The sequence below is a fragment of the Lutra lutra genome, chromosome 15, assembly GCF_902655055.1.
Source record: "Lutra lutra chromosome 15, mLutLut1.2, whole genome shotgun sequence".
NCBI lineage: Eukaryota > Metazoa > Chordata > Mammalia > Carnivora > Mustelidae > Lutra > Lutra lutra.
Window position 1 is genome coordinate 43,507,829 of NC_062292.1, and position 261,883 is coordinate 43,769,711.

Sequence of the window (261,883 nt, forward strand, 5' to 3'; positions counted from 1 at the left end):
ACTCTGAAAACTGACAAATACTACACCAATGTAAGGGCCCGTATTAAAGATTACCTATAAGGTTGCTCCAGGTTTGGGGTCATTCCTATGTTCAAATTCCAGACCCAAGGCTGAATGGTTGTGTTCTAAGGCAAATCCCTGAATCTCTCCGAGCATCTATTTCTTCTTCAGTGAAATGGGGATACCATTCACCTGACTGAGCTGCTTTGAGGGTAGATCTGGCTGATGAATGTGAAATGCCCCATGCAGGGAACCAGTGCATCTGAAAGGCACCATTTATAAGACCACCAACCATTCGTATCTCATCTTGTATACTGGCTGTTTACATCAAAAACATGGACCAATCTCAAAAACGCTAGTTTTGTTTTTCTCAAATTTCATTTATTAGAAAATACAATTCCAGAGAAAGTAGCAGATACAAGGATGTCTGGGAAGTGGGTACAGTACACAGATCTCTGTAAGTCAGGGGCACAGAAGGTCAAAATAAAATGAGCTACGGGCAAAGAGCCAGTAACGCAACTATGGTCCATTCATCTGGAGAAGTTCCACTCCTGTCCCGACTTCCCCCATCCCCTTCCCGACAGTGGCAACCTGATCCTTGACATTTTGAACCTAAAAAGAAAAGTTTAGATTTCCTTGCTACCCACCCCGTGGCTTCTGTGAATGGAGCTTCTTTCTCTACCTATGGAATGAGTCAGCAACGGGGGAATTTCTGATCCTTGGAGCTGACAAGGAAGCTGGGGGAGGATGGTTGAGGGTATGCCAATTACCTCCATGCCCCCATCATGGGGTACATGCAGCCAAGTCTGGTTTAAAGAGTTCCTATCAAATTCGAAGTCTCTCCCTCTTTTTCCAAGGAGTACAATGTCTGCAGTAAAGAGCAGGAGTGACTTGGATCCATCCGGGAGAGGACGAAGAGTCTAACAGCCTTGTCTCTCCCTCCCAGACCAGCTCCAGGGGATCAACCACACCCTCACTCCAGCCTCCTCACAACCAAAGAACATCACTGGAATCCCCCACCCCAGGCTCCTCTCCTCTACTTAGGCATCCCTTGGGCCCCAGACTAAATAGGTTTATGGCCCCACAGAATGAGGGAAATTCTTATTAAAAAAAAATATATATATGACAGAAATGGAGTTTGGGGAAAGCAGCACTCAAAAAACAGAGGTGTGGCAGGTGATGGATTCCGCCCCCCACCGGCTCCGCCCTGGCTCACATCTGCCCCGAGAGACCCCTGCCCAGAGCCAGGACGCCCTTGGGTGGAAGCAAATCTGAGAGCAGAAGCAGCATTTTATCCCACTGGAGAAAAAAGAAGGGAGAGAGGCCTGTGGAAGAGCCCCCCCAACCAGCGTATGCACAGGGACAAGACAGTCCCCCCGGGTTAGGGGGCTGTGAGAATGGAGGAGTAGAAGACAGTATTCAGGGTAGTCCTAGCAAAGTAGGGGAAGATGAGAGGAAAAACTCCCCGAGAGAGCCCACGTCCCTGAATACAGGCCCTCTGCAGAGGCCCATTCGGAAGGCCCTTCCTTACACACATAGGTATCACAGCGCTCTCCTTTGGAGGCAAAATCAGAAAGGCCCCTCGCAGGCCTCAGTCCGGCACACCCGCCCTCCCTGCCCCTCCCTGACCTGCCCTCTGAGAGGGAGGGCTCTAATCGAGGACCCACTGGGCCCCTCCCCAAGTAAGTCCTACAGACAGAAAAACAAAAACGAAGGACAGGCGAACGAAACAGAAACCTAAGAAAAAGTCCAATAAGAACCTTAATCATACAAAAAGTCCAAATAGTCTGCCACTCTTGCCTTCCGAGGCATATGTGAAGTCCCTTCTCACGAGGCTTCCTGTCCAGTCAGGACAACATTACTATTTCATTTTTTAAAAATAAAAATAAAGATAATCCTTCCCCCCTCCCCCCAAATGCTACTTCATACACCACCCGCCCCCCACTCACCCCAAACCAGGCATTGCTCCCTTGACACAAGGTAAACTTAAAACTTTGCTCCACCTCACAGCCTCCATGGGGCTGCTCATCACAACCGACCCAAGTTCATTTGGCGGAGGAGGGGACAGCAGAGAGCATCTTACTCTCCCTCCCTTCTGTCACGGAGGCCCGATCCGCCTGGACAGAGAGGAGGCCCGCCAAGGGCGCTGCCCCTTGGCAAGGAAAGGACACCTGAAGCCGGGGAAGAGTCCTCTCCTTTAGCTCCCCCAGCAGCCTAGGGTCTTGGGAGGGGAAGAGGGAGGGCTCTGCTGGGCTCACAAGGTCTCATGACTTCGAGACCCCAGTGCAAACCAGCCAGTCTTCTCCTGGGCCAGGTCCAGCTCTCGCAGACGGATGTGCACCTCCCCGAGGAGAACGTTCTCCCAGAACCCTTGCTCACTCAGCACACTCAGCTGTAGCTCCCGCTGCTGCAGGTCTCCCTTGGGGATCCCATCGTACACCAGCTGCAAGTGCCCAGATTGGGAAGAGAGGGAACAAAAAAGGGAGACGCTTAGGGCTGTGGGGGTTTGATCCGGCTGAGGCTGAGACCACTGAGCTGTCCAACCACAATCGAAGGGGACAGAGAAGATATTCGGAATCTGAGAAGAGCTTTAAAAAGCTTTGCGGAGGTCAGGTAGGTAAGGGCTTTGAACCGGGGCCACTGCTTATCGGCCAGGGACTCCTCCCCGACTCCCCGAGGGACAGGGCCGAGGCCACGCTCCAGCTGTGGAATCCCGATCCTCAGGGCCAGCAAACTTGTTTACAGAAAGGGCCTGATAGGAAATATTTTAGGCTTTTGAGGCCCTACGATCTGGTCCCTGTCACGAGGATGCAATCATGCGGCTGTAACTGTAACTTCAGCCACAGAGGACACTGAAATGGACGGGTGGGACCACATTCCAGTTGGACTTGATTTCCACAAACAGGTGTAGTCGGCTAAGCCCCGCCCTAGCCCAGCTCGTGCCCCACCCACCATCTCATTGTAGGTGGGGTTACAAGTTTTCCGGGCCACTTTGGTTTTCTTCTTAGTGGTTTTCTGAGGGTCAGGGAGGAGGTAAATCTTCACATAGGGGTCCGGGTCATTCCCGTCCTGCAGCAGTTGCTACAAAGGGAATGAAAAATTTAAAAATTTAAAAAAAAAAAAAAAGGAGAAGATGATTCCTAGGTCTGTGTCTTTATCGTCATTCCTGTGATCACCCCCCGATTCAGACTCTTATCCCCAAAGCCTGGCTTCTTGTGAGGCACAGGAATGGGCTACCCAGCTCATTCCACTCTGAGAGAAATCTCTCCCATGCCAACAGGAGGCGTCCTATCAAAACATCAACCTGATTGCCTGTAATACCCAGTCTATACTTTTCACTCAAATGCTCCGGGCATGCCGTCCCTTGGTCTGTTTTGGCTGAGCCATCACGTCCCTATATATCTTCCTGCCTGGCCCAATGTCTTTGTCTATTTTGTCACTGGATCCAGGTAAACTCCAAGAAGTGGTTGAAGAGCCAGAGATTAAGCTGCTTGCTGAAAGCCAGCCAATTAGGGCTTCAGGCAGCCTGATCCTCTTAAAACTTAAAACTAGATCTTGTCCTGCCTCTGCTCAAAAACCTTCCCATGGTTCCTGTCTCACTCAGGGTAAGAGCCACGGTCCCAACTGTGGGACCCGGGCTCTGGTCCGCAGGGCTCTCTCCAACCCCATCAGCCACTCTTCTCCCCTCTGCTCCACAGTCTCCAGCCACAACAGCCCCGAGCACTTCCAGACACACCCCAGGCAGGCTCCTGACTCAGGGCTTTTGGATTTAACTGCTCCCTCTGCCTGGAACAATCCTCACCTCCTTCCTTCTGTGCTGGAATATATCTCCTCGTCAAGGAGGGCTTCCTTGACCCTTCTTTATAAAAGTGCCACGACTTTGCTCCAGCCCAGTATCTGTCCTCTGTTGCACTGCTTGCCGGAGCATTTACCACAATCTGTATGTACTCTTCCATTTAACCCCCCCCAACTATACCAACATTATCTTCATTTCAGTAAGGCTCCGAGTAAGGGCGCCTGGGTGGCTCTGTCGGTTAAGTGTCTGCCATTGGCTCAGATCATGATCCCAGGGTCCAGGAATCGAGCCCCATGTCGGGCTGCTTCTCCTTTACCCTCTCCCACACCCCCAAATGCTTGTGTTCTCTCTTTCTCAAATAAATAACATTCTTTTTTTTTTTAATATTTTATTTATTTATTCAACAGACAGAGATCACAAGTAGGCAGAGAGGCAGGCAGAGAGAGAGAGAGGGAAGCAGGCTCCCTGCTGTGCAGAGAGCCCAATGCGGGGCTCCATCCCAAGTTCCTGAGATCATGACCTGAGCTGTAGGCAGAGGCTTAACCCACTGAGCCACCCAGGCGCCCCATAAATAAAATTCTTAAAAAAAAGAAAAAAAGAAAAAAAGAAAAGAAAAAAGGCTCAGCGTAATTAGGCTATGTACCAAAGTTGGAAAAGTACCACAAGAAAGATCGAGAACCAAACAAAGACTGTGCATCTACTTACCAAGCCCCGAATATGCATCACCATAATGAAGAGTTTATTGTTTTTGTAGGAGATGGACAGCTTCACCTCCCCGCCCACCTTCCCGACAGGCCGGGCCCATGAGCCATCTATAGGGACAAAGAAATGCAAGAAAGGTCATGAGGCCAGTTTTGTCCCCATCTGGTGCCAGGCAGATGTTTCTGTTTTCTTCTCTCCACCCACCACCCCCATATCTTCATGGTGGGTTCCTGATACCCATGGGGGAACTGCCAAGTGATATCTGTGAACATGACTTAGCACTGGGTTGAGATGGTTTATGCAATGTGTGCGTGTTATCAGCTGAATATCATGACCCCGGGACACCTGTGTGAGGAGCTGTGGGCCCCACAGCCTCAGTGGGAAACCAGATCTTCTAGCCAGTAAGCAAAGAGACAAGTCAAGGGAAGAGAACTGGGAAGGGATGGGGGCAGGAGAAACTACCCCTGGGAATAGCTCAGAGAGGTTGGCAGGAGAAGGCAGCGTACCTGAGGACTTGGGAGCTGGGCTGGTGCCCGCAGCCTTCTCATCTCGGGGTAAGGGGTGAAAGAAGGTGTACACCAAATCACACTGAAATGAAATTGGAGACAGAGTCATTCTTCAATAAGACAATGGCCCCGGGGCGCCTGGGTGGCTCAGTGGGTTAAGCCTCTGCCTTCAGCTCGGGTCATGATCCCAGAGTCCTGGGATGGAGCCCCGCATTGGGCTCTCTGCTCGGCGGGGAGCCTGCTTCCTCCTCTCTATCTGCCTGCCTCTCTGCCTACTTGTGATCTCTGTCTGTCAAATAAATTAATTAATTAAAAAAAAAAAAGACAATAGCCCCATTAAAAAAAGGGGGGGGGACAATTCCAGATTACAAGAGCCCTATGAAATGGAACATACCAAAGATAGTATGCCCTTCTTGTTTGGATCATGGCTCAAACCAACCAACTGTAAAAACAATTTTGGGGATGGCAGGGAAACTTTGAATACGGACTACATACAGGATGATATGCTGTACTACTGTAGTTCTATATGAATACATCTTTATTTTTCAGAGTTGCATAGTGACTACTTAGGGATAGACTGTCATGATGTCTCTGACTGAATTTAAAACACTTCATGAAAAAATAAGCAAATATGGCAAAATGTTAACTGTTTTGGTGATGGCCATTTAGGCATACATTGTACTGTTTCTCTGCTTTTCTGTTTGAAAGCTCTCCTAATAAAAAGTTTTTTAAAAAGGAAAAAAAAAACCAAAAAAACAAAAAACCTAGGTTACATTGGGTGGAAAGCAGTCTGTTCTTCTCTGCTGCACCCTCCCCCATGGACACACATACACCTTTCAAGCAGAGAAATATCTGAGCCAGCCCTGGACAGAAACTATGACCATTCTTGGGACTGTTTCCTAACTGTGTTAGGAAAAACAAAAACTAAATGTGTGAAAATACCTACCTAGCATTAACAGTGGGGGAAAAAATGGACAAACTCTAACTATCTCTCGAGAAGGAAATGGTTGGGGAGCCTGGGTGGCTCAGTGGGTTAAACCTCTGCCTTTGGCTCAGGTCATGATCTCAGGTCCTGGGCTGGAGTCCCGCCTCGGGCTCTCTGCTCAGCAGGGAGCCTGCTTCCCTCTCTCTCTCTGCCTGCCTCTCTGCCTATTTGTGATATCTGTCAAATAAACAAATAAAATCTTAAAAAAAGAAGCAAATGGTTAAGGAGATTTGGATATTGCCAGTCAAAGTATTCATTTGGTACAGGTATTTAAAGTTATGCTTACTATAAATGCTAAGTGGAAACCATTATAGAGTGATCCTGAAGCCATGACCAGTATGAAACATGTGCATACAGACAGACAGGAAGGAAACATGGAAAGAGGATGAGATGGTCTGTCAGGGGTTGGAACTCCTGATGACTTTGTTTTTACGCCCATTATAATAACAAACTGTAATACCATTTGCTTAAAAAAAAATCTGGGCAAATACACACACTCAACGTGCTCAAAAAACTCCTTTTCCTCAAGAAGAGAAAGAAAAAAGAAAAAAAAAAGCCCTTCCTGCCCAAGATTCTGATCACTCCTAGCAGTCTAGGATCGCTTCTGATACCTGTCTGTCTCATAAATGTCTCTCCGTGTGCCCAGCGGCATGCTTTCATTGCATTTAAGGGAACGTCCCAAAAGGCGGGAGCCAAGACCCTCCGTCCCCCCTTCTTTCCTTCCCCCCTCTCTCCTGCCTTTCCTCTCTTACACGCCTTCACCTCTGCAGAGTGAGACACATCCTAAGAGCCAAGTCCCGTCCTTGACCGCCAGGGGGCACCCCATCCCATCCCATCCCACCCCATGCCACGCGGCCCCAGCACCTCCAACAGCCCAGAACAGAGGAGAGCCCACCCACCTCGGCCACCTCGGGGGCTTCACGGGTCAAGTGCTTGATGTAGCGGTTTAACTCCTCCCTCCGCCGCTCGGCCACGGCCTCTCCCCGCGAGCGGCCAATCACGAAGCGACTAGGGAAGCTGGCGAGGCAGGTGGGCCGTGGGAACGCAGGAGAGGCAAGAAAGGAAAAGAAGACGAAGAGGCGGCAGGCTTTTGTCACATTTCATTTGCGTTGTCAGCGAGCTGACCCACATTTCTCAGCAGCCGGCCCTATTCCTCCCACGGCTCCCCGGGGCAGCATCTCAGGCGGCAGTTCCAGGAACCCCATACGAGAAAACCAAGCTGCGGGCCAGAGTCCTAGGGCTCCCGCAGGGGTGCCTTGGGGCTCTGGAGGAGCCTGCAGTTTTCCCCATCAGGGTAAAAAATTCATCTGAAAATTCCTTTTAAAAAATGTGTGTGGGCATACACAGACATAAAATTTACCATTGCAACCCTTACGTTCAGTGGCATTAGAAACACACATGGCTGTGCGACCGTCACCACCATCCATCTCCAGAACTCCTTCAGCTCGTACAACTAAAACTCTGCACCCATTAAACGGCTCCCTAGTCCTCCCTCCCCTGCCTCCCTCCAAGCCATGGTGACCACCATTCTGCTTTTGGTCTCTAGGAATCTGCCTACTCTAGAGACTCATATAAGGGGAATATTGCACGTATTTGTCTCTTTGTAACTGGCTTATTTCACGGAGCATAATGTCCTCAAGGTTCATCCCTGTTGTAGCAGGTGTCAAAAAGTTCCTTCTTTTTAAGACTTAGTAATATTCCGTCACATATATGTGCCAAATTTTATCTATTTATCTTTTACTCTCTAAAAGACAAGAAAGTTTGAAACATCTCGAGATCCATAGTTAGTCCTCTGCCTTTACCCCCTATTTTCTCTCCAGGCAGGTGGACCCAAGCTCATGTTTCAAGGCTGGACTGAGCGTGTCAGGGGACCTCAGCCAGCAGGGGGCGCAGTGTTACCACGCTCATTACCAGGCCAAGAAAACCAAGCCCATCTTGGACCCCACCATCCTGCCACCGCCTATCCCTTCTCGCTCCCTAGGATCCCCCTGTGCTGAGAGGAAAGGGGGCAGCTACCTGGGCAGCTGGGAAGAAGGGAAGAGCAGCCGTAGCTTATTGTGTAATTCCTGGAACTCCTCAAACGTCCGTTGGATGTAAGTGGCCTCGTGGGCGTTCTCTCGCATCACCTTTACCACATAAACCTGCGAAGGTCCAAATCTTAGAGAATATGTGCCAAACCCTGTGCACCCAATGAAGGGAGTGGGTAAGGGAACAGAAGAGGGAACGGGAGTGTGTGCACAGGCGTGTGTGTGTATGTGTTAGGGAAACCCACATTCCTGAAGGAAAAGGGCAAACACGTTTCCAAAGCAGAAGATGACAGACAGTACACTTGGAGGAATCCAAAAGCAAAGATGTCCCGCATAGTTTCGTAGGACCCTTGACCCAGAGGCAACCACCATGCAACTCAGCTCCCTGAGTCTAGCAGTCCACTGGGACAGGGGAGAGGCTCAGTCTGCAACCACTCACAACTCCAGCGGTCACTGCCCAGATGTGAAGAGACAGAACCCCAATATGCTGGAGGAGGTGGGAAGCAGGACAGGGTCAGACTGGAAAAAGCACTTACGTAGCCCTTGTTGGGGTGGAAAATCTTCTCATGGCGGCAGAGAAACACATCACTAATGCGGCCAGAGCTCTTGAGCGTGTGTGTTCGGGGAGCGAAGGAAAGGGTCAGCCGGTCATCTGAGCCTGTGAACTTCATCTGAGCCAGGTTATGGATGAAAAAATTGAGCTTTGTGGCTACACTACCCAGGCTGCATTCAATCAACCTGTTGGCGCAGGAGGATGGGAAGAAAAGGGTGTAACCATGGACCCAGGTCCCCGCTGCCTGGATACGGCGATCTCAGTGAGTACCCACCAACTCCGGAGCCTGACACCCAGCTCAGACAGAATCCTGTTCCTCGCGTGACATCCTTACAGAGCGCATGGCTGGCACGCGATTATGGACATGCACCATTATTCGTGTGAATCCTGGGGTTTTATCTCCCCTCGCTGCTCAACTGAGCCGAAGACAGTTAAACCAACGTAGGAGTTAGGGATTACACCACAGGGTCAACATGAAAATGTCTACGTACAGCAGACCTCCAGCACCGTGGAAAGTTAGCGAGCACCATTTGCTCTAGAGATTTCAGATCAAAGGGAGAGGTTCTACGTGAGACCAACACAGAAAATCTAGTTCACCAAGGGTCAAAAAGAGTGCACGATAAATGGAGGCAACGCCTACACAGACGGAACTGTAGACGAGTATAGAGACACTTCCTTGCTTTCATACCGTGTGTCTAAAAACATTGCCAAGTGTGGGAAAATGGAACCATGGAGTTCCATGTTTGGGTAAGTACAAGGGTTCTGACCCAGAGAGCTGAGGACTAAGAAAAATCCATGTTCGTCCCATAAACAAAGTCTCTGACTGAGACTGGAGAGAATAAGTAAGACTTAACAATAGCTCTGTACACAAAGGTGAGCACCATATGCGGACTGGAAACAGAGTCAGAGAAGTCAAGGGATTTCCCTAGAAAGTCAGAGGCAAAGTTAGGACAACAAACACACGTAGTCAACTCTAGTTGGTGGCCACCTGAGCTACGCCTTTCCCGTTTCCCTAGCCCTACTCCTGCCCAACAGGCAGCCTGGAAATGAGTGAGTCCGGGATGGCAGTGGGGGGAGGGGAGGCCGGCCTGGAGCAGGGGGTGTTACCTGGTGAAGTAGGTGGTAGCGTTGGCTTCTGTGTCCTGAGGTCTCAGAGCATCATACACGTATTTGAGGTCCTCCAGGTCCGAGAGCTCGGGGATCCCACAAGACAACATCTAGAAGGAAAGCAAAGATGGAAAGCGGGCATCTGTAAAACCAGAAATTCTTGCTCCTTCCCCCCATAAGGCAAGATTTTTTGACAACTAGGCTCTCTAACCCTCTAGAGAGTGGCAGAGGGATGCTGTGGGCTGTAGCTGGAAGGCCACAGGAATGGGGGTGCTGGGGCAGGACGTCAGGCACCGCAGACACCACTGTTCCCAGTAGTCTGGGCCCTGCCTTTATCTAGACCTCAGCAAAGTAGATTTCTAGAAATCCTTTGAAGCAAGACAGGGGAGTCTTAAAGGTGGTGCCAGATGATAAGAAGGAGGGGTTCAGAAAGGGACAGAGCTCCTCACCAGGCCCAGAAGGTTGAGGAAGAGGTGGGTGTGCTTGCGAATGAGGTTGTAGGCTTGGCAGCAAAGGTCAACAAAATCATGGAAGCGGCTGGAAGGCTTGTCACCCCCGTTGATGACATACGCCATATCCGAGGTGAAGACAAAGGGGGCACGGTCCCTGGGCCAAGGGGAACATACAGGTAGAAGGTCAGCTTGGAGGAGGAAGCCCCCACCTTGTGGGGTGCATCAGGGAATGGTTCCCCTCGTCACCTGTGGGAACCTGGAGAGATGGTAGTCTCCCCAACTCTTCCCTTTTGCTTTTTCTACCTTTATCTCAAAAGACCCGCAGAGACATCCTTCACGGATTCCTTGTCTGTGCATTATCAGTAATTTCTTTTCTGGAGAGCTAACTGTATTCCCTTTGGCTGTGCTCAGGGCTCGTTCTCCTTTGCTCGGGCCTCAGCGGGGAGGGAAAAGAGCTGGTCCCCACCTTCTTCTGGAAGGCCCTGCAGGGACTTGACCTCTTTCTCAGGCTTCTCTCCTCCGAAGCCGTGCAGCCCAGGGGCTCAAGTGCAGCCCCCTTCTGTGACAGGCCCGTGTTCCTCTCAGAACCACTTCCACGGACCTCCCCGGCCTCCACACGCGGCCTGGCCTGGCTGCCGCAGACCCCTTACCGCTTGATGTTGCCGAACATCTGCGCGTGGCCCAGGAAGCGGCCGAAGTCTATGTGGAACATGTGGCCGGTGGTCTTCAACATGATATTGTCATTGTGCCGGTCGCAGATGCCCAAGACGTACGTGGCCACACAGCAGCCGGCGCACGAGTAGATGAAGTTCTCCACAGCCTGGGGGAGGGGGGGGACGGCAGTCGGATGGGAGGAGAGGACGGAAGGCGGGCTCGGAGGGACTCCAGGGGCCACGAGCCCCAGCAGCATCTCCCACCAGCCAGGTCAGCCTTCATCGGGGATGGGTGTGCACCCCCCCCACACACACAGACACCTCTCTCCTGTCTTATGGGCTGTGAGGAGACAGAAGGCTGGTGTGTCTCTCTCCACCACTCTTTCTGCCATTCTTCCCCTTCTTCTAGGGAAACTGGTTGCAAAGACAGTGAACTCGCCTGGGAGCCCTGACTTGAGCAGCCCCGACTGACAAGACACTAATGGCCAGGAAGACGGATGTTTACTACGTTCCCAAACGCTTGTGACCGTCTCAACTCAAGCACGGCCCTGAGGCAGCCGACTTCTGGGTCCCTTCCTGACCCCGCTCAGAATTCTCCAGGCTTCTCCCCGCCCCGTAGATATCTCCCATCCCCAGGATTCTTGGTAGCGGCTAAGTGCTAATCTAATTAAAGTCACTTCACCCCGAAGAAGAGCTGAGGCAGTTTCACACTCCTGCGGGGTGGGGTGGGGGCGGGTTTACACTTGAGAATCAGACATCTCTAGTTGGTAAACTGTGTAAGGGATATTTTTAAGTACAAAGCAGGAGGTGGGGAGGCGCTAAGGGGTTAGAACCACCTAATTTCATCTGGTCAACATCTGTCCCCTTATCTAAGAAATACATGAAATGCAATCAGCAAATGGCTACCTTTCACCCTCTGAATCCTCTTTGCGAGGTTTATAGAATTTCTAAGAATTCACGACTCCTCAGCAGAGGAGAAAAATGGCATAGCCAACAAGGAATGTACAGACTTGAGAATGAGAGAAAGCTTCCCAGATAGAGAATGCGTGCCCTCCTTGTCTCTCTCTGCAAAATTTCTTCCCATCCTTCAGGGTGGGGATTCCTAGGCCCTCCCAGCTCCCGAAGACTCCTCCCCCTCTGAGCCCCTGACAGCCCTACTTGCCACCCCCATTTAAGCCAGCGCTCACTCTTTTCTCTCCCCAGGGTCCAGGGGTCTTAGCTCCCAGCAGCTTCTTGGGCATCCACAAGGCCTGTGTCAAAACTAGCCGCACGGAATCCCCCACCTAGTCCCTTGTCTAATTAAATCAGCTGGCGAGTCCACAAGACTCTAAGAACAGAAAGTCTGCAAAGAGATCACAGAATGCACCTTCTAGAAGGAAAGGACTATTTCCAGGACAGGGAAATAGATGAATGAAAACAAGCCACTCAGGAGTACAACCTGTCACTTCCTGGTCGTGACCTTCATCTCCACCAACTTATCTTCCTGCCACAGACATCCTTTCCAGCTAGAAGGTAACCTTTTTCTTTTCTTTTTTTCTAAGACTTTATTCTGAAGTAATCTCTACACCCAATGTGGGGCTCGAACCCATAACCCCAAGGATCAAGAGTTGCATGCATGCTCTACGGACTGACCCAGCCAGGTGGCCCTACAGGGAATGCATGCTGTCTTGACTCACAGGAGCTCCGTGACTGTGGGTAAATGACTCCGGTCTCATCACCTAAGTTAGGCGGAGTGTCAGCTGCCGCAAGTCTCGCCAGACCAAGGGAGCTCTCCTGATTTAAGGGGTTCTTACTTGAGGGATGTGGACAACTCTCTTTGCTCAGGAAGTGGCCAGGAGACGGATGGTTCTAGATCTTTCCTACTGGAAGTCAGTGGAAGAAACCACCAGCGCTACTCTAGCAGAAAGCCGAGATGAGCTGACAGGCTGCCTTTGGAAGGCTGACATTAAACACAAAGACACAGACCAATGTCTCTATGCATTCTTGTCATGCATCCTTCTACCATGTTTATTATGACATAAGTCCAGCAGCAAGCATAGTGCCTCTGTGTGGTGGCCATGTCAGACCTAAAGAATACACCGTAGTGGGGTAGAGGGGCGGGAGGAAAGAATCCATAGGACTCCTCTCCAAGGGTAGAGAGTCTCGAGATTGGCAATGTAGAGAGGGTGGGTTTTGAGGGATGGGGAAGGGAACACCTGGCTTTCCAGGCAGAAGGAACACTACCATCTTAAAGGTATCAGGAAAATAGGACTCTCCTAGGCTGGGGAGTAAGTTATCATTAAAAGGGGAGGTGCTGTGGATGGGACTGCAGGGGTGGGCCAGGCTGGATTACAATGCTATGTTGTGCCATGCTATGGACGCTGGACCTATCTTTTAGGACACAGGGAGCCTTTGAAGAACCTAGAGCAAAGGAGTGACAGGAGCGGTTTATACTTTATTGAAAAAGCCACCTCTGACTTCAAGCAGAGGATGGCAACAGAAGAAGAAGCATTCCAGTGGTTCAAGGACAGCAGATAGCTGAAAGGAATGGAAAGAAGAGGACAGATGTGAGAGATGCTGGGAGAGAAGAATCAACAGGGCTTGGTACAGCAGAGGAGAGCCAGAAGGAACTGTCAAGAAGACTCATGGCTCTGTCTTGGGTGACGACACAGAGGCTCACACCATTTACTGGCAGGAAACACACAAAAGGCGGGCTTCAAGAAAAGAGGAGACAGAAAGCTCGGGTTTGTCTCTACTGAGTTTGAGGTATGGGTGAAGTTCGAGGAGGGACCTCCAGCCTGCAGGTGGCTTAGCGCACAGAGCTCGAGGGAGAGAAGAGGAAATGGCTTTGGACAACGTCAGCAAACGGGTGGTACTTAAAGTGTTAAGAGCTGAGGAGCCGCACGAGAATACAAAGAGAGCACAGCAGGCCAGGAATTAAATCCTGGTGATCGCAAATGTTTAAGGCCATCTAGGATCACCTAATTAGATGTTCACTGAACAAACATTCTGATTATGATTCGGCCATCCATATCGGTTTCCCCTCCGGGATAAAATGCACTCATCAATATCTATTAGTGTCGAGGTCCCTTGGAAGTTCGATTATATAAATGGGCATCCTGGCTTACAGTCCGTCTCTTATAAGTTGGGGATTATGACTGGTTCCCTCACCATGAAACTGTGGACCAGCCACGGACCACAGAAGGCCACCAAGGCCCTACCACCTAGGAAGGTTCCACCTAAGGAACAGGCCAGCCTCCCTTTCTACGACCTCTGTCTCCTATCCCGCCTTCATCCTGGCTCCCGCTTACTTATAGCCTTGCCCCAGACCAGCTCCGTACACCCGAGTGAATCTTAATTCACATGGTGAAAAGTGCCACTGAACCCCTCCGAGGGCCCAGGAGGAACTGAACAGAAGCCACGACTGGGAGAGATCCAGGCAGTTTCTCAAATGCTGCCCCCCACATGCTCCCAAAACTCCATCTGCCAGGGGAACCCAACAGAGGTTTCCCAGCTGGACACCAGCAGATTTTCTCAGTACACTTACCATGGTCATTTGACCCAAACCCTAGCTATGCGGAGGCACCTGTCAGCCAAGCAGGTTTCTTTCCCCCCGACACAGCTGAGCTGTCTCCTCTGTGCCCATCCAGCCTTGTGTTCTCACAGCCATGTGCCCGAGTCAGCCGCACCCCGCCCCCAGCTGTGCCCCCCAACCCCCAATCCTACCTTCTCATACTCGTCCTCCCCGGGGTTGTGCTTCTGCAGCCAGTCTGCTAGGGGCCGGTCCTTGAAGGAGCCGGTCACCCCGTGCTCCACCTGGATTTTCCGCAGCGTCTCAGCATTGGGGATCATCTCCACCATCCCTGTGAGAGGGGGCATCGGTGGGGTGCTCCCGAGCAGAGGCAAGGGGACTACGGGGAGGCAACTACGGGAGCCTTGCGGGACGCTTCCCTATAAATGAAGCCCGAGGGTATTCGGACAAAGTCTGATAATCAGGGGAAAAGGACAGCAGGAGGAGGAATACCATTCCCAAGCCTCATATTCCACGCTGGGACACTGCGGGGCCCTTTGGTCTCCCTAGTCATTGCTGCTGTTCCTCTTTTGTTTCTAACTTTTACTGTTGGAATTTTCAGGCACATATATGTGTATGTGTGTGTGTGTGTGTGTATATATGAACAATGTTTATGAATAATTATTCATATATATGTATGAACATTTAAAAAAAGATTTTATTGATTTATTTGACAGAGAGAAATGAGCACAAGCAGCAGGAGAGGCAGGGAGAGGGAGAGGGAGGAGCAGGCTTCCTGCTGAGCAGGGAGCCTGAGTCGGGGCTGGATCCCAGGACCCTGGGATCATGACCGGAGCCAACGGCAGATGCTCAACCGAGCCATCCAGGCAGCCCTGTATAAACATTTTATACGTATGTACACACACACACGCGTATACGAATAAAGAGAATGGGATCATGAATTCACACCTAACCATCACCCCTTTCATTTACTTGTTTTGTTTTTAATCTCTTTTACGACGTCTGTATTGGTCTACTCCAGGCTTCATCTTCTTGTTCCTTTCTCCTGAATTTTCTCATTTACTTGTTTTTGTTTTTAATCTCTTTTACAGCGTCTGTATATCACCCCATTTCAAAAATTGTTTTTACGGATCTTCATTTACCTATTTCACTCAGCCAACCCTGTTTTTTCCCTTCTTACTAGAGTATGTTTTTTCTTTTTTTTTTTTAAAGTAAACTTTGAGCCCAGTGTGGGGCTTGAACTCACAACCCTGAGTCACAAGCTTTACCAACTAAGCCAGCCAGGAGCCCCCTTACAAATCCCAGACACGTCATTTCACTCATAAATATTTCAAGTACAACTAACAAGGACATAACCACCAAGGCCATTAGCACATCCCAAAAATTAACGATCATTCTTTAACCCAGTCTATACTTACATTTCCCCCTATGGTCTCAAAATAATGCCTTTTCACAGCTGGTTGGTTTGAATCAGGACCCGAAGTCTACACGGCACGTGTGGTTACATCACCAAGTCTGTTCTACTTTATTCCAGGTCCCCTCTTTCTGCTCTATCTTCCCTTTTTTTAATGCCCTCCCACAGCTTCTACGGCAACAACCTTGCCAGTTTTGTTTTTCTGGAGAAGCACAGATGGGGAAGGGGAAGAGGGCAATATTAAGGCAAGGGGAGCCCTCCACGCCAGCTGCCCGTGCGCAGCACCCCCACTCCCAGCTGACCTCTGCCCCGGCCCGTGGAGAAGCACCGAAAGATGACCATGCGCATGTCCAGTCCCTCCTGGACCCAGATCTTGCTCATGATGCGAATCATCTGCAGGGTCAGCATGTCCTGGCGAAGGTCGTCCCCGCACTGGATGAAGAAAGTGACCAGAGCTCGAGTTCATCGCCTCGCCTGGCTCCCAGATGCCCCAAAAGAGCCACCCGGGCCCACACGACGACAGGAGACTACTGCCCAGTTTTCCCACCTCTCCTCTCGGCTCACACCGGGTCAAATGACCAGAGGTGGACCAGACATCAAGTCTGCCCCTGCGGCATCCCGGCTCTTTCTTCAACCCCCACATCGCCATCTGAACTGAACTGAGATTCCCGATAGTCAAGATTTTTTCAAACATGAGTGTTTATGCCTTGGATCGGGAACCGACACACAGCCAGTACACACATTACGTGGTGCCATACACGTGCCTCCTGTCCCCTGCTAGATTACATGGTCTCAGACTACGGTTTACTTCTCAGATTCACGACTGTCTGGGTCCAACTGTTAGGACGGACGGACTGCAGGGATCACCTCGTTCAACCTGCACCTGTTCTCTTAATTTGCTCTTCAACATTGTTGCCGGGCAGCCACGAGGCCTCTGCTTGAATACCCTCAGGCACGAGCAGATCGCCACTGTATCCATCCATCATTGAGATAGCCGTGCCTTCTAGAAAGCCCTCTGTATACCCCGCTGCTAGCTGCCTTGCTCTTCCTAGCCCGCTGGGGCCACGCAGAATTAGGCTCTTGTCTTGGCCCCCTGATAATCCTTCACACGTGAAAACGGGAGCAGGGGCTAATAGCAAGAGACCTGCCCTGGGGCTGCTCCTGCCACCCTTTGCCCCCTCCTCCCCTCCCCTCTACCACCTTCATCATCCCACCAGGCTTGCAAAGTGTTCTCACCTTGAAGATGACACGGATGTTCTCACCCAGTGGGTCCACATTTTGGAAGGACAGCTTCAGGGGGACGGCGTTGGAGTTGAAGTAGGAACAGTCCTGCCACAGGAGAGAGGGTAGAGTGGTGATGAGGGTCAGGAAGGAAAAGGGCCTCCGCACCGTGGGTCAAGCTGCTGCTGCGGCTGGTCCTCCTGCTCGCAGTTTCTGCCAGATTCCTCGGGACCCCGCACTCTTCCTTTCCTCACGCCAGTGTGATACAGCCTCGGCCCCAGCAAGCGCTCTCTCGTGCCTTCAGTGCATTTGGCATACAACCTAGTAGGACGTGACTCCCATCTACACCTCAGTCTACTCCTCTGTAAAATGGGGCTCCCAACAGGACCAAGTTTGTAAGAGTTGTGAGCATAAGATGCAATCACTGCCATAAAGCACTCAGAAGACCGCAGCACAGAGGCAGTGCTCGGCAGGGACAGAGGACAGCTGCGGTCCTTATCACCAGCCTGGGTCCTGCCTTATCAGGGACGACACTTACCCAGCCCCCGACCCAATTCCTCTACCTTGTGCCGCTGTCAGGCAAAAGTCAGTACACACTAGGTCTGCAAAGAGACCCCGAATAGGTCTCTCTTCCTCCTCTCAATAATCAGGGTGAGAGGACCTCGCCTCCACTGAGCCCTCCCTGCCCCGAGAACCCCAAACCCATCAATCACTCACCCTGGGCACGATGCCCTTAACCAGCAGACTGGGGCTGAGTGGCAGGCGGCAGGAGCCAATCAGGGCAAAGAACTGCCTCACCTCCTCCAGGCCCGTGCGGAGGATCCCCTGAGAGGGAGGGGTGAGGGAGAGTAGGGGTGAGGAGGGTACCCCTAAGCTTTACTGAGAACCAGGCCTCTCTCCCAGAGCTGGGGGCCCAGGAGTGGCTGGGATGAAAACCACCATCGGAGAAGTGTGGGCAACCCCCAGGAGACCAAGAGGAAGGAAAAGTACCCCGGCCTGGGGTGTCATGCCTGGGACAGTGCATGGGCAGCAAGCCCGGGCAGCTTAGAGAAGTGAGGCAGGGGACACCCCAGTGAACTGGGAGAGCAGGGGCATCTCAGGGGGGCAGTGCTGCTCAGGCCATTGCCAAGAAAAGCCAACAGTCTGGACTTCAAATTCTCCCAATTTTTTTTTTTTTGACAGAATGAGAGTGAGCACAAGCAGGGGCAGGCAGAGGGAGAGGAAGAAGCAGCCTCCTCACTGAGCAGGGAACCCGATGCGGGACTCAATCCCAGGACCCTGGGATCATGACCTGAGCTGAAGGCAGACGCATAAAGGTTTGAGCCACCCAGGTACTCTCTCCCAATTTTTTTTTTTAAGATTTTATTTATTTATTTGAGACACAGGGCATGAGCAGTGGGGGTGTGTGGGAGAGGGGCAGAAGGAGAAGCAGGCTCTCAGAGCAGGGAGCCCAACACGGGACTCGATCCCAGGACCTCGGCACCATAACCTGAGCCGAAGGCAGACACCTCACCGACTGAGGTGCCCTGAAATTCTTGCAATGTTTAAATGTTAGTAACCAGGAACACTGTTGGCCTAATATGGCCTGGTGGCACAAACAGATAAAGGTCCCCGCTCTGGGTAACAGCAGCCCGAGCCACGGCTCCCAGCACAGTGAACAAAGTAGGACTGAAATTCAGCCCACACATGCCCTCTCTGGCTGGCTGTTCTTCTGCAGAGAAACAACTCATACAAATACACTTAACCTTTAAAGGGACCAGTTAAATAAAAACTGTAACACAGTGCAGGCCGACCAAAACACATCCATGGGCTGTATCCAGCTTGCAGACTGTCACTCTGTGGCCTATAGGTTAGAGACAGAGTCCCCTCCTTCCAGTCCTTAAATCAGAGATGGCCAAGTGCCATCCTGCTGGTGAGAACGTGGAAGGTATTAACGGCTGGTTACAAAAGCCCGGGACTGGGCGCCTGGGTGGCTCAGTCATTAAGGCTTCGGCTCTATCCCAGGACCCCTGCCTTCGGCTCGGGTCATGATTCCGGGGTCCTGGGATGGAGGCCCGCATTGGGTTCCCCACTTGGCGGGAGGCGTGCTTCTCCCTCTCCCCCTGCTTGTGTTCCTGCTCTCGCTATGTCTGTCAAAGGAATAAATAAAGTCTTAAAAAAAAAAAAAAAGCCCGGGCCCAAAATGGGTAGAGATGGCCCTGCCCTCCTCACCTGGCGCGCAGAAGGGGCAGCTTCTCGGACCTGCTGGGCCAGCTTGGCCAGGGTACTGACAAGCCAGCACTGGCGGTTAAACTCCTCTCTCAGCCCCTTGCCACAGCAGCACAGCAAGGCTGCCAGCAGGTACTGGTAGCGGATGCTGAACTGAGAATCTTTGAGGCCATCCTTCAGGAGCCTGCAAGGCAAATGGTGGGGGGGTGGGAGGGGGTCTGGACACTTGGGATCACCCGCAAGGATGTGCACAATGGCGGGGAGGGGTCAGACACCACTCCAGCTCCCTGGGAAACCCACCCCGAGCCTGAGAGTAAAACATTCCTGCGCCCAGGACGCATGTCTGTCTCCCGCCTCTCCACACGCAGCTCACCAGAAGAAGTAGTGCGTCACTCTCAAGTCTGAGACGGCTCGTTTCAGGAGGAAGCGCACCAAGGGGCTGTCCAGGTAACACTCATACTTCAGGGCCTGTTTAGGGGAAAGGGATCAGGAGGCTGTATGGCCTGCCCGCCATCTACACCTGCCACTATCCCGCAGGGGCCCCTGGGTTCCCCAAGGAGGACGCACAGGCGCTTGGGGCCAGGGGAGGGGCCATCAGAACCTGAGGGAAGGCCGGTCTGCCCACCTGCACGAGCTGAGGCAAGTAGTCGAGGAGCTCGGCGTCCGACAGTGAGCCGATCCACTGGACGGCCATCCGTCGCACCTCCTGGTCCGGGAAACTGTAAAACAGAGCCCCGCCCCCTGAAGGCCCGGCTGCAGGCTCTGTGGCCCAGGAGCGAGCTGGTACTTGCATGGCTGGGCTTCAGACACATGCATGGAGAAAAGGCAATGTCCCTCAGAATCTGCCGAAGCCACTAGAAGAATCCTGAGCGCCTTGTCTGGATAGCAAGCCTTGAGAATGGCCCTGACCCCTGGTCAGAGCAGGCATGGGGCCACAGAGGAACAGGACGGTGGCCACTTTCATTCCTTGTAGGATTTAAAGGAAACTGGATGGAGTCTTCAACCCCGTTCCTGAAAATCTTTTCCTCAACTCCCACTGTGCTAGAAATTCCTGTCACCGAAGAACCCTTACATAGATTAAAGCACGATGGTACCATCCTTTAGCGCAAAGCCAGCCAGATTAAGAACAGAAAACCACAGAGTTTTACATAAGCCAGTACCCCATGGCAGAGGTTACTGAGCAGAGATGAGCAAAAACATGGTCTCAAAAAGTCCTGAAGGCAAGACACATGGATCAGGTACAGTTTAATAACCAAGAGCAGCAAAAAAGAAGCCAGGAATACTGGGTACCATCTGGAAAAGGCAGCCTGAGGGTCTGAAACCAGGAGGAGCATGTCCCTGGAGAACACTTTTGAGGGAAAGAGGGAAGAGAGGACTGTGAAAGTCGAAAGAAGTGGTAAAGTTTGGGTCACCCAGGGCTGTGCATGTGTCAAGACTCAGCCTACATCCAGGTAAGGCTTAGGCCTTTCTGATTTTGGAAATTTTGCCTCTAAAGAACAAACCAACACGTCAAGTTCTAGTCAATGATATACATACACCGAAGTATTTAGAGGGAGGTGTGATGTCTGCAACTTACACTGAAATGTACTAAAAAAAGTAAGATGGACTGATGGTTGGATGGAGGGATGTACACACAAGAAAGTAAATACAGCAAATAGTGAAAATGGTTAGGATCTAGGTAGTGGGTCCATGGATGCTCCCTGTAAAATTTTTGGCTCTGCAGTACGCTTAGAAAATGTTCCCAGTGTCACACAGCAGGGAAAGGAGACAAAGAAAAAGCAAAAAAGGAGTGAAGACACCCTGAATTTCCTAGCCCACTTTATTACCACTTCCCCAGGACTGGCTCAGGCTAGCGGTGGGCAGTGCCAAGCCCTGGCCCCGGGAAGGACTCGCGGTCAAGGAAAGGCGGGTGTTAACAACTTACGTGGCATGCAGGAGCCCCAGGGCATCCTGGTGGTTCATGTGGGTCCACTGCTTCAGGAGAGCATAGATGTCGGGCAGGCAAGCCCACTCCCAGCTGGGGGCGCTGGCGAGCACCAGGGGCAGGGAGCTCACCTCCAAATGGCAATAGTATCGCTTCTCCCACAGGCGCTTCTTGTCAGCGTCCGTGAGCCTGCGGGTGCGGGGAGCCCAGAGACAGCACGGTCAGCCACGGGGAAGGGTACTGACTCTCCACGAGAATGCCACACATTCTCCAGCTCAGTGGTTCCCAGGCTTTGCTGCACACTGCAATCACCTGGGGAGGTTTACAAAGTCCCCGTGCCTGGGCCACGCCGACACCTGCGGAGTCAGAACGTCTGCGGAAACCAGGCATCGGTATTTTCGAAAGATCCCCAGGTGAAGCGTGTGAAGCGAGGTTTTGGGGGCGCCAGGGCCTAAGTCTCATCTTTGGTCCTGACATCTCAGGGCCTCTCCCGACTGAGGCCGAATGCACAGGTCACCGGCACCCCGCAATCGGCCGCCCCTCCTGCGGATGCCCTTAGAGCTCCACTCCCAAGGGGAGCCACCAGAGGGCAGTGCTCCCCACCATGTACGGGTCTGGAGGGCTGAGAAGCCTCTGGGGCTTCCCGGGGCCAGCTGGAGGGTCTATAGAAGCCACAGCTAATTAAGCCTTGCCTGAGATCAGGTGTCTAATGGGAGAAGGGAGCTGAGGGGCTAATGAAGCAAGGGGTCAGCAGAGGAGTGGGGGCGGGGGGATCTGTCGTCACTCAGCTACTTTGACTCCTTGGGTGGGATATGAGGGAGAGATGAGCCCCATCTCCCCTGCCCCCGGCCCCCATACACACACGCATGCACACGCATGGGCACGCGCTTGCAGCATAGGGCCACACAGTGCAGGAGCCAGACTGGTATACAGGGAGAGCAGGTGGGGCAGGAGCCCCCATCGCCCCCATCCCACCCGCTCCTGGAGCTCCCTGCTTCCCACTCCTCACCCCTCCCCCTCCAATCCTGGTGAGAGAAGCAGCCCCAAGGATGACATCAGCTTGGACTCGCTTCCCCTTGAGAGCTGCCAGCCTGCCCCGACACCTGATCCTTTTTGGAAAGTGATGGGGCCAGAGAAACGCAAGAGGCTGTGGGTATGGAAGGGGCAGGAGGTGGGGGCAGGGTGGTGAGGACAGCAGCCAGCCACCCCCATGGATAGCAAGGAGGAGACAACATATCTTGGGGGACGGAAGGGGCAAAGCTCTGGTCCTCTGGCAAGCTGAATCTGGACCAGGTCCCCATTGTGCGGATGGGCATTCCGAGATCCAGTCTCCTAGACCCGGCCTCTCCACTTTCCTAGCGTTAGGATGCCCGCAGCGGAGCCCTCTCTCCACTGCGTCCTGCTTCAGCGCCAGTGCCCACCCCATCCCACCTCCACTCCCAAAGCAGGCGGGCAGGACCTGGAGCTGGCAGGGGAGAGGTCAGACAGAACGGGGCCAGAGCCACACTCGGGGAAGGCCCCGGGCCTCACCAGTACAAGGACTCCTTCCGCATGATGTTCTTAAGCACACGTTGGTCTTCTTCCCGGAGGCTGCCAAACACATAGCGGGGACTGAACTTGTCTCCAGGGGGGCTGGTGAACTTGATGTCAAAGGCTGAGGTGGGGAAGTCGATCTGGGGGATGGTGTCAGAGAAGAGGGGAGAGAAGACAGACAGGTGAGTGAGAAGGTGAGCCGCCACCTTCCTGGCCCTCCAGGGCCTCTGTGTCAGGTGTTCTCCCTCCTTTCCTTCCTCCCTCCCTCCCCTGCAGGTTGCTTGTAAAATAACCCCGCTGGACTTGGTGCGGACTTGGGACTTTGGGGAAAGCCTCTTCCAGTTGTCACTTCCAGCAAAAAATGAGAAGGAAACAGAGGGAGAGAGGAACAGGGAAGTGAGAAAGAGGCTGGGCAGAGATGTAGCCAGGTGGGGAAGGGGGCGTGGCCCCAGGCCAGAACTTGGAACATAAGTGTCAGCAGGCTGAACCCTTGATAGCCTCCAAGCTGAGGCCAGGGAGCCTTCAGGGCAGCCCTGGAAGGCGTTGCTGCCTGATGGGAAGTGGGACCACATGCCAGGGGAGGGCCCTACTGATTCTCAACCCTGTGCCCCCAGCTCCCCTAGCTCTAGGCCACCCCATGTTCATCCTCCTAAACTGGGTATCAGAGTGGAGTGGGTCCTACATTCCCGGAATTAACAAATGTTTAGTGGAAAGTTGCCAAGCAATGTTCCAGGTCCTGGGCTTTAAGTCTGGTTAATTAAGGGAGACAAAAACGCCTGCCTCTGGAGCCTTTGTTCTGTGTTACTCTATTTCATGCTCTAGCCACTTTCATATTCCAGATTCCATACCAGAGCATGCCATGATCTATACGAAAGGGGAGCCAGAAACCAGTAACTAGACCTTGGGCTTGACCAACTCCTCCTCCTCTCCCCAGGCAGGGAGTCCACTCCGGGAGAGTACTGAGTGGCTGCACGGGGGGTGGGGGGGGCTTCCCCTCAGGCCCCAAAAGGGGACAGCTCAGCCTTTATCCGACTCAGTCACGTGCGGGCTCAATACAAAGGACTCCTAAGTTGCTGGGCCCCCAGAGAGGGGTGCAGGTGCGCCTTCGGCCTCCTTCAGATGGAAAGTAACCTCCAGGAGATGGCACACATTCCACAGACTCACCCTCCCACTCCAGGTCTAACCAAATCACTCTGGTTGCTTCTATCACATCAGTGCACTGTGCCCAACATGCCAGCGCTTTCTCTTACCTCCTAACCCAAACCTCCAGGCGGAAAACTCAGAGCTGCCTCTTGGATAGCCCTGTGCAGTGGGCAGGAGGGACGGTCCTGGGGCCGCTGTCTCACCTGCAGGATGACGCTATCCGGCTGGTGGAAATTAGGTGCACTCCAACGGGCGCTGGGGCTTTCCTGTGTTGCTGGCCATAAACCCAGAAGCTTCCGACCACACGTCAGGACTCTAAGGAGAATGGAGGGGAGAGGAATGAGCCAACAAACACAATGGCTAAGGAGATGGTTTTCCTCCTGCTCCCCCATCCAAAAATTGGCCTTTGAAGCCAGCATCCAACTCTGTCATTCTCTTAGACCACAGGCTCTTCCTTCTTCTAGGTCCTATAAAAGCACACCCCGTCCAGGAAGCTTCTGGATGACCTGGCGGTGGGGATGCCCAACGAGGCAGAGAGGTGGACTAGATGACCTCTAAGGCCCTTCCAATGACAGGGCCAGATGACGCGTTACCCGAGCACTCCGTTTTCACACACCCCGCCCCTCTCCTTGCCCTCCTTCTGCCCAGAAGCTCTTGGTCACATCAGTTGTTCTGATCTCTACTTCTGTGCCTTGGTCCCCCTGCTAGGGCCCTCTGGACTCTGTGGGTGATGAGCCCCACACGGCCAACCCTCCCAAGGGGCACTGGCCAGTGCAGCACCCAGGCCCCTCTTTCTATCCCCCTCCTTCCCTTCTGAGGCCAAGAAGCCGCTGGCGTGGGAGCCACGTACTGCCTGAAGTTGAACAGTGGGGTAGTGACCCAGCCAAGAGCTTCTGGCAAACGCCGCTGCTTATTGGCCTCCGAGGAGCTCCCAGGCAGGGGGATGGGCAGAGCGTAGAGTGTGGCGCACAGCAGGGTCTCCCGAGGCAGCCGGTTCACCTGTATCGGGAAGCAGATCCTGGCGAGGACAGGAAACCAAATCAGGAGGTGCCGCCCTTGTGGAGGCAAGGGACAGGTGGCCCGGGAAGCTGAGCGGAGCCTGAGAACTTGACCTGCCTCTCGGGATATCAGATGTGCTCCCCAGGGAAGCCCGGAACCAGGACAGGTCACAACCTCCGCTGGACACTTCCAGAAGTACACTGTGCTGTTTGTGCAGACTTTCCGTAGAGTGTGCCTAACATCCTGATTTGGAGGCCACCCCATGGTGACCAGACAGAACCTGGGCAGCCAGAGCCATCTCAGAGTTCAGGTGACCTCAGGTCCCATAGTTAAGCCACACACGAGGTTTCAGGATTTCTGCAGAGGGTCCCTAAGAAGCTGCTCCTCTTGACAATCCTTATCCCTTCCCCATCCCCAGGCTAAAAACACGAGGAGGAAGAAGCAGCAGAGGAGGGAGAAACGGCACAGTGTTCCTTGCCCTTGGGCCACCCTCCCCCAATAGTCCTCCCACCTGCCTGTCCTCTCCTGTCCCCTACTTTGCCCAACCCCCCAGGGCACAACACGGTTTGTTCTGGCCCCAAAACATTTTCAAAGCCAAAGGGACAAAGAGAAGGGGCTTCCCAAAGTCCCTGGGGGGAAAGCAAGCAAATTGGCAGAATTGAGACACGTAAGCCTTGCCACTACCCAAGTCCAGATGTGTTCTCCAGGGCCTCCTCTGCCAGAATCACTCCCAGCCACTCCCTCCAAGTTCAGCATCAGGAGCTGGGGTGGAGTGAGGAGGAGAGAGGAGGGGAGCCCTGGAAAGCCTGAGGGAGGACCCACATTACCTGTTGGGGAAGTTGTCCCTGGGCCAAAGTCCACACTGTCACACCCTCCTGGCCAGCCCAGGGCAGTTTCTATGCCAGAGGGCACAGAGGCAGGGAGGCCACCCCCAAGGTTCGCAGGAGTTCTGATCAAGCAGGCTCCCTCCACAGCTGCCCCTCACTCCTGCAGGAACATCTCCACCTAAGTGAGGCACTCCCTCCCACCCGCCAGAGACTGGCAGAGCCCTGCTGTCCCAGCTGCCTGTACCCTGGGGGCCCATGGCTATAATTAGGGCCCCTCCACCAGCCAGCAGACATGCCAGGCCGGGGCTTGGCTAGGGGATGGCAGAGCCTAGCTGCTGGGCCTATTTTGAGAATTAGCTGATCCCGGCACCGTGGCAACAGGACAGTCAGCTGACCCCACAGCAGAGTGGAAAGGGGGCTGGTGCTGACCCCTCTCTGTCAGCCCAGAAGAGGCTTCCTGCTGGGCATCTGGAGGTGAAGAGAATAGGAAGCCACAACCCCTAGAACCAGCCAGAATCCACTTCTCCTCAGTTCTCGAGTCCTTCCAGCATTCCAAAACCTCTGCCACCGACCATCACCCTGGGTCTGTCAGGATAACCAGCACATTGACTACAGACTGAACCTCCTCCTTGCCTGTGAAACTGCTCTCCTTCCCTCTGCAGCCATTCCTCAAGATCACATCACAAGGGTCACCTCCTCCAGGAAGGACTCCTGGGATGTGCCGGTTCCAGTCCTGGTTTTGCTATTCGCAACCTCAGAACTACGCACACCTCTGCACTGGGTTCCTCCTCCATGGAGAGTGGAACACAGCTTCTTCACTTGTGTGATGTGTGTACCCACTGTGTGCTTTTTGCTATGTGACGCTGAGGCTTCTGACCTGGAACTGGGCTACGCAAATAGGATTTGCATGCACAATTATCTCCCTGTACCTGTCACCGCATCAGTCACTTGGAATAGGGAAACCGGAACGGAGAAGGCTGCCCCAACTAAAAAGATGGCAACAAGGATGGAGAAGAAAGCATTTATCACATGCTGGGTACTGAGCCACACACTTCACTTGCAATGTCCCAAAAGTCCTGAAACAGCCCTACATGTCAGGTCCTATTACTCCCCAAGGCTCCACTTACAGTTAGAAACCCCAAGCGTGCCCAAGCCTGTGCTTTGAACCCTACACTGTAGTGTCTTCTCCCAGATGCCTTGATCCTGACCACGAAGGTGCCAAGAGTCTCTGTGGGGCACAGGGATGGGGGACCACGGAGAGGAAATCTCCACGGGGCTCTAGGCAGGGACCAGCCCTTTGAGATTTGGGGCTGCATCTAAGACAGGGAGTGGAAGGAGACCCACAGAGCAGGCAGGCTGAGGAAGGGCAGGCCAGGCTGCCTCAGTGCCATGGACAGTCTATGGGAAGAGGGGCTCAGGGCCAACGTTATAGGGTCTGTCCGGGGCCGGAGCACTGGACAGCATGACCCCCTTGGTAGTGGCAGTTAACAAGGCCACAGGAGCAGAAGGTGAAGGTGAAACTCAGAAAGGTGAGTGGAACTCCAAAGCCATTGGAGGCGGCCATCCCCTGCCTTCAAGGTGTCTCTCCTGCCCCAGCAGTTGTCTGATGAAAGCTATCTGTACAGCTTTATTGCTCTGTAACTTACACAAGTGTAAAGACAGGAGAAAGGGCCTGCCTCCCCAGCTGTCCATCTGTTAAATCCCCACCTCTCCCAGTGTTTGTGCAGACTCTGCCTCGGCCTAGTTTGGCAACCTTGGCCTCCCCGAGGACCCCGCTCGGCCTCTAATCTGCACTCCAAACATTGGAGTTCCAGTTCTGTTCTGCAAATAATGACTCAGACACAGCTGGTCAGGGGCAGTGACGCTGGGGGCAGCAAACAAGGGGCTTTCTGGCAGGTGGCAGGGAGGGCAGGGCCCAGCACAGAGAGGGCACGGGGCGGGCACCCACCTACAGTGCCTCCCCCTCCCCTCTACGTGTGCGTGCCTCCATTTCCCTCCTGCTCTGCCTGGCGGACGCCTATCTTCCCAACAGCAAACACTGGTCGATAAATGCTGATTGATACTTAGTATGTTTCATACTTAGTGTGTTTATAGTCTATCTCACTGCGATGCCACAACGGCCTCTGAATTAAACAAATGGCTCCACTTTACAGTTTGGGGCACAGAGAGGCCAAGGAGAACACAGGACTAAAGATAGAGCTGAAAATAGAGGCTTGTTCCTGTGGCTCCCAGCCCACTTTTCTTTCCTCTAGACAACCTGCCCTTTCCCATCTAGAAGGAAGAAAGTGTAGTCCCCTCTCCTTACTCAATGGATACTTTGGGAAGAAGGGAGAGGATGAGAATCCCCAGACTAGTTAAACCTTTTAAGGGCGATAACATCAAGATGACGAACTATTATGAAAGCTAACCACTAACTTTTATATGATCCTTTACTGTTTACAGACAGAGCCTCTGTGCATTAGAAACAGAACTTGTCCCAATCTAAGGGTTAAGGAAGGGAGACTCAAGAGGCTGAGGGCTTGCATGGGTAGGTTCATGGTGGAGCCTGGTTTATTGCAGGTGTGGGCACCTCTGCGGGGTCTGCAGGGGTAGCACTGGGGCGCGGGGGGAGGGCTTACTGCTGGTCCCAGATGATGAGGTGGAAAAGGTACTTGGAAAAGTGAGCCCTTCGGGTGTACAGGGGGCTGCAGAGTTCCTTCCCGCCATGACTGAGGGAGCAGGAGAGGTAGAAATCTTCATAGCTGCCAACAGAAAGAGGGGAAGGGCGCTCAGCTCCCGAACCCCATCATAGTCACCCAGCCTAGACCCAGCTCCATTTCTCCTGCAAAGACAGACCTCCCTGGTCCCCTGGGGGCTAGAGCACGGGAGCCTAAGGGGATCTGTGAAAGCTTCAGGAAAAGCAGCTGGATCTGGATCCCCCCACCCACTTTCAGGCCCCACACTGGGCCCAGGGTTTTCCTCCCTTCTTTATTGGGGACCAGCCTACAGCCACCTCCTTACAGTAGGTGGGTGTCTGTGTGCGCATGCGCAAGCGACAAGGGGTGGGGGGAGATGAAATCGACATATGCCGATGTGAATGCCAACACATGGGGGTCCCTGCGGTTCGTGACAGGTGCCTGACAGAAGAGGTCAGAGAAGGCCCTGGTTTCCCAGGCTGCCTCCTTTGTTCTCCGCCAATCGCCCAGAGGAATACATTAAGTGAGGAACAAAGAATGAGGGGGTTAGGGCGAAGTGGGGGGGGGGGGGGGGGTCCGGAAAGGAGGGAGGTGGAGCCAAATGCCTTTTTCCCCAGGCCCTGGATGCCAGGGACTAGGCAGAGGAGCCGGGGATTACCGAACGAAGGTCCTCCTCCACCCACCCCTGCAGGCCTAGGGAACTCCCAACAAAGGGTCATCTCCCACCTCCCCGCCCCCTCCCATTGTGCCTCCACCGGGGAGTGCAGTCATTGGCCTTGGGGCGTGCACTGGGTCTGGGAAGCTGCCATCTGTCGCAGTGTCTCCATCAGCTGGCCTGGGATGGGTGGGGGGCAGGGATGCCGATGCAACCAGCACTGAGAAGGCCTGGCAGGATCTGATGCCGGCAGACCTCCTGCCTCTCCTTGGGATGTCCTGGTCCACAATCCCCCTCAGGCACTTGGCTCCTCAGATCAAGGTGCACCACAATGCCACAGACCATCCGCTCTGGACCGTGGGGTTGAGTGCAGACAGGGAGAAGCCATCGGAAAGTCAAACTCCGCTCCCTCTGCCTAGAGGACATTCAGCCCTGGGCTCACCTGGTAGCCCAGGTGATGGGGATGCGGTGGGTGGCATAGACAGTGAAGGCCAGGGGCCCGGTGAAATGGCAGGCCTCCTGGACCAGATCGTGCTTGCGGCTCCCATGCACGGCCGTCTGGAAGTCCGCGTCGAATGTGCTGCAATACAGCTCCACCAGGTCCAAGATGGCGGCCGTCAGAGCTTCCACAACCTTCTCTGTGAAAGGAAGGGGTCAGAAGGAAAGGTCACAAGGCCTCAACAAGCCCTGTCCTGTTGCCATGGCACTGGCGGGGATGGTGTACCCCAGGGCAGGAGTCCCCCAATGCCAGTCGGTTTCCAACAGCCATGACGAGGCTCACCCAGCCATGATGAAATGAGGGAAAAAAAGCAGGATTGCGTCACGAGCTTCTCACAAAGTGATACTCAATTATAAACATTCTCCTTATCTTTACATAGGGCTACTTATTTTGTGTTAAATGTCCTTTCTTTTGGGAAATAGTGGGAACGATTGTTGTCAGTAACTTTAAAAGCCATGCTTGACAAAACAAAAGCACACAATTTCTATGTTGGTCCCTAAAATAATGCTTTGTTCAGGGCGCCTGGGTGGCTCAGTCAGCTAAGCATCTGCCTTCGGCGCAGGTCATGATACCAGGGTCATGGGATCGAGACCCGTGGCAGGCTCCCTACTCAGCCAGGAGTCTGCTTCTCCTTGTCCCTCTGCCAGTTGTTCCCCCTGCTTGTGCTCTCTCTCTTTCAAATAAGTAAATAATCTCTAAAGTAAAATAAAATAAAATCATGTGTTGTGGGGCAGATTATTAATTCATGGAATCCAAAAGATTGGGAATCACTGACCAAGAACCCCAGAAAGCAAAGTTCTGCTTGAAAGATTCACTCCTTATGCAAAATCCTTTATCACCTTCTCCCCAGGCCCATTCTGAGTTGGAAACACAGGCGTCATGAGCCTCCTGGAGAATAATGACACCCCTACCCTAGTAAGTTTTCTCATCTGGAGCCCAGGGCTAATTTTGCCTCACTACCCACAGCCTCCCATGTACACCACCTCATCACCATCTCCCAGGGACACCACAGGAATAACTAGCAAAAATAATGAGAAAACATTTATGGAAAGAAATGTGCTCTCCAGCTGGAAACACACACACACACACACACACACACACAGCAGACCTGGACCCATAAATCAAGGGGCCAGGGAGAAAAACGAATCTGGGCAGAGACCTATTTTCCGTTGCCCCTGCTGAATAAAGACAAGAGAGTCGTTCCCTTACCTCGGTTTTCCCTCACAGCCAAAACAGTGGGATCCTATTGGGGGAAAAAGAGAGGAAGGGGAGCTTCAGGCCGTGGCCATTTCCGATACAGATGGAAAAAGGGCTTTCCGCAGCTGTGCTCATCTGGACCAGACTGGTCTGAAATGTGAGGAGAGACTCCCCAGGGAAGACAGCATCATGGTTTGCACCAGAGCCATATGGGATGATGGACACAGTGAGCTAGACCAAGGTTAAAGTCGTGTCTACCCAAATGAGACCCTCCCACCCTCGGGCCACTCCAGCCCAGGTCATGGTGGCTATCTTGCTGGCCCTGTGTGTGCTGCACATGGCCGCCTCCCCCTCACTGTGGAGTCACAGAGCCCTGGCTCAAGGGAGGGTTTGGTTTTGCACCCTGCTGGGTATGCAAAGCACCGGGCAGTGCCCCGGAGATGATGAATAAAAGCCTTTGCCAGCCCCAGCCAGGGCTCCTGGCAATCAGGCCCAGGGCAGACCCTCGCCTGCCCCCATCCTCAGGAAGAGGGAACATAAGAACTCTCCCAGTTAAACTCCAAACCTGCAAGATTCAGGTGGAGAGAGGACCTTTTGAGGAAATGGACACCTCGTCACCCAGTTACTTGCGACTGCTGTTCTCCTTGTCTCCTACATGAGCGCTCTGAAATCGTTACCTTCTGAATTTTTGGCTGCATGCGGGAGGGGCAGGGAGGCAGCTGGTTGAGGGCGCTGGTGATCTCAGGGGTCTCCACAGCGGCCAAGGCATTGCAGATGGCTTTGACGGACTGGACCACTCTGTCGGCCTTCAGTGGGAAGTCCCCCTGTGGGAGGCGGCACAGCGAGGCTGGCAGGTGAGCCCTCTCAGCCTCCAGCACCCACACTGTTGAGGGAAGGGGTTGGGAGGAGCTGGGGTTCATGACCCTCAGGAGGCAGAGTGGACTCCCGTGCTTGATCTTCAAACATCCGGCGTTAGCGAACCACCGCTCCTCTGGAATTAGGTGAGCCAGGCCCAGGCTCCCAGGTCTTTTCCCTGAACCTCCTCTGATTCCCAGACTCCCTCAGGCAGCTACTGCACAAACACACACATCCCCCAAGACATGCAGTTTTAATAAAACCAATCTGTAGGGAATAGCAAGGAAGCCAGAGACCATATTCAGGTCCGTTACAACTCAGTACTGTCACCCAGACCTTCCAGGAGGATCTCCTCTCAGGACCACAGGCAGGCCACACCCCTACGTTCTCTTCTGTGCTCGGGCTCCTGCAGTTTGCTCCCCTGGAATCACTTCACCTGTCCTGTCCTGATCACTTATGGAAGTTCAAATCACGGACCAGCAAAAATCCAGCCTCCTTCTCAGAACCCCCCACCCCGCCCCGGCTAGTCTTTCTATCACTCTCCGGGAGCCCGTGATGAACTCCTACCCACCCTGTTCTGTCTACTAATAGCCTTGTGTTACTTTCCCATCGTTCTAGCAGGAACCCAGGCTCCCTGAAAGCCAAGACAATCCTTACGCTTCTCTACCCACAGCAGCAACGAACGCAGAGCCAGGCTAGTACCCAAAAGGCGCTTGGACACCTTCCCCCTCATCCCGGTGAATGGGCGTGGAGCAGAGGCTGCTGGACAGGGGGTGTGGGGTACCATTCTGGGGGTGGGTAGAGGACTGAGCGAGACATAATGCTCAGCTCCCCCAAAGGGAAGAATCCATGAGCACGATAAACTAGCTCCGCGATACAGGGATTCATTTTGAAGATCACTGTTCTTTTTTTTTTTTAGCTTCATGACATTTGGGGCAAATGTTTATTCTCATGGTTTTGAGGCTTCAAACTCCATAAGAATCCAAGTGAGGAGAGTCCCAGTGCTTCCCTACCCCTGGGACCTTCCTCCTCCTGACGGTTTCCTACCTGTGACTCCAGGATATCGGGGCATCTCAAACCAGAGCTTCCTGGGAATCGCTCATAGGATGCCCACTCTGGGGCACATGCAAGTACACAAGTGGGGGGGACACCTCTATGTCCCTTAGCTTTGGAGATGTCCTGCTCCAGAGACAGGGATCAGGGCGTGGTTCCTGACCTACTTCCACAGGGGAGCAGAACCCCTTTTGTCAACTGCCCAACAGCCAGTGGTCTTGTTTGCCCAAGGGGTAGCCCGAGGGCTAGGGGAATGGAGAAGTGCTCTGTGGACAGACTGTCAGTGTCTTCTCCAGATCCCTTTAGGGCTGGCTGGTCCAAGAATGACTTTGGGAAACCCGGGGAGGAGCTCCGGGCAGCTGGACCAGCCCCACGATGGATACTCACATCGGCCAGCAGGAAAGCATCCACTTCATTGTGGTATGTGTCGAACAGAAGATCCAGGGCCTGCCTGGGGAGTTGGGGACAGGGAAAAGTCGTAGGAGAGGTCAGGACAGACCCAGGGTACTGGGATACCCATTAGGTCCCTCCTTCCCCACAGCTCAAGATTCAGGCTCTAATTTAAAGGGGCTCCCACTCTTTCTATAGGTTTACCACCCCTCACCTGGAGAATGATGGCAAAGTGCTAGAGGGAAGAGATGTAGCATCCCCTAGAGTGGGGATCTTCTAGAATAATCTTGGGTCTCACCCCAGACACCTTAAGAACCCCTGGCCTGGCAGAAAGGCAAGCAAGGTATCCGCTGGGGTCCCTTCACAGCTCCTGTTTGGCCCACATCCAAGAGAACACGCACACTCACCTGCTGATGGTCTGTTTTACTGGCCTCTCTTGCAGATGGACGAGGTAGTTCAAGGTGGAGGGGCTCTGGTCATCATTCACCTGTGTAAGAATTATCCTACTCAGAGAGGAGTGGTACCTTTATCCCAAACCAGAGCTCCTACCCTACTCCCACAGAGTGTGTTCCATATCACCTTAGACCCATTCCATCTCCCCATTCCCGTGCAGCCATCTGCTACCCACCCCCTCCCCCAACCCCTGCCCGACACAAACCGTCCGGGCCAGGTCACTGCGTACGGCTTTCTGTTCCATCAGCTGTAGCCGAATGTCGATGTCGAACTTGCGGCAATACTGAATGTACTCGTGGCTGCCCAGGGCATGCTTGCTGGTGGAACAGGGGGGCAAGACCATTAGCACCGTGGGAACTCAGTGGGAAGGGAGATGTATACTTTAACCTCGGGGAGAGAGAAATAGGAGGAAGCGGGCAGTGAGGAGGTACTACCTGGGCTCCTGGAAAATGTTATTATAGAGCTCAGGGAAAGAAATGGAGGTCTGTCTAAAGAAAAGCCACCTGAGGGGTGCCTGGGTGGCTCAGTGGGTTAAAGCCTCTGCCTTCGTCTCGGGTCATGATCCCAGGGTCCTGGGATCGAGCCCCACATCGGGCTCCCTGCTCAGCAGGGAGCCTGCTTCCTCCTCTCTCTCTGTCTGCCTCTCTGCCTCCTTGTGATTTCTGTCTGTCAATAAATAAATAAATCTTTAAAAAAAAAAAAGCCACCTGATACACATAACCTTGGTCTGTACTAACTCTGACCTTCCTAGGCATTTATTACCTGTATCATCATCCCCGATCGCTCCAGGGGTAGGCCTTCTGGAATGGGGGTACAGAGACTTCTCGGGGGGGGGGCAGTGATTAAACCCCATTGTCTTGGCTTTGGTAGACAGGACACTTTGGAAGTTACCTATGCTCCGGCTGGGGCACGGAACTCACTGAGCCACACTCTCCCCACCCTGCAGTCCTCAGTCTCCCACCCTCCTACCATCAGCGACTGGGATGCTGAGGCCAACAAAGAAGACCCACCAAGATTCTAGGTGTATTATTCCCAAGCCCAAAGAATTCTGCCTCTCCCCTTCCTCCACGACTGTGAATAATGACCCACATCTCTACAGACTTCCTGACCAACACCCACCTGCAGGCCATTCACTGCTCCAGCGACAACATGTGAGACCATGTCGACCTGAGTCTCAGTGGAGGCCTTGGGGGGGTCCCCCCGTGACCCAGCCTTTTCCTCCCTCCCAAATCACATGCAAGTCAGAAAGGAAACTCAGGAGAAGGGGCAGAGGGAGTCTGTCCTGCAGACCAGCACTGCGGGGGCCGGGTCCCGGCAGCTGGGTAACAGAAGCCGGAAAGGGACTTCCTTCCTCAGCAGAGCTGGGAATCTAGGCCAGAAATGGAGGGGAGGAGAGGAGCAAAGGGGAGGAGTCTGTGCAGAAGCCCAGGAGGTGGTGGCCTCAGACCAGTCTGGATCCAGCTGGGATTCAAGGGTTTCTCCACATCCCGAGGGGCCAAGCCTCAGATCTAGGCCCCAACCTGCCAAGGCTGAGCCAGAGCTAAACCCTGGGGGTGGAGAGGCTGGGCAGGGGGGTCTGGTGGGAGCGCCCCAGGAGGAAGGAAGAGTGTGGTGGGGGTGGGGGAGGCAGCAGGAAACCCAGCCCTCCCCTGGGGCCGTCTTAAGGTTCTTATCTGAGAGCAGCCTGCATCCTGGACCCACCACACCCCCTCAGCCACGGGCCCTCCTGGGCCAGGGTAGAAAACCACAGGGCTTCCTTGGTAGCCAGCAGCTTTCTGGAATCCCCTGAGGGTCTGTCCATGCCCACCCAAGGCAGCTGTCTGGTGCTCAGGGGTCCAGGCTTTCCTGCTGGGTGGGAGGGAAGAAAAGAGCCTCGGAGGAAGAGGGGGGCTTTGGGACCAAGAGTCGTGGACACTGGGGTCCCCTGGGGACTTAACTGACCTTCTCTGTGGAAGGCCTTCGTCTGTGTGCATTCAGCTCAGAGTGGGAGGGGCATGACCCCGGGACCACTGACCGGGTGCACCTGACCATGAGCACTCCAGCTAGGTCTTGGCAGGAAGACAGAACCTGACAGCTTGTCCACCATCGTTGGCCCTGCGGGCTCAAGGACTATGAGAGTATCCAGCTGATGTGGATCCCCATGTTCTCCTCCCTTTGGGCTGGCCCTTCCCTGCTCACTGGGTCATTCTCATGTTCAATCCTAACTCCATCTGAGGGAAGAAACTGAAGACCAGGGTTTTACATCTAGTAGGTGGCAAGCCACCACCCAAACTGGCCATATCAGTGTGACCCATGACGCCCCTCCCAACAGTGCCTGGGGTGCTCTCTCCCAGGTGACCCTGAGTCTAGGACCCCTTCTTATTCTTCTAGGGAAGGTGAATACAGACTGAACATACCTAACAGGGCTCGTGGGGCTGCGCCCTGCAGGGCCCTACCCTTCCTCTCCCCAGGTGGAAGAAACCAGTCAAGAACCAATCAGGCCATTGGCGAAGCACCCTTGAACCGAGATCGAGCCTCCTCTTCTCCCCACCACCAGAGCCTGCTTTCTCTCAGTGGCCAGGGGAAGTGGGCAGTAGGCAAGTCAGAAGCTTGGGGAGGAGAGCACATCTCTTTTTTTCCTTATCTGCTGTCTTCTGGCTGATTCTAGAGCCTGCCCACAGCCCCACCCCCTAAGGGGTATACCCCCTCCTCCTATCGCCCCAGCACCCAGAGCCTCAGGGCAGTGAAAAGGGTATAGCTGAAGCTGGTGCACATCAGACTTTCCAGGAGGCGGTCTTGCTGCCCAGGGCATGGATGGAGAGAAGCCGCAGGCAAGCCTTTGGGAGACAACCAGCTGCACATGCTGCTCTGGGAAAGGCTTAATGGCAGGGAAACAGGGAAGAGGGAGCAATTGTAAGTTCTCCCCTAAGTTCCCCAAGGGCACTTCTGCCCAGTCCTCCATCTGCCCCTGGCTGTAAAGACACAATCTAAGAGAAGCAGAGCTCTGATAGTCCCCTGTCCCCCTCAGCCCCACACCCGCATCTCTCCACACGCAGACGTCTGCAAGCAGATATGACTTAGTCTTTGCCTGGTCCTAGCTCCAAGCTCTTTCCACAGCAGACTTGGCTCAGAAGCCGGCCAGCCCTGCTGGAAGACAGAGTGCCTGGGGAAAGTGCGACGTGGCTGTGCGTGTGCCCAGAAAGCAGCTGTGGGATCAGGGAGGGGCTGCCGGCCCCAGGCTAGGAGCGCAGCACCACCGCAAGGAAGCCCCCTAACAACCCTACCACCCAGTAGGCAGGTGCCACTTCCTACCCGCTCTCCCCACTGTTCACTCACTTCTGCAGGAACTCCTCCAGCCCACAGGGCTTCAGCACAAAGTTCCCCACGTCCACATCCCTCAGTTCATCGTGGGTGTAGCACAGAGTCTGGTGGATGAGCAAGTCTACAGTGGAAGAACCTGCAAGCGGGGTGGGGCAGGGGAGCAGTGATGGGGGTGCTGGGGGAGCCGGGGCAGGTGGGGCTCAGCGTCCCCACGCTGACTGCCCTATTCCTGGCTAAGCATTGTCCAGCGCCACGGCTATCCAGATAAAAGAGGCAGACACACAGTTTCAGCTTGGGGAAAATGACCGTGGGCCCCCAAAGCTGGCCCCAGAGCGAGTCCCCTAGAGGAGAGTCCCCACTGCCCCTCATCGGGGCCACAGGCTGGGTGGGACTGGAGGTCAAAGGATCCTAGAGTCCAGACCACGGGCATCCCTGCCCCGCCTCATGGGATGCTCCTCCACTCTCCCCACTTACAGTTGCAGGTAAAAGTGAGCGGCTCCTGTAGGCTGTCACACAACACGGTCACCTTCAGGTTGACCTCATCCCCGAGGTGCTCTGGGCTCGGGGTGACAGCGCTCCAGACATATCCGGTGAGGGAGTAGTCTTGGATGTCAGAGCCAGAGCGAAGGCTGTGCAGGAAGAGAGGGAGAAGGACCCTCGCTGTGCCTTCGGAAGAGAGCAGTCGAGAAGACGCCTGCTGGGACCCTCCCACCCTAAGGCCAAGGGCCCTTCTCTCCCTGCGCAGCCTGGCCCTCCAGGTCTGCAGTCCAGGATGGGAGCAGTGGGGAAGCTGTTCTGGGAAACCATGTACTTGACACATTTGCTACAGTTACAAAATGGTTCCCAAGCCCCACCGCATGGTAGGGCCAGCTCCACCGGGACAAAGCTTTCTGGGCTAAATCCAATGGGAAACTCTCCCAGCTCCATTTCCTTTCTCTTTTAGCTCCATGTAATATTCGCTTTGCTCCATCCAAGGCGCATTTGCTCCTGGGGGCAACCGAGCCTGAAGCCACTGGGATCATTTGTCTGTTCAATCGAGGGTTCATGAACTTTGCCCAAAATGTGAAACTTCTAAGATTTCAAAAAGCCCACAAACACCTGTTGTGGGAAGCACCCCACAGCCGTGAATGGAGATGGACTCAGTATGGCTCTTCCTCCTTCCTAGAGAAAGTTCTGAGTGGGCTGGCCTCCTCCCTGGCCCCCAGAACCCTCCCCGACACCCCATTCTTTAACTCTTACACATCCAGCATGTGGCAAAATGCAGCAACTTCCTCATCTCTTTCCTCTGAGACCTCGAACAATTCATGGCCATTGGCAACAGCATGGCGCCGTGAGTCCGCCTTTAAGAAAAGAGCCGCTGACTCAGCTCATTTTCCCTCACAGCACCCCGTTCCCACAGGTTGCTCCCAGATCTAAACCCTGAAAGTCTGGATGTAAGGGCTTTTTACGCATTGAATATTCAGGGGTGCAGGAAAAATGTGGGAAATCCAGGAATATCTTGATCTGCGGTCCTAGGAGCCTGGGAGCCAAGTGGAAAGAGAGAACTTGAAGCCTTGGCTGAGGTTCGAAGTCTGGGTGGGATGGATGAGAACGTGGCCAAACCTCATCTTCCAGGATGGGGCGGGGCGGGGGTGTGGGGTGGGCAGCAACTCCTAAGCTCAACCCAGGTTAGGCAGCACATAGCTTTGCTGGTCCCTGGGGCTGGCTCCCTCGGGGTGCTCCCAGGGGCGTGGCGGAGAGCTCTGCAGGCATCCCATCCCAGTGTGGAAGGCCAGGGCCAGTGGGCTACCCAAACAGTGCCCAGGGAGGCTGGCCCCGGGGCGAAGGCCTCAGCATCCACAGCAGGCCCCAGGGACCCAAAGCAGAAAGAGACCGAGAGCCCCAGACAGAGTCAGTGACTCAGACACACGTGCGTGTTCTCGGTCAATGCTATTTGAGGAAGAAAGTATCAGAGCGACTTTCTGGGCAGGAGAGAACCTGGAGAAGGCTTAGCTCCTCCTGGCTCCCAAGAGCCTTTCGGGTCTGATGGGCTGGAATGTCGGGGAGACTGCCTGCGCCCCACTTCCTTGCCGAGAACCTGTGTTGTGGTGGTGCAGATTCTCTCAGATGAGACGGCGACCTGTCTCCCCAAACAGAGCTGCTTACAGTCACCGCGAAGCAGCCCTCCAGGAGGAGGAAGTGGTGGGGGGAGCTGGGGCCTGGCAGGTCTCTGCCCGACAGGCTGCCCCATGGGAATGAAGCCACAGCTCAGAGGAGCCCCAGCCTGCATCCGGGCGAGGCGGTCTCTGCCAGCAGCTGCTTCCGGGGAGCTCAGGCCTGTGCACAGAGCAATGTCTCACCTCTCACCCTCCCTCAGCTCTTCTCGTGTTCTCATGTCCTCCCCGCCCCTAGGGGCAGATGGCAACAACTGAGCTCCTCATTTGAATATCCAAATTGTTTCCTCGGAGTGACCCCTCTCATTAGCCTTGCTCCCAGGGTGAGTGTGGAGGGGCGCAGAGGGGAGGGCGGCAGCGGGGGTGGTTGGCATGTGAGGCCCTTGCTCTGCCAAGTTCCAGCCTGTGTCCCTCTCACAATAGTACCACTGTCAGCAATTAACCCACAGAAGTGAGGGTGAGAGACTGACAGAGACAGAGACAGAGAGACAGAGAGGAGGGAAAGGCGAGGGGGATAGAGAACAGAGTAGCTACTGAAGGCCATTTTCATGCCCTTCAGTACCACTCCCTGGCTCCATAAGAAAACAAAAGCCACTTACGTTTGCCCTGCTGGCAGGCCCTGGTGCCATCGCCCGATGCTGGCTGGGGGCGTCTGCCGGGCGGAGGCTGGCAGCGGGGGTACCAGGCTGGCACTCAGAGCCAACTGTTTCCAGAGCTGGCTCCGAAGGCCTGGGATAAGGAGGGTCCCTCCGGCTGGAAGCCCGGTGGAGGCGGGGTGGCGGGATGGGACGAGGGCTCGAGAGGTCCCCCCGCCTGGTGGGATGAGCCCCTGCCCCGAGCTGAGCGGGGGACGACCAAGGCCGCATTTCCCCCCTAAGAACTGGCAGGAGCTTTTTGCTCTGCCCAGGACACTCTGGACCACGCTCCCTCTCAGAACCCTGGTGACACACAGGGGTTAGGGGGAAGGGTGAGGTGGTGGAAGGAGGCGAGAGAGATAGGGAGCAACAGACGTGACCACCTACCCGGGTGGCCTGACTCCGAGCAGGCCCAGCTCCGGGTGAGGAACTGGGAGCTGGGAACAGGAATCTCCCTGTCCCTATAAATAGCGGGAGCAGCCCCACCTCTCCGAGCAGGGCCTTTTAAAAAGCCCTGAGCTCCAGAGTCGTGACTTCTCCCAGAAGCTGACTCTGCTCTGGGGGAATCTCTTAGCAGAAGCACAGGAAGGAAAGACCACGTGGCCTTCCCAGATTTGTGAAGGGTCCCAATTGCTGGGACACAGGGCGGGAAAGTCCCTGTGTCCCTTAGACAATGGATAAGGAGGAAACAGGGATGGAATGAAGTGGAATGCTGTTCCTACGGAAGGCACCGGCCGTGAGGGTACCTCTTGACTCCCTCTGGGGTCGGGGCTTCCAGACCCAAGGGTGAAACTCCAAGGGGCCTCAGGTCCCCCCACCATGGTGATGCTGCGAACACTCTTTTAAACCAGAAAAAAAAAGATCAAAGCTATCCTGGGACCTCCCCCATCCTTCTGGTGGACACTTTGCTATTTTGTACTGTGTACAAATATGTTTTCTCAATATTTTCACTGTGAAAGCATGTGGCCTGTGGGGACGGCAGCACAACGTGAATGTCGCTAATGTCACCGAACTGTACACGTCAGATTGGCCAAGACGGTAAGTCTTGTTCTGTACAGTTCCCCGCGTAAGAGAGAGGAGAGAGAGACAGGCAGAGACACAGAGGGAGAGACAGAAATAGAAGCAGAAGGACAGAGGGGTGCCTGGGTGGCTTGGTGGGTTGAGCCTCTGCCTTCAGCTCAGGTCATGATCTCAGGGTCCTGGGATCGAGCCCCGAATCGGACTCTCTGCTCAGCAAGGGGCCTGCTTCCCCCTCTCTCTCTGCCTGCCTCTCTGCCTACTTGTGATCTCTGTGTGTCTAATAAATAAATAAAATCTTAAAAAAAGAAGCAGAGGGACAGAGAGCAGAGAGAGAGAGAAAGGCAGAGACAGAGGAGGGGAGAGATGGAGAGACAGAAAGACAGGAAACAGAGGGAAACAGAAAGCAGGAACCAGCAAGCTCCAGAACAAGAAAGACCAGAGCTGTGTGCCCTGGACTGTCAGGAGGGTTGCTGAGGGGTCTGGACCGGGGTCTGGTGACCAGTGAGCACTAAACACCGCGACTAAGCCTCCTCATCACACAGCGCTTTGGGCAAAGCAGGTCAGAAAGCAGCAGAAGCTCCAGTCCACAAGGCCACTCGGCCACGAGCCACCATGAGTCCCCTCAGCCCATCCTCACCTCATGAAGCGAGCACACGCTAAGAACCGAGACACCTGCCCCCCGCAAGGACTGTTTGGGTACAAAACTCAGCCCTGGAAGGAGCCATGTCTCCATTGGTGTCCCTCCTCCTCTCCCCAGCCAGGGCCCAGGGAGCAGAAGACCGGGGCAGAGGGGTGAGTGGGGAGCAGATATGGATTTGGAACCGCAGAGAAGAGAGGACTACCCTTTTGTTTCCGAATGCACTTGGAAAGGCAGAGGGGACGTAAGGAGGTCCTCACCGGAGCAGCGGAGATCCGCCGGTTCTTGCCCGGGGTCGTGTTTTTCCCATTGGCGTAGCGGGAGGCATAGGTGCGCGGCGGCACCTGAGGGGGCATGGTCTTGCTCCGGGCCACCGGCTTCCCAGGAGTGTCCTTGCCACCGAAGTCCAGGGGCCCCCGGCCCTCCTTCCAGCCCCTCGTGGTGTCACGCAACATCTCCGCATCGTAGGTGGATTTTAAGTTGAGCCGTGTGATCGCGTCGTTGATACCGTCATAGTCCACAGGCCCCAGGAGGCGCCCCGGACCCCCACTCCCCAGCCCCTCTTCCTCTAGGATGCGGCGCCCTAGCAGTTTTCCTGCAGGTTGCTCCACCGGAGAGAACGTGTTGACGTCATTGGGCTGGGAGATCTTGGAGGAGGAGGGAGACCCCTTTCTGGGAGGCAGTGGAGGGGTGTCCCAGATAGAGATGCGGGGAGGCAGAGGAGGTGGGGACAGTTTCTTGGAAGAGCCATCTATGTCCCCTGGTCCTAGGTCCCCAGGGGACAAAGAGAGCCCCTCATCTGAACCATCAAAGATGTAGAGATAGTCTCGAGCCAGAGAGCTTTTGGGCCAGGGATCCGGGCCAGGCTGGGAGCCCTGGGAGGTAGAGTGGTTGGATAACCCTTCCTGCGGGGAGAGTGAGTTGTAATTGAGGGTAGGATCGGAGCCAGAAAGACCGCGTAAGAGCCTGAGGTCCTTCTGCCTTCCTGCCGGCTTGCTGTAGAAGTCTAGGACGGGCTCGTCCCAGCTGATGAGCGAGGGGTCCGTGTTCTGCTTGGCTCTGCTCTCCTCCTTGTCATGCCGGAGCCGGGACAGCGCGTCGTACTCCATCTGCAGGGCTTCGGCCATGGCCAGCTCTTTGCGGCTGATGCCCACCGACTCCAAGGACTTCCAGTGCTCCCCATTGCCCTGAGTCGAAGACATGGTGAGGATGGGCGATGGAGGCAACAAGGAAGTCTTCTACTTCCTCCCAGTGTCAGGTGTACAGGATTCTGGCATGGTGTCTGGGCACCTGCAGGCGTGGGGTAAAAAACATCAGTCATTCAACCACGAAAAGATTTGAATGAATGATGTGACTTGGGTGACATAACCCGGAGCCACTGCCTACTTCTTAAGTGCCCATGACAGATGGAAAGAAACAAAAGGATGGAGACAAAGAGAGATACCAAGACAGCTCTATTACCGAATCCATCCACCCACCTTTCCATTCATCGTCTGGTCCCCCGCTCCCATCCTCCTCTCTCCTGTGCACCCCGAGGAAAGAAGGAGGCACCCTGCGTCAACCAAAGGAGACGGCAACAGGGGCTCTTCGATCCATTTAAAGAGGACCATTCACGGGACGCCTGGGTAGCTCAGACGGTTAAGCGTCTGCCTTCCGCTCAGGCCATACCAGGGTCCTGGGATCGAGTCCTGCATCGGGCTCCCTGCTCAGCAGAGAGTCTGATTCTCCCTCTGCTTGTGCTATCTCTCTCCCTCTTTCAAATGAATAAATAAAATATCTAAAAAAGTTAAAAAAAAAAAAAAGAGGACCATTCTCATACTCTGCTGGTGGGCAACGCAAAATAGGACAACCACTTTGGGAAACAGGCAGCCTCTCGAAAAGGCCAACATCTACCTAGCACATGACTCAACTATCCCACTCCCAGTCACTTACCCAAGACAAACAAAAGCACGCATCTGCACAGACTCATATACACATATTCATGCCGCTTTATCTGCCACAGCCCCAAACAAGAAACCCAGGTCTGTCCACCAACAGCGGAATGGATTAAAAAACGCGCTTAGGTCCACAAAATGACACTAACTCAGCCACAAAAAGGAATGAATTATGGACACACGCGCTAAATGGATGCATCTCAAAATAACTATAACTGAGTAAAAGAAGCCAGACAAAAAAGTACCAATACATAGGGTTCCATTTATATAAAATCCTGGGAAAGAAAACCGACAGTGACAGAAGGCAGATCAGTGGTTATCTGGGAAGGGGGAAAAGAGAGATGGAGGACAAGCTTAAAGGAGACTTTTGGGGGTGACAAATATGTTCATTAGATTGTGGCAAGGGTTTCATGGCTATTTATATATGTCACAACTTATGGGATTGTATGCTTTAAATAGGTACAGTTTATATGTCCAATATACCTCAATGAAGATATAAAGTTGGGGCGCCTGGGTGGCTCAGTGGGTTAAGCCTCAGCCTTCGGCTCAGGTCATGATCTCAGGGTCCTGGGATCGAGTCCTGCATTGGGCTCTCTGCTCAGCAGGGAGCCTGCTTCCCCCTCTCTCTCTGCCTGCCTCCCTGCCTACTTGTGATCTCTCTCTCTCTCTGTTAAATAAATAAAATCTTTAAAAATAAAAAAAAGCTATAAAGTGAAATAGTCCAATGAAACAGACCTTGTGACCACTCAGCCTGCACTAAGATCCTCCCCAAACAGACCAACATGAGCCATAAAAAAACAAAGCCTGGCCAAAGGTGAGACCGGGATACCTGAGGAATAACAGGTGTGCCATACGGATTCCCCTCGGGCCTCAGGAAGCCGGGCAGGAAGGCAAGGCTCCCAGGCCAGCTGGTCCTGGCTACAAGCAGCGCCCTTCATGCACTCCAGTGCTGGTATCCTTTCCTTTAGAGCCCATGACAGGAAGACAGGCACTGAACGAATGGCTGTCAGGATAAGGCTCGCCTAGCCCAGTGGTTCTCAACCCTGGTTACCCATCAAAAACACTGGGGGCACTTTTTAAAAAGTACTGATGGCTGGGTGTGCTTACGAGATTCTAATTTCACTGGTCTGCGGTAGAGCAGTGGTATTTTTTAAAACCCCAGGAGATTCTTGTCTATGGCCGAAGCTGAGACCCACAGATTTCTGTGTGTATGTGGTTCAGATTAGGCGAGGAGGGTGTGAAGTAGCCATTTCTGGCTCTTGGCGCCAGCAGCCAAGTTCACGATTTCACACAATTATCACAAATGATTCATTCTGTTGTATGGCTTTACCCAGCAGGTAATCAACACGAAGCATGTTGTTCCTTATGACTCGAAAGTTGAAAACATCAAAAGGAAAAAGGTTCAGGTAGATACTTGGGTGGCAAATTTCATCAGGTCCAGATGAGTTAGGACAAAGGTATCCCTTGACCTGAGGTACCTGCCCAGGACCCTGGTGTCTCCATCAGGCCCAGCCACAGAACCCTGGCCTGGAGGACTGTGGCTGACTTGGGGAATTTCAGTAAGTAGTTCCCTGAAGACTGAGCAGCCCAAGCCCAGCCTGGGGACATACGAAGTGACTCTCTGCCTGCTGAGTCTGCCCACCCTTCAACAACTTCTTATTGATCACTTTTTACCCCCAGAGAGTAAGAGGGAGTCTTACTATTTGAAATCCAAAGGAATTAGATGAGCAGACGGAGATACCCAGAACACAGCTACTGGGAGTTGCGAAACTGGTCCCAGGAAAAGGTCCTGGTATTTAGACAGGAGACACCAGATAAACGCTCCAGGCTGTACCAACACTTTTATTCCAGACAGTGTTAAGACTTAGGGGTGTCTACACTTGACCTCATTTTTGGTGTCATGCATGCGCACCTGAGCGCGCACAAACACACACACACACACACACACCCAGCCATCTCCTCTCTGGTTATACAGTTTCCTGGACTCTCCAACATTTCTGGGCTTCTCTGTCCCTCTGGAAGTCAGGTCAACTTGTGCTCACCCCGCTGTCCTTGGTGTCACAATGTCCAGGAGGCAGAATCCCCATCAGCAGTAAACACCAGGGACATCGAGTGTGACTGGGGTCCTGTCACCAACACAGCTGGGACGTGTCCTGAACACCTGTAGTCCTGGGATGAGGCTAATGCTCAGGAACCCTAGGGGGTGTCTCTGTCCCCATGGGCGGCTCAGCCTGGGACCCTCTCTGGGCTTCAGTTGGTGCCTGAGGCTAATCAGTAGATTGATTCTGGGACCTCAGGCTCAGTGCTGCTGCCCTGGAGCTCAAGGCCCATGGGGACATGACACACACCCTCCCTGTGCTCTCAGGGCTGGGCTGTCACCCACCTCCAAAGAGGCTGGACCTCTGGTGAGTCTTCTGTCCTAACCCAGGGCCACAGGGTCTGTGACCTCAGGGAGAGTCCCTCTTATCTCCACCTCTTCTCCACTCACATGTGGGACCCCTGACAGAAAACTTCTGGGTCTCGGCAGCCTTGGGTAATAGAAATTCCTTCTTCTAGTCATGGGTGCCTGAAGGAACAATCGCTCTGTACCGAACATGCTGAACACAAGGCACAGGAAGCAGAGCTGTGCCCTCCCCTGAGTCCTGTCTGATCCCAAATCTTTCCTTCCTGGAGGCTCTGTCTGGGGTTGGTAACTCCATCCCTGAGATGGCTCTGAAGTTCACAGGAACAGCTTCTTCTTGAGTTTTACTGGGCACCACCTCAGTATTTTTTACCTGCGGGACCAGACCCGTGATACAAAACTCATGACTGTAATAATAATAATAATAATAAATCAAATGATTTTAGAAACAAGATTACAGACTCCCCTCCCTATTCAACTTCAAATAGAAGGCATTTCTCTTCCATTTTTTTTCCCCATCCATGCTTTTAACCCTAAATTCCATCCATTTTCTCTGCAATACACAAAGATCTGACCAAAAAAAAAAGGAAAAAAGACTTCTGGGTGGCTTAGTTAGTTAAGTTGTCAACTCCTGATTTGGGCTCAGATCATGATCTCAGGGTTGTGAGACTGAGTCTCATGGCAGGCTCTGCACTGGGCGTGGAGCCTGCTTGAGATTCTCTCCCTCTGCCCACCACAATCCCTATTCCCATGAGTGCCTCCTTTCTCTCTCTCTCTGTCATTAAAAAAAAAAAAGAAGAAAAATTTGCCTTCACCAGGCACCATTATAATAAAGAGGAAAACTGAAGCCATTGGAAATAATCTAACTTCCTGCCTCTCTCACGCACAAGTTTATCCACACTCGCACACAGTCTCCCTTTCTTCCTTTGGGTCTCAGGGGAAGTGGGTTCCTGCCTCCTGCTGAGGCACAGCCCCCTTGGGCTCTTGCCCCATCCGCTGCCTCCCCTCCAGGAGGAAGCCCCCAGAAGTCCCTCCCCTCTGCTGTACCTTCGCCTCTTCTCCTTACTGGGGTCTCTCTCTTAGCACATAAACGTGTCCAGGCTGTTTCTAGCCTTAAAAAGGAAGAATAAAAAACAAAAACAAAAAACCCTACACCCTAAGCACCTTCTCTTGCCTTTTCGTCCTCTAGCCAATACCTTCTCTGTTCTTCCTTCCCAGCCAAGCTCCTTGAGAGCACAAGACACAGGAACTTTCCCAATTCCCGTTTACCCTTCAGTTCACTGTGATCTGGCTTCTGTCCCCATCCTTCTATAAAAACCACCAGCAGCAATGATGTCCAGGCCGTCCAGTCCCACAGGACTGACTGACTTTCTTTCTTTCTTTTTTTTTTTTTTTTGAAGATTTTGTTTATTTGAGAGAGCGAGCACAAGCAGCGGGGAGAAAGAAGGGAACACAGGGAGAAGCAGACTCCCGGCTAAGCAGGGAGCCCGATGCGGAACTCGATCCCAGCACCCCAGGATCATGACCAGAGCTGAAGGCAGCTGCTTAAAAACCGACTGAGCCACCCAGGTGCCCCTCCACAGGCATTTCTGTGTGTCCGGACATGACTGCTGCATTTCATTCCCCAGACCCTTCCCTTGGCTTCCATGACACTTTTTTCTGGTTCTCCCTGTCCTTCTTGGGCCTGTTCTTCCTTTGGCCACCCCTGAAATGTTGGTGTTGACTCAGGACTCAGCCACTGTTAACACCCTCTGCTCGGGCAACCTTGCCTCTCATCTCCTATTCGTTCCATTCGTGTGTTGGAGCATATCCAAAGGGGCATCTCGCCCTTCAAGTTGATATGCCCACCCATATATCCAAAACTGAACTACCACCTTGTCTTTTCCCTTCCCACAACCTCTCCTCTCTCCTGGTCCCCCACCTTGGCAAAGGGCACCGGACAGCCACCTAAGATTCATCCTTCACCTGGCCCCCCACTGCCAGTCACCAAAGACTCCATCAAGAAGCAACTTTTCCTCATTAGCATTCCTGAAGCTAGTCCCTCCCTCTGTCCCAAGGGCCCTTATCTTCTCCCGTCTGAGCTATTATCATGGGCTCCTAACAGTTCTTCCTCCTAAGCTGCCCCTCCTTAAGGCATTCTCCCCAGAACAGCTAGAGGGCTCTTTCTAAAGGATAAACCTGATCGTCCCATTCTCTGCTTCCACCCCTTCAAAGGCTCTCTATTTGCTTCCTTTACAAATCCTTTATCACCAGCCCCATCTAACTCTCACAGACTGCCATTCATTGGCGAAAACACAATACCTCTCCGATTTTGTTCAACATCTTCCTTCCCATGGGCAAGTCCTTCCCAGCTCCCTCTCGCTTTCTGCCTGTGGGACTCTAACACACCCCTCAAACTCTGCTCAGACATCTCGTTCTCTGAAACCCCGGATTGGACTAAGGGCCACTTTATTTGTTTGTTTATTTATTTATTTATTTGAGAGAGAGAAAGAGAGAGAGAGAGAACATGAGAAGGGAGAGGTCAGAAGGAGAAGCAGACTCCCCGCTGAGCAGAGAGCCCCCAATGTGGACTTGACCCTCGGACTCCATGATCATGACCTGAGCCAAATGCAGTTGCTTAATCAACTGAGCCATCGGGCCACTTCTTTATGATCCCAAGAGCACCATTTACATACCTCAAATATAGTCTTAAAATAGTACATTCAAAATTAAATTGGTATGGAATTGTCGCCCCACCACACCACCATTAAATTCCTTAAGTTCCAAATTCACCTCATTTCCACTGAGAAACATACTTGAACTGGGACGTAAGGTCAGCGCTTTCCAGTGACAAGAGTTTCTAGACAAGGGGAACCTGGGTGGCTCAGTCGGGTAGGCTTCTGCCTTCGGCTCAGGTCATGATCCCAGAGTCCTGGTATCAAGCCCCGCATCAGGATTCCTGCTCGGCAGGAAGCCTGCTTCTCCCTCTCCCACTCTCCCAGCTTGTGTTCCTTCTCTCGCTGTGTCTCTGTCAAATAAATAAAATCTTAAAAAAAAAAAAAAAAGAGTTTCTAGGCAGAAGACCAGTGATCAGGGAGCAGCTGGTATCCTTCCTTGGGGTTCTACAAACACAGGACTGGGTATCACCTCACCGGGCTGGGTTTGGCATCTGTAAAGGCAGGTGGGAGGACAGATAGGACCACCCCACAAAGTGCCTTCACTCTGGGCCTCTGAATGCTAACCCAGTGGTTTCCTTGAGTCAAATTTCTCAGAGGACACCCAAGTCACATCCCGGAGCTAAGGGGCAGCCTCAGCCCTGGGAGGAAAGAGAAGAAAAGGCCCATGGGTGCTCCCCGGGTCTGGCTCCCGAGGTTCTTCCAGAATTGGAATTCAGATGAGGAAAGCCGAGCGGCCCCTAACCACATCCCCTGGTGCCCGGCCAGGACTCCGCCGGACGGTCAGCGTGCGAGGGATCCGAGGTGAGGAGGCGGACAAGCAGCAGCCCCCACCAAGACCAGGAGAGCCACCCCTGAAGGTGGAGGGAAGGTAGAGAGCAGCAGCCAGGTGCAGGGGAAAAGACAGAAGTCAGGAGCAACATGCCCAACGACCTGGAGGTAGAGCGAGCTGGCTTCCTCGAAGAACTCAAGTCCCAAAGTTCAGTTTCTGGGATGGGTGGGAATACACAAAGTATTTTAGGAAAAAGAGTCTCGTGCTTCCAGCCTCCCCCTCCCCTTCCCCAATTCAGCTTCCTCTCTGCCAGCCTTTGCTGGGTTGACACATTAGAAATTGCTCTGTTCCCCTTAGTCCTCAAGGGCTCCCACGGATTCTGGGGGAAAATGCATGTAGGTCCCAGGAAAGAGGTGGGGTGGTAAGGACCGGGCTCTCTGCAGCCCATCCAGGAAGAGAGAGCTGAGTACTACGGTGTCGCACAACTCCAGGGGGAAGCCACACACTGGGGTCTACATGAGTGCCACCCTCTGACCACAACAAAGAGAACCACGAGAATGGCACCCGCTGGGGCTGCATGCCTTGGTGGAGCAGGGTGTGTTGTCTTCTCAGGTCCATCTTTCCAAGAGCAGGTGCAAATTGTCCGGGAGACCAGTTCCAGCCACGTTCCCTTCACCACCCGCAAGCACGCACTGTCTACACCTCCCCACATCGGCACACGCTCTTTCTCTGCTTAACCACTTGCAAGGAAGTTGCAAGCACTTCACCTCTAAATCCTTCAGCCTGAATCTCCAAAGAACTGGGTCATTTTCCTACATAAACACGACGCTATTAGCACACTGTTGACACAATAATAGTATCTAATACAGAGCCCACATCTGAATGCTCGCAGCGATAGTCATCTGGGAAGTTTTTCCAACATACGGATTCTGGGCCCCTCTTCTGGAGGGTCTGACTTAGTAGGGTGAGTCCCTGGACTTTGACCATTGCCAAGCCTCCCCAGGAATTCAGATCCGCCACCAGGTCTCACTCTACAGACCACAGTTTTGGAAGTGCCAGGAAGGCAAGAGGTAAGTGGGGGAAAGGGAGCCCACCCAGCCCTGGGCAGTCAGCTGGTGAAGGAAGAGCGCATGCTTATGGGCAAGCAGCTCGGTGCCAGGGTCTGAACGGCACCAGGCATCAAAGAGTCCACAGGGCTGCCAAAGGATGGCTGGGGGATGGCAGGGGAGGGAATGGGGTCAGGGCAGAGCCACACAATGGTCTGGAGTCAAAGGGTAGAGAGAAAGGAGGGGACACTCCAGCCAGCCAGTGGGCTCTGCTCAGCCCCTGTGCCAGAGATGGTGGGGCCCTAGGGGCCAGCAGTGATCCCAGCGGTAGGCGGAGAGGGCTTCCCGCTACCTGGCAGGAGGGCGCCTTTTGGGAACAACTCTGATCTGCTCAGCCGGATGGGTCTGGGTCATCTCCTCCCACCCAGACCCACAGAATTGAATCCCTATGGCCACCAAGGACCAGCTATGTGGCAGGCGCCATGCTCGTCCTTGAAGCATTCAGTCAGGTGACCGCAGCACAGTTCCAGGGAACTTACCGTCCAGCAAAGGTGACGGGCCTACCTGCAACGAATTCGATCCTCCCACCCCTTTGGGGCACAAGGCAGGGAAGCACCGCATGTCTTGGCCCATCTTCATGGGGCAGGGAGCATGGAGAGCCGTGAATCAAGACGATAAAAAATAATATGAAGGGTCTCAAGTCCCCAGCTTCGGGCATCCCGCCTTTTAATAGTTTTTAGTAAGGGAAGAGGACTCAGTTCTAGGACTAACGAGGAAGGAACTTTCAGCACCGCCTCTCAGAATGAAATAGGTCAAGGAGTAAGAAGCCATTCGGACTTAAACCCTTTGGCTTCCAGAGTTTTGTCTTCAGAGGATCCCTGCCCCTCTCCATCCTCCAACACCCGCACTTACCCATACCCAAAATCCCACTGGCTTTGCAGCCAGGCTCCCATCCCCCACTCTGCTCCATACACCTACTGCCCTACCAACCCACCCCCGCGCCCCCACCGCCAGAGGCTCAGCTGGAGCCGAGAAGGTTAGCATGCCCTGCATCATGAATCCAAGAGGAAGGTGTATCTGAAAGGTCAGCTCCCTGTCTCAATCAGACAACCACCTGATCCTGGCTTCTGCACAGCTCTGGAAGCTTCTCTAATGTCAGGCCCATCATGAATCATGAACCAACACATCTATGTTCCTCCTCTGTGGCTATCGCTTAGTTCTGAGTGTGGGAAAACAGAAAACAACTGTCTGTGCTTTCTTCTCCCTCACCTAGCCCCTCTCTAGCATCCCCTTGGCCAAATTAAAGCAGCCCTACATGGTTCAGTCTTCGCTGTTGGAACTTTACTCTCCATCCCTGGGTTCCCTGGGTCTACTCTGGACATTCCACTCATCTGCAGCCAAAGTTGATACCAGAGTTAGCAGAGGGCTCTCTGGGTTTTAGGAGCACAGAGACAGACGCTAGGAGCCTGTATGACATGGCTAGATACAGCTGTGTTCCCATTCAGAGCCTGAAAGTCCTCAACCCCAGCTCAGAAATCAGGTATGCAATTCGTTCAGTGTACACATACACACACACACACACACACAGGAGCCCTGAAAAATCACAAATCCTACCACAAACCCTGCAGATTCAGGACTCGAGTAAAGAAAGTCAGGGATGAAGAGTTCAGGCGGCTTGTGGCTCCTTTCAAACTTTCCTTCCTAGAGCTGGCGATGGAGATCAGACACGGGAGCTGGCAGTCAGCTGAATGGAACCCCTGGCAAAGAGGGAAGAAAGGTCTTGGCAGTGTGTGGCTCTCTAATCCAGGAACCATCCCGGGAGCCAGAGCAGCCACATCTCCTCTCCATCTGGTCTGCACTTCCTACTCCCCCCTCCCTGCCCCCACCTGCACTGGGCCATCACAGCCCATAGAACCAGCCCTTCTAGTTCTGATCCGCTGGGTGCCCTGCAAGGAGCAGAATGGTTAAGAATTACTCTTCCAGCTTCCTTGGCCCTCGAGAGAAAGGCAGTGGGACAGGATGGGGGTTGGGGGAAGGAGCTCTCTGGCAGGACCTTCCCTGGCCAATCCTGGTGTCCAGCTGAGGCGATGCCTAAGGAAAGCTCTTTAGGGACAAGATTCACACCAGCCCATCCCATGTCAGAAAAACCACCCCAACATTTCCAAAGACCAACATCTAAGAAACCATAACCTCTCCGAGGACAGTGGAGACCCCAGGAAGTATAAAGGAAACCCCTCTGGGAGGAGGGTGTAAGAAAGCAGGTGGCATGGGGGATGGGCACACACTACGCCTCAAGGTCTTTGCCTCCCCTCCTCAGCTCTGCTCCACAGCACCATTTGCTTCTCGAAGACTGAGGCCTCCCGCAAGGCCTGCACTGTCCCCTGTCACCTCCAGCGCAATCTCCAGGCCAACTTCCCCAGCTTGTGTCCTCTGGAATCCAGTTCTCCGGGATTCCTGTGTGGGCTGGGGAAACTCCCTGGAGGCGGCCAGCCCATTAAACAGGTTCTAGAAAGCGGGTCACAGATGTTCCCATGCAGCCACAGCACCAAAGGGAGAACGGAACACACCAAGAAGTTTCTGCTCTGCCTGGAGGGGTCACCAGAGGAAGAGATGAGAGGCAGTGGGGAACCACCTCACTGCTCCCGAGCTCGGGCCCTCAAGTGCCCATGGGCTGGGTGGGCCCAGCCCACCAGCATCTACAAGGACCAAGCAGCGCCTCAAATTATGGCCCGAGCCCGTGGCAAGGAGAGGGGGTGTATCCTGGGGAAATTGCAGGGGCAATGGACTAATGAGAGTGCACTGAATAAGGCCAGTGGGACCTTGTCCTGAAGGACATCTTTGCTGGGGATCAGAGCTTGGATTTTTAAGGGAGCATTTGCAATGAATTCAATGCTAACAATGCTTTGGTTGTTTTCTGGTAGCAACTTCTTAGACACCTGAGAGGCTCTCTCTCTTCTCCACGACCAGGTCCTCCTGTCTACTAGAGATGAGCAGACCAAGGCCCAGTAAGGGTCAGGGACTTTGCCCTGGGCCTCATGCTAGAGCTGCGGCAGAGTGGGGAAGGGTCTACAGCCCCGATGTGGGGAAGCTACGTGGTGCTGGGACTCAGGGACCATCCTGAGCCCAGCCCTGGGCTGTCCCCCAACAAGTACACACTTGGCCCAGACGTGCCAGAGCCCCAGGATCAGGGTGACAAGGACCCAGAACAATCCAACACGCAGGAGTGCAGAAAGTGGGGCCTGCAGCCTCCAGGTGGTGGTGCTGACTGTGGGAAAGCTGGGGCGACTGCCCGCAGGCCTGCATGAGGGCCAGTGGGCAGGGACAGGCTGTGTGGGCGGTGGGCTGCCAGCAGCTGAGAGCCACCTGCTTGGCTGCCCGGAGGGCAGAAGCAAGTCAAGCAGAAAAAGGCTGAGCTAGTCTTCCATGGGAACGTGGGGAGCCGAAGACCAGGCCCCCCCACACCATGTCCAGGACAAGCTCCCTGCCTCCTCCTAGGAGGAGGGCTCTGCCCCCTCCATGAGCCCTGCCCACTGTCCCTCTGCCACCAAAGTCCCTAAACCAGCAACCTAGACTTGTGATCTGATAATAAAGTGTCTTCAGTGAGTGCTAACTCCTCAGATCAAGAATATCTCTGAGAGACAACAGTCATTGTCGGGGACCTAAAGCCTCGGTAATCAAACAAACGGCACATACACCCACACCTTCCCCCACGTACCCCACACCACTCTCTCTCTTCCCTGGGCACCCTCCACATACCCGAGACTACCTCTTCCACCCCCTCCCGGCCGCCCCCCCCACACGCCCATACCTTCCCCCAGACGCCCACATGCATCCCACACTCTCCATGCATACCCCATGCCCCGCACACCTCCCACAACCCCCACATCTACACATTCACAGCTGCCCCCGCGCAGCCCCCATACCTTCCCCCCACCACACGTCCCCCAAACCTTGCTCACTCCCTCATCAGCTCCCTGAGAGGAGAAGGAAGGAGAGGAGAGGAAGCTGGGTTAGACACCATGAAGTCACAATCTTACTGTCACAGGCAAAGAAGTCTGAGAAAAGCAGACAGAAGGTTGAACCCGGAAGAAAAAGAGAAAACAGGACCTTTCAGCTCCAGAGAGCAGCTCTAGGCCTTCCCTGTCCACATTCCAATACACTGGAGGCAGGCCCACAGGGCACCAGGGAGCCAGAATGCCAGGGAAGGGGATGCCAGGCAGATGAACCCAGGAGGGCCTTCGCCCAAAGGCCACCTCACTTCTGGCAGGCCTCAGTGTTGGTGGGTTACTTCCTAAGTCAAGGCACACTGGAGAGGCCCTGAGGTCAGACCAGGGTAGGAAAAGAAAGGGGTGCCCCTCTCAAGCAGCCCCTATATTATAGCCCAGAAAACACACACACACACACACACACAGAAAACACCACCAAACATCTGATACTAATTCACACAGGGGTGTTAGAGGCCAAGGTGTTAGTCCCGACCAGGGACACTAGACATTTGCATTTGAAAAGCAGAGTCTGAGGAGAGGAGTGCCCAACCCAACCCTTTCTGGAAGTGGTAAGGGAAATTTCTAGTGGCTTGGGAGGAATGATCCATTAATTAAAAAGTAGGCAGGGTGGGTCTCTGGTGCTGGCCGTGCCTCTTCAGAGCTTCCCTGGTCTCAGCGCCTGAGGCCTAGGCAGCTCTGAACCCCAGCCCAGAACACCTGTGCCCCTCAGTGAGGCCCAGCAGGCAGCCACCCCCTCCAATCCCGCACCTTGGCTACTGTCAGCCAAGACTGACTGAGGTGGCTACTGGCCTTCCTCGGTAGCTGCGAGGTTCCACTCCACTTTTCCTGGTAACAGGCAGGATATCCTGCTCAGGGTCAGCCAAGGACACCTAGAGAGAGACCAAGGATTCCATTTTAGCCAGGTCAAAGGAAAAACCCCACTCAGAATGCAGGGCCCTAGGAGGGAACTCAGATTGAGACCTTCCCCAAGATGGCCTCTCAGTGTTCGGAATCCCCAGACCACACGGAAAGGGAAGCACAGATGGGGACCTGGGGAGGAGGCAGCAGGCAGTGTCCTATGGTACCAGATCCCAGCCGGGACTCCCCATATCAGTCTGGTCACCCCTGTCCTGATAGTAGGTCCAGTGCCCTCACCCCGGATCCATCTACCCTGAGAACCTAGTAAAGACTCCCCATGTCCTGTTTCCCCGCCCAGCTGTCTCTCAGGGCCTCCAAAGTCCCGGGTGCAGCTGGAGGCTCCCTCTTTCTCCCTGCTTTCTGTCTCTCTTCTCCCCACTCTGACTCAAGAGCCTCAGATGCCTTCCCTGGTCAATTCCTCCAATTTTCCCTTACTTCTGCTCCTCTTTCTCCTTAACACGCTGAGGTGGTATGTGACACAACAGACTGAAACGGTGGCCCTGGTGTCTGGGGCACAAGGACAGCACATTTGCCCTAGATGGCATTAAAAAACTTTCATCTGTGCAGAGGGCTCAAGACAACTTGGTTTTTTTCTAAGCAGGGAGTGACCTAGGGCCTGGGGGAGTAAGGCAAGGACTCATGGCAATTCCTTTTGGTGTCGCTCTGGATATGCTCTGATGCCTTGCTCCTATCTCTTATGCCCCACTCCGCGAAGGAAGGCCCCAAGGGTGACAGAGGTGTCATCTATGAGACAGAGCCCTAGTCTACATGGGCAGAGGGGTAGACCAGCTGCCCCCCCGGCACAGGGTAGCACACCCTCATCCCATCAGTCCCACCTTCAGCCCAGGGAGGCCCCTGGGACCCTCACTTGGGGTCCACCAGGGTAGCAACTGTCAGAGGCCATTCTCAGGAGGGATTAGCTGACATTGCTTGCAGCTGGGTTAGTGTACCAGGGAGTGGCCGTATGTGCCTATGTGTACAGGCCTATCAGGACCGACGTTCCAGAAGCACCTTGCGGAAATACCACTCCAAAGTATGTAAACAGCATTACAGAGTCTGTCAAGTTAGTTCCCCCAGGGACAGGACCGCTGTCAGGACGGGAGTGGAGGTGTCATACTTTGTCTGGGTGAAAGGGAGAGAGGAGAAGGCGGGGCAGGGCTGGGGAGAGGCTAAGCAAATATGAGCAGCATGAAACAGAAGGAAAGAAGGAGACCTGTTTTTCCCCTCCGCAAGTTTGTGCCAGGTATTGTCTTCTCTAATCCTGACAACAATCCTCCCATGTGGATATTAATATCCTTACTTAGCGGATGAGGGAAGTAGAAAACAGGAAGAGGACTGCAAAATTTACCCAAGGTCGTACAACCCGTAGACAGTGGAATCAAGAATTCAGTCGAAACTTGTTTGAGGCCAAAACTCTTCGTGTTTTTCCCATCTCATAGAATGGGCCCCAGGCACATCCCTGTTTACCGAAAGTGCAAGCTGCCCTTAGTGATCATCCCAATATGGCTCTGCAGTACCTCCCAAACCCCAAAACACTTCTTCACCTCCCAAGCCACTCAGGAGCAAGCAAATAATAAACAAGGAAAAACCAAAAGACAACCCACTGTTTTGCAAATAAGGGGACCAATGACCAACTGTGAAAATGGGTGAAGAAGAGAGGAGGATACAGGCTTTCAGCTATGGAATGGTAAGTCATGGGAGTAAAGGGCACAGAGAATCTAGTTAGTGGTACTATAGTAGCGTGGTGGGTGGCAGTTGGCAGCTACCCTTGGGGTGAGCACAGCGTAACACAGAGAAAAACTGAATCCCTATTTTACACAAAGAACCAATGACCAGAGGGGAGAAATGACTTGTCTGAAGTCACATAGATAGTGGCAGAAGTGGGGCTAGAACCCAGAGGTCCCAGATTCCCACTTCAGTGCTCCTTCCAGATTGAGTCACAACCAGTCTACCTCCAGGGAAGGAAATCCTCCAGCCTTCCTGTTCCAATCTCTCTCAAACTGGTCCACACCTTTCCAAGCTTTGGATTACTTTCCTTAACTGAAATTACCTACTGGAAGCACCTATCAGGCACCAAAAATTACTATTCTTTTACCTGAACAAGTGAAACAGCCTTTTAAGGAGGTCTGTCTCCCCACTGAACCCTAAAGCATCTGTGCTCCACTTCCAAGATAACCTTGCCGCAATGGTTCTGTTCCTGTCATCCTTCTGAGGAAAAAGTTTCTGTCTCTCCCCTTCATTATCAGACCTTCAAGAGTCCCCACACTGAGTCCAAGCCCAGGTCCATGCATGGCCCCCAAACGTTGATGGTTATTAACCATTCCCCAGGGCAAGTTTTCCCACAACTCTTCAGTCACGCTCGTGCCTTCTGGAATATTCTCTGCCTTGCTCTCTACAAGGGCTTGCTCTTATATTTGAGCCTGTTCTCATCTCCTAGGCCTGAAAGTGACTTCTATTCTCTTTTGGACAACTCTAAACACAGCATTTATACTGTTTGGCATTATACCTACTAGTGATTAGAATCATCTTTATCCACGTACGTGATTCACAGTTACAAAGCACTTTTGTAACAGAAGCCCATTAATCTAAGAATAAAATTTATCTCTTATTTACCTTTGCCTTCCCCACAATGCTCAGCCCAATGTTTCACACCAGGGACAGAGCTGTTAAATACTGTGTTTGGAGGGTGATCAGACCAACCCAGACGAGAACATTTAACACCTTCCTGCTGTAGGATTAGAGATTCTGAATGAGGAAGGCAAAACTGTAGTTTATTTTTCCAGGTTGATACCCCATAGCATTTATTAGACTCTCAGGGTTTAGAGGCCCCCCAAATATGAAGCACCATGGTCCTAGCTTCTACGCTTCTCTGAAATGCTGCCTCAGATTACACCAGCTCTCGGAGTGGCCGTGTGACAGGTGCCTCGTAGCGAGCTTATAGGAATGACCCCGCCATAAAGCAGTTCATCCATTCACCTGCAGTTTTTGGAGTCCAATGTGGTTACCTCAAGGTCATGGACCATACTGAATTTAAGTTTGTATCCCTAATAACATAATTGTAACCACCACCATTTATTAAGCCCTTCCTAAGTATCGGGCACTGTTCTAGATAGTTCACTAATGAACTCATTTCATTTCTACCACAGCCTTTTTTTCCCCTTGGTACTATTATGTTCCCCATCTTACAATGAGGAAACAGAAGCACAGAGAAATGAAGTAACTTTCCCAAGATCAAACAACTAGTATGTGGGAGGGTCAGGCTTTGAACCCACGGAATTAACTCTAAAGCCATACTCTTACTTATATACTAAATTTATAGTGCCCTTCAGTTGATGAATCAGTGAATATAAGAATGAAGGAACAGAGGCACTGAAGATGTTTTTGTCGGAGAAGAATTAACCAACCATTAATTAACCCACTTTTTGTCTCTACCCTACGTTACCCATAGGACTATCCTGAGTCTTTCTCAAACTTTCCCTAAGTTCAGACAGAGCTTGTCTATGAGGAATTTCCTGATCTACCAGTATAAAATCCCTGTCAGCAAAATAAAGAAGCTTCATGAAATTTATTCTTAGTGAGCTGAGTTCTCCCAGAACACAAAATCCAGAAGGGCAGGGGCTGTCCTCTTCACTCCTGTGCCCTGAGGAGACTGTCAGGTACATCATGAATAAACTGTAAGATACACACTCCTTCAATGGGTTTGGCCAGATTAAAGTACCTTCACCTCACCTGCTTTGCCTTTCACTTTGTCCCCCAGCCCAATTTCTAAACATTGTTCTGATCTTGGCTAACACTGAATTTCTTCCAGGAAGTCTGACTACCCCAAATGCCCCCCTTATGAGTTTCCAAAGCATCCCATTCTCCCCCACCCACCCACTCACCCCACAGCCTATTTACTTGTCTGTATTCCCCACTCAACTGTAAGTTCTGGAAGGCTCTCTGTCCTCACCACTGAAAGCACTGACAGTCATTAGTAAGCCCTCAAAAACATCTGTTGAATGAATGAATGAGTTCTTTCTAACCATTCTCTTCTGAGAGACTTCTCTGCCTTTGAGGCCATAGCTTCTTCCACAAACGACTTTGAGAACAACCCTTTCTGTTGTTAACTGACTCTTGGGGAAACCCCATCTCATTCAGAACTTGGGCCTCATCAACACTTTTCTCTCAGAGGTCCCTTACAGGGGAGTCCCGGAGGAAGAAACACAGGTGCCGGAGGTATCCTGACCTGGATTCAAACTGTGGTTCTTCTCTAATTATCTTTGGCATGTTTCTTAATCTTCTTTTGAAGCAAACCTAATCTGAATTGCAGCTGTCCCATTGCTAAGGTGGGGGGGGGACGACACATTTTCATCATCATGGTTTCCTCCGAAGTTAGGGGATGGGGAAAGTAAAGATAATGTCTGAAAAATTACAAAGTGGGGGCGCCTGGATGGCTCAGTGGGTTAAAGCCTCTGCCTTCAGCTCAGGTCATGATCTCAGGATCCTGGGATCAAGCCCCGCATCAGGCTCCCTGCTCAGCAGAGAGCCTGGTCCCCAACCCCCTGCTTGCCTCTCTGCCTACTTGTGATCTCTGTCTGTCGAATAAATAAATAAAATCTTTAAAAAAGAAAAGAAAAGTTATGAGGGGACAACACTTGAAACTAAATGTTACCTAACTGGAATTAAAATTAAAACTTAGGGAAAAAAAAAAAAAAGCAAAAGCTGGAAGAAGAAGAAGGAGGAGGAGGAGGAGGAGGAGGAGAAAAGAAAGAAAAAAAGCTACCAGAGGACAGACACTCAGTGCTCCTGGCTATTCTTCATCACACACTCTTACCCTTCTTGGTACTTGAACTTTTGCTCTGGTGGCTCCTTCTCCCCTTGTGTTCCAGAACCATCTGCAACAGTGTCATGAAAATTGCACTTGAGAGAATTTGCCAACCCTCTGGAACCACTCTATCTTTCAAAGTCACTTGTCAGGGAATTATATCTATCTTTTCCCTTAATTAAAAACAAAAAAACAAAAAACAACTCTGCCTTCTTGAAGTCTAGAGTGGAAACATGAAATCCTGGCCATTATATTTTGGGAGGAAATAATAGAGACGTTTTCTCCCAGCTTCCCCTAATACCCAATTTGCAAACGATCTCTCCTTTTTGGGTCAGCATTAAACACACTTTAATGGTGCTCCTTATCAGTTTAACTTCCTTTACTTATCCTCAGGAAGACCTAACCACAGGGCGAATCAGGAGGAACACGGCAGACGGTCTGCTTCTGGAAAAGACCGACTCTCAAGAGATGTTTCAGCAGTGGAAAAGTCCCATCAGGACACTCTCCTGTGTTCTGGATTCGTCTAAGACCTAAGACAAGAAAGGCTCGTATCTATTATCTATTTCTTCTCCCTAGCAAGGCACACTGTAGCATTTCCTCAAAATGGAATCTTCTTGGTTCTTTCCTCTTTCCCCCTCACCCTAGTCTCCTGGTTTGCTGCCAAGGGTACCAACTACACAAAGATAGACAGAAGAACTTAGCTAGAGAGGATGCCTCCACGCAAGCTCACTCCTGGTGGGCCTGGGCTTAGCCAGGCATGGACAACAAAGCCATGTTGAGTAGAGCAGGTCTCATTCCTGACACCCACCTCCATTTGTGGAGGATACAGGGAGAGGAGACAAGGTAGAATCGAGTCTCCAGGACAGGAGCCTCAGGAGCAGAGACTTAGGACACACAAAGTGTTGTAGGAAGAACTGCCAAGAAGAAAAGAAAGCATTGCCACCCAGGAGATTAATCTTACCATGACTAGGGTTGGCTGGCAGGAGAGAGAGAAAGCTGCAGGAAGAAGGGAATGGAAGAGAGTTTTCAGGAAGGAATAGAGGCAGGAATGATAAAGCATTGGTGAAAGGAAAACATTTTCTGAGGAGGCAAATGATCTCTGGTTCCTCTTGGATATACTACAGAGCCTCTGCAGGGTGAGATTTCCTATGGGAAGTATTTCAAAAGAGGAAGGAGTGAATGGCTAGATCCTTTGGCCCCAGGTTCTGTGTTCTGCTTCAGGAATACTGAGAACTTCTTTCCCCTTCCTTCTCCTGACCTTGAGGACCTCTGCCCCACAGCACGAACAGTGTCTTCTGTGTCCTTAATGTCTTTAACCAACACAGGAATTTGGGGTGAGTGAATTCCATCATTAGTGCTCTGAGAGAATTCCCCAACAATGAAATCACTGACAAGGTCTGCATACGATTGTGAAGTGCCGAAAGGTAGGTCCTGTTGTCAGTCATATTGTGATCCAGGGGGCAAGGGTAAAGTTCTAACACTGCTAGTAACTGTGTGACCTTGGAAGAGTCACTTCTTCTCAGAGAAATGACCTCCAAAGTCCTTGCCAGTTCTTTTTTTTTTTTTTTTTTTAAGATTTTATTTATTTGACAGAGAGAGAGATCACAAGTAGGCAAATAGGTAGGCAGAGGGGTGGGGGGAAGGAGGCTCCCCGCTGAGCAGAGAGCCCAACGCGGGGCTCAATCCCAGGACCCTGGGATCATGACCTGAGCCGAAGGCAGAGGCTTTAACCCACTGAGCCACCCAGGCGCCCCGTCCTTGCCAGTTCTAAAGCTGTATGCGGTCACAGGATATGCAAAAGTAACAGCCTCCTATGTTTCATTTTGTAAAACAGGAATGAAATAAAGCAGACACAGAAATACTAAAATAAAAGATTTGCCTTGAATTTCCGGAGTACCCCAAGTCCCAAACCTCTTATTAATGTTGCCCAGAAGGTAGCAAAATTACTCAATTTGATTACCCCGTCTTCTCCTTACACTGAGGTAGGGATATGAATGAGAAAGCAGAAAAAGGTAAGGCAGGATCCCAAGGAATTCACATACATATCCCTTGACCCCCAAACACCTGGGAATTAAGGAGGTGCCGTGCTGGGCCCCTGCCCCTGGGAAGTTTATTATCTAAGGTACTGTCCCAGTCTGGTGACATGTCAAGGGCGTTCAAGTCAGGGAATCTGGTCTGAATGAATTTCATTGCCCTTTCTGTCCTCCCGAGACCTGGTATCATCCTCACAGTGGCATCGAGGTTATGAGCACAGGGTCTGGAATGAAACAGCCTGCTTCCAATCCGTCCTCTGTCATTTACCAGCTGACTGACATCAGTAAATGTTAGCTATTATATTATTTGCCAGCTCAGCACTACTCTGTCTATGGACAGTAGCCCACCTTTGGTGGGTCTTTGTTTCCCTACTTCCCTACAGATATTAGTAAGCAGCTTTTCCCTCTCTCCTAGCTCCCATCTTGCCAACACTTTTTAAAGAGAAGTAACCCCCCAAAAAAGAGAAGTAACCCAAGAAATAGCTACCTTGTCATCTGCCCATCACTCTTCCCTCGTCCTAGATTCCAGCACATTCTCTATTCTATCCCTTTTCCCCGCTCCTTTCGCAAAACCCACCAGCTATCCCTCCCTTGTTTTAACCAAGGCTAAACTCAGGGTGTATAACCCACACTGGTCTAGTACTCTGCAGTTTCCGGAGTGCTTTTGCACACTTGATTTTATTCAGTTCGTGGTAAGCAGTGTATTTCATCTTCAAAGCAATCTCGTGAGCCAAGGTTATGTTTCCCCCATTTTACAGATTATACAAACTAAGTCTTGGGTTCATAAGTTGTCCATGCTCATACTCACACAGGGACTCTAACCCAAGCCTCTTGACCCCAATTCCACCCACTATATTATCTACTACTCTGTTTTATCAAGTCTAAGTTCACATCCTAGGAGCACGAGGAGCCTGAAATTTACAGCCAGCCATGAACCCCTCAAAGGGAACACAGTTCTCTCATTTTCCTCAGTGCTGGCTGTGGCAGGGCTGTCCAAGCTGAAGGACCAATCCCATGAGGCACCTGTGAAGCACCTAGGCCAAGTGCGGTGAGGAAACCAGAGAGGGGACCAAAGGCCCACAGGGCTGTGGGGTGTCTGCTAGAGGGCCACTGTATCATGGCAAAGACCAAAAGCATTCCAGGTCACTGGGCAATCCCAAAGGAGCCACTCAGAGAAAATCCTGAGGCCCCAGATCCATGGGGCCTCCCTCCCCGATGCTTCCAGCTAGAGGAAAATGCACCAAGTTCCCTGCCCGGCCAGGGCTGCGAGCTTGATCCAATTCAGAAACACACACACCCATGCACACTCAGCAGTAAACTCAGAGTCATGGAAATCAAACCTTGAGCTCACCCAAAGGCCAAAGGAGAAGCAGCCACAGCTTCAGCCCAGGGCTCCGGCTCACAGCCACCGGTCTCCTCAGGCGCTAGATGACAGGCAGTGCTAGGAAATGGGCCTCTGCTTAATTTTTCCATGGACACAACCCCAGATGGGACTGCCAGGCTCTGGAGGAGATGAAGTCCTGAAGCCCCATGACCTCTCAGCTCTACGATGCACAGCTGGACTTGGGGAAGGAGGAACACTTGGGGATCGGGTTTGCCACCCCCTGGAACGCTTCTTTCCCAATACCTTTCCAAGGCCTAGGGTGGTGGTGGTGTTAAGTTTTCATTCAGCAACTGATACAGGGTTGGAATTCAGTGCAAATTGCTTACATCTGCTTGGCCACATCCCAGACAGCCAGGTAGTTGAGAGAGAGAAGGAGGGGCAGTGTTGGCCCACTTCTGGAAGCCCGGGTAGCTGTGCGCTCAGGAATCTGGTGCCATGCTGGGACCAGTCAACCCAGGGTACAAAATTCCCCAACAGAATTGGAGAGTGGGGGAAGCCATCAGGGCACCAGGAGACAATAGAGATTCCATCCGAGGCGTGGCTGGTGGGACTGGGACAGGGAAGCCACAAAGACCTCGAAAGGGGGTGGGGATGGAGGGGGAGAGAAGGTTGGTCTGAAGGAGCAGGAGCAATGGAAGATTCTTCTCTCTCTCTCTCTCTCTCTCTCTCTCACACACACACACACACACTCACACACATACACACATGCGCGTGCGCCCCTCAGCCAACCAGGGTGTGTACACTAACCTCATACATTTGGTAATCTCTTCTCACAACCCAGGAGCTTGCCAAAGCCCTTGGCTCCCCACCTCACCCCACCCCAGCTTGGCAGCGTCCCCTGGGCTTCCTGCTGCTGCGACTGCTCCCCAACATCAAAGCCGCCACTGTCGGGAGCCGAAAACCGAGACAAGTACCAGCCAGGAGAGCAGCGCCCCCCCGGAGGGCCCGGAAACTCGGGCCTGAGGGTCCCTCTCTTCCCCCTCCAGCTTCTCCCGGTGCTGCAGTACCCTTATAAGGCAGAAGCCAAGTACGCCCTCCGTCTGGCTAAAAAAATGTATATATTCCCCAAGCTAGATGCTGACTTTTCACCCACTGCAAGGGAAAGCGCCACCCCCCGCTACCCCCACTCCCGGGCAGGTCTTGCTTTTTATTTCTTATCTTAAACAAACCAACCCCCCCAACCACTGGCTGGCTCAGATCGCCTTGCAGCTGGGAGCCAGGAAGTGTGCTGAGAGGGAAAGGAGTGGGAAGGCGGTGCCCCGGGGCCCAAGACGCCCCGAAACTGCAGGGACCGGGTGGCGGCGGGGGTCGGCCACCTGCAGGGCGCCGCGGGCCGGAGCTCTCGCGGCCACCGCGTCCGCGGCTCGGCCAGCCCCCGGGAGCCCGGGGCTCCTTCCATTGTTGCCCTTTGGCTGATGCCATGTTGGAGCCAGAGCCCCCTGACCTCCGCTCCCTCCGCTCGGCGGGCCGCCTGCAGAGCCCGGGCCGGCGCTCCCGGCTCGCCGCGCGTCCTACCTGCTCTCGCTGCGGGCTTCCCCGCGAGGACCCGACGTGGCGTGTGCTCGGCGACAAGGGCTGCCGGCTCCGCAGCTTCGGGCGTCCCCAGCACCCGGGCGCGCCGGCCGCGCACCGCCCGCTCCCGGGCCGCTCCCCTCTCCGCGCTGCGCGCCGCGCGCGCCGGCCCTGGGGCCCCCACCCCGGGGCGGCGGGGAAGGCCGGAAAGGGCGCGGGACCGGCTCCGGAGGGGGGGCGCGGGGGAAACCCTCCGGGCCACGAGCGTGCACGAGCCCGCAGAGTCAGGCCACCCCGGGTGAGACAATAGCGGGAGCAGCGGGCGGGAGCGGAGAAGCCATCTCCCGGAGACCCGGCGCACTGCACGGCGACGCGATGCGCGGCCAGCCCCGGCCTGGACAGGCAGCCGCCCGGCCGCCCGCTCCAGCCCGCAGCGCCGAGTCGGCGGCGAGCGCGAGGGCGGGGCGGTCCCCGGAACCCTGACCGCCCTCCACCTCTCCCGCCCGCCTCCCGCCTCCCTCCCTCCGCCGCCGCTCGCTGCCTCCCTCCTTCCCTCCCTCCCCGAGGGGGCGCGGGGGCGCGAGAGCGCGGGGACGAGCGGCGCGCGGGGGCCAGCGGCGCGCGGGCGTCCGATTGTGCTCAGGAGCCCGAAGCCAGCGCTGCCGCGTCCCACTCGGGTGAGGTCTCTGCAGCTGGGTCTTTACTTTTCCCCGCAGGGACCCCTTTGCTCAGGGTCAGATGAATGCCAGCTCGCTCTGCTAAAAAGGAACCGCGGGCAGTTCGAGGACTTTCCCCCCCTGCGTTATTAGGATGGCGACGCCTGCAAAAGCCCCTACCTTGAGGGCGGAGGTGGGGGGTAGGGGGGAAGCTGTCTCCTCGCTGAGCACTCAGCCGTGGTGGTGTTTCTGTCCGCCCGAGTGCCTCGTGCGACCTGAACCCCAGAGGATAGCAGTCCTGAGGGGGAGGGGTGATAGAGGGTCCTCCAGCCCAGCTGTGGTAGTAGGTTATGTTTAAAATGTTGACTCGAAGTGCTTTTTTTGAGCAGTGGTCTCTAGAAGAATTTTCCTAAAGACTCCACCCCCCCCAAAAAAAAAGAACAACCAAAAATTGGCCAGCTCCTCATTTGCATTTACTTTGCATGGTAACTAAGATCTCCGATCTCAAAGTACAATATCCTCAAAACTTGAATTTGTTCTTTCCCGGGGCTCTCCTTCATCTCTGGCCAGTCTGCAAGGATCAACACCTGGTTCCCAGCCTCCCTCCCCGGCCTTCCCCTTTAGATATGGGGTCTCCAGGCTCCCAGCCTCACTCAGAAGCCTGGAACTCCCCAGCCAAGGTTCCCATGGAAACGTCTGCCAACCTACCCCTTTCCTGGTCTCAAGGAAATATTTGTTAAAATGCTACTATTTCAGTCCTGTTTAGGGTTTACTAGAGTTTAAAAAAAAAAGTTGGAAAGGCCTTTTTAATAAGATATGGGACCTCTAAAATTTCCTCATTAATACAAAACTGCAAACAGCCAACACAATTCCTAGATTCGTAAAGTTAGAGAACTTGAAGAGACTCCAAAGCTCCGTAAGAGGATATTTATTAACTAGGGAATTTGACTAATTTGACTAAGAAGTCCTTTGACTAATTTGACTAATTTGACACTTGACTAATTTGACTAAGAAGTCCTACCGGGAGAAAGCAATGTAAAAAGCGAGTTCCCGATGCAGAAGGATTTCTTGGGATTTTGTTTTGTTCTTATAGAAGACGAAACCTGAGTGAATGTGAGGGACCCCTAATTGCAGGCTACGCTGAGTGAGACCATAGGAGGAGAAGCCCATGACGGCGGGGGGGGGGGGGGGGGGCAAGCTTGTGTTTCTTCTCTCTACTCTCTGCCATGTGGCCTTGGGTAGTCGGGCTCCAAGCATCGGTAATAATTATGTTTCACTTACCACTCAGGGCTCTTGTGAAGAGCCAATGAGAGAATGTCCGTGAACCATTCCAATGACTGTAGACAGAATGCTCTGCACACAGATCATAATGGAGATGTTATCCTCAAGAGCCACAGCAGATAAAAACACGCCTTCATTCACTTGTTCACAATACAAATATTTGCGACCCTTACTGTGTGGCCGTCATCAGGCTCAGCTCAGAGGCCCAAGAGAACAGAGTGGCCTAGGGGCCATCAGTATGTCTGTTGCCAGAGTGAACATTTCTCAAGTGGGGAGCTAACAGGAAATAAGCCTGGCTCTCTGGTTGAACATCGTATCAAAGGCTCTATAATGCACTTGGATAGGGAGAAAAAATTTCCTTAGAAACCAGGGCATGCCAAGTTTAGATTTTGTCCTGTGGGTGACAGAGAACCCAGGGTGTAGACAAGTGGAGCTGGGAATGATCAGAAAAACCTTCTGGCATATTACACAGGAGGATTTGGAAGATGTACTCTTTGTCTTCCCTTTGTCTCTGCAGACTCAGTGTTGACCCTGGGCTTCCTAGTAAAGGGTAACCCCTGGGAGCTCTGGCAGAGGATTGGAAGGAAGGAGGTTAAATAGGTCTGGGTATTTGCTTCTCAGGATTTCCCTCTCTTTGGAGTCCCTGTAGGCTGGCCACCACCCTCAACCCAAGTTCACAGCTCCCTCTGGGTGGTTCCCTCTCCTTCCCCGGGCTTTCTCAAGGCAGATTATCTCAATTGGCTTCTCAGACCTGGGAGTGGAAATTCGCTTTCCTGCCGGCCCCAGTGTGCCGCGCACTATTCCTGTGGCTTTCCTTCACCCTGCTGACCCTTTGTAAATTGTCTCTTCAAACTGGAGTGTGCCATTTGTTTCCTGCCACGTTAGGAGTATGGACCAAGAGCTCACAGAGGCCACGACTTCATTCAGAGTGCAAGACCAGAGAATCTCAAGACGGGGCCAGGGCTGTGGCAGTGAGGATAAAAAGGAAAGGACAGATACAAGTAATGATTAGAAAGTCAAATCAAGGGTCACCTGGATGGCTCAGTGCGTTAAGCCTCTGCCTTTAGCTCAGGTCATGATCTCAGGCTCAGGGTCCTTGGATCGAGCCCCGAATCACATCAGACTCTCTGCTCAGCGGGGAGCCTTCTTCTTCCCCTCTCTCTGCCTGCCTCTCTACCTACTTGTGATCTCTGTGTGTGTGTGTGTGTGTGTGTGTGTGTGTGTGTCAAATAAATAAGTAAATCTTAAAAAAAAAGTCAAATCAATAATTGATAATATATTGAGTATAGGGAGTGGGGGGAAGGATCTAGAATCACTGTCCGCTTGATGCCTTAGGAATTAGTGGCAGGTCATGCCATGTACCAGCTGGGGGACTATGGTAAGACAGGGCCCAGGTGTTGGGGGAGCAAACATGAATTTCATTTTGGGCATGTTGGGTTTGGGTTAGGTGTGGAATGTTTGGGTGAGGATGTCTAAAGACTAAAGCCAAAGCAGAGGTGTGGACAAGTGAGGGCCATTTTGGACTCCTGAGATTATGGATAGTCAGTGAAACTGTGGGCATGCATGAGATCTCCCAAGTGGGCGTGCGGAGGAAGAGCCCTGCCAAAGAAGTTGAGAAGAAACAACCAAGTTGGTAGGGAAAAACCGAGACCAAAGAGTATCAGGATGGAGGGTGGGAGGAAGTGTCAGGAAAGTGACCGGAACACGAGTGTGGCAGGGACAACCAGGAGGGCAGGCCTAGGAAGTGCCCTTTGGATTGGCAGGAATCCACTGGAGCTTCTTTCTAGAAGCCTGGCAATTCATGGAAAGAACAATGTCAGTGGATAGGGGTTGAAGAGGGTGAAGGTTTTTGTTATGGCTTTCCTTTTTCAGATGGGAAGGAAGTGCAATGCAATTGTTGAGGGGGAAGACCAAGGAGAGAGAGGCTTAATGAAAACTGTCCCAGAGGAAATGGGATCTGGACACGCCAGAGGGAAGGGGATGGGGTTGCGTGGTACATCATTGAGAAAGGGCAAGGAGCGGAGCAGACACTTGGGTAGACTGGTAAGCCTAGAGGTTAGGAGCTAACGGGTGGCTAGCTGACAGTCTGTAAGCAATCTCCTGAAAGAGAAGAAGTCCAGCTGGGCTTGGGGACTTAAAGTAAGTGGATAAAGTTAAAATAGACACCAAAAGGAACGAGAATGGTAGCTTCTCAGAGAGAGAAATGGAATTGTCAGCAGGGTCAAGGATGTGGCTGGAATCAGATATTCTGATATGGAGTGGAGGGGATATTAACACTTTCCTCATTTTCTTCGGGAGCGCCGGGAAACCCAGGTGTAGGATGTTGAACCAGAGCTGCAGGTGGGGTGTTGCAGAATAGGTACAGTGGGAGGATAAAGGGGAAGACGGTCCCTGATAAAAGAGGATGGGTCCAAGGAGGGACACGAAGCTGTAGAAAGGCTGTGAATCTTGAGGAAGGGGGCCTGGCTACCTCTAGTCTTGCTCTGCTCCAGTCTCTTCCCCAATACCCCAGCCAGAATGATCTTTCTAAAGCAGACATCTGCTTCCCTTGCTTAATTAACATCAGCTAGCATGGAAGATCCACGAGGGCAGGATTCTTTGGGTCTGGTTTTTTTTTTTTTTCCCTTTAGTTTTAGACTTCTGTATTCCCAGAGCCTGGAACATGCCTGGCACATAGCACATGCTCAATAAAATTTGTCCAGTGGATGAATGGGTGACTCCATAGAGCTCTTGGATGAAGCCCAAACTCCTTAAGAAAGTCAACAAGGCTTCTCATAATCTGGCTCTTGCTTTTCAGAGGACAGAGACTTTGTCCTGTTTATCCTTGTATCCTCAAAACAGCACCTACCATGTACGGGGCTTTAAGAAATGTGCGTTGAATGAATAACTCCCTCCCGCATTCCAGTGCAAACTCCGCATTGTTTCTGGAATACATGTGATTCCTGCCTAGGAGTCATTCTACAAGCTCTTCCTACTGGTTGAAAAGGGCCTCCTACCCCCCCCCCCCAACCTTACCTCTGTTGCCCCTCCCTTTATGTGGCTGTCTTTCTACATGGTAGGCAGAATAATGCCCCCACCAAAGGAGGAAATGTCTGCTCCCCAACCCCTGGAAGGTGTAAATATGTTATCTTACATGGCAAAAGGATTGTGCAGATGGGATTTAGTTAAAGACTGTGAGATTGGGAGATTAGCCTGGATTACCCACGTGAGCCCAAGCTAATCACACTGGTCCACAAAAGTGGAGCATGTTCCCCAGTTGAAATCAGAGGGCGCTGTGGTGCTGGAAATGGTAAGATACAACACTACTGGCTCTTAACTCAGAGGGTTGAAGTCTTGAGCCAGGGAACGTGAACAGCTTCTAGAAACTGGAAAAGCAAGGAAACAGATTCTCCCCCAGAGCCTTCAGAAAGGACACCACCACCCTGTTGACACTTTGATTTCAGCTCAGTGGGACCCATGTTAGGCTTCTGATCTACAGAACTGTACGATAATAAACTTTTAATCTACTAAATGTGTGGTTATTTGTTATAGCAGCTATAGCAGACTAATACACCCTACAATTAGCTTTCCAGGAAGCTTCCCTAGAGCACCTGCTGAAAATGTCGAAATACACCTGAGAGATGCCTGGATTGTCACACTAATCCCACGTTGTCGAAATTACTTGTCTGACTTCTTCCTGAATTGGGGAGGGGACGGAAGAATGATTAGACTATAAGCTCCCTTTTTTTTTTTAAAGATTTTATTTATTTATTTGACAGAGATCACAAGTAGGCAGAGAGGCAGGCAGAGAGAGAGGAGGAAACAGGCTCCCCGCTGAGCAGAGATCCCAATATGGGGCTTTATCCCAGGACCCTGGGATCAGGGCCTGAGCTGAAGGCAGAGGCTTTAACCCACTGAGCCATCCAGGTGCCCCTAGACTATAAGCTCCTTAAGGACAAGGCAATCTCTGTTGGGTTTACCCTTGAATTTCTAAAATTAATTCATTGCCTGATCCAAAGTTGGTGTTCAGTAAATATTGGTGATGAGTGAATGAATGGGGACGCGGTTATTAGGGAGCAGGTAGTTGAAATGAATGAGAGGAGAAGGTGAGTAAATCTGTGCTGTGTTCTCTTGGGGCTCTGCTCTGGGTTAGGGTTTTTTGTTTTTGTTAAGATTTTATTTATTTGACAGAGGGAGAACACAAGCAGGGAGAGCAGCAGAGGAGGAGCAGCAGAGGGAGAGCAGCAGACTCCCTACAGGAAACTGACGCGGGGCTTAACCAACTGAGCCACCCAAGTGCCCCTGGGCTAGGTAGGGTTTATCTGCAAAACAACTTTAATTGCAAAAGGCAATTGAAAAAGGAATTTAATTGCAAAAAAGGAAATTGCAAAAGGCAATGTTTGTGCCTTTTTCCTTTAAAAACCGTTCGGTAGACTTTCCACAAAAAGATCCAAATATTTTTTGAAAGGAGAATAGATGTTGGAGATGGGGTAGGTGAGCCCTGGAAATATTTAGTGGTTGACTGACTTCTTCAATCTCACTGAATCCCACTGGCTTTGACAACAGTCCTGCTTCTCTCTTACACCTTTCCAATGACCCAGGACACTTGAGGGCTGCCTGGTTCAGGAAATATTTATCCCAGTGTTTGAGCTCTTGCTGCTGTCCAAGACTGTGGGGCTGCTAGCTTCCCTGTATTCTCAGAGAGGTGAGGGGTGGGAGCACCCACCAGAAACGCAGGTTGCTCTCAGTTTGAAGTTATTGGGCCAAATCACCAGAAGAGATGTCTCCAAACAACTCCTCTGTACCAGGCATCTCCCCAGTGCCTTGTAATGGTCTCAACTCCAAATGATCTTACCTATACAGTGATGATGGAAGACTGGGTCCTCGAGTAGGCCGCTACACTTGGCATTGGTTTGGGAAGCCCCGGAAAAGCCTCCCCAAATTAAACTTTTCCTGCAAGGCCTAAATTGAATTTCACTATTAGAGATGTGCTATCTGGCTCTCAGTACAATTGGATCCAATTCACAGCTACCATGTGCTTTCTCTGCCATGCATGCTGTGGGACCCTCAGGATGAGGAAGACAAGACCTCACCATGCATGTCGGTGCCCTCAAGTCCCTGTGAAAACAGTTTCCACTCCAAGGTGGAGTGCTTAAGCTAACGGTTGCTGACTGTTAAGAAGACTGGGTCCAGGTAACAGATGGAGTCACTGAGAGGGGAAGGAGATGGGAGAAGGGCATTACCTTTCCTGCTCCACAACTTTTCCCAGCTCTGACACAGAGTCAATGGTGATTTTCAAAGACAGAGGAGTTTGGTGATTGGGGGAGCGGGGGGCAGTGGGGTGGGAGAGGGTGGGCAAAAAATATCCCTTTACAAATTAGTGGGGGAACATCGGAGGCTAATATTATACCATATGTTATACTAAATTGAAACAAAAACTTAATTTAAAAGGGATAGATTAGTGGGGGAATGATGCTTAAGAAATGTGGGGCGGGGTTCCCAATATAGAATCTGTGAGTTTAGACTGCCCTCTAGCGGGAGAATTAAGTTAGACAGTCTATGGAAAGAAGCTTGAAGAAACACTCCGGGGTTAGCGCTAAATTAGGTACAAGATTGCACTCCTTCCGGTGTGTGTAATGCAACGTGGGGAAAAGCCGATTTAGCTCCTGCTACCTCGGGTGGGACATTGCAATGTTAGCAAGCCAGACCTTCGATTCAACTTTCAAACTTTGCATTGCCTATATGATAAAATTTTTCCTCCTTGGCCTGAAATAAACCTGTCAGTGTCAGATGTCTCCAATCTGGCACCTCCTCTTTCTACTTCCTTCCGTTCCAGCCCTACGAGCCTGTTCACCATCCTTCAGACCCAATTTACACTCCCCACTTTCCTTCGATTACTGTTTTCCTTCCCACTGTGCCTAGTTTACTGCTGTAGAAATAGTAGGTACCATACATCAATAGATCAATAGACGTCTGTTGAGTTTAATCATTCCTTTGTGTTGCATTTTGAGTCTGTTCCTTCTAATCTTATTCATAGTGGGAAAGGCAATAGCGTGGTAAAACTTCCGATTTAGAAGGTATCTTACAAGTCAACCAATCAATTCCCTCATTTTATAGATGCGGAAACCCAGGCCTGCTCAGGGTCACATAATTTGTTGGTCTTCGTTCTAAAAGAATCAGACAATTGTAGGAAAGAAATCCCTCCAGCTGAGGCTGAGCTGTTTTGTTGTTCATTGTGTTCAGAAATCTCAAATTCCCAGAAATAAAGAATGAATTCCCTTATCGGTTTTCAAAATTTCATAATCTTGTGTTCCACACCCTATGCGTCAGGGTTGATGAAACTGATTTTGGGAAAGACTAGGCTGATCTGGAGATATTTGTTCTTAATACTCCATGTTGCTCCCGCTGGTACACACTAATACTGTTTTAGGAGGGCTCGTCTTGTGAGCCTGACTTGAAAACTGCAACTTGTCAGGAAGGCGAAACTCCGATCAAAACCTAAATGAAGAGTCTGAGCTCTTTTTCTCTCAATCTAAATTTGGACCCCCCTCCCTTCCCACTGTTACTTTTATTTTCTTCTATCAGCTCCTCTATTCATGAATCAAATGCATCTTTCCTTCTTTTGTGCTGAGGAATGCTAATCTAACAGCGACATCCCCTAGTGAATGGAAATGTATTTTTCATTAAGGGGAAAGATACATCATTCTGGTTCTGTAGGGTCACTAAAATTAAGAGGTCCTATCAGCAATGTGATAGATGGAAGACAGAAGAATTGTTATAAAAAGGTTGCAACTCTGTGTCTGAAAATTTAAAGTTGGTTGCCTTGTCTTGTAAGTTACTACTGTTTCCTTTCAGTTTTGTAGATATCGGCAATTGAGCAAACATGAAATATGAGAGAACTCGAAGAACGCATGTCTAATTGAGAAAAAGATAGGAAAGTGAATGTTTTCCCTCACTGTGCTGAAAGAATTATTTTAAAGGTATTTCGCCAGAGAAATAACTTATTAGAATTATATCAAGTAAATAGAAGAACAATCTGTTCTAAGAGCGCCCGGATAGCTCAGTCGGTAGAGCATCAGACTTTTAATCTGAGGGTCCAGGGTTCAAGTCCCTGTTCGGGCGTTTGTGGCTTTTGCCCCTCATTTACATTATCAAATATTACCATACGAAATTCTTGAGGTAAGACGTACTTCTACTTCAAAATGAAATCATTTTATCATTGCTTTTAGAATATGCAAGATAAATGTGTTCTCAGGGAAGAAAAAACTGACTATGCAAAATTACTTAATTTTTTAGCGAATATGGAGGTTTTTGTATAGTGGTTTCTCATTGAGTCGGAGTTTGTGTTTCTCAGCTTGTTAAAAATTGAAGGAAAAAAAATGCAAAAGTTAAAGACAAGCGCCCGAACAGGGACTTGAACCCTGGACCCTCAGATTAAAAGTCTGATGCTCTACCGACTGAGCTATCCGGGCTCTCACAAAGAATTGCTTCAACTACAATGCCTTACATAAGAATAAAGAACCTTGTGTAATTGATTTCTCCACCTGCGTTTTGTGAAACTGTTTGAAACCCAAGAAAGCTCCGGATTCCTACAAGAAAGAGAAACAGAAGACCTCAATCAGGCACTTTTCACCAGCATTAGCAGCTACTTCAGAATTGCGAGGTGTTTCTGCGCTCAATAACCATTATGACGTAGGCTTCTTTGATTTGTAACCTCTCTCCAGGATTAAGAGAACGAGAGGTGTATCACTTTCGAAGGGTTGTAGTGGCATCAGATCTATTTTACTATTGATAATAGGGTGGATATCAGTTCTAAAACCGACCCAAGAGAAACGTAAATAAGAGAGTCTAGGAGAGAATATAAATATACTGCTCAGAAGCTGCTGGGTTGAACTGCGGCGTTTGGAGTGGGAGAAAGGATCCTGCAGAGGGATAGTGTGGTTGTCCTGTAAATCCCTTAAAGGCGTCCAAGTAATTTTTAAGTGACGCAAACCTGAGAGGAAGTCCCCAGCCGAGACCCTGGGGGCCGAAGCCCTGTAAGCCAGAGAGACAGGAAAGCAGAGAGATTTCACGGAGGCTCTCCTCTTCCGCAGCCATCGGCAATCTGAGCGCTGCCTTCTGCTACAGGGCTGGCCTTGAGAGTCACTCGCCATGGGGCTGAGGGTGGGACATAAAAGAATTTCTGTTAGCTGATGTTGCTTTCCGTTCTTTGCATCTGCTTAATTCCAGCGCTTTAGAGGTGATTGTTCTGGCCCAGAAATTTCACTTGTAGGCATCTCTCCTAAAGAAATCATCAGGGTTGTATACAAAGACTTGATTACAGGAAAGATCATCATGGCATATTAATTGGAAAATATTGCAAATGACATAAAGGCTATACAAAGTGTGATACAGCCTTCATGCATGGAATATTATGTAGCTATTAATAATCATGCTATAGGAGAATACAACCTGGGAAAATTGCAAAATATTGTTAAGTTAGGAAGTATTTCAAAGTAATTCATGTATTTCAAAAAATTCATGCATATATGTCCATTCAAAAGCTGAAAGGATCACTATATTTTTACATAAAGCCTGGGTTCTGAATTTAGGTGCCCCTTTCTGAAACCTTACTTCCAAAAAAAAAGAAAAAAACAAAACAACACACACAAAAAAAAACCCCACAAACCAACAAACAAACAAAACTTACACCATGTGTTCTTGAGCAAGCTACTTCTCTGTGTCTCCGGACAATAGAATAACTGTGAGAATTCCTAAGATAGTTTATATAAATTGTTTGGAATGGTGTCTGACAAGAAATGAACAATCATGAAGTCACATAAAGACCGTGGCAAAGATGTAACAAGAACAGACTACAGATTCTGCTCTTTCTAGCATTCTAACACTATCTACACTTCAAACCAACATATTTTTAACAATTATTTTCTTATTGAATTAGTTTCAGGTGCACAACTAACGATTCTGTATTTGTAATCATTGCAAAATGATCACCACAGTAAGTCTAGTGAACGTGTCACCACACACAGTAACGAGTTTTTTTTCTTATGATGAGAACTTTCAAGATCTCCTCTTTTAGCAACTTTCAAATATGCACTACAGCATTATTAACTATAGTGACCCTTTAACATATTTGACTGGATTAGGGGGAGATGTAGAGAATTTTGAAAGCTGACTATATTGAGTTAATTTCAGACAAAAAGAATCACTTTATCCCCTAAGTAAAGGGAAATTATTAAAAGTTTGGCTCATTTACGTTCCAATTTCCCCCTCAAAGGAGCACACATTAGATTTCATTCGTGCTACAATAAAAATGACAAGGACTACCACATCAAATATTCTCTGTAAGAATCACATTGCCACGATTAACCAACTGCCCAGAGCTAATGGTAAAATAGTTTCTAAAATTGGCTGTGTGCAGACAGAATGCTTAGTCATTAAGTTAGGAATATTAGATGGCATTTCCTTGGCTCAAAACTCTTTGATTCTCCCCATTACTTTACTGAGTAAAACATGGAACTTTTTAGAGCAGCATTCAAAATCCTCCACAATCTGGCCCCAGCTTACTTTGCTGGCATTCCACACCAGTCTCAATATAAATATAATGCAAACCACGATTGTTATTTAAAATTTTCTGGTAGCCACATTAAAAAAAGTAAAAAGAAACAGATGAAATTAATTTTAACTATATATTTGATTCAACCCAATATATCCAAAATATCATCATTTTGATATGTAATCAGTATAAAACATTATTTGTTTAAAAAGATTTTACTTATTTGACAGAGAGAGAGGGAACACAAGCAGGGGAAGTGGGAGAGGGAGAAGCCGGCTTCCCACTGAGCAGGGAGCCTGATGCAGGGTTCCATCCCAGCACCCTGGGATCATGACGTGAGCTGAAGGCAGATGCTTAATGCCTGAGCCATCCAGGCACCCTTCAATATAAAGCATTATTAATGGGATAATTTACAGTATTTTTTCCTAAGTCTTTTTTCTTTTTTTTTAATGGTAGCACACTAGGACTTATTAAACTATGCCTAAGTACAGGCACTGGGGTTCGCCCATGGTGCTCTTGATGTATAAAGCCTGGATGTTCTGCTAATTCTTGAGCAATGATGCCAGGAATTGACAGCTAAGTGAATGCTGTACATGAGCTCATCATCTGTCATCTTCCCGTGGCCAACGGTCACTGCTGGACACAGCACATTCTTCATCTGGAATTTGATGATTGATTTCACTTCATCCACTTTGGCCGCCATGTTCTCACTGTTGGTCAGCAAGGAAGGGAACTTGCCAGGCTTCTTCGGGCCCGGGCCCAGGATTCATGGGATCTGCTCAATCAGAGAGTCTGAAGCCAAAAAGGCATCATGCTTCTTGGCCAGCTTCTTGACTAATTTTTTATTCTTTTGAGTTTCTTCAGTGCCTCAGTGTCCATGTGGGGAATATCCACAGCCTTGGACTCATCACAGGGCTACTGGTTCCTCAAAACACATATGGAGAATTTGGGTTGGGGAGTGGACTTAAGCCAGATGGTGCCTGGAAAGCATTTGTCTTTGTAAGGGTCACCGTTCCTCAGGCTGATCTACAGCTCCACCGTCTCCAAAAACTTGGGCACTTGCCCTGGTTCCCATGCAGGACTTCCTGCACTGCCTCGTACAGAGTGTCTCTGGAGACTCTGCTGCTCATGGTTCCTCCAGCTGCAGTAACTGGAAAGAAGTCCTACTAAGTTAGTCTTTGAACTCTGATGAGTATTTTATACTTAGAGCACATTTTAATTTGGACTAGTCACATTTCAAGCCCTGTGTGGCTGGTGGATATTATATTGGACAGTGGGATTCAATCCCGTGGCCAGTCTTTTACTCAGTAACCAACCCTTCGATCAAAGTAGATTCTTTTCAGTTTTGATACTGGCTCTCTTCTAAATTCATCATCCGTTTCCTCTCCTCATTATTTGTGCCATGTTTCTTCAAACGACTTCTCCCGATTCTGCCTCTTGAAATCCTATTCATTTTTTAAGATCCCACTCAAATGATTCCTCTTTTACAAAGCCTTCAATGATTGTGTTAAATAGGAAGGAAAGAGTAATCCAAGAGAGGCTCTTGGATTAGAGATAGGCTCATAATCAGTTTACAGATTCAGTAATAGAGTCACACATTTTATTTTTCAAATTGAAAAAAATAAAATTGGATCTCCACATTATAACATGCACAAAAATCAACTCTGAGTGAGTTTAAGGCCTAAATGTTAAAAGTGAATCTTTAGAACTTTTAGGAGAGAGTATACAATAGTATCTTTATGCCCTCAAAACAGGGAAGAATCTCTTAAATTTAAAAAAAAAGGAAATGAAACATAAAATAATAATAAATCTGACTTCATTTAAAAAACTCCTGTTCAAGGGCGCCTGGGTGGCTCAGTTGATTAAGCGTCTGCCTCTGGCTCAGGTCATGATCCCAGGGTCCTGGGATCAAGCCCCACATTGGGCTCCCCGCTCGGCAGGAGCCTGCTTTTCCCTCTCCCTCTGCTGCTCCCCCTGCTTGTGCTTTCTCTCTCTCTGTCAAATAAATAAATAAAATCTTCAAAAACAAAACAAAACAAAAAACTCCTGTTCATCAAAAGACATTAAAAAAGTTGAAAACATGTTATAGATTTGAAGATTTATTTGTGGTACCTAGAATCAAGAAGGATTACTATCCAGATTGCATAGAGAACTCCTACAAATCAGCAAGGAAAAGACAAACCAATAGAAAAATGGGCAAAAGATATGGACAGGCAATTCATAGGCGAGCAATCATGGTCAATAGATAGGCAAAAATGCATTTTTTTCATATTTTCATATAAATCAAACCACCATGAGAAATTCTCACATCTATCACATTGTTTTTTTTTTTTAAATAATCTGACAATACCAAGGATTGGCAAAGATGTGGATCAACAGAATCCTTTTTTTTTAATTGCTGCACTTCTAGCTTATTTTTTTAATTTAAATTTTGTTAGTTAACATACATTGTAATATTGGTGTCAGGAGTAGAATTTAGTGGTCCATCATTACATACGACACCCAGTACTCATCACAACAAGTGCCCTCTTTAACCCCTCACCATCTAGTCCTCCCCCCACCCACCTCCCTCCAACAACCCTCAGTTGTTCTCTATCGTTAAGAGTCTCTTATGGCTTCTTAGCGAAATAAGTCAATCGGAGAAAGACAACTATCATATGATCTCCCTGATATGAGGAAGTGGAGATGCAACGTTGGGGGTTTGGGGGGTAGGAAAAGAATAAATGAAACAAGATGGGATCGGGAGGAAGACAAACCGTAAAAGACTCTTAATCTCACAAAACAAACTGAGGGTGGCGGGGGTGGGGGTGGTGGGGGGGAGAGGGGTAGGGAGAGGATGGTGGGGTTATGGACATTGGGGAGGGTATGTGCTATGGTGAGTGCTGTGAAGTGTGTAAACCTGGCGATTCACAGACCTGTACCCCTGGGACTAATAATATATTATATGTTTATAAAAAAATAAAAAAAAATAATTTAAAAAGAAGAGTCTCTTATGGCTTGTTTCCCTCTCTCCTTTTTCTCTTTCCCTCCTTCCATATGTTCATCTGTTTTCTTTCTTAAATTCCACATATGAGTGAGATCATATGGTATTTGTCTTTCTCTGACTGATTTCCCTTGGCATAATATACTCTAGCTTCATCAACCTCATTGTAAATGGCAAGATTTCTTTTCTTTTCTTTTCTTTCTTTTTTTTTTTTTTTTTTGGTGGCTGAATAATATTCCGTGTGTGTGTATGTGTGTGTGTGTGTGTGTGTGTATCGCATCTTCTTTATCTGTTCATCAGCCGATTGACACTTGGGCTCTTTCCATAGTCTTGCTATTGTTGATAATGTGAGTAATAAATCTTATACACACCCATCAGGAGCATATACTGCTACAACCACTTTGGAGAGCACTGTTTTATGATCTGATAGCACTGATAATGTTTGTGACCCGAGAGTTCTACTCCCTAGAGTGCACAAGTACAAGAATGTTGATGGAAGCATTGTAACAGCAAACTATTGGAAAAACCCAAGTATCTATTGAAGGAGGAGATGAATAAAAAAATGTGGTGCATTCATTACTGTTATGCGCTGAATTGCATCCCCCCACCTCCAGATTACTATGTTGAAGTCTTAACCCCTGAGCACCTCATAATGTGACCCTATTTGGAGACAGATCTTTTACAGAGGTGATTAAGGTAGAATGAAGTCATACGGTGGGTCCTATTGGCTGGTGTCCTTATAAGAAGACATTAGGATGCAGACAACTTACAGACCAAGGGGGGAGGACAAAACAAGAAGGCAGCTACATGCAAGCCAAGGAGAAGTATCTAAATTAACCAAATTTGCCAATACCTTGATCTTTTACTTCTAGCACCCAGAACTGTGAGAAAACAAATTTCTATTGTTTGAGTCACCCAGTCTGTGGCATTTTGTGATGGCAGCCCTAGAAAAATCACAATTATTATATAACAATGAATTACACAATTCAATATATTACTATACAACATTACTAAACAATATTGAAAATTAACTACGCATGATTTAACATTGTGGAACTTCACAATGATCAGCAAAATGTAAGTTGCTCTAGAATACATACAGTTTGATGCCATTTATAAACATTTTAAAAGCATGAAATATTTTTAAGGAATATATACCTCTAAAGAGGTTGATGGCAGGGGTAAATAGTTCAGAATTCAGAATGTTTCTCAGAATTCAGAATTCAGAATAGAATATTCAAATTCAGAATAGTTCTCTTTGGAGTTGAAGGAGGGAGATGCCATAGGAGAATGGACTATGGGAAACTTTTTTGTAATAGGTAAAATACAAAGGAAATAGGTAAATAGGAAATATTTACCTACAAAGGAAGAGTGGGGGGGGGAAGGAGATTATATTCTTCTTTATACCTTTTTCTATGTGTGAAGTAGTTCACTGTAATTTTTTAGGAAAGGCTATAGATTAATAACATTGACTTCTGGTTCCTTTAGAACTCCTAGGGGCTCTAGAAAAATCACCTGATCTAGCCATTTTATTTACCGACTGGGAACCTGAAGAACTGCGTAACTTTCTGGTTTCTAGAAATAGCTAGACTAAACCCAGATTTCCTGTCTCGTTATTAAATAAACGGTTTTTTGAGTATAGTTCTTAGAGAAGGAAGTGGTGATCACTGCATCAATTATGAGCTTGTTAAGCTAATTTCATTTTCTTTTTTGGTAAGTTCACTTGACAAGAAGAAATGCTCTAGTTACAGTTTATTTTCACTACAGCAATTCATTCGATGAAGTTTTATGAAGTTCTTGGGAAAGGATAGCGAAATATTTCCAGATATTGACAACCATTAGGTAGGATCATTAGTGGTTTAAGAACAACATTTGAAGATGAATGATTAATCATGGATCAACATCAACCATGAGGGGAAAAGCTCTATTCTTAACCATGTCCTATTCAACATATCTATCAAGACTTTCAATAAAGATGAATTAAATATGTTGATCAAAATTTTGCAAAATGCCAAAGTAAAAGAGCTAATCTCTCTTGACCTTCCAGGCAAGGTTAACCGCACTTACCACATTCTCTTTATCTGGACTGTCTGAATCCTCCACTAGACAGATCACAGGAGTTACTTGCTTTGGAATCTTCTAGGTTGGTGCTTGGCACACAGTAGGGGTTCAACAAATGTTTGTTGATCTTAAACAAAATGAGTTGCCAGACAGGATCATAATTCCAAGAGTCCAGGAGACAGAAGGAAGAGACCTAAACTAACCAGATATTATTTAAAAGATACAAAGTACTGCTTGGGAATTCAAAAAAAAAATACTAAAATTAATTGCAGAAAAAAGAAGCAGTTGAGAGTGGTTCATCTAAAAAAGCCCCTCCCCTCTATTTTTTGAGAGGTGGCTGCTAACTTCAAGCTCTTTCAGAGCAACTGTGAAAAAGGAATTAATTCTTCAGCTCATTTACAGAAATCTGGATCTCCCAGCTATACGGAAGTTTATGCCAGAAATAGAGCAAGGTGCAATGTGCCAAATAAGGGAGGTCATTGCCCCATTTTCTCTAACATGGGTCTGTACCCAGTCCGGGGAGCCACATTTTAAACAGTACAAACAGGTACTTGTTCAGAACATGGTGACCAGGGTGGCTTGAAGCCATGTCGAGTAAGAAATAGCTGAAGGCTGTGAGGGGATTTTTAGCTTGCAGAAAAACAAGTGATAGGGTTAGGGATGGAACATGAGAACTGTCTTCAAATGACTGATTAGTAGTCATTTTATGAAGAATGACTCATTATTCTGTTCTCCCAAGTATATAACCGAAACCAAGAGAAATTGCAAAGTAACATACTTCAGCTCAGAAAATCCTCTAACATTTAGAATGATCCCGAAATAAATGAAGTTATTTGAGTGGGATAATACCATTTGGCACCGGCAGAGGTGGAAGTCGGCCAACCTGAGAGGTCATCAGGTTGCATGATCCAAAGAAGCCCCACCTCCCGGTTTTTTGCACTTCTTTCAGCATTTACCACGTGTCTTGAGTTAGTCGTGTATATTCTAGTCCTATCTCCCCCAATTAGCGACAAGGCTAACATGTTCTTTGCCCTCTTCAGCCACCACTCTGGGGAGTTAAGAGTGAATATTCAAGTCAACTGTGAGGAAAATGGTGGTTATTGGAAGAGCAAAAGGCTGTCTCTGACTATGCTATTAGGTTTCTCCCTTCCTTGATTTTTGATTTCCTAGGACACGTCTGTGAATACCGTCACACTCTGCGAGTTCCTGAAACGTTTTCTCACAACTCAGTCTTCCAAGACCTGGACTCTCTCTCTCTGGACTGGGCTCTACTCTATGGCAGGGAGAGCCCAGCCTTTCTACCTTTCTAGCCCTCCAGGGGAACCTCTATGGTTTCCGGAGGCCTCACCGGAAGCCCTTGTACGAGACGGGTTCAGGAGGCCGGAAATTGCGCTCTCTCTACTCGCCGTTTCAAAATGCTGCTGAGGCCTTCGGGCCTGTGACTGACGTCCCCTCCCCCCACCCGGGCTCGGCGGGGGAGCGACTCATGGAGCGGGCTTAAGGTGTGGCTCTTGGGTTTCGGCTGCCGGGTCCCCAGCGGCTGGGGGCCGGAGGTGGAGAGCGGGGAGCGGGCGGTGGCGCGGCCAGTTCGGTGGACCTCGGAGCTGGGGCGGCGGGCGGGTGGAGCTTGAAGCCTGGGTGGCGGCGTTGGGACGGTCGTGCCGGGCGGAAGAAGAGCTGGTGGGGGAAGGGTTCTGCGCTGAGGCCCCGCGGAAGGTAAAAATGGAGGTGCAGTGACGTGCTTGCTACCGTTCGGCCACCAAGTTACAAACCTCGACTCGAAGTGGTCGGTGGACGATGTTTAACTGGACGCAACATTGGAAACCTACTGAGGCCCTTAGGAGGAAATAGTGGCCACAGGGGGCTGGGGGGAAGAGGGACATTGATGTGTCTCAAGATTTGAAGGTAGTCACTTTCAGGGCTGCGCACCATCTGTGTCCGAGGCGCTCGAGTGCCAGTTTGAAGAGGGCTCATTTCGGGACCACACCCAGACCCGCCCAAGCAGAACATCCGGAGTTGGGGCTGGGGAAAATACGTACTTTATAAACGGCCGACCGTCCAGTGGATCCCCCCCCGGATTTCGATAAACCACTCTTAAAGCGACACCTGCAGAACATGCTGTTGCTTTTCCCTGTCATCGGGGAAGCGCTGTGTTGGTTAGGCAGCTCCTCCACCCCGAACAGGTCACCTGTCAAAGGTACTTAGTACCTTGGGTGTTAAGTATTCCTACATCTCAGTTTAGGTTTTGTCTCCTCCCTCCTCATACCTTCCTGACACCCAAAAGATAATTCAGTTTAAAAGTATTTATTTCAGAATATTTTGTTTCACACACTACTGGTCAGGATCACAAATTTTTGTAGTTTATTAAAAAAAAAAAAAAAAGTGTGTCTGAAGTAAAAAAAAAAAAAAAAAAAAAGCACAGAATACAGAAGTGTGTAAAGTTTAACTGTTCATTCACCCTAACCGGTTCTCTCCTCAGGCTAGCTACTGTTAACTGCTTGATGACGTCCTTCCTGACTTTTTGCTACAGTACTCGCATTTTTAAACAACAGTGGGGTCATTTTGTATGCATTGTTATGCACCTTAAGTTTTTAAGATAACACCAGGGACAGCTTTCCATCAAATATAGAGGTCATACTTTTCTTTTAAACACGTGCATAGTGTTGTTTTAGAGGGTTGTGCAACAGTTTCCTTAGCCAGTTCCCCACGGATGGAGTTTTAAGTTGTTCCTGGCACATTGTTTTGCAAACTGTGCTGGAGTATACTCTTGCTACACACTTTACCTGCGTAGGTGTGTCACAGATTTGGTAAGAACTAAACATCTGAATAGTACAGTAGTTTTTTGTTTTGTTTTGTTTTGTTTTTTAAGTTTTTATTACTCTCAAATATGTAGTTGAAAGAAAATCAGACAGTAATGTTTAGTAGAGGTCCTTAGGGCTTTAAAGAGTTACGAATGATTGATTAATCCTGCTAAATTCTGACAAGTTTTTAATTGAATTAGTCTTAAAATCACAGTTGTCTTCAGAGGTAGAGATTTGAAGATGAGGTGGAGTCTCTTGGACTAAGTGTAGGGTAAAAACCACTCTTCCAGCATCACCAAGAGATGAGTGAACTGCTCTCTGATTTCAGCCTAGTAGACGACACAAATAAAAAATGTGGTAAGTGGTAATAGAGGGGCTCTGGTGTCATCAGCTTCCCTTGGAGTGTCAGAAAGCCTCGGCCGAGGAAGTGACTTTTGACCTAGGTAGAAGAATAAGAATTTCAATAGAAAATATATCACAGAAGAGGAAAAAGGACAGGTGCTTGATGATATCTGAAATCCAAAGGCAGTGGATTTCAAACTTTTTTAAACCATGGTTTGGTTTTTTAAGCCAAAACTTAAAAATAAGTTTTATATTGTGACCCGGTACATATAGGAGGGTGAATGGTTAAGAACTCTGGCTCTTCAGCCAGAGTGGTTGGACTCTAAGACCATTTTTGGCAAGTTATCTTCCTCTCTGCCTCAGTTTCTCCTTTGAAAATGAGGACAATAGTATATCTACCTGATAGGATCTCTGTAAGGATTGAATGAGTTGTTGCCAAAATTAAAAAAAAGTTACTGCTTTAAAGAGTGCCTCATACAAAGGTGCTTAACCATTTTGTGTTGGCTGTTTTCAATAACAGAAACAGGCTCCACAAGAACAAAACTTCCTTTGTTATTTACTTTTATTTTCTATTCTCTTCTATTTCATTAATGGAGGGAGCAGTTAAGACTCACTGGGTACAACTTGTAGTTTGAAAAACTCAGTACTAAAAACACCTAAGAGGTAAGTGTTAAAAGGACTTGACCCATTGAAGAAACTGAGTTCATCATTGGTCATGGTGGGGATTGAATGGTGGAAGTGGAAACTTGGAGAAGAGTACCACGCAGGATTGGAGACAGTAAATTGGAGACCAGCTCATGCACACATACCCAGTGAGGGGAGGAGAGTCTGGAAATGGACGTGCATCCTGAGTCAGTTCTACAGGCCCATGTGTCCTAGTCCTTCACTCTTCAAATGCACTGAAAAAGAGGGTAGTTTGGCCTGCCCTGGGATATCCTTACTTCTGCTGTACTGTGGAATGAAGTGGTGGAATTGGCTTCTCTTGCTTTACCTTTTTTTTTTTTTTAAGATTTTATTTATTTGAGAGAGAGTGTGCAAGAGGGAAGGGAAGAGGAAGAGGGAGAAGCAGACTGCACTGAGCAGGGAGCCAGAAGTGGGGCTTGATCCCAGAACCCAGGGATCATGACCTGAGTTGAAGGCAGGTGCTTAACTGACTGAGCCACCCAGGTGCTCCATGGCTTCCCTGTCAATAAACCCATCTCTCTTGAGGAAGAGTCCTTTGGGTTATTTTATTTATTATTTTTTTAAGTTGAATACAGTTAACACATGATGTCACGTTCGTTTTAGGTGTACCTGTAGTGATTTGACAGCTCTATCCATTATGCTGTGCTTAGGCAAGTGCAGCTCCTGTCACCGCCAGCGCTAGTACAATACCACTGACTAGATTTCCTGTATTGTACCTTTTATCTTTGTGACTTAGTCATTCCATAACCTGTATTCCCACTCCCCTTCACCCATTTTTGCCTGTCCCTCCACCACCTCCTCTCTGGCAACCATCAGTTTGTTCCAGGGAGAGGTTTTTTTTTTTTTGAAAGCAAGAAAACTGCACAAAGAACTTTTTTCCCTCATTCATTTAAAAGTAGGCAAATTCTTTTCACCTTTTTTTTTTTTAAAGATTTATTTATTTATTTGACAGACAGAGATCACAAGTAGGCAGAGAGGCAGGCAGAGAGAGAGGAGGAAGCAGGTTCCCCGCTGAGCAGAGAGCCCGATGCGGGGCTCGATCCCAGGACCCTGATATGACCTGAGCCGAAGGCAGAGGCTTAACCCACTGAGCTACCCAGGCACCCCACCTTTTTTTTTTTTTTAAAGAAGATTTTATTTATTTATTTGACAGAGATCACAAGTAGGCAGAGAGGCAGGCAGAGAGAGAGGGGGCAGCAGGCTCCCTGCTGAGCAGAGAGCCCGATCCCAGGACCCTGGGATCATGACCTGAGCTGAAGGCAGAGGCTTTAACCCACTGAGCCACCCAGGTGCCCCTCTTGCCAGCTTTTTAAAGAGATTTTTAAGTTTATTTGAGAGAGAGCAGAGCAAGAGAGAGCACAAGTGGTGGGGAGGAGGGGCCGAGGGAGCAGCAGACTCCAGGGAGCCAGATGGGCTTGATCCCAAGACCCTGCAGATCGTAATCTGAGCCGCAGGCCTACGCTTAACTGACTGAGCCACCCACGTGTTCTTCTTTTCAGCTATTTATTTATCTATCTATCTAGTTATTTATTTATTTGACAGAGACACAGCAAGGGTGGGAACACAAGCAAGGGGAGTGGGAGAGGGAGAAGCAGGCCCCTGCTCTATGTGGGACTTGATTTTAGGACCCTGGGATCATGACCCAAGCCAAAGGCAGACTCTCAAGGACTCCGCCACCCAGGCGCCCCTCTTTTCAGTTTTTTATACTTATTTCTAAGGTTTATTATTAGCTGGAAAGAAACATTTCCAGAGAGCCAAAGCAGCACCAGTTAATAATGTAGATTCTTTTTGGTAACAGTATTTTCTGAGTAATCGTTTTTCAAGATGTAATAGATAATGGAATTTTTGTGATTTTTTTTTTAAGATTTTATTTATTTATTTGGCAGAGAGAGAAATCCCAAGTAGGCAGAGAGGCAGAGGGGGAAACAGGCTCCCTGCTGAGCAGAGAGCCCTGTGCGGGGCTTGATCCCAGTACCCCGAGATCACGACCTGAGCCGAAGGCAGAGGCTTAATCCACTGAGCCACTCAGGCGCCCCCATTTTTCTCAATTTCTTAGTGAAATATTTTAAAGCATATCACACAGTGTCAGTTTACCTTTAAATATGTTAGAATGTATTTCTTATCAGGTCAGGATTTTTAAGAAAATGGCCACAGTGCCTTTTTACTACAATTAACAGTTTCTTAATATCTACTACCTAGTACATAATTCAACATTTTATGATTGTTTAGGGAAAAGTGGCATTTACAGATAGTTTCTTTGAGTTAGGACTTGAATGAACAAGGTCTGCATGCTGTATTAAGTTTATGTTTTTTTAAGCCTAAATAATGGTCTCCCCACTTAACCATATCCCCCCACCCTCCCCGCCCCACCATCTGAGATCTTGTAGCATTTCCTACATTCTGGGTTTGGCTAATTATTTGCTTTTGATATTTATTCCTTTATCCTTGGTTGTTCCTATAAGCAGGTAGTTAACTAGTAGATGTAGAAGCTTGATTAGTTGTTTTTTTTGTCGAGAATACTTCACAGGAGGTAGGTAGGAGGTTCTGGGTGCTTCCTCTTGCCTTCCATCAAGAAGTACAGGATGCAAATGACCGTCTTTTAGAGAGGTTTGTCAGTGGTCGAGTATTCTTGGCCTTCTCCCTGTGTTTTAAAGTTCCCCCTCCCCAAGCTTTTTACTTAAATGGTTTATCAGCTGTTAGTGATTGTTGAGGTAATATTTAACCTGAGACTAGAAGTTCTAGGATGAATCAGTCTTCGTAGAACTCAGCAGTGCTACAAATGAAGGAACAATGTGTGCAAAGGCCCTTGAAGCAGGAAGTAAGTGCTGTGAGAAACTAAAAGATCAGGGTGGGGAGGAGGTGCAGGGAGCGTGGAGAACATGAGGTGCAAGAGGAAAGTTTGGCAAGACTGGGGCTGGATTGTGTGTTTATCTTTAGAGCAGTAGCAAGCTTTCAAGCAGGGCCTGGCACTGTAGCTTTGGGTTTGTTTATTTATTTATTTATTTTTTAATCCTTCTAGCTGTAGTGTGGAATTTGGTTTGGAGGGAGTTAGATCAGTGAAGTGTCTATTTCAGTGATGCACAGAGGGAATAACACTTTTGGTTGGGGGAAACAGTCATGGAGATGAAAAGAAGGGGTGGTTTTGAAAGATTCAGAAGTTAAAATTGAGGGGTGCCTGGGTGGCTCAGTGGGTTAAGCATCTGCCTTTGGCTCGGGTCATGATCTCAGGGTCCTGGGATCGAACCCCGCATTGGACTGTCTGCTCAGCAGGGAGCCTGCCTCTCTGCCTACTTGTGATCTCTGTCAAATAAATAAATAAAATCTTTAAGAAAAAAAAAGTTAAAATTGATCAGGTTCGATGATGTGATAATGGGAAGAGAGAGATAAGAGGACTCCTTCTGGTTTTATTAATTTGTTTGTTTATTTTTGGGACACCTGCATGGCCCAGTTGGTTAAGCGTCTGCCTTTGGCTCGGGTCATGATCCCAGGGTCCCTCGATCAAGTCCCATATTAGGCTCCCTGCTTGGCGGGAAGCCTGCTTCTCCCTCTGCCTGCTGCTTCCCAGGCTTGCATGCGTGCTCTCTCTCTCTCTCTCTGACAAATAAATAAAACCTATTTATCTGTCTAGAGAGAGCACACACATGGCGTTGAGGGGGTGACGTGGAGGTAGAGGGAGAGAGAGTCCCAAGCAGGTTCCCTGCCCAGTGTGGAGCCTGATACGGAGCTCGATCTCCCAACTCTGAGATATGACCTGAGCTGAAATTAAGAGATGTTTAACCGACTGAGCCACCCAGGTGCCCCCTACTTTCTGGTTTGAGCAACTGAATGTAACTGCTCACTGGTAGCATAGTGGGAAAGAATAGCTTTAGACTCAGGCAAGTTATCTGACTTCTTTTAGGCTCCGTTTCCTCTTTTAAGGAGCAAGTAATAATACTTAAACCTGTAATCAAAAGAGACTCCCAAGTGGGAAAGGGACAAGATCTTGCTTTGGATTCAGAGCTTGTCAGCTGACTTCATTTCTCACATACGTCTTGAACAGTGCCTTTGCTCATGTCTTCCCCTCCCATTCTTTCCACGATTCTCTCATTTCAAAATCCTTCCATTTTGTCTCCATTCCCTCTCATTCCTCCTCTGCTTTGCAATCTAATTTGTCCTGCTCTTAACTTCCATTGCTTTTAAAGCAGTGGATTGTTTTGTTTTGTTTTTTAATGGCACAATTTTCTACCAGGTGTTAAAGCAAAGTAGGAAAACCTTGTTGATGTTTAAATTCTTCAGACCTGCCCAGTAGTCAATTTCTGTTCCTACTGAGAGGCTGAATTAGCATGACTGCTGGCTTCCAGAATCATCCCTATAGGAATGGTAATCGGAAAATGCTGTGAGAAACAGACTGGTGATGCGGGCTGTTTTGAACTCTGTGTGTGTGTGTGTGTATGGGGAGGTGGCTTTGGTCTGGGACAGGAGAATAAAACCATGGGGGAGGGACTGTTGGAATACTGCTCTAGTTTCTTCCTTGCCTCAATACTTTGGAATTACATTTTTCTATGCTTGTGACCCAGAGCCCTAGTCCAGCTCTCCTCAATGAATCAGGGCATTACAAAAGCATATACTTGTGAGCAGCTGATGAAAAATAGGTGAAGACTGACCTTAGACAGCACTTCTCTTTTACCTTCTAAGTCCTTAGGTCTCCTCAAATCCTGTCCTAGTGCTGCTTCTCCTTGGGGAACAAAGGATGAGTATTTGATCTGGGTAGTGAGTGAATGGGGTGAAGAGTGAGTATGGTTTTCTGGTGCTTGGGTCTTTCTACTTTTGTACTTCGTATTTCTTTTCTTTTTTTTTTTTCAAACTTTATTTTTTTATTTTTGACTTAATTTCCACACCTCCTATGGGGCCTGAATTTAACCCTGAGGTCAAGAGTCTCACTCTCTTCTGGCTGAGCCCTACTACCCTACTACTTATTTTCTACCTTACTACAGTTTGCTGCAGCTAATAAGGGCTGGAATCTGGTCTTGCCCCATATTCTTTGCCTTTCAGAGTATCTCCTGCCCTCTAGGGAAGAATAACAAAGACGTTTGAAGAGCACAGGTATTTCAGGAGAAGAATAATGTATAAGTTTCATTGGAACAGAAATAATAGAACAGATGGACATAGAGTTTAAAGTTAGAATGGTAATTATCTTTTTTTTTTTTTTTTTTTGAGATTTGTATTTATTTGACAGATCACAAGCAGGCAGAGAGAGAAGGAGGGGAAGCGGGCTCCTTGCTGAGCAGAGAGCCTGATGTGGGACTCAATCCCAGGACCCTGGGATCATGACCTGAGCCGAAGGCAGAGGCTTTAACCCACTGAGTCACCCAGGCACCCCTAGAATGGTAATTATCTTAAAAGGAATGGGGAACATCTTAAGAACTTGAAATAAGAATAAGCAGAGGCTGAGAGAACCAGTCCAAAATACTAGGGTTGAAAAATGCAATGGTTGAAATAACAGAATGGATACAATTGAAGAATGAATTAGAACTCCAGATTGAGGGGCGCCTGGGTGGCTCATTGGGTTAAGCCGCTGCCTTCGGCTCAGGTCATGATCTCGGAGTCCTGGGATCGAGTCCCGCATCGGGCTCTCTGCTCAGCAGGGAGCCTGCTTCCTCCTGTCTCTCTGCCTGCCTCTCTGCCTGCTTGCGATCTCTCTCTGTCAAATAAATAAATAAAATCTTTAAAAAAAAAAAAAAGAGGGGCGCCTGGGTGGCTCAGTGGGTTAAGCCGCTGCCTTCGGCTCAGGTCATGATCCCAGGTCCTGGGTTCGAGCCCCACATCGGGCTTACTGCTCAGCAGGGAGCCTGCTTCCTCCTCTCTCTCTGCCTGCCTCTCTGCTTACTTGTGATTTCTCTCTGTCAAATAAATAAATAAATAAATATATAAATCTTTAAAAAAAAAAAAAAAAAAAAAAAGAACTCCAGATTGAGAAAATCTCCCAGAACTAAAAAAAAAAAAAAAAAAAGGATAAAGAGAAAATCTAAAAGAAAAACTGAAAGGTAAGGATAATAGATGTAGAGGTACTCAAGTCTAAATAATAGGAATCTTTCTGTTAAAATTCATTTTTTAAAGATTTTGTTTTTAAGTAATCTACATTCTATGTGGGGCTTGAACTCACAACCCTGAGATGAGAAATTGCATGCTCTACCAACGAGCCAGCCAGGCACCCATAAATAATATTAATCTTATTTTATTTTTTAAAGATTTTATTTATTGATTTGACAGAGAGGGACACAGCAAGAGGGGGAACACAAGCAGGGGGAGAGGGAGGAGCAGGCCTCCCGCCGAGCAGGGAGCCTGAAGTGGGGCTAGATCCCAGGACCCTTTCAGGGAGGCATCTAAAGACTGAGCCACCCAGGCGCCCCAGGAATCTTAAATAAAAATGAAAAGGTGGGGGTGCCTGACTGGCTCAGTTGGTGGAACATGCGACTCTTCATCTCCTGATCATGAGATCAAGCCCCATTATTGGGCGTGGAGCCCGCATTTAGGGGAAAAAAAAAAAGGATATGCTTGAAATAATGGGAAAAATAGTTCTCTTTTAGAATTAAAAAAAGGGGGGGTGGTGCCTGGGTAGCTCAGTGGGTTAAGCTGCTGCCTTTGGCACAGGTCATGACCTCAGGGTCCTGGGATTTGAGTCCCTCTGCTCAGCAGGGAGCCTGCTTCCCTCTCTCTCTCTGCCTGCCTCTCTGTCTACTTGTGATCTCTGTCTGTCAAATAAATAAATAAAATCTTAAAAAAAGGGGGGGGGGGTGCCTGGGTGGCTTGGTTGGTTAAATATCTGAGTCTTGATTTTGGCTCAGGTCATGATATCAGGCTTGTGAGATTGAGCCCTGTGCTGGATGGGGAGTCTGAGATTTTCTCTCCTTCCCTCTGCCCATCCCCCACCCGCTCTTGTGCTTTCCTTAAAATAAATCTTAAAAAAAAAAAAGAAAGAAAAAGAAAAAAAAAAATGAATGTCCTCAAAGGGAAAGTTTTCTTAGAATGCTGAAGATGAGTGATCAGGAAAAATTTGCTTCCAGGAACATTATAGTGAAATTTAAGAATAACAAAGCAAAAGAAGCCTCAGAGAGAAAGAACAGATTACTACAAGGAACAAAAATTAAACTGACATCAGACTTGAACAGCATCACTAAATGCAGGAAAAGAAGAGTGTTTGCAGAGTTTTGAGGAGAAACTTAGAATTTTATACCCAGCCACATTCATTTAAATAAAAATATTCTCAGGTGTATGAAGTCTTGGAAGCCTTGCCATACAAAGACCCATATTGAGTCCAGTTCTGGATGAAATACTAACTGATTCAAATCCAGGAGGTGTTAGATCGGTGAAGTAAAGGTGATTATTATAATTGATATTAATTGTAAAGGCTATGCCCCCCCTACCCCCCCAAAAAAAGTCTGTCAGAATTTAAAGTCCAGATGATATCATATTAAAGTTCTTATCTTTGGGGAACCTGTGTGGCCCAGTGGATTAAGCTTCTGCCTTCATCTCAGGTCATGATCTCAGGGTCCTGGGATTGGAGCCCCACATCTGGCTATCTGCTCCTTGAGGAGCCTGCTCCCCCCCCCCCCCCCCCCGCCTGCCTGCCTGCCTTCCTGCCTACTTGGGATCTCTCTCTGTCAAATAAATAAATAAAATCTTTAAAAAAAAATAAAGTTCTTATCTTTTTAGCAGGGAGACAGAGATAGAGTTTTTTTAATTTAATTTTTTTTTCAGTGATCCACGATTCATTGTTTATGCACCACACTCAGTGCTCCATGCAATATGTGCCCTCCTTAATACCCAGCACCGGGCTCACTGAACCCCCCCACCCCCCAGAATTATTATTTTTTTTTAAATTTTATTTATTTATTTGACAGACTGTGAGAGAGGGAACACAAGCAGGGGGAGTGGGAGAGGGAGAAGCAGGCTCCCCACTGAGCAGGCAGCCGGCTGCCAAAGCAGGGCTCAATCCCAAGATGCTATGATCATGACCTGAGCCAAAGGCAGTCTCTTAATGACTGAGACACCCAGGCGCTCCGGAGATAGAATTTTTAAGAAAGTAACATTAAGCATAGGAAGAGTAGAACAAACTGGAATGCTGTCAGGATGGTAGAAACATCCATACATACTAATTAAAGTGAATGGACTGAATTTACTAGTTAAAGGTAAAAACTGGCAAACTGGGTTGAAAAATCCAAAGTTCAGATACTTTTTTTTTTTTTTTTTTTTTTACAAGGGACACACCAGAAGCTTAAGGGCATGTAAAAATAGAAAGTAAAAGATGGGGAAAATACATACCTGGAGTTATTAAAGCTGGCATGACCTCACTAATACTAGATAAAATGCGCTTTAGGACAGAATGTCTTAATTGGGATGGAAAGAATCACTATGTAATGACAATCACTATATAATGACCATATAATGATAGTAATATGTCAATTCAGCAAGAAGATACAGCAATTTAAAGCACGTTTGCCTCTGATTAAAAGTCCTTAAAATAGGGACGCCTGGGTGGCTCAGTTGGTTAAACGGTCTGCCTTCAGCTCAGGTCATGATCCCAGGATCCTGGGATCGAGTCCCACATCGGGCTCCTTGCTCGGCAGGGAGCCTGCTTCTCCCTCTGCCTCTGCCTGCCATTCTGTCTGCCTGTGCTCACTCGCTCTCCCTCTCTCTCTCTGACAAATAAAATATTTAAAAAAAAAAGTCCTTAAAATAGATGATATAGAATTGGTGAAACTACGCTGGGATAAATGGACAAGTCCACCTTTGTAGTGGGAGATTTCATTATATCTCTCTTAATTATTTGTAGGTCAGACTAACAAATTAGTAGATATATAAGATTATAAAAAGCTAGCAAGCTTAACGTAACACAGAGTTTTGCAAGCATACATTATAGTATTGATCGCCAACCAGACCAGGTGAAAGCCTTAATTTCAAAGAACGGGTTTTACAGAGAGGATGATATCTCCCCACAGTGCTGTTCAATTAGGAGTTAGTCACAAAAACGTAAATTTAGAAAATATAGTATGCATAGACATAGCTATCAAGCTCAGGGATTTAAAAAATTATGGAAATTGAAAAACAGCTGAATGATAAGGAAAACTTCATATAGCAAAATCTGTGGGCTAACTTAAAGAATATTGCTGGGGTGGGAGGGGGAAGGAATTTGTAGCCTTAAATATTCAAATTATAAGTGAAGGAGTAAGCTAAATGTCCAACTTAAGAAACTGGGAAATGAGCAACAAATTCTTTAAGAGTAGAAGAGGTAATAAGAAAAAATGTAATATCATGAATGGAAAGGAAGATGCATCTGTACACAGATTAAAAGAGAATATATCAACTATATGCCCGTAATTTTGAAAACTTAGACAAATGGAAGAAGAAATAAAAAGCTTGAATAATCTAATATTTATTTAATTAAAATAGCGATTAAAAACCTTCCCAGAAAGAAAACACCGAGTTTTATGTTTCTTTCTTTCTTTTTTTTTTTTTTAAGATTTTTTTTTTTTAGATTTTTTTTTTTTTTTATTTATTTGTCAGAGAGAGAGTGAGAGAGAGCGAGCACAGGCAGACAGAATGGCAGGCAGAGGCAGAGTGAGAAGCAGGCTCCCCGCCGAGCAAGGAGCCCGATGTGGGACTCGATTCCAGGACGCTGGGATCATGACCTGAGCCGAAGGCAGCTGCTTAACCAACTGAGCCACCCAGGCGTCCCTTTTTTTTTTTTTTTTTAAAGGTTTTATTTATTCACTTGACAGAGACACAGTGAGAAAGGGAACACAAGCAGGGGGAGTGGGAGAGGGAGAAGCAGGCCTCCCGCCTGGCAGAGTGCTCCATGCAGGGCTTGATCCTGGGGCCCTGGGATCATGAACTGAGCCAAAGGCAAACACCCAGCAACTGAGCCACCCAGGCACCCCGAGTTTTATGTTTCAAAGGTTAATTCTGTCAATCTTTCAAGGACCGGAACATCTTTATTTTGTAGAATTTTTTTCCTCTGGCAATAGAAAAATAGGCACTATTCAACAATTGAGTCTGTTAAGCCTGCTAGCCCTGACATCCAAACTAGACAAAAACTTAACGGTGGAAAATTGTAGACCCATTTCATTCCCTAATACAGACTTGACAACCTAAACAAAGTAGCGAATCAGAACCAGCAGTGTACAAAAAAGGATAATACTCCCAAACCAAGTTTGGTTTATCTCAGGTGTGTAAGGATTTAATTTTAGAAAATCCAGAAATGAAATTCAGAAACACCACATCAGTAGGTTAATAGAAAAAAAAATCATCATTTCAGTAGATTCAGAAAGAATATTTTATAAAAACCACTTTCCATGATATGTTTTTAGCTAATGAGGATGAAGAGAAACCCTTCTAAACTGATAGAGTAACTGTTAGAGAACAACAAACAGTAAAAAAAAAATGTAGGGATACATTAGAAGCACTTTCTTTAAAGTCAGAAACAAAGATGCCCAGGATCGTGTGTATTTGACATTGTGCTGATAGTCCTAAGCAGTAAAGAAAGAAATCAGGAGCATAAGAATTGGAAAGAAGGTGATAAGATTATCTGCCGGTGGCATAATTATTTGCATAGAAAAAAACATTCACAGACAGATTATTAGAAATAGTTACATACATCTAGGTGACTGGACAGAAGATTATTGAAAGTCATTTGTATTTCTGTATATATGCAAAAGCTAAAAATCATAATGAAAGAGAAGCCATCACAGTAGTATTAGAATATCAACTTTAGAAATTATTTTAACAGACGTGTTAACTCTCCAAAGGGAAAATTTTACTTAAATAAGTCTTTAATAAATAGAGAAATATATGATGTTGATGATGAGAAAACAGTTTGATCTGTATATAAAGTATAATTTCATTCAAAATCCCGACAGGGATTTTTATGGAACTTGGAAAAGATAATGCTAACATTTATGTGGAAGAGATAAGGACCAGGAAGGCAAACTGGTGCAGCCACTGTGGGAGATAGTATGGAGGTTCCTCAAAAAGCATAAATAGAAGTACCCTATGATCCGGTAGTTGCGCTACTGAGTATTTACCCCCAAAATACAAAGCACTAGCTCAAAGGGATACATGCATCCTTATGTTCATTGTGGCATTATGTACAATAGCCAAATTATGGAAGCAGCCAAAGTGTCTATTGACAAATGGGTAAAGAAGGTTGGTGTATATGCTCATTATGTTGGAATATTATCCAGTTCTAAAAGAGAAGAGAAATCTTGTCATATGCAACATGTATGAGCTAGAGAGTGTAATGCAAAGCGAAATAAGAGGAAAACCAAATATGATTTCACTCATGAGGTATTTAAGAAACAATATGAAGAGCAAAGGGAAAAGAAGGAGACAAACTAAGAAAACAAACTCTCACAGAGAACAAACTGATGGTTACCAGAAGAGAGGGAAAGTGGGTGGGGGTTGGGTGAAATAGGTGACGGAGATTAAAAAGTACACTTACAGTGAGCACTGAGAAATGTATGGAATTGTTGAATCAGGGATGCCTGGGTGGCTCGGTTGGGCAGCTGCCTTCAGCTCCGGTCATCATCCCGGCGTCCTGAGATCGAGTCCCGCATTGGGCTCCTTGCTCGGTGGGGAGCCTGCTTCTCCTTCTGCCTCTGCCTGCCACTCTGTCTGCCTGTGCTCACTCACTCTGACAAAAAAAAAGAAAAGAAAAGAAAAGAAAAGAATTGTTGAATCATTACACTGCACACCTGAAACTAATGTTAACTATATTGGAATTAAAATTGAAAACTTAAAAAGTTAAAAATTTTAAGAAGTTGGGGGGCCAAGAATAGCTGGTCACTTCTAAAAAAGAACATGAAGGAAAAGACTTGCTTTACTGGATAGGAATACTTATTATAAGATCGGAATTAAGACAGTGTTAAATTGAGTAAACTTAGAAAGATTGATCAATCCGTGGAACAGAATAGAGAACTCAAACACCCATGTATGTAAGGAAAATTCTGTATACAAAAGAGGTGGCTGGCAGGAAAGAATGCATGTTCAATAAACCGAGCTGGAAAAATGGCTCTCTATAGGGAAGAAGAGTAAAATTGATCTCTAAAAAGAAATCAATTCCAGATTAAGAATTTAAAGGTCATAAAATGTCATCCTTTCACCACACACACTCACAAATGTTTAGTAGAAAGTATAGGTGAATATGAGACCTTGGGGAATAAGAGTGCTTAAATCAGAGGGGCCGTTGACTAAAAAAGAGAAGATTGATAAATATAAATTTGATTTTATTAAAATTAAGTTTTCATATAGGTACCTTCTAGGAAATGGAAAAGACGATATAAGTTATTTGCAGGACACCCACTTGACATAGGGCTAATATTAAAAATTTTTATAAAGAACTATTATAAATTAAGTATAACAAAATCAGGAAAATGTCCAGAAGACATGAGCTGATGTTTCATAGAAGAGGAAACAAAGCTGCTAAGCATATGAAGAGATTTAGTATCATTATCATTAGTGAACAGAGAAAAAGCCCATACCTATTGGCAAAAGTTAAGTTTTATGACATCAAATAATGGAGAGGGGATGGATTCACAGGATATCTTACAGATCCTTGTTGGGATTGTGGATTGGTGCAAACACTTTGAAAACACTTTGGTATCAGTTCCTAAAGTTAAGTATTCATGTATGCTATGAGTGAGCAATTTCTTTTGTAGTATGCCCAAGAGATCCCTTTTTTGCACATCTACATGAATATTACTAGTAGCACTTTTCATAATAGTGAAAACCTAGAAACAACCCAAATTGTCATCAGACAGTGGAATATTATACAGCAGTCAAAATGAATGAAAAATAAGGTATGCTAAGACATGGATGTATCTTGAAAACATTATGCTAAGTGAAATAAGCCAGACACCAAAGGACAAATACTGTGATTTTACTTATATGAGTTATCTAGTATAGGCATATTCATAGAGACAGAAAGTAGGATTGTAATCACAAGGTCCTGGGGGCAGGAGGTCATTGGAGAGTTCATTGTTTAATGGGTGCAGAGTTTCAGTGTGGGTGATTAAAAAGTTCTGGAAATGGATAGTGTTGATGGTGTACAGTATTGTGAACGTACTTAATGTTACTAAATTGTACACTTAAAAATGGTAAATTTTATGTTATATTTAGTTTACAATAAAATTTAAAAAAAAAACTAAGGACTCTTAATTACAGGAAACAAGATTGCTGGAGGGTGGGGTGTGGGGCAGCTAGGTGATGGACATTAGGGAGGGCACATGATGTAATGAACACTAGGTATTATATATTATATATATTTTAAAAGATTTTATTTATTTATTTGACAGAGATCACAAGTAGGTAGAGAGGCAGGCAGAGAGAGGAGGAAGCAGGCTCCCTGCTGAGCAGCGAGCCCAATGCGGGGCTCGATCCCAGGACCCTGGGACCATGACGTGAGCCGAAGGCAGAGGCTTTAACCCACTGAGCCACCCAGGCGCCCCAATAATACATTATATGTTAATTTAAAAAAAAGTAAATAAAGTGACACAACAGTAGGAATCGTTAGTGAAACAAAAATCTCAAAAATTACTATACCTGCTTCTTTTAAGTTAAAAGCAGCTAACCTAAAAATACTTACTTGTAGCATTCCATTTTGATGCACTAAAATGCATAAAAAGGAAGGAAAGAAAATCAAAACAGGATAAGGATGATTGTTGGGGAGAGGCAGGGGAATGGGCTAGGGAAGGATATTATCGTTAAATGTAGGTGGTTGTCAAGAGTACTGCTTTGTGGATGTTTATTGCATCAGGAAGAATCAAGGAAAAGTGGGCCACGTGCTGATAAACAATGAGAGTCTGTTGAAGAAAAAGATTATGATTAATTCTGTATATTGAGGTCTAAGGGGCAAAAATATATTACTAAGTGAGGTCTTTAGAACTCTTGAGTTTGAAATCGACTCCAGCAATTCACTGAATTGTATTATCTTGGGCAAATAACATCTCTATGCTTCTCTTGCCTTAGATGTAAAACAAAGAATAATGTTTGTTATATTCTACTAATAATTATTATACTATAATTATTATACTGTAAATAATAGTAATAATTCTATTATCTACATCATAGGATTATTTAAGTATTAAATGGGTTAGTATGTGTGCCTGGTACTGAGTCTGCACCTTTTGTTTTGATTATCTAGTGCTGTGTCATAAACCACCCAACTCCTTAGTTAAAACAACAGCCATTGGATTTATTCTTATGATTTTGTGGGCTTAGTTGGATGGTTCTTGTCTGTCATGCAGCTCTGGTCAAGCAATAGCTGCTTTTGGAATGTCCTGTTATATGTGGTGCTTTGGAGGGAGTGGCTAGAAGGCTGTGATGAGCTGGACAACTAATCCTCCCCACATGGCCCTTTTATGTGGTCTCTAGTAAAGCAGTCAGAATTTACGGGTCTCCAAGAGCACAAAAAATGAAGCCACCAGGCTTGGAATTGGCACATTACCACTTACGCTGTATTCTGTTGATAAACGTCACAGAGCTACTTGGGAGATGCGTTCATTGAGGACCATTTTTGGAAACTATCCACACTGTTATTTATTTTTAAGATTTTATTTTTGGTTAAGTGCAGACTGAACGTGGGGCTATAGTCCTGAGATCAAAAGTCGCATGCTCCGCCCATTAAGCCAGCCAGGCACCCAGCATCCACACTGTTACTGATACTTGTGTCCATCATGTTACTCTACAGTAACATGTACATAATTGTCAGTTTCGGCACCAGGGACTGATTAATGAATAAATACAGATCTCTGCCCACTTGTTGCTTCTGTTTTACATGATAGGGAATTAGAATGTATAGTATGTTGGTTGGTAATAAGGACGATATAGAAAAATAAGGCAGGGAAGGAGATAGGGAATACTGGGGGTTGGAAGCTGCAGTTTTAAAAATGGGTAGTCACAGAAGGCCTCCTCGGTAAACTGACATTTGAGTAGACAAAAGGAGGAGGTTAGGAGCTCGAGGGGCAAGGGTGGGAGCAAGAAAACCTTAGGAGGGTAGTGTAGTTGAGGGGTAGGTGGTTTGGATTAATGTAGTAATAGTGGAAGTGGTGAGAAATGGCTAGAGTTTGGATATATTTTGAAGATAACAGCTTTCGAGTTTATTCATGAACTGGGTGTGGAATGTGAAAGAAAACGGAATCAGGGATGGCTTCAAGGTCGATGACCTGAGTAGCTGGAAGGATGGAGTTGTTGATTGCTGAGGTGGGGAAGACTTGCAGGACTGGCAGGTTTGGGGAGATCTGGACTGGTGTTTTAGGTATAAGGTTTGAAATGCTAATTAAAAGCTAGCTGCTTTAAAATTGTAAATTATGCTTGTATCCTATTTGACTTCCCATTTTGTAGCAAGGGAAGCCGATGGGGGAGGGAGGAATTTGAATTGTGTTAGAGTCAGTAAGTATTCTCAGAAGATTGAGGAATCTTGTTAGTTTTATCCAGACTGTTTGTCAGTTTTTCCAGGCCCCTTTCACCTTTTCCCTGATGTGGCTTGTTATCATAAATTTCACTGATCACTTACCACCTTTTTACTAGAAAAAGACCTGATGGTAAACTTTAACAAGTTTATTTAAAAATTTATTTTCCTTCTTAAAAAAAATTTTTTTTTAAAGAAGAGACCGTAGAAGCTGAAAAATTTTCACTGAACCTTACTCTATTTCATTTCGTGTTACAGCTTTCCTTGATGATAAATGTCCACTTTGGCTTAACCCATCTTGTAGGTACCGCTATACTCTTTAGGTTTGGCACACGTTATGTGCCCACCTTGGCTTAACCCATCTTATAGGCATTTAGTTGCTATACTCTCTGGGTTTGGCAGGTATTAAAAACTAACTGCCTTAACTGATACTGAGTAATTTGACTCTCACTTTCTTGCCATTGCTTGGCCAAGACATGTTTCAACATGTTGCATGTTTCTTGATGTGCCCTTGGAATCATAAATCTATTACTTAATCTTGGCACGTCCCCCAGCTCTATGATCTGTTGTCTTCCAGGGGGTTGCTCTTGAGCACTGTTAAGAGGGGAGGAGTTACTGAAACCCTGATGCCCATTGGGGAGGTAATGATTGTGAATTTGACTTTGGCTAAAACAGTTTACTCATTATCATCACTGTGGAGGTTGGAGCATGCCTGAACCTGTTTCTGTTTCAGACTTCACCTGAGGGAAGCATGGATGGCTCTGACTCTTAATTAAGCTCTCCAGTTTTTTGGAGGATCTGAACTTAGAAAGGGATCAGAAGAGTATCGAGAACCATTTGTGTAGGGTCCTCTGATACATGTGTCTTTTTTTTTTTTTTAACCTTCTGCTGGCTGCTGTTTTGTAAATCTTAAAGTGAAAATTTTCTGCTTTAGAAGACATTTCATAATGTTTTTTTTTTTCCTTGTAGATTTATCAGCAGACGGCAATTTCTTCACTGCCAAAATGACATCACTTTCCACCTCTGCCCAGTGTTCAACTTCTGACAGTGCTTGCAGGATCTCTCCAGAACAGACCAATCAGGTAAATCATTTTTAGGTATTCCTAGTTTTCTGTAAGCTTTTAAAAAATTGAGTTGGAGCATGTAGGTAACTTTACTGACTAGGATTTTATGTAGAGCAGAAAGGATTATTTTTTAAATGCTGTATTAGGGAAACTAATAAATAGTTTCACTGCTCAAAATTTGAATTGATTATTGGTTAAATAAAGATGTGGAGGTTACACATTGCTTAAAATACAGTACATTTTGAAAATTTATGTTTTAGGGTATGGGTGGCTAGCGGAGAATTTGGGGCCAAGTTACATGTTTGTTTTCCATCTCTCTCGCTTCATTTTAACAAACTTGTTTTCTTTAAAATTAATTTGAAATTGTAAATATAGCAAATGTATTCTTACAAAATTCAATTTTATAATGTGTTTACTTATAAAGTATTTATCTATAGAGACTCCTTGACCGTCTCCTCCCTTCTTTGCCCAAAATCCCCTCCCCCTAAGACAACACTATTATTAATTAGGTGTGTCTTGTTTCAGTTCTTTTCCTCTAACATATAAAAATACATAATTTTGTCACTTGTCTTCATAAACATTGCACAACATATATAGTATTGTGTACCTTAGTGTATGATGAAGGTAGAATTTGGATTTGTTGGGGGAAAATGTGGCTTATATAATAGATAGTTTTGATATAATTGTCCGTCTCTGGAAGAAAACAAATGAAGACCTCAAACTTTGTACAAAAACAAATTCCAGATAGATGAAAATTTAAATCTGAAAAGTGAAATAATGTTAGAGGAAAATTTAGGAAATGGTCGTGCCTTAAATAAGACAAAAACCAAAGAGGCTGTAAGAGGAAGAGAGAGACAAATTTGACCATAAAATTTTTAAAGATAAAACTGTGTGGTTAAAGACAGACTCCACAGTCAGAGTCAAGAGATGTCAAAGTCGCTATCCCTTGTGTGTTTACACCACATCTGGTTTATCTGCCCACCCGTTGGCGCTGTTTGGGTTGTTCCATCTTTTGGCTATTGTGAATCATGTTCCTGGGAACACTGGTGTACAAATATTTGTTTGAGTTCTACTTTCAGTTCTTTGGGGTATATACTACTTAGGAGGGGAACTGCTGGGTCATATGATAATTTTATGTTTAACTTTCTGAGAAACTGCCAAACTATTTTCCACACCAGCTGAACCAATAAAAATCTTACCACCAGCAGTGCACAAGGGTTCCAGTTTCTCCATACCCTTGCCAATGTTTATTTTTGTCTCCTTTTTTCTTTTTATTTTGGCCGTTTAGTAGGTGTGAATGTGTTGTCTTTTGAAAATGTGATTTTTCAGAGAGGTAACAGGTAGTAGTCCAATTATCTGCTATTATTGTAGGTATTGGAAGATTGTATGTTATTAGATGGTAAGTATCTACAGGGTTTGTTAAAAAATATATATATTTAAGGAGCTTTTCTTGTTCCCTAGGATTTGAGAAACCAAGCTAGTTGGAATACAAATAACAGGTTTTTTTTAATGTTTCTATCAGGTACGACCAAAACAGCCACTTTTGAAGATTTTGCAAGCAGCAGGTGCACAAGGAGAAATGTTCACTGTTAAAGAGGTAAGCTGTCAAAGAGAATTCTCAGGTTTTTTTTTTTTAAGATTTTATTTATTTATTTGACAGACAGATCACAAGTAGGCAGAGAGGCAGGCAGAGAGAGAGAGAGAGGAGGAAGCAGGCTCCCCGCTGAGCAGAGAGCCTGATGCAGGGCTTGATCGCAGGACCCTGGGATCATGACCTGAGTTGGAGGCAGAGGCTTTAACCCACTGAGCCACCCAGGTGCCCTGAGAATTCTCAGTTATACGAACAGCTGAGAAGTAAACGCTGATGAAAAGAAAAAAAGTAGTAGCTGATGAATATATAGTTCCGACATCAGGCCCAAGAAAGGAAATTCTCTTCCTGAAGTACTAGAAAGGCAACTTTTGCTTGTTTTAAAGACTACTGAGCTAAACTGAACTTCATATTTCCTTTAAATTTCCTTTTGAAGTATGTTGTCAGCCAAACATAAAATTAACCGTGAATTCATTGATCTCCGAGTTAAAATGCAAAGCGTGTACAAGATTAAAAAATGACACTGTCGATGATTTATAGGATGTACTGCCAGGCAGGAATTAAATGCAGTAGTTTTTCATTATAAATGTGTCAGGTACTCTTCTGAGCACTGTGAGTTATTTTAAACACTTATGCATTTAAATAACTTATTTAGCATCTAAAGGTTTTTTTTGTTTTGTTTTTTAACAAAACCAAATTGAATTCCTTAAGTGGAAAAGCCTCAGTATTAAAATGTTAATCTCTCTGAGCTGGTTGCATTTAGTAGGATAAAAATCTTCTAACCTTTTCTAATGGGAAGAAACAAAATTATCAAGCTTTTTTTTTTTTTTTCTTTTTAACTTTTCTGAAAAACTTAAGGAACACTGCACTTCTGAGCCATTGTATCTCTCAAGGAAACAAATTGGGAGCATTTTAGATTTTCTAGAATATTCATATTTACTTTATCATTTTAAATTAAGTACATCATTTTGGACTGTATCTTTAGAATTCTGAAACTATTATTGAAGTATGGATTTTTATTTTTTATCTTTTTTTTATTAAAGATTTTATTTATTTACTTATTTGTCAGAGAAAGAGAGAGAGCGAGCACAAGCAGGGGAGCAACAGGCAGAGGGGGAAGCAGGCTCCCCGCAGAGCAAGGAGCCCCATGTGGGACTCAAACCCGGAACCCTGGGATCATGACCTCAGCCAAAGGCAGACACCCAACCGACTGAGCCACCCAGGCATCCCAAAGTATGAATTAAAAAAAAAAAAAAAAATTTATTTGAGAGAAAGAGTGCAGGGGCATATGCATTGGGGGAGGGACAGAGAGAGAATTTTCAAGCAGCCTCTGTACTAAGTGTGGGACTTGGTGTGGGGCTCAATGATCTCATGACCCCCATAAGATTGTGACCTGAGCCAAAAACCACAAGTCAGTGCTTAACTGACTTAACTGAGCCACCCAGGTGCCCTGATGTATGGAATTTTATATCAGTAAAGTTGTTAAAATGAATTATGCTATCTCCTTTAGTCATGTGGTAAAGGTTTCCTGGGTTAAGAAGAAATTAAGTACATATTGGTCAGAAAGAATATTTTACTGGGGAAGAAATTACAAAGAGTGAGTTTATATGAAGCTCTCTATTATGAATTTTGACCTTACCTGGTGCATAAAGAAGAATTTCCTAATATTTTATTTTTAATTTTTTTTTAAAGATTTTATTATTATTATTTAAAAAAACATTTTATTTATTCGTCAGAGAGAGAGAGCACAAGCAGGCAGAGTGGCAGGTAGAGGCAGAGAGAAAAGCAGGCTCCCTGCTGGACAAGGAGCCTGATACAGGATTCGATCCCAGGACCCTGGGATCATGACCTGAGCTGAAGGCAGCGACTCAACCGACTGAGCCACCCAGGCGCCCCTAATTTTTTATTTTTATTTTATTTTATTTTATTTTATTTTTATTTTTATTTTTTTTTTAAAGATTTTATTTATTTATTTGTCAGAGAGAGAGAGGGAGAGAGAGCAAGCACAGGCAGACAGAATGGCAGGCAGAGGTAGAGGGAGAAGCAGGCTCCCCGATGAGCAAGGAGCCCGATGCGGGACTCGATCCCAGGACGCCGGGACCATGACCCGAGCCGAAGGCAGCCGCTCAACCAACTGAGCCACCCAGGCGTCCCTAATTTTTTATTTTTAAATATTGGTTCTCAGTATGTGCATTGAGGCAGTATGATATAATGAGACTAGTAATTTTGTATACATTATTAATGTTTTATTTACGTTTTTTAGCTTAATGCATTTATTTTATTTTATTATTTTTTTACGATTTTATTTTTAAGTGATCTCTACACCTAATGTGGGGCTTGAGCCCACAGCCCTGAGATCAGGGGTCGCATGCTTTACTGACTGAGCCCGCCAGGTGCCCCTGAGCACTTTTTCGCACCAGATGCTGGAATGGAAGCTTGCAGATCAGTTCAGTGGACTTGTGATAGTGTCCGATTTCACAGGTGCAGCATTACCAGGACTGTAACGGTGAGGTTTCTTCACCCCTCCAGAAGAGGGCACACGCTTGCAAGTGGCTTTTTGTAGTCAGTCACTTCTTCAGAGCTTTACCACCAGTTGATATTCTTGTGGTCTGCTTTGTGCAAGCCATAGTGTAGAAGTCTTACCTTCTCCCCCTTCTCCTTCAGCTGGAGCTCTGGGAGTTAGAGGTGGTGATGGTGTGGCAGTGGCTGCAGACAATTATGTACACATTTATAGGGTAGATGATCTATATTGTCTTAGAAGAGCTTATTTTGGATTTATTTCTTCCGGAAGTTGGACAGATAAAATATAAAATTTCCTCCTTTTTCTTTCAGTGGTTGTTCTTCCCCATCTTACTTCCTCCTAGGTATTTGATTATCTGGGGCGAAATGTTGCTTGGTATAGAAGGGAGCTTAGGAGCATTATTGTACCAGTATAATGGGGACAGTGTTGGAAACATCTTCTGTGCAGGTATCTAATAATTCCTGAGAAGTTAGGGCCTAAAGATACAGAGAGCCGCTTTGGTTTGCATGTGGTCTCTGACAGCAAAGTTCTTACTGTCATTAACTGAACTTAATTATTAAGTAGTTTTAAAAAATCTGCATGGAGAAAACATTAGGAAAAAATAGATCACTTAAAACTTTTGAATCATGATCTTGTCTGAGTTCCTTCCATTTTTGTGAACTCTGTGAAAAAAGCCAGATAGACTAAATTTTTATTTGATAGACACTAGATTCTGTGTTTTATGCACTTACGGGGCTGATGGCTTATTAACCATTGTACTTTATTTGCCAAAAAAGAATTAAATGAATATGCATCAAAAGCGTCTTATAGTTATGTGTACCTGGACTTGGAATATATTTTTATGGCCCAGGCACATACAAAGTTTATTCTAGTCCTAGAATAGGCCTCTTTATTTGGACTTGTGGGAAAATTTTTACGGGGATACTAGGTAAATTCAACACTCTTTCTCACTGTCAGACTGCTGCGTTTCTATTTTAAAAAATAAGTCTCTTGATATCCAGCATGATAATAAGTGGCTGAACCTAGTAGTTGGGGACAACCGTCTTGTCATAGGACTCCTTACACAAGCACCAACAGTCATGCTCACACATAGTTTCTCTTTTTCTAAGAAACTAACGTACCTTCCCTTCTCATAATTAACTTGTGTTTGGAGCAGCTGGACAGACCTCTTCCTGCGGTTTTATTGCCCTGCAGGTCATGCATTATCTCGGCCAGTACATCATGGTGAAGAAGCTTTATGATCAGCGGGAGCAGCATATGGTGTATTGTGGCGGAGATCTTTTAGGAGAATTGCTAGGACGTCAGAGCTTCTCCGTGAAAGATCCAAGGTAAGAAGATTGAAGATTTGTTTGTCTTTTTGGGTGCTTCTAACAACTCAGTCTCCATAGGATATTAGTGGTTATTTATTCCTTTAGTCAATCAATATTTAAGGGTCTCCTATGAGGCCTTGAGAACGTGTTCATGAACAGCGATCTCAGATTCTATGGAGTTTAAGGAGCGGTGAGACAGTCGATGCTCTTCCCCGTCTTCTATCAGGTTATCACACCGCACGTAGTAAATTACACTGTGAGTGTTAGAGCCAAGAGGTACATGAAGCTGCGTTGGGGTGGGATTTAGGGTTTTATTGGTTGGGGTATGTATGGTTCCTTGAGGAAGTGCTGTTTGAGCAGAGAGCTGCAGGATGAGTGAGAAGTGGGAGTGCTCTGGGAGAGGGTTGGAGAACTGGCAGATTGAGCATTATGTGCAAAGGCCTGGGTAGGAGGAGCTTGGTGTGGCTAGGTTAGAATTTTGTGAAGCAGCTGTTACAGAGAGGAAGACTGAGCTGATGAGCGAAATGTAGCATCGCTGGCCGGTTTGAGGTCGAAGATGGGCTTCATAAGAATCACAGTAGAACTTCTTTGACCTGTTGTGCAACTTTCTCCAGCCACATGGGGGTGTATATGGTTGTTACAGAGTGAAAAGCTGATTAGTAATTAAGAAGCCATTGTTTTCTTTCTATAGCTTTGTGATGACTGTTTCTTCTGCGCTCATTTTGTCTTACTGTGGATAGACTCCCTTCCAACCCTTCCCCAATTAAAATTGTAAAAGTAATTCCTCGTGGGAAGGAATGGTCTCCAAAGGAAATCTTGTGTTACTGTTAGCTAATTAAATAAAATGTAAATTAATTAGTGTCTTAATGGGGGCAAAGTAGCACAAGCACTTGGACATGAGTATCTTGACATTTAAATAATTACAAACAAATCTATTCTGGGGAAAACATTCTGCTTCTCCATGTGTTACAGAGAAAGTTGAAAGATCATGTACCAAATAGAAATGTAACATTTTAATGGAAAACCATGAGGTTATTAAGTTTTTGTTTTTGTGTTTTTTTTTTTTTTTTTTTTTGTCTCTGACAGCCCTCTCTATGATATGCTAAGAAAGAATCTTATCACTTTAGCCTCTGCTACTACAGGTACGTCACATCCTCTTTCTTCAACCTGTGTCACAGCTTTGAGCTCAAGGGGGCAAATGATGGGAAAACAAGGAGGATTAAGATGGAAATGAAATGCTGTGTTGGCATGATTGGGAGGGACACCTGTCATACAGAATGTTATTAGGATGTTAACTTCATTGTGGAAAATTTCAAATATACTAAATAGATTAGTGTAATGCCCATCTCTTAGACTTAGTAATTGTTAACATTTTGCCACATTTGCTTCATATGGACTTTTTTTTTCTTAATTTTATTTATTTTTTCCATCTGGATATACTTTTAAAATCTCGAACAGATAAGGACCATTTTCCTTTAAACAGAACTGCAGTGTCATTCTTACACCCAAGAAAATTATTAATAATATAAATAATAACTCCATAATATTATCCAATAGCCAGTATGTGTATAGTTTACCCCCAGTTATCCCAGAAAGGCCTTTTACATTTGGCTTGTTGAAATCAAGATCCAGACCAAGTCCACACATTGCGTTTGGTTAATATGCCTGTAAGTATCTTTATAAAACAATCCTCCTTTTATTTTTATGTCATTTATTTGTTGAAGAAATGGATCATTTGTCCTATAGAATTTCCCACATTCTAGAGGTTGCAAGATTGTATCCTTGTGATGTTGTTTAGCATTTTTGTCTGTTTCTTTTATTTCCCTTAAACTAGTAAGGCTTGAATAGTTTCAAGTTTAAAATTTTTGCTGAGAATTCATAGGTGGTGCTTTGTACATCTTTTGCATCACTCCTGAGCCTTGAAAAGTTCGACTTGTCCCTCTTTCAGTGATGTTGATTCTGTGGGCACATGTGCTGTTACTCTGACCCATCTGTTAATCAGGGTCCCCCAGGAACCTTTCACCTAATGGTTTTAGCTTTCTGTTATATGAATGCCAGTTTGTCTGACACCCTTTGCTTGATTCCATATCTTTTAAAGATTTTATTTATTTATTTGACAGGGAGATCACAAGTAGGCAAAGAGACAGGCAGAGAGAGAGGAAGGGAAGCAGGCTCCCTGCCTAGCAGAGAGCCTGATATGGGGCTCGATCCCAGGACCCTGGGATCATGACCTGAGCTGAAGGCAGAGGCCCCAACCCACTGAGCCACCCAGGTGCCCCTCAGTATCTTTTAAATACTGTCCTCTGGGTGTAATTTATTCTGTATGTGCAGGAAGCAGACTGCTCTGGGGTCTGAAGTGTAGTGTGTTAGAGATCAGTGAAGACTGGATATAACTGAAATGTAACCCTATCTGTTACTCCTTTCCAAATAATGAAAACCCCCCCCCCCCCCCATTTCTCTGTGAAGCCCTTTTGTTAGTTTCAAATTAGATTTTAGGTAACCTTATCCTTTAAAGAAAGCCAAGTTTGTGATTCTTTTAGATAAGTTATCTTACAGCAGTTTAGTGAAACAAATAATTGAAAAGAATCCATTCCTAATAAAGATTTATGATTTAACGTGAGAGCAGAGAGACTGCTTTCGTAGTGAAATGTGTCTTTGAACTTATATTGAATTTTGGAGCCTCTTGTCTTCATTGAGCCATTTGCCCACTTCACCCAGCTGTAAATTTCTGTTGAGAGGGAAGGCCTTGCAAATAATATAGCGCTTTATTGAAATTCAGTCACTTGTGAAATAGTAGGGCTTTCCTGGGATGTTCACTGCAGGCTTGAACTGCACGGAGGATTTTATATTTGCTGATCTACCCTTTCAGTAGAATTTGTTTTCTGATTGTTCTCTGGATAACTCGAGTGAGTCTAATTCTCACTTTTCCTCTCTCTTTCTCTTGCACTTGCAGCATTTAACATGCCATCTATTAAAATGAACATTTCAATAATATTTCAGTTGATCCTAATAACAACCCTGTGAGGAAGGTCTGGAGATGATCAAACGGAGGGGTTTTTTATTTTGTTTGTGTTTTTGATTTTTGCTTTTTAAAAAAAAATTTTATTTTATTTATTTATTTTTAAAAGATTTTATTTATTTATTTGCCAGAAAGAGGAGACACAGCGAGAGAGAGAACACAAGCAGGGGGAGTGGGAGAGGGAGAAGCAGGCTTCCCGCTGAGCAGGGAGCCCGATGTGGGACTCAATCCCAGGACCCTGGGATCATGAACTGAGCCGAAGGCAGATGCTTAACAACTGAGCCTTCCAGGCGTCCCGATTTTATTTATTTATTTGACAGAGAGAGACACAGCAAGAGAGGACAACATAGGCAGGGGAAGTGGGAGAGGGAGGAGCAGGCTTCCCACCGAGCAGGGAGCCCTATGCAAGGCTTGATTCCAGGACCTTAGAATTATGACCTGAGCTGAAGGCAGACGCTTAACGATTGAGCCACCCAGGCGCCCCTTTGATTTTTGCTCTTAATAGAATAAATGATTTGTCCAAGATTAGGTGCCACTGATAATTGGTAGAACGGATATTTCTGACTGACTGGTTCTTGGGCTTTTCATTGTGCCACACATTGATGTCATAACAGAGTTTGCCCCAATTAATTTTTCTTAACACATTTCTCTCTGAACATGAAATGTTTAAAAGATTTTGTTTGTGCTTGTCACTTTGAAATGATTTTAGTTAGAAAAAAGTAATAAAAGTATAATAAAGGGTTCCAAATATTCTTTACCCAGATTCCCCAAACGATAACTAACATCTTGTATAACCATAGTACGGTGTTCAAAACCAGAATATTGCCCCAAAGTACTTTTGATTGTCTGCTCTTGACTTGCCCTTGCTTTGGTGCTTGTGATTGGTTATCGCTGTTGATCTGACTGAATTGGGTTGCTTGTGTTTTATTTAAAAGGACAAATGAGAAAAATGTTTTTTATATCACCTGTTGTACACCTTTGCAAGTGGGTTAAACCTTTTATTTTGATGGTTGAGAAAATGTCATTGTTTAAAGTAAAGGTGGTTCTTTTATGAGGCATTTGTCCAAATCTCCACATGTATACCAACAAAATGACAAATAAATGACAGGCTTTATTTATTTTAAAATTCCTTTGTACGTTGTAGTTTTCCCAGATAATTTCTTTTTGCTTATAAATTTTCATTTTTTTTTAAAAGATCTTACTTATTTGAAAGAGGGTGTTTGAGAGAGAGCGAGAGCTCACTCACTAGTTGTGGGGAGGGGCAGGAGAAGAGGGAGAAGCAGATTCTCCACTGAGCAGGGAGCCTGACTTAGGGCTCAGTCCCAGGACCTTGTCATCATGACCTTAGTCGAAGGCAGATAGATGCCCAACGGACTGAGCCACGCAGGCGCCCTGCTTCTAAATGTTTTAACCTGAGGAAGATATAGGAAGGTGTTAGAACTATAAATGACAATATCAAGTTGCTTTAGTAAAGAAATGCTTTATCTGCATTGTCTCATGATTTGATCTTTGAAGACCACTGGGGTCAGAAAATGCTGTCTCTTGAACTTCTCAGTATTCTCCGTTGACCTGTAAAAATGCTTGTAGAAATCACGCTCTTTAGGATTACAGTTCTGAAATTATTTGCTTTGTGCAAACTAACTGAATTATCAGACCACTTGGAGCAATCCGTATTCATTCCCTGGAGATGAAGTTCTCCATAAATGTCTTATCTCTGGATCTGATAGTAGCTAATGAACCCAACCCTTGGTAGACTTATTTGGGAACATTCCAGTTACATATAACCTCATATAATGAGCGGTCTAGGTTACTAAATTCTCTGCAGTTTGTCGTTTTCCTGTAGCTGAGTTTTCATCTTCTGTTCTGCTTGAAAAATTTCCAAGTCCTCAAAATACATTTCTCTCAGACTATCTGAGAATTTCTCTCAGGTTATTGTTTTCTTTGCTTTTCACTGGCTTTGAGAAAAACTTTATCTGCTCTCCCTTCTTTCTTAGGAAATGTTTATAGTAACTGGGAAAAATAAAACTTTTTTTTTTTAAGTAAAACATGTTAATTAGAAAAACTACTGCATATTCATGTATTGGGAATTTAAACCAGGAAATCATCACTGATGCTTTAGAATGTAAGTTTGCACGAGGTGCTATTGTGTTATGAAGCAAGTGAGGAAAATTCCAGATTTTCAGATTTCATAACCCTGTATAACTTTAACAGTTGAAAGTAAAAATTAAAGACCGAACTTTTTTGCTGTTGTTTACAAGTTAGGCAGATGTGGGAAGAGATAATAAAAAATACTCTCCATTATTTCTTGGTTGGAATCACTTTCATAGAAAATGTGAAAGTTTGCCATGAACATTTTTTAGTTATTTTTCATTTTCTCCCAGATTACATTTTGGTAATACATTTTGAACAAAGCCTGGCTTGGTCTTTGCCGTTTTTATCAGTTTTGATTTTTCCCTTTTGGATGAGAGCTTTGCCCAGCCAACATGGAGAAGTACATCTTTAGGGAGCAAACCTGGCTCCAGGGTTGTTTGCTGAGGTCCTTTTTATGTGGAAAGAATGGTTATTACCAGGGAAGGTTTTCCTTTTGTTTTACTTGCTATCCAGATGCTGCTCAGACTCTCGCTCTCGCACAGGATCACAGTATGGATATTCCAAGTCAAGACCAACTGAAGGTAAAATCACCACACGGTGACTTCTTTTGTTGTACAGAGTGGCCCCTTCTCTGTACCTATGGATCTTGGACTCCCAAGACCTTTCTCTGAATGTGGTAAGAATTTAATAAGAAAGGTTCTTGGGAGTTCACAGACCAGGGACAGAGTGAAACTTCTCTGTTCTGCCCATAACAGAGTTCCAGTCTCTGAATTTTTCTTTGGGATGTAGCACTTCTGATCTTCAGTTCCTCCAGTTGCATTTTCTTTGGGGTTTGTGTATGCCTGTGTGTGATATGGTGTCCATATATAGGTGTTTGAGAAAACTGCTTTATTAGATTTTAGCAGGCTCTTTGCAGTTAAGTTCATGTCAGGCCATTCTTAAAGCTTCTTCAGACCTGGGAAAACTTTATGATCTTGGTATATGCTGAGGGTTTCCTCATGTTTTCTGAATTATGCCTAATTTTGTAGTCTAGAGGCTTTTCATCGATAGCCTGTTTTTAACAGTAGATTTTGGCCTTTTGTGCAGAGATTTTTTATCCCCCTAGGTTTGAGATTCTCTTAGCGCTGCTCAGTGAGTTAAGGAGAGGTGTTGCCTTTATTTGATGACTATTGCGAACTCCAGAGATCTCTTTCTTGTGCGTAACCCATTGTGCCGCACGCTGACTGGTGAGCCAGGACGGAACTGCTACATCCCTGGGTCTCAGTCATTTTTACGGCACTGACAGACATCTTTCCCTTTTTTTTTTTTTCCAGCAAAGTGCAGAAGAAAGTTCCAGTTCCAGGAAAAGAACGGAAGAAGGCAATATTCCTGCACTGCCTACCTCACATCATAAATGCAGAAGTTCTAGAGAAGGTAAGTTTTGGGTTAAGGCTATACATTTTTACTTTTTCTTTCTTTTTTTTTTTTTTTCCTTTTGTTGATGACTTCTAGAAATGGGATTTATTCAACATTTAGCACTGGTTGTAATTGAGACCATTCTGTAGACAACTCAAAAAATAATAATGCACTTCCTTTGTATATGAAGTAGGAGGGGCATATGTCATCCTTACTTCTCATTCTTTTCCAAAAACTTTTTCTTTACCCTACTGACCGTTGTTAACTTTGAAGATGGTAGTGCTCTTTTAGCAACCTGTGTTTACTGGGGTGGACTGGTGGGGTGAGTCCTGTCCTTTGGCTACATACTAATAGAAGATCACTACAGATAAATCAATTTGCCACCTAGTCAGCTGCCTTGGCCTTTTAAATCTTGACATACTTGTATATATTCAGTCCAGTTAGGCTTCTTATTTTGATTTATCTGCTTCAGGTGAAGGCTAATTTTTGTAGAGTTTTGAAGTTTGCAAAGATGATGTATACGTAGTCTGTCAGAGCCAAGAATGAGCCCTCAGGAGCCTAGTAGGTCCTTCGTTTGCCCTTGGATGATAGTCCTCAGATCTTTGCCATCTGTACTGGATATGCTATGGTCAGGTTAAATGAGTTAATTGATATTTTGAAAGTTTTCCCCAAGCTCTGCTTAATAAAGTATCCCCTAAAATTTTTTCTATACAGGTGTATAAAATCATAAATTATTCAAGCCTTTTATGACATGATAGTTTCTAGTTTAGGTACTGGCTCATACTTGGAGCAATGGCAGGTTAGACCTCTAGCAACGTCCCAGAACGTGATGCTGCTCTAATTGTTTTAAATGTTAAAAATTGAATCCATTTATCATACAACCGAATTTTGAGCTACCCAGTCACCTGGGAGCTTATTCCTGTCTGTATGGTTTTAAGTGTGTAATTTTTTTCTTTAAATGTAGGTCTTTGGTTATTTGCTACTCAAAAGGCTATTTGAAATGTAAGAATAGCCGATTTAGGAGACTGTGTGTAGTTTGTGCTGTAAATTTTGAGAATAACGAGCTTAGTATTTTCAGAAAAGTGTGTAGGTAGAAAGGTCAGACTTTGTGTATATGGAAAGGATATTTCTCTTGCCCTTATGGGATGTTTGAGAGCTTGAAGAGACGAGGATAAATTTAATATGGCATCATCTCAGGAATTTGGGTTTTGATTATCTAGTAATGAGTAAGTAAAAAGCTAAGTTTCTCCCTGAACTTAATGGGCAGGGTTCAACATAATTTGTAAGTAGGTAAGGTAATCCTTTGTTCTGACAGGGACCAATTTATTGCAAGTTTTCAAGCACGGGCACCTCAACACATTTTAACACCCATGGTTGCTATGGAAATGGCTGGTGCACTGGGAAGAGGTAGAGGAGAGTGAGAAAGTAGGAACAGAGGAGAGCACAGCAAATAAAGATTGGATGATGGGATGTTGTGGTAGCAACAAATTTATGTTAGTAACCACCTCGAATGTCACTGGGGTGTACAACACGAGATCTTTTACTTGGAATATGTGGCCCCTTCTTAGGTTTGGGGTTTGCAATATTTCTAGATCTTAGATAACCCCAAAAGAGCCCATTGATCCAGAAAGGACATTAGTGTTTTATAATGGTTGTTAGCCATCTGAACATGAACTCGTGAGAAACATCCCTAAATATGTAGCAGTGAGACGGCCTTGACAACCTTGTGAGTGCCCATTTGGTCTGGACTGCCTTGCTTCTGTCTTCAGGTTCAGCCACTCTGCTACCACTGTTGCAGTCCATGGATCAAGCCACCATCAGGCATCATGTACTAGAGCACATCTCTCTTTGGTCATTGCCGTGCTCTGAATGTTTAACATGGTGCTAAATAACCATTTTGAAATCCTCCTAGAACAGTGTCATTGTTTGGGTGTTTTCAGAGTTAAGATTTCTTTCCTTTTTTTTTAAAGATTTATTTATTTATTTGACAGAGAGAAATCACAGGTAGGCAGAGAGGGAGGCAGAGAGAGAGAGGAGGAAGCAGGCTCCCTGTCAAGCAGAGAGCCCAATGTGGGACTCAGTTCCAGGACCCTGAGATCATGACCTGAGCCGAAGGCAGAGGCTTAACCCACTGAGCCACCCAGGCGCCCCAGAGTTTAGATTTCTTGATAAATGATCATCTGCTAGTGTCATTACTTATTATTGAACGACACCCGAATTTGAGAGAAGGTCCGGGCTCTGTGACTGCAATATTTGATTTCTGTTTCTTTCAATATATTGGCTGTAGAAATTTCTTTTGACCTGTCTTGTAAAGAGATTATAAGTGTTACAAAGCGAGTTTTGATTCTTAGTGTTGTGTACGTAGTTACTCTCCTTTCCGTTTGACCGCTGTAGATGAAGACTTCATAAAAAACTTAACCCAAGATGAGACATCTAAGCTGGACCTTGGGTTTGAGGAGTGGGATGTAGCTGGGCTGCCTTGGTGGTTTTTAGGAAACCTGAGGAGCAACTATACACCTAGAAGTAATGGCTCGACTGATTTACAGACAAATCAGGTAAATGTCACATTGGAAGAGTAACTTTCTGGTTTTTTGTTTTTTTTTTTTTTCTTAAGATTTTATTTATTTATTTATTTGACAGACAGAGAGAGAGGGAACACAACTAGGGGGAGTGGGAGAGGGAGGAGGAAACTTCCTGCTGAGCAGGGAGCCCGATGCTGAATTCCCATCCCACGACCCTGGGATCATGACCCGAGCTGAAGGCAGACGCCCAACGACTGAGGCACCCAGGCGCCCCCGTTTTGTTTTTGAAAGAGTAACATTCTTGGTTACTCTTCACCACACATTGCATTCTATAAGAATTCTCATTCAGTGCCATCTGTGTGGGTCCGCTGCTCAAATCTGTATCCACATCCCTGACCTCTTCCCTAAATGCCCAGCTTCTGTGCTCAGCTGCCTACTCACCACCTCCACTTAGATGATCAGACATTGGACGTATTCAAACCAGAGCTCTGGGTTTTATTTTTAATTTTTTCTAAACATTCCTGTACAGCCTTTCCTTTTCCATGAATCTCCCTTCTATCCAGTCCTTCCAGCCAAATCCAAAGGGATGGTATCAATTTCTTTCTCTGTCATATGTCACATTCGGGTTTTCAGCTCTTTATCCAAAACATATCCAGACTCTTAACGACTTTTATTACTTATAGTGTGGTACCCTAATTCAAACCATAAGTGTTCTGTTCCTTTGTCTTACTTACCGTCTCTTTTTCACTTCTCACTTCGAAAACCTGTTATTCTATTTTGTTTATGTGTCTCTTGCCTTTTTACCCCTACTGAAATGTAAGTCCGGGGCTTTCTCATTATTCATCACTCTGTTACCTAGTACCTAGAACAGTATCTGACACGTAATAGGAGTTCAGGGAGTATTTTACTTAGTAAATGAATGGATATAAAATAGTGGCAAAACAGTAAGTTTTCTCTTAGGAATAGTGTAGAAAAGCAGGTCATAAAATATCCATAGACGAATGTGAAAGAAAGTCATATTTAAAGTCATTTAAGAATTCAGAAAGAGTCAGGACAGGAGATGTTACCATCAGTATTTCTTATATTTCAATAAACATTATTATTTTTAAAGATTTTATTTATTTATTTAGAGAGAGCAAGTGAGCGGAGGGAGAGGGAGAGGGAGAGAGCAATCTCAAGCAGACTCTGTGCTGAGTGCAGAACCAGACGTGGGGCTCAGTCTCATGATCTTGAGATCATGTGCTGAGCCAAAATCCAGAGTTGGATGCTTAACTGACTGAGCCACCCAGACATCCCTCAGTAAATGTTATTTGACCATAAAGGAAGTAATATATTATAGTTAATAGAATTGTTTTCTAGGTTCTCAGAGTGCCACCTTTGGAAAGGAAATATTAGGGAATGGATTCTGTTTAGTTAAGCAACTATGAGTCTTTAGCTTTTAAGCTTTCGGTACTGTTTCTTAGGTGTTCTACCCGATTTACTGTTAAAATAGAAAATTTCTTGCCAGGCTCCCTATATCCACTCATTAGTTCATATGTATTAGGTGCCAAGTAGACATCTGTTGAATGAATAGGTATCCACCAAAGAAAGGCTAGCTGTTCTTTGGAGGTGTGTGAAGATGGAGTTTTGGGTTCATTTCTGTTGGTTCAATGTCACCGATAAGCCTCCGACTACAAAAACTCACATTTTGTTTTTTTCTACCAGGATATAGGTACTGCCATTGTTTCAGACACCACAGATGACTTGTGGTTTTTGAATGAATCTGTATCAGAGCAGTTTGGTGTGGGAATAAAAGTTGAAGCTGCAGACACTGAAGAAACAAGTGAAGAAGTAGGGAAAGTGAGAGACAAAAGGGTATGTTTGGAAAATTTCACGTTGGTTGTATTTATGTGCACATAGTATAATCTGTTCAGATCTGGTGTCCTGTCCCTTGGTACCACAGATGAGTCCCATAATCCCCCCTTTTTATTTTCTAATGTTTTCTTCTATCCGGTTTTCAGGTTCATATTACATTAACCAACACTCTCTTAAAAATAGGATAGGACTGCATGGGTAAAACTCCTTCCTTAGAAGCAAGAAGCTGCCCTTTTCTCCTTGTCTAATCTCTCACTGTGGATTTTTTGCTTTTGGAGACCTTGCTTTGCTAACAAGGCAAAGTTCTAAGTGGCCATGGAAACCTGCAGGGAAAAAATTCTTACTTTTTGGATGTCTCAATGTCTTCCACAGTCATTCATATCTAAATGGAAGTAGGCAGGTGGGCTCTTCTTACATAGTTGGAGTTTAAATAAGAGGGAAGAGAGAGAGTTAGAACTCTGAATACACACAGTGTGAGCACCCCAAGAGTCATAAAAGCAAGTGTTCGAGTCTCAGAGGAGATTGGACTGCAGATCCAATGCCTGACACTGACAAAATTCTCAGTAAACATCTATTGAGTAAATATAACAAAACACAGATCTAAATAAAGTCATCTTTTTAATTTGAGGGACTTTCATAATAATTTGGATTCCTGAAGGATATCCTGGTATGTTATAGGCAGATCGACGCTTGGGTCCTGCTAGACTAATTGTATGCGTAGCATCAGAAGGGACTGTAAGTGGCTGGAATGAAGACAAAGGTGACATTTGGAAACTTCCATTGAGAGACACGGAACTTACAATACTTGAACTTGTGTGAGAAAGTTGCCATAAGGAGGTTCCTAATTATATCATAATTGATTTTATTCCATTTACTAGATCATAAAATAGGGTTTTAATTTTTAAAATTTTATTTCATTTTTTAAAAGATTTTATTTATTTGACAGAGAGACAACAAGAGAAGGGAACACAAGCAGGGGGAGTGGGAGAGGGAGAAGCAGGCTTCCTGTTGAGCAAGGAGCCCGATGTGGAGCTCAAACCCAGGACTCTGGGATCATGACCTGAGCTGAAGGCAGACACTTAATGACTGAGCCACCCAGGTGCCCCAATTTTTAGAATTTTCAGTTCTGAATTTGAAAATTTAGAGGACACTTCGCACATTTCTTGACTTTCTTTTTCCTGGTCCATGGGCATTTTTTTTTTAAGATTTTTTTTTTTTTTTTAAAGATTTTATTTATTTATTTATTTGACAGACAGAGATCATAAGCAGGCAGAGAGGCAGGCAGAGAGAGAGGAGGAAGCAGGCTCCCTGCTGAGCAGAGAGCCCGATGCGGGGCTCGATCCCAGGACCCTGAGATCATGACCTGAGCCGAAGGCAGCGGCTTAACCCACTGAGCCACCCAGGCGCCCCCAAGATTTTTAATTTATTAATTAGAGCAAGAGAGAGCACAGCAGGGTGAGGGGCAGAGGGAGAAGCAGGCTCCCCACGGAGCAGGGAGCCCGATGCAGAGCTCGATCCCAGGACTCTGGGATCATGACCTGAGCCAAAGGCAGACGTTTAACTGACTGAGCCATGCAGCTGCCCCAAAGGGCATGTTTTTATAGGACAATCAGAGTGCACATAACTAGTTTTACTTTTGAATACGAAATTTACTTTTCATAAACTACTTTTTCATTCTTCACATCTCAGTTCCTTATTTTATGTAGTGCTTTTCACTTCATTTTCTCTGCCTAAATTTCCAAGCTTAAAAATTTCCATGTTTAATGATTTGTAGCTTTTCTGCTCTGATCCTATTTATTTTCATTAAGGTCATACATTTGGGTGCCCTCTTGTATTTGGTGGCCCTTCTGGGCACTTTCCAGTAATTTCTTCTACTGAGCTGCCTGCTGGGCATGCACAGAGTCGTAGTAAGCCGTTTTCTTTTCAAGTGGTAGTGATGGAGGCAGAATGTGAGCTTTAAAGCAAAGCTCTTCTGTCTCTCTTGTTTTCAGATTATAACCTCATCTAAACTAGGTAAACCTTACTAATGAGATGTCTTTGCCCTTGCAGGTGATTGAAGCAGGAAAAAATGATGACCTTGAGGACTCTAAGTCCCTAAGTGACGATACTGATGTAGAAGTTACCTCTGAGGTATGAGTAAGCTAGTAAAAAAGCTGTTTCCCGCCACCTGTGGCTTCCAGTGTGAACGTTCAGCAGTGCCCTTGTGTTGAAGAAGGCCATTTCCCCCCTTTCTGTCTTGCCTTCCTTGGTGTTAAGACATGTTGGCTTCTTTATATCTTGTTAGAGGTTTTTATTGCAATTTGGAGAAGAGGAGGATGAGTTGACCTAATCCTCTCCCCACCTTGAAAGGGGTGATTTAAATGCCCGTCTGTGTGCCTTTCTTCCTGCTAATAAAATTCTTTGGATACGATGCAGTGGATACACAGGAGTTATTTAAAATACTCCTACACTACTTTACCCATTAAACAGCCCTCCATAATCCTAAAGCTAGACCTGTAAGCTATCTCAAATTCCTTGTCAAGAATAAAGATCGCATTTTCACTGCTTTCTTAAAAACAAACCAATGGGAAATGGCCCAGTTTCCACCTAGGTTTACATTAACAAGGGCTAGTAAATGCAGATAAGAGTATTAAGCTGTTAGGTATTAGGTGTGGATTTGTCACCAAATGTGACAGCCGAGGTGTAGACTCAGACATAGTTTTGCTTTTCTCTTTTCATGCTAGTTCCCCATTTTTCTTCCAGTGCTACACTCAGCTCACCTGCTTGGAAGAAGGGTGATGGGGGAAGGAGAGGGGAGGGGATTTTATAGTTTGCTGCTTCGGGATAGAATAGTTGGAGGTTGTCTCTGGTCTTGAGGTTCCTGCAACTCCCAGCCTGCCACTGTTGACCATTATGATAATGCATTGCAAATTATCTGTCTGTGCGTAGCTGAGTAATAAAGTGGAATATATTGGTCCATTAAGTGTTCTTGACCATAATACAAATAGCAGAGATAAATGTTCCATCTTAATCAGACTTCTGTGGCTACTTGGGCCCAGAAAACCTATTAAGCAAATAGACTGTATTTCATCAAATCAGAGACACCATTTAATTTAATAAGCCCTATTATTTTATGTACTACTAAAGAAAGAGTGATACCAATTAGATTATGACGCACCATCAGTTATGAATTCTAAGTGTCTGTGAAGTCCCTCTGAGATTCTGTATAGCATTTTAGATGAGATCTGAGGATCTTAAACTGGCAAGAATGTTTTGACGCTCTCTGAAGACCACCCAGTTTAACAAATGGTCATGTCCCTGCCTCTTGGCTTAGGCAGTTGAATTACGCCTTTTAAAAGTGAAGCGTGCGGCCTTCATTCTGAAAGTAATCAAGATTGCCTGTGTCAAATCATTGATCCTGTCAAAGCCAGGCAATTATCCACATTAAATACTCTTGACTTGTTCCAGGTAGCTACCTTTGGATTAAGCAAGGCATTTAAAATGCACTGAACTCTAGTATCTTCTAATTTGAATATGGAGAAGTAGGAAAAAAGTTACCAGCATTCAAGGATGAGAACATTCATTTTTCAGAGGGTAGGGTTTAGGCATACGGTAAACGACCTCTAATCCTGAGACCAGGGAGAGAACATGAGTGATAGAGTAATTTTCAAACCTCATTTTAATTTAAGCTTCCTTTTTGCCAGATTTTAAAACATTTCTTAATTGGTGGGAAGGAATACAAGTGTTATTTCTTCTTCATTCTTAGCCTCTTGCTCAATAAAAGAGTAAGTTGTACAATGAGAAATGAACTTAAAAGAAGGCAGCAGGGAAAACCAAGCAATGTAAATTCCACCCAGACTAGATAGAATGCCAAAATAATGAATTGACTTTCTTAAAGATAGCTATATCAAATTCTGACTTGAAATGCCAATTGCGTCACCATCATTGCAAAACTTCTGTAGACTTTCTTACGTGTGGATGTGGAATGTGTTCAGATGTGAGGCTAGACCGCTCACGTGGAATGTCTCCCTGGCTTGGTGAGATGATGAGATGTGGCCCACTCTCCCTTTCTCTGAGCTGCATGTTCGCTACTGCGTGAGTATTAATTGGCTGTACTTGTTGTTGTAGGATGAGTGGCAATGTACTGAGTGCAAGAAATTTAATTCTCCAAGCAAGAGGTACTGTTTTCGTTGCTGGGCGTTGAGGAAGGATTGGTATTCGGATTGTTCTAAGTTAACCCATTCTCTCTCCACGTCTGATATCACTGCCATACCTGAAAAGAAGGAAAATGAAGGAATTGATGTCCCCGATTGCCGGAGAACCATATCAGCTCCGGTTGTGAGACCTAAAGATGTATGTACAAAGGAAGAAAAAAAACCCAGACTTTTTGATCCTTGCAACTCGGTGGAATTCTTGGATTTGGCCCACAGTTCTGAAAGCCAAGAAACAGTATCAAGCATGGGAGAGCAATCCGATAACCTTTTTGAACAGAGAACAGATACAGAAAACATGGAGGATTGCCGGAATCTCTTGAAGCCATGTAGTCTGTGTGAGAAGAGACCACGAGACGGGAACATTATTCATGGGAGGACAGGGCATCTTGTCACTTGTTTTCACTGTGCTAGAAGATTAAAGAAGGCTGGGGCTTCCTGCCCTATATGCAAGAAAGAGATTCAGTTGGTTATTAAGGTTTTCATAGCGTAGCTGACTTAGTGGATTGGAGAGAAATATTAACAGGGCCAGGTGTGTATCAAAATGCCAGTATTGAGCATCTCTACCTAGCATAGCCCTCTATATCTATTTATTTATGTAAACATCTCTGTGTCACATTTTTGCTTCTACACGTAGAGCGAATTTGACAGTGAGTTCTTTAGAACTAGATTATCAATTTGGGGGACGGACTCCCAATAACATGAAAAGATCCATTAACCACTTCATTCTCTCTCTAAAGATGAAGATCTGGGAGAAGCAACTGCCAGTACAAACAAAAGTACTTTAATTCATTCACTTACCGAGTTACTTGAAGATTTACTCTTCCTTCAGTTAATTTTATTCCCTAGCCTTTTTTTTCTCTTAGGGAATGGTTTTAGGCACCCAGATCCAAGGTGGCTGTTAGAAAAGTATTAGAGATGGGCGCCTGGGTGGCTCAGTGGGTTAAGCTGCTGCCTTCGGCTCAGGTCATGATCTCAGGGTCCTGGGATCGAGTCCCGCATCGGGCTCTCTGCTCAGCGAGAAGCCTGCTTCCCTCTCTCTCTCTGCCTGCCTCTCCATCTACTTGTGATCTCTCTCTGTCAAATAAATAAATAAATCTTAAAAAAAAAGAAAAAAAAAAAAAAAAAGAAAAGTATTAGAGCTAACAGTGAAAAAAAAAAAAAATCCAAACAAGTAATTTGATTAGTCCGGTTGTGAAATGCTATAAATCGCTTTATGGTTGCGATTAGTCCACGCAGTTTGGATAAGTCCAAAGAAAAGTCTTGAAAAACAAGATATTTATCCTATGTGTGCCTAGAACACTGAGCATTTTTGCTAACATATCCCTGAAAGAATTTTAAAAAGCTGTATGTAACCTTTTGCACATTTTACACCTTAGGATATGATTAGCAAACAGAGTGTTCCCTTCTGGTGAGTTGTAGACACCTGAGTACCCAACCTAAAACAAGCTACTCCAAGGGGACGGTTTCTGTCCCTTGTAACCCTTCCCACCCAGTTTCTCCTCCATTTCATGGCTCTCATTCTAGGGTAGTTTTCCTTTTGCACATGTTTAATGTGACATCTAAATTTTAAAAATAAATTTAAGTACTTAACAAAGGATACCCTATCCAGTATATTGTATATGTGCCTTAAAAATATTTTTCTCAAAGTCTTGGAGTTGTAGATTTAGCTGATTGAATTTATAGGAAAAGTCCTGTTATATAAAGTAGCAAAGCCTGCTCTCATTTTAAAACTCACCAGCCAAATCAGATTCCATTTTCAGTCAGAAAATGTTTGACTTTAATTCAGATAAAAGCATTAACACATTTCTGGCATAACCTTCTCAGTTACAGTTCTAAGATAGATGAGGTACAGAGTTTTTAATCTAAGCTCTCTTTGCTTTACTCTATCCTCATTGTCCCTTAAAAATTCTCCGGCTTTTTTTTTTTTTTTTTCTTGTTGTTCTTTTGTTTGATGCCTCTAGGTTTTTTACAGTCTGAGGCAATGCCCAGTAGTAAGATTCTAGGTGGGTGTGAGTCAACCTTTCTTTTGGAAATACAGAGTATGGCAGTTGTGAAAATGAAAATAATTAAAAATGTTAGGTCTGAAGGATCATTATATGAGCCCATAAATCTTGGGGCAATGCATATGGAAATTGAAGATCTTTAAGCTGATGTTCTTATATATATCCCTGTCTGCCTTCCCCATTGGAAAAATCTCGATGTATGCCCAGGGGTTTGCATATGAGATTTTGAAGACCATAGCCTACTGGAATCAGCAAATTTATGGATCATAAAAATCACCTGGGTTGCTTGTTAAGAAAAACCCAAGTCAAAAAAAAAAAAAAGGAAAAAGGAAAAAAAAAACTGAATTCAAACAGTAGCACCGTTTCCCCTCCATGAAGGGGTTTCTTTCCATTAGAGCGTGTGTTCTGGAAGCTGGTTAAGTGGTCCACAGACCACACTTTGGGAAGCCCTGCCCTAGAAAAGGGTTTTCCCAGTTACAAGAAGTACAACAAAGGTCGCTTTTAGCATCTTATTTGATTTCTTGAGGGGGAGTTTTGTTGAAAGTTCTAGAAGTTTAAAACTAGAATGCACTCTTAAACCCAGCCCCTTTTATTTTGCACTTGAGGCTAAAAAGTTAAACGACAGCCGAGAGTCCAAGCTAGTGATGCCTCTGTTACTAGAACCTAAGTCACTTGTAGTTAAGTCCCAAAACCATGCTCACTTTCTTCTCATTATTTGTTAAAATATTTGAAGGGTGATACTTGTGGAATTTGGATTCAGGGTGCTAATCATTGAAATCTTGAAGAATATGAGTTGCAGTCAAAGTAAGACTTCCTTATTAACACTTTCTTCCTAAAGAGAAAAGGCCAATTAAATACCAACCTTTCTTTCTTTCTTTCTTTTTTTAAATTAACATACTGTATTATTTGCCCCAGGAAATGTCAGTCTTTCTTATATATCCAGATAAGTTACTCTTCCCACAGGGAGAGGACAGATGAAGGTGCAGAGGAACCTGAACCCCTTTCTCCAGTATTGTTCCTTTTCAGGGAAGGAAGCCTAGGTCTCTTGCTCTCTCTAAGTATCAGGGACAAGGGTTTTCCCCTGGAAGCAGAATGGGCCCTTGGACTGCATTGTTTTATTAGGCCATAGTGCATAAGCAAGTTAAATGTCTGTCTTCCCTATGTTCTCCCTAGTGCTCCTCTCTTCAGAACAGTGTGATGGCCCTCAATTTCGTCTGGTTTTTGCCAGTTAGGAGCTTTTGCAGGTAATGACCTAAAAGAGGGACGGGGAGAGTAGGGGATGTGCACTTGCGCCCTCTGATTCTTCTTACATAAAGCTGCAGGTTGGTTTTTTTTTTTTTTTTTTTAGAAAACTTAAGAGAAAATTTTAAAAATTTTATTTGCCTCTGTAGATACTTGATGCTCATTTTGGCACATCCTCGCCTGTCACAGGACCCACTTCTGCTACTCAGCTTTCCTTCTTCTCCCCCTTGCTCACCCAAGTTTTTTACTGTTCCTGTTACCACTAAATTCTTAGGAGATCCCAAGCTGCGTGTTTGAGCTGTGCATTTAGAATAAACCAATACTTGGGTTTACTGTCCCTCTAGCAAGAGCCCTGTGACTACAGCTGTTACAGAGAAAGAGCTGATAGTCCTTTGCTTATCTGAGTCCCAGGCCAGGCCAGGCTGCCGCTGCCGGAGCACATTGTTTTCCTTCACCCAGAATCCTTCCTTCGTGTCTCCTGGGAGTGTAGGACAGCAAGGAGGATTCTGCATTTCTTGCTGTAGAATGGGTCGAGGATCCTACAAAGAGCCAAATAGTGCTATCAGAGCAATTCTTAACCCGCAAGAGACTTTACATCATCTTGATTCCTCTTTGATTTTGTTCTTTTTCAAGGCTACTGCGGTACAGATGTATTTTACTCACTGCCATGAAAGTAACCTGTGATTTGTATGAAGTCTTCATGATAAACTCTTGGCTTTCTCCACACTACCGTTACCTTTTAGTCGTAGTCAGAGTGAACCAGGGCTCTGGTTTCTGGAGACAGTGCTAGTTTGCCCCTCTTCTCCAGCGGCCCGTCTGATCGGTCTCCTTTTCTCTTTCATTCTCAGCTGCTTGAGTTGAAATCTTGATTGTGAGGAAAGGCTCCATTCCAATAGGTACCCGAAGAGTTGACTGCTTCTGCTGTATCATGCTGTAGACTTAGGATTAAGGAGATCATCCCACATTAGTGCTAGATTCTTTACTTTCTTTCTTTTTTTTAAAGTAATCTCAATGCTCAACGAGGGGTTTGAGATCAGGAGTCGTACACTCTATACTGACTGAGCCAGCCAGGTGCCCCAGTGCGCAATTTCTTATTTTAATTATCCTTTAATATTTATGATCATGTTATCCTGGACAAAAAGTTCACTGCAAAAACAATGAACATATCCTCAGAAACCTTGAATTTCTAGGTTACAGATCAGAATGTCTCCTGTCTCATTAACTCACTGTTCTTGCACCGTACTTAGTATATTTGCTATGTTTTTGTATCAGATACTTAAATCAGACTTTATAAAAATCTTAAGACCAAGCCTTCAGATGATCTTTCCCCAAAGTCCAATCCAATCCTACGCTTGAACAATGGATCAACGTCCGCTGGGCCAGCCTACAAACTGTCATGAACTTTGCTAATACAAGGTGGGATCACTGCCAAGCACTTGAAATACATGATTGTGTTTTAATAATAATTTATGTATATCTAGGTGTATATAATGCTTTGTGGGTCATTTGTTTGTAAAAATTTTATTTTTAAAGGTCAGGATAATCTGTGGCATTTTTTAAAAAAATGTCAATTCAGTGCGTCGTTGACTCCTTTGAACAGTCTTTGATGAGAAATTGGTTAGAATGTTAGAAATTGGTTAGAATGTTAGAAATCGGTGAATGTTAAATCTTGGGTTCTACAGAGCTATTGGAGTGTTATCTCTTGGTTCTCTTCAGAGAGGAGGACATTTGTTAACCAGATATTTGGGGTTTTTCCCCCCCCACAGAGTCCTATGACCTGAAAGTCTGCCTTTAGATACTGTGAAGCCATTGTTTTCCATTTAGCCAAGTATCTACTTAAATTGTTGATGGATGTCCTCAAGAATTTAGTTTGATGGTTCTCTTCATTCATGGGTATATATGTATTAAGTATTAAGTACTTAATTAAGTATTAAGACTGCCAATGCCTTTGCTGAAAGTGGATACAGGATAGGAACTCGCTGTGTTTCGAATCTTCACTTCAGAGATAAAGAACTTATAAGCTCTCCCCTGTGCCAAAAGTGAAATGTACAATGTTTACAAATGTCTGGAATTTTGCACTGCCGTAGGCTATGCTGAGCGTCTCCCCGAGGGTGATGAGGGGAGTCGTAGGTTAGCATCTGAGGAGAGAGACTGAGGACCTAAAGCTAAACTGGAAGCGAGTGTCTGAGGTAGTGGTTGAGGTGACTCCCTGACCCAGTCTGGGGACAGTTTTTCCAGATTGCTTTGGGACATCCTGTCCGCGGAATGCGCTTTCCTCGGTCGCCATGGCTACATGCTTCCTTTATAGGAGCCACCGATCTCTTCTCTCCCGTGGGAGAGTGTCCCCCAAGCATCCTGAGATCTTTTGGTAGGAGCGTGCAATCCCAAGTAGTGCCCTTATTGGCGGATGTGGCATTGTCAAAGGAAAACTGCTGGGTTTACGGTCCCTCTGTCAGGCTTTCGGATGACTGAAAACGTGGCAGGTTTGTGTATCTGCAGACAGTGGTAGCTGATCCTTGGTTGCTTAGCTGAGGTCCAGGCTGCTGCTGCTGCTGCACGTGGTTTTCCTCTACCCAGGATCCTTTCTCGTGTCTTCTGGGAGCATAGGACAGCGAGCAAGAGTCCTCATTTCTTGGGTGAGCATGGGTCAAGAATTTTATAAAGGGTCAAATAGTACTGTCAGAGCAATTCTTTTCTCAGAGTTCTTGCTGTGATTTGGCACAACCTCTTTTGAAAATAGACATTATCACTACGATTCTGACAATTTATTAGAGCACCTGATATCTTATCTCAAGGCATTTTTTTTTTTTACAGTAACTACTTTGATGTCATACCTTTCTCCTTCCTTCTTCCCTTACTGTTGCTCTTTTTTCCTCAGAGTTCAAAGTGGTCTACTTTGGGATATTGCTTTTATACCAAAGGCTTTCTGTATCACCCCCCAGACGGAACGACTGTATATTTAGATAAGGTTCCTCTTTTCCCGTCAGTTCTGGGGAATATTTCTTCTCCAGGGGTAGGTGGTGGATTCTAGCAGTAAGGAAGGGAAGCTGTGAAATCAGAGCTACTGTCTAATAAAAAACTTGTAGTTGGGGCGCCTGGGTGGCTCAGTGGGTTAAGCTTCTGCCTTCGGCTCAGGTCATGATCCCAGGGACCTGGGATCAAGCCCCTTATCGGGTTCTCTGCTCAACAGGGAGCCTGCTTCCTCCCCCTTCTCTCTCTGCCTGCCTCTCTGCCTATTTGTGATCTCTGTCTGTCAAATAAATAAAAATAAAATCTTAAAAAAAAACCAAACCAAAACAAAACAAAACAAAAAACTTGTCAAAGTCGAGACTTGCAATTGCAACTTCCTTTGTGTCCATGATGGGGCAGCAGAGGAATGAGCTCTCCCCTTGTCTCAGCACTAAGAAACAGAGGCCAGCCTTCCCCCTATGATTTGCCTCGTTTTTTCCCCTTCCTTTCAAAATAATCAAAACGTCTCCTTTGTTTTTTTTTCTTTCCTCCTTTAAGAAATAACAGAAAACGTTTTGAAAGGGGAATGAAATGTTTCTGGCCTCCTCGGTACTTGGCAAGGTAGCAGTTGTGAGCAGCCTCTGGGTAGGGCTCTGTCCTTAGTCTACAGGCAAGCATTGGAAGTGCTTTTGGGATGGAGATAAGGAGTAAGATCCTTCACCAGCTGCAGTCCCAATTGTCCCCTTTTTAAGCCTCATTTTTTTCATCTGTTAACATACATACTACCCTTTCTACCTCATCATTTGTTATGGAGATTAAGGATGCTAGAGCAGCTCAACCTAGATACATTGCCTTGAATGATGTGTTGGAAATGGTTAGATCACTCTCTGGGGTATATATTCAGAATACCTCATGTCCTGGAAGCTGAGCACAAGCTCCCCTTAGTGCCTGCCTAGCAGGGCCTACGTGGCCTCCTCGTACGTACACCTCTGACTCATCCAGCCTTTCCTTGGTCTGAAGCTCCTGACTGGGAAAGAGTTCTGTCTCTAGGTTCTGAGAGAAGTGTGTGTAGGTTTGGAGAGTAGATACAGCTGCTCTGTGGTCTGGATGGACAAAAAGGTTCTACTTGCACTTGAGTAGGTGGCCTAAAATGCGCTGTCAATACACAGAAAACATGCGATTTTCCAAATAACATATCTGGTCAGGTAAGCATAATCAGCATGTAGCACATGTGGTTTCATAAACTTGATAGAAAAAAGCTATATCGGGTAACCTTTTGAATAGTGGCCCAGCTCAATAAAGGAGGAAAGGAGACATTTTCATGTGTTTTTTTGCCTAGTCCTTTTAAGCACCAATAAATTAATGGCTCTGTATCTTTCTGGGTTTTGCACTATGTAATGCTGTTAATACCTTTTGATTCTGTTGTGCTTTCTTGTGTATTAAATAGTTTTCATTTTGCCATCTTGTGTCATGATTGGGGAAGTTTGTATATCGCAAAATCTCACTTTCTGTTTTTATGTATAATCTGTAGTCTGGTTTGGGGACAGAGAATAGATTTTGCAAAAGAAGTTACATACTTAAAATCAGCAGCGACTTTTGATAATTTCCTCCAGTCACCTGTTAGAGTATTGTATTTCATTTCTAGGTTCCCAGTCCTTGAAGGGAACCTCAAGATTTCGCAGCCTGTTTTTTAACCTTGAGCTGGCTAGGTAGGCCAAGTGGAATTTCCCCAACAAGAGCACTTGAGAATTAGAGACTATCGTACGTGCATGTCTAGAGTGATTTAAGGCAAGCCTTCTCTCTAGGCACAAGTCTGTACTGAACTCTTTTGAGCCCATGAGGCTATCATTTTGTTCACCTTTGTTGATGGAGAGACTTCAAAGGGTGAGATGACAGATTGGCCTCTGTTGAGCTGACGCAGAGCTGCTAGGTGCAGGGTTCTAGTTTGTGTTTTAAATTGGGTCTAGTTCACGGGGTACTGAGGGTTTGTCTCAAAGTACACGTTAATCACTTACCTGCCTCGCGTCTGCTGAGGCCTCTAGCAGTGGTTCTTAAATTGGGAGGAGGATGACAGCCCTCCCTGAACAGCTCATGAGCTTACCAAATCTATAAAAGCACAACATTGTACATTCGCTCTGACGAGCCTCATGGCAGCCGCTGGTCTGTGGCCCTCAGGTTCTGTTTCTTGGAGGGGTACTGAAGAAACCTTGGCCACAAAGAACTTGCTAGCGCACATTTTCAAAAGGTCAGGTCCTTATAGCTAAGACCGTTCAGGTGAGTGAAACAATTCAGCTCGAGGTCCCTGCAGGGCGGGTGCAGACTGGGCCACACTGCGTGACTTTTGGGGGCACGCTGCATAGGCTGTCTGATCCAGAGGTGTGTTATATACACCCGAATGAGGAGCTCCTGGGGCGGGGTGGTGGTGGTGTGTGACATGGAAATACCAGGGATAGCATTTTAAAATGAAAACAAAGCAAGAGGAGCATTAGAGCCAAAGGTGAAGCCAGTTTCTGTGTCCACACAACCCTTGAGCGTTTTGTGATCTCTTTAAGGTACTTTGTAATGATTCCAGCCGCATCACATGTTTGGTTTTCTGGGTTTTGTGCCCTACTCATCTTGAGTCCTGGTCCTGTAGCTTCATCATTGTTGAATGTAGTCTTTTTTTTTTTTTTTAAGATTTTATTTATTTATCTGACAGAGATCACAAGTAGGCAGAGAGACAGGCAGAGGGAGAGGAGGAAGCAGGCTCCCTGCTGAGCAGAGAGTCCAATGCGGGGTTCGATCCCAGCACCCTGGGATCATGACCTGAGCCGAAGGCAGAGGCTTTAACCCACTGAGCCACCCAGGTGCCCCGTTGTTGAATGTAGTCTTGAGGCCAGAGGAAGGCGAGCTGAACGTAGCAACTGATTTAAATTGTCATCAGCAGACAAATGCCTAGTTGGTGATTGTTTGCCAGAATGTGCACAAATCCGTTCTCTAAAACGTAATTTAAAAATTAGTGCTATTAGGAAGATTTCAGGTCATTACAGAATTCGGGATATGGGGATCATCTCACGACATAACCTTCCCAATCCGAAACTCATTTGCTTTCTTTCCTCTTCAAAATAAAGTATGGGAGTTCCTTTCAGTATGGCTTATTACTTATTTAGTGTTCCTGTGAGCCAGATCCTGCTCGGTACCGGGACCAGCACGGTGAATTAGGAAGCTCCCTCAAGTTGCCTATATATAGTCTTAACAGTGGACTTGGGGACATCTGGCAGTTTCCACACGGACCGAGGAAACAGCAGTGAGAGAACTACCTGTGAGAGTCGGGCTTGTTTGTGATCATTCCGTTGTTCTGTGCGACTGGAGCAAGGGGTGTGGCCCGAGAAGGGACGAGAAGGCACTGGACTGTCGGGCTAGAGGATGAAGGTGTGCTGTGCCAAGCCAGGGAGTTCAAGCCTTATCCTGAAGGCCCTGGAGAGCCATCAGAGGATTTTAAGCAGGTGGGGGGCTTGATCTCATTTGCATTTTTGGAAGATTCTGGCCGCATGCATTGTTAGACTAGAGTGCTGGCCAGACTAGAAGCAAGGATAACAGGTTGTGGCAGCAATCTGGGCTAGAAACAATGATATTCCTGAGGCGATGGCAGTGGGCCTGGAAAAATAATAGTAGATAACATTGACTAAACACTTAGTAGGTGCTGACCTGGCATTTATTATCCCATGGGGTATTTAAGGCTTAGAGGAGCTAAATAACATGTCCAAGGGAATTAAGAGTCACAGATTCAGTCACTAGCTAAAACTATTGTGTCTGAGACAAAAGCCCAAAAGAGGTGCATGGATTTGGGGCGCCTGAGTGGCTCAGTCATTCAGCTTCTGCCTTCGGCTCAGGTCATGATCCCAGGGTCTTGGGATTGAGCCCCGCCTCGGGCTCCCTGCTCGGCGGGAAGCCTGCTTCTCCATCTCCCACTCCCCCTGCTTGTGTTCCCTCTCTGGCTGTGTCTCTCTCTGTCAAATAAATGGATAAAATCTTAAAAAAAAAAAAAAAAAAGATGCATGGATTTGAGGGAAACCCAGGCAGAAGGGACTTACTTCCTGAATGATTCACTGGGGCTGTGAGGGAAGGGGAGGAGTCAGGGGTGGCTGGGGCAGTTGGTGGATGGCCCTGCTGTTCACTGAGGTAAAAATTATGTGTAGAAGGGTAGGTTTGTGCTGGTGGTGGTGAGGTAGGAAAAAACGATGAGTTTTGTTTGGGTTATGTTGACTCTGTGCATATGAGAAGATCCAAATGGAAATAGACCTGTGGAAATATTCTGTATCTTACACTTCATAGGTCCCGCGGATACTGTGGTGAAGATGAGGAAGATGGTCCTCGCTCTCGTGGCTTAGGGAAACTGGCCAGTTTAAACACATAGTATTAATGTGGTGCGTGTTCTGTTAGGATGTGCTGCTGTGGGAAATAGAGAAGAGGGGCCCAATCTAGTCAAGGGTTGACCGACCAGCCTCCTCGAAGAGACGAGAAGCTGAAAGCTCAAGGGAGGAGGGGAGTTGGGAGAGGGGAGCGTCGAGATGAGAGCTGGTGTGTGAGGGCTTTTAGGTGAGGAGCTCATGGCATCTGGAAGACTCTAAAGTTCAGTGTAGTTGAAAGCAGGGAGGGAGAGAGTGGAGTCTGAGGGAGGAGGCAGTTGGGATAAGAGTTTGAAGAGAATGGAGATGGTCTGAAGTGGGAACTCTGGGGAATAGGAAGAGAAAGGACCAGGGAAACCTGCAAGGCCATTGCTGGACACGCCCTCCCTGTCCCTGGCCTCAGGGACCAGACCATTATCCCTCTGCACAGGGTTCCTCAGCCTCAGCACTATTGACACTGGGGACTGGGAAATTATCTGTTGGTGAGCGGGGAGTGGCCTGCGCACTGTGACATCCCTGGCCTCTACTCAAGATGACAGAAATATCTGCAGCCACTGCCGAATGTCACTTAGGAGAGACTCCCCTCTGGTTGAGACCCGATAGGCCCAGCCGCCAAGTGTCTCGGGACGTAACTCACACCGCGCGCAGATGCTGTTACCATGCATTCACGTCTCCAGCCGGGGCTCGATTCTACCTGGTTCTCCTGTTGTTCCCCTGATAGTTGAAGTGATGGTTCTAACCTAGAGGACAGGAAGAAGGAAGTGAAGACAGGTTATTTAGCTTCTCTAAGGTGCAAATCTGTCCTGGGCTGATAGAAGTGAAATCAGCACCTACGAAGTGTTCAATAAAGATTTTCTATCATTGTTATTTGTGGGAGGGGCTGATGGGAAACGGGAAGCCTGAACGAAATGGGAAGAATGGTATGGTAAGGAGGGACTGAGAGCAGAAGGGACAGGCTGCTGTGTTCCGAGTGGACTGATGCTCTAATAAAGACTTCAAAGACTGGGGGAGATCAAATTGTCAAAACGTGCCACTTCTCTCTGCCATCCTTTGGAGAGGATTATGCTCCCTGCCCCAGTGACAACAGGCTTGTCAATGAAATGTGAGTGGGAGTGAAGTGCACTACTTTTTTATTTTTTAAGATTTTAAAAATTTATTTGGCAGAGATCACAGAGAGAGAGAGAGAGAGAGAGAGAGGAGGAAGCAGGCTCCCTGCTGAGCAGAGAGCCCGATGTGGGGCTCGATCCCAGGACCCTGGGATCATGACCTGAGCTGAAGGCAGAGGCTTAACCCACTGAGCCACCCAGGCGCCCCTATTTTTGAGAGGAGAGGCGGGGCAGAGGGAGAAGGAGAGAGAAGGAGCCCAACATGGGGCTCCATCTCACAACCCTGAGATCATGACTTGAGCTGAAGTAAGAGTCAGAAGCTTAAGCAACTGAGCCACCCAGATGCCCTGACTGTACTACTTCTGAGATTTAGGGACCATTGTGGGGTTCAGTGGGTGCTCCTTCTCCCTAGTGTGGGGCCATCACATCCCAGAATGGGGGCTGCTCCTTCAGTCTGGCTCCAGGATTGACGAACACAGGGAGCAGAGCTGCGGCTGTCCGCCGTGGGCCGAGAAGCAAACATTTTATAGAAAGCCACTGAGATTTGGGGTGTGTTACTGCACTGACTTAGTTTTAGCTGACGGTGAAGGCGGTGAGTGTAAGTCCCACATGGCACAGAGTGAGCGGTTCAGGTGTCGAGGACGGGGAATTTCTTCATGTCGAGGTGCTCAATATGGGAGGTTCCTGTGAGGCTGGGGTGTTGAAGGGGGCATTCACATGACATTGATCCCACCCAGGATCATGGCAGGATTGTAGGAACCCAAGGTCCACAGTGAATGAGCGAAATATCTGGAAGGTAAGCAGATGACACAAAAAGGAGGGGTCAGAGTCTCAAAAGAGCAGAGATTTCTGTGCGGAGGGATAGTGGTCTGCGGACAGTGCAGGGAGGCACATCTCCTGTACTGAAGATACAAGGGGTATGGGAAAGTGACCACAGGATTTCTTTGCAAAAAATTTTATTTTTATTTATGCGACAGAGCAAGCACACAGCAGGGGGAGTTGCAGAGGGAGAGGGAGAAGCAGATTCCCCGCTGAGCAGGGAGCCGTTTGTGGGGCTCGATCCCAGGACCCCGGGATTATGACCTGAGCTGAAGGCAGATGCTTAACCCACTGAACCACCCAGGTGCTCCTGACCACAAGATTCTTTAGGGGAAAGCCAGGTGTCTTAAGGCAAAGAAACAGGAAAGTGAAGAGTTTGTGGGTGCAGGCAGCAATTCCTAGAGTAGTAGTTCATAACTTGTTCAGGATCGAGCAGTGTCTGCTCCGGACCCCCTCCGCAGACAAAGGATATATATGTAAAATTTTATATGCAAACCCAAGGAAGTTTTAGACCCCTTAAAACTTCCTCCAGACCCTAGGTTAAGAACCGTGTTCTAGAACAGTAGCTCTCAGACCTCAGCAAGCACAGACCCACCTGAAAGGGTTCGCCCACAGATTGCTGGGCCACAGGTTCCTTCGGGAGGCCCACACTTCTGTCAGGTGCCCAAGGGATGCTGGTGTTGCTGGTTCGGGAAGCACGTTCTGAGAATTACTGCTATAGTCTAAAACTGCGATTGAGATTTTGGGGAGGGAGAGGCAGAGTGGGGAATTGTGAGGGATGGTTTTGTTTTTTTTTTTAAAGATTTTATTTATTTATTTGACAGAGATCACAATTAGGCAGAGAGGCAGGCAGAGAGAGAGAGGAGGAAGCAGGCTCCCTGCTGAGCAGAGAGCCCGACATGGCGCTTGATCCCAGGACCCTGGGATCCATGACCTGAGCCGAAGGCAGAGGCTTTAGCCCACTGAGCCACCCAGGCGCCCCAATGAGGGATGGTTTTTTGTTCTCCTGGAATTCTGGATCTCAAGCAGGTACTCGAACGTTTCTGCCACCCACGCAAAGACTCTCCGGTAGGGAAAAGAAGGGAGAAAGGAGCGGGGACTCATTTCAGGCTTAGGGCCAGGTGTGCAAAAAAATCTCCTTTTAGGTTAACATGTCTTTGGAGATCATTTTCCTTAACATGCCGAGTGAAGTGGCACCAAGCATGGGGGTGACTGATGAACGCATGTGGTGTGGGGAACCCCATCTTGCCTCCTCACATTCTGGGACTCTTTCCCCTTCATCGTTAACCTTTAGAAGAGTCTTTAGTGGAAATACAACCACACATTTGAGTCGAGTTAAAGAAGTGTGAAACTTCTAATGCCCTGAATTGGGAAATTTTAACTCCAAAACTCCAGCCTTATATGGCTCAAAACTGGGTAAAGTTGCTACCTAAATAAGGGACACATTTTGGAAATGTGTCACTGAAGATGCTTTCTTCTTTCTGTGTGTGTGTGTGTGAGAGAGAGAGAGAGAGAGAGAATGAGAGAGAAGGAGAGACACTTGGAAGCATCAGGAGTTCTGGAATCCGCGGCCCTGAATCAGAGCTGCCCATTGGCTACTTGCTGGGTGACTTCAGGCAGTCACTTAATGTCTCTAAGCCTCAGCTCACGGATCTGGAAAACAGCGTGATGGACACATGCGCTACCGCATGTGAGGTGCACAGCCCCTGATACCCGCTCTTCCTCTTGCTTGCGTGGGAGCTGGGGCAGCCGCTTCCTAATCCCATGCGCCCAATCGCATCTCAGCCTCTCACCTGCAGCTGTAACCTATATCGTCCACCAGAGGGCGCCAGTAACATGTAAATCTGAGAGGACGGGTCCTCTGCCCTTAAAACCGTTGATTCACCCTGAGGATAACCCCCTCAGGTTCAAGTCTTTATTTAAATATTTTTCCTTCTGGTGCTTGAAGGAATCATTTGTAAGATTCCTCTAAAATCCAGGAGGGAAATCTGCAGTAAGAAGTTCAACGTAAATGGAGCTCTTACTCCACATCAGCCATCAAGAGAATGATATTTCCGTTTTTTTTTTAATCTTGTCCATTTCCACCATCCGTGCTCTGTCTCTTCAGACTGTCTGTAACCTAGTTACAGATGATTCTCTCAGTAACAAGCTACTGGAGTTCCTTGCTGCCTGGTTTATTCCAATGAACCGAACTGCTGTTTTTCCCTTTGATGTGCAGCCTCCCCTCGGGTCCCCCCATCATGGCCAGGCCTCCTTCCAGCAGTGGGGGGTGGGGGGGTGGGGGGGTGGGGGTGGGATCTATTTCTGAGCTTCTGCCTTACCGCTGAGCCTCAGCTCTTTCCCTGAATCTCTTTGGGGTGCGAGTCTGGTGATGGGCAGGTACCCATCACCAGAGGCTGTGTGCTGCGGAAAAAAAGCTCTTTCTCCATCTGAGGAAGGGTACAGCCAGGAAGAGCTGAGGCCACCAGTCACTGGAGCCTCCCTCAAAACGTCACGGATTTGGGGGGAGCAGTGATATCCTGTGTACTCTTTACCTGTCAACTTCGTTCTTTAATTAGGCAAGGGAGGCAATACAGCCTCGGGTCAGCGTCCCACTGTGGACCTGGGAATGCTGGCCCAGACCAGAAAAGCCTGAAGGAAAATCAAAAGGGTGTGTCATGCACCATTTTAGGCATACAGAACCGTAAACTATTTGGGGTGGGTGGAGAGGACTCCCAAGAAGCTAGCACGACCCTCCCCCCTTGTTGGGAGAGGAGAGACAGCAGGACCAGGGTCACCTGGTTGGTTACTGGAAGAGTGGCTGTTCTCGCAGGACTAGCCCTTAGCTCTGTGGGCAGACACGCTAGTTCCTGCCTCACCGTCCCCTTTTCTCAATCAGTTGTCATCTCTGACATTTACTGCATGCGTCGTACGTGTCAGGTGTGTGTCTGGCCTTATGTCATTTAATCTCCACAACAATCCTGTGTGACGAGTGTCCTGTGAATGATGTAGACTGTCCCCGTTTTACAGAAGCTTAGAGAAGCCGAGTGAGAGATGGGAAAAAATTAGCCAGTGTTCCATTTTAATCAGTGTTTGAAGCATTCCGCAAAGACAGATTTTGTTATCTTTCCTTTTATGGACTATCCCTTGCCCAGCAGGGTCTTTAGCATCTCTGGCCCCCAAGCACTAAGTGCCCCAGTCATTAAGGTACTAATTATACTTTCCAGAAACCCTAGAAGGTACGGGAGAGGTGGTCCTGCTGCTGGTTGGAACCACCGCTTAAAGGCGTGGCTTCGGGAAAAGGAGGATTAGACAAAATCGCTCTGCTGCTCTGGTTATTTTTATATTAATGAAGGTCACTAGGAGAAGAGAACAGGGCAAGATGAAGGAAATCCCTGGAGGTGAGCGTAATTCTGTAAGGGAAGAGGCTGGATCATAAAGGAAGGGGATGAGCCCTAGACCAAGGACATCTTCATTTACCATCACTGTGGACACCTGGAGTGGGCTCGGTCTGGCCTCACAAACTCCCACCTGTAGAGACCGGTCAGGTGGGGTCCTTGTGGCCAGCCTTCCCGATATTTCCAGAGAATCCACCATACCCGATTGCTGTAGGAAATTTCCCTAGCGTAGATATTGGATTTAAAAAGTACTTTTAACATAAATGAGGCCAAGGGGGAAAAAAAAATTCCTGCAGGTTCATTGGGGTTAGTCCACGACCTGTGGGTCAGGTCACCTCCGAGAGGCCGTTCCCATCTAAAGTGCCACGGTGTGCACCCACCTCGCTGGGGGATGGAAGAGACGCAGCTGTCAGCGGCCACCAGGAGGCACCCCACCCCTCCCAATCCTAGCTGCAGACAGCTGGCCAGGCTGGACGGAGGACTGGCGAGCAGTCAGTCCCTGGGGCACAGGCGAGCTGCAGTGGGGGAGTCCAGTGCAATCTTTGCTCCCTCTGGATCTGCGATTCTGGGATTCGTGGGTGGTCTCCTTGAAGGCAGAGCTGGGAACATGAAAATTCTAGAGCCTGACCAATGCCTATAGGCAGGTCCTGACCAGCTCAGGTCCTGGTGGTGGTTTCTTAGCTGGGTCCTGTCGTTCCCCTGATGTGTAGGAGTGGGGTTGAGGGGATGGGGTAGGGAGAGAAGTCTCTGGAGTCCCTGCTCCCTAGAGACCCTTTGTCTTGGTCCCCAGTACCTGTCCTTTACAAATTCCAGCTGCTCTTAATCCCTCTCTCCCAGTGGGTTCCTGACACCAACTGTAGAGCTAAACAACCAATTTTCCAAGCCAGCTGTTCTGCTCCACTGAGTATAAGTTTAAACACGCTCTTCTTGAAAAGCCATCGGGAGCTGTCACCTTCCCTCTGCTCCTTTTCTTTCCCGTGAATCCAGCAGGAAGGAGGTACTCAGGATCGCAGTCCCTGACATCCAGAATGTGGGTGCCCAGAGCTCCTCCGTCGCACGCACCCCCCTTCCCCTTTAGGGCCACGATACGCCGTCCATCTCGTTGGAATGAAACACCGAACACCAGCGCCGCCCGTGCTCTCCCTGCTGTCTGGGGAGGGGTCTTGCTGTCGGGCCCCGGGCAGCACTGTGCCTTCTGGCTTCGCAGCAGTGGGATAGTCGGACGTGGGGGAGGCCTCAGGGCACGGAGGAGTTGAAAAGCCAGGCTGCAAATGTGAATATTGAACATGCTAGGAAGCGACTGTTCCAGTTCTCCAGAGCTCTTCAGTTCCGAGTCTGTAACTGCTCTCCTGGGCTTTGCTCACGTGCCTATATCTGGGGACTGGGGCAGGCTCTCCGGAAGGGAGATGGTCCCAGGTCCTGTTCCTTATCCGTCTGGCCCACATGCCAGCATAGACCAGGGTTTTTTTTTGTTTTTTGTTTTTTAAAGATTTTATTTATTTACTTGACAAACAGAGATCACAAGTAGGCAGAGAGGCAGGCGGGGGTAGGGGGAGGAAGCAGGCCCCCTGCTGAGCAGAGAGTCCAATGTGGGGCTCGATCCCAGGACCCTGGGATCATGACCTGACGAAGGCAGAGGCCTAACCCACTGAGCCACCCAGGCACCCCTAGACCAGGTTTTAATGGGCCTCAGAATCTTCTGTGCTATGGGCAGGGAGGATGGTGTAGGTAAAGGCTGTTGACAAGCCACAGATTATACAGAAAGAATTTGGAGCCTACCCCAGGGAGGGTGATTTTCCGGCTCCACCGTCTCAGTCTCCCTCTGGCTTCCCAAGAAGTCAGTCCATAAGTCTCAGTTCCTTCTCCCTTCTCGCTTCAGCGTTGCATCTGGAAGCCCTGTCCAGGCTGGCTGCCCGGCCTCCACCAGGACCAGCAGAGCTCTGACTGGCCATGGGATGTGGGCGCTGGTGCACATGACTTACCCTTCAGCCACTTTACCTGGAACAAGATTTCAGAAGTGTGCAGGATGGGTGTTTCTAGATTTTGGCTATCACAGATGAATGAAATAAAAAATAAAAAAACACAGAACAACAAAAACTATATCTACGTTTATATAAGATGGGGACTGAACATAGGGCTGCTGAACTTTATCTCCTCAAACAACAAGTATGCTTTAAAAACAACTAGTGGGGACGCCTGGGTGGCTCAGTTGGTTAGGCAGCTGCCTTCAGCTCGGGTCATGATCCCAGGATCCTGGGGTCGAGTCCTGCGTCGGGCTCCTTGCTCCGCTGGGAGACTGCTTCTCTCTCTCCCTCTGCCTGATGCTCCCCTGCTTGTGCTCTCTCTCTCTCTGTCGAATAAATAAATTATTTTTAAAAAGATTTTATTTATTTATTTGGCAGAGAGAGAGATCACAAGTAGGCAGAGAGAGAGGGGGAGGCAGGCTCCCTGCTGAGCAGAGAGCCTGATGCGGGGCTCCATCCCAGGACCCTGAGACCATGACCCGAGCCGAAGGCAAAGGCTTAACTCACTGAGCCACCCAGGCGCCCCAAATAAATAAAATCTTAAAAAAAACCCAACAACCACTAGTGGTAATACTACATATGACCACCATGTTTTCAGAAAGGAAGGGACGTTTGAATGCATAAATATATGAAGGATATAATCTCCAACAAAGGTCAGTCTTTTGAAGGACATCCTAGAATTTCGTGGGGAGAGTTAACCTCATTCTTATCTTTCTGACGTCATCCCGGATGTGACGTCATTGTCTGGACTTCCTCCGCCCTCACAAGGGACTGGCCCTGGATAGAATTCCCCTTACTGCATGCTGGGCCCATCTCGGTCTTTTCTGCTTTGTCATGAGAGGAAGATAATCGTCAAGTTAGGGAAAGTTGGGAGAGACTTTTCTGGATTATCTTCCTTCATTGTTGAGCAAAACTGTAGAAAACTGAGAAGAGTGCAAATGATTTTGCCCATGGAGATACAAATCGTATCCAGCGGAAATGCAACTGATGATTGCCCGAGGACAGGGAGCAGTGTGCCTCTGTTCAGTGAATTAAGTGCAGCCTTCCTGATGGCTTGTGTATGCGTCTGTCTGGCTTCTCTGAGCACTTGTGACATCTTACTAGGTCCCTCATTAATTGCCCAGCGGGATGAAATCATTGACATGTGTTACTTTCACATTTGCCCGGGGGGCTTGATTGGACCTTTAAAACAGTTGTGGGTTGCCACTAAGCTCTGCAGTTGCAAGCGTGCAATGAGGTCATGGGTAAGCCTACACCTTGCCTTCCCGGGCTGGGACAATCCGTGCTTCCTCCCGGTTTCCGAGCCCCAGGGCACCTGCATTTTCAAAAAACAAAATAAACAAAATCTTTTGCTTAAACTATTCACATTACAGGGCGCCTGGAGGGCTCAGCTGGCTAGGCATCTGCCGTGAGCTCAGTTCATGATCCTGGACCCCTGGGATCCAGTCCCATGTTGGGCTCCTTGCTCAGGAGGGAGTCTGCTTCTCCTTCTCCCTCTGCCCCTCCCCACTGCTCGTGTTCACAAGTGTGCTCTCTTTCTCTCTCAAATAGATCAACAAAATCTTAAAAAAATAAATAAACTTGTCAAATAAATAAAATCTTTGAAAAAAATAAACTTTTCACATGACAGTATTAGTAACCTTGACTTCCCAAGGATTTTCACATGTCCAAAGAGGATCTGGGTGGGGGAGAAAATCATGCTTTACCCGAAGGAATGGCTGTAATGGCAAAGAAATGTCAAGAAAATAATCCTTTACCGAGAGGGATGGGTACACAGGTGCTGTGGGTAATCAGGGACCGGTGGCTTTAAAATCACCTGCCCTGTGGGGGTTGGGCTGCTGAGGACAGTTTGATTTTCCTCCCCTCATCCTGTTTACCGTGTTAGAAGCACCAGCCTTACGGTGCTAAGGAGGGTCGTTTCAACTAACCAGGATCTTAACATATGTATGTATTAAATCCTCTCTTCACCTCTGTGAGGTGGATGTGTTTATTCCTCCTCTAGACGAAGAGCTAGGAGAGGTTAAATGACCTGCCCAAGGTTGTGATAGGATTTAAATCAAGGGTCTGAATCCAGAGCTAAGTCCATCCGGTCAAGATGCTTTTCCCGCTCCAAACCCATCACCACCGCTGAAATCCACTGCTAAGTGCTACACGTGGGTCAAGACAGTGCTCCCATTAAAATGGAAATGACTTGGAAAGCATAGCACTCTTGCAAGGAAAATAATGTCAGAAACAAATGGATCCAAGGGATTAGGGCCCAGCCAGAGAAGGGCAGGGGCTGGTGAGCTGGGAGCTCTGACCGGCAAGGGCCTCTGTGTTCAGTGGGGATGGAAGCTGGCGGTGGAGGGGGGTAGGTTTGACAGGAGAAGGAAGAAGCCAGGAAGGGTCAGACAAGTAGGTTGGTGGGAGAGCGGCAAGCGCTTAGTCATAGTGGAAGATACAGGGCATAGGAAGATACAGGGCATAGGAAGAGAAGTAGGCAGCCCTCAGGAGCTGGCCAAACCCAGTAAATGCTTTCCTGAAGGTCAGCAGCCGAAGCTCCTCCTCCTGCAGTGTGCCGGGCCAGCGAGACTGGGCAGCCCCGGCCAGCTGTGGCAGGGCATGAGGATGCTGGGATGGCCCTCGGTGCCGTGGATCAAGGACAATGAGTCAGGCCAGTACAGCAGCTCGGCCAAGCTGGGTTACAGGAGGCTTGGGCACACGGAAGTCAGGTAAGTGGGTGTCTTGGTGATGGATGGGAGTTCCGCAGCAAGGGCGACCTTTCCCTCTGCTGAGTCCACCTGGACCGACCCAGTGGCTCCAGGGCCCCTTGTCATCCGCTGATTGCTTTGTGATTAATGCACAAGTCACTTATTCCCACCTCCTGTCCCTGCTCTCTGCTCCCCCGGCTCCCGTGGTGGACCCTTCTGCACTCAGGTAATTTACTCAGAAATTATCGCCCCTAGAATCTCTCAGGATGCTTGCTGTACAGGTGGTGACCAGGTCTGCGTGTGATTCCCCTGCAGAATTTGAGACCGAGGACAGACAGACCAATCACCACACTAGGGAGAGACTTGCATATCGGCATCGAGTAAAGCAGGGCCCACCCGAGGCCAGAATCTATCCTGCAGGCATGGCCCCATTTTCCCTGCACAGTTTTGGGCTCAGCAAGAAAGAATGATCCACAGAGTGGTCATTCATTGGGGCTGCCTGTGAGGTCCCAGGGCAGTTCCACATAGGAAAGCAGCCTAACCCCGATTTGTCTGGGAACCAGAGAACTGGAGAGGGAGAAGAAGGGGAGCCCACCCTCCAGTCCCAGCACCAGGCCAAGGAGACCCTCCCCTACCAAAGCGAGAAATCTAATGGTCCCAAACAGACAGTTTCACTCCTTGGCAAACTGTTTTCACCTTGGCCTGGGAGCCTAAAACGAAGACTGCCGGTAAGCTAGGTTAAATGCTGATGCACGGTCCTTATAACTTACCGGAGCAGGAAAGACAGAATCCCAGGCTGGTGACAGTCACTCATTCAGCAAATATTGACTGGGTCCCAGCCGGGAGAGAGGGACAGTGTGCTGGCTCACACATTCAGAACGCTGTGTGCCGTTCACTCTTCCACGCTGTAGCATAATGTAGGTCCTCGATCCTGTCCCGCCCCTTCCCCCTGTTGCCTCCCTCTCTTCCTGGACAGGACAGATCAAAAATGTTCTTTCTCAAGTCCAGGAAGCTTTGTCAGGTAAAGGATGGGGGACAAATGCTCTATTTTCAAAATAAGGCTGGGATTCTGAATTCTTGAGAGAAAAATCTGTGAATTCCTCCTATAGGCCAAATGGGAGCTTTGGAAAGAAATTAAGCTTCTGGTGGCAAGGATATTTGACTTAGGACTTTCCAGCAGGAAGCCAGGGGCGGTGAGGGTGGGAAGCCCACATTCAGAGAGTGAGAGGTCTCTTTCTGCAAGGAGCCCTGGGACCAGAGCTCAGCCCTGCCCAATGTGGAGTCTGCAGGCGTCCCTTTCCTGGTATTGCATTGAGGACAAGGACATCTGAGAGTCCCCACCTGCCTACTCCCTCCTTCCCTGACTTTCTCCACCTGCTCCCTCCATACTCCTCTCCCAGGGAACTGCCCTCCCCCACTCCGCCCCTGCATCGTGGGTCCCATGCCTCCACTCTCAGATATGGCCTGGAGGACCACGCATAAGGGAGTGCTCCCAGGTTGGGGAACCGGGCATGGCCGCCTGGCTGAACGAGAGTGCATACCCCTGCTTCGGAAAGGAGCCCTGGCCCTCTGGTCCAGGGGGATGCGGTCATGGCAGCGATAACGGCCTGTGCTTGCATACTGTGCTCTTCTAATCATGTATTTATGGATATTAGCTTATTAACACAGCATATGGTGACATGTATTTGAATCAGGGCAGTTCGCCTCCAGAGCCCATACACTTAACAACTATCTACTCTGCCCTCCTAGATGAACGTTCTCTTCTGTTAGACTGCTTTGAAGGCAAGTGACAGAAACACTGGCCGAGGACAGGCCAGTGGAGAGAGCACCTGCTGGTGGTCGGTGAGGGTCGTAAGCTATAGGGAGCAGAGATAGAAAAGTCCCAGCTGGGACCTTCAGTTCATTCAGGAGCACACATGGCCTTGCTGCCACGACCTGGAACTGAGGACACTGGTCATCTTGTCCCCGAGGCCAGGGCCGAGGAGAGGCACCAAGCATGGCCTGGAACCTGTGCTCTCCTTGGCCTGTGCTCCCCATCCGCTCTCCTACTCCTGACTCTCCTCTTTCCTTCTCTATTTCCTATGGTTTTCCAGACCTCGTTTTGCTCCCAGCTCCCCTGGAGAGTCAGTGTTCCAGGGAGGGGAGCTGTGACCTGTCTCAGCTCTCTGGGAAGGGCAGTTTCGGGGAGAGACTGAGCACGTAGCTGACACCTATCCCCATGTGCGTCCTGTTCTTTTAACTAAAGATTCAGGGGTGCCTGGCGGGCTCAGTTGTTAGAGCTCGAGACTCTTAATCTTGGGGTCCTGAGCCCCACATTGGACATAGAGATTATGTTTTTAAAAAACCCCAAAGATTCATAGGAGGGGTGCTGTGCCGGGCCCTGGGGGCTGCAGAGGGCCAAGTAAGCGGGTCCGTGGATCAAAGCCTCTTTTCTTTAGGGGTGTGGTCTTCGGTTGATCTTTTCCCCTTTGTGCTCCCACCTCTGCTAGTTTTATAGTTCGAGTTTCCTCTGAATCTCCACAGTGAACTGGCTTAGAAGACAGCGCCCCTCTCCTGCGTTTCCATCTGCCCCACTGCCATATTGGATGTGGCTATGGGGGTTGGGGGATGAGGCGGACTGGTGGCCTGACCAAGCATCTATCAGACAGTGAGTGGCTTCCTCCCCCTGCTCCTGCATGGGAACTTGAGCAAGCCACTGAATCTTCCTGGGCTTCTGCAGCTCTAACGTGTGAGGCAAGGTGTTCCGTGACTGCCCCTCCTGACCTCGCACCCAGGGAGCTGCCACAGGACAGACGGAATGGAGAGGAGACCCAGTGAGCAGAGGCCCAGCTCGCCTCCCCCGGAGATGCTCGGGTCAGAGGGCTCTCGTTCCTCCAGCAAAGAGTCCAGCTACGAGTAGCTCTGGATGTTGACTTGGCATGTGTGAGTTTGGGGCACGGGTGCAGGGAGGAGAGAGGAGACTAGAGAGGATACATGTCAGAGCGAGTTGGGTAGGGGGGAGGCTCTGGGCCAGCACACTGGGTAGGTATGGGCAAAGCTGCTGTGAATACGGCCTCTTCCTTCACCCCAGCCGGCCGTTGCTCTGACCCCGAGGGGCAGATGGACAGGGGGCAGATCTGCTCGGGAAGTAGGAGACAGAGGGAGGAGGCCGGGCAGGGAGCAGTGCTATCAGTGGGGTAACTGTGGGACTTGGGTCTCGTGAAAGACAAGGAGGCCCTGGCTTGAGATTTGGCCTTAACCAAATGCCTGGGAGCCCCTGAGAATCGGGGAGAAGGGGTCTTGGAGACCTCAAGGACAACGGCTTCATTCCACAATGAGGAAGGGCATACCTGCATTTTCTGGGAACGCAAGCAGGAGCAGAAGACTGCAGGGAGGGGCTGGCTGAGTGCGGCCGCAGGGAGGCTGGGGGTCCTACCCGCCCTGTGGGAGAGGCCCTGCTCTCTGATGTGTCCCAGAGGTACAGAGACTTGGCATTCATGGAGAGGTTTCTTCCTTTATGTTCCTCGTTCTCTGTGCGTGTAATTTCATTAAAGTGTCACCCCCTGCGTCAGTCACTGCCGTTGTCCTCATTTTATCTCCCAGGACACTGAGACTTGGAAAAAGAAACTATGGCGGGTCACATGGCCAGGAAGTGGCAGCGCCAGGCCTCCAACCAAAGCCCTGTGCCCGGCAGCTTCGGTGCCCTCTGCCTCTGCTGGCCTTGCGGCCCTGGCCAGAGGGGGCGCTGCGGAAGCCTCAGGGCCAGGGCTCCCTGGGGGCGGGGGGTGCTGTGAGCAGCCCCAGGCTTCGCCAAGGCCCCTGGACAAGGCAGCTCTGAAGCCAGCGCCTCCTCTAGGAAGCCTTCTCGAAGCCCCCAGGGGAGCAGGTCCTGACGGCACTCGCACAGCCTCGCCCGGGGCCTCTTTGACAGCATATCCCTGTGTTACTCTGTTTGTGTTCTTGTAGTTTGTAGAAGAGAAAGTTACACCAGGGCTTGTCCTCATTACCCTCCGCACTCCCTGGGGACAGGGACTTCATTACGCATTGTGCAGGGCAGCTCGCAGAGGCCCTGCAAAGAACTCTAGATGATCAATGAATATTTGCGGAATGAACTCTTAGCCGTGATCACTCTGAAGACTGTCGAAAGTGATTTCAGGTGCATTATCTTATTTGCCCATTCATTCAAATCACACGCGCCTCCCGGGCCTCCAATAAAGCACCTAGACCTCACTAGAATCCAGGGTTCAAAGACAGATGAGAGACCCGGTCTGCACAGGGAGCTCATGATGGGGGGTGGGTGAGGAGGGCTGGGCAAAGGCAAGAGGCTAAGAAACAGAACAAAACAAGAACTGGAAACACAGACAACTGCAGATGTGCAGCTAAGGGCCAGCCCAGATGCTGGTGAGGGCCAGAGGGAGCACCCCAGCCCTGTCAGGGTGGAGGAAGCAGGGCAGGAGGGAGGTAGCCAGGAGCCTGGGTGGGGGGGGAGCCTGTTTTGGGGGCCTGTACACAGGTAGTAGTTTGGGATGGCAGCCTGGTGCGGGAAAAGGGAACTTTGAAGACCCAGGTCTTCAAAGAGGGAAGAAGGAAATAACACCTTTTATTTGAACCTGAAGTTCTTTGTATTTTTTTCAATCACTCTGGGGTCTGTGGTCTCAGATCAGCCACGGGTGTTACCTGCTTCTGCTCCTGCCAGCACCATGGGAGCAGGTGCTGTGATCGACTCCTGCGTGGGGAGGAGGACCCTGAGGCCCTGGGGGAAGGGACTTCTCCGGGAGGGGTGGAGGGGGCACTGTCATGCTCCCTCAGCATTGGAGAACATGGAAGCTGGAGGGGCGGGTTATGGGGCAGGTGTCTGGTGTTGTGATGTATGGGAGATTTGGGACCCGAACTCGGGCCTCTAGACTCCCAGCCCTGCACCCTCCCCTGGAAGTTTCTCCAACTCCCACTGAACTAGAGCAAACAGCCAGATTGTGGGTGGAAATCAGCTCAGGCTGCCCGGGAGTTTCTCCAGCCATCAGCTTCTGCCTTTGCCACCGGAGGGGCCGGCAGTCACTGCCCACAGCAACGACCTGGGCTTTGGGTCGGTTGGCTGGTGCAGCACGGAAGCCATCCCCTCCCTCCTGAGTGCATGCTGCCCACACCCAATCTGCTTGCTTAATTCCAAAGTGATTCCAAATTCCAAATTCCAATTCTTAATTCCAAATTCCAATTTGCAAAGTGAATCCAGTGATCCCGAGTACCTAATAGTCTTCAGTTTCCCCTCCGGGGCTCCCCATCCCCTCCATGCCCAACTGTCCTGGGGTTCTTGGTCACCAGGGAAGCAGGGGCCTTTCCCTTGGTTTCCTCTGGCAAGATGCAAACTCAGCAGCCCTGCCTGATCTGTGAAGTCCCCTGATCTTCCATCCCCAAAGTTCCCGGGGCTGTGCTCTGTGGTATGAACACAGTCCCTCTGTCTTGTCTCTGCCTCTTCTGAAACTTCTCTAATGGACTTACTTCTGGGGAGGGAATGTTCTTGGTGGCCACAACTGCCACTGTTCCAGCCTCTATCACAGCCCTCTTCTTTCGAATCCCGGATTCTAAAATGGTTTTTGCTTTTCCTTCTCTTGTTCTTCCTTCTGAGGAGTTGCTCTGAGCACCACTGTGACAGTGCCCTTGGCCCCTGACCCCACAACCTTCCTTGTAACTACAAATAACTCCAGTTAGATGCCCCATCTGTGGCCTACTGGGCCCCCTGCTTGTCCCTTTCTACTGTCTGGCTCTGCCAACCCTAAAATCTTCCCTGGTCACCCCCATTTGTCACCTCACATGGTTCTGGAATGAATCCTATGTCTAACTGCTTCTTGTGCTCACAGATCCTTAGCCACCGAGGCAGGGAACAGAGTAGATGGGTAATTGGTTGTTAGGATAATCTGATTTGGATCTTGGCCACTGCCCACAGCTGTGGGACCTTGACCGAGACTTGACCATATTTCTTTGAAATGTTGTGCAGAGATTATGAGATCCAAATTATAAGGCATCTAGTACATGCATAGTAAGCTTTCAACAAATAGTAGCAATTAACTAGTCATAGCAAAGGTTTTTCAAAGGGAGTCTATGATCATGAATTTGAAAGTGGTTGGAAATTCCGAAGTGCTTTCCCTTCTCAACTAGAAATCCCATGAGGGCAGGGTGTGTTATCTTCTGTCCACGATGTCTGGAACTTGGTAGAATAGAACCTTCATATACATGCAGTAGTCCCCCCATCACCCATGGTTTCACTTTCCATGGTTTGGCTACCTGTGGTCATCTGTGGTCTGGAAGCAGGTGATCCTCCTTCTGACCTACCATCAGAAGGTCAACAGTAGCCTAATGTTCGGTCACCGTGTCTACATCGTTCCCCTCACTTCTCTCATCATGAAGGCGTTTTATCGTCCCACATCCTCATGAGAAGGGTGAATACAGCACAGTAAGAGATTTTGAGAGAGACCACATTCACATAACTTTTATTACAGTACATCGTTACAATTGTTCTATTGTGTTGCTAATTATTGTGGTTAATCTCTTACTGTGCCTAATTTATAAATTAAACTTTATCAAGGTATGTATTCGTAGGAAAAAACATAGGATACATAGGGTTTGGTACTCTCTGTGGTTTCAGGCGTCCCCTGGGGGTCTTGGAATGAATTTCCCACGGGTAAGGTGTGTGTGGGGGTCTACTGTATTTATTTTTGGGTGAATGAATAAATCTGTGCTATCTTCAATTTGGACTCCAGGATTCCTTTTTAGTATTAATTTTTCCTGATTATAAAAGTAATCCGTGTTCATTATAGAAGAATTAGAAAATGATTTCAAAGGCTGGGAAACCAAAGCTGGCCGTGAGCCTGCTCCCTCAAGATGGCCACAGCTGACGTTTTGATACATTTCCTCTCAGGCTTTTTTTCTGCACTTATATATATTTCAAATTTTTTTTATTCTGTTTTTGCAGTTGACCAAATGAGCATTTCCCTGTGTTATTAAATTATCTCTCCAAACATAGTTTTAAGTGCTACATATACTATTTTGTGATATGAATGTATCACAATTTATGGAACCAATATGCAGTGGTTGGATATCGAAGTTGGTTCAGTTTTTCACCATTGTAAATAAAGCTGCAATGAACATCCTCCTGCATAAATCTTTGTATATTATCTCTGAATTAAGATTTTTCTACGAAGAATAAATTCTAAAAAGTCAATTATTGGATCTAAGAGTGAACATTTTAAGACCCCTCGTACAGTTAAATGATTCTTCACTGGGGTTGCGCTAATTGACTTTCCTCCCACTATCAACAGAGGAGACCTCTCACCACTAAATATTCGCAGGGTCCTGGGATCGAGTATCCACATTGGGCTCCTTGCTCAGAGGGGAGCCTGCGCCCACAAGCTCTACCCACTCCTGCCCCCTTGTTCGAAGAACCAAAAATGTCTTCAGATACTACATCCGCTGGGGAATAATGTCACCCCGGGTCAAGAATGATTGAGTTCCACTCCATTAACTATTTATTGGTTGGAAGTAACAGAAACCAACTCTAAGCAAAAGTTGGGACTTCGTTAGAGGAATCGTAGGGCATCATGGAACCCAAGGGCATAGATGCAACTGGGTTTTCTCTTGCCAGGTCTGACTCATTTTCTTGCTGTCTAGACCAGCTGCTTCTGTATTTTTACCTGCAGAGCGGAAAGCAGTCACCACTAACACTTCTGAAGTGTACGTCTCTCTTGTTTATGAGAAAGCCAGATCTCCCTGGGATCTCTTGCTTCCAAATCCTCAAGGAAGAACTCCAATCGGCTCAGCTCAGGTGGTCTTCCACGGCTGGTCCAGCCGCGTGGCTGTAGCGGCAGCAGAAAGCCCGGGGACTCCTGCTGTGATCACACTGATGTGCAGTTTCTAGGGAAGGGTCTGCGGGGGCAGCTGGGCCTCTGGGCGCCTCCTACGTGTCCAGGTACCTGGCAGCGGTTCCTCAAGTGTGCACGTGCATTACTGCCCGAGAGGCCGGAGACCATGTGTCTCAGCAGGTGTCCCCCTCCCAGCCCAGCCTGGACTTACAGGCTTTGGGGCAGGGCATCTTTGGGACAGAGGAGCCCGTTTCTCTGTGACTGATGCTTACTGTGACTTACCTGCTTACTCAAGCAGGTCCCACAGAGCGAGCCAACTTGGGAGCCTAGTTTTTGCAAGTCCATAGAGAGGTTCTATGTGGGACATAATGGCTGGTCCTCCTTCATAAAGCTGGCTTTGGAGTGTGCAGCCGCTGAACAGAGGAGCCCTGGGCCATCCCCGCAGCACGCACGCTGAGCTACAAATGCAGCTTTGGCATCCAAGGCAGGAGCAGGTTGGTGCATGTGTAGCCGCAGCCCCTGCCCCTGAGCCCCAGATCCCGAGCAGACACCTCTCCACCTGCAGACGCCTTGGACCCCCAGGAAGTGGTGGGAGGGAGGCCTGCTTCCCAAACACACAGTCAAGACGAGCTTGCTCCATCCTATCCCGAAAGCCTTTCCATGTCACGGACGCTGTTCCTGCCCTTGTCATGCTGTGACCTTGGATGAGTCACTGCTCTCCAAGTTTCAATATCTTTTCTTTTTTAATCAACCCTAATGAACTAGAGCCTAAAACACTGACCTGTTTTCACCTATCTGGTAAGAAGCAACCTTCCCACTTCGGGTAAATGCTAGCTTCCAGAAGTTTAAGGGGAAAAAAAAAAGGTCAGCAGTATTCCTGCTGGGTTGGCTCCCCCAGGCCTCCCTCTCCTTCCTTCTCACCTTACCCCTTCTCTCCCTTCCCCCTGCACCTCTTTCCTCTCCTGCGTGTCCTCCCCTCCCCACCAGCTGTGTCCAGAGCTCCCCATCCTTCCTCTCAGTCTAGCAAAACCATCCCCACCTGAATTGGGGCCCTGAAATCTCTGGCCAGCGTTCCTTTTCCCAAGCGGGGGAACCCCAGCTGTCTGATTTTGATGTTTGATGGGGATTGTAAGAAGGCCCAACTTTGGGGTTCAGAGGGAAGAGGAGGGGGTGCTGGGGGGCCATGCACAACCCTTGCAGAGACTGGGCCTACTTGTCTGTCTCTCTGTGTTGTCCTGGGCACTTTCTCCATCTTCTGGCTTAAACCGGCAGCTGAAACACGCCGGTGCCTCCCAGAACTACACCTTGTCTCTGAACTTCAGAGCCATAAACCTAGATGCCCACTGCAGCGCCTACCCCCACCCCAACTGTCTCACAAAGCCAGTGTGGCTAAGACCCAAGTCCCATCCCACAGGCAGACCAGCTTCTCCTCCAGCACACCCTCCATGGGACCCCTCACCCAACCGCCTGGGATCCCTCCCGAACCTTCCTCTGCCCTTCACCTCAGTTCATCCTCACGGATGTGACTTATCTCCTTCTTCCTCCCCACTGATGCTGCCTTGGTTTCCTTTCCTTTCCTTTCCCTCCTTTCCCTTCCCTTCCCTTCCCTTCCCTTCCCTTCCCTTCCCTTCCCTTCCCTTCCCTTCCCTTCCCTTCCCTTCCCTTCCTTTCCTTTCCTTTCCTTTCCATTCCTCCCTGCCCTTCCCTTCCTTTCCTCTTTTCTTTTCTTTTTTTATAATAGGGTTTATTTTTTTAGAGCAGTTTTAGATTCACAGCAGAACTGAACAGAAAGTACAGAGATTTCCCATATACCCCCAGCCCCACACATGGCCTTCCCCACCATCCCCACCCCACCCCCACCAGAGGGGTGCATTTGTTACAGCTGACGACCCTACACAGACACATCATCATCACCTGCAGTTGGTGGTTGACAAGAGGGCTCACTCCGGGTGTTGTCCATTCTGTGGGTTTGGACATACGTGTAATGACATGGGTCCACCATTGCGGTCTCCTACGGAGTTTCCCTGCCCTAAAAGTCCTCTGTGCTGCACCTGTTCTACCCCCCGACCCCCTGGCCACCACTGATCTTTTTACCATCTCCAGAGTTTTGCCTTTTCCAGTATGGCCTATAGTTGGAATCACACAGTATGTAGCCTTTTCCGATCGGCTTCTTTCACTTAGTAACATGCATTTAAGCTTCTTCCATGTCTTTTCATGATTTGATAGCACATTTTTTTTTTTTTAGTGCTAAACAATATTCCATTGTCTGAATGTACTACAGTTTCTTTATTCGCCTACCAAAGGACATCTTCACTTCCAAGTTTTGGCAATGAGGAATAAAGCAGCTGTAAATATCCTTGAGAGGTTTTTGTGAAAACATAAGTTTTTAACTCCTTTGGGTAAATAAGAAGTAGTGTAATTGCTGGGTCCTATGGTAAGAGTATGTTTGGTTTGTAAGAAACGGCCAAACTCTCTTCCAAAGCGGCTGTACATTCCCGAAGCAGCCTTCCCACCAGCAACGAACGAGAGTTCCTGTTGCTCCACATGCCTGCCAGCATCGGCTGCTGTCAGTGTTCTAGGCTGCGATCATTCTGATAGGTTGTGTAGTGTTTTAATTTGTGTTTCCTGGATGCCATATGATGTGGGGAGGGGGGCTCTTCCCCTGTGCTCATTTGCCGTCCGCAAATCTTCTTTGGTGAGGTGTCTGTTCAGATCGTTTGCCCATCTTTTAATCAGGTTGTCTGTTTTCTTACTGCTGAGTGTTGAGTTCTTTGTAGATTTCAGATAGCTATCCTTTATCAGATGTGTCTTTTTTTTTAATGTTTTATTTGTTTATTTGAGAGAGAGAGAGAGAGAGAATATGAGCTGGGTGAGAGGCAGAGGGGGAGGCAGACTCCCTGTTGAGCTGAGAGCCCGATGTGGGGCTGGATCTCGGGACCCTGAGATCATGACCTGAACCAAAGGCAGACGCTTAACCGACTGAACCACCCAGGTGCCCCTTTCAGATGTGTCTTCTGCAGATACTCCCTCCCAGTCTGTGGCTTATCTTCTCATTCTCTTGACAGTGTCCTCCACACAGCACAAGTTTGTCATTTTTTTTTTAAAGATTTTATTTATTTATTTGACAGACAGAGATCACAAGTAGGCAGAGAAGCAGGCAGAGAGAGAGAGAGGAGGAAGCAGGCTCCCCACTGAGCAGAGAGCCCGATGCGGGGCTCGATCCCAGAACCCTGGGATCATGACCTGAGCCGAAAGCAGAGGCTTTAAACCACTGAGCCACCCAGGCGCCCCCACAAGTTTGTCATTTTAATGAGTCCAGTTCTTCAACTTTCTCTCCTGGGCCGTGCCTCTAGTGCTATCTACTTTTACATGGACCACACCGTGGTCTCCTGACTGCTGACTCCCCAGGTCCTTCATCTCCTGCCCTCCCTGCCTGCACTTTGAGGATCTCTGTGAACTCCATTAACACAGGCCTCTCATGTCCTCAGATGGCTTCACTCGCTGAAGCCTTTGCCCAGCCGACTCGCCCCCATCTTGTGGAACTCAGCTCACGAGCTCCCTTGGAGGCATCTTACCCGAGGTTGCAGTCCAGCTGGGGTGCCCCTCCTAGCCCCTGGCATCTACTTTCTCCCACTAGTCCCAAGTGAAAGATGCAGCTGATGTCGCTGCTTCTTCTTCTTCTTCTCCTTCTTCTTCTTCTTCTTTTAAGATTTTATTTATTTGAGTGAGAGAGAGAGAGTCACAGCCAGAGAATGAACATGAGCAGGGGGAATGGGAGAGGGAGAAGCAGGCTTCTTGCAGAGCAGAAAGCCCAATGCGGGACTCGATCCCAGGACCCTGGGATCATGACTTGAGCTGAAGGCAGACGCTTAATGACTGAGCCACCCAGGCACCCAAGATGCAGCTTCTTGCTAAGATGTGAGGTCCAAGAGAGCAGGTATAATTTCTTTACTAACCACTGTTTATCTCTGTCTAGCACTATGTTTTGATCATGGCAATAATGATTATTATTTTTAAAAATATTTTATTTATTTATTTGACAGAGATCACAAGTAGGCAGAGAGGCAGGCAGAGAGAGGGGGGAAGCAGGCTCCCCGCCAAGCAGAGAGCCCGATGCGGAGCTCGATCCCAGGACCATGAGATCATGACCTGAGCTGAACGCAAAGGCTCAACCCACTGAGCCACCCAGGCACCCCAATAATGATTATTATTTTTTTATTTTTTTAAAAGATTTTATTTATTTATTTGACAGAGAGAGATCACAAGTAGACGGAGAGGCAGGCAGAGAGAGAGAGGGAAGCAGGCACCCTGCTGAGCAGAGAGCCCGATGCGGGACTCGATCCCAGGACCCTGAGATCATGACCTGAGCCGAAGGCAGCGGCTTAATCCACTGAGCCACCCAGGCGCCCCAATAATGATTATTTTTAAAGAAGATTTTATTTTTATGTAATCTCTACATCCAACACGGGGCTTGCACTCACAACCCCAAGATCAAGGGTTACACGCTCCACTGACTAAGCCAGCCAGGTGCCCCGATGATGCTTATTTTAATAGGAAATACATCTACAGTGTTATGTGCCAGAAACCCTCCAAAGCAGGTTGCATATTTGACTTAACTCTGCAATAATTCTGTGAGTGAATATTGGATTATTTCCGGTTCATAGACAAGGTATCTGAAGTAGAGTCTGGGCAAGACCACAGAGTTAGTAAGTGGAAGAGCTGGGGTTCAAACCCAGAAAATCTGACTCCAGAGCTGGCGTTCCTTACTGCCCTAGATTGCCTCTCAAGTTCGTTATAACTTTGTTGCACAAATGACTACATCAGAGAGAAAGACAGCGACAGAGACGATTGGGAAATAGTACAAGAGAGCAGGTGCTCAAAGATCAGAGTGAATGAAAGAGGAATTTGCCTCTGAAGGGCCCCTTAAGGTTGTTGACTGACTGAGGGATGGACTCTGGAACAGGGACACTATCCTGCCCCAGCCCCTCCTTCCTTCTGGGATGAGCAGCACAACACAGGTAACTGGTGAGACAGAGATCAAGTCCTTTGTGAGGGGTGTGTTGAAAAGATGCCACAAGACACGTTAGTACTGAGCCACAGATAATTACTGCTGAGATGTTCAGGATGTCAAATAAAGATTCAGTTGGTCGGGGCTGCCTGGGTGGCTCAGTGGGTTAAGCCTCAGCCTGAGCCTTTAGCTCAGGTCATGATCTCAGGGTCCTGGGATCGAGTCCCGCATCGGGCTCTCTGCTAGGCAGGGAGCCTGCTTCCTCCTCTCTCTCTGCCTGCCTCTCTGCCTACTTGTGATCTCTCTCTGTCAAATAAATAAAATCTTTAAAAAAAAAATTTCAGTTGGTCATTCGCAGCAGCTCTGGCTCAGCCACAGCCTTTTTAGGGGGAGACACTGGAGCATCCAGGGTGCCTGAGGTCACTGCCCGCATTCCTGCATCTGATCCAGTTCTGGTCACAGCAGGGGTGTCCGTTGTTGCAGGCACTTGGGGGCCCAGTCACCCCATGCCAGGAAATTTTGCTTCCAGTTGTGTCGTGTATAAAAGTAATTTTCCCAGACAGTGAAACTCTAACTGAGCAGTCTTGGGGAATGTTCTGCTCCTCCCTGGGGGATACCTGGATGTCACAGCCTCAGTCGACAAGGCTGGTTCCCTGAGCTAACTTGTTCGTTCTGTCAGTCAAGCCATTTTTGTTGTTCCTGCTCTTTAAAGGAGAAATGTGGCACTTTTTGCATGGGGAACAAGGACTTGGTGGGGCCTCTGGAAAGAGAACCCCACTTTGACAGGGATGAGAGGCATGGGGCAGGGGCTGACTCAGAGAGAAGCTGGCGTGAGGGCAGAAACCTCTGCAGAGATTGTGTCTCCTATAGAGCCTGCCACGCTCCTAGAAAGCCAGAACCAAGATGGCAGCCCAGGACCTCCCAGGAGAGGGTGGGCCTCCTTGAACACGCCTGGATTCCAGCCTCCTGGACACAAGAGGAAGGTGTGGGCAGACAAGTACAGGGCAGTCTACAATGCTAGGAAGGAATCTAGAGGCCAGAGAGAGCTGAGCGTTTCTTACTCAGGAGGCTACGGGATGTCCTGGGGTTCCTGGCAGTAGGAGAGCAGATGACAAGTGTACCCAAGTATGTTCCCGGTGATGACGCCTTGAGAAGAGGTAAGGGGACAGGTCCGGAAGGATCAGAGGCTCCCCAGCCCCAGAAGCAGGGGGCCCTGAGCTTCTGTGGTTAACACCCACCTCCTAGAGGGTTGGGGCACATAAATGGAACTAGGGATTTTGGAAGCTTGAGCAGTGCCATTTGGTCTTGCCTTTTCCACATTTGGGGATATGTCACGTCATTGTGTTGGACATTCCTGAGGGATTGCCCTTAACTTCTTACAGAAGTACTCCTCACTTTAAAAAAAAATATATATTTTTAAATAATAGCTACACCCAGTATGGGGCTCAAACTTACAACCCTGAGATCAAGAATTGCATGGTCTACCAACTGAGCCAGCCAGGCGCCCCACGAAAACCTCCTTTTAAAACCTTCTCTTCTGGGGCACCTGGGTGGCTCAGAGGGTTAAGCCTCTGCCTTTGGTTCGGGTCATGATCTCAGGGTCCTCATCGGGCTCTCTGCTCAGCAGGGAGCCTGCATCCCCCTCTCTCTCTGCCTCCCTCTCTGCCTACTTGTGATCTCTCTACAAATAAATAAATAAAATCTTTAAAACAAAACAAAATTAAAACCTTCTCTTTTTATGTTAAGAGGAAGAAAGCCAGGCACCGGGCTGGCTCAGTCGGTGGAGGTGGAACGTCCAACCCTTTTTTTTTTTTTTAAGATTTTATTCATTTATTTGACAGAGAGAGAGTGCGCAGAAGCGGGGAGGGGCAGAGGCAGAGGGAGAAGGAGGCTCCCCTCTGAGCAAGGAGGCTGATGCAGGACTCGATCCCAAGAACCTGGGATCATGACCTGAGCTGAAGGCAGACGTTTAACTGGCTGAGCTGCTCAGGCATCCCAAACATGCAACTCTTGATCTCGGGGTTATGAGTTTGGGCCCCACAGTGGGTGTGCAGATTACTTAAAAAGAAAATAAATAAATAAATAAATAAATAAATAAATAAATAAATAAATAAGGAAGAAACCCTTTTCTAGCTTTGGGTCCATTTATGTGAAGCTCAAGAACTGGTGAAATCGATCTATGGCAAGAGAAACTGGGAACAGTGGTGGCCTCTGCGGCATGTGCTTGTTTGTCTGAGCTTACTGAACTATAGACTCAAGATCTCAAATAAATACATGAAACAACCCTCTTGCACTGTTTTTAGGGAAGAGATTTTCCCATTCTTCTTCACCGTAGAAAGGTGGCTGGCCAGGCCCCCAGGGAAGCAGACAAGTGTCATACAAAGGGCATAAGAGACTGAGGGTTGCTGGGAGTAGGGTGGGGGGATGGGTGATGGACACTGGGGCAGGTGTGTGGAGTGAGCCCTGGGTGTTGTGTGAGACTGATGAATCACAGACCCATACCCCTGAAACAAATAATATATTATATGTTAGTTAATTGAATTTAAATAAATAAAAAAAGAAAGTGCCTGGCTTTGGAGTCAGTTCTGGTTCTAATTCTGTTCTGCCATAATTACTGTGACCTTGGATAAGCTGATCTCTGATTTCCTAATCTTTAAAACGAGGTAGGAGGGGCGCCTGGGTGGCTCAGTTGGTTAAGCGTTTGCCTTCCGCTCAGGTCATGATCTCAGGATCCTGGGATAGAGCTCTGAGTTGGGCTCCCTGCTCAGCAGGAAGCCCGTTTCTCCCTCTGCCTCCATACCCCTGCCCCACCATGCGTGCACTCTCTCTCAAATAAATAAATAAAATCCTTAAAAAAATAAAATGAGTTGGGAGTCACCTGGGTGGCTCAGTGGTTTAAGCCTCTCCCTTCAGCTCAGGTCATGATCCCAGGGTCCTGGGATCGAATCCCACATTGGGCTTTCTGCTCAGCAGGGAGCCTGCTTTCCTTCCTCTCTAGGCCTGCCTCTCTACCTATTTGTGATCTCTGTCTGTCAAATAAATAAATAAAATCTTTAAAAAAAATGAGTTGGGAAGTTGCTGTAAGTAATCAAGCTCTATAGCTAATTGCCTGGCATATAGATGGTACACAGGCAGTCACCTCCTACAGGAAGCCTTCCCTGTGCTCTCCAACCTGTGTCATGTGTCTTCCTCAGTCCCACACAACCAGCCTCAGTGTATGTGTTGTTCAAATCTGTGTTGTTGAGACAACCCCGGACCTCTGAGGTTGCTTACTGAAGAGTCAAACAACAAATATGGAATCTACAAATGCCAAGTGTCACCTTTTTTTTAAAAAAATTAATATATAATGTATTATTAGCCCCAGGGGTACAGGTCTATGAATCGCCAGGTTTACATTTCACAGCACTCACCATAGCACATAACTTCCCCAGTGTCCATACCCCCCCCACCAACCCTCAGTTTGTTTTGTGAGATTAAGAGTCTTTTACGGTTTGCCTCCCTCCCGATCCCATCTTGTTTTATATATTCCTTTCCTACCCCCTAGGCCCCCCACGTTGCCTCTCAGCTTCCTCATATCAGGGCGATCATATGATAATTGTCTTTCTCTGATTGACTTATTTCCCAAGCGTCACCTTTATTGTAATATTTTATCTTTCTGGTTCCCACCCCCCACGAGGCTCTCAGATCTTGAGGGCAAGGGCCGGGTCTTGCTCACCTTTGTATCTTCTCTGCTTTAATAAGTGCTTAGTACGTGTGTGACCAGTGAGTGAACACGTACTACATAAATTAGTACAAGCATAAGTCATTGAATTGATGCAGGAAAGAACACACGCACTAGTGAATTATGAAGAAATGAATCAGTCTGTAAGGACCTATTTAGCAAGAGACTTTCATTAAAGTTAAACTGTCCCTGCTCCCCTGCCCCCAGGGGATTTACTTGGAGACAAGTCCCAGAAACCAGCCTCAGGTAACAAAGCTCAAGTACAGGGGTGGGTCAGGCCAGGTGGAGACATCCGATTAGTGGGGGGATGCATACTGTCTCCCTGGTTACCAAGGAGTATGGGCCCCACCCTTTGGGAGCCTTTTGGGCGCCAATCCCAACCAAGGCGATAGGCTGGGTCAAATGTCTACTAGGGTAAATTGTAACTCAATTGGTCACCTAGCATCACTGTGGAGTTTCCTGTGTGTGTTATAATCTCATTGGCCACCTGTTCGTGGCCAGGCCTGACCGCATGGTCTTTGCCCTTAAAAACTAGTCTGTGAAACAGAGAAGGGTCGCCCTCTCTTGTAAGAGGTGCGTCCCCGAATGTTCGGTTAGATTCTTGATGCTTGGCGCGAAATAAAGCTTTGCTTGACTTTCGCTTTATATCAGTTTCACTCCTTTAATCACGGACCCATTATTGGGGCATAACAAGTCCATCAGGGCATAAGGGAGGGACTAGGTGAGCGGTGGAACAGTGAATGAGGAGAGAGCTGAATGAAAGAAGGAATGAGGGTTGCTGGAGGGACTGCCCCGAGGGAGGGCTCCGCAGCTGAAGCTCTCCAAATACAACCATTCCAGAGATTTCTCTCCCTTTGCTTCCGGCCAGCATCTACCGCTGCTTTGTGGACACAGCGGTGCCGAGGGAGTATGAGGTAGGGCAAGCCTCCGGGAGGCAAGGAGCTAAGTCCATGGCTTCCTCCTCTGACACCACATCCCCAGCAGATCACCCCAGTCTTGTCCTCAACGGAGCACAGAGCGGCTGTCAGGAGTTTGCATTATTTATCTGCTCTATAACATTTACTGGGATGTAGTGTTTAATAACTGTCACTCCAATATATCTTCTCTTAATCCCTTCAGATCTGCTGCTGTAGCAATTTTAAACATTTATCAACACTCTCCGTGTATTCGCTGGTTGGGCAGCAATTTTCTTGTAATTAAAGATTTACAAGACATCGCTTGAGATTTACAAAGGGTTGGTCGAGATCAAAGGGGGAGCAGAAGAGAGATCAGGTCTTGCGATCTGTGGCTGGGAATTCCCAAGCTGAAGTTTGCTCTTCCCCGGCAAAGATGGAGCCTCCTTCACTGGCTCCCACTTCCCTCCCTCTTTCCTGCAGCCCAGTGTTCCAGTAAGCAGAGCTCACAGTGAGTCCCAGGCCACGGTGTGGTCCTGCCTCCCTCTGGAGGCCCCCATCACCCCATGGCAGCCTTGGGCTGGGTGCTGGGGGACAGCAGGGAGCTAGGCAGAAAAGGTCCTTCCTGACATGGGCTTATGTTCTAGTGGCAGAGTCAGACAATAAATGTCAACAACTTTTTTTTAAGACTTTCTTTTCTTTTCTTTCTTTCTCTCTCTTTTTTTTTTTTAAGTGTTCAGGAGTGCGCAAACAGGGAGGGGCAGAGGGAGAAGGAGAGAGAGAATCCTAAGCAGGCAGGATCCCACAACCCTGAGACCATGACCTGAGCCAAAATCAAGAATCGGACATTTAACCGACTGAGCCACCCAGGCACCCCAAACATCAACAAATTTCTAAAGATCATTTTGGATTTTGGGGATGCCTGGGTGGCTCAGTTGGTTGAGCCGCTGCCTTCGGCTCGGGTCATGATCCTGGGGTCCTGGGATCGTGTCCCGCATCGGGCTCCTTGCTTGGCGGGGAGCCTGCTTTTTCCTCTCTCTCTGCCTGCCTCTCTGCCTGCTTGTGTGTACTCTCTCTCTCTCTCTGACAAATAAATAAAATCTTTAAAAAAAAAAAGATCATTTTGGATTTTGAAATATGCTATGGAAGGAGTAAATAGTGACTGAGGGTGGGAAACTAGTATCAGAGTTCCTTCCCTTAAGCAATAGAAACTGACTCAGCAAAAAGAAATTTCTGGAAGTTTCAAGGATAAAAGAGAAACAGGGTAAGGGCAGGCATAGGAACCAAGGCTGGTTTGTGGCAGGCACCAACAGACCTTCTCTTCAGAGGGTGGCCTTTGGGGAAAATTTCTCCTGACCATGTTCTGTTTTGGTGACACTGCCCAGGAGTCACAATACAGAGACCGAGGTGTTGGTTCTTGAGCAGGGGTGAGCAGGGGTGCTTTGACTGACAGCTTCACCAGGACTGGGTCTGTTGGGGGAGAGGTAGTTACCCAAAACAGAGCCTGAGTGATGAAACCCAAAGAGCGGGTCACAGGTGGTGGCCAGGCTGAGAACATCAGGGGCACATTCATCTCAGAAGGCTTCCTGGGGAGTATCTGAGCTGCCATCAAAATGATTAGAAGGGGCCGGACACGTGAAGAACTGGGGAAGGAGGAACATGTAAGGGCAAAGCCCTATGGTAAGAAAGAGCTTGGATTTTCAAGGGTCTGGCTGGCTGGTTTGGTCTTTCCTCATAGATCAGGCTTTGGAATGGGCCCATCTCTAGGTCCACACAGGCATAACATGGGTTAGGGGGCTGGAATTTTGTTTATTTCAGATGGAATGGAGTAGAAGTCTCAGGCCCAGGGGGTGTTCCCTAGCTCCTAGGACAAGGAAACCAGTGAGCGTGGAATTTTGGTCACGTCATGTTTCTGGAGGCTGGGACAGGGGGTGGGGGGACCAGGCACTGTATTCAGTTCAGTAGGCTAAGGATGGCTTCGATACGGCACAGTCCTCAGAGCGCGGACACGCTTGTAGGGAAGACACACACAGATCACGACAGCAGGGCAGTGACAGCAGGAAGCCTGGAGAGGTGATTTGAAAGCTTGCTTCTTTTCTATGCCGTGTTGTTAGTGCTATAAATTCCCCACAAGGACTGCTTTGATTTTTTATTTTTCTAAGTCCCTGTTTCATCACATACAAAACAAGAATCATAATAGTACCTTGTTCACATGAAATTTTTCTAGGGATTCAATGCGATAATATAGGAAAAGTACATACACCTGGTACATAATAAGTGCCCAATAAATTTTAGCTATTATGATTCATAATAAAGGCATGTGAGTTCCACTATCCCAACACCAATGACTTTGAGATGTTGCATTTTTATTTTCCTTCCATTCAAAACACTTCCTAGTTTCCCTTTGCTTTGGCCCATGGATTGTTCAGCTGTGTGTTACTTACTTCCCAGATATTTAGGGATTTTCTAGTTATCTTTCTGCATCGATTTCCAATTTATTTCTCCTGTGGTCAGAGAGCATACTTGGTATGACTTCAATCCTTTAAAATTTACTGAGTGTTATTTATGGCCCAGAAGATGATCCTTCCTGATCAAAGTTTTGTGTTTACTTGACAGAATGTGTGCTCTCAGCTGCTGTTGGGGAGGGTGCCGTGCAGTGGGGATGGGGTGAGATCCGGTGAGGGTTGTTCCAGTCATCGATAACCTGGCTTGTGTTCTGACTGCTTGTTCTAGCAAGTGTGGAGAGCAGGGGATGGAAATCTCTGACTGGAATTGTGGCTTTGTCAGTTTCTCCTTGTGGTTCTATCAGTCTTTGCTTCACATATTTTTGGCGCTCGCTATACAGTATGTGAACGTTTACACCTGTTGTACAATAAAGAACTAGGCCCCAAATGTCGGCTGAGAAAGCTGAGAAGCCATAATCTAGAGCTGATGAGACAAGACTGTTCGATGTCCCGCACGTCAGGGGTCTTCCGGTCGGGCCTGTAGGAGCTTGTGTGAGTGGTGAGCGCTGTTCCCCTTCACCCTTTTGCTTTCCTTCCCCCATCCCCACTTCACACAGATTCTTCGCATGTACATGCTGATGAGAACTCAGCTGTCATTGAGGGAGATTCTCTGTGTGGATCTCCAGGGTCTGCCTCTGAGCAACTCTTTCTCTGCAGTTTTCTTTCCTGCAAATTCTACCTGCCCTGTACCCTCAGCACCATCTCCTCAACTCTGCAAGCCCACCAGGCCCCATCTGGGAGCCCTCCCCGACCTGGGAGCCCCCCCCCACCCACCCACCATTGCCCAGACACTCCCTGAAGGTAGTGAGCCTGGGCAATCATAGTGATGGTCTTATGTATTTGCTATCTCGAAAGGATCGCTGTGCTGCGTTGCCTGGTATGCCATGTCCTGTAAACGGTTGTTTCATATATTTTGTCTGTTTTTTTTTTGTTGTTGTTGTTATTTTCGGTGGGAGGGTAAGTCCTATCCCTGTTACTTCCTCTTGGCTGGAAGCTGGTCTCTTTGGATTTTGGAGACCAGTTTTATGATGCTGATGCCACCTGTGGCAACCTCAGTAGGAGCATCCCACTGGAGGTCCTGAGGCGTGAGGAGCGGACAGAGGCTCAGTTTCTCAGGTCTCTATTCTTTTCAGCAATGATTTTGGCTTTGTCCTGGCCCCGATAGGCAAATCTCCTGACCCCTGGACCGCACATGAGTTCGCAGCTAAAGCTACTCATCATGTGGACCCAGCCATCAATTCAAGCATGCCTAGCAGCACCTCATCATCAAGGACAAATGCTCTCCATGGAACTTGGCCACGAAGATCACAATGGCTCATGCAAGTTCTAGTAACAAGTCACTCAACCTCCCCAGTGTGCCCACTCCTGGAAGATGGGGGCCATCTTCCTCCACGTACCGCTATAGATTCATGGGAAGTTGACCAAGGAAGAGAATGATCAAGATTGCTTTGCAAAACTCTTCACGATGTTCGATATCCACCCAAGGTAAACTATCTTAGCGGTACAGCTCTTCAGAAGTGCCCTTGAGATGGACAGAGGACAGATATCCTCCCGATGGGAGCACTTTGAGTAGTACAACTTGTTGACTACTTGGCTTGGAGGGAAAGAGGGCCTGAGGTAAGGTTCTCACTAACTCATGTGCTTTGCTAATGGTTTGGCCAGATGGTCAAGAACTTGGAAGAGGTCAGATTCAAGAACTGGTGACAAGCAAATTAGGAAACGATATGTGGATGCGCCTCTTGGAATAGGCACAGAAATTGAGGATGTCCGTGTTCCGTTGGATATTTGCCAAGCTCCTATTGGTAATTGGGCAGACGAGAAAGTCCACTGTGTGGCTGTCAGCATTTCCCCTCAGCAACCCCAGGGTTTACTTAGTGGGCTTCTGAACCCAGTGGCCACAGTGACAAGTTGAGGGCATGGCAAAGGCTTCCCCAGAGAGTCTTACCAAGGCTAACCTGCCATTGTTAAATGCTGACCATTCCAAAAGCAGAAATCAGCCCTGGGCTCCTGACTTGGTACAATAACCTATGGGGGCCATTCAGCTGCCTCAGCCCAGGTAGGGTTGTTTCAGATCTCATCGGTCTAGAGGGCGTGACTTGTTTGCCTGAAAGAGACAATGGTTCCCAGTGGAATGAGGGTTCCTGGTATCCAGGGTCACTTTTGTAAGGATGGCGGTCTGCAGACCTTTGTTTGTTTGTTTGTTTGTTTGTTTGTTTGTTTTCCTAAGGAATAGGTTCAGGAATAGAACCAGGATGTGGCACACAGATTTGGCTGCCATGGGCGGATCATCAAGAAGGTTCAGAGACAGCCTGGGAGATGGTGCATGAGCCAGAGTGGGCTACAGGGGAAGCGAACAGCCAAGTCTTGAAACATTTATGCTTTGCACAGAGTTGAGTGATTGTCGTGGAGTGTGTGTGTGTGTGTGTGTGTGTGTGTGTGTGTGTGTGTTTGGTGCATGACCATATCTCATCTTTCTGATCAGCTGGGGAGGGCTTTTGGGCAAGGGATGATTAAAGAGATCTCAGAGGGAGGGAAGAGTGGGGCAGTCTCTCATCCCCTTGTTTACTCAGAGCATAGGTTCTCCCACAGAACACTTTCATTTGTTGAATGAGAAAAAGGAACAGGAGACAAAATGAGCAAATCTGTGTACCTTCGGGTTAGAGGTCATCTCTGACCCAGCACCGTCCCCCTCCATTCTGAGACTGTCTTTGTCGACCTCCCCTAGCTGGCAGCCCCTAGTGTCTGCTTGCTGTTCGATATAATGATTGCTCTAGCTTCGACTGATTTAGTGCTTTCGTACCCTCGTGAGGGACTCTGTAGGCATTAATCTCATAGAAACCTCAGAACCCGAGAAGGTAACTATGCGTACATACTGGTGAAGAAGCAGTTTCAGGTAACTTCGTCAAAGTGACCCAACAGGTCAATGAAAGAGTCAGGAATTGAAGTCTGATGGGTCTGACATGGTGGCTTGTGTTCATAAAACCTCCTCTGTACCGTTGGGATATGCACGGTGACGGAGGTCTCACCACCTCAAAAGAGAGCTCATGCTCTGGCTGTGGAAGCAGATATAAGCAATCTCTTGTGCCCGGGATACATGTCACTTAGCCAGCTTTGGCTGTTAGAAAATTTCCTTACATCGAGTTGAAGCCTACCTCCCTGTAATTCGTTCTGAGTGTCCTCTGTGGACTCCTGAGAACCATGCTCCTCCCTCCTCCCCAAGATAGTTCTACCTCTGGTTGCAAATGCTGTTAGCCTGGAGTGCTCAGGCCGAGCAAGGTGAGGTCTGCCCAGTGCAGAGACTTTCCAGACCATTGCCTCCTGTCTAGACACTATATGGTTATTAATGCCATTTCACCTCACATTAGCTTTTTTTTGGCAGGAGAAATTCTTCCCCTGCTCTGGGCTGCTTGGCTGAATGACTATGGAACTTAGCTCAAAGCAGGAAATAATAGGAAAGGGCAGGAACGACAAGTTCCCCTGGGTCTGGTCTGAGTCAGCTGTGATTCTGGTCTCTGGGTCTAAGAGCACGGCAGGGAGAGAGGGAGGGGAGCCCGAGCATGAGCTGGAGTTCTGCTCCTGGTTTGTGGGGTGACACTTGGTAACAGTGTCTTCTGGAGCAGAGCTGCACGCTATGCGTGTGCGTGTGTGTGTGTGTGTACACATGCACGTATGTGCGTGTCAATGTAGCAGAATAATCTAGAAAACAACTATTGAGCCTTTGCCTCAGCCTCGTCTACCTGAGCCTTTCCATCCTTACCGTGGAAGCAAATGAATCTCGTTTCACTGGAAAAAGCATCTTCCAGACTGAGCTGAGCTCTGCACATGAGATAACCTCCAGATCATCCCCCTGTACCTCCGGGCTGCAGTACAAAGAGGTGAGTTAGGGGGCTATACTGGGGTGCTGGGGTGGGAGCCAGGAGGTCCAGAAGCCCAGTTCTGGCCTCCCGTCCGAGGCTGGAAGGAGAGGGCACGCTGCCGTTCCTCCTGAGTCCAGGCAGAGTCCTCTGGGACCTGTGCACGTGGGGAGGTGGTAGTTTTCCGTGGATGTGTTCCTTGCGTGCAACTCCAGGCTAAATGGCTTGGATTTCCTCCTCATTAGGATGTAACGTGGCTCCTGATGCCCAGAAGGGAATGAGCATGAGAGCTCCAGGTCACTAACAGACTGAAATCGGTAAGGGCAGGGAACCAAATGCACCCAGGGACAAAGAGGCCGGGCGCGTGGGGCTCTGCTCTCTCCTGCTGGCCACAGCACGGCAGCTGCGGGAGGGCAGGCGTCTTGGGCTTCCATCCCAATATTGCTGTCAGCTAGCTATGTGACAAAGGGCCGCGTCTCACCCACCTGCCCCATGAGGGGATGGCTCGGGGACTGATGGACTCTGGTTTGAATCCTAGACCTGATCTTGGGTAAGTCACATAAACTTTCTGGATCTTTGTCTATAAAATGAGGTTAAAACTCTTCACCTCCTGGGATTTCTGGGAGGAGCAGAGAGAACGTGTACAAAACCCCTGTCTCACAAGGTCACTTGGTGAAGAATTGTAGCTGTCGCTGTAGGGAGCCCTTGCTGTCGCTCCCGCCGTCATGGGACTAATGCCATGGGAGTAACAGGGTTAACGGAAATGAAAGCTCTTTGGGGTCCTGTGTGCTGTTATGAGTTAGCACGATAACAACAGCAGTATTTACATAAAAGTCCCCAGTCATCTGTGTTCCCAGGATGGACAACTTTGGAGGCCCCTGGGGAGAGTGCCAGCCCTTTGGGGCAGACCCCCTTCTGCACGCCTCTCCCCCAGATCATTGCTCTTCCCTTATAAACGTTTCCAATTCCAGGACCTGCCGTTTACCAGTTACCTGAAAAAGATTCAGGATGCTGTAGGGGACATTTTTGTCCTGCTAAGGTCTCTCCATTCCGCAGGGAATGGCCAATTACAGCCCGGCTCAGAGAGATGCATCACTGTCACACCTGGCTCCTAGCCACCCCCCTCCCTTCCCCCCCACCGGCTGGCCGGGCTCCCGGGGCAACAGGCCACAGATCCCAGCTGTCTCCTAGCCATGGCAGGAGGGCCGAAGGGGGAAGGACACGATCACTGGGCAGAAACTGGGACACCAGGGAGGCCTTGAAGAAACCATAAACTCTTCATTCCTCAGTGTCACAGGGCAGGGGACAGCTAGATAAAGTCAAAGACGTCAATAATCCAGAGCTCTGGATCAGATTGCAAAGGAATCCAGCATTCACGTTTCATTACTTGGTCCCCACCTTTCTGCCTACCCTCGTTTCCCATAATTTTGGGGAGGCATTGAAGGCCAGAAGACAAGAAAGAAGTTGAAAGATCCGGCTAATTTTAAACTTGACATTAGTGGTTGCACGTTAGAACACTTTATGTGGGAGGAAGGAGGATGGAAGCCGGCCAGCCCTCCCCAACCCCCCTAGCCCCCCACCCCTGCTCCTTCCGTGTCTCATCAGACTCCCGATTCAGGCCTGCCTGCATTTACTCACACATTCATTCACTCATCAAAAACTTGTAATGAACATCTACACCGAGCCCGGCCATATTCAAGGTGCCAGGGATAAAAAGTGAACAAGACTGCCCTGTTCCCAGAACCTCGTCTTTTCAGAACACAAGCAAGTCACCAGGGAGTACACCCAGAGTGCAAAGCTTCTTACGATCCCCATGATAATGCCGAGAAGAGGTTCCCACTCAGAATGGGGGAGGCCACGGAAGGCTTCCTGGAGGAAGGGACATCTAAGCTAAGACCCTAAGGTTGAACAGAACCAGCTAGACGAAGAGAGGAAGGACGGTGCTGTGGGGAGCATGTTCCAAGTCGAGAGAGCACTGTAAGCAATGTCCCAAGATAGACAGCGAGCGTGGTATGTTCTAGCAATGGAAACTCCTCCGTGTGGCTGGATCTCAGACAAGGAGGGAGTGACACAGCAGATGTGCTGAGAGGTAGGTGGGGCTGGGTGGTGAAGTGCAGTGTTGACGTGTCCAGAAGTTTCATCTGAGGTTTGTGGGGAGCTACGACACATTCGAAGCAGGGAAGGAACTGGATCAGATCTGAATTTTAGAAGGAGCCTTTTGGCTACTGATTCTCTGCCTCAGACCAGAAGGGAGGCAGGGAGGCCAGGTTGGAGACTGTCACAGTGGTGTAGGGGAGAGCTGACAGTGGCCTGGACTTCCACACCTGTGTCCTCAGCCAGCCTCTCCTGCATTCATCCCCTTTGCCCTGGGCTCTGACCATGGGCCCCACGCAGCCAGTGGATGGGGCAGCAGTCCTGTTCTTACCCCAAATCTTTCTCATCGTGGAGTGCTCCCGCAACAGGAGCGATTATAGGAGCACCATTGTTCTGGGGAGTTTGCTTGACTCACTGCCTCGCAAGTTCTTGTTTTCTTTGTTCCTCACAGGCCTGCTAGAGCACAGGGCTCATCAGGGCCCAGGCCACGGCCATGGGACTGCCCCAGATGTGGACGGAGAAGTGGGCTCGGAGGAGAAGCCTGGGGACGATGACACCAGTCATGCGATGACACCAGTCATGCGGACTGAGGTTCTCATTTCAAGTCAAGCGGTGCTGGGGAGCCCATTGTTCTCAGGGACCTCTGACAAACAAAGCAGGTGGAGACTCGAGAGCCCTTGTGCTCAGTGGGTGGGAAGGTAAAATGGTGCGGAAATGGAAAACGCAACGGCGGTTCATCAAACATTCAACGTAGAATGACTACATGATCCTGCAATTTCAACTCTGAGTGGAGACCCCAGAGAAGGGAAGGCAGGGGTCTCAGAAAGCTGTTTGCACACACATGTTCCCAGCAGCCTTGTGCACAAGAGCTAACAGCTGGAAGCATGGCAGGTGCCCATCAGTGGAGAAATGTGTAAGCAAAATGTGGTCTCTACATCCAAGGAAATATTAAAAAAGAAAGAAATCCAGACACCTGCTACAGAGCATGGATGAACCTTGAGGACTTTATGCTCAGTGAAATAAGCCAGTGACAAAAAGGCCGCATGATTCCACTTATTTGAAGTCAAGGTCACAGAAACAAAAAGTAGCATGGTGGTTACCACGGGCTGGGGGAGGGCCAGCAGGAACTTGACTTAATGGATAACAGTTTCCAGGTTGGGAGATGAAAAACCTCCCGATCCTAGTTGCACAACTGTGTGAGTACCCTTAATGCTTCCGAGCTGCACAATTAGAAACGGTTATGATAGTAAGTTTTAGGTCATGTGTTTTTTAAACCACAATTAAAAATTAAAATAAAGAAATCATATCACTTATATAAGTTATTTTTTTTTTAAAAAGCCAAGCAGGGGCGAGGGTGGGTGGTGGGGGTGTTAGCAGCTCTCTCTGAGAGCAGTGGGAAGTGAGAGAAGGTCAACCCAGATTCTGACTCCCCTCCCCTGGGCTGCTCCAGGTAAGGGCATTAGGTCCCCAACCTTCCCCCTTGTCCTCACTGGGGTTGAGGAAGAGTGAGAGGCAGCTGGAGGAGGAGGAAGAGGAGGAAGAAGAGAGGCAGCTGGGCATTTAGTTGGTACCCACATGGCCAAGGGTCACAACTGCCAATTCCTTGACTGTATCCCTTGCACACATACACTCTCTCCTCGAATACAGACTTACCACTTACTTCTCCCTCTGTATTAATCAGAGCCCGTTTCTTCTCTGCAGAAGTGATGGGCAGGCTGAAAGGTGGGAAACACGATATTGCTTTTGGTGCCATGATCCTCCGGGGTGTCTCTCCCTCCCTATTTCTCTCACCTGGTTTCTCTCCAGAAAGCTCACTGAGGTCCGGCTGGAGCCAGGGGATGGCTGGGATGACAGGCTGACAGCCCCTTCGATCCATCTGGGGAAGAGTCAGCACGGAGGGAAGGCTGCTGTGGATTTCCCTTTAGCTCAAGTGCGACGTTGCCCTTCCTCATGCCCCCTCTGGCTACAGCAACTGGACCTGATGAGGGTCCCCGCATGGGCCTGCTGGCAGGACACCCTGACGGGCTGGGCCTTGGGCACCCAGTGGCTTGCGTGGTTTCTCAGATACACCCTTCTCTGCCACCGCAGGGGTTCCTCCAGCTCCAAGCCCCGCTCTGCCATTTGGCCTGACCCATTTGTATGCCTGTTTTGGGGGTCTTGACCACACACGCACCGTGGCTGAGTTCCTCTGTATGCCAGGTACTCGGGTTCCCTAAGCTTTGCGGCTTCTCTCCACCAGGATGCGGTGGGTGTCTGTCGAGGGGTCGGCAAGGAGGAGGAGAGCTGGTGTCTTTATTAAAAACAGGGCAGGGGCACCTGGGTGGCTCAGTGTGTTAAGTCTCTGCCTTCGGCTCAGGTCATGATCTCAGGGACCTGGGATTGAGCCTCGCATCAGGCTCTCTGCTCAGCGGGGAGCCTGCTTCCCCCTCTCCCTCTGCCTCCTCTCTGCCTACTTGTGCTCTCTCTCTGTCAAATAAATTTATTTATAAATAAATAAACAAATAAATAAATAAATAAAAGCAGGGCAAAGCCCCACTGGCCTCCCTAGTCTTGGCTGGTTCTCCTCTGAGCTCTTCGTCTGTGTTCCCGTCCTGGATACAGGCTTGGTGCGTTATCCCCTTCATCTAACCCTGGATTGCCGCCATCTTGTACCGCCAGCCTAGTACAGAAACGCTTTCATTGGGTGAGACTCCACCCCCTCATCACAAGGTAGACCCCCCGGGGGGAGGGGAAGGGCTCTTCATTTCTTCTTGGACTTTGCAGCGGGATCTTAACACAACTTTTGTTTTGTAAAAACTGTAGTTCTTTGTCTGTTTGTCGGGTCTCCCCCAATTTTTTCTCTCCATCTTGTTGACTTCTGAGGGAGCTGTTGTGTCATGATCCTTGTTGACATTCTTGTCTCCAGTTAATTATTGACACCCCTCCACCCCGCCCTGCCCCGAGCCTTATTTTCTCCATGGCTCTGTCGGTGGCTGAAACACTGCTCGCACACTGGGGGCCAAGATGTGCCATTTCACTTGGCAGTGGTTTTCCATCGTATCTGTTTGTGAGGTGATGACCGCCCACCATCAGCAGGGACAGACGAAGACCTCTGGGCTGGGCCAGGCTGAGGCTGTGGGCAAATGGGAAAGAACACTGGAGGGGGCGGTTCCTCTGTGAGTGTTTTGTGTCACGCTGCCTCTCGTGTCCCTGCACACCCTATGAGAGCCGGAGAGTTAGCACTTGGGTCACAAGGAGCTCCATCTTGGCCTTCTGACGCTCCGAGGGTGGTGTCGGCTGCACTCCCTTTGCCGTGTCTCAGTGGCTCCCACCACTGAGGGAGCTCCCCTGGGCTGTGGTTCTGTCACGTGGGAGGGGAAGCCTGGGCTGAGCTGCTCCAGAAGTTCAGAGCTAATGAGTAGGAATCACAGGGCCAGGCTTTTGGTTCAGTCTAAGAAAGAAATTTGAAACAAATAGAGTTGCTAAACCAGACAGGCTGCCTTAAGAGACGCGAGCTTTCCATCACTTCCGGTTTTTAAGCTTCGATGAGATGATGGAGCCGCTGTAGAGAGAAGGTCTATGGTAGGAGCAGGGGGGCCTGGAAGACTCTTCCAGATCCAAGAGAGTCGATTGGTCTCTATCATGGTGTGAACTCCTGAGGACAGGGCTGGCTTTATTCAACCCTGCGTCCCTGGGGCACACCGTAAACACGGCCATTGCCTGTTGGGTGATGACTGAGTGAATGCCTGACTAGACTCACTGAACATAGGAACCATCCTCCCAATGGGACTTCACACCCGGCCATACTAGAAGACAAAGGCAAGGTTATTTCCCCATAGTTCTTCCCGAAGAAGCCAGGAGTGGGTGATGGGAGCCCTGGGGAGAGAGGAGAGGTCCTGAAAAAGGGGGCAGCTGGCTCAGTCATAAAGGTGGTTTTGAATGTATTGAGCTCCTACTACAGTGACTCTCAACCTTGACTCTACATTTGAGTCACCTGGGGAGCTTTAAAGAGAAGTAGTAATGGCTGTATCTCGCCCCCAGAGACTAGGGTTTAATTGGTCTGTGGAGTTGGGCATCAGTTTTTAAAGCTCCCCTGGTGATCCTAATGCACAGCCAAGGCTGAGAATCACTACGTTACTAAGTGCCAGGTGCTTTACCTCAATTTTCTCGTGAATCCCCCAACAACTCACGAGGCAGGTTGCAGCGTCTGGCCACTGGTCCCGAACCCGAGGCACCAGAGTGAGGTCCAACAGCCCTCGTTCACAGATGAAGCGGACAGCTACTGTTACGAGGAAGGATCACAGCCGGGATTTGAATCCAGGTGTATCCCTCTGTCCAGACCTGAACGTCTTCTCTTTTACGTGTGGTCATGCATGGTCAAAGCCAAGACATACCGCGCTGCTGGTAGGGAAGGGACTGGGGTCTCCCGCTAGTCCTGGGTGGATTCTTTCTCCCCGTCACTTGGTGCCAGGATGGAGCTCCATCTGGAGCCCAGCTGCTCTTGCCCTAGGGAAACAAAGGGCAGAATACCCCAGGATTCATTCTAAAATGGTTCTATTAGGTGCTTAAAATAGCTTTTAGCAGATGGTGTGTAGAATGGGGGACTGGAGCAGAGCTGCAAATGACATTTACAAGGTTGTGTGTGTTGGTGCAAGCACATGCCTGGGCACGTGGGCACACAGTTGGTGTGTGAACACGCAGGGTGGGGGGTGTTGGAGACGTTGAAGAACGGTGGAAGGGGACATAAAGGAGAAGCAGAACAGGATGGGTGATTCTAATCTACCTAAGATTACAGAGGAGGAAGGCTTGAAACTGGTTTTCCCAAGGCACTTGGGTGAATTCCGTGCCAGCCCCCGGCACATAGTAGCCAAAAGATGTTGTTGCCTGGCGGGGGGGACCTCTAATGTGGCTCCTAGGGTTGGGGAACCCATGGAATTGACATGGGGGTGCAGCAGAGTTCCAGGAGGCTTGTTGATTTTGATGAGCTAAAAGCCTGAAGTTGATTGAAGGTTAGGGGCAGGCCCAGGAATGCTTGGTTTGCAAATGAAAACACTGGGAATTCACTTTCCTCATTTTAAAGGAAATGTCTACATGCGGAAATCCGAATCCCATTAAGGTGCAGAGATGGTGGATGTTTGCCACTCGGATCCTCCCCAACAGACTCTCAAACTGTTGGGGGTGTCCCTGTTTCCCTTGGCAACTCCCGACTGGACTCTTAAGGCTTTGTGCTTGTGAGTGTGACTCTTGGACCTTCTAATGCGGTAATTCCTGATTTTTCAGAGTTCTGGACCCATTTCAGAGTCTTTTTAAATCCAGGGTGCCCTTTCTCCGGAAAATTTCACAATCACATACACAGAAAAAATCTGTCAGCAATTCATAGAGGCCCATGGACCCTCCAAGTCCATCTTTGAGCTACTGGCTCTAGTGGAGGGCCCCGAGGAGGGGGGCTGAGCCCAGCCCTGCCCTGAGCCAGGACACTAGAGGGCTCGTTCCCTTGCACTGTGACATGAATGGAGATAATGACACTGAAGCCAGGGGAAGGCAGGGGCCTGAATCAGAGGACTCTGTGGCTGGCTTCAGCTGTGAGAATTGGGACTTCCACAAGCAGTGGCTGGTGGCCCTTAAGCTCTGAAACTAGGACCTACCGCAGCTCACTCTTTCTACTGAGGCTCCTCTGTTCGGTCAGCCCCTCTCCCGTGAGTCCTGGGGTTCTTGCTCCCGTCCACCACGCATCCATTACAAGTGAGAGCATCCTCTTTTTATCGTCTGTAGTTAGTGCCTGATTATTGCCATCTAGCCTCCCAGACCCCCGAGAGGAGTGTACTCCACTCGCTCCCTTGTTTTCGATGTAGAAGGTAGTGTGGGTAAGTGGGTAGAGCAGGGGAATTGGGAATTAGAAGATCTGTGTTCAAATTCCGGCTCTATCCTTATTGGTAGTGTGATCTGGGGTCAGTGATTTAAATTTCCCAAGCTTCAGTCTCCTTACCTGTAAAATGGGGACAATAATCTTATCTGTGCTGCCTGACTCCTTGAGTTATTACTAAGAACAGACGAGAAAGTAGATATCCAGGAGGTTAGTAATGGGCTGCAGTGGGCTGCCCATTATTCTTACCATGAGGTTGGGCCAGGTTCCTTCTTCTGTCCTTATAGGCTGACAGCCTGGCCCTTTTTGATTTCTGGTGACAGCAGTCAGGGGATGAAGTAGAGCTCCTTACCACCATGTCCACGTACTCAAGTCCTCTTGCTGCCAAGCGAGCTGCCATTTTTCAGGGATGGCCCTCTCAGAGCTCTAAGACATCCCCCAGCAAGACCACCTCTGTCTGCATAGTGGTGCTGAAGGTGGGAGTGGGGAGCTGTGGGGATCGGAAATTTCTACAAACAAGGCACAGGGGAACTCTGGGTTCCTTGGTCGGGGACTACAGTAAAGAGAACCTGGAGGGACACAAAGACACTGAGTGTATGCCAGGGACAGAGTGGGAGTGTCATGGAAGGTCATAAGCCGCAGAGCCAGCTTTTGGATGAAGACAACAGGAGAAAGGCTCAGGCGAGCATTGTGGTAGGACAGTGATGTGGGCCACTTGGCCAGTGATGGGGGACTGCATTTTCTAATTAGTGCTCTAACCTGGGTGCAAAGGCCAGAGCTGCCATCTGGATACTCGCTTGGTACCGTTTGGGGTCGGTGTCAAGTCTCCGAGGAGCTCCTGACTTGCCCAGCTACCGCCTGGGCTCCGAAGCAATGGAAACCCACTGGTAAAGCTGCTCCTGACACAATTCTGACCAACAACAAAGAACTGGCTGGTGAGGGGAGTGATCAGCCCCTGGAGGAAGCCACTACGCTGTTCTAGAGTTCCTGGCACCTACGGGAGGGAAGGGTGATGGGGCAAAAAATCAGACCCACACCCCCAGACTTCCACAAAGCATGCTTCAAGAATTCAGAGAAAGGAACCAAAACTGTGATTCTCAAGAGAGTAGAGTTCAAGAGGTTTTAAAACTGAAGTCCTGACAATGAAGTCGCAAATTATACTGAATGTTTAAAAAAAAAAAAAAAAAAAGAAAGAAAGAAAGAAAAAAAGAAAAAAGAAAAGAGGGCAACATCTAAAAATAAAGGTGGCTGGACAGGGGAGCTCTCCAGTGCACACAGATTTTAGAAGTTCTTGTGTTCTCAAAAAACTCCTGACATACTTTTAAAGTGTATGAATTTGAATAGAGTCGAGCGGGGTGGTTAAAACCAAGCCCTTGGAATCCGCGTTTGAATCCCAGCTCTGCCACCTACTAGCTGTGTGACCTTGGATAAGTCATTTGACCTCTCCCGAGCTCTGATACCTAAATTAGTGAAATGGGGATAGTGGTATCCCCTCTATAAGGGCTTGAAATGCAATGGGGCATGTGAATGCTGACCAGAGAGGCTGGTGCACAGACATTCTCCATAGCCCTCCTTACCAGCCGTCTATAAAAAATACAGGAGCTGCTCTGAATCAGAGGGCTGCAAAAGGATCCTGCCAAAGGGCTGGAATTGTATACGGAAGGTGAAAGACGGGTTGATGAGACACTTGGGAAAACTCTGCAGAACACACCGGGGCTCTCTTTGGAAAATCATCAAGAAGGAAAGCAGATGTCAGGCTGGAACAGCAATGCGTTGTCTGCGGTGGACAGAGGAAGGGCAGGGTAGGGACTCCTGCTGTCCCTGCAGCCTCTCCCTCAGTGGGACGTGTTTGATGACAAACACCAGATGGCACTGAAGGCCGGTCAGGGTGGTTCTTCACTCCCTGGAATGAGTCCCACTCGCTGTTGCAGGGCAGGGCACTGACGGAGCCTGCACACGTGATGGTAGGAGCGACCTTGAAGGATCACAGGAAGGCTCACGCTTGCCCTTCCCTTTCTTCTCTCGCTGTGGCCACACTAACCTCCTTGCTCTTGGCCTTCATTCACCCTTGCTGTTCTCTCTTCCTGGATCACTCTTCCCTCAGGGCTTTGCTCAAATATCAGCTTCCCATGAGGCCTTCCCGGAGTACCCCGTCCCCCCATCCTCTTCGGTGACTTACGTTTTTCTCCACAGTCCTCATGACCACCCTGCATACAGCCGATTCTTGCTGTGTGTCCTGTCCATCAACTTTCCCCAGTCACGACAATGCAAGGTCCACGGGCTCAGAGATGTGTACCTGCATTCCCGTTTCCTATCACTGTGCCTCCCACATAGTTATGTTCATTAATTATTTGTTGGTTGGCGGGGACATGTTGGCTGGGGGGGACAGAGGGAAGGACAGGAAAGGAGGGAAGGAAGGAAGGAAGGAAAGTTAAGGAAAGGTCCGGAAAGGTAAGGAAAGGTCAGGAAAGGCAAGGCAAGGCCAGGCAGGGCAGGAAGGGAGGAAGGAAGAGGGCACAGTTAGAAAGAGGCTGCCAGACTTGGTTGACCAACCATCCCAGTTTGTCCAGGACTGGGAGACTTCCTGAAACAAAGGATTTTCAGTGCTGAGACCAGTAAAACTCTAACTGGTCACCCACACTCACTTAGCCAACAGCGTTTACTTCTCTGAGTGGGGACTAGGCTGCTAGCTCCCAGGACTGCCTCTAGTTCACCCTCTCTGCATCTCACACAGCTTCCCACAAAGCGTGTCCGTGGGAGGTTGCAGAAACGTGGGCTGCAAGACAGCGTGTTTGAGTGGCGTGTAGGTGGCTGAGGGGCCACATCAGGCACGCGGAGTGATGGAGCCCGTCAGGATGGTGGGAAGGCTGCTCGGTGAGCCACGGAACTATGTCCCAGCTCCACAGTCAGAGCCGTGGCTGAGCACGTGGCAGGCAGGACAATCTTGAAGGGTCATGTACTAGGGAGGGAAGGCTAATAGGCCCAAGAGCTGGGCCGCGTTTTGAAATCGTCTTGATGGATGGAAATGACAGACCCTTTGTAATAACTTAAAATGTAAAGGGAAATAAATACTGTTTTCTATTTACGGTTAAAGAAAAATCCATCTTAAATGCACAGAAGTGACCAGGCTTAATGGCTGTTTTGTTTTAGACCCAGCATGTTAGCTGCCCACAGGCTCGGTCCAGTGTGAAAACAGAGACTCTCCCCACAGATATGGTGTCTAAATAGATTTTTGGAGCGTGGTGGCGCTGTCCCCCTGCCAGGCCCCACACACCTGAGCCGAGTACCCTGCTCGGTACCAGGGGAGGGGCTGCTGGCTCTCATCTGCTTGGTTTCTAGCTCTTCTAGGACACAGCACCCTGCAAAGCACCTCTTCCTTCCTTTCCCCAGCTGGCTATGGCCCCACGGTGACATCTCTGTGACAGGGAAGAGGCCACTCCCTCCCTCCTCTGCTAGCTCACCCAATCTCTCTGGGTAGCCACTTATCTAGGACTGGGGACTCAGCTGAGAGATAGGTTCATACACCTACAACAGTTTCCCTCCTCCCCCTCCCCGCCAAAGAAAGAGGGATTCACTGTCAAGAGCACAAGAAGTGTAGGCCCATGGCAGCCAGGAGGCGGCAGCGCAGTGGGTCCTAGGAACCGTGAGGACTGGGAGCCAGGAGTGCATCCCCTTCCCCATGTGGGGGGGCAGGGGGTGGGTTGGGGCTCAGGGCTCCCACCATTCTCGCAGGGCTTCTTCCCTGCAACTGAGAAGACTGTGCAAAAGGAGGGTGGCAAAGAGGCCTTCTGCCTCCCAGGCTCAGGCATGCGTACAGGTGTTCTGAGCTCGCAGGCTGAAGGCCCTGGGCCTCCAGCTGGAGGTTGGGTTGCTAGGACCAGGCCCAGGGCTGGTAGGAAAGTTCTTGGGTGGCAGCGGCGGTGGTGATGGGAGGGGGCAGTGGGGCTCCCCAGGCTTAATGGGCTCTGAGGGCTGGTTTAGGGGAATGGCACCTTGATTCTTTGTGCCATGGGGGCCCGGATCAAGAAAGGCAACTAGTGCCCAGGGAGAGGCATCGATGTCTGACTCCCCTTCTTCATATTCAGCACAGGCTCTGCCCCACATCTTCCCCACAGAGCTCTGGATTGGGGTACGGCCCAACCCTTACCGATGGAGAGCAAGCTAGATCCCACCGGCCAGCTCCAGTCAGTGGGCGGGGCTTCCGGGAGTAGCCGCCAGGACCTAAAGCTCCCCAGGAAGGAACACGGAGCGGGAAAGGGGGTGTGTTAGGAATGTCGGCCATGGGTGCCCAAAGGGGAGAGGAGACAGTGGGTCCTGTCTCTGCTTTCCCAGCCCCTTACCCTAAAAAGCACATGACTGGCCCATGGGGAAAAGCAGGCATGAATGGGGCCTGCTGACCTCACGGCAGAGGGTGGTCATTTCCTAATGGGGGCCGAGCAGCCCACTTGTGGAGGGGGAGGGGTGGACAGACCACCCTCCAGCCCCTTTTCTGTCTCTCCTGGGGCCAGAACCTACTGTTACCCCTAAACACGCTGGGGTCCGCAGAGGAGGGAGTGAAGGTTCTAGCCCCCACAGGCCAGACTCTGGTGTTCTCTGAGCATGGTCCCCCGACCAGCAGCAGCTCCGTCCCCTGAACACTTCCTAGAGATCCAAATTCCTGGGTCCTCCCAGATCTAGAGCAGAAACTGGCGGTGGGCCCAGCCACCTGTGCCCCTCAAAGCCCTCAGGTGGTTGCGATGTGGGTGCTCCCTGGCCCACAGGAGGAAGGCCTCTGGATCTGCGGCCACCAAAGGGCTGCGGAGGAGCCCTGCCCACGGCCTTGGGGCGAGTGTCCTCTTCCCTGGCTCTGTGGGGCTCGATGCTCCATCTCTACCTGCGTGTCCATTTGCCATCTCCCTGGTGGCTTGGAGCCAAATCGCAACAAGTCTGCCATCTGTGTCTGGAGCGCAGGGGTGCTCAGCCTCACGTGGTGCTTCTTTGGTCTCAGGAGACCAGTGGCTTTCCTAGTCCCTTCCAGGAGCAAGGGCTGTGGCCCTGTGACCGGCCACAGCAGCCCCTTCCCTGGGCTCTATGGCCTTTCCAACAGACACTCCTCTTTGCCTTTGGTCCTAAGAAGTCAATCTGTCTTTAAAAAAGAAAATACTGCGAAAGCAAACCAGGCTCATTGCAGATGATGCTGAAATGGACCAGAAAGATCAATGCAGCAATTTCTTTCTCCCACAGTCTTTCCCTCCCCAAATCCTCTATCAACCCACTCCCCCTTCTGCCCCAGTGAGCCAAAGTTCTTGCTGTCCTGATGATTTGCAATTCTCTGCATGACGCTGCCTCTTGGGTTTGTTTAATTAGAAATAGGCCGGGAAGTGCTTCCTAGGCACTGGCATGTTAATTGCTTATCAGGGAAAGAGAAGGGGTGACAATGTTTGGTGATGGAAATTTCCACTCTCTCCATCTCTCTGAGCTTTTCTCCGTTCTCTTCTCCAGCCCTCTCCTTTCCTCCTGTGATTCCTCCCTCTCCTGTCAGCCTCTCCTGCTCTCTGCCCTTCTGCCCCCAGCTCTCCCGTTCACACTTACAGGGGCTCTGGGGAGCAGGCCCTGATTCAGACCTCCAGGGAACACCCGTGCCCTCTGTCACCATCTCCCTCTCCCCTCCTGTCCCGTCCCAGCCCTTCCCCACGCCAGCTGCTGGGTGTACAGACCCCTGAGAAGAGGACTTTAGAGTTACACTTAGTAGTCAAAGATGATTTTTCCTTTTGTTTCCTTTCCCCCTTATTATTGTTATTCTTGTTTATTTTTATTTTTTACAAAACAGGAGAAAAGAGTGAATGGGGTTGGGGGGAGGTGACACATTTCTCCACAAAGGTACAAAATTGCCTGTAGAAAGTCAACCTTGCAATGCCAATCCGGGCTTGCCAAGATGAGGTGTTCCTGGGCATCCCTCTCCCCAAACGTCTTTCAGATCTGGTGGGGGACCCACTGTGAGAGTGGTCCCCCAAGGTGGGGAGGAGAGGCCTCCCTCCGCCCTTGCCCCGGAGGGGGAAGAGCAAGCAACTGAAACTGTACAAAGAAAGAGAAGAGGTGGGGGCTTCTCCCCCTGGGCCAAGGGCCTGGGGACAGAGGCAGGGGACATCCAAGCAGGGGCCCAGGCGCCTCTGGGCACACAGACAACTAGGGAGATGGGAGGCTCCAGCCAGAGTCCTTCCTGTTCCTCAGAGATGCTCCTCATGATGTCAGCAGACAGGCCCCCAGAAGGTAACGGCAACTTTTTGGAGGCAGTAGGAGCAGCTCCTGGAGCAACAAAGCCCCGTCTGTCTCCGTCCAGCCGCCAGGCCTCCAGCACGCGTGTCCATGTCACTTTCCTGGCAGGGCATCTGGCCCAGACTGCTTCCCTTTCAGTAAAAAGGAGTCCTAGGTACTTGTCTACCGCGGCAAGCAGGCCAAGCTTCAGGAATTTTGCAGCAATGGTGGGGACAGTGTTTCCCCTTCCAAAGACCTGGACAGCTTCCTTCCTGGATTCCAGGCCAGGATGAGGGGCGCAGACACCACTCGGACCGAGGGGGCGCTCCAGCCCCAGAAAGCCCAGGTTGGAAGGAGAGGCCGCCCACCCACCCCCTGCCTGGGCCGACCAGTGCCCAGGTGGGTGGCTAGCCCCACTGCCAGCAAGAGGACAGTGAGAGCCAGCATGGCTATGAGCCCAGGCCGGTCCCCTAAGGCTCTGTGGCAAGGAGTGGCCTCCTTAGTCCTGGTCCATACGCATGCCAACTGGGTGTGGGCATCAGCAAAGGCCACTTGCAGGCAGGCCCAGTACTCCGTGGCCTGAAGGAGGCGGGTGATGTTGAAGCTGTGAGTGCCCCGTGGCAGGCGGGCCAGAGCAGGGGAGCCCTGGCCCCAAGGGGAGGAGGCGCTGGACCAGGTGAGGTTGGTAGAGACTGTGTTGGGTGGGGGGACCCAAGACAGCAGGATGCGATAAGGGTGGGTCTCCCGCACCCGGAGCTCCAGCCCCCATCCCTCGTCCTGGCCTGGATGCAGGGGAGCCCGGCCAACCACCACACTAACCGTCTTACTGTCAGTCCCCACCAGGTTCTGGGCCACACACGTGTACAGCCCCGCCTCGTCTGCCGTCACCCTCCGCAGCTCGAGGGTCCCCTCGGGGTATACCCGGTACTTCCTGCCCGCGCGGGCAGCCGTCAGTCGGACCCCAGCCGGAGTGACCCAGTAGATCTCGGGTTCCGGTTCGGCCAGCGCCCGGCAGTGCAGCAGCAAGCTGTCTCCACTGGCCACCTGGAGGCTGGGGGGGAAGCTGCGGGGGGAGATGAGGGGCAGGCAGTGGTCCGTCATCTCCCGGAAGGGCACCTCGCGGACGGGGCGGCGCTGGAGGTCTGGCGGCTCGGCGCACAGGGTGGACTGTGGCTCGATGAAGCGGACCCGGGTGCCCGTGGCGTTGGCCCAGCGGATGACGCAATCACATCGGATGGGGTTGCCATGGAGACCCACCTCCTGCAGGTTGGGCAGGGACTCCACCGTCTGCTGGTGCAAGGCACTGAGAGCATTGTTGTTGAGCATGAGGGTCTCCATCTGGGGCAGGTGGTGGAAGGCGTGGGGGTGGATGAAGCACAGCCGGGGGTTGTTGGTGATGTCCAGCTTGGTCAGCTCGGGGAGGTTGACCAGAGCGAACTTGTCGATGGAAACCAGCTCCTCCATGTTGTTCAGCCCTAGCTCCTTGAGGTGCAGCATGTTGGCGAAGTCCCCGGGCCCCACCCGCTGCAGTGGATTCTTGTTCAGGTCCAGGAATTTGAGCCCAGGCACCTGCTCCAGGGCCCGCCGGGGCACCTGGGCCAGCTGGTTGTCATAGAAGGAGAGGCTCTCCAAGCTTTGCAAGCCCTCCAGGGCGTAGTCGGAGATCTCCCGAAGGTTCATGCCTGCTAGCACCAGGCTGCGCAAATTGGCCAGCGGCCGGAAGTTCATGTCCAGGATGGCATCTACCTTGTTGCCCCCGATCATGAGGATCTCCAGGTTGGGCAGCATCTCGAACCAGCGGCTGTCGATGGCCCTCAGCAGGTTGGAGTTGAGGTGCAGCCGCAGCAGGTTGCTGAGGCCGGCAAAGGCCCTGGGGGCGATGCGGTAGAGCTGGTTGTGGTTGAGATAGAGCTCCTGGAGGCCGGTCAGCCCCGAGAAGCTCTGGTCCTCCAGCCGGGTCAGCTGGTTCTCCTCCAGGTGCAGGCTCAGCAGCTGGGGCAGTGCCCGGAAGTCACAGTCTCGGGCGTCCGCAAAGCTGTTCTGGGACAGGTCCAGCTCTGTGAGGTTGACCAGATAGCTGAGCTCACTCTGGTCCACACGGACGATGCTGTTGCTCTGCAGAAGCAAGGTCTGAGTGCCCACGGGCAGCCCGGGCGGCACGGCTGTTAGGAACAGGTCGTTGCAGTCCACGGTGTTGGCCTCGCGGTAGGACGATCGGGGTGTGTACCAGGGCCGGATCTGGCAGGTGCATTGAGGGGGGCAGGGCACGCGCCAGGGTACCACGGGCACGGCGGCTGTGGCACCAGCCACCCAGGCCAGCACGAGGGGGGCCACAAGGAGCCTCATGATGGAGCCGCAGGGTAGGGGACCATCCACGAGAAGAGTCTGGAGTCCTTCCACTCTTGCCAGTGCGCAGGCTGAGGGTCCTCCCAGGACAGTCATTCTACGTGGGGATGGGTGGGCATTGCTTCTTACCCTCCCGGGTATGGCTCTCCATCCTTGTCGGCTGGGGCTGGGCTGGCTCATTCATCGCCACGCCCCATCACAGCAGCCCTGGATAAAGAGGATGCAGAGTAAGGAGGAGGCAGGGAAGCAGAATCCACCCCCCGCCCCGTGTCACCCCGGTTTGACTGCGGAGGGCGGAGGAGCTGAGAGAGGTGGGCTGGGCCACTCCCAGGGCTCCTGGGTTCTCTCCTACAGCCCTCAGGCTTTATTTTTTAAAATTTATTTGTCAGAGAGAGAGAGAGAGATAGAACAGAGAGAGCTCGCACAAGCAGGGGCAGCAGCAGAGGGTTCCTGGTGAGCAAGAAGCCCAATGCGGGGCTTGATCCCAGGACTCTGGGATCATGCATGACCTGAGCCGAAGGCAGATGCTTAACCCACTGAGCCATCCAGGCGTCCCACTCTAGGGCTTTAGTGTCCTTTTCTATTATCTGCTGAGGGAGTAAGTCTTCCTGGGAGGAGGGCAAGAATGAACCAAGAAGCTTCCAGGATAACTCAGGAAGGGGTATGTGTGCATGCATGTCTGGAGGGGAGAGAGGATGCCAGAGTTCTGTCATCTCCACAGTCCTTCTAAGCCGAGACATGTGGAACAAATTCTCCTACCTTTCTTACATCTCCCCCCTCCCTCCTTGGCTCACTGGGTAAATGGAAAATACAGTGAGAGTTTCCAGGCACCCCTCTGAGCAGTGTGGGTAGGGGGTGGTAGAAACAGTACAGATTCTAGATTCTGGGTGAGGGGGCTCCCAGGACTCTGGCAGTAGGAATGCAGTGGTCCCCAAGCCCACACCCAGACTGGCTGGGCAAGTGGCTGGTGCGGCCCGGGGTATGCTTGGGATTCTCCTCGTGTATGGCTTCGGTTTTTAGCAACTTTTCCACCTGCCCAGCAGCCTGGCCGAGCTCCCCGGAAGGAGGAGGTGGGGTGAAGAAGCCTGGGCCTGGGCTCCTCGGCACGGCAGGTGAGGTACATGACCTGGCCATAGCCAACCTCCTGGCTTCTCTTCCTGTCCTCCCACTTACCCTGTGTGCACAGCATTCTCAAGCTGAAGTTATCCTGCCACATGCCCCCTTCCCATGTCTCCTTCTGTCTCCCAGACGAGGCCTAGCTGTTCTTTGAGACTCAAGGTCAGTCACCTCCTACAGAAGCTTCTTCCAAACTCCCCGCCCCTGGCTGACCTAAGGGGCCCTCCTCATGCTCTTAGAGAGCCCCACGTTCCCCTCCGTTCTAGCCTGGACCCCATCTCATGGAAATGGCTCTCCAGCTGGGAACCTCTCTCAGTTATGACTGTGTTAGGAGCACACAGCAGGGGCCCAGTGAATGTTTACTGTGTGAATCAATCTCTGTGGCCCCAGGACCCCATCCCCCTGCAGGTTCCCCTCGTACCCCCAGTGTAGAATCAAAGCCCCTGCTCTTTCCCCCTTCCCAGGTATGGGTAATCCGGGCTCTCCCACAGATCCCAAGGCCAGGCTCCATGGCCCTGGAGGCAAGTCCGGCCTTGGCCTACAACCGACATGGGGGAAAACCAGGGGGCCTTGCTGGGCCCAGTCCCTTCCTGAGCAGAGGTCCCATTCAGGTAGTGTTCCAAATGCGGGTATCAGGGAATCACCCAGCAACTGCAGCACCTGAGATGTGCCCGGGCTCTTCAAAGACTCTGAATATCTTATTTCACTTAACGGTCATAACATCATAACGAGTCAACAAGATAAGCATTAATCCCCCCCCACACCGTTGCAGATGACGACACTGAGGTTCATGAGAGGTTAAAGAATTTGGCTCAAGACACATAGCTGGTAAGCGGCAGGAGACGGGAGTGTGCCCAAGTCCAGAGGCTGGGTGACTTACACCAGACTCCGTCCCCAGGCCTGGCTGCGGCTGCAGGAAGCTGACTGCCCATTCTTGTCCCCTGGGCCCATGTGTGCTACTGCCTTCTAGGCAGGTGCCTCTCAGCTGGCCAGAGGGGCTCTGTGTCCACCTCAGGCCGCTTCCAGGATGCTGGGGAGGGGTGGGGAGCAGTTGGAGGTGGGGTGCCCTCCCCTGAGCAGGAGAGCGGTATGCCTGTTTACATTTGACTACTTCCCACCTTCCTCTGCAGCTATTTCTGAAGCTGGGAAAACAATCATGACTTAAAATGCACAGAGGTTTTGCGTGGGGGTGTGTGTGTCCTGACATAAAACTCAGAGCAAACAAACACACGTGTCCACACGCAGGCAGGCCCGCACACGTGTGTGGAGGGGAGCCGGGGAGACTCGGCCGCCCAAGCCAGGGAGCGGTGGGCAGGAAGAGGGTAGGGGATTCTGCAGTCTACTCTGTGCGTGGAGAGGCAACAGGGACCAGCTGAGTCCCAGGATGACCTAGTCACAGGCCTGGACCTAGGCTAGTCGTCCTCCTGCACGTACACACCAGAGGCCCCTGCCTCCTGCCTAGGCCCGGCACGAGGGAGCAGAACCCACCGGCAGAGAGATCTTATTATTACTTACCCCTTCCTACCAGAGCACGCTGGGAAGACGTACTGACTTCTCAGAGCATCGGCTCCTTATGTCTAAAATGAGGTGGTCATCAGGGTTAAGGGAGCAGAGTGGGGCACACACAGAAGGAGCTCAATAAACATGAGCTCTCGTCCAGCTCCGGTCATCCCTCGGGATCCCTGCAGCTCTAGGATTTCTCAGGGGGAGCAGAAATTGGGTCCTGTTGCTCAACAGGCCCCTGCTGAGCTGGCCCACTGTGGCCCAGCGTGGCCGCCAGGTGGCATGGGGAAGCAATGGGCAGAGACAGAGAAACCGTCACACCTTTACAGAGTGACCCTCTGGCAGGGCTGGAAAATGCAAAAGGATTAGGAGAGCCCAGGACAGTTCTGAAGGGCAGAGAAGGCTGTGGGGCTGGGGAGGGGGTCTTTTGCTAGGCCCGAGCATCCTCCTGGCTTTGGCTGCTGACTGAGCCACAGGTGCCTCTCCTCCAACACCTTTGTTCTAACACCTTTGTGCTACAGAGGCTCAGATGTGTGCAGGGGGCGAAGGAGCCACTTAAGACTTAATTAAAAACCTCCCAAGAGTCGCCTTTCCCTCTACCCCAGGCAGCACGCTCCTCCTCATGCCCCTCTGGCTAGGCAGGTCGGGGAGGCAGAGGGCCTCCTCCCCAGCCAGGAGCCCAGGGCTGGGGTTCAGCACCCAGAGAGAGGCAGTGACTGGATGACTCACGTTTGGCCACACCCCTGATCCCAAGGCTTGGCAATGGCCCAGACAGGTCCTCCCCCTCGCTGCTGAGCACGAAGCCCCTTCCAGGGAGGAGCACCGAGCTGCCTACTCACCTGCCAACATGGGTTCAGGCCGTCTTGCACATGCCCACTCATGCCCACTCACGCAGGCTGATTAGCGATCTCTGCCGGGAGCTGCAGAGAAAGCTAATTGCCTTTTATCTATAATCTCCGGGGTGAGCAGGAGTTCAAATGATTGTGTGGACATTTTCCCCAACTGGATTTCAAGCTTCTTGCAGCAGGGGCCACGTTTGACACGCATTTCGCAGCCCCAAAGCACTGAGTGCAGGCTGCGCATACAGAAGGCGCTTGTGAAAGACACCAGCGGTGAAAGAGATGAGCCTCCCATCGACCCCGCATATAGGCAGAGAAGGGTTATTCAGTTTGGACCTGCAGCGGAAGCACCTGGGGCTTGGGGGGCTTATGTAACTTCCCAGAGGTTACACAGCTTCCACGTGGCTGGGCCAGAATTTGAACCTAGGCCTCGGACTCCAGAACCTGAGCCACCAGCCCAGCCAAGGCTTGTTGCCTGGTGGATCCAAGTCTGCCTTATAGGAGCAGAGCACAGGGTTGGCCCAGAGCGCCTGCCTCAGATGCAAATCCCTTCAGAGCTGACCTGGGTCCTCAGCTACTCCTCCCCCAGAGCCACCTGATGGGCCCCTGCAGACACCACTCCTTGATTTCAGGCTAGAGGGACACCCCTCTCCACTTGGACAGCACAGGGAAGACACTGTCCCTGTGTGAGCGTGGCTGGCCTTGGCACCAGGGGGACACAGAGTCAGTAGGCTGCACACGACCTCAGCCTGTCTTCTGACTGGGGGCTGGGGGCTGCTGGCCAGCCTTGGCCTTCAGTGATGGGAGACTGAAGGCCCTGGGGCCACAGTCAGGGAAGCAGGGCTGTCCACTCCAGGGGCAAAGTTTCTCTTGCAAGAGCTGGCTCTGCAAGGTATGTGGGACTCACCTCCTCCAGGCAGCTGCTCTTGATTTCGTATGAAGTGTGGAATGGTCCCTTACATTCCCTATTAAGCTCAGATCCTTGGCAAAGCTCTGAACGAAGAGTTTGGGAGAAGCTGTTGTCAAAGGCTGCTCCTTCTCCTGCCCCGCCCCCCGGCTCAGTCCCGCCCCTCCCCGACTCGGGCCCCGCCCTCGCCCCCGCTCGGTCCCCGCGCTCCTGCGGGATGCGACCGTGCGCTCCTTCATGTGGTTGGTGGATAGGGAGCCTCATCCTCTCCTCCCTTGCCTCCCCTTCCCGGCAGCCTCCACCCAGCCTCCCAGAGCCCGAGTCAAGGGTCCGGAGGGAGGAGCGGTGGTGGTGATCGATGGCCTGGCCTTCGCCGCTTCAGTGCCAGGTCTCCCTGAGCTGTGGAGACAGATGGGCAGCATAATTGAGTGTAGCGTTGATAAACTCCGGTCTCCTCACCCGAAGATAAGCGCTGGGTGGGACGGGCGCAGGGGGAGAGAGGCCAGCCCTCCATCCGCGCACCTGGCCTCCTGCTCCTCCTGGGAGGTGAGCCGGGCTCCTCACTCCCACCTCTCACTGAATCACAGGCAGGCAGGACCTCGGAGCGAGCCGGAGCGAGCTGAGGGGAACTGAGCGTTTATCTAGCCTTGCAGAGTGTGAATTCCATAAATAACTTATGCAAAGGAGGAGCGGTGGAGTGGAAGAAGCCGGGGCTTTGGCATCAGAGTCAGCCTGGCTCTGCCGCCTGCTGTGTGACCTTGGGCCAAGCAGGCAACCTTGTGAGCCTCAGATGCCCGAGCTGGGAAGTGGGGATAATACCCTCCTCCCAGAACCACCGCCGGGGGGAGTGTGGGGGTCAGGTGTACAGAGCGCTGTTCTTGGCCTTCATTCGGCCCCCTCACAGCTGCCTCTCATTCCATCTTACCACCTACGTCTCAGCTCTCACCTTTTGTGATACACTTAGAAAAAATATTTTGAAGTGTAACATATGTACAGCAGAGTACGTACATGGCACTCGTCCCAAGTGCGTGGCTCCACGAGTTTCCCCATTAGTAGGTACCCGGACGGACACCAACCAACACAAGATGTGAAGATTTCCAGCACTCCAAAAGGATCCCAAGGCGCCCTCCCAATCAATATCCAGCCATGTGCCCGAGGCAGGAAGATGGCAGGATGACCTCCCGCCCCGCATACCCCTGGCTGCTCTGTGCCTCTCCTCCAACCTCCCTTCCCCAAAGCCCTGCGGGGTCCTGGCCACCTCCTGATGCCTCCTGTCCACCGCTGAACATCGAGGTCTTCCCTTTACAGAGAATGGGGCACCAGGCACGAGGACAAATGTGGGGGTGGCCAGGAAGGAGAGGCTCAGCCTCGCTGCTCGCCGTCCCCGGGCCTCTCCACAACCCTTGTGTCAGAGGCTCTTCCTCTCTACTTGCCCCACATCCAACATCCCACATCTCCCGCCACACCTGCTCTTGGTTTCGCCCTCCCACATCTGTCCGCCAGCCCCGCCGTCCAGCGGTCTCCAAGACGGGAGCTCTCCACCACCTCGACCTGTCCCTCTCCCACCTCCCACACCCGCCGCAGTGCTTGCATTTACTTCTCCCCTCTCCTTTCTTGCCGTGACCCTTACGTCAGACAGCCTTTTCGGGGGGCCTCCTGCTCACCTCCACGGCCATCTTGTTCCCAGACACCCCACACTCCCGTGAAACTGGACACTTGCCAGTCCCTTCCACACCTGGGGCCCCTCGCTCCGCGAAGCCCTTCTCCTAACTCCAACTGTCAGGTCTTCTTCAGCCACAAAAGCCCGTCTTCCCCCATGCCACCTCCTCGGTGACACTTTGCACAGGTCTGACTCCCTCCGAGAAGGGTGGTCTCTCCCACCGCATCCCAGCCCCAGAGACTCTTGGAACAGGCCTCCTCCCGAGGAGCCCCTTCCTTACGGTGAATCCAGCAGTCTGACTTCCCAGTCAGGCTGTGAGCTCCTGGAGGCCAGGGCGCTTTGTTACTGGTTCTTGTGTTCTCAGAGTCCTGTGCAGGGCACACGCTCCCTGTAGGGCTTGGAGGCGTTCTACGGTGTGCAATGTCGATCTCAGCCCATGCAGCGGAGCACGGAAACAATTTTTAAAGTGAGTCACAATCTGCATTTGAAAAAAATGAAATACTATAGAAAATAACACTGAATGCAGCTGGACAGAGTGCTGTTTTGCGAAAGTTTAGCTCTGATTTGCATGCACACATCCACACTTGGGCACAGTCAGGAACGTGATGCAAAACCGTGCATTTACTTTGCCCTTGGGTCACCATGGTAAGACCCTGAAAACCATTATTCCACTGAGCACCTCTCTTTGGTGAGGCTGAGTCCCTTCTGCTCCCATTGATGCCTCTGGAAGGATGACCTAAGGCAGAGTCTCAGAAGGTAGGTGTGACTTTCCTGAGGGCCTGCTCTGGGCCAGGATTTCTAGCTGGCTCCCAACCATTAGCAGAGAGGTGGGTCCTTCACAGACCCAGAGCTCAAGCTCAGTGGAGCTGTGGGGTCAGACCAAGGCCCGCAGCTGGAACATGGGAAGCCCAGACTGGGGTCCAGGATATCACTGCTCGCCCTTTCTATATCCATGGCTCTGGAGCCAGAAGCTGATTTCTGAGAGTAGGTAGGGGTGGGGGGGGATGGCTGGAGAAGAGTAGAGAGGGAAGTGGGAGGGCACCTCCTGGGGAAAGGATGAGGGGCTCCCTTCTCCACCCCTGTCCCCCCTTTCCTCTGTAGTGCAAGAGGGAGCACTCCAGGAAAAGCCCCTCCCTGGCCCTGGAGGACAGGGCCTTGTCCCAAGCCGAAGTCTCTCCATTCCCTGTCTCCTGGCTGGCCTGGGCAGAGGGTGCTAGAATTCTGGTGTCTGGAAGGGAGCCTGCCTCTTTCTTTCTTAATTAGCCGTGGAGGGTGCCAGGAGGTAGCTGCACTGCGGGAGGCTGCAGGGGAGTGGGGAGTGGGGAGCAGTGCGGGCGGAGTCTGCCGCTGCCCTGTGCTGCCAGGTTCTGCCGACCCTCTGCCCACCCGTAGGACGCCTGTCCTGACCCCTCAATCCCTCTCCCGGCTCCCATGGTGCCCAGCATCTCTCCATAATGAGCTGCTGGTTCCTTTCAGTCTGTGTCTCCCACCAGACTGTGAGGCCCTCCTCCCACAGTCTGGCACACAGTAGGAGCTTAGGAAATATCCGCAGAAGGACAGCAAGAGGGAGGGGCAGGTGAGGCAGAGCAGGGAGAGAGGAGGGCTGCTTGCGCAGGTGCTCTCGGAGACCAGGCTGGTCAGAGTCTGCGCTCAGGCCCTTCTGCCTCCTTTCTTGGCCCCTGGAAGGAGACACACACTGCTCCTGGGGTCTATATTCTTACGTATGCCCCTGGCTCCCCTGCCCCTGGCTTGGGCCTGCCCCCTGGTGGAGACGGCACTGCTCTCCGACTCAGGTTTCTTTGCCTCTGGATTCCACGGGATCCTGCGATGAGCCTCGCCCTTCTAGAGTAGTCCCAGGCCCCCTCCGGCAATCCTGTGGACTCCGCCAGCCCCTCTGAGAGCCGAGGTTAGTGGCTCAGGGCAGGGCGCTAGAAGCGCTCTGCACTTGAGTCCTGGCGCTGGCTGGGTGACCTTGAGCACCCTCACTCGGGTTCTTCCTCTGGGTCTGGGGAGAGAGCCTACCTCCCAGGGCAGCCGGAGGAAGAGCACATCTGTAAAATGCCTGGTGCTCAGTAGAGCCCCCTTCTGTTTCATCCACCTCAGTCTGTCTGAGGCCCGGTCCCTGGCTTCTAGACCATCTTTGCAGCAAGCCAGCACCAGACTGGGCCGTCGCCGGTCGCCTGGCCTCCAAGGCACGGGCACCTTCTCCTAGGGACCCTTCCCCTGCAGGCTGCCACCCCTTCCCTGTGCAGCTAGCTGCCCTCTCTGGGGCCTCCAAGTGGGGTCCTGTCCCGAGTCTGCAGGACAGTTCTGGGACTCAGTTCGTTTATAGGTCACTGCTGTCCGACACAGCTCTCACCCAATAAACAACATGGCTCCTCCTGGCTTAGGTGAGCAGTGCCTCCGTTTCCCCCAGATGCTCCCTGGCAACTGGGAGAGGCTGTGGGCAGAGTTCTACAGGGCCCAGCCTGACGGTAGCCCCTGGTCTTTCCACAAGGGCTATGGATCCTCTCAAGTCAGAGGGGCGGCCCAGCCCAGCTGCCTACCCATGGGCCTCTCCAGCCTCCCTCCCTGCCGCTCCCCTTGGCCCTCCTACAATCCAGTGTGTGTGTGGGGGGGGGCTGGGCAGTTCCTGCATTGCTCCGAAAAGGCTGCCCTCCCCCGACCTCCGCCGGGGCCCCAGAATATCTTTTTTTTTTTTTTAAAGATTTTATTTATTTATTTGACACACACACACACAGAGATCACAAGCAGGCAGAGAGACAGGCAGAGAGAGAGGGGGAGGCAGGCTCCCTGCTGGGCAGAGAGTCTGATGTGGGGCTCGATCCCAGGACCCTGAGATCATGACCTGAGCCGAAGGCAGAGGCTTAACCCACTGAGCCACCCAGGCGTCCCCCAGAATATCTCTTGAAACACAGTAGATCCCTGGGAGCTTGGTGTGAGGGCAAGGGGAAGGGGTGGGGGAGGGGGACATCGGAGGGGTGCAATTCATGCTCTCTCCTGCCCCTGAGCCTTTGCACAAGCAGGGTCCTTGCTTAGGAGGTCTCGCCTGTATATCTTGGGACTTCCTTCCCATCCTTAAAGTCTTTCCTGACCGTGGCCTCTCCTACAAATTAATCAATCCCTTGCTCCTTCCCTCATCCTCTGAGAACCCACACCTCCTCTCTTGGACTGTGAGCGGTCCCAGAGCAGCTCTGTGGCTCTGTGCCCTGGAAAGAAGAGAGGGAATCAGCATTGTCCGAGGTGAATGGGGAGCTAGATGAGGAGGTTTCTCTCTCCACAGTGTTGGGGTGCAGAGGGAGGGACCCCGGGCACACTGGGAGATGCCTAGGACAAGGGGTGGGGGGGAGGGTTTGGGACCCAGAGAAAGGGAGGAGAAAGGGAGGCAAAGCGAATGGGGAGCAGACCAGTTAAACAAGGAAAAAGGCCAAACCTCTTCTAACGGAAAAGGAAAATGAAATCAGAATGAAAATTGATGAGGCGGAGAGAAAAGGAGACTCGTTTCATCAGCAGGTTTGCCAGATGAAGCTCAGAGATAAATCACGCAGCGAAGGAGCCTCTGTCCCAGCGCAGGGCTCCCGCCTTCTGCCTCTGTCAGCTGTCGGGGCAGCCTGCGGGATAAATGGCTGTGGCCGAGGCCCTGCCGGTGGGTTGTTTTCTCCCCTAATGGCAGTGAGAATGGCCTGTCAGTCCTCAGCACCTCCTCCAGGTCCCCTCCCCAGTGCCGCTGGGCCTCTCCCTCTGCAGCCCGGGTCAGGCCTGGGATGAGCATCTCTCAGAAGTTCTCTCCAGGCTTCTCTGCCCCTCGCGCATTTTCCCTGAGGCCCAGAGCGGCAGCGGAGGTCAGGACACAGGACCAGACACAGGACACAATTGAGCTGCGTTCTAGTCTCAGCCTGGGGGCAGACCTTGGGACGCGTCAGGACTGGGGCTTCCATCTGTGAAACAGGGTGGTTGGGCTGGACCAGCAGCTCTCCAGCTGGGGTCCCCAGACCAGCCATGGCGGCGTCACCTGGGAACTTGTTGGAAGGGTGGGTCCTTGAGCCCAGCCCAAGGATGGCTACAGAGTCAGGTGCTCAGAGGGTGGGCCTTCAGGTCATTACTCCACTCCACTTTATTGGAAAGGGTAGTAAATGACTTGCCCAAGGTCCTACAGCAAACAAGTCCTAGAGCCAGGGCCTGAAGATACAGTGTGCTTCCAAGGCTGGTCCTGATTTTCCCGGTGGGACAGCAATGCTACCAGTGGCAACTGTGGATTGAAAACTGACTGTGAGCCCGGCCTCGGGCCAGCAGCCTGACATGAGCCTGGGCTGAGCGCTCAGAGGCATACTGTGGGAGGGGGTTAGAGCCCTGTTTCCCAGACGTGAGAGGGCAGGGACCTTGCTCAAGAAGGTCTAGCTGGTAGAGACATGACCCAGACGAGGTTCTGGCTGTTGCCAAAGCCTAAAGGCTGCTTTCCAAAACCTGTACTCTAGACCCTGGCCCCACATTCTCCTCCTCCACCCCCTACTGCCCAGTTCTCCTAGGACCCAGAATGCAATGGGGGAGATTTCCAGTGACTTCTTATTTAACTTCCTTTGGTGTGGGCCAACGCAAGAGAAAAAAACTGGCCCATGGCCTATGCTGAACAGCTCTCCTTCCTTGGAAAAGGAAGGCCCTTTCCAGTCTGGCAGAGGCACCCTCCCCTCCCAGCCTGTCTGTGCCTTCTGAGCCCAGTGCACCTGCTGGGGGACCAAGGGGTCCCAGATGCCGCACAGCCCGGCGGATGGAAATGCTTCCCTCTGTAATCAATAACAGGCATAATTCAGTGACTGCAGCAAGTACAAAGGAGTGGAGGTTAAATCAATATTTAGAAGCTTCAAAATTAAACTAATTAAGGACAAGTCTCAATGATTTTTACTGTCTGAGAATAAAAAAGATAAAAAGCCCACCTATATTTCATGATTCTACCTTAGTAGCTCGTAATACTTTGGGAAAAGCAGAAGATGAAGCATGGCCCAGCCAGCCCCCACTTTCTGCACTGCAGGAGAGGGGAGCACTTTGTCCTTGGCGGCACATAGGGAAGACAGAGGGGGGTGGGATGGAGCACAGCATGTAAACAGCATGTTGTAGAAGGACATGGGCTTGGGATAGGGACATTATGGGTTGAACTCTGAACACCGCCCCCCCCAAGATATATTTAAGTCCCAACTCCCAGTACCTGTGAATGTGACCTTAATCTGGAAATTGGACCTTTGCTGATGTAATCAAGTTAGGATGAGTTCATACTGCGTTAAGGAGGGTCGTCCTCCAGGGATTGGTATCCTTATAAGAGGAGGAAAGTCTGGACGCAGAGAGGCACAGGGAGAAATCCATGTGATGGCTACAGCGGAGAGCTGAGGACCGCCTACGGCCAAAGGCCAACGGCCAGTCCTGGGAGCTAGGGGGAGCGGAGCAAGGAGTCTCCCCTGGGGTTTTAGAGTGGGTGTGGCCCTGCCGCACCTTGACTCCAGGCTTCAGGCCTCCAGCATGGAGACAATAAATTTCTACTGTTTTTAACCACCCCCGGTTCCTGGTACTTTGCGATGGCAGCCCTGGCCCACGGACACAGGACACTTGAATCCTGGTTCCCACTCTGCCATTTACCAACTGTGCAAGCTTGGCAAGATGCTTCCCCTCTATAAGCCTCTGTTTTCTCCTCTGAAAAACAGGGATAAGACTAGTACCGTCTGTCTTTCATGCAGAGATAGGGTATGGAGGAGATGAGCACATGAGTGTGAAGGGTGCACTCTGAACCGTCAGTGCTACAAATATGTCACGAAGGGCTCATCGATGGCGGCAAGAGTCTGGGAAGGGGCCCAGGAACCGTCTGTCCGATGGGCAGGAAGTTGTTGCCAGCTCATTGGCCTGGTCTAAAAACCCGGTCAGATCCCAGGTGTGAGATGCCTGCATCGTTAGAGATGTTAGATCCACGAGCGGGATTTTTACTGTTGTTCTCAACATTCTCTTATTTGCTGCCCACTTGGCCTTGTTTTTCTCATCTGTAAAATGAAAGGATTGGACAACATTATTTTATAGGTATTTTCTGGCATCATTCTATGGGCTTATTTTATGTATATATTTCAAAAGGATAGTATGTCTTAGCAGCCCAACCTCATTCTCATCCTTTAAAATCTCTCTGAAACCCGGCAGCCCAGGACAGTTCAGAGGGATGCCAGCTAGCAGCCATAATGAGAGATCGGGAGCGTTCTGGGGCTTGGTACCCCTCGGCCTCTCCTGCCTGGGTTAACGGAGAGGGACCCAGAGCACTTCTCCTCTGTCTTCCCGCGAGCGTACCAGGCATGAAAGGAACAGGAAACCATGTAGGCAGCAAATAAAATCTCTATTGATCATGAGATGGCTGGCATCCCACTCCGGCTGGCTCCCAGGACTGTTCGTCTTAAATACACGTTCCTAATGATCCACTTGGAGTTAATACGGGAGCTGGGTCTTGTTCAAGTGCAGTGGGACAGGGTAACTGAGAGTGGAGCTGCTGCCACTCTGTCAGGCCCTCTTCCAGGTCTCTGGGGGCAGATAAGGTTCTCAGGTAGTTTCTCTGAATGCAGTGGTATTCTCAGATAGAGGGACCAACCTCCCGGTCCTGGAACAACCAACATTCTTCCGAGACGGTATTAGCAAGGAGAAGGAGCATCTCTTTGCACGCTGTCCCCGCAGGATGGGTGACACCAGCAGCATTACCAGGATAATGATCGCCACAGCGCCGTGCCCTCAGATTCACCGCCGCGCCACACCTGCAGCTTGCCATCTCCACCAGTAGCACCAGCCCCATCGTGCCACCCTGGCTGCCATCACCATACCCATCACCTCCACCATCTACTGCCATTTCATAAGTACCCTACTCATCATATGAAAATTTGTATGGTTTCATCACAGTGACAGGTACGGAATCTGGAACAGGTATGGCCTTTGCCACTGGAAATACACATTAGATGTGTATAATATAATGCTAATTCAAGAATGAGTGGATTCACATGCACCCAGGGGATCCCCCTCCCCCAACGAAGCATGGACATGGTTGTACGATGCACACATGGAGAGCACCAGGGGAAGGGAAGCGGGCAGAGGACCTCTACGTTCTGCTTGGGGGAAATAAAAATAAAGTCTTTTGCTTCTTATTATATCTGTTTCTCAACTCTGGCTGCAGCATTGCATTTTTTTAATTTTTATTTTTATTTCACTTTTTAAAAGCAATTCCACGCTGGGAAGCTCCCCAAGGCGGGGGACTCCCAACCTTGAGATCAAGACCTGAGCCGAGACCAAGAGTCACACGCTTAACTGACTGAGCTGCCCACGCACCCCCGTATATACAGGGATCTCTTAAAATACTCTGGTGCCTACATCCCACTCCAGTCCAGTGAGATCGATCTCTGGGGATACGATGCAGGCATGGTATTAAAAACAAAAAACTAAAAACAAAAAACCTCTCCAGGATTTCTTTGTATGTAAATCTTATATCAAAAGAGAAAACCCTGTAAACCGAAATTGAACTCCGTTGTCGTCGATGCTGAAGTATGTAGGGCAAAGTGTACTGATGTCTGCAATTTCCTTTGAAATGCACCAAAAATAAAATGGATTTATGGATAGATGGGAGAGGGAGGTGAGAACAAGTCTAGGAAAAGGTTAAGGGTAGAATCTGGATGGTGGTATATGGTTGTTCGTTGCCAAATCCCTTCAACTTCGCCATATATTTCAAACGCTTCGTGTAAAATATTGGGGGGGGGGATTCCCAAGTGGTTTAATAGGAAGCCAGGACTAAGAACCACTGCATCGGACGGAGGAATCCCACACGCATGTGTGTTTCTCTTTCCTTCACCCTCCCTGTGTGAAAGAACATCAGCCCCGCCCCCGCCCACTCCTCCAGTTCTCATCAAACCAATCAGAATCTTGCCCAGTACTTCCTACCCTTCTTAGGTCGGGGCACATGCTGGGAAGTGTATTTGTACACTGCACTCAGGGAGGCCGGAGCAAGCGGCCAGAGAGGGGCCAGGCTGTCCCCCACCCCCGGCTTCACGGGGTGGCCGCGAGTGCCCAGGGCTCTGCCTGGGACCCATGGTGGCCCTGCCCGGCAGCTAGCCCCGCTGTGCTCAGATGCCCCGGAGTGTCCCCTTTCTAAAGCCCTGGCTCAGCATTCTTAGCAAGGATTTGATGCTTTCCCAGAAAAATCAGATCAGAGGCTATTGCAGTGTGTGCGTGTGCATGTGCGAGTGTGTGTGTGCACGCGGGTGGCGGGGAGGACACTGCAGGCAGGGCCACCCTGCGCCTCATCTGCATGCCCCCCCCACAGCCCACCCGCCCCGGCTGGGGGAGCGCCATGGCAACACGGTGCTCTTTAAACACGCGAGTCTCGCTGCTGCCGTTGCAAAGCAGCATTAGGCGATTTAATTAAGGAGCTGGCAGCAGACAAACTTTGTGAGTTAAAGGTATTTTATTAAATCCCATTGTATTATGCAGCTCAGATCCCCCAGGAGCTACATAACTGGGGGAGGACAGAGAATTTGCTGGGGTTTTCTTTGCTTTGCTTTGCTTTGCTTTTTTCTGGCCTCCCTTCTGCTTCATGAAAGCAATCACTGAGCGTAGGGGGTCCCAGCTGTGACTGCCACCCCCCCAGCCCCCAGCTTGGACCTTGGCCTAGGTCTGCAGGCGGCAGTCTGGGGACCGTGATCAGCAGCACGGACCCTGTGGGTCGCCATTCACAGAGCGCCTTCACACTCAGTACCTCTGGGCCCAGGCCTCCGACCCCGCGCTGCAGGTCCCACTACACATGCCTCACATTGCCCGCCCCAAGCTCTGGCTTCCCAGGCATTATCTCACTGAACCCTTCCACGCCCTTGGAGTAGGAACTGCTGGCATTCCCCTTTTAGAGCAAGGGAAACTGAGGCTTAATGATGCTAAACAGCTTGCCCAAGATCTCGTAAGTACAATGCATGACGGAGCAGTAAGCGCAGGCAGGCCGAGTGCAGAGGCCAGGACTCAAGGCATGACCCCGTGCTACCTTCCAAGGCTGGGGATCTTCTCCTCTTTCGCCCTGCAGAGTGGGTTCCACTCCAGCCACCCAGCCGGGATAACTCTGTTATCCCCATTAGGCAGATGGCAAGGCTGAGGCTAAAAAGAAATGAAGCCTTTTTCCCAAGGTCATACAGCTAGTCAAGGGCAAGGACCAGTGCTCTTGACAACGCATGTCTATATAAAACATATACAAGACATGTACATGGCATCTACACGTACGTATTACATGATTATATATTTTAATAACAGCGTTGAGATATAATTCATGTACCATAAAGTCACAATCGTGTTATATCTGAAAAGCAAATTTAATAGTTGGATTTCCCACTGGGCTTAAAGATGTGCTCTTCTCTGATAGGAAGACACAGGTTTTGCAAATGTGGGCTGCGTCGTCCTGGAAGGGGCCCTGGGGAGCTGTAGTGAACCCCGCTCCTCCTGGAGGCCTGGGTCTTCTGCCCCTCCCCCACCTTGCTCCTCATCCATCACCATCCTCTCCCTGCCCCTGCCAGACCCTCAGGTTTCCACCTGGCTCCAGGGTCTCCCCTACCTGTCCCCACTAACTCCACTTAGCAGGACCAAGCCACAGCTGTGGTGCTAGCCCTGCTGACCCCATTGGGAAGTCCCTGGAGGGGCGGTTGGGTGTGCAGTGGTGGGGGGAGGGGACGTCAGGGAGAACAGAGCTGGCTGCTGCGGAGGGCCAAAGGCCCAATTCAAGGGACCTCAGTTCCACACTGCCGCCAAGTCTCCCAGGAAAAATCTGCCTCCAAAGGGTTTGGCAGTAAGAGAACTGGTCTGGGTGGAACTTCGCAGGTTCTAATCCCAGCTCTGCCACTTACCAACTCTGGGACAATCTCACGGAGCCCCGTTTCTTTTCATCTGCCAAATGCTGACAAGAATGTCTGTGTTGAATTTCAATAGGTACCATTTATTGAATGCTACCGGGTGCTGGGCCTTTTACAAAGCTTATTTCTTATTTAGTCCACACAATCTGTCCCCCACCCCCTGCCACCGTGAGAGTGAAAGGGAAGTGACAGCACAGAGAAGTTAAGCAACTGGCCGAAGACCACACAGCTAGCACCTGTAGAAGCTGTGCCTCAAGTCCGGCCCTGTGCGATGCTAACGCCCTCAACTGCTAGGCTGGGAGGGAGCCAACGGGATGATGTGTGCTAAACAGAAGTCTCCAGAACAACGAAAGCAGGGGGTCTTCCTGCGGACCCTCACATGGCTCTGCTACCTAGAGGATCACCAGCTTTTCTTCCAGAGTGTTCCAGGGACTCATCACCCTCCCCTCTGCCGGAGCGGCACGGGCAGGGTACATGTGTATGTGTGCACGTGTGAGCGTGTGCGTATGTTGCATGAGCATGTGTGTGTGTTGGGGGAGGCGGCGGGCAGGGAGGTGTGCGCCCAGCCAGGTGAACTAGCTGGGAGGGGCGGATTTGGAGGCCGGACCTCGCCAGGGCTTGCTTTCCTGGACGCAAGTCCTGGGTGGTGCCGACTTGCTTTAAGAGCCATTTTCCCAGGGATTTAACAGGGGAACATTCCCTTCTGTAATAACGATAAAAATAATAATAATTAACACAGCTGTAGCTTATATTTCTCCAGCGCGTCTCTCGCCAGACCTCAGAATCCTGGGCCGACAGCAAACCTGCAGGCGTTACAGCCTTACCTTGGGACCCGGGAAGCCTTGTGTCACCAGGCTTTCCGACTCGGGGCTGGGTGGCCAGTGCAGGTGTACGAGAGACAGATCTGTGCTGGGAGCTGCCCTCTGAGTGCCACAACAGGGCTGGGAATTGACCCCAGGCCTCCCCACTCCATCCCCCTCACCTTCTGGGATGGCCTTGTGCCCAGGAGTTGGAGAGGGTCAGGGAGGGAGCAAGGGGTCAGCGGTCTTCGCCCAACCTCCAAAGCCGCCCCCCCAGCCCCCTGGTCTTCCCCACACAGCCCGTTCTGCGTCAGGAGGACTGCCGCCCTGCTCCTGCAGTCAGTAGGGACACAGCCGGTAGGCCCGGTCCCTGCAGAGGATGGCTGATGGCTTTCTCTGGTCCCAGCCAGGAATCATCATGCACCCAATGTCTAGTTTAAACAGGTGATAAGGCAGCTTTATTCAGAGCGTACGTGTTTCCACTCAGGGAGGGACAGGAGCTTCCGGGGGTGGCCAGGGTTGGGGGGACCTTGCCACAATGGGCTCTTCTCCTCCAAAGCATTTTCCAGTGAATATGGTTCAAGCTGGAGCTCCCAGGGTCCTGAGTGGCGGGGAGCCAGATGGAGTTTCAGACAGAGAGCCCACGACAGATTCCCCAGGCACATGCCCATTCCCTGATGGATATAAAGAACGCCCAGCCATTTCAACACGCAGAGAAGACAAGGCTCTCTTGAGGCCAGCATCTTCAACCTCATCACACACACACACTCTTGAAACCAATTACTAGACCTGAGTTGAGCATTTCCTTTGCTTTCTCCAAACACTGTAGGACAAAGAAGGGGTCAGGAGGGGAGACAAGGTCAGGAACTATGTTTATCATGAACGTATACTCCCAGCATCTCCAGGGAGAAAGCCTACTCAATCTCGAGTCCACAGATGGACTGAAGAGTGTGGAAGTACCTACAATGTGCTCACACACGTGTGTGTGTGTTTTCCTGGAGAGAAGGGCCAACGCTTGCATCAGATTCTCAGTGGGGTCATAGATCCCAAAATGTTAAGAAGCACCGCCCTCTTCCTTGGTCAGTTCTGATGATGATGAGCTGGCCAAGGTTACTTCATCTTCCTGATGCAGAGGTGGATTCTGAGGCCTGGATTCCACCTGCTTGAAGAGGGGGGCTAGGATGACTTTGGGGACACAGCTACAGCAGGAAGATAACGGAGTCTTTTGCCCGGCTGAGCCATGGCTGCCTCAAAGCCAAAGGCAGTGATGAAGTGCCTTCCCCCTCACCTCATTTTTCTCACTGTGACATCTCTGTATCTACTGTTCCCTGTCACCCTAGTGACAGCCTTCTAACGATGAAGGCAGCATCAGTGTCATATACACTCCTCCAGAACCCCAGGGCTAAGAGGAGATCAGGTAGAGGAAGCTGGGAACCCAACATTCTGCAGGGCAGCGTGGAAAGAACAAAGCCTTTTGGTAGCTGAGTTCATATCCCACTTCTGTGTCTTCCTAGCTGTGTGACCTTGAACGAGTTACTCAGCCTCTCTGTCAGTTTCTCTACCTGTCGAATGGGAATAATACCTCACAGGGTTATCCCGAGGATTAAATGAGGCAATGCTGGCAATTTGGCCTAGTGCAGGCACACAGAAGGAGCTCAGCCGATGAGTTCTCCTCCCTGGCAGGCCCATGTGGGGACCTGCATGCCTCCATCCATCTGCTGCGTCACTACAATATCAGAGGAAAGGGTGCCCTGGGTGCGTGGTTGTGGGTGACACGTCAATAGCAATTAGAGGTCACTTTCCCCACATCAACCAGAATCTTCTGATCTTTTGATTTTTCCTGGCTCTCCTGGGGCCCCTCATCCTCCATGAAGTGTCCCTTATAGTGCTCTGTCCTGACATTCCACAACTGCCATCTATACATCCTGTGAGGATCCTACAGCCTCCATTCCATCTCTTTCTCTGTGATGCGAGAGGTCACTGCTCCCCTTGATCAAAGGGCTGACCCCTAGGCTCCTCCAGCCATAGCTGCCCACCCAACCCTCCCTCCCCCCCACCAAGTCCCATCCCTGCCCACCTCTCCAGGCCTTTCCCTCCTCTTCTCTTCCTCTAAAAGCTGCTCTCTTTTGTGCTTTCAGGCCTTTGAACTTGTTTTTCTGGAATGTCCTTCCATTCTCTGGTTGGGGAGCTCATAATTATCCTCCAAGCGCCAGCTCAATTGTCAACTCCCCTGCGACACATTCTCTCCCTCCGCTTGCTCCCACAGCACCTTCCCTGGCTTAGCCGGCACCATGAAAAGCCCATCTGCCTCCCTAGTCTGGGCTTCTGCAGAGCCTGGGCTGGGCCTGGTCCCTCCCGGCCTCCCCTCAACCTTGCACAGAGTCTGGGAAGTGGTCTGTGGTCAATAAATGTAGGCTGGGGTAAAATAACAAATGGTGCGCTTGTCCGAGGTTGGCAGTGGGGTCCCCCTTAACAGAAGGCTTCCTGTGAAGGGGGCAGTCCCTCCTCAAAGGTGGCTTGCTTGCGTCCCGCTGACGTGGGGCCCAGCCCTGTGTCCCGACTAGACTCATAGGCAGGTGACAGAGGCTGACATGCGCATCCCATCTGGATTCCGCACGTGGCTACTCCAAGCCAGGAGGCAAGGGAAGAAGAAACCTGGAACCTTCTCCACCTCATACCTGCATGGGAGGAGAGACTGAGGAGGGGCTGGGGAAGGGGGCTGACAATCGTGAGCACTGGCAGTGTTAGGTCTAGCTCTACGAGACTGGCTTCCTTGACCCATCTCACAGATGAGGTACACTGAGGCTCAGAGGTGGCTTCCTGGCAGAGAGCCATGCACGAAGTGGCATGGAGCCAAAATGAGAGCCGAGTTGGTTCAGGTCTGGAGTAGCGTTCTTTTCTTTACAAGATGCTATCTTCTGCGGAAATCATCACACAGCACCCAGACGAAACAGGAATGGGGGAAAGGCTCACAATGAAAAACTTTTTCTTTTCTTTTTTTTAAAGACTTATTTATTTATTTTGGAGAGAGAGAGAGAGCACAAGCAGGGGTAGGGGCAGAGGAAAGGAGAGAGAGAGAATCTCCAGCAGACTCCCCACTGAGTAGAGAGCCCTACTCAGGGCTCGATCTCATGACCCGAGATCATGACCCGAGCTGAAAGCAAGAGTCCAACACTTAACGGACAGAGCCACCCAGGCGCCCAGCATAGCAATTTCTTCCTCTAACTCGGTGACAACTCGGGAGCCTATGTTCTGCCTGTTTCTAACCCACCATGTTTGGTTACCTGCACTATTTGGCCAAAGCCTCAACCCCCAAATGGTGGTGAGAAAGTTGCTGGAGGGGTGGGGAGGAAGCCCTCCAGAGTGAGAAACGGGGGGGCACTCCAGACACAAGGGTGAAGTGGGAAAAAAACTTTTTTGAGGTTATTTTTTCCCCACGTGTGTTATTGTTTTTCTTTAGTTTTTAGTGACCATTCCTTTCCAAAAATCTACACTTGTTCCTGTTGAAACTGAGAGAAAGTAGGGACGGTAGATGCTTGGGTTAGGGCACAGCTGGGGGAGCAGTAGAGCCCCTTGGGGAGAGCAGCAGCAGGCAGGCTCGGAGGGCTGCAGGTGCTGGGGCAGGGCAGGAGGGAGAAGAGGAAGGAAAGAGGGACCAGCATTTGCATCCAGGAAGATGGTGGCTCCCTGAGAAGGAGGCTCGATCTCCTCCCTGCTTCCGGACCCAGGTGAGACTCACGGACAACACCAAGCACCTGGATTCAGAGCCAGGGCCCTGCAAGGGCCAGTAGCTCTGACAGCGACCTGTAGGGGTGTTACGAGGGTGGCTGGCTTGACTCCTGTGAGAGTGGGAGAGGAGCTGCCCAAGAGCTTGACCTGCAGGACCTGGAAGATTCTACCACCAGTTGGGAAAGGAGGCTGGAAAGCGATGGCAGAAGAAGCCCTTGAGGAGCCTGGTGTGGCAAGGTTAACGGTTTTTTTCCTTCAAGAGAAATTTCATGCCACGTTGAATAAATAAAATAGTACGCAATTGTAAAAGATGCGTTCTAGTGTATTAGATGCTACCGCACGGTCCCCCGTCTGTCAGCCACCATCAGGGTGACGGATGACTTATCAAAGGCCACTCTGACATTTCCAAATGAGATGTTTTGATAGAGGTGTCACTCAACAGGGCCAAAAAAACGCCAGAGAGAACCTGAATGTAAATGAGGGACATTTGTCACCTTTGTCTCACCTATTTAAAGGTCTTTTGTCTGACAACAAGGCCTTCTCCAGGAGAGAGAAAAGGAGGGACAGCAGATAGAGAGACTGAAGGTGCGCTGGGTGAGAGGGAGGGGAAGAAGAGCACAGTCTGGAGAAAACCCAGAGGAAGGGAGAGCTGCTCCCTGAGGCCAGCAGGAAGTCAGGGGCAGCAGACACCAAGGGATAGAGCTCCAAATTTTATGCTGAGTCACCCTGTCCAATATGGTAGCTCCCATGTGTGTCATCCGGCTTTGGGGACATGGCCAAAGTGACACAACACTCTACGTGCAAATGCACACCAGCTTGAGAACATTTAATGTGGACAAAGAACACAAAATACCTCATTAGTAATATCCTGATGAAATTCTGAAATGAGCATTTTGGGGATATAGTGGGTTAAATAACAGTATTAACTTCACCTGTGACTTGTTATTTTGTAATGTGGCTGCAGGCATGTTAAAGTCATACATGTGGGGGCACGTGGGTGGCTCAGTGGGTTAAGCCTCTACCTTCGGCTCAGGTCATGGTCTCGGGGTCCTAGGATCGGGCCCCACATCAGGCTCTCTGCTCAGCAGGGAGCCTGCTTCCTCCTCTCTCTCTAACTGCTGCTCTGTCTACTTGTGATCTCTTTCTCTCTGTCAAATAAATAAGTGAAGTCTTTAAAAAAAAAATCATACATGTGATTTGCATCACAAATCAGAAAGTCAGAAAGACTTCAGTTCAAATCCCACCTCCACACCTCCACACCTCCACACTCAAGGATTCTTGGTTGAGTCGTTTGACCTCTCTGAGTCTTCTCATCTCCGAAGACTTCTCATCTCGTCAAACATGAAACAGTGGTAGTGTGTTCTTGGGAGGCAGGTGTGAGGACCAAATCATGTGATGTGTGGAAAAGGCGTGGCCTGACACCAGCTCCATGGCGGGGGGGCCCCCTCCCCTGCCCCGCATCTTGGGGGCAGGGCTGAACGTTCTTCTAAGCCTCATCACTGATTAGCTGCACGCTTAGCTCTTCTGCTCTCCATGAGAATCCGAAACCACTACCCCTTTGTAGATCTCGATTTTCTACTGTAAAACCAAAGGATTGGGCCTGTGCCTTGAGTGCTCCCAATAGTCAGACCCTTACTATGAATTACCTGATCTCCGGGAGCCTGTTTCCTCATCTGCATCATTTTGAGGGGCAAGGAGCCCTAGTGGCCCAGGGAGGGGAGGGGGTGCAGCACTGGTGCTCCTGCGTGTCCTAGGGTGACATGATGCGCTTGCACCTTCCTGCAAAGACAGCACTGCCCTCTGGGTTGGGGTCTAAAACCAGCCAGGGGCTGTGCCAAAGCTTCTAGAGCATCTGAATCTGACCCCTGGGGCTGTGACCAGCTGAGGGAGCCCAGGTGAAGAATTCAAAGTGCTCTGATCACAGGTATGTCTACAGAAGGGGAGAGGAGCCTAAAACCTTTAGCCAGGGACATGACAGCATTGCCTTATCCCTGGGGAAAGGAATCTCCTTCCCACAGAGATCGTCCCTGCTCCTAGCTGCCGCCTCTGACCAGCCCCTCTCCTCTCCGGTGGCTCCCACTTCCCAGTCAGTGCACGCAGGTCAGGATTACCAGGGCGAGCAAGGCAGCATGAGGAAATCCTAGGGTCAGTCTGGCCTCGAGGCCTCTGACCGGCCAGGATGGGGAGCTGATGGCTTCTCTCTCTAACCCTAAACTCCAAGGCCTTAAAGAGCAAGAGACAAGGGGTGCCTGGGTGGCTTAGTGGGTTAAAGCCTCTGCCTTCGGCTCAGGTCATGATCCCAGGGTCCTGGGATCGAGCCCTGCATCGGGCTCTCTGCTCAGAGGGGAGCCTGCTTCCCGCCCCCACCCCCTGCCTGCCTCTCTGCCTACCTGTGATCTCTGTCTGTCAAATAAATAAATAAATAAATAAATAAATAAATAAATAAAATCTTTAAAAAAAAAAGAGCAAGAAACAAGAGCTCCTCTTGGTGGATCCAGAACAGTGTCTCCCCAAGGTGTTCCATGGTCCCCCTGAGCCATAAACGCAGCGAGAGCGCCTGTTCCTCATGATGATTCCTGGAACCCACCCCAGACTCCCAGCTTTGGACTCTCTGAGGTGAGGCCCAGGAACCTCCGTGCTTGACGCACTCTGGAGGTGTTGTTTGATAGCCACAGAGGGAGGTCCCAGGTCTAGTGACTCTGAAGGGGACAGAACCCTCCCCTCCCATCCCCAGCGAGACACCCACTTCTCCAGGGAGCCGGCTTCCTTTCCGTCAATCCCCTCAGCAGCTGGGTGTGAGATGTTTGAGCAGAAGCGGAAGACTAGGCATGCATTACGAAGGAGGGAAAGCTGGGGGGGTGCACAGGTGACCACACACCTGGACACTTGGGGTCACGGCTCACACTGCAGCAGGAGGGGTTCCCGAGAGAACGTCTGCCCTGAGGAGGCAGCCGCACTGGAGTGGCTGGTTCCTCTCCTTCAGTGACAAGAGACGGGCGTATGATGATGGGTTCTAAGCTCCCTCTGAGCGGCCTGGCATTGAGGCTGTGGACCTGATCTCCCGACACCCTCCCCTCGGGCCCCGCCAAGGAGGGGCAGGAGGGAGGTGTGGCGCTGCAGCAGGGGTGGGGGCAGCGTCAGGAGGGCAGGAATTCGAGGCAGGTGGCCCAGCTAAAGCCACCAAAGGCCTGACAAACTGTGGGGGAGACAAGAGGGCTGGAACTGAAGGGGTTGGGGCCTGGGGGTGTACGAGGAGAGGGGTAAGATGATGGAGAAAATGTAAAGAGGAGGAGAAGGTTGGAGTAGCGCAGCCTTCCCCCAGGAGCCTGCAAGAGGACCCTGGGCAGGCACAGAGAAGCTGCGAGCTCTCACAGTGGCCCTCACGTCAGAGGAGTCTGCACTGCGGGGCTCGGGGTGTCAGGGTAGCTGCCTGAGATAGGACCAGTCTCAGGAGGCTGAGGCTCAGAGACAGGAAAGCCCTTCTTCTCCCAGTTCCCAGTTCCGTATGCCTCCCCCTCTCCATGTGCCTCCACTGGCCTAAGGGGTGGCATCTGGGGGGCCGTGGGGACCATCAGGACACGCCAACACCACCGTCCTTTGTGTGACGGCAGGATTTCCTCACAGGCTCACGTGCGCCCTTGGCGCTTGTCCTCTGCTTTGTAAACATTTTCCCTTGCATGGAGGTTGTCACCATGCAACACACTTTTGTCACCACTGTCCCCATTCAGCAGATGAGGAACAGGAGGCCCAGGGGTTCCAGGCTACCTGGTGGTGGTGGCAGGCCTGGACTGGACTTCCACCAGCACGCGAGGCCAGGAGAAGGCTCTGCCATAGTCGCAGGATCCAGAGATGAGCGCTGCAGAGCCCGGTGCCCAGGGGCCCAGGGAAGGGACGTGTGTGAGGCCACAGAGCACATCAGCGAGAAAGCCAGGACAAGAGCTCAGGGTTCCTGGTTCCAAACTTACAAGCCGCAGCCACTCAAAGATGTGGGCGAGCTGAGGGTTGCCCCCCAGCCCGAAGCAGAAGCCAGGAGCTAGGGTTGGTTCCTTTACAACTTGGGGTCAGTTCTCCCTGAAGAGCGATCTGCTGGGCTGAACCGCTGGACTGGGAGGTCCTTGAGGGCAGGCTGGTCTCTGGATCCCAGCACCCGGTAGGGCTCCCAGCACACTGCTACCACAGACAGCCAAGAACGGATGATGTGTGAATGAGTGAATCAAACCAGCCATATCAGAGTGCGGACGGGTGTGGTAGGGGCACAGACTAGGACTCAGGACTTTGCATTCCTCCTTTCCTGCATCTGCAGTTCGCCAGGCACCGTGCTGGGTGCCAAGCCCGGGGCATGGAGGAAAGAAGTGTCTGGGGAGGGAGGACGGAATTCAGCAGTAATAACAAAGCATGACAGACCTCTGTGTGACCTAGAGCAAGTCCCTTCCCTCTCAAGGCCTTTGTCTGCTTCGAGGGAGTCGGCATTAGACCACCCATCTGACCCCCATGACTAGCATGTGGTGGGCCTAGGAGCCCCCTCCAGCTGCAGAGAATCACAGCCTCGCTGCCCCAGAGCAGTGGGGTGGGTAAGGGAAGGGCAAGACCAGGCAGAGGTGCCCTGGCCCAGGGGAGGCAGCCGGATGCTCCCGGAAGCCGGTCCCCGGAGACCGCGCAGCCCGAATTAACTGGCTGTGACAGAGGAGTGAGCCAGTAGTCAATTCTGTTCAATAAAACTTTGATTGCCTAGGAGCCTTGTAAATAGGCAGCTCCCCTGTGGGCCAGAGGCACTCTCTTTTTCCCCGGCCCTCCTGCCAGCACCTGCTTTTTCCTGCTCAGCCCAGCCACAGCCCCATGCCAGCCCAAAAGTGTCCCTTAGCCACTGGTGCAAGACGGGCAGCTAAGGGTTAAGTGCCCCCCCACCCCAGCCAGCAGGTGAGGACCCAGAGCCACAGGGCCAGTGTTGAGGGGGGGGGAGGAGGAAGCCAGAACCACTTAGCCCTCATTAGTCCAAATTAAAATCAGGAGTGAGATGACAATTACAATTTGCAGTGGGCTAATTGTTTTCCCTCTGAAGCCGATCGTTTTGCAGACTGGGGAAATTAATTGTTTGAAGTCCCAGGTGGATTGGCTTTGACCCCAGCTTGAGGCGTGGCAACTCAGTCTCCCCTTGGGCTGGTCCTCCACCTCCTCATGGTGCTCAGGGCAGCCATCTAGCCTCAAGTTTCTGCCCTTGGGGATCCTCAGGGCAGGGAGAGACTGAGGGTCTGGGGGTCCCGGGTGGGAGGAGGGGAGAACAGCTCAGAAAGGCAGGGCTGTGGAAGGCGCTGTTCAGAAGGTCCAGCGGCTCAGAAGCCGGACGCGCTCAGGGCTTCCAGCTGCCAGGAGGGGACGCCCTAGCCTTCAGGTAGGCGTCTCCCTAGCCAGCTCCCTCAATCCCACCGGCTGAAGGGTGGGCTCCGGGAAGTGGCCTTCTGCTTGCCAGAAGTTCTCATTTCTACTGAGTATTCAACAGCCCTGGTGGCATTCATTCATTCAACAAACACCAATGGCCTACTGTGCGCCGGTAGGTACTGTTTAAGGAGGGTTAGGGACACTGCAGTGAACAGAGACACAATCCCTTTTCTCATGGAGTTCATGATAGTGGAGCCGGATGGACAATGGACGCAACGTGTGAGTTAGTATGACACCAGACAGTGCCGAGGGCTCTGAAAGAACACGGGAAGCAGCACGGCCCTCCAAAGATGTCCATGCCCTCCTCCCTGGTACTGTGTTAGCCTTAACACAGCCAGAGGAACAGCACAGAGGCAAGTAAGGTTAAAGACCTCAAGATTAGGGAGAGTGCCCTGGATTATCTGGATGGGAGAAATCCAATCACACGAGCCCTGAAAAATGACCCTTCTCCATGGGGAAGCAGAAGCGGGGTCCCGAGCACTGAAGCATTTCATGTCGTGTTGCTGGTTCTGAGATGTACACACGGAGGTCAAAGAGAGGCCTCTAGGAGCTGACAGCCAGCAGGAAACAGGGACCTCAGTCCTATCACCTCATGGAACAAGATTCCACCAGCCCCCGGAGCCAACATGGAAGCAGATTCTCTCCCGAGCGGACACTGGATTTTGGCCTTTTGAAATCTGGAGCGGAGAAACCAGCCAAGCCAACCCAGACCGACTTCTGACCTACAGAACTGTGAGACACCGCATCGGTGCTGTTCCTAAGCTGCTAAATTTACAGTAAATGTATGGCAACGATAGAAAACGAGTGCAGGAACGAAACGTGGAATTACAGTAGAGTGACTTGGTATCATTTTCCCCTGAGGGGCCAGGGAAGACCTCCTTGAGGGGGGGAACGGGTGGATAGAGACCTGACTGAGGAGGAGGCAGGGTCGGGTGACCCATCTCTCCCCTCCCCACTTCCTGGCGTTAGCACTGAAATCCCCTTGTCTCGGGCAAGCCAAACGGTTGGTCACTGTAAGGCAGAGGGAACAGCCGGCAAAGGCTCTGAGGTGGGCACCTCTCGGGGGAGGGTTAGGGTTAGGGGACACTTAGAATACTCTTTAGAAGGGGGACCTGGGACTAAGATGTATGGGGGGCAGGATGTGTGGGGGGCAGGTGAGAACTCCTGGCACCCACCTCGTCCCCAGGGAGGGGCTTATGAATGACGGCCTCCCTTGCTCCGCCTCCCTTCCCCAGTTGAACTCTCGCAGCTGTCTCTGGGTGTTAGGGTACCAGGTGCCACGGCCACCTTTCCCAGCGGGCTGCAGGTGCTCTGCCAGCTGCACACAGCGGGGGGCGGGGTGGGGGAAGGATTCCAGGTGTCTTTAATTAGGGAGACCATGGGAGGGAGGGAGGGAGGGAGGAAAGACAGAGGCTGTGGACAGTTCACACCCTATCAAAAGGGCATCAAGGAGCCTGCAGAATGCCCTAGGGCTAGAGGGACAGGGAAATCAGAGATGGGCAGTGGGCTTCCTGTTCGATCCACTCTGCTCCTCTTCAGTCCCACTGCCTTCCGGTGAACCGCCCCCCACCCCCCAGTTCAGCCGGTCACCTCCAAATGCTGGGGATGGGCAAGCAGCAGCTGTTCAGGCGCAAAGCAAGGAGCCAGGGTTGTGTCATGGAGGAGCGAAGAAGGACCGGAGTTAAAATTTTTGGCTCTTTGTCTGGTTAGCTGCTTGATGTCTGGCAAGTTAATTGCTCTGGGTCTCAGTTTTCTCCTCTGTACAATTACAGTAATAATACCTACTTTACAGGGTGGTGGTTGTAAAGATTAGAGATGTCAAAAGTGCCCCACGTGGAGCAGGTACTGGATAAATGGTAGTTATTTCGATCACGAGCACTGAACCTCCTCTCCCAAACACCAGCCCCCTTAATCGGACATTTCTCAAATCAACATGCCCCAGGATCCCCTGGAGCACTTGGGAACATGCCAATACCCATCCCACTCCTCTGGTCCCTGAGCCCAGAAACCCGCAGGCTGAACTCGCTCCCAAGCAGGTGACTCTGACACAGGTAGCCGGGAGCACCCTTGCTGTCCCAGGCCAGGGTCCACTTCCTGGGGGGAGAAAAGGCGGCAGGCTGTTCTGCACCTGTATGCATTTCAGAAGCTGCTGGCAGTGACGGAAAGAGCTGGCTGGGAGGGGGAGGCTTCCCCCCACCTTCTACCCTCTCCTGGGAGTCTGTGCCTTGAGCGGATTCCCCACCTAAGCCGGGTGAGGTGGTCCTCCCTCTCCTGGGATGCCGTAGATCCCGGGAAGGTCAGAGCTGGAGGACAGCTGCACAACCCCCTCATCTTTCTTCCTTGTTTTACAAGGGAAGAAACTGAGGCCCAGAGCAGGGAAGTGACCTGTACAAGGTCACACACTGGAGCTCTGGGCTTCTGGTTCTGATCTGCAAGGTGAAAGGACTTGGCCATGTGTGTGAGAGCTAGTCCCTCTCAACTCTGAAGTTCTATGCTGGGGGGAGTGATCGACTCCAGGATTTGGCTCCTCTGGCCCCAGGTTGGGGAACCTCCAGGGAAGCCCAAGGCTGGTCACTTTCCTTGATCACTAGCCAACCTGATCTCCCGTCCAGGAGGTCTATAAAAACTTCACGGCATCTCAACCACAGGGTCTTGTTCAGTTTATGGTCTAGCTTTCGTGGGGGTTTTCTCTTTCCTATTTTTCTTTTTTCTTTCTCCCTCCTTCCCTCCCTCTCTCCATTTGCTGAAGCACAGATTCTGTTCTTGCTGTCTGCCAGGCGCTGGGGTAAATGAGATGAACAAGACCCAGCTCTGTCCTGGGGCCACTCTCAGCCCAGCAGAGCAGAAAGACACTCAGATCTGATGCAGCCCGCGAGCTTTGAGGGGCGCCAGCAGGGCAGGGGAGCGGTGGTGAGAGCAGCCTGTGGGTCCTCAGAGCAGCATGTTTTTCCCCTGCACCGCTCCTGCCTCAGGCTCTCTATCCCTATCTGCCAACAAATAGACAGTAATTTGGGTACAGTACAGCACTGTTATTAAAAAATTAGGAAATACAGCAAAACATATGGAGAAAATGTAAACTTTTTTTTTTTTTTTTTTTGAGAAAGAGAATGTACAGGGGTGGGCAGAGGGGATGGCATGTGGCAGAGGGAGAGGGAGAGAGAGAATCTTAAGGAGGCTCCATGCTCAGTGTGGAGCCTCATGTAGGGCTGGATCACACAAGCCTGAGATCACGACCTGAGCTGAAATCAAGGGTCGGGATGCTCAGCCGACCAAGCCACCTAGGTTCTCCTCCCAGCAATCTCCTTTTCTACCTCGTCATGCTAACCTCTGCGATGCTGGTGTATCCTTTCATGCTTTCTCCTATGGTGGTAAACATTCTGTCTCTCTCTCCCCCTGGGGTTCAGGTCATCTTTCTTAATTTGGAGCAGTACATCCTTTAGTTATTTTGAAAAGAAGTGAGTTTCTTGGAAATCTGCATGTTTGAAAATGTCTTTAATTGATCTCTGTCATTAATCGACAGGTTGACTAGAAATACAATTTTAGATTAAAGATAACTTTCCCGGAGGTGCCTGGGTGGCTCAGTGGGTTAAAGCCTCTGCCTTTGGCTCAGGTCATGATCCCAGGGTCCTGGGCTCTCTGCTCCGTGGAGAGCCTGCTTCCTCCTCTCTCTCTGCCTGCCTCTCTGCCTACTTGTGATCTCTCTCTGTCAAATAAATAAATAAAATGTTTAAAAAAAAAAGATAACTTTCCCTCACAGGCTTGAAGGCATTTTTCCACTATCTGCTTGCTTCCAACGTACTGGGGAGAAGTCTGCTGCTTACCCTAAGGCCTGTCTCTTTCTTCCTAGATACTTGTAGAATCTTCTCTTTATCCCCAATGTTTTGAAATTTCGAAACATGTCTTCGTGAGAGCCTATTTTCACTGATAGTGCTGGGCACCTGGTGGATACTTGCAATTTGGAAATAATCATTTTCACTTAAGGAAGCAGAATATCTATGTTCGATTTATAAGAGCTCATTCCTGTTCTCTGCATTTTCCTTAAGGAGCAAAAATCATCCAAATGTCCATCAGGTGATACATGAAAGAAGAACATAGGAAACGGTCCTACCGTGCAGTATCATACAGCCATGAGAAGGGGCGAAGTGCTGACCCATGCCATGACACGAATGCAACCTGAGAACATGCCGAGTGAAAAAGTGTGTCACGAGAGCCACGTGTTGTATGTTTCCACTTATGAAATGTCTAGAACAGGTAAATGTCCAGAGGCAGAGGGTAGATTCGTGGCTGCCAGGGGCCGGGGGAGGAAAGAATGGGGAGTGACTGTTGATGGGTATGAGGTTTCTTTTGGGGATGATAAGTATGTTCTGGAACTAGGTAATGGTGATGGGTGCACAGACTTATAAATAGATGGAAAACCGCTAAACTTTGTATTCTAAAAGGGTGAATTTTATGGTATGTGAATGATTTCTCAAAAATTTAAAAAGGCTCCGGAGATGTTCCATGGGCATCAAATCTTCTCCTCTCCCTGAGGATGTCCAGGGTGATGCTGGTGGTGGTGGTGGAGTATGTTTTTTTTGGCTTCTTGCATAGGACTTTCTTCTTCAAGTTGTTTTCTGTTTCCTTCGGCTTTATGCTTCTTCTTCTTTTTTTAAATATTTGATGCTTTCCGTAAAAATCTAGTAACGCTTAGCCGCTGGTTCATATTGACGAGTGAGGCATTTCGAAGGTGCCCGGAAGCTCTGCTTGCATAGGTCGAACCTGTTAACTGCTGGTCTGGCCGCAGGGTGGGGGGTTCAGGAGAGCCCCCAGAAGTGTCCATTTGCCAGGCTAGCTGCCAGCATTTCCAAAGCCAGCAGGAGGAAATGGGCAAGGGGCTTGCCCACTGGCTTGCAAACTTTCAGCAAACTTCGTTTTCTTTTCTTTTCTTTTTTTAAAGATTTTATTTATTTGACAGAGAAAGAACATAAGCAGGGAGAGCAGGAGAGGGGGAAAGAGGCTCCCCCTTGAACAGGGAGCTAGAGGCAGGGCTCAATCCCAGGACCCTGGGATCATGACCTGAGCCGAAGGCAGATGCTTAACGACTGAGCCACCCAGGCACGCACCCCCTGCCCCTGCAGTTTTCAATACATTGTCTCATCTCCATCCATGCTTGTCCCAATGTCCCCAGGCCAGCACTTGTTGGGCTCAGTGTCCCTGATGAGTCAAGTTCTCTCCAGGAGGCTGTTAGGGTAAAGCAGGGATAGGTCTGTGATGAAGTGGGGTGAGGAATCCCTCTAGGGGATCACTCTCCTGCTTCCGGCCCTGGTCAAGACCCTGTTTTCTGATGTCACCCATTTCCAAGCCTTTCTGTGGTTCTAGAGCAAGAATCTGCCCTTTCCTCACTGGCTCCTCTATGGGGGTCTCCAGTATTTCTCTATCAACCCAAGTCAGTTAGCTTCTCGACTCCCCAGATGGCATAGGCGTTGCCGATGGGCTGTGTTCTCCTCTCCCTTGCCCTGGTGGGCTTGCGTCTTTTTTACTCCTTTGCTCTTATGTGGGCGCAGCAGCAGACGGGACCACGGATGCATTTAGTCCACCCTGTTTAACTGAAGTCCCTTCTTTGCTTTGTGGTTTGAAAAGCAGCAGATGGTCGGCATGGTCGGTTTTCTCATAAAGTGATTTCTCCTGTAACAGGCAAACCCTACCCAACAGGAGACAGTGTGCTGAGAGCCTGATCCCGAGCAATGTCCTGGCAGCTGAGTTCGAGGACTTCGCCCTTGCTAGCCAGCCTCGCTGCAGCTCTCAGTCCTACATGGCTGCATTTTATGGGGGAAAATTACATGGTGGTCTCCACACCATAGACCCATGAAGGGTTGTGACGGATTCCTGGAGATGTCGAGGGTCTGGTGTACCTCTGTCGCTATGGAAACTAGTTCCCTGGTGACAATCGGGCTCAGTGACATCTACAATGGTGTGATGCATGTGGATTCTGGCTCTGGTAATGGGCAGAGAGCAGTCCTTAGAGAGAGGACTGTGTTCACCCTGACAACCAGCCATCACCTTCAGGATGTCTCCTGGCTCCCTCTCTCCCTGAGCACCTAGCATGGGGCCTTCTTGGAGCACCTCAGCTCAGAGGATGAGGACGAGGACAGGGCGGAAGAGGGTGACCCTCTGGCCCAAGATCTGGAATCATTCAAATGCTCCTGGAGATGCTTCCAAATCTAGCCCCCAGGACTTCTGCTTTGTGGTCACCCAAGTGAGGGAGGGTGGGCTCAGAGCTCTTTTAGGGGTCAGCTTTCTTCATGTGTGAGTTAGGCTAGGGTGAGGAGGAGATAGTTTGAAAGTCACTTGTGTTTGGCTTTGAAATGTATTAGTGTCCTTGCCCCCCCCCCCCCCAATATTTAGTATGTAAATGAACTAACACAAGTGCTTAGAACAGCCTGGTTCATGCTAAGTGCTTTATAAGTGTTTGCTAGTATTATTATTATTATTATTATCATTATTATTACAGAAATTGTATTTCACTTGGATCCCTATGAAAACAAATTTGCACGTCTTGCTTCTCTGCAACTCCCTGGACTCAGAAAATGCACGAGACCCAGGGATCAAAAACTGGTTTGTTTTTTTTTTACTCCTTTTTACATAATACGGAGTATATCCCCGTACAAATATTTTGCTTATTGGTTCATCCCATTCACTAGACTGGTGAGTTCACTCCTTGTCATGCTACCAAGAACCAGTTAGCTATGTGTGAGGTCTCTCTCTGGGCTGCCCTCATAGCTGGTCCCTCCCTGACACAGGGGTGAGAGAGGCAGGCCGAGCTGCTGCTCCTCCCAGCTCCTTCCTCCCTGTTTTGTACCTACTGCTCCAACACATCCCGGGTCTTGAAATGGCTTTGGCTGGGGTGGGGGGCAGGATGGGGTGGGCTTGCTCTCGCTCCTCTTTCCAGCTGTGTGCACCACTGCCCTCCATCTCTTCTACCTTCTCTGTCCTCCTCACGCCTTTTCTCTCTCTCTGTTTCCCTGGGCTGGGAGGCCCTCAAGGGCAAGCTGTGTCAGTCTTTGTGGTCTGAACACCCATCACATGGCCTGGCACATGGTAGATGCTCAGAATATTCCTTTTCCTTCTCTTTGGAATGACAGAACCTTCTTTCTGTATTGTCCTGTGTCTGTTCTGCTTTGTGTCCTCTGCCTGTCTCCATTTATGCCCCCGCCCCCCTGCTAGCTTCCCCCCAAAGCCTCTCGGGCTGCTGCTCTGCCTGGCCCGGTGTGAAGGGGACGGGGTTCCCCACGGCTGGGAAGCCTGTCTGACCTCAGCTGCGGGAAAGGCCCGAAGAGGGGGCTCCGCTCAGCGTGTCAGGACCAGTACCTCCTGAAGAGAAGTAGGCTTGTTCTGGGCAATTTCCATCTCATTCGTCTTTTCATTTGTACCTTCAATTGGCCAATTTCATCTGGAATGTGCTTGGACTCACTCGTAGTCCACACACAACAGATGAGGGGCCCTGGCAGCTGACACAGAGACTGGCAGGGAATCGGGATCAGTCCTCCGGGACCTCAGGCGGGGGGGGGGGGGGGGGGCGCGGAGCCTCCAGGAGCACTCCTGCTTGAAGGCCGGTGACCCTATGATCTCCACAAGGCTGGAGGAGGGGAGGACAGAGGGGAATCTGTGACAAGTGGGGTTTAAGGTGAGGACCTATCTACCTGCCGGCCTACCTAGCCATCTACCTACCTACCGGAGGAAGGGCAAGTGCAGGGAATGGAAGAGAAGTTGTTTGGGCTTTTAGGAGTAGGTAGTATGAAATGGCACTCAGTGAAGAAATCCACGTATTCCAATCGTATGAAATTCAGAAACAGCAAAGCCAACCTATGCTGCTGGAACGGTGAACAGTGGCCACCTCTCCATGCGTTTCTGGAGTGTAAGGTGCATGAGGGAGCCCTTGCAGGGGGGTGGGGTTCTGTGTCCTCATCTGGGCTGTGGTCACATGGGGGGTTATTACAAACCCCATGTAGAAATGTATCAAGCTACACACTTAACAATTTACGTGCTTCACTGGGTAAGTTCTACCTTGATAAAAACGAAGGAAAAAAGACACCCAAGGTTTTCAAATTTTACTGCATGTAAGCATCCCACAGGCGCTTATGTAAAATGCAGAATGCTGGGAGCCCTGGAATCTGTTTCATTGGTCTGGAGCGCTGCCTGGGAATGTGCATTGTTGACATCTGCAACCTTCCCAGGGGGACTTCTGAGACACGTGGTTCACAGATGAGATGACACGGGCTTGGGCATCTGCCCAGTCAAACAGCCTAAGTGCCATCCTGCTGGCAGCCATGAGGGGGTGGCTGGGTGGTTAAGGACTCCCAGATGCCCTTGGCAGGGAGGGTAAGAGGTTGGCCACACTGCAGCATAGAGGAAGCAGTCGTGGGAAAAGTGGGGCAGCTCTCTGGGCTAAGAAGGGTCAGGACAGGGTTGTCTGGGCAGCTCAGTCAGTGAAGTGTCTGCCTTCGGCTCAAGTCAAGATCCTAGTGTCCTGGGATCGAGGCCCACATCGGACTCTCTGCTCAGCAGACTCTGCTTCTTCTCCCTCTGCTCGTTCTCTCTCTCTCTCGCTTGCTCACTCTCTCTCTCAAATAAATAAATAAAGTCTTAAAAAAAAAAAAAGAAGGATTACGACAGGGAGTGTGCTCCCTCATCAAGGAAAAGCACTATTCTGAGCAAGGAGACCTCTCCAGCACTCCTGTCCCTGTGTACCCTTGGTGCTGCTGTGGCTAGGGAAGCAGAGGTGGAGGACCATGGAATGGGACACGGACTACGGGGACTGGGGACTGGGTATGACCCGTCATGCATTCCTCAGCAAGCACCTGTGCCGGACAGGAAGAAGAAACCCAAGCCTGAAGACACAGGGCTAAATAGAAGACCGTGGGGAGGGTGTGGATGGGCTGATATTTCCATAGCTGAACACCAGGACCGGCTGAATGTCTGACAATGGACGTAAAGGAGGTCTTCTGAGATGACCTTGACTGGAAGTCCTGGGAGGGCTGAGATACAGGGAGGGGAGCCACGTTTGGGGACGGTTTGCCATGTGCCTGACCCTTTACAAACACCATGTCACCTGACCGACACAATAATCCCCTACCTGCCTCCTTATGTCCCCCTTACAGAAGACGAAACCAAGACAAAGACACACTCACCCACTTGTCCAAGCCACAGACTCCCAAATGGCTGCACTGTGAACGCTGGTCAGTGGGACTCAAGCCCCTCCCTCTCAACCTCTCAGAGTGACAGCACATGTAAGGATCTGCACACATGCTTTCTCACACATTATCTCACTAGATTTTCCCAAACCTCTTGTGTTAGACAGGTGTGAGTGTTATAACCTGCTCAAGGTCAAACAACTGATAAACAGCTAGGAACGAGGCCTTCAGCACAGGTCAGATGGCTCCAGATTTGCCACCGTCCCTTGTCTGGACCCTGAGAAACACCACCCAGCCCTGTCAGAAGTCATCTGGGAGGACTGGGAGATGCCACTGCCTAGGGTACAGCTTGGTTTCATGATGACTGGAAACGGGTTTTCCTAACCTCACCATCTAGGGGCCGAGATGGAAAGCTGGCCTCAGCAGGGACATGGAGGCCCTGGAAGCTTCAGTGGCTACTCAAGATCCTACAGGACGCCGAGGCCAGAGGGGACGACAGAACCCATGTTGGTCAACTGGACCATTTCCAGAGGCCTTTTGGGATATCCCTTCAATCTCACGTGCTTTGCCTCAGAGGGCCTCCCCTTCCTCCTTCATCTGGACCTTGAACTAGCTGATGCCAAAGGTGCAAAGGAAGCATCAGCCAATGCTGGGGGTAGGGGGAGGGCAGGGCAGTAGCCCCTGGGAGTCTTCACAGTCCCTCTGGCAAAGAGCACCCACTGGCATCAGTCCATGGACCTGGGGCATGGGAGCAAGGTCCGGGTGGGCACTGGGATGTACACGGGCTCGCTGCCCTGTCCCCACCGCTATGGGATTCCCCCAGGCATTCTCCCCTGTTCATGTGGCCGTTAAGGGGTCAACACACAACATGCGAGGAACATGTTGCCTAGGGAGCTGTGTCCTGGGCTGAACTGCCGGCATCTGGACGGCTCCAGGGTGCCAAGTCTTACAGTGGCGGCCGACACAGACCCTGTACTCTGCTCACGTGTGTGCTAGAGGACTGTCTGCTTGGTGGCTTCCTTCCAGCAAACATTCTTTGCCCACCCTGGTTTCTTCTCACTACCTACTCTGCCCTGGGATATGAAACCAGCGTCCTCGAAGTCAGACCTAATTAGACCAGCTACTCAGAGGCAGTGAGCTCCTCACGGCACACACCAGGCCCGTGTGGCCGCCCTGGATTATCCTGCAAGCTGGTCCTTGTGCCTGCTTGTCTCCTTGGATTATCCATTCTCTGTTTCCCCGCCTTCCATCACCTCCCTAATGGAGAGGCAGGACGCGGTCCCCCACAGGCCCGCATTCATCTTCCCAGTCTGACCCTCTTTCAGGCTATTAAGCTACGGCTGCAAGATCGAGGAGGGGAGAAAAATGAGAATGGCGCAGAGAGAGCCGTGGAGGGCAAATGGGACTCTTTTAGAAGCCGGCCCATTGATAAGTCAGGCCAAGGAGAAATGGCCTCGAGCTCGGAGAAGCGGAGAGCTCCCCCGACGGCGAGGCCAGGCGAGCAGCCTTCCTCGCTGGGCTGTGAGCAGGAGGAGGCCGGGCCAGGAGGGTCTCTGTGCAGAAGGCTGGGTGGTGTGGGAAACAGGCCACGGCTGCCCCATCTCCGTGAGAAACTCAGTGGTTCTCCCCACTTGCCTCTGGTCCTCCAGGCACTGCGGGATAAGTACGGAAGCCCACAGCCCGGCCCTATCACAGATCCCGGATTCTAGCCTCACCCGCCCTCCGCGGCGGTCTGTTCACTCCTCTCCCGGAGCCGCCCGGGCGCACTCTGCAGAGCCCTGTTCTTCCTCTGCTGCTCTCCATGCTCCCATCCGCACCCTGCCCTCTGCAAACATCACCCCTGCGGCCTCATGGGGCTGGTGCACCGGGCAGGCGGGGCCTCCTTTGCCTGCCTCCTGGCTGCCCACTCCCTCTTGCTTCCCTCTGACTTGGGAGAGAGGTTTCCTCCCCGGAAACACCATCCTCTTCCCTCCCTCGTCCTCAGGAAACCTATTCCTCCTCTTATCGTCTCCCTGCCTTTGGAAACCGCCATCGAAATGCCCTTTCTGTCTGTCAGTCCTTCTGCACACAGAGCCTCCTGCAGATACCCCCGTGAGCGGCTTCTCGGCCTCCCAGCTGGGCTCCGTCCAGCAGTGGTTCTTGGTGGCGGGCTCTGGAGCTCTGGCCAGCATCACCCCGCAGGGCTGTGTCCCTTCCTTCTGGGAGTGCTCTCCCCTACACCTGTGCCTCCAGCGCTAGCCCCCACCCCCTGGGGCCTGCCTTTCCCCACGCTTCGCTTCCATGGCCACCTCTCCTTACGGCCTCATGGGGCCTCCCGTCCCCCTGGCAGCTCTTCCTCCGTCACCATGTCAGGGGGACGTCTCCCCTTCCAGGTCCCTAGAGTACGGAACCTCCGCCCGCGTCCTGAGTTACGCACACCTTGGCCCCACTCCTGCACTTGCCTTTTTTCACCCAGCGGACACTCCACCGCCCCAACCACCCCCGATGGTGGGTCCACTCTTCTTGGGCTCGTCCTCTGAAGTGCATCCGACAACAGTAGTAAGGCATTCCCAGGACTCTGAGGACACAATCCTGGGTGGCCTGCCGGGAGGTCAAAATTACTTTGAAGTCTGGTTTTATGCCTCTTTGTGAACGTCCCCCTGGCACCGCCTTTGCATTTCCTCCCCAAGTCCGAGTCACAGGGCTGGCACCGCTGAGAAACCTGTTCCCAGGCCAATCCTATACCCGGGCGCGCCTCCCACCTCCTATAGGACACCTTCTCCAAATAACACCGTCTGTCCTTTCTACCAACTACCACTGGCTTTAGGGCTGGTATGATTTAGCTTGGCGTTAAATAATTTCTTATTTGCTTTGAGGGTAAGTCAACCCATTAGCAGTTCCTTGAGGGCAGGACCTACCCCCCTTTATGTGTTCCTCTAAGGCACGGCCCTTGGTAAGGCCTTGATTGGAATAAAGCCAAACAGGTTCCCTCGGAGGCCCTGGGACACATTTCCCCAACGCCCTCTGTGATGGTCCCTGTCTGGACAACCCACTCGTGTCCAGTGTATCGCTGGAGGCTGGGGCGGGCTCCCCGTGACCTCACCTCTCCCAATGGGGGGACGGCAGGGTGCTTAAGCTAACCCATCTCCTGGGCGCTGTGCCCACGAGCGAGGCTCGTCCGACTTGTGGTTCCTTCAATCACTTAATCGCATTTGGCTCTCTGCACCTGAGGTTGAGGACTTCCAGCAGCTCCACAAATCCTCCTTAATTAAGCCTCCGGAGGCCCCTGCCGAGTGGCAAGCAGGCGGCTCCTCTTCCACGGGCCCACACGGCCTGGGGGCCGTTCGGCTTTAAGTGGGCACATCCAGGACCCAACCCACTGTTTGTGCAGGCTGCCCCGGCTCCGCCTGACCCCGGACGGCTGAGTGGGCGACAAGCAGCAGGAGCTGGGAGGGTTTCTTGGGATTGTGCAAAAATGAGCAACCTGCAAATTAGATGCGAAATGCGGTGCAAGTATGGCTGAGAGTAACTGGGAACCAGTAGCTTTGGGCGTTTTAGGCCATCAAGTGCCGGCCCTGTATATGGTCATGTTTACCGCCCCAATGTGCCTTTTCTGATATTCCAAGGAACAGGGAGAGCGCGCTTCTGCAAGACACTGAGAGGGACATACACCCTCTCTGGAGATTGCCCAGGCACAGGGCTCATTAGATGCGGCTGCTACCTATGTAAACGTAAGACCCCGTCCCCTGCCCGCGCTCACCGGCAAGCCTTTATCGGGCAGCTCCTCCCTGCAAAGCCCCAGAGCAGAGCGTGAGGTGTCCTCGATGCGCTGAACTTGGTACCATAAACATCTATTGGGTGCCTATGAATGTGTATTAAGTGCCACTTACTAGCTGGGCGACCCTGGGCAAGTTTGTTTTCTCTTTGAAAGGGGGTCACGCCAAAGTGCTGCAGTGCATGAAGAGGTGTTTTTTTTTGTTTTGTTTTTTTTTTTAAGATTTTGTTTGTTTTTCAGAGAGAGAGAGAATGAGCACAAGCACGGGGAGCGGCAGGCAGAGGGAGAAGCAGGCGCCCCACGGAGCAGGAAGCCTGATACAGATACAGGTTCTGGCTGGATCCCAGAACCCTGGGGTCATGACCTGAGCCGAAGTCAGACGCTCAACCCACGGAGCCACCCAGGTATCCCCAGAGCATGAAGAGCTGAAGGGCAGAACATCCCTCTCACGGATCTGCTCAGCACCACAAGGAGCCAACTGTGGATACAGCAAAAACCTGGATGAACCCCAGGGAGTTATGCTGATGGGAAAAAAAAGCACTAGTAACAAAAGATTACAGGCTGTGTGATTCCATTTATGTAACATGTGTGAACCAACTTAATCCTAGCCATGGAGGGCGGACGAGGGGCTGCCGGGGGCTAGGACAGGGGGTGTGTGGCTCTGAAGTTTGGCACAGGGGGCCCAGAGACAGTCCAGGTAAGTAACCTTGACTGTGGCGGTGGTTACACGAGGGAACACGCATGAATGTGTGTGTGACTTGGGAAATTTGGACGAGCTCTGTGAGTGACATCCATGTCTGTGTCCCGGTTTGGATATCGTCCTATAGTTACGTACGCTGTTAACATAGGAAGGGCTGGGTGAAGGGTACTCAGGACCTCCTTGGACATCTCTTTGCAGTTTCAGTAAACCTATGCATATTTTATTTTATTTTTAAATTTTTTTCTATGCATATTTTTAAATAAATTTTTTTTAAATGGGATATAGTACTTGGAGCATAAGGGTATTTTTGAGGTCTGATGAGTTAGTATTAAGCACATCACATAGCATCTAGCGCATCATAAGCCTTCATTATACGTTGCTGTTGTGACTACGACACGCCAGGCACTGGAGAGCTGAAAGCCACGGTCTGTGGCCTTGAGGAACTTCCTATCTAGCAGAAGAGGAAGACATAGCAAAGAAAGGTTTTTAATAGGATATGCTGAGTGTGCCTGGTACATGGGAGAAGTTCTGTGGGTTTGGGGGAAGGTTTCCTGGAAAAGATGTCATTAGACTCAAGTATCGAAGCACGGCAAGAGTCAGCCAGGTAAGGGGACCGTGAAGGGCACCAGGCAGAAGGAATGGTCCAAGCAGAACTGAGAGGTATGAGCTGCACGGATGGCTAAGAAACCAGGGGCAGCGGGCTCTACTTGGGCCTCTGGGGGACAAAGAGGGACAGGGGAGAAGGCTGGCAAAGTAGGCATAAGCCAAGCCAGGGAGGCCGTGAATGTCTCAAGAGCCCAGACTTTGTCCTTCAGGAGGCAGGGGCGAGGAGCCACTGTCTTCCACCAGCCTCAGCCACCCCTGCTCTTGACTCTGTGGATTCCCTGGGCACTCCTGCCGGCGGCACCCCAGAAAGGGCCGAATCAGTGCCTCTGTCCCAGCCTTGAATGAAGGACTGGAAGTATCTGAGAAGGTGAGAGGTGCGGCACAGGCTCTGCAAAGCCAACTTGGACTGGCCTTACACATAGCCAGTAAGCCTACTGCAAACCGACCCGCGCGTCACCTTCCAGACCCACACTCTCCTTCCCTCCCCACATGGGCTTTTGTCTTTGGTGGGCTTTGGGGGAACCACTCCTCCTTCCACTACGGTGGATAATCCAGATAGTCTTTTCTACAAGTCTGTGCAAGGAGCGGTACACACCGCATGGAAAGTGCGGCCACAGACATCAGGTTCAAGTCCATGTCTTCACTGACCAACCCCGACGCTGGGAAAGCCACCAAACCTTCCTGAGCTGTGGGTTCCCCCATGGTGCAACAAGGATTCCGAAGATGCCAGAAGCTGGGGTGTGGCTCCATGGACACAGAAAGTCAAACACCATGATGTGCATGAAAGAGCCTTGCAGGTTGTGAGGAAGTGTCAGATGGGACTGATGACTGTTATTGCTCCCGAAATTCGTTCCTTCAACCTGCACCTCTGGTTGGAAAATCAGAGTAAGTCCCCTTTGAATCTGGGCAGAGTCTTTAGTGACGCAAGGACAGAGAAAGGAAAGGAAAAGAGAGAGGAACAGGGGCCAGGCAGTGGTTATCTGGTCTACCAATGTCACACTCAGGGGGTAATTTTTCCCATGAGATCCTTTTGGTGTCTGAAGAGCTTTCACTAATGAATTCACTCCCCAAACAGCTTTTGGATGCCTAATAGGTGCCAAGCGCCAGTGCCTGGTGAACTCAACAGATAGGGGCTTCACTCTCATGGGGTCACAGTCTACTGGCAGAGACAGACGTTTATCTAATAAACACCCAATTATCGAATTAGATCTCATGATGCACGTTGTGGGAAGGAAGAATCCAGGACATTGCCAGAGTGTCTACCACGGGCCTGATAAGATTCTGGAGGTCCCCAAGGGAAGCTTTTCAAAGGAAGGGCTATTTGGGCGGAGATCTGAAAGGCCACAAGAATTCAGGGAGGACAAGTATGGGTGGAAAGAGTGGCTAAGGGCCAGGGACCAGAATGAGTAAAGGCCATGAGCCCAGAAAGAGCCTAGCAGTCACAGAACTGGAGGAAGCTGATGCACAGAATGCAGAGCCGGGGAGGGCTCTGGGAACCACCGAAGAGTTCTGAGGGTACGAGAGAGGGTGACCAGATAGACTTGTGTCTTTAGAAGGTCATTCTGGCAGCTCTTTGAAGGGCAAGGGGAGACGCTCACATGTTGGTCATAAGGTGACCCCAGTGGCGCAGGCTGGGGTAAAGTGGAGACGGGGTGGGGACTGGGTCTCGGTGCTGCTCAGGGATCAGACAGGCACCGGTGAGGGACCGGATGCAGGGGAAGCGTGGACCCTGACTCCCAGCGCACACAACGGGCTGCAGAAGGGGCCATTCGCAAACCCAGGGGACACTGGAAGGGGATCCGGCAGGGGGTGGAGAAGGCGGGGAGGGGGTGAGGAGGAGAATCATGCCTCTGTCTTTAGATATGTCAAGTCTGAGGTTTCCTGAGACATCCAACCAAGTCAACTAGGCGGGCGCATGTAAGGGGCCTGACGGAGATGAAAAGATGCAGGCTGGAGGTGCGCTTCTGGGTGTCACCTGCACGGGGCTGATCACAGAAGCCTTTCGTGAGATGGCCTGGGGACAAGTGTCTAGTCAGAAGAGAATGCCTTGAACTGGACCAGACGGAACGCCAACGTTCAGAGATGGAGACGGGAAGGATGAGTCAGCAAGATGACTTGGGAGCGAGCAGAGAAGCCAGGAATAGGGGACCAGAGAAGCCAAGGGAAAGGGAAGTGTCAGAAAGGAGTGAAAAATGCTTCTGAGAACTAAAATATGCTCCCTGGTATAGCGACACAGAGAGCTGTTTCGGGAGAGTGAGTGGGGAGGAAGCCAGGCCAAAGTGGGGCAGAGGAAGAAGCCAGGTGTGCGAGCGTGAGGAGGGCTATGAGAGTCTGCTCTCCCAAGAGACCGGGCTTGGAAGGAGAAAGGACCCAAGGTGCGAACAGGGAGTGGAGCTGCGCTTGAGGAAGGCTTTTGGTTTTGTTGTTGAAGATGGGGGGAAGCGTGGGCATCATGGAACATCAAGGATGTTCCCGGAGAGATCAGAGGGCAGGGTCAAAAGCATAGGTTGGGGGGCACCTGGGTGGCTCAGTGGGTTAAAGCCTCTGCCTTCGGCTCAGGACATGATCCCAGGGTCTTGGAATCGAGCCCCACATCTGGCTCTCTGCTCAGCAGGGAGCCTGCTTCCTCCTCTTTCTCTGCCTGTCTCTCTGCCTACTTGTGATCTCTGTCAAATAAATAAACAAAATCTTAAAAAAAAAAAAGCACAAGTTGGGGAAAAGGGGAGTGGGATGTGGCCTCCTCTGCTGGGACAGGAGGGTTGAGCGAGGACTGGTGCAGAGACAGGTGTGTGCGTGTCGGGCGGGGGGCAGTTGGTGCGTTGAGTAGAGGGATCCTGCCTGAGGACTCGTATTTCTCTGGCAAGTGGGAGGTGAGGTCCTCCGCGGAGAGTGCGGGTGTAGGTCGAGGTCCGGGGAAGAATGTGGGAAACAGGCTTTGTGGAGAGTCAGGAGAGAGACGGCCAGGGGAGTGGGGTGGGAGCACCAGGCAGTTCTGAAGAATAAGGTGGGTTAGTGATGGTGAATTTCTGCAGGTACTGATCTGCCTTATTTTGTGCCTTTTTCTAAGCAGGTTGAGTTATTTGGATGCAGGTGGAAAGCAGCAGAAAGTGATTAGCCCAGAACTGGGGCTTTGCCAGCCTGGGGCAATAGAAAGAAAGAGGGTCAAGAGAGTTTGGGATATCGGAGGGGGCGGTTCTTACAATGAGGGGACATGGGATGTATCTCGACTCGGAGAAGGGATGGCAGAGGAAGGTGACAGGCGGCAAGAGAGGAGAGGGACTGAGGGGACCAGTGGACCGAAGATCCCCATGCGGCCTCAGAATGCTTGTTCGAGAGTCACTGGACAAGCAAGCTCAGTGACCAGGAGGTGGTGACCAGAAAGCAAGGTGGCTCCACCAGGTGACCCTCAGGTGACCGGCTGGGGCGGGAAGGGCTGATGGTTTGAGGTAGTTAGAGTGGTCCACGGAGTCGCTGGTCTCAATCAGGACAATGGGCGGCCTGGGAAAGGGGAGCGTGTCCATGGGCAGATGCAGGCTTCCCTGCATGAGGAGAGTGGCTGGTGATGGGGTGGGGGAATGCAGCCTGATTTTGTGAGATTTGGGGAATAAGTCTCTCAGAGAAATTATATTCTCTTGCATCTCATACATTCTCCAGAGTGAAAGTTCAGGAAAGAAAACGGGAATCATAAGAAGAGGTAGTAGAAGGCGCACAGGGTCAGAAGTTAGGAGATTCATAGGTAGTTCTGACGAGACTGACATGCTGTGTGACCTTGGGCCAGTCTTTTCCCCTCCTGGAGTCTCAAATTTCTCATCAATAAAAATAGGTTGGGGGGATTGGCTATGCTGGACTTTCCCCAGTGACGTTAAGGAGCCACGAATGGGTTCAGGCATGCTGAGATGCTGATCTCCACCCCCCCACCCCCCAACCCTCAGGTTGGAGTCTCTGAGCCATCATCGCTGTGCATGTGTGCTCTAATGTGAATGAGAAAGTGGGGAAGCATGGGCCAGACACTCTCCAGGGCCCCCGCCGCGTGTGACGTTCCGTCGTGCGCATCTCTGCTGCTTGGTCTTGGGGGGGGGCTGCGGGGAGGCTTGTGGAAGAACAGACAGACTCCCGCTGCCGGCAGAAGTCCATCTGCTGACAGAGACGGGAGCCAAGTCTCCCAGCTCCCCACTGCTCCTCCCGCCTCCCGCCCAGCACCAGCAGAGGAGCTGTGATCGGCTCAGGTGCCCAGGGGAGGGGAGGTGCGTCTGCCCCTCTTCTGTCTGGTGGCTGGGTGGTCCCTGCTGAGGTGGTCCCCTCAAGCCTCAGCAGGGGCTTATGGAAGTGGAGGAACAGCCACCCACGGGCTCCTTCACCCACTGTCCAGTCCCACAAACACTCACTGCTTCTGAGGAGTCAGGAAGCAGGTGCATCTGCACAGGACCGGGACAGAGCCGTCACAATGCATACCCTTCTCTTGGGGCCAGCCACTTCTCAGAAATCCACGGAAGATCCACTTCTGTGGCTGATCCTGGACCACGCTCCTGCGGCTCCTGTCCCTCCTCGGCCTCCCTCTCCTTCTGTCTCCCGTCAGATGCGATATGCTTGGGGTATGCACCTGCAGCCTAATTGTATCAGGAACAACCCAATATTTGACCCAGTACTTGGTACACAGTAGATACTCAATGAGTATTTACTGAATAGACGAAGACTACTGTCAAATATTTAAAAAAGAAAACTCAAGCCCACTGGAATTTTTTGAATTATTGACCACATTGCTCCTGTGTATTTGTGTCGATCAAAGATCACTTTAAAACTCTTTGGTATTTACTGGGGCTTACTGGGTGCCACGCTTTTCACAAGTATAGGCTGGTTTCATTTCCACAACCTGTGAGATGGGTACCTTAACACCATTTTACAGAGGAGCACACCAAGGCTCAAAGAAAGGTAAAGAAACGTGTCCAAAGTCATAGAGCTGGTAAGCAGGGGCCGCAGGATCCTAACCCAGAGGTGTCCCACTTTAAAGACCGCGATCTTCGCGGCACACCAGGCCACTTCTAAGGGCACGCAAACAGAACTGAATGGAGAGAGACGGACGCAAAGGGGTAGGCAGAGAAGTGTGCAGGAAGGCCGCAGCAACCCAGCAGGGGACTCCCTCCTGCCTTACCCCGGGGAACTGCTTCTGAGGTTGGCTAAATTTTGCTGAAGGAAAGTGAAGAGGGTCAGGCCCTCACTCATCTCGCCCCCTTTGACTGTTCCCCTGGTTCACCCACGACCCAGGCAACCTGGCATTTCATTCAGTGCTGCTGGGCTTGGTTCTCTGAGCCCCGCGAAGGCCAGGGAGGACTCGTCCTGGTGACAGACCTTCCCAGCTTCCCTTTCCACGAGGCAGAGCGACTAGTGGACCCCAGGAGCAGGCAGGAGAGCATCAGCTAACACAGGCGCTCTGACCTGCCGGCGATGAACACGGCTGTTGCCAGCCCCCTGCACCTGCCCTTGCCTCCCCGCCTCTGCCTGACAGGTGAGCAGCTGTGCTCTGCATCTGTCCGTCCACCTGTCTCCCGCTCAGGGGCCAGGAGAGAGCCGATGGTCCCGAGAGAGGGGGCCTTGGGCCTGAAGCAGCTCCCTTACTCCAGAGATTAATCAGCAGGGATGGGAAAGGGTGGAGTGGGATGGAGAGCGGGCCTCTCTCTCCATCCCAAACCCCAACCCCCTCGCCATTGCCACGGCCCTCTCGCTGCCCCTCCAACCCCCACCTCCCCCTAGCTCCCCCAGCTCTGCCTGCCAAGCTCTGCAAATTACCACACATGCCAATAAGTCATTAGAAACCAGACCCGCAAATACGAGGTTGCCATGGAGACTGATACCAGGAGCCCGCAGCCCTGGGGCCGGGCCCGTGGCTCAGGTGTGCTGTGGGGAGAGCTGGGAGGGCCAAAGCGCCTGGCAGAGGGGAGATAAGGCGCTCTGCTCTCAGGTTGCTGATTCCAGGCCTTGTGCCCCCTCCCTGAGCCCGGCCCTGCGACCCTGCAGGTGCTCCAGGGGCTGGGGGGGGGCAAGCCCCACCCCTCACGGAGCCCCGCCTGCACCTGGAGGAGGTGGCTATGCTAACCCAGCTTTGGGCCAGCTTGGAGGAAACTGAGCCCAGGGAGGGGCTGCGGGCAGGACCAGCACTCAGACAACACTGCCCCATCTTCCCAGGCTTGGAACTCACTTCTGCTTCTGCCCCATGCTACGCACAGCACCGGGTCTTTGGCGGCAAGAAGACACACATAACGTTTGTTGGAAATGGACGTGGGGCCGAGCGAATGCGTGTAAGCACCCGCAATTTCGGACAAGACAGGAGCGGCAAGCCCCTGCCTCCACCAGCCCAGAGTGGCCTCGGCACACGCCCTTCTCCGGGGCCTCAGTTTCATTATCTGAGAATAACTCGATCGGGTTTCCCACACGGTGTATTTCCAACCGAGCTCCCCCGAGCTTCCGAGTTAGGAGGGGCTCCTCTGCGGCTATGGGTCAGGATGAGGCCAAGGCCGTGGTGGGGTTCTGGTCCACCGGCTTTGCCCCACTAGTCTCCTGCTGCGGGTGTCATGTACAACCACAGCACTGGAGGCCTAAATAACCCATTTGTTATCTTACAGTTCGGACAGCCAGGAGTCCAAAGTGGGTCTCACTGGGCTAACACCGGAGTGCCACGCGGGGCTGTGCTCCTTCTGGAGCCTCGGAGGGGAGAACCAGCTTCTAGAGCTGCCCACATGCCTTGGCTCACGGCCCCTTCTGTCTTCTCAAGATGGAAGTCTTTCCTCACATCTCATCGTTCTCACGACTTCTGTCTCCCTTCTCCAAAGGTAAAGGACCCTGTGATTGATCACACTGGCCTTACCTGGATAATGCAGGATAATCTTATATGAAGGGCAGCTGATGAGCAACCTTAATTCCACTGGCACATTAGTACCCTCCGCCGTATCACCACATAACATATTCGAAGGTTCTGCGGATTTGCAGGCACACATCCTTGGGAGGCCACGAGTCTGCCTACCCTACACAGATACCACTGACCCTTGGAGAAGACGAAGTTCAACACACTGACCCACCCTTCCCCACCACACTCAGTGAAAAATCCATGTGTAATTCTCAACTCCCCCAAATCTCAAAAACTGAACGACTAATAGCCTACTGCTGACCTTCCAGAAGTCTCTCTGGTACCATAAACTGCTGACTAACGTGTGTTCTGCACATTATATGTATTATATACTGTATTACAATAAAGTGACCTAAAAGAAAAGATGTTGTTGAGAACATCACAAGACTGAGCGTGGGTGGCTCGGTCTGTTAAGCGTCTGACTCTTGATCTCAGCTCAGGTCTTGAGTTCAAGTCCTGAGTTGGGCTCCATGCTGGGTGTGGAGTCTACTTAAAAAAAAAAAAAAAAGTCAAAAGGAAGAGAGAACACATTTACAACGCTGTGCTGTGTGTATCGATACCGTAAATGTACGTCATTTGTTTATAAGATGAATCGTCCGTTAGTACCATTATCGATGCTGTCTTACGTGATACAAGCGCTAGAGATGCTACCTGGGTTACTCACGCTGGACCTCCAAAATGAGAACGACATGGGGTGCCTGGGTGGCTCAGTGGGTTAAAGCCTCTGCCTTCAGCTCAGGTCATGATCTCAGGGTCCTGGGATCGAACCCCGCATCGGAGCCTGCTTCCCCCTGTCTCTCTGCCTGCCTCTCTGCCTACTTGTGTTCTCTCTCTCTCTCTCAAATAAATAAATAAATAAATAAATATTTTTTAAAAAAATGAGAACGATATAACAAAGAAATTCACATTTATTTACAAAATAGTTTTCCGATGTATTTATTGAAACCATCTATGTCTAAGCAGACCCGTGTAATTCAAACCTGTGCTATTTGAGGGTCAGCTGTATAGTTTGTTTTTGGCAAAAAAAAAAAAAAAAAAAAAAAAAAGGATCAATTTCTAGAAATGTCTGAAAGCCCCACAACCACAGGACTTTCGATTGCTGCCAGTTTTAAAGTGCTATGACCTGGACACCTTCTTTCCTCCCGGAGGGGTCCTGGCGAAGAAACCAGAGGAACCCCGTGGACTGCCCCTTGAGTGTGCATGTTGGCAGGCTCGGGCTGCCCCGATGGGGTGTGCAGGGAGATGGGTTTCTATGTCCACCAGAAAAAGGGGCTGCGGGGAGGAAAGCATGAGAGACGTTTTGGGGAACCCACCCGTCTCGGGTCTCTCCTCACCACTCCGTGAGCACCCCTGTATTCAGACTCCTCTGCCATCGTCTGTTCTTGTTTTTATTTCCAGGGACAGCCAGAGGGAACTGTGTCTGCAGCATGTGATCTCTCCCATCAGACTGAAAGTTCCCTGAGGCCATGACCTTGTTCTTTGTAGCCCATTACCTACCCCCATCGCTCACAGAAGGGATACTGATTTCATCGTCATAAAGCTGAGATAGCATCCTTCCTTCCCACACCCTGACCTTCAATACTGTCTGTCTTCTTCCTGGATTTATCCAGAGGACTCCCCAGATTATTTATAACAAACTCCGGAAACAGTGCCCAAGTTCAGTAAGCACAGGTCTGAGAATCTTCCTGCTAGCGCCTTTCAGGACCCGTAAGGATCAACTCTAGCCTTTGCAGGTGGGACAGGCCCCGACTTGTCCCTGGAGGACATGGAGGCCTCCGTTCCTACCTCTGAGAGACCCCCCTCTGCTGACCGTCAGAAACAATTCGACTCTCACAAGAAAGGTGCCCCGGGTATTAATCGCAGCCCAGGTGTTTTCAGATTTTATGCAAATTCCTCACCCTCTCCCAGCCTTATTTTTACCCTTGGTATAAGCAGACAGCTGGTTCTCGTAGCTCCCTCTGTCATATGTCCCCTGGGACACTGGAAAAGCAAGGGGATGTGGTGGGAAAGCTCTTCTTTGAAGGAGTTGCCCTGGGGACATGCAGGAGAAAAGGAACTCACATTTATTGAGCTTCTACTTTGTAGCTGGGCACTTTACACAGATTAGCTCGGTTAATGCGGTGCTGGAGGAGCCGGGCTCTGGCTCTGGTGTCAGGAAGGTTTGGGGCTGAATTCCAGCTCTGCTGCTTGCTGGCCGTGCGTGGCCTCTGGCAAATTACTTAATGGTTCCCAGATTCCCAGCTTGGTTTCCTCAACTGCAAAATCGGGGAGAATCATATCTGCTTCACAACATTCTGTGGAAATGAGGTAAAGCTTTCCGCACACCCTGAGCTAACGGTATGAACCGCCCCAAGAGGTGGGCGCCTTTAACTCGGATTTATAGGGGAGGAAACGGAGGCTCAGAGAGGTTAGGTCAAACGCCCAAGGGCCTGTGGTTAGGGAAGGGGCTCTAACCCAGCTCCGATGCCAGCCACTCTGGACTGTGAACCATGCACAGAGGAGCTCTGAGCTTAGGCCTATGTCTTCTAGGTGGTTATGCCCGGAGCCTCTGGGGTAGAGCTGTTGGGCTCTCCTTTCTCAGGCTGCCCACCACCCAGAGGGGAGAAGACTGTGGAGCAGACGGCTTTGCCCATGTGACCCTTGGCCCCCCGCTCTTTGGCCCACAGCCCGGGAAGGGAGGGTCCACCTGGGTCTCGGGTGGGTGAGGCACTATCCATGGACTCCACTCCACTCCAGAGCAATCTCTCTCCACGTGACAGGAATGAGCCCAAACTGCCAAGCCCCAGGCAGCCTCTCTCCAGGGTAAGGACAGACTTACCACCCCCCATCCCGCCCCACCATGGTGGGGGGAATGCTTGCTCCTTTCTGCACAACTTTATTTCCAGTTAACTCAAAGTGAAACCCACTGGAATGGTCTAGGGGTAACCTACTCAAAGGAGTACAGGCAGTGAGGGGAAGGGAGACAAGAAGCCGCTTGCAGACTGGGTAGAAAAATGGGAGCTCCTGGGAATTCCAGATAACCAGCAGGGGGTGGGGGGCGGGTGTTGGGGCAGGGGTGGAGGGGGTGTTGGGGGGAGCCTGGTGGATGACAGCAGATGAGGAGAGTGCAGATACATGAAAACAGCCAGAGAGTGGAAAACAGGGCCTTCTCAAAGTAAGAGGGCTTCAAAGGACAGAGATGGCTGGCTCTCCAGAGAGGGCAGGAGCACAGGAGAGTAGGTTTTCATTCTCTAAAAGGCTGCTCTCCCGTCCCAGGATGGCAGGTAAGGAGGGACCCGGGACAGAGAGCCTGCCCCCGGGAGCTTACACCTCCCTCCCATGCATGCCCTCACCTCGGTCACCCTTCTCCCCCTCCCCCAGCTGTACGTTCCCCATGGAAGAGCCCTCCCCTCTGCAGAGCCACACCGCACCCCTTCCCCAGGCCCAAGTCAGTCGCACCTCCTCGAGGAAGCATTCCTATACACTCCCACACAGAGCTCGCAGTTCTGATAACATTTATAGTCTAAATCACACAGTTTAGCGCTTGGTTTTAAATAACTGTCTGGTATTATTCCCTCGTTATTGCTTGTGAGTATGAGTTTTGCCTCCCCAGCTGACTGGTGGGTTTCCTTACCAGCAGGGACCGTGTCTTACACTTCTTTACATACTCCCCTACCCCACGGCTTACCCTGCCTGGGAGACATTCCCCGGGAAACAGGGACTTAGTGGGTCAGGACGGATGGACCACGGTGGCTTCGATGGCTGGAGAACTTCCTGACTAGCCCCTCAGGGAAACACTGACATGGACATAGCGGCAACCTCAGGTTTTAAAGGGTCAGCTCCCACCACCCCTGCTCTCACCCCTGCAAAGGCGCCCCCCATCTGGCTCTGAGGAAAACTCTGCACTCCAGGCTCTCCAAGATCTGGTCTCCGAATGTCCCTCAAACCCTCCAGGCACAGCCCTGCCTCTGAGCCCCCGCACCTGCTGTTCCCTCCACCTGACGCGTCCTTCCCATCTCGCCTCCTCTTCATCTTTACTCATGTGTCACCGTCTCAGCAAAGTCTCCCCAGGCCACCATGTACAGAATTACAAACTCTCCTCTTCCTAACGCAGACTCTCCCACTGCCCCACCCCCGCTTGATTATTTTTTTCCAGCACTCTCCAGTCTCAAACATACTATTCGTTTTACTGTATTCCCCAGACCGTGAAGTGTCAGCTCCACAAGGACAGAGATCTCTGGGTGCTCACTGTCTCCTGTTCCCCCCGTGCCTAGCACAGATGCTTAATAAATACTTGCTGAATGAAGAGATCCCAGTCCCACCCTGTGTCTGAGATGGCTCAGAGATGGGCCATGGACTGGAACATTCTGGAAGTCCCTTCCAGAAGTGGGATTCCAGCATTCCACTCCTGGACCAATGCTGGGGAAGCACCTTCTGAAGTTCAGAGGCCTGGAGCTGTGCGAGCCCCAGCTGCCTTCATCCCACTGGGAGGTCTGTCCAAAAGTAGAAGGCGGGGGAGGGGGCACTGGCAGGCAAGGTCCTGTGTCAAGTCCACCCCCCACCCCCATGCACAGCTTTTAAATTTCTGGCTTGCCCAGTAGCTGCCCCTCTGTGCTCGCTCGCTCCCCTAGACGTTGCACCTCTGCCCTCCCAGGCCAAAGACAGACACTTCATCACCTGCCTTTGAATGTTCATACTGAGAATACTTTAAAGAGGAACATAACCTTTTCTGCCTTTCTTCTCTCCTCCTCCTTTGTCTTTAAAAAAGACAGGGTCAGGTAAGACAGACCCACTTTTCCTGGGGGACCCAGGCTGGCTGTCTAACTCTGCTGCCCCTTCTTGCATATGTTTTTTTTTTCCTGGATGATCCACCTTGTGACACGTAAATATGAAGTCTTGTCCTTGTTCCTCCCAAGACACACGAGCCTCCCTAGTTAGAGACACCGCCCTGACAGCACTCATCCCAAACCACCCCCGCTAATCTGCCCAATCTGGGGTCTGCGTCCCATGCTCACATCTCCCAGAAGTCACCTTCATATTGGTTCCCACTATGTGGCTGTGGGGACTAGCTCTTAGGGTCCCCCTTCTCTGAGGCCACTGGCTTCCTGCAGCCCCAGAGGCACTTAGCTAAAACGGAAGGAAACAATGTTGGCTCTCGAAGAACTGTGATCTATAGGGCAAGAAGAGAGGAGACCGTCTCTGAAGATCCCCCAAAGGGGACGGGCCGTTCCTAGCTTGGACAGGACTTGGGAACTTTTCAGCCGGGGGGAGGGAGAGGAATGGGCAGGATGCCCCCAGAGAATGTTCTAGGAGGTCCAGGGGGCACTGGATTCGGGAGTGGTTCCAGAGCAGGAGCCCTTGGGTCAGAGAGAACATTAACTCCTCTGTTTTTTTCCAGCTACGCTCCTTGAGCAAGTTACTGAACCTGAGTCTTGGTTTCCTTGCATTTAAGTTTGAGGTCATAAAAGCACCTACCCCATTGGGGTGTTTTGGAGGATTTAACGGGTGAACGGATGTAAAGCACTTGGCACAGCACATAGTAAGTGTTCAATAAACACCCGCGGCTACCGTGAGTGACATTTCAGTGTGAGAGGGGGAGGCTGAGACACAGCTGTCACCCCAGGAAACCCCCTGCCTCTCTTCAGCTCGGGACCCACTTCAAGTCCATCAAATGCTGACCCGCAGGGAAGGAGTGGGGCAGGGAGGGTGAAATGCCCAGAGAGAAACTGAGTTCTAAACCAAACCTGGATCTGCTCACCTCCTACAAGACAGCTCCCTCAGCCCATGGGAACATCGGAGAGGACATGGTTGTAAGGCCAGTCCCAGCAGGGGTGTACCAGATCCCTTGCCCAAAGGCCAACAATGTCTCTGGGCACTGAAGACAGAGGCCAAGGTGGGCCACATTCAAGGTGTTCCTGATATTCACAGACGGTGACGCACATACAGCAGGCCCCTTTTCATCCCCGACTCTGGGGCCCCAGGCTCCTCCGCACCACGGTCCCCAGACCCACCATCTGTGCCTGGCTGACTCCTTTTCAAGCCTTGCCCCGAATGTCATGTCCTTTGAGAGCCATTTCCTAACCCGCAGACAGAGCCAGTCTTCTGCCTGCGCACCCTGTATCACAGCATTTCTTCATTGCTGTAAGCCTGCTCCTACTTAATGATAGCGGTAGTCCCACAGCACTTACCAGGCCAGGTACCGTTCTGAGCTCGCTACACGGGTTCACTCATTAAATCATCATAACGACCCTCTGAAGTAGGTTCTATGGTTATCCCATTTAGACACAAGGAAACCAAGGCACAGAGAGGTTAGGTGACACGTCCAACATGGCTCAGCTAGAAGTGGAGCTCCACCCAGGTGGAGCCTGGATTTGAACCCTCGCAGTGTGGCTCCAGACTCTACACTCTCACTGTGAACTCTTAGAAGGCAGGGGTGACATCTGATGAGCCTCTGTCCCTAGCACGGGGCTGTGCACAAAGTAGGTGCTTAGAAAGGATGGGTTGACTGCATAAGCCAATGCCTGTTTGAGGCTAACCTGGTGAATATTCAGGCCTCTGAGCTGCAGGATGGAGAAACCCAAGCCTCTCAAGGAAGTAGGAGATAAAGGTGCCCTTCTTATTTGCTGTCTTAGGGATCCCACTGCAGCATACCTTGTCTGCCCTGCTTCTGTCTTGTCTCTTGCTCTGTGTTTGTTGTTTCCCAGTTTCTCTTCTGCCTTTGTGCTCCTCTCCTTTTGTTCTTTGATCACTACCCCCCTTCCCCTGCCCCATCCAGGCCCTGCCCATTGTCCCTCCAGGTAGCTCTTGCATCCTTCAAAGCCTCCTATCCCCATTCTTGGCCTTGGAGCTTTTACAGAGCCCAGGCCCGCCGGAGGAGGCTGAGAAACACCAGTGATATTGACTCATTACACTGGCCATGGACCAAGCTCCTACACCCTGACCCTGAATGAAAACAGCAATTTCCCATCAGTTCTACCTGGATGCAGAGTGGGGGTGCGGGTAGGGGGTGGTTGCCTGCCTATAGCTTGTCACTGATCTGTGTGGGATGAGGAAGAACCGCTACCCTCTCCACCTCCTCTCTCAGGGTCCCAACTCCTCCAAGAAGGCCCCGCCAAGCCCCTGAGAAAACGTATTCATGCAACCATTCAGCAGATCCTTATATATTCTAACATTCTAGCTGAGAAGAAGAGGCAGCCTTCTGAAAAACACGGGTACAATGTACCTTCAGACAGCTGCGCGAGGGGCCAGATGTCACAGACATCACAGAGGCTAAAGGAACTGCAGACAATTAGTGCTTTCAAAACAGAGACCTATGTGACCTGGGGCAAGTAGTTTATGCTCTCTGGTCCTCAGTATCCTAGCTCTGAAGAAGGGGATGACAATCTAGCTCTTAGGTTGTCAGGAGCATCAAATGGGATAATTTTTGTAAAGCTCGTGACAGACTGGTGCTTAGTAGGTGCTAAATAACACATTTCTTTCTCCATCCTCCGTCTAAAACACTGGCCATCTGCTCCACCTATCAGATAAATGGTAAGATACGAACGGACCAGCCTTTAGATCAGAAATGTCTTAAGGACAGAATGACCCTGGGTCTGTAAGCTCTGGGGTAAGTGGTAATGCTGTAAGTTGCTGAGCTCGTCCTGTTAGAGGTCACTTGCTATGATGATGATGATATTTCACTAGGATTGTTCACACTACCCTCCCCCACCCCCAAGCAGTGGGTCTTTGAAAGAGGCTTGTGGGCACAGAACTAATCAGCCGGGAAGTCCAAATACAAGTTCAGTTCTGCCCTGAGACATGGAGGTTTGTTTAACTGCTATATCCTCAGCTCTTAAAATAGTACCAGGCACATAGTAGGTGCTCAATAAATTGCTGATTTTTTTTTTTTTTTAAGCAATGGACTTTCTTTTTCTTTCAAATAAAAAGATGGATAGGGGTGGGCTAGGAGGGGTAAATGGCAGGGGCCAGGGGGCATGCCAGAGAAATGAAGCTGCCAGGCCCACCAACCCAGCCTCCTCTGCAAAGGGGTACAGCAAAGCCAACACTGTGTGTGTCCCCACCTTCAGGATGTTTGGTAACTGAGCACACATGCCTGCCTTGTGGTTTATGCTGCAGTTTTCAGATCAGAAGGAGGGCAAAGGTGGAGACAGAGATCAGGAAGGGAGGGAGGGAGAGGTCTGGGAGAGCAGTGTGAGGAAAAGGGAGACAAGGAGATACCCGTGGAAGAAAGAGAGTGAGGGGAGGAGAGAAAGAGGAAGAAGGAGGGAGGCAGAGGGAGAAAAGAACGGAAGTGGGGAGCAATCCTGGACAGTTACAGAGGAAAGCTGCTGTCTCAGCCTGCTGGGGAATTCATCCCAGCAGACCCCTGAGTTCCCACTGCCTCTGCGGGCTCCTCGGGAAGGAGGGTGCCAGGGGGAGGGTGTGCATCTGGGGACGCTCCTAGATACTAGGTGTCTACCAGCACTGGGCAGGTCTTAGTCCCTGAAGCACTGTGCCCTTAGTTCCTGCCAAAGAATGGGGCCCCATCCAGGTTCAGAGGGACCCCCTAGGCAGGAAGAAGGACACTCAGTGTGAACCAACCCAGGGGGAAGGAAAAGGGCCTAAAAGGCTCAGACCCCTAGCTGTGCCCTTCTCTTGCCTCTTCTCCACAGAAGGGCACCTGGCCAGCTGGGAAAGTGGGTCAGGCCACCTATAGCTGACTTTTTTTCCTGATAACTACAAGGGGCGGGGGCTCAATGCCCCAGACACAGCCCCTGCCTACCCCATGCCCAGTGATCTTTGTTGGTGGGACCTTTAAAAAGTGGGCTTTGGGAACCGAACCTGGCCTTCTTACTCAGGAAGAAGACCTCTGGCCAAAGCCCATCCCAGGCTGGCGGGGAAGAGGGAGTCTGCTGTTGGCCTGCTACATGGAAAGACCCAAATCTCAGTGATACTCACCAAGCTGCTGGGGAGCTGCCTCTACTCCCCTGACCCCGGGAGGAAGCCGTTCTCTCAACTACCCCACCACCGGGTCTTCAAACTGCGCACTGACCAACCCCTCTCTGGCAACTGAACGCTGTGCCCAGCCCACCCCCTCCCGACCCTGCCGGTCGCCCAATTAGAAGCTGCGTTGGCTCCAACAGATGGGAGCTGCGGCAGCCTGAGGAACAGAGCACAAAGCCCAGCTGACATTTTCCTTCCTGTTCTTTCGGCGGGGGAGGAAGAACAGGGACTGAGGGGGGGGGGGGCACAGCAACATCCCTAGGGCCAACCCCCCAGTGCCCAGGTCTCCCGCACCTCTTTAGCTTCTCAGCTCAGCCCTAAATGGAGGTCAGTCCCCCCTCACCCAGCGGTTCCTCGCTGGCTGGGCAGCCGGAGCCTGCGCCGCCCTTCGCCTGCAGGACTGACGGACCACCTGTGGCTGGCCAGCCCCCTCCAGTCTCCTGGGTGCCGCGGTGGGCCCAGAGCTGTCCTTCCGAAGCCGCTTCCTACTCCCAGACCCCCCGGCTGGGACCAAGGCCGGCCCATCCCCCACCCCCAAATGTCCCATCTCAGGCTGCGGACAGACCCCTGCTGGCCCGGGAGAAGCCTGGCTCCTGGTTCCAGATACTTCGGACAGACACCAAAGCCACCTTGTCCCTCCGCGCGGACACCCGAGCTCCGAGCGGCCCCGGAGAGCTTCCACCCCGCCAGTCGGCCCCTGTCCTGCCCTCCCTATCCCCTTGGCCACCTCTCGACTGCCCGACATCTCCGGGCGCCGCTCTACCCAGCAACAGTTTGGGGCGTCTCGGGCCTCCCCCGGGGGGATTACGGCCCGGCCGCCCCCTCCCCCGCCGCCTCGGGTGCTGCCCGCGCGGCCGGCCGCCTTCTTTACCTTCTGAACCAGCCCTGCCTCCGTCTGCCCCGGCGACCGCCTCCCTCCCCGAGTCCCAGGCTCCCGGGCCGGCGTCCCCGCGGCGGCCCGCGGCCCGCCCCTCCCCCAGCCCCCGGCCGCTCCCGCCGCGTCCCCCCGCCGCCACGCCGACGGGCCCCCGCGCTGCCCCGGGCTCAGCCCGGGGCCGCACACTCACCCGCGGGCGCCGTCCGGGCTCCCGGGGCCGCCGTCCGCTGCCCGCGCCGCCGCGCCCCGCTCGGCTCCGGCTTCGGCCCGGGGCTGGGCTGGGAGAGGCCGGGGCGCGCCCTCCCTCGGCGCCGCTGCCGCCGGCGCAGGCCGGGCAGGGTCGCGGGCGCCTTCCCCGCTGCCGAGTCGTCCGGGGAGCAGTCCTGGGCCCCCGCCAGGCAAGCGCGGCCGCAGAATCCGCGTCCTCGCCGCCCCCGCCCGCGCCCGCGCCGTCCGCGCCCCGGGCTCCGCGCCGCCCTGCGCGTCGTGGCCAGAGGCTGGCGGGCGACAGCCGGGCGCTCCCTCCGCGCGGCGCGGCCGCAAGTGCACAGAGCAGGCCCTCGCGCGCCCCGCGCCCCTCCGCGCGCCCCTCCTCCCGGCTTCGCGCTCAACCTGCCCGCCCGCTTCGCCGCTGCTCCCCCAACCTCCGCGGCCCGCTCCGGTCGCCTCCTCCCCGTCTGCAGGCCACGCCACCCCCCCCCCCCTTCGGTCCCGCTGCCAGTTTAACTCCTGAGTGGCCGGAGGCCCCCCTCTCCCTAACGCGCACACGCACCCGGGAGGGAGGAGTTGGGTGGGGCCGATGGTAAGGCTGGAGTCGCTGGGGCCAGGGGTGGTCCTGTGCCTTTGGACGCTAGGCTTGGCTGAGAAAAAGGGGAGCGGAGCCCAGATCGGAGGGGAAAGGGATGGCGCTTCTGATACTGCCTCAGCCTCTTGCAAAGGCCAGGAGGACAGAAGGGGAAATTCAGCAGCTTTTAGAGAACAGGTGCATCTCGAGGGCAGTGCGTGCTCCGAAGACCACATTTCTGTTGCCCTCCCAAGTTAACAGCAGACTGAGGAATGCAGTGAATGGGTTAGAACTTGTTCCTGGGCACAGACACCTCTCATCCTAAAGAACGGAGTGGAATGCCCACCCCACCCCCCACCAGCTCTCATGCCCTTCCAGCATTGCCCCCTGAGCTGGCAGCTCTGGCATTCTGGAAGAAGCTCCCATTATGAACCTCAGTGAAGGAACCTCCATAGGCGTTAGGCAGGAACTGGCAAGTCCGCTCAGGGGCTTGGCTTCTGGGGGTGTCGTTTCTGCTGGCGGTGCTATGAACACTGGGAAAGGAGAGCAGGAGCTGATGGGTGCTGAGGGTGGGTGCTGGGCTGCTGCCACTGCCTTCCAAAAGCTGGGTCACTATCACGAACTGGGGCTTTTTGAGGGTGAGTCTTTCGGAAGACACTGCTTGAGGCCCTTGCCTTGGTGGGGCCTTCAGCCTGGATCACTCAGAATACAGGCAACCTCAGCTCCGTGATAGGCCACGCCCCGCGGATGGGTTTTGAGCGGAGCCTGCAGAACCAACCATAGGGGAGTGGGCGAGGGGGAGCCCAAGGTGCGGGGAGTCCTGCCAGAAGTGGTATCCATCTAGTCTGCCTTCCTTCTTTTAGGTCTTGAGTTTGATCAATGCCTCCTGTGAGCTGAGCTCCGAACAGAGCTTTCTGGTTCTTTCTTTTCCAAGGGCACAGCCAGTGGTAACTCCATGCCTGGAGGCTTTTATAAAGTCAGTTTGAAAGTCTGTGTATTCTCTATGCACAGAAGGGGTTCTCACTTTCGTATTGCCAATAAGCAGGTATTAAGTTCCCATTGTACCGCCTAAACCACCCCTACTCCCCCCCGCACCTCCACTCCTGCCGTGGGGCATAATGGTCTCAAGGAGCTTAGGAGGATGAGTTGGAGGTATATGAAACAAATTTTAACATTTCGAGGCAATGGAAGTGCCATAGAAATACAGAATGAAAAAGCCATTATTGGCTAGGGTTTATTCGTGGAAGGTTTTATGGAGGAGTTGAGATTCAAGCTGAGTCCAGATGGTAGGATAGGATTTGAAGTGACAGAGAAAACAGGGGGCAGCCAAGGCAGGAAAGTGGAGACAAGCAGAGTAGAATGGCTTGTGTGGAGGCTAGGGGGCAAGAGGGAATGTATGCAGCTACTGTTAGATGCCACGGCTTTTCACATATTTCTCTCATTTTCCCCTCTGAGTTGGTCCTTACCCCATTGAACAGACAGGAGAATGGAGGCTCAGCTAGTTTAAGATCTACAGGCAGAATTGGAACCCTCTTCTAGAAACACACGATGTTCCTACTATAACATGGTACTGGAGACATTAGAGCTGAGCAGCTAAACTGCTCAGCCTGAATTGCCAGGCTGAGCAGTTTAGCTGTGGCCCAGCACACAGGAGATTTGAACTGAGACAGGCAGGAAGGTGGGAGACCAGAGAGGAAGCTGTGGTAGGAGCTATGGGGAGGGAGCTGTGAGCATCGAGAGTAAATGCCGTGGGTCTTGGTTGGGAAGACCTGGCAGAACTATAATTTGGGCTAATTGAGTGAAAGAGGTCAAAACTTGCCTCCAGGCTTTAGAGCCTGAGTGTTTGGGTCCTGTGTCAATTTCATGGAGCCATCGCGCCCTCCTGGGGTCTGCGTATTCACAGCCTGATCCTGAAAAGGAGGAGAGGTCAGCAGTCCTTGACTCTCTCCGTGACCCCAGGATCCAATCCAGGGCCTGCCCACCCACAGTATCTGTGCCTGTGGCCCTGTGTGTCTCAGCTCCCACCCAGATGACCAGACGGTGCACCTCTGGGGAGACTGAGACTGTCCCACACAGCGTCAAGTCACGACCAGTACCTTTCGGTAAGTAGATGCTCAATAACTAGCTGCTGAAGAAGAGATGGGGCCAAAGCAAGTGGTGGGGTCCTCAGGGACAGACCCTCTAAGACCCACAGCGGGTTAGGAATAAGGGAATCCCAACATTCCCTGCAGGGACAGAATGAGGAAACCTCCCTTGAGTTGACTACATTTCACATAACCCTGCGGGATGGAGGAAAGAGCGTTGTTTTTCGAGCCAGAAGTCTGAAACTTTTATCACTTACTTTGTGTTGCTTCGGGAAAAATGCTTCACTTCTCTGAGCTCTAACTCTTTCCTAGGTAAAAATATGAATTCAGGGACGCCTGGGTGGCTCAGTTGGTTGGACGACTGCCTTCGGCTCGGGTCATGATCCTGGAATCCCGGGATCGAGTCCCACATCGGGCTCCCAGCTCCATGGGGAGTCTGCTTCTCCCTCTGACCTTCTCCTAGCTCATGCTCTCTCTCACTGTCTCTCTCTCAAATAAATAAATAAAATCTTTAAAAAAAAATATGAATTCAAGTGGTCCCAGTGAACACGTGTTGTATACCAACAGGGAAGGCATGATGTTAAACACTTTCATGCATCCTCTCATCGAGAAGTCCACCAGCCCCAGGACTCTGGAGGTGGGGGGAGAAACGTTACACATTGATGTAACTAGTAATAATAGAGCTGAGATCTAAATGCAGGGTTATCTGACGGCCAAGTCCAAGTACCGAGCTGCCACCTTGCAACACTTCTTCAAGAGGAGGGTAGTAACAAGGGTATTCATTCCCACTCACAGGACCGTAGCGGGATGTGACAGGTTTTGGGCACATCTGGTGGCGAGCACTGTGTCTGGTACATAGCACGCCTCAGTAAATGGGAGTCTCTCTCCCTCTCTCTCTCTCTCTCTCAACCTGGCTCCCATGGCGGCCGCTCTGAGCCAGATACTTTGCTGGGAAAAGATGGGGACTCAGTTCAGTCTTTTGGAAGCTCTTAGGTAATTAGCAGAGGACTTAATGGCCCTCTTACTGACCTTTTGCACTATACGTTTAATCTCTAGGCTTAGCCATGCATAACTCCTTGCCAGGAAGGCTGGGACTCCATGACCTCAGAGTGTCTCTGGAGAAAGATGCTGGGTACACACCCCTATAAAGTGATCTTCAGTGCAGCTCACTGGGCTCTGAAAGTAGGGGTCAGACACAGAGCGAGTCGGCATGCTGTTTGTGTGGTGGGGCAGTGAGGAGAGGAGGATTCCTCCTGCAACCCAGCAGATGAACCGAGTCAGGGAAGGAAGGCTGGGGTTGTGGTGCCACCTCCTTCTGTGGGCGCTCCTCTGCTGGAGACAGCCTCTGCCCAGCCCCCACCCCAGGAGGCTCCTGGATGGGGCCTTTGGAGTCCCTGAGGACTGTTGTCCCACCAGTGCCCCTGGTAGGTAGAGTGTGACTCAGAGCAGTGGTCCTTAGACTTAAACTTCACCCAGAACCTGTGTAACAACACAGACCGGCTGGTCTCTGAGAGTCAGATTCCACAGTTCTCGGAATCTGCATTTGGCCAAACTCTCCGGGCGATTCTGATTCAGGTCAGTGGATGAACCCTGTTTTGAGACTGGCTGACCCAAGATGCCTGTTGCTCTCCGACCGCTCCCTGTTTGGGCTCAGTGAGTACAGAGCCCTGTTTTTGGCTGTTGGGAAACAGTGAAAGTTGAACACAGGGTCCCTAGCAGAAGTGGATGCGTGGGAAAGTTGATGAAGCTTAAACTTTTGGGTTGCTCACTTGTGGGATGAGGAGAGAAAGCTGGCAAGCTGTAGAATGTTTTTGGTAGGGAGAGGAGGCCTTTTTGCAAATAGGAAGCATTTTTATTTTTGTTTTTTATTTATGTTTTTAAACTTTTTAAAAAAAGATTATTTGTTTATTTATTTGACAGAGAGAGATCACAAGTTGGCAGAGAGGCAGGCAGAGAGAGAGAGAGAGAGAAGGGGAAGCAAGCTCCCCACTGAGCAGAAAACCCGACGCGGGACTCAATCCCAGGACCCTGAGATCATGACCTGAGCCGAAGGCAGCGGCCCAACTCACTGAGCCACCCAGGTGCCCAGGAAGCATTTTTATGTAAGTATTTCTGGTCAACCAAATGAAGAGACATTGGAAGAAAGGGATCTGAGTTTCCAAGCTTGTGTACTTTGCTGTGATCTCCCTGGTTCTAAAGAAATATCACCATTGGACTGAATTTTGTATTCGTTCCTTTTCTTGAGAGACCTCCACGAAACCGGGCTCTTCCTTGGCCTCTGCCCTCAGGGAGCTCTCGGGATCCACAGATACCCTTGGAACACAGAGAACCAGAAGGGCGGGAGGACATTGCAGATGACAGAGCTGTGTGGAGCAGCAGGGAGCCCTTGGATTCCTGGAAAAGGCACTGCAGGTGAAAATGATGGAGGTTGAATCTGTTTTTGCCCAGAAACAATGTGATAATGGAAATTACATTCCTCACCAAGGTTCTGGTGCCCAAGTTTTATAGGAATAAGTATACATACCATATACACCATATTTAATCAACTGTAAATGATACACTTGTGCTCTGTTCAATTGAATCTGAGTATACAAAACAGTTAAACTGGGCAATATGGTAACCAAATCCTGTTCTGCTTAATTTAATGTATTCAAAAGATTCCTAGGAGAACTGCTATTTTGGGGAGGGAGGTGCAGGAGGGAGTGGTGGAGAGGATCAGAGAGACTCCCCCTTCCCTCTATACGGAACCCATATAGGCAAGAGGGAGATTCTCAGAGGTCCGAAGCTGAGGGACAAGGTTTCGTACCCCATGGTGCGTCTGAAAAGAAACCAACCAGGCAGCATCATTTGTGGGTATGCCTGGCTGATTCTGATGTGCACGTCAGCACTGCCTACACACACACCAGAATGGGGGAACTTTAAGAGGGCTTGGGGTGCTTGACATTGGATGAGGCTGATCTGGAATGATCTTTCTGGAGGAGTACATTTTTGAGAAGACCCTTGAAGGCAGGAGCGGAAAATGGTTAGGTTTCCTGAGAGATTAGCACCAGGGGTGCACAAGACATATTCACTTGACTTTGACCCACAAGCTGTCAAAAAGACTTTGTCCCTAAGTGTTTATTTCTCACTTCCCATCTACTTCAATATTTCTCAAATGGCGGGTGGAGACCTACAGGTGGGTTACAATAAGAACTTGTTTTAAAAAATTAAACAGAATAGGAGAAAACGTACTTCGTTTGTACTTTCATTCAGTTTCATGTGAACACGTGTATACTGAGTCACGGTGTTCTGCATGTTTCTTACCATGCGTCTTTGTCAAACATTGGTTATTTATTCTTGAAGCCTGTAGATGAGTTACACATGGGGTATCTCATATGTTAAGAATAAAGTATTTAGGGGCGCCTGGGTGGCTCAGTGGGTTAAGCCTCTGCCTTCAGCTCAGGTCATGGTCGTGGGGTCCTGGGATCGAGCCCTGCATCAGGCTTTCTGCTCAGCCCTCTCTCATCAGGCTCACTCTTTCCGACTGCCTCTCTGCCTAGTTGTGATCTCTCTCTCTCTCTCTGTAAAATAAATACATAAAACCTTTTTTTTTTTTTTAAGAATAAAGTATTTACTCAAATCCGGCCTTTTTCCTTGGCATTACTTTTGTTGGTTGTCTTCTTTTCCAATCAGACTCTATTCATTTCGGAACACTGAATTTCAGAAATCATTCACGGGGCAGAGAAACTGGGACTCCATGTATCCGGATCCTGCCCTTTTCTCTTTGTACGGTCTCTGACCCCTCTATTTTCCTTCTTATTTTCTCTCTGAGAAGGAAATCTTGATGGTCTTACTTCCAATATTTGGATTAATTCCAACATAGATCTTAGAGCTCACGGGGCTCTCCAAAAAATCATTACCAAGGTCTGTCCCAGTAGCCACCACCTGGGTCTATTTTTACTTTCTGAAGCTGGGTAGTACGAAAGAACTACTTGGGGGAACTGATTAAAATGTAGTTTCCTGGAACCCACCTCGTTGGGCTAAAGGGGGGCTCCTGAATTGCATTTGAAACTAGCTTTCCCAAGTGGTTCTGAGGACCACACTTTGAAGAACACTATCAATAAACCATGGAGAAAATTCTACTCTTTCCAGGATTCCCTCATCCCCCTACCTTCCCCCCTTTACTTCTGGTTCTGATCACACCACTCTGTTTCCCCTCTGCAGGAATAGGCTTGGTGTGTGTCACTCTGTGTTTATTTGCAATCCTCTGAGTGTCATTCAATTTACCTTATCTGGGTGTCCCACCTTCCTACTTAAATTATAAACTCCGCCCAAGGAACTGCATCACTCATTACTGTTTCCCTAGAGCACCCAGCAGAAGACCCAGCTCCTGGCAGACTTCCCACAAGCTCTCTGTGCACAGGAGAGGGTCCTCCCACATCTCCCCCTGCCCCTCCAGGCCCCTAGCCTCTGGGTGGGGGTTCCCATCCAGGAGTTTTGAGGGCAGGGGTGACTGAGTTGTTCCCTGTATCAAACAGTGCTATTGATGGGTGATTTTGGTTCTGTCTGACTTTGTCCTTTTCATCTTACCTCCGTGGGTTTAGGGAGAAGTGAATCAGTAAAAACTAAGGAGTCCAGATGACCCCCCCCCATCCCGGGATTGTGGCTTCATCAAGGGCTGTTATATTCTTCGGTTCTAGAAACACAGCAAAGGCAGAGGGCTGAACGGCAAGGCTAAAAAAATAAAGAGACTAGCTAGAGCCTTTACAGAAGCAGTCGCTCTCGGCTGACCACGCAGGACCCCAAGTGTGGGTGCCTTTATACATTTTGGCTCACCTTAGTCCCAGCCTAGTCCCAGCCTAACTACAGCCTAAAGCAAGCACCCTGGGCCCTCAGTCCTGACTGTCAGGCCTTACGATGGACCAAAGGAGAGAAGGCTGAGGATGAATGGTTCGTCAAGCAGAGGTCAGCCTGGTCCATTTTCCTGCCCTGAGGAGCTGTCCTGCATGATAAGCAGCTTGGGTGAAGTTGACACTGAGCCCCTGATTCTGTGCCAGGAGCTTCCCGGTGTTGTCTCACTCAGTCCTCGGTGGGAAGGCGGGGCTCCCAGTCAAGGGGAGGCCCCAGGTCCTCTGGTGGAAGCCCACCTGATTGGCCTGTTTGGCTTTTTCCTTTCTTCTCCCTCCATAGCTCCCCTGCCTCTGGTGGAAAAGAGATCCCACAATCCCCGAGAGCCTCCTGTCAAACGGATGAAAATTTTCACCTTGGAAATCTCATCTTTATGTTTTATCCCTATTGCTCCTTCTGCCACGAATCACGTTCCTGCCCATTTTATCCCCAGGGGAGGTGACAAACACCTGTCACTTGAGCACCAGCCTCTCTAGGTGGGGATTCCTGGGGCCTTTTGGTTCATAAAGTCTTTTTTGTGCTCTTTTTCTTTCATCTCCTTTGCTGCGGGTTTTCTTTTCTTTTCCGGAAGAAGAAAAATTATAAGGACAGGAAAAAGAAAAGCGGGGGAAGAAGTCAGCTGAGAACGTAAATTCTTGCCATGCGTCCCTGAGCGGAGGGGGACCAATCTGCCTGAAGACAGGAGAGGGGGACATGGTCTCTCAGATGCCGAGCTCCTTATAGGACCCTTGTCTCTGACCCTTGTCAGAGCATCCCGGAGCGGGGGCCACTTCTGTGTACTTCTGCATAAGCAGGTCATGGTCCAGATCCCTTCACAGTGGGTCTCGTCCTGGATGCCTGGGTCCCAGAGAGGCAGAAAGTTCAGCTTCCACGTGGGAGGACGGAAAGCTGAGGACGGGGTCAGGCACCCAGCCCCTCTCCTTCCTTGCCCTCCCCTGCAGTCCCGGGGATGGTCTCCCCACACGCGGACTTGGGTGGCTTGAGTGGATGACTAATGCGTGTCATTGTCAAGATGCTCCCTCCGCATAGGAAAGTACATTCAGATCCAGGTTTTAATTGTGTGTGATTTTAGCTGAGACGGCGCTAATTTATTTCCTTTGCTACTTCAGCGGTTCTTCATCACGGTGAAATTATCTGGAATGTATCTTTTTTTTTTTTTTTTTTTTTTTCCTTAAGGACAAAGAGAAGAAGCTGATCTTGCTCCTTTCCCACGGATTGAGGTTTGGAACATTCTAGGGGCTGCCAGATGCTGTTGAGGGAGGGCTTCAGGTTGGAGACCCTATCATCTTCCACTCCCTTTCAGCGGCCAGATTTCCCAAAGGGAATGCTTGATGCACAGGACCTTTACCACCCAGACAGACTCACAGACAAATTCACCAACAGAGTAGATTTTTCTGGCGGGGCTGGCCCCAGATTCTAGAATGAGAGATGCTTTCTTCCTTGGACGACTTGAGAAAAGGGAAACAACCTGACATCTACAAAAGGCTTCTTGGAGGAAAGGGACAGTGTTAATCAAAGAACGATGGTGCAGGAGGCACCCAAGGCCCCTGGTTGAGAGAGAGCGTCTACCATGTGGATAGGGCCAGCACGAATATGAGAACCTCCTAGAACAACGTTGTGGGGTGGTTTTTTCTTCACTCAAACTCTCTTTGTGAGGGGCATAAAAAGGGCACACACCCCTTCAAAGATTCTGCTGTGTCTTGCCCCAGAACTTCGCCCTTTTCGAGAATTTTCCTTTTCTGTGGATCTGCACTAGCTAAGACCAACTTTTTTAAAAATTATTTTTATTAACACATAATGTATTATTTGCCCCAAGCTAAAACCATCTTATCAAGCCTGAATTACTCTAGTTTTTACTATAAAAGTGAAAGAACGTTTATTTTCCAAATGTAGAATTATAGTATCATTTCAGATATGCTTTTCAATCTCTATTTAAGCTCCAAACTAGAGGTTAAACCTCCCCACCCCTCCACGTTTGAGAATCCCTGAATCATTACTCAAATATCCAGCATAGGAGATCAGAAAAGCATGGACTATGCTAGACTGGGACTATTCTAGGAGGCTTTCGTCTCTTGTCACTCTCCCCGTCCTGTGAAATCAGTGTCTTCTTTGGTCATTCTGGCACATAGTAGGAAATTCAGGAAGTACCTGTTGCATGACTCTTACAGTATTAAGTTATTATCAAGTGCTTGGCATGGGCCTGGTGCCTGACAAGGTGTTCAAGGAGTGTTAGCCCTTGTTCCTAAGTTCTCTCATCCACAGGTCCTGGAGTCCACTATTTTTAAGAAGCTCCAGCTTGTAGAGATGCATATATATACATATATATATTTTTTTAAGAGAAAGATGCTTGATTTTTTTTAATTAAAAAAATTTGTTTTTAGAGAGAGAGCACGCACGCGTGAGAGAGAGCACACTGGGGGTAGGCAGAAGGAGAGGGAGAGAGAGAATCCTAGGTAGGGTCCACACACAGCGCAGAGCCCAGTGCGGGGCTCGATCCCATGACCCTGAGATCATGACCTATACTGAAATCAAGAGTCAGACGCCCAACAGACTGAGCCACCCAGGCACCCCAAAGAGATGCTTATGCTCTTAAGGTGCCCTGGGACAGCCCTCAACATCCTCTTATTCTGTAGAACTCATGTGTTACCTCAAAATGGTTGCTGCTTGTCCATATGCCAGCTTCTTTGGGTGCAGACAGAAGCCCAGCACAGTGCTAGGCACATAGAAGGGCCTCAGCTAATGTCTGTGGAGGGAGAGAGTGAAGGGTTTGGGGCCCTCCCCTGGCAGCCCCTCTGGTCGGAGGAGGCTGGGGCTGGACCACACAGCTCCTCGATGAATAATTAAGCCTCTCTGATTGTGCTTTAAGCCTTTCTGATTTACCAGCACATGACCACAGCTTGAAAATCATTCTGGTCAGCCCATCTTTCTAGCATGGTTAGGGGTTTATGGGAGGCTGGTATCACTCTGCTGTTCATAATTTGTTTCTGACTTCTGCTTTGAATAGCTTTGGGGCTCAGATAGCTCTTCTTTCCCGTTGCCTTTGGACATATCCCCAGCATGTCCCCAGTGGTCTCAGTCTTCCCAGGGCACTAAGCGTATGTTCCTTTCCCAGCCTGCTGTTCCCACACATGTCTATCTGTCCATTCTCCTCCCATCCCACCCCCCCAGCTGCTTTATCTTAAACACGAAGCAAATACTATGTGATCCTGCACTCTCCTTCCCAGGCATGTATCCCAGTAAAATGAAAACTTACGTCCACATAAAATCTTGTACATAAATACTCACAGTAGTTTTATTTGTAATAGCCCCAAATTGGAGACAGCCCAAATGTCCTTCAGTAGATGAACGGTTAGACAAACTGTGGTACGTCCATGCCACAGAGTACGAGCCAGCTGCAAAAAGATAAGGAACGACTGATACATGGAACAATCTTGATGGATCCCCAGGGCATTATGTGGAGCGGGGGGAAAAAAAGGCAATTTCAAAAGGTCACATACTGCATGATTCCATTTATGTGACATTCTCCAAGTGACAAAATCATACAGATGGAGACAGATTCGTGATTGCCAGAGTCTGGGGAGGAGGGGAGGTGGAAAAGGAGAAGCGGGGCATGGCGTTACTATAAAGGGATAGCACGAGGGATCTTTGTTCTGTATCTTGATTATGGTGGTGGTTACACGAATCCACACATGTGATAGGATGGCACACAGCCACACGCATGGGCGCGTGTACGAGTGCACATGAAGCTTGTGTAATTGGCAAAAGGTCCGTGGCTTGTCCCAATGTCCATCTCCTGGTTTCTGTTTTTGTTTTACAAAAAAAAGAACCTTCAGCTTTTGTACCGCCATTTATCAGCCTCTGGTCTCCCTTTGATCTCAGGTGTGACGCTCAGAATAGGTTTAGAAGGACTAGATTCTCTCTACATTCTCCAATATTAGGAATATGCTAAAATACTTTAGTTCTTCTAAGCCACAATGAATCCATTTCCCCAGAATCATTATAATCTCATCTGGGAGCTCTAGGAGCCTATGCCTCCTCTTGGGGTATTGTATTCTAAGTGGATTATCTACCCTGTGAAGTAGGCCTATAAACTTATTTTGTTTATTTGATTATCCTAAGCCTAATCAGCTTCACCTTCAAGTTTAAGGAGGATCCTGAATTCAATTACCATAGGACTTGGTTGTGCTGTTGCTTTATTTGGGGGCCAAGTGTCCGAACCCGTGGTGGGCTTCTGGTGATCTGAGGCCCCATCCTGCTGTTGTCGTGGGGTACCTAGTGGTGCCTGCCCTCAGGGGCATCCAGGGGAGGGGTTTGAAAGAACATTCTAAGGCTTGATTCATTTAACCTCCTTCATTGCTCTCTCTGGAAGGGAAAGAGGACTATCTCCTGCTCTGTTTACACTTGATCCCCCCACCTTTTTTTTTTTTTTAAGATTTAATTTATTTATTTAACAGAGAGAGAGAGAGATTACAAGTAGGCAGAGCAGCAGGCAGAGAGGGGAGGAAGCAGGCTCCCTGCCTAGCAGAGAGCCCAATGCGGGGCTCAATTCCAGGACCCTGAGATCATGACCTGAGCCAAAGGCAGAGGCTTAACCCACTGAGCCACCCAGGTGCCCCTCCCCCCACCTTTTGCATCCTGATCTTCTGGGGCTCCCAGGATGGTAGACAATCAGCTGGGAGTGGATCTCACCCCCTTTCCTATCTCCTTAGAAACAGACTAGGCCCGCTTGGACAGAGCTGATCTTAAGGCGCACTGTGGCACCTCACGCAGCCACTCTTGGAGAATGAATCCCGTACATTTATTTCTGGTTGGCAGCCCTGGTTTGTTAACTGGGGGAGTCTGGGTGACAAGAGATATAGGACTTCATCTGAGTTGCCTTGGCAGTAACTCAGAGCCAGCCCTGCTCTGTGCCCCCGGCCCCTATCTCCCCTGGGACCAGATCTTCAAAAGAGGCTGATGGGGTACGGAAAGATGAGAAGGATGAGATGCTTCTGGCTCTTCTGGGGGCTCCTTTGCTTTTTGGTGCTCCGGCTTTTTGGAAAACCAGGTTTATGCTCTGAAGGATCAACCCGTTCCAGGACAGGAAGGCTGAGCGTGAGAGGGTGGGGGCAGGTGGAGTGATGCTGGGGAGCACTGTGGACAGACTGGACAGCAGCCATCAGTTGGTTAAACAAACATCCTCCCACCACCCTCCCCCAAACCATGCACACATGTACACATGCACATAGCCAGGGATTTAAGCCTACTTCTTCCTGACTTCCAGTTTGGTGAATGATTGAGGTTGCAAAGGTTAAGACCCATTTGACCTCGTGTGAATCTCAGCACTGCCACTTCCTGGCCATGTGACTCAGATGAGCCTTGTAACTCTCAGACTCCATCTCTTCATCTCTAAATAGGGGTAATGAACAGCACCTCTCCTATAGGAATGTCCTAAGTATTAGAAGAGAACGCATGTCAAGTACCCAGTCTAGTCCCTGGTACTTAGTGAGGGTTGAATAAATGTAAGTTATTTTGACAATGCTGATCTTGCTGATAGTGAATATGAATGTTTTTAAATCATTCCATATTTGCGTCCCTCATGTTTCAGCTTAGGCACTGCTTCCTAGAGAAAACCTTGCCTGGCCCCACAAGAACGGTTGAAGGGCCCCTCCGCTGGCCCTTCTAACATCTTATCATGTTTACCTTGTCTAGTCAGTCTTGCTAACTAGATGCAGGGTGACAGCAGTATCCACACCTTGCCCATCTGTCTGTCCCAATGCCCAAGGTTAAGCCCAATGCTTGGCAAATAGCAGGTGCTCAAGAAAGATGTGTTAAGTGAATAGCTGAGTAAAGAGATGAATGAATGAATGCAAAGATGACACAAAATGGTGGAACTCAACGTGCCCTCTCCATACCTAGACCGTCCTACCTCTGGGGCTTTGCGCATTCCATTTCTGCCTTCTGGAATGTCTCTCCTTACCTTTCCTTTTTCTGGAACCTTCCCATCCTTCAAGGCCCAGCTGGACTCCCTGCCTCCTCCGTGAAGCCTTCCCTGATTATTCCAACCTGCTGTGACCCCCTCCTGGTCTGGAACTCACATGGGATTATCTGGCATTGATTTAACTGTCGGTTACCTTTTTATATTTATGTCCTCTCTGCCCAAACTCTACGTTCCAAGATGGCAAGGATTTCACCTTCTTCTCTCTAGAGCCTCAGTGTAATTTTGTAAACCTCAGGGGCTCAATAAATGTGTATGGCTGAGAGTTAGAGGAGCGGTGGACAAGGCAGAAGGATCAGGACCCGCTCTCCAGGCAACCTGGGGCAAGTGACTCATTTTCTTCAACTGTACTCAAAAGCCAATGTGCTTATTCAGAGGGTGGATGGGAGAGAGCACAAGTGCAGTCCTGGCCATAGTCACGTTAAGCCGCCATTACTGCTTTTCCTTCTTCTGGACTCACCCCCCCAACACACACACACACACACACACACACACACACACACACAAGCATGTGCACACGCGACCATCTACTGAATTCATCCTGTGGGCCTGCGCTTTACCTCATCTTATTCTGACCTTTATGAGAACCCTGTAAGCAATGCATTGGTCCCCTAGTTTGAAACACCGATGAACTAAGATTCAGACTCATTAGGTAACTTTTCAAAGGTCACACGGCCAGGAAATGGCAGAACCAGAACTCGAGCCCTGGTCTGTCTGACCGCCAAATCTGTACGTATTACCTTGTAATTCTGGAGAAAGCATGAAAATCTAGCGCTCGCTCTGCGACGGGCTTGCTCTGTGACCTTTCCCAGCTTCTTTCCCGTGAGGTGGTTGGGCTGGTTGGCCTTTGCCATCACTCTTGACATTCAGGCCGGAATTTCCTGCCTGACTGTGAGCAACTCAAAGGCAGAGTCAAGAACGCAGTCCAGGCTCCCATGTTCCCTGCATCTAGGAGGCCCACGCTGCTTGTGGAATGACAAACTAGCTGAGTGCAGGGGTAAGTGGGAAAAGGGTGCTGGTTACAAGTGGAGGGTGTGATGGGGTTGCACCCGTGGAGGGCGGCCTGGCCTGGGCAGGAGAGACGAGGAGCAGGGCTTCTGTGGTCTGTCTCTGTGTGGGTTAAAGGACATGGACAGGGGTGTCGCTTAGGCTGGCAGTTCTAGCGCAGGGACTTCCGCTAAATGGGTCTAGGTGAGCTTGCGGTTTGGGTGGCTGTGGACAGAGGGTGGCCTTGACTTGAGCTGTGCCTGCAGTGGTTATCTGCGCTGAAATAGAGCAAACAGGATTCAGCAACGCTGTTACCGTGACCTACCCCGCTCTCCACAGCTGCCTCTACTCCTCCAGCCAGGAAACTCTGCTCTGTGACAGGCTCCCGGATGCACTGGGAGAAGCAATCCCTCTTCTCTGCACTCCTGTGCGTGATTAATGAGAGGCTTGCCTTGACAGTTCTCACTGCAGAAGAGGCCATTGGAGGCCCTCAACATCTAACCAAACATTTTGATGTGTTTGAGGCCCCCTGGAGGGGAGCGGTTGCGGAAATAACGGCTCCCCCACCCCTCCCCCCAGTCCAGCGGGAGGGTCCAGAGAGATTACCAACTCCTCCTCCTCCCCGGGGTTCCCTTACCTTATCACCCAGCCCGCTCCTTCATGGGCTCGTGCCCCCTTTCCCTCCCTGATTCATCCTTCATCCCTCACATATGTCTCCACCGCCTACCTGCCATGAGCCTTGCCCAGGAATGACAAGAAGGGGGCCCCAACGCTGTCCAAAGTATCATTTTATAGAAGACACTATTCCCCACGAAGGACCAGCACCATTTCCCTCAAGTGCGAGTCTGGAGGCCATCCATTATGGACCCCGAGGGCTGTGGGCTTGCAGAGTGATGGCTGAGCTGTCCCCTGGGGGGTACCATGGAGCCCTGGGAATGAGGACATCATCACGGCCTTCTTTCTGCCAAATGTCGTCCTTCGTCCTCGCCCTCTCGGCAGCACGGAGAAGCTGGAGGGGGAGCTACATAAAGGGCTGGAGAGTAGGTTCCAGGTACGCTCAGGCAGAGAGGTGGGGACAGGGCCTCTGTTCTCTCCGGAGGGGCCTGGGGGCTCTCCTCTGATGTGTTCCAATATGGTGGCGAGCCACCTTTGGTTTCCCCACCAACCTCCTCCCGTGTGTCTCTTGCTCTGACCCGGCCAGAGGGAGTCACTGTGGAGTGTCTGTCACAGAGGGCGTTGGCTCCTCAACCCCTGAGACAGAGGCCCTGACACAGCAGACAGGCTGGGAGGGCCCAGGCAGAGGGGGAGCCATTGTTCCTTTGGTTACTTTATTTCTTTGGTTTGTGGCTGTTTGACAACAGCAGTAAAAACAGCTTATAAATTAGGTGCCCGGCTGTAAACTGCAAACACAGCCGCGGTGCAGGGAGCAGAAGAGCCCTCCTCCGCGTTTCCCGCGCGCTCCCCGAGCCGAGCCGAGCCGGGTGGCACCCCGAGCTGAGCCCTGTGGTACCCTGTCGGGGAGGCCGGCACTCCCAGGCCAGGCTGCAGGGCAGTCAGGACGGCCCAGGCTGGCATCTCTAACCTCCAGTGCTTTCCCTGATCGCGGCCGGCCGGGGAGCCGCTGTCGGGTCCTCAGGGGGCTCTTCAAACGGAGAGATGTTTATATCTTTTCGGTGCGGTCCAAATTACAAGCAGGAAACTGGAGCTTAGGGAACATAAACCCGGGGATACAAGGTAGGGATTTTTTTTAAGAGTTTGATTTAAATCAACCTCCAGAAGATCTCCAATGAGGCCAGGGGGAGGAAGAGCTCCTCTTTAGTCAAGGAGGCCCGGCGGTCATTTGAGGGGGACCCGATGCCCGTGTCCTCTATGTCTCCTCCTCTGTGCGGTGGCTTCTCCCTCCCAGCTTGTTCAGAAGGCCCGTTACAGTCAGGGAGGACCCGCGGGACAGAGGAGGGGTGCTGGCTTGGCTCTGTGGCTGGGCAGGACAGGCCTGGCTTTCTGGCTACCTTCTCTGGCCCCAGGAGGTGGCTGGCCCAGCCCTCGACGGCGGAAGCACCTCCTGTCTACCCCTTCGCTGGGGACAACGTCTGGCCTCTTGCCACTTCACCTTCCTTCTCCAGACCCAAAGGGAGCTTCAGGACCTTGGTCAGAGCCTGTGGAGTCTAAGCAACCCCCCACCCCCTGCTCACGGCCGACCATATGTGGATGGGCCTGAGGACTTACATACTGACCAGGGCTTAGCCTGAGCATTAGTTCCTGAACCCAGGACACAGCTGCTCGGCCCTAACACGTAGCAGAGGTACTCTCTGCTTCCTCCATCCACCCCCTGGCGTGGCTGTGCAAAGCTCCTGCAGCTGGCTGGGGTCTCTGCATTTGTTTGTGTCAAGTCCCTGTGTGTGTGTGTGTGTGTCCCGCCCCCAGGAGCAGGGCTTGCAGAGCAGGAAGGAGGGCTGCTCCCCCTTCTAGACTGGGGGTTCTGCTCCGGGAGCAGGCCTGGCCACAAGGATGCCCAGAGACAAGAAGAGGACATCCGGGCACCCAGGGAGAGGACACCCAGGTGATGTGAGCGTGTGCACATAAACAGGCATTGAGGAGCAGGTCACACGTCTTGTGAAAAAAATGCCTCTTTTTCAGGCATTTTGGTCTTTTACTTACTTATCGCCTCATCTTGTCAGGCGGCACCCACACATCCCCACCCTGGCCCAGGCCCGGAAAGTCTTACAGGGGCAAGTTCCTGGGCTGTATTAGACCAATGTTAGAGCTGATGTATATGAGACCAAGGAGCCACAAAGCAATGCGCTGTCTCTTTTTTAAAAGGAAGACGTTTCTGACCCACGGGAAACATCAAACATTGAATCTAATAAGCTGTGTGGTCTTAGGCAAGTCACTTAACCTCTCTGAGTTCAGAGCTTTTCATCTTGGGAGTTGGGAACGTGATCCTTGTGAAACTCCTGCGAGGATCAAGGGAGATAATAGACGAGAAAGCTCTGAAAAGTCAAAGCGTTCTAGAATGTCACAACAACCGCTGTGATCCGCGGGCGTAAACTGGTGAGTACCAGGAGAAGCGGAGAACTGCACAGGCCTTACTGACTCTGAGTGCTTACCCGCCGCCTGTGCTTGCTGGCTGGGTCCTGTCTCTTCTCTCTCTGCGTGGTGTGTGCGTGTGTGTTTCAGAAATATCACTCACACACACACACACACACACTCACACACTCACATGTGCAGCTCTACCCTGGGACACTTGGACCCAGAATCTGTATTTCCCCACAGTGTGGGGCCCTGGACCAGGAGTAAAGGCTCTTGGGGTGACAGCCCCACTCCTTACACAGGCCACTCTCTCGGATCCAGGAGATGCTTCGGTGACTCTGGATATTGATCTGGGTCCATTTGGGGCATCTCCGGGGCCAACAGTTCCCTTGCAGGGCCCAGGGTGATGTCATGGGACAGGCTTTGGCTAGCCTGCGCCTCATGTAGCTATTTCCAGGTGGGGGGCTCCTCCACTTATCTTTCGGTGGGTAGTTGCCCCCTGAAAGATAAGTATCTGTAAGCCTCGGGGAATCCGTTTATGGGCCATTACTGACAGCTCTTTATAACTAAAGAGCATTTCTAGTTTAGCAGAATGGGAATCAAAGGTCCTTTTTTATTACTGAACTTGAGTTTGGGTTCTGGAGAAAGTCTTCCCAAGCGACGTTCAGGCCAACCCATGTCCTCGCTCCCAGCCCCAGGTCTTGGGCCATCCAGCACACAGGCCTGGCATAGGTGTTCCAGCAACTTCGAGAGCTCCACAGAGCAGGGACCCAGCCCGCACCCCTGCTTCCTTGGTATACCAGTACACAACTCTGTATGTGGGGGCTTTTGGGTGGCTTCAACAAATGCCGGATATCTAGGGTTTCTGTGGGGCTGGGCCCAAGATGAACCACACTTCAGAAAGTGCCTGTTTCCCCATGGGTCTAGAATCACAATGAGCTGCAGTGTGGCATGGCAGTGTGGGGGCCCTCTCTCCCTCCTTGTCTCCTGCGGTCAGGGAGGGACAGTGCTGGGTCGGGGGGTGCAGGCTGTGAGTGCCCGGGGTGCGTGGGTGACCCGCATCCCCATGGTAATGCCTCTGGGATCTCTGCTCTCCTTCTACTGTGGCAGGAAGCAAAAAACCTCCTGCTAAAGCCTCCCTCCCTGCTGTCCCCAGCGCGGTATTTTTCCACCTACTCCTCTGGCTTTGGTATCGATTTAAATAGAGAAGGCAGGTGGGGGGGTCGAGTGGGGAGAGGACCTGGGGAACAAGAGGCAGACTGAAGCAGAGAAGGAAAGAGGAAGAGGAGAGAAAAGCAGGGTGGGCGGGCAGAGAGGCAGGGCAGGCAGGGAAGAAGCAAAGAGCTGCAAAAGAAGTTGAGCAGAGGAGAGGGGAGCTAGGGAATAAAAAGGTGGAGAGCCAAGGGTGGGGAGCAAACCGGCTTCCCTGGGGGTGCTGGGGACTTCTCCCAGGCCAACCCTCCCCCAGCAACCAGAGGGATCCGCCTTCCTGGGATCCATCTGGAGCCCACCACCCCATCCCAAGGAGAATGCGGCAGGGACCCAGTCCTGGCCATGAGCCCCTGTTGCTTTGTGGGGTATGTGTGGGCAGAGCTTTGCCACCTTCTGGCCAACCTGATGGGAGCCCTGTCCCCTGCCCTCCAGGGCCCCACTGGCCTTAGTGTGTAAACCGTGTGCATAATCTTAAGGTTCATTTCTATTAGATGAAGGCCCTTTGCATTCCGGGTTTTCCTCTGTCTGCTCCGCAGGGAGACGTGAACTCTGTGAGGGGCCCCCTATTCCTGTCCCTGTTGGGGCGGGTCCCTGGGCCCCTCTGACGGGCCCAGCCATGCTGGGTGCAAGTTCTTTATGGGTGATCCCCATACCCTGGGCTCTGTTGTCCCCTTTCCTTTCTGTCCTGGGGCTTTGGCTTAGAAAAAGACTCACACACAGTGGTGTTTACGGGCACAGCTGGATTTGTCTGTGTTGCCATGACAACAGTGAGGGCTGCCCCTGTTCTCTCTCCACCCCATACTCTGCTCTTTTCACAGGCTAAAAACCTCTCTCTGTCTCTGTCTCTCCATTTTTCTCAGTTTCCCTTCCCCCCACCTCCTCACAGAGGAGCAAAGGGTCCTAGGCCAGGTTTTTGGGGATGATAGAGCCTTAGGTCTCTGAGTACCCCTGAAATGCACCCCATGCCTCCCCATCCTTGTCCCTGGGACCTCTGAAAGGAGTCCTCAGTCTCCTCTGTGCTCCCAAGACCTGTGGCCCTCTGATTTCCAACTGGCAGTCAAGATTCACCACCTCTGTATGTGTTCCCTGCTTAATTCCACCTGACCCCAACTGCCAGGACCCCCCCACATCTAAGTGGCCCCTGGGGTATTAAATCTGCGCTGGCCTCCATCCTCCGTGCCCGCAGCTATGTTCTGGGCTGGCTGGCTGGGTCCAGCCTCCGAGGCAGCCTGGGGCCGTATCTTTGTGTCCAGCACAACTTGCCACCCTCCCCCCACCCCCATACCAGCACTCTTTCCTATGGCAAACCTACTCTGTGCAGACTGGTCCAGCCAACCAGCCCCCCTCTTCACCCGGCTCCATTGGTCCCAGGTGGGGGGCACCTGGCCAGGCCACACAGTACCTTCTCTGAGATCTGATATGAGGCTGTGGACTTCTCCTCCGGACTGTGAACTGTGGGGCACTTTAGCTGTGGGCTTCCGGAGACACCTTTCCCACCACATGCAAAGGGACCGGTAAATGGCAGGAAGCAGTGTCATGACTCACAGATTTAGCCATCATCCTGGGAATTTCTTGAGGGCAAGGGATGTGTCCCCTCTACCAGACTGGAGCTCTCCGGGGGCGGGAGCTGGGTTCCCCCATCCAATTGGGAGCTCCTCAGAGCAGGAGTATTTCTGAAGCAAATGAGGTACCCAAGTCTTCGTCCTTTAATTGGGAAAATAGCGGGCATTTCGGGCTTGTCATCCAGGGCTTAATTCCTTATTTGGAAAACCTTCTAAAAACTCCATCTGAGTATAAACTCCACCTGGGCAGCACCTGTCTTGTTCACCAAACTATGTGCTGAGTTTAAAGAGAGGGGAAGGTAGCGGGGGAACGAGGGGGCTCTCTGCCCCCTGGGGATCTGGCAGAGCTTGTGCTGCTACCAAGATATTCTAGTAGGAAGTCCAGGCAGTCTAGATTAGCGCGTCCTAAACTGTATTGTGTATTACAATGTCCCACAGAGCCTGTCGGAGCACAGACTGGGGACATGCCTTTAGAGATTGTGACTGAGCAGGCTTGGGATAAGGGGCTGGGAGGGGGGCTGACAAGGTGCGTTTCTAACAAGCCCCCTCCCCGCCAAAGGTGCTGATGCTGCAGTCCGGGGACCACAGTGCAGTCTTGTCTAAATTCTCCTTGGTGTCCATTCAAGGTCCCCATCTCAGTGTGTCAGGACTTACTGAATCTGAGTAATTAGGATATCAACGCCTTGGCCCTTCTCCTCTCTAGAGGCTCCCTTGGCCCTATGCAAATGTGTCTATTCCTTCTCTGGCTACTTGGGAGCCACCTTTACCAATAGTTCTCAAAGTGGGGTTCCTGGACCAGCAGCATAAGCATCACCTGGGAACTTGTGAGGAACTCAAAATCTTGGGCCTCCCCCAACACCACACCTGGTATCCTGTGTTCTTTTATGTGATGGTTGGTCAGAGGCAGCCACACAAAGAGACGCAGGAGAAGCTCGAGAGAACAGTTTGTTATACTCACAGTTTCCAGAAACAGAAGCACACCATGCAGGGCCACGTGGGGCTACACCAGTGTTGTCAGGAGACGGGGGGAGCAGGAACAACGGGGGGGAGACTGGCCCACAGCCTTTATCGGGGTTTCTGAGGGAAAGGCAAAGCAGAGCATAGCAAACATGGGATGATGGGCTAGTTCGAATCATTTTGGGGGGCTCTAAGTGGTAGGGGTGGTCCCTGACTGTCAGCCACCCTGCCCTGGGATGGCGAAGGCAGAGGAATATTGCCTCCCGGAGTGAATGGGGTCGGGCAGAGGACGCGTACTCAGGGTGAGTTTGCATCTCAAAGACCTGCTTCCCTGAGCTCCCGGACATCTGGACATCTGTAAGAATTGGTTCAACCTAGAAGGGGCAGCCTCTCTCCCCAGCTAGAAAGATTTTTTGTTTGTTTGTCTGTTTTTAAAGATTTTATTTACTCATTTGAGAGAGTGTGCACGCAAGTGAGCAGGGAGAGGAGCAAAGGGAGAGGGACAGGCAGACTCTCTGCTGAGCACATGGGGGCGGGGTGGGGGGAATGCAGGGCTCCATCTCACGCCCCTGAGATCATGACCTGAACCAAAATCGAGAGTTGGATGCTTAACCAACTGAGCCACCCGGGTGTCCCCCAGAAGGTCTTAAAGATGTCCACGCATCCTATACAGAAAATAAAAAATAGAAACAAAACACCCACGGACTCAGAAAGTCCAGGGAGGGGCTCTCAGAGCTCTATTTTTAAGGCCTCTTCAGGTGGTTCTGG

General features: G+C 50.1%; 3 protein-coding genes, 2 non-coding genes and 1 pseudogene across 22 annotated transcripts; 2 read left to right on the forward strand and 4 right to left on the reverse strand.

The window, feature by feature from the left end:
* Positions 1-363: 363 nt before the first annotated feature.
* Positions 364-65,001, reverse strand: PIK3C2B (phosphatidylinositol-4-phosphate 3-kinase catalytic subunit type 2 beta). Of its 7 annotated transcripts, XM_047704133.1 has the most exons (35): positions 64,531-65,000; positions 54,645-54,766; positions 51,505-51,647; positions 41,344-42,373; positions 37,878-37,978; positions 37,113-37,267; positions 36,654-36,774; positions 33,544-33,655; positions 33,293-33,372; positions 32,883-32,946; positions 31,265-31,411; positions 30,600-30,633; positions 29,334-29,529; positions 28,180-28,302; positions 24,586-24,753; positions 23,939-24,050; positions 22,590-22,732; positions 21,060-21,248; positions 19,761-19,854; positions 19,509-19,603; positions 19,139-19,319; positions 17,645-17,752; positions 16,943-17,035; positions 16,009-16,138; positions 14,487-14,623; positions 10,779-10,948; positions 10,126-10,282; positions 9,677-9,786; positions 8,553-8,754; positions 8,006-8,130; positions 6,889-7,006; positions 5,005-5,086; positions 4,502-4,608; positions 2,953-3,081; positions 364-2,443 (listed from the first exon to the last, which is right to left on the reverse strand). In XM_047704133.1, the coding sequence occupies exons 4-35, from the start codon at positions 42,283-42,285 to the stop codon at positions 2,255-2,257; spliced, it is 4,914 nt and encodes a 1,637-aa protein (XP_047560089.1). In that variant the 5' UTR covers positions 42,286-42,373; positions 51,505-51,647; positions 54,645-54,766; positions 64,531-65,000; the 3' UTR covers positions 364-2,254. The 7 variants fall into 7 exon arrangements, with proteins under 7 accessions (XP_047560089.1, XP_047560088.1, XP_047560090.1 ...); XM_047704132.1 differs by lacking the exon at positions 51,505-51,647; XM_047704134.1 differs by lacking the exons at positions 51,505-51,647; positions 54,645-54,766 and adding an exon at positions 59,608-59,668.
* Positions 65,002-73,492: 8,491 nt separating this feature from the next.
* TRNAK-UUU (transfer RNA lysine (anticodon UUU)) lies at positions 73,493-73,565 on the forward strand. The gene has a single exon. It is a non-coding gene; the product is annotated as a tRNA-Lys (tRNA).
* Positions 73,566-73,842: 277 nt separating this feature from the next.
* Positions 73,843-73,915, reverse strand: TRNAK-UUU (transfer RNA lysine (anticodon UUU)). Its single transcript has one exon. It is a non-coding gene; the product is annotated as a tRNA-Lys (tRNA).
* Positions 73,916-76,395: 2,480 nt separating this feature from the next.
* Positions 76,396-81,498, reverse strand: LOC125086027 (60S ribosomal protein L10a-like; annotated as a pseudogene).
* An 887-nt stretch (positions 81,499-82,385) lies between these two features.
* MDM4 (MDM4 regulator of p53) lies at positions 82,386-126,666 on the forward strand. Of its 5 annotated transcripts, none has more exons than XM_047703792.1 (12): positions 82,386-82,542; positions 101,279-101,391; positions 102,896-102,970; positions 106,677-106,810; positions 107,879-107,934; positions 112,416-112,483; positions 113,216-113,315; positions 115,692-115,852; positions 117,524-117,673; positions 119,723-119,803; positions 121,781-122,757; positions 122,993-126,666. In XM_047703792.1, exons 2-11 carry the CDS (start codon positions 101,314-101,316, stop codon positions 122,354-122,356), a joined length of 1,479 nt encoding a protein of 492 aa, XP_047559748.1. In that variant the 5' UTR covers positions 82,386-82,542; positions 101,279-101,313; the 3' UTR covers positions 122,357-122,757; positions 122,993-126,666. The 5 variants fall into 5 exon arrangements, with proteins under 5 accessions (XP_047559748.1, XP_047559749.1, XP_047559750.1 ...); XM_047703791.1 differs by lacking the exon at positions 82,386-82,542 and adding an exon at positions 82,811-83,237; XM_047703793.1 differs by lacking the exons at positions 82,386-82,542; positions 117,524-117,673; positions 119,723-119,803; positions 121,781-122,757; positions 122,993-126,666 and adding an exon at positions 82,807-83,237 and having other exon boundaries at positions 112,445-112,483; positions 115,692-115,832.
* Positions 126,667-179,950: 53,284 nt separating this feature from the next.
* Positions 179,951-240,325, reverse strand: LRRN2 (leucine rich repeat neuronal 2). Of its 8 annotated transcripts, XM_047705215.1 has the most exons (4): positions 239,826-240,325; positions 189,098-189,295; positions 187,158-187,243; positions 179,951-182,999 (listed from the first exon to the last, which is right to left on the reverse strand). In XM_047705215.1, exon 4 carries the CDS (start codon positions 182,970-182,972, stop codon positions 180,654-180,656), a length of 2,319 nt encoding a protein of 772 aa, XP_047561171.1. In that variant the 5' UTR covers positions 182,973-182,999; positions 187,158-187,243; positions 189,098-189,295; positions 239,826-240,325; the 3' UTR covers positions 179,951-180,653. The 8 variants fall into 8 exon arrangements, with proteins under 8 accessions (XP_047561171.1, XP_047561176.1, XP_047561170.1 ...); XM_047705220.1 differs by lacking the exons at positions 187,158-187,243; positions 189,098-189,295 and adding an exon at positions 231,896-232,052; XM_047705214.1 differs by lacking the exon at positions 239,826-240,325 and having other exon boundaries at positions 189,098-191,557.
* Positions 240,326-261,883: the final 21,558 nt, after the last annotated feature.

What these genes read in the sequence shown, in the direction of transcription:
- PIK3C2B (XM_047704131.1), bottom strand. Translation starts at nt 42,285, where the DNA reads ATGTCTTCGACTCAGGGCAATGGGGAGCACTGGAAGTCCTTGGAGTCG. An exon ending in TGCAGCCAAAAATTCAGAAG is followed by an intron (nt 30,634 to 31,264) that starts GTAACGATTTCA and finishes TTCCCCCAATAG; the next exon opens with GATCCCACTGTTTTGGCTGT. An exon ending in ACTTGCCTCAGCTCGTGCAG is followed by an intron (nt 19,604 to 19,760) that starts GTGGGCAGACCG and finishes TCCCCTAAACAG; the next exon opens with GCCCTGAAGTATGAGTGTTA.
- MDM4 (XM_047703791.1), top strand. Translation starts at nt 83,156, where the DNA reads ATGCTGTTGCTTTTCCCTGTCATCGGGGAAGCGCTGTGTTGGTTAGGC. An exon ending in CTGATTTACAGACAAATCAG is followed by an intron (nt 115,853 to 117,523) that starts GTAAATGTCACA and finishes TTTTTCTACCAG; the next exon opens with GATATAGGTACTGCCATTGT. An exon ending in GGAAAGTGAGAGACAAAAGG is followed by an intron (nt 117,674 to 119,722) that starts GTATGTTTGGAA and finishes TTGCCCTTGCAG; the next exon opens with GTGATTGAAGCAGGAAAAAA.
- LRRN2 (XM_047705213.1), bottom strand. Translation starts at nt 182,972, where the DNA reads ATGAGCCAGCCCAGCCCCAGCCGACAAGGATGGAGAGCCATACCCGGG.